This window comes from Homo sapiens, chromosome 7, assembly GCF_000001405.40.
Source record: "Homo sapiens chromosome 7, GRCh38.p14 Primary Assembly".
NCBI classification, from domain to species: domain Eukaryota; kingdom Metazoa; phylum Chordata; class Mammalia; order Primates; family Hominidae; genus Homo; species Homo sapiens.
In genome coordinates, this window is record NC_000007.14 from 123,398,052 (window position 1) to 123,654,026 (window position 255,975).

The following is a 255,975-nucleotide window of genomic DNA, read 5'->3' on the forward strand; positions in this document are numbered from 1 at the left end:
CTGAGTGTACCGTAACAAGAGCAATTACAGCCAGAGTGATTACAGCTGCAGGGATCAGTGCTTCTGTTATTCCGTCACAGAGGGAGGATTTGGAGTTATTGATACATGGTGCATTGGGAGGGAACATAATGTTGGCCAGAGGGAATGGTGTTCTGTAGCCATGAAAAATACAGTCCTCCTTCCTTGCAACATCTGTCACCTCTGCTAATTCCCAAAGTGTGGTTACTGTTGCTTTTCTCAGAATATATGTTACACTTTCATTTTAGGCAAGATATCACACACACATCGCCCATCAAGCCTCTTACAGCATTTGCTGAGACATATGGGAAGAGGAGCAAGGAGCAGAATATCATGGGAAAAAGTGAAAAAAGAGCAGAAACAAGATCAGTTCTCATCAGTTAACCCAGAGCTCACTCAGAACAGAGTCCCAGGAGCAAGAATGTTTGCGGAACATAAGAAATGTTTGTTGTTTTTATAATATAAACTTCTTGAAGTACACTCTGTCCAACTGCTGCCATTACCTGTGTTTGAAAATCAATACAACATATACAAAGTAAACTACTCATTATTTTGCACACAGTAACAGCTCGACTCCAAGTCCTACGTATAATTTGTAAGCCTTTCATGTTAATAATTTATGTTTTAAGTCCACTGGGCCTGTTTTCTTTAAAAACATTTTTTTAAATCCACTGGAAAAAAAAAGCTGGTTTGATTTAACTTGTTTTTTTCCTAGGGTTTTTTGTTGAAGTAGCCACAAAATACCACCACAATATTTCGTGATCTTTTGTGATCAAGTGCTAACTATTGAGTCTTGCTCTGAAATATTGATTTGTCATCTGAAAGAAAAATTTTCTTTCCTAATCAGCCATCTTCTACTTTGGCATTTATCTTCCCTCACCCATCAGTGTCAGCATGATGATGCCACAGGTGGTAGAGGCAGGAGTCCCTGAAGATGAACTACATCCCAGAATTGTGAGTGATTACATTTTTTCCCCTGAGAAAATTCTGAATGTTTTCTCAGAACTTCATTTACATAACTATCCTTTTGGATCCAGGCCAGTGCTTTTCTCCTTGCAAGTCCTTTGGCATAGCTGATCAGCCACAGACTGCTCCAATAAAAGAGATGGTACTTATGTCAATATATTTTCAAATATCTATCAGCATCTTAGAATGTATTCCTTTTAATGCCTCCCTTCAGAGCTCATGACTCAATCTGAATTAGTTGAAAATTTAGATATTCATTTCTATTTTCCAGAATAAGGAAAATGGAATATCCACAGAGCAAAAGCTCCTCCAGCTCAAAACAAATGGAAATGCTAGGAAAAATAAAAAATACTCTTTTTAAGTCAAAGCTTTGCCAATGAGAAAGTTAAGGAAATTCAGAGGCCCCAAACCACATAAAAAAGCACAAATCTAGAAAGCTGAGCATACACTGAAGCTGGCAATTTCTCTGCAGACTTTGGTCAGTCAGTCCCTGGGAGCCTTTGGTTTAATGAACCATAATGATGTTAGAAGACAAAATCAAGACCTTTCATCATGTGGAAAGATGGACCAAAGATCTAGATAAGTATGATGCCTCCAAAAGTCAACATGCATGATAGATAAAGTTAAAAATCAAGGCAACATAAACACCAAAGGAAGCAGGCAAGAAAATGTGTCTCAGCCTTGGTTAGTGATATAGTTTGGATGTTTGTCCCCTCCAAGTCTCATGATCAAATGTAATTCCTAATGTTGGAGGTGAGGCCTGGTGGGAGGTGTTTGGATCACGGGGATGTATCCCTCATGAATGGTGGTGCCATCCTTGCAGAAATGAGTTCCCACTATATGAGTTCATGTGAGATCTCATTGTTTAAAAGAGCCTGGCACCTCCTCCCTCTCTCTTTTGCTCCCTCTCTTGCCATGCGATACACCAGCGTCCCCTTTGCCTTCTGCCATGATTGGAAGCTTCCTGAAGCTTCACCAGGAACAGATGCTGGTGCCATGTTTGTACAGCCTGCAAAATCATTAGCCAAATAAACCTCTTTTCTTTATAAATTATCCAATCTCATGTATTCCTTTAGAGCAACCCAAGTGAACTAAAACAGTCATAGTTGTTGGCTGAGAGAGACTGCATCCTGAGAATTCATAATCATAAGCTCACACTTGGGTGGACTTGGGGCTGGAATTCACATTTCCAGTGAGGTCCTAATATCCCAAGGTGAAAATCCAGTTTATGGTACTCTTGACTGGGAGTTACTCCAGGCATCTGGCAGAAGCAAAGATAAATTATCTACAGAGAGAAGCATTTTCACTTTAGCCTACTTACCATTAAATTCAGCTAAGTAGGAGTTTGCTAAGATCCCAGTGTTTAGGGGTTTAAATGTCAGTCTGTGTGGGAGCCAGTGACTTAGGCCTTAGGTTTTTGCACAGTGGAAAGGAAGGGAGAGAAATCTGAGACCCCCCTCACAGAGAAGTCACACTTTCAGTGAAAGTATATACTAGAGGAAAATCTGCCTACTTGAGGAAAAACCTCAAAGGGAATTTAAAATTAAACTTCTCTATGTCCACCATAGTTCTGACTGGGAAAAAATGAAATAGTAATAGTCTCCTCTTGGAATTTCTAACCATAGACTAGCCCACGATTGGGCCAGGTTTCAAACGTAAGTTATTTACAAGGTTGTGAAAGATCTATGCCAATAAATTGTTTTCAAGTGGTGTATTACAGGTTGGGCTCTTCAGCAGAAGAACAAGAGTAAGAGATTGAGGCACAGTTGTTTATTAGTGATCAAAGCCTGTGAAAGGAAGCACGAGGGAGCAGGACTGGGCAGAAGGAAAAGATGAATAATGATGCAGGCCCAACAAAGCCCCAGCCAAAAAAGCAGAGAGATACAGAGTATTGTTCATCAGGGTGTCCGAGGTGGTCCATGATAGCCAAACTATTATACCTGCTTCATGACCTCAGGTGCAGTGGCTCTTTGCAGCTGAGGTAGACCCCAAGTGGATAAGTGGAGCTTATCTGTTTAGCACAGAAGTTCCCAACCTTTTTGGAACCACGGACCGGTTTCATGGAAGACAATCTTTCCATGGACCAGGGGGTGGAGGGGGATGGTTTGGGGATGATTTAAGCACATTACATTTATTGTGCACTTTATTTCTATTATTATTACATTGTAATATATAATGAAATAATTACATAATTCATCATAATGTAGTATCAATAGAAGCCCTGAGCTTGTTTTCCTGCAACTAGATGGTCTCATCTGGCGGTGATGGGAAATGGTGACAGGTAATCAGGCATTAGATTCTCATAAGGAGCTCGTAACCTACATGTCTCACATGTGCAGTTCACGATAGGGTTCATGCTCCTGTGAGAATCTAATGCTGCTGCTGATCTGACAGGAGGCGGAGCTCAGGAGGTAATGTGAGCAATGGGGAGTGGCTGTAAGTACAGAGGAAGCTTTGCTCACTTGCCAACCGGCTCACCTCATGCTGTGTGGCCCAGTTCCTAACAGGCCATGGGCCAACCAATCTGTGCCCCAGGGTTTGGGGACCCCTGGTTTAGCATACGCCACAGAGTTAAGCAGCAAGTTCTTTCTTGAAGGGGGATCTGTATGCTGCCTCTCCATGTCTACCACATAGACTCAGGCTGATGGTGCTCTCTGGGGGCTCACAATAGAAAATATTTTCTGGAGAGAAATATTTCTTTAATTTTTCCTTTTCAATTAAGTTCAGCAAGGTATGAGTTCAAAATAATAAATTATCAAATGTAAGCAAATAAGCTAGCAAAAGAATCAGAAGAAAAGATAAAACATTTAGGCACCACATAAGGCATCATACTGAATACAAAATGTTAGTTTAGATGAATTTTAAAAGTAAAGCTATATTGAAAATATGATCAAGAAACAAAAAGCTAACAAATGGACTAGGTAACTTTCCACAATTCTATGCAACTAAAATTGAAATTCTAGTAGAAACTGGTAATTTTCTAGGGAAAAGAGAGTTAGCAAAATTCCCAAACAAGATAAAAAACTCCAAGTAAATAATTTTCCATAAAAGAATTAGAAACATTACAAAATAACTCTCAGGTTAAAAAGTACCAGGCCCATATAGCTTCATGAGGGAATTTTATGATATTTTTAAGATCAAATAATGCTAAAGCTGTTTAAATTATTTTAAGTCCAAGAAGAAGGAATTATGGATACTTCCTTTAAAGATACACAGACATACACACACACACACAGACACACACACTCACACCACATGCAAATGTGCAGTTACCTCAGCCCTAAAGCCAGAATCTTTATATAATGGAAAATCACTAGAGGTTTTCCTAGTAAAATTTGAAATAAGACCAGGATCTATTATTTTCAACACAATTTAACTTTGGATTGGAAACACTAATTCACGTAATCAAATTAGAGATAATGAAAACATGAACTTAGGAGGAAGAAAAAACATCTCTATTTGCAGATTATATAGTTAAATATCTGGAAAATCCAAAAGAATCCATTGGAAAAACTACTAAAAACTATAAAAGAATTTAATAAAGTAGCAGAATATAAACATAAAAATCCATAGCCTCTACAAACAAAATTTAGTTAGAAGAAATGATAGAAAAACAGGACACATTCACAACTTTGCAAAAAATAAAATACCTAAACATCACCTTAAAGTCAGAAGTGCAAAATTTGCATGAGTAAAACTATAAAGCATTCCTGGAAAAAAACACAAAAGTAGATCTCGGTGAACAGAAATACACATCAGGTTCTTACCTTAGAATATTCAACATCATAAAGATGTTAATTCTCACTGGGGCAATTTATAAACCTAAAATAATCCTAATAAAACACCATATTTGTCTTAAGCTACAAGCTGATTAGTTAGCTTATTCATAAAAATAGATAAAAAGTAAAACTTTATGAAAGAAAATCAGTGAGAGGAAGGATGACAAGATGAAATTTTAAAATATGCTATAAAGTCTCTATAAATAAAATAGTGTGGGATTAGTGCATAAACAGACCAATGACCCAATATAGTATATCTGATTATAGACCAAAATATATATGAAATCTCAGTATATGATAAAGGCATCATCTGAAATGGGTGGGGAAGGGACTTTAATAAAGTGTGAGACAATAACTAAATGTAAAAGATAAAATTGAATCCATTCTTCACACTACACACAAGGATAAATTGCAAAAGGATCAGATATCTAAATTTGAATAACAGTTCTAATGCATGTGTATAAAATATATGTATATATCTTGGAGGCTTTGTTTCTTTTTACTCTTTTTTCTCTAAACTTCTTGCTTCATTTCATTCATTTGATCTTCAATCACTGATACCCTTTCTTCCATTTGATCAAATCAGCTACTGAAGCTTGTACATGCATCACGTAGTTCTCAGCTCCATCAGGTCATTTAAGGACTTCTCTGCACTGTTTATTCTAGTTAGCCATTCGTCTACTCTTTTTTCAAGGATTTTAGCTTCTTTGCGATGGGTTCGAACATCCTCCTTTAGCTCGAAGAAGTTTGTTATTACCGATCATCTGAAGCCTTCTTCTCTCGACTTGTCAAAGTCATTCTCTGTCCAGCTTTGTTCCGTTGCTGGCGAGGAGCTCTGTTCCTTTGGAGGAGAAGAGGCACTCTGATTTTTAGAACTTCCAGCTTTTCTGCTCTGGTTTCTCCCCATCTTTGTGGTTTTATCTACCTTTGGTCTTTGATGATGGTGACGTCAGATGGGGTTTTGGTGTGGATGTCCTTTCTGTTTGTTAGTTTTCCTTCTAACAGTCAGGACCTTCAGCTGCAGGTCTGTTGGAGTTTGCTGGAAGTCCACTCCAGACCCTGTTTGCCTGGGTGTCACCAGCGGAGGCTGCAGAACAGCAAATGTTGCTGCCTAATCCTTCCTCTGGAAGCTTCGTCTCAGAGAGGCACCTAGCCTTATGAGGTGTCAGTCGCCTCCCTACTGGGAGGTGCCTCCTTGTTATGCTACTCGGAGGTCAGGGACCCACTTGAGGAGGCAGTCTGTCCGTTCTCAGGTCCCAAACTCAGTGCTGATGAACATGTATGTTTACTGTGGCACTATTCACAATAGCAAAGACTTGGAACCAACTCAAATGTCCACCAATGATAGACTGGATTAAGAAAATGTGGCACATATAAACCATGGAATACTATGCAGCCATTAAAAAGGATGAGTTCATGTCCTTTGTAGGGACATGGATGAAGCTGGAAACCATCATTCTGAGCAAACTATTGCAAGGACAGAAAACCAAACACTGCATGTTCTCACTCATAGGTGGGAATTGAACAGTGAGAACACATGGACACCGGGTGGGGAACATCACACACCGGGGCCTGCCAGGGGGTGTGGGGAGTTGGGAGGGATAGCATTAGGAGATATACCTAATGTAAATGAAATGACGAGTTAATAGGTGCAGCACACCAACATGGCACATGTATACATATGTAACAAATCTGCACGTTGTGCACATGTACCCTAGGACTTAAAGTAAAATAAATACATGTATATATATATATGTGTGTGTGTGTGTGTGTATATGTATATATGTATATAAACATATATAAAATAAATATATGTATGTATGTGTGTATATATATATATGTATATATTTCCAGATTCCACTGACAACTGCTTTGGTAAGTGAATTGGTCAGGCAAATGAACCACTAGAGCAATGAAATTCACTACCTTTTTGTGATGTTTGATTATGTGATAGAGTACATAAAGGGTTACTAATTAACAGTTTTAAAAAATGAACACTCAAAAAATGAATGGTGAGGTGAGAAGAAGGATGAAATCTTGTCATTGTGCTTACTTGACAGACTAGATACGTGGGATGCTTTCCAAAAGCTGGTCATAGGACACTGGAAATCAATATTTTAATAACGTAATAAATTAGCATTTTACCTAAGAGAACACTTTCAACCATATTAGATACTATTACTTACATACAAACATAGTTCTGGTACTCTGTACAAATGACAGTCTACACAAATAACTGCAATAAATTGAAGTTGCAAATAATTGCCAACTATTAATTAGTGAAAATATGAAAGGAGCTCTCTTTTAAATATTTAGAGGCAAATATCATTACATATTGAAAACATATTCTACAATTAAGATTCTATTGTTTCAGAATGAACTTCTCCTTTTCTTTTGCTTTTTCATCTCAGAAAGTCAATTCCTGTAACTGGTATTTTATAAATTCTACTACTGCTGAAAACAAATCACGGGTTTTAATAATCACTTTCCTATAACTTAAACCCTCAAATTAATCCAAAAGTTAGAAGCAGTGATTGGCCACAGTGCTCCAAAGGAGATTTTAGGAGCTTAAAAAAATACAAATAGAATCCTGCTATGATCTCAACCAAATAAGACCCATTGAAGCCACTGCACGCAAAGAGGTGAAAAAGGATAAGGCCACTTTTTCCCACAGGTTGTCCAGTAATTCGAACTAGATAAAATGCAGAATGCACTCTTCTGTGTCAACAGAAATACATAGCAAGCAACCATTAGTTTGTTTATTGAGTTTTTTAAATGCACATCACATAGTTTTATTTTTTTTTAATTTTTTTATTTCCATAGGTTATTGGGGAACAGATGGTGTTTGGTTACATGAGTAAGTTCTTCAGTGGTAATTTGTGAAATTTTGGTGCACCTATCACCCAAGCAGTATACATTGCACTCAATTTGTAGTCTTTTATTTCTCACCCACTTTCTATCCTTTCCCCGAGTCCTCAAAGTCCATTGTGTTATTCTTAGGCCTTTGCATCCTCATAGCTTAGCTCCCACTTATGAATGATAACATACAATGTTTGGTTTTCCACTCCTGAGTTACTTTACTTAGAATAACAGTCTCCAATCTCATCCAGGTTGCTGCAAATGCCATTAATTCATTCCTCTTTATGACTGAGTAGACTTCCATTGTATATATATATGTCACAGTTTCTTTATCCACTTGTCGATTGATGGGCATTTGGGTTGGTTCCACATTTTTGCAATTGTGAATTGTGGTGCTATAAACATGTGTGTGCAAGTATCTTTTTTGCATAATGGCTTCTTTTCCTCTGGGTAGATACCCAGTAGTGGGACTGCTGGAGCAAATGGGAGTTCTACTTTTAGCTCTTTAAGGAATCTCCACACTATTTTCCACAGTGGTTGTACTAATTTACATTTCCACCAGCAGTATAGAAGTGTTCCTTGTTCACCACATCCATGCCAACATCTATTATTTTTTTATTTTTTGATTATGGCCACTCTTGTAGGAATAAGATGGTATCACATTGTGGTTTTGAATTTGCATTTCCCTAATCCTTAGCGATGCTGAGCATTTTTTCATATGTTTGTTGGCCATTTGTATATCTTCTTTTGAGAATTGTCTATTCACATCCTTAGCCCACTTTTTGATGCGACTGTTTGTTTGTTTGTTTTCTTGGTAATTTGTTTGAGTTTGTTGTAGATTCTGGATACTAGTCCTTTATCAGATGTATATATTGTGAAGATTTTCTCCCACTCTGTGGGTTGTCTGTTTACTCTACTGGCTCTTCCTTTTGCTGTGCAAAAGCTCTTTAGTTTAAGTCCCAGCTCTTTCCACACTCACATCAAAAGATTCATGTTTAAATGTTTCAGTGCTCATCTTGTCATTACTAGTCATGCCTTCATGTTAAAATCAAATTTTTTACTCTCATATAAGCCTGCTGTTGTCTCCCTACTTGTAACTATAATTAACATTAGAATTGCTGGGTATTAGAGATTATAGATGATTCACACACTAGAGGAAAATTCTTCGGCATTTCTACTTTTTTAAAATAAATACTCCTTGTTATATCTTTCTGAATTTTATAAAATCTATTGTCCTTGCTTTGAGTTTTCTTTTTACAGGTGGAAAACCTCTTTAAAACTGTGTGCAGTAAACTCTTAAGAGTAGATGAAGAAGGGTGAGCTTGAATAAAGCATAGAAAATCATGACTAACCAATCCAATAGCAGATGTTTCTATTATTAAATAGAGATATTTAAAAATGTATTAGAAACTTGTGAAATAGAAGGACATTTAAGGCACTTAGTCTCAATCTTCCTTCTACATCCTTACACCTCTATAAATTCCACCTTCTTTAACAAACCCAGGCTTTTAGGTTTGAAGCACACTAAGCAATCACTCACCTACTGAAGTTGAACATTTATATAAATAAAACGGAAAATCTGCAAATCATTTTGCTTATTTCCATAGACAACAGATAAGGCTAAAGTAAGGATAGTCAAAGTTACCTCCATTCTTTCTTACACGCTCAACTTTCTGTATTGATCAGGAGGACACATTTCAGATTATTCTTATTAGCTTTGTGACTTATAGTTTCATTTGTATTTTAATCAACTTTCAATTCAACAAGTATATTTTTGGATATGTAATTCTAACTCAGCACCATGCTAGGCTCTGTGGGGTAACAGAAGTAAAGATAAGATTTTATATTCTTATAAGTAAAAAAAAAAAATCTGGAAATAGGAGGAATGTTGCTCAGTTTAAAAATGCATCATTTTGAATGACATAGGACAGAAGTATTACACTTAGAAACAAAAGGTAGGCAAAGAACATGACTGCAAGGCTAGGTTTTGGTGAATACTTCTGAATGCAGAAATACAGCCTACTGCTTTTCTTATCAGTCAGTATCCAATGAGGAAAACATAAATCATTCTAGGTATTTCTAACAATGGGATTTAACATAGGGAATTGGTAACAAATGTGTTACAAAGGTTGACCGAGCAAAAGGGAGGATATTATCCCAAGATCAGGAAGCTGCTACAACTGCTGGGACAGAGCTACGAGACTAGATTCATCACTGACTCTGCTGGGGATTCAGCCATTGCAGCTAAGAAGCAGCTGCCCTTGATCCCTTTACTGGAGACCCCTGTGCTAACTCTATGATATCCTCAGCTCTCACTGAGGATGCTGGAGCCAAGGCTACCACTGAGAAACCTGGAGTTGCCTGTCACAGCCAGAAGCAGAAGTGTCTCCCTTCCTCCTGCCTTCTAATTTTGCTTCAGTACCTCCCACGGGTGGCACCTATCTAAAAGCCAATAGTCAAGACATTCTAGGAAAGTGGTTTCAATCTTTCTGGAAACAAAGACAGCATGGAACATTCTGTGTTTGAGTGCTAGCAGACAGTACCTGGCGTATGTACAGATTTTAAGAAGAAAATAATGAGGTAACAAAGACAGCATGGAACATTCTGTGTTTGAGTGCTAGCGGACAGTACCTGGCGTATGTACAGATTTTAAGAAGAAAATAATGAGGTAACAAAGACAGCATGGAACATTCTGTGTTTGAGTGCTAGCGGACAGTACCTGGCGTATGTACAGATTTTAAGAAGAAAATAATCAGGTGAAAGTAATGTCATCAAAACAGGCTTGTATCTTAATAGTTCTGGGTTAATACAAATAAAAAATACTCAATATAAGAACTCTACATCATTTCAAGAAAAAAAATTCTTAAAGAATGATACATAATAAAACAGGCAGTTAACTCCAACTAGCTTTTAAACTCTGTTTACTGGAAAAATTCATGTGGTTTGGAATTGAGCTAATCTTCAGAGTTGAAGGAATTTTCTAATGTGGAAATTTACTTCTTAGTGAAACAAGTAGATGAAATAAATCATTTATTCATCCATTCAGCAGTTTCATAAGGGATAGGCTATATGCATTATTCTAACTTCTGTGGATAATGCCTGAGGACACCATGGCCTCATCTGCAACTTCAGGCCATATTATAATGTGATATAACAGATATATTGTATATGCAAAATACAATGGGGCATAAAGATGAAGTGAGGGAGAACATTAGAGGGCAGAAGAAACAGTATGTGCAAAGCTACAGATGCACCAAAAAAAATATGACGAGTTTGGGAAATACTGTTTTCTTTCAGTGTGAAAGGCTCTGGAGTGACTGGTATTTCTCTCTTTCTCTTTTGTTTTTACACAGTGATCTTTAGTTTTTAATGCAAATAGTAGGAAAAGATAATTATTTTCAGTATCATTTCAGTATTTTAATTGTATATATTTATGTATTTACAGTATACAATGTGATGTTTTGATATATGTATACTGTGAAATAATTAAATCAAGCTATTTAATATATCTATCACCTCCTTATCATTTTTTGTGTATTGAGAACATGTAAGATCTCTCAGCAATTTTCATATATACGTTATTATTAATTATAGTCACCATGCTGTACAATAGATTCATAGGTCTCCAGAACTTATTGATTCTAACTGAAACTTTGTCCCCTTTGATAAACATCTCCCCATTTTCTGCCACACACTCCTCCTGCCCCCAGCCTCTGGCAACCACCATTCTACTCTCTGTGGGAAATATTATTGAAAGGTTTTTCACAATATCCATTTCACCTTGTTACTTTCCTGCATCCAAAACCCCTCAATGGCTTCCCTTCACACCAAAGGAATCCCAAAGTCCCTACAGGGCCCCTGTGTGATCTGGCTCCTGGCTACCATTTGGATCTCATCTCCTCCCATACTGGCTTTCTTGCTGTTCCAACTTTAAGGTTGCGACTCTTGCTGTTCCCTCTGCCTAGAACTCTCCACCCCCAGGTATCTGTCTGGCTTGCTTCTCTGCTTCAGCTGGGTTGCTCCTCAAATCTCACCCCATCAAAAAGGTCTTTCCTGATCACTGTAACTAACTGAGCTTCTCTCTTCTTACCTTGATTGCCTTTTCTTAATGGTATTTATCTATTTTTATATACTTATACATATATATTTTTATATTTTATATACTTATATATTACATACCCATCCATTGATATTACACACCTATACATTGTCTCCTATCTTACACATACACATGAGGGGGCAAGCCCGTTGCTTTATTTGCTGCTGTAACTCAGCACCTAGAACAACCTGGTACATGTTAGATACTCAATCATTACTTGCAAAATGAAACAATAAATAATCGAATGAACAGATGAATCAATGGGTAGGAGAAAAAGGTAAAGACGTAAAGACTCAGATGGGGTTCCATGGTGGGAAAACAGAATGCAATATTAGGATATCAGACTCTGGTATTTGAGGTCAGAGAAGTGCTAGGAGAGTGGGGGAGGAAAGGATACAAAGAGAAGGTAAAGAGGAGCCTTGATCACTTTTCCAGGTTCTGATTTGCCTGGAATTGGCCCTTTGGCAAATCATTTTGGGTTTTGGATCAAATAGGAAATGCTTTTGGTATACTTATGAGATTTTCAAGGAGGAAACTCTACATAGACTCACATCAAACTTGAGCCTAAAATTTTAAAAAAGAAGACATTTACTTCCAAATACTGTAGCAAGAATAAAATATGCTAAAGATAAAAATATCACAGAACTGTGGTTGAATGACTAACTGTGAAATCCCCTGCCTATCCTCCCTTCCCAATCACTGTCACCCATAATAACTGCAGGGAAGTCTCCTGGAGGTACATATAGTGAACAAGTGATCAGTTCCAAAGGAAAAAAGGTGGTGGAGAGGATAAAAATTAGAATGATGACATGGCAAGTAGCATTAACATCAGAAAAAGGAAAGAGCTAGGAATCCAAGTCAGCCTGGCCAGCACAAGCAACAGCATAGCTCCAACAGCTGCTCCCTGGCATGTACTGAGGAGGCTTTTCTTCTAAAATAACTTCTCCTAGATGACCTCACTTCTCATCTGATACTCTCTCTCATTCCCTCCTTCTCCCTCCCTAACCTTGGAGGCTGAGCTTGTTTTCCTTGGTGCCTTGCCAAGAACAAGATATAAATTCCACATAAAAGTGAAACACATCCCTGAAGTCCTCCTTGACAATGAACCTTCCTTTAAGAGTTCGGTTTCCTGGCTGCTTAGTTAACAGGACTTGCATATGTTTTATAAATTTATTCAAAGCATAAGACACTTAACAGAGGACATTAGAGAAATAAAATTAGAACACCATTAATGAATTTTACCATGTTCTATATGGTTTTGTTCTACTACACTTTAAAGCTTTTGAGAGTGAAAAGAAAAGGGAAACAGAGTAAGAAAGCTTATTAAAATATATGCATAATAGGCCAGGCATGGTGGCTCATGCCTATAATCCCAGCTCTTTGAGAGACCAACATGGGAGGATCGTTTGAGGCCAGGAGTTTGAGACCAGCCTGAGCAGCAGAGCAAGACCTTGTCTCAAAATCAAGCAAACAAAAAATACGTGCATAATATAAAAAATTTTTCTGGTTTCAATCCAGTGAAAGTGCTCTTCAATTCTCTACCTTTTGCCAAATGAATTGGGACAAAAATGCCGAAGCATTACCCTTATGGTAGAGTTGCCAGGTTTGGTAAATAAAAATACAGCAAATGAATATTCAAATTTAACTGGGCATTCTGGTTTGTTTGTTTGTTTGTTTGTTTGTTGGCAACTCTGTCCTGTAGGGCTCTTGCTTATAGGACATCCTTAAGAACATGGCTCTAGACACAGCTCTGTAACCTTAGTAAATAATTTAATCTCATTAAGCCTCAGTTTCCTCATCTACAGAATGAGTTAATAATAAAGCCTACCTCATAGGATTGTTTTGAGAATTAAATGATTTAATTTATATAATGCTATACAAAGTGGTGTTTCACACATAGAAAGTATTCAATTAGTTATTATTGCTAAAGAGATGGTGAATTGTTTAAATCAATGCATTTGATTGATTATTAGAAGATTATTTGCCAGTAAAACTTAACCAAATGTCCCTGGTTTGGGTTTGTTTAGTATTTTTAACTTTAGGAATTGCTCTTGAAAGTAATAACAGGAGCATATACAATTTTTACTCAAATACTTAAAATATCTACACTTCAGTTCTACATTGGCTACAGAGGGATGTATGGAAAAGGAAAAGGACTAAGAGAGAAGAACACAAACTTGATAAAAGAAAAGAAAAAGACAAGGGAATGTGTTTCACTTGACCTGTACACTTTTTATAAATGTTTATTTTCCAACACTTAAAACTGGGGGAATTCACATAGTTATATAGAATTCTGGCTTCTCTTGACAAATCAGATCTTTGTCCCCCACCACAACCCCCATCCCAAGCCTTGGGTAGCAGTTGCTCTCTTTAGGTCTAGTATGTGCATTCCAGTTTAGCCATACTGTCCCCCAGACACAGAGGCCTGGTGCCACTCGCCATTAACCAATACACTTGCATTGTTGTTATTTTTATATTTGCTCAACTTCACTCATTCATTTTACCTGCCAAGTACAACAGTTGGGGCCCAGGTGTGGTTTAAGATTGCATTGACCCTTCAAATAATCTCTAACAGCAACCCTAAGCCACTCAAATAAACATATAGTCTAACTAAATAAATAATTAGTGCTTTTAGTGAGCTAAAGGCAGTTAAGACAACTCGCCTGGGCCAAGACTTCAAATGTTTATACTTAGATACCTCCTAAAAAATGTTGAAAACTTTGTGCTCCTTGCACATGTTTATGTTCAAATCTAAAATTTCGTATCATGTTTAAACAGTTGAAATGATATTATTTTTGGCAAAATGTCACAGTCTACCTTCCATCTTGAATTTCCTCCATATTCTGATTAAATTCTCTTTTATTTACATACTATAAAATTCTCTCTCTGTGGTGTGCAGCTCTGTAGCTTTTTCCGTAGTCATGTATCCAGTACAAATTCCATCATCCCTACAGCAGAACAGTTCCATCATCCCTCATCTCCCTCAAGATGCCCCTTTGTACTAATGCTTTGTAATAGTCAATATTCCTTCACAAAGTAGAGATACTTGAAGAGCAGTGTAGTACATAAATTAGATTATAGAATAAAATAAATTATAGCCTTATGGCAGGCAGTACCAATTGTGTTTCAATAACCATTTGCCCCTTCTTTCATAGTTTAGGACCCCCAATTTTTAGTGGGTCACTTGGTCTGAGATTAAAGTTTATACTTTTCAGGCTCCTTTGCATCTAGCTTTGGCCATTGTGGCTAAGCTCTGGACAACAAAGCAAAAGTGAAAATATTTAGCAACATACACAGACCTTATTTACAAGGTAGCTGCTGACTACCCTTTGCCCCTTTCTTCTTTGTCCCTATCTCTATTGCCCTAGCTGAAACGGGGACATGATTGTTAGCTCTCTAGCTACCATCTTGGGCCATTGAGACAAGAGCTACAGTACAGAGTCCATGTTCAAAAGGGTTGTCTGGAGCTGAACCACCATTTCAATCCTAGACTGCCTATCTGAATTGTTAGATGAAGGAAAAATAAGCATCTATCTCATTTAAGCCACTATATTTTATTTTGTTATTTATTTGTCTATTAATCATAACAATCTAATGATAATTATTATACCAGTTGATGTTTTAAATAGTATTCCTTTGAATCCTATGCCATTGTCATCTGGTAGGTCCAAAATGGGAAGTTATTGAAAATTCCTTGGAATTTTAACTAATACATACTCATGGAAGGTGGACGGGGGAGAATCGGAATATATAAAGAAATAAATAAAAATTAATTTTTGGTCACATTACTAAAGATAAATGACCTTAACATCTTGCTATATGTATTAACATTTTTCTTTATGCATAAATGTGTCAAAATTAACTTTTTAGTATTATTGTCATCCTATCTAGGACATAGTATACAATTAGAGGAAAACCATTAATTTTGCAGATCATGACCACTGTTTAGAATTTATCTATTTAATATCGTATTCCCAGAGGGTCAATTGAGATCGTCCTGTAACTTTAAGTTTGGCAGCAGATAATTGGCTTCAAGCTTTTGGATTATCATACATGTCTTTCTCCCATGAAAATATAACTTTGGCTCTTTTGGATATTAAGATGTATAAACTTATCTTTAAAAATAAACTGAAATAAAAATAAGCTATCTTTCATTACCCAAGCTTATTATAGGAGTTTGGTGATCCATATGTTGATTCTAAAGATACTTTTCAAAAGCCATATCCATACATAAATTTACACTGGCAACATTTCTTTCTTCCTGTGTAGTGCTTTAAAATTCAAATACAAAGAGACCATCCCTAAATTATCTTGCCTTGTGAGTGACATCCTCCATTAAGGCCTAAATTTACCTCCAGCCCACATAGATCCAGTGTTCATAGAGTTTGCTGCTTTGAATTTTAATAGCTGGAATAAAGAATAGTGAAAAAGAGGTTTAAGAAATTACTTGTGCTGAAAAAAACTCAGCCTCACATTAGTTTAGATATCCTTTATGAACATCTAGCTTCGAAGAAGGAGATTTACAGAGGAACTGATTTTGACTTGGGCTTAAGGAATACAAGGCATGAGTCATATACCCATAGCAAGTGGCCTGTGTTTTGTCACCTGAGATCAGGCATGGCATTGGGGAAAACTTTCCTGTGGCACCTCCCATATAATTAAGCTGGAGTTAAAGGGAGTAAGGTGAAACAAGATTTCTGTGGCATGTTCCTATATAAGGAAATTTCAAAATGTATTATAATAACATCTGTGGAAATAAGAAATACATGTCTGGTAAAAAAAATTAACTGAAATTTCTACACGTTAAATGAGAGAATGTTGTACAAACAAATGATAAAGATGGGTCTCCATCTTCATTGAAAACATAACAGAAGGACATAGGCCTTGTCTGTAACATGAAAGAGGTGAGTTATATTTCAGAAATTTCCTAACAGGGAGGAGGCAGTGGACAGGGTTAACAAGTGAAGGTATTGGGGTTCTATTAGTGAAAGCATTTTGGAATCTATATTCACCCATAGGAAAGTAGTTTTTGTTTTTGTTATATTTTGTCTTTTAGAGCGAAAAGTAGGAAAATACGCTTGGTTACTAGCCCAGTGGCTATTTGCAATGTTCCTTCCAGGAACCACCTTATTCCCCAATTAAGAGGCAGGTGAGAAGATTCACCTCCAACAATTGTGGGAAAAACAAGGCTCACTGTAGAAATAGAAAGCTGTGCAGACACAGTGGGTGAATGTTATGAGACAGAAACCCGAAAGGAGAAGAGAAAGGTTGTGAGATGATAGGCAGTGGACAGAAGAGAGACAGACACTAGAAGTAAGAGCTTGGAGGGAAACGGGAGGACTGGATCTGGGTGCCCCACTTCTCCAGGATGAGACTTGAAAGAGAGGAGAGGCAGAATCTGCAGGACTGTCTAGGTCTCGGTATGTTTAGACAAAGTTTGCTGGTAGCTCAGCTCACCTCCAAGTTCCCTCTCTCATTCTGGCTGCTATGCGCTGCTTCCTGGTCTGCCAGGCCCCAACCCCCCAGCACCCTTGCACACCTATTTAAGTCTCTCTCTCATCTAAATCCCTCAAAACTCACAAATTACGGGAGGTCTACATTCATATTGGTCTTTTTTTGGTTGGCTTTCTCACATATGCTCACGAAAGTAAGTTCTATCATTATTTGTTCATTTTTAAACTCCTGACAATTTTTTTATTTCTTCCTTTCTCTGTCATCCTCTCCCATTGTCACTACATTGTATTCCCATTTCCTGGACCTTGAAGGTATCTGATAAGGGTGCAATAATGCACACAAACAAACAGGTTGTTCAAGTAACTCTAGATATTCCAGGATTCTACACCCAGAGATTTTAATTCAGTAGATCTAAAAAATGGCTTGATTCTACATTTTTTAAAGTTCTTTTGGTGATTCTAATGGACTCCTACTTGGGAACAACTAGTTTGATCGATAATTTCAAAGGGAAGTTATAACTCATCCAAACACACATATCAAAATGAAAAACAGGAAGTCCTACCCATAGCAATCAGGAAAGATAAAAAAATAAAGGGAATCCAAATTGAAAAAGAGGAAGTCAAACTGTCTCTGTTTGCTGATAATATGATCTTATACTTTTCATTTTCTTTTTTTCCCTGTCTTTATCTCCTTTCTTCTTTCCTTCTCTCCTGCCCCCTCTGACTATACTATGGATTTACAAACTGAAGTGTCTACAAAAGTTAGGCCAATGTTGACTCCAGAACTTTTACACAAGAGGAGCTAAAGGCCAGCAACAGTAAAAGGAAAGACAGCAAAGTCAGCAATCTTCAACCTAAAGAATGCATGGCCCTGGGGTACAGTGGGCATGGGAAGACTTTCAAGAAATGCAAGGATACTAATAGTTTTAAAAGAATCAATTTTCCATACTCTCAACATTCTTTTCTAGCATCAAGTAGATTCTGTAATCCATCTCCCTTTTCACAATATCATTCTCCTAATAAAAGTCATACCTTTAGCAATTAGGAATTTCACCATAGTACATTTCTCCAGGGGAGTAACAACTTCCAAGGTAAATAGCTAAGGAGAAATTACAAATACTGCTATTGGGAAACCTTTTTACTGAGTAATAACAGTAATTTAACCCCATTTAATTAAAACTGCCTGCCTTCAGTTTTGTATCAATTTGGGGTAAGAATGAAGAATTTGGTTTATTTTGGAGCTTCTTAGGATGGCCAAAAGTCAGATGTATTGTAGACCCATGGCCAAAAGAAGTGGTGATTTTACCTTTATAATTTTGAACCCTCAATCCTTAAACTATTAGCAAAGAAGTAATTGCTCAGGAAGGGGTAAGCAAAGCAAGTAGGTAATGCAAAAAATATATAAAGACTGAAATGGATTTTTTTTAACTTAAATGTGAGCATTTTATTTTCCATTTTTCTCAGCATTCATTATCAGAAGGAATAATTATCTGGAATGAAATCACCTCCAAACAACCAAAGAACAAGAAGTACCACAACATTCTAACTAGAATAAATAAAACCTGCAGATGCAAATTTAATGTGAAATCATTTACATTTTCTATAATTAAAGCATATAAAAAGGTAATACAATTAACATGTTATCCAAAATATATAATGAAATATATATTTTATATGATGTGTATATAATGAAGGCTTATTCCAACTATATTCATTCTTATTTCATCTTTTTTTTTTTTTTGAGATGGAGTTTCACTCTTGTCACCCAGGCTGGAGTGCAATGGCATGCGATCTCTGCTCACTGCAACCTCTGCATCCTCGGTTCAAGTGATTCTCCTGCCTCAGTCTCCTGAGTAGCTGGGATTGTGGGCATGAGCCACCACACCCAGCTAACTTTTTTTTTTTTTTTGAGACGGAATCTTGCTCTGTTGCCCAGGCAGAGTGCAGTGGCACAATCTCAGCTCACTGCAAGCTCCACCTCCTGGGTTCACACCATTCTCCCGCCTCAGCCTCCTGAGTAGCTGGGACTACAGGTACCTGCCACTGCACCTGGCTAATTTTTTTGTATTTTTAGTAGAGGCAGGGTTTCACCATGTTGGCCAGGCTGGTCTAGGACTCCTGACCTCAGGTTGTCTGACCACCTCAGCCTCTGAAAGTGCTATTTGTTTTGACCAATTTCTCCCATTTGGAATGAGTATATTTACCCAATTCCTGCACCACATTGTAAGTCCAAAATGATCTCCTTTGACTCTGTGTCTCATATCCAGGGCATGCTGATGCAAGAGGTGGGCTCCCAAGGCCATGAAAAACTCTGCCTCTGTGGCTTTGCAGGGTACAGCCCCACTCTGGCTGCTTACACAGCTGACACTGAGTGCCAGCAACTTTTCCAGGAACATGGTACAAGCTGTCAGTGGATCTATCATGCTGGGGTCTGGAGGACAATGACCCTCTTCTCACAGCTCCACTAGGCAGTGCCCCAGTAGGGACTCTGTGTGAATACTCTTACCCCACATTTCCTTTCAGCATGGCCTTAGCAGTGGGCCTCCATGAGGGCTCCATCCCTGCAGTAAACTTCTGCCTGGACATCCAAGCCTTTCCATACATCCTTTGATACCTAGGTGGAGGATCCCAAACCTCAATTCTTGTCTTCTCTGAACCCACAGAACCAAAATCACGTGGACGCTGCCAGAGCTTGGGGCTTGTACTGTCTAAAGCAATGACCTAAGCTGTATCTTGGCCCCTTTTAGCCATGGCTAGAGTGCTGGGATACGGGGCACACAGCAGGGGAGCACTGGACCCTGCCCTGGAAACCATTTTTCCCTCCCAGGCTTTCAGGCCTGTGATGGGAGGGCCTGCTGCCCTGGAGGCACTTTCCCCATTGCCTTGGTGATTAGCATTTGGCTCCATGTCATTTATGCAAATTTCTGCACCCGGCTTGACTTTCTCCCCAGAAAATGGGGTTTCTTTTCTATTGCATCATCAGGCTGCAAATTTTCCCAATTTTTATGCTCTGTCAACTCTTGAATGCTTTGCTGCTTAGACATTTCTTCTGCCAGATATCCTAAATCAACTCTCTCAAGTTTAAAGTTCCACAGATCTCTAGGGCAGGGGCAAAATGCCAACAGTCTCTTTGATAAAGCATAATAAAGTGAACTTTTTGCCAGTTTCCAACAAGTTCCTCATCTCCGTCTGAGACCACCGCAGCCTGAACTTCATTGTCCATATCACTAGCAGCATTTTGGTCAAAGCCATTCAACAAGTCTCTAGGAAGTTGCAAACTTTCCCACATATTCCTGTCTTATGAGCCCTCCAAGTCTCTAGGAAGTTCCAAACTTTCTCATGTCTTCCTATCTTCTTCTAAGCCCTCCAAACTGTTCCAACCTCCTCTGCCTGTTACCCAGTTCCAAAGTTGCTTCTACATTTTTGGGTATACTTATAGCAGCACCCAACTCTGCCAGTACCAATTTACCTTATTAGTTTGTTCTCATGCTGCTAATAAAGAAATACCTGAGACTGGGTAATTTATAAAGGAAAGAGGTTTAATTGACCGACAGTTCCACATTACTGGGGAGGCCTCAGGAAACTTACAGCTGTGGCAGAAGGAACTTTTTTCATAGGGCAGCAGGACAGAGAATGAGTCCCAAGCAAAGGGGGAAGCCCCTTACAAAACTATCAGCTCTTGTGAGAACTTACTATCACAAGAACAGCACAGGGGAAACGCCCCCCAAGATTCAATTATCTACACCTGGTCCCGCCCTTAACACGTGGAGATTATTATAATACAATTCAAGGTGAGATTTGGGTTAGGGCACACAGCCAAACCATATCATGGAGTTAGTTCTGACTTTTCATACACAATTATTTTTTAATCATTCCCAAAAGCTGAGCATCACAGTCTAATATAAGCATGGACACTTACTCAAGGAATACAATGACTTTTAGCATGCTCTTTACCTCATAAAAAAATTAGTTTCAGCTGCTCATACATTACTAAAAATTAAGTAATGAATAAGAACATAAACTTTTTGTTCTTATAACCTTCCAAAGACACAAATCACAGTTATATTAGTATTAATTATGTTAGTTCCTAAATCATTTTAATCTTGAATTGACTATTTGCAGTAATCTTTTATGAGATATAATAATTTATCTTGGGCATTTTATTACATTTTAAAAAGTTATATTAACAGGTTTATGAAAATTGGAAAAGGAAGCCAGACGTTTCTGATAGAAATGAAGTCTAGTTTGGTGGACTGTGTTGACTGAGAGAACTGGCTTTGATAATTACATTATATGGTAGGCATTTTGCATAAATTTGTATTAGTTCAGGTCTTCCATGAAGATGTGCCAAGACATGGTTAGATGCACAAGTGACTAATTGGGGGTAAAATCCTACAGACAATAAAGGGGAAGGAGCAAGATATGTCAGCACAGCCTGCAGACCACAATGTAGGTCTGACACATGTGAAAGATGAGTGGTAAAGAATTATAGGATAGGAAGAGTCTCAGGCAGCAGTGTAATTCTGTGAAAGTTTTGGCTAGGGCAAAGGAAACCCCTGAGCTAACGTTTCCTCTTAGAGGAATCCCATACCTTCAGGGACAAGCCAGCATTATTAAACCCATCACTGGTTGGGAGCAGCTCAAGGGAAGTAAAGCCTCTATGCAAGCCCAGTGGTGGATCCACAGAGTACCAGCTGGGACTATCAGTCTAGTCTGCTTCCGACACCAAGAGATCTGAGAGGCATGTTCCATAGCTGTGGAAAACTGAATGAGTTAAATCCATAATCTTATAGTTTTATTTTTTCAGAAAAAAAAGGTATTTAAAATACGTGATAAGATAAAAGCATTCTTAACCAAAATATTGTATTGGCAAAGCTGTTCTTAAATGAATAATATTTTAATTTTCACAGACTTTTCTGGGTATATTGGATTAAAAAGGTGTCTCCAAGTGAAAAACTAATAGTTGCAATTAACAGTCATTTGATAAGTCTTATTAATTATCAGGATTAGGAAAATAAATTATTATAATGACTGAGTAATGAATCCTGTTGTGAGTCAGGTGGCTTTCCATTCTTTGCCTTTAAAAAAAATGAAAGAAGAACCTAATTGAGTCATCAGCTGATGTTTAAATTAAAATAATTTTTGGAGACTAGAACACTATATGATTTTGGGATACAATTCAAGCATTTAAGGAATTAAGTGACATAGCCAAAAACTTGAAATTCCAGTTTATATGAATGTTTTTTTGCAGAGAAATTTGATATATGATAAATAAAAGACTTTCAAGCATAAATGTATACTATAGTAGGATAAAATTCTGTGAATAAAGTAGAATTGAGAAAGTACATCATGTACACATCATACTACTGAAAAGGTATTCGGTTAAGCCGATCATGAAGAATATCAAATCACTATTATATCAGTTTTGACTTGGAGATTTAGAGAACTGGAAAGAGCATTAATCTCACTCTTGCAAAAGGAAAAATCTAAAACAAAAATGTGAAATTAACAAGTTTCCTTTAACCAATCAGACAACCAAGGGCACAAGGCAAAGAACTAACCTAAAATCTTGGAATGAGACAGGTGCCTGAAGGGAGAAGCATTTGCTTATCTAGAACAGGTGCTATAAGATACCACAGGGGCCAGGCGTGGTGGCTCACGCCTGTAATTCCAGCACTTTGGGAGGCCCAGGCGGGTGGATCACGAGATCAGGAGATCGAGACCATCCTGGCTAACACAGTGAAACCCCATCTCTACTAAAAATACAAAAGAATTAGGCGGGCATGGTAGTGGGCACCTGTATTCCCAGCTACTCGGGAGGCTGAGGCAGGAGAATGACATGAACCTGGGAGGTGGAGCTTGCAGTGAGCCGAGATCTTGCCACCCAAAGTCAGCCTGGGTGACAGAGCTAGACTTCGTCTCAAAAAAAAAAAAAAAAAAAAGATACCACAAGGCCAGTAAAAGGGTCAGCTAAAAATTTTTAATGAATTACAAAAGGATGAGTGTAGCCTAGTATAACAATGTGAAGTTCCTGAGGGCCACAGATATATGAGGCTTCCTAATCTCTTGCAGCCTTTTCTCCATAAACCCAACAGACATAGAAATGACTGACACAAATCCAGAAAAATCTCCCCAGGGGTGCTGTTTGGGTTGCTGTTTGGCCACTGCTGAAATGCCACCCAGACCTATCTCCCTGGTGTCCCCATAATTTATAGGGAAAAGAAAAGCAACAATAAAAACAAATATGTCAGCTTAGAACATGTAGGGAAACCCATCATAGCTGGAGGAACGGAACATGGAGGAGATAGTTCCACCTTTGTGGTACAGATAGGAATACCTGATAGACCCAGCATGACTGCTGGAGGAGGGGCAGGAATACTTTGGAAAGCCATATTCCTGAAAACAAAAGCCACAGTCACTAACAGAAATTGATGCTTAATCAGAACACACCCTTCTCATTTCCCACCACCAGGTTAACAAGTGTTAACCTGCCCTCAGTTTTCTGATTGCTTAAAGGAAACTTGTTCATTTGACCTTATTTTTTTTAAGATTTTTCTTGTTACAGTTGCATACATCTAGGATAGCTGTAAGAGATATACTATATCACAGGTGCAAAGAAAAGGGAAGATCCAAAGCCTAGGAGGAGCAGATATTGAGAAAATGGCCTCGAAGCTATTAACCACTAGAGGAACTTGACGCATATGGTACACCAAGGGTAACCATAACAACAGACCCCAAACACAGCCCAATTCCCCATTAGATTAACAAAACTCACCAAACCAAAGGTCTAGCAGAAGAAAAGACACCCTTATTTCTGGTTTTTTTTGTTTTGTTTAGTTTTGTTTTGTTTTTGGGATGGAGTCTTGCTCTGTCGCCCAGGCTGGAGTGCAGCGGCACGATCTCGGCGCACTGCAAGCTCCGCCTGGGTTCATGCCATTCTCCTGCCTCAGCCTCCCGAGTAGCTGGGACTACAGGCACCTGCCACCACGCCTGGCTAATTTTTTGTATTTTTAGTAGGGACGGGGTTTCACCGTGTTAGCCAGCATGGTCTCGATCTCCTGACCTCGTGATCCGCCCACCTCGGCCTCCCAAAGTGCTGGGATTACAGGCATGAGCCACCGCGCCTGGCCAAGACATCCTTATTTCTAAGTGTGATAATATTTACTATTTACCTCAGTATTTATCCTAAACAAGATGTCCAGCTTCAACAAAATATTATGAGGCAAATGAAAAGTCAAACAAAACACACCCTCAAAAGAAGAGGCAATAATTGTAATCAGAATAAGACACAGATGTTGGAACTATCAGACAAGGAATTTAAAATAGCTATGATTCATATATTAAAGGCACTAATTAAAAGGTAGACAATATGCAAGATCAGATATATAATTTCAGAAGGGAAATCAAAACTTTAAGAAAGAACCAAATGGAAATGGTAGAAATCAAAAACACAGTAACAGAGATAAAGAATGCCTTCAACCAGGCATGGTGGCTCACACTTGTAATCCCAACACTTTGAGAGGCTGAGGCAGATGGATTGCTTGAACTCGAGTGTGAGACCAGCCTAGGCAACACGGCTAATTCTGAGCTCAGACAGCCTATGCCTCCCCCAACCTGATGTTCTTTCTCTACCCGTCCTGGTAGCCAAAGACAAAGGACATAATCTTCTGGGAGCTCTCTGGCTCTTCCCACAACCTGAGAAACTTGAATACTTATCCAAAGGCAACCCTAGGTCAAGCTTTTGTCTTTCCTATACAATCGCGGCTGATGTGCTCTTGAAGGTGACCCCTCCCGGCTGGAGGCCAACCAACACAAAACCAGCACACTAAACAAAAATACAACCAAGGACCCTCACAGATTCCACTTCACTCCCCTGTTACTTTCACCAGATCAGGTGCTGGTATCCACAGCTGAGAGACCTGAAGATGGTTCACATCACAGGACTCTTTGCTGACATGCCCCAGTACCAGCCCAGAGCCCAGTAGCTCAGGTGGGTGGCTAGATCCAGAAAAGAAATAACAATCACTGAAGTTTGGCTTTCAGGAACCCCCATCCCTAGGGAAAGGTGGAGAATACCACATCAACAGAGCACCCTATGGGACAGAAGAATCTGAACAGCAGTCCTCAAATCCCAGATCTTCCTTCTGACATAGTATACCCAAATGAGAAGGAAGCAGAAAAACAATTCTGATAATATGACAAAACAAGGTTCTTTAACACCCCCAAAAGATCACACTAGCTCACCAGCAATGGATCGAAACCAAGACAAAATCTCTGATTTGCCAGAAAAACAATTCAGAAGATTGATTATTAATCTAATCAAGGAGGCACCAGAGAAAGGTGAAATCCAACTCAAAGAAATTTTTTAAAAAATGGTACAGAATATAAATGGAATAGTCTCCGGTGAACTAGACAGCATAAATAAAAGGCAATCAACAACTCTAGAAATGAAGGACACAGAGCAATGCAGAAATGCACTGGAAAGTCTCAGCAATAAAATCGAACAAGTAGAAGAAAGAACTTCAGAGCTCTAATACAAGGCTTTCAAATTAAACCAACCCAACAAAGACCAAGAAGAATAAAAAATGAACAAAAATAATGGCAAGAATTTTCCAAAATGAATGACAGATATCAAACCACAAATCCAAGAATCTCAAAAAATACAAAATTTTAAAACAAAATAAAAAATACTTAAGTGTGTGTGTATATAAATATATATATATTTGTGTGTATATATAAATATACACACACACTCAGTTTAGTACTTGATATATATATGTAATATGTTATAGTATATTATGTATATATATAAGCATTCATATGTGTATGTATGTATACACATATATACAGACATACACACACACACACACAAATATACACACACACACATATATATAGTGCTAGGGTTACTGTAAAAAAATACCATAGATTAGGTGGCTCAAATAACAGAAATTTATTTTCTCACAGCTCACAGTTCCAGAGACTGAGAACTTTAAGATCAAGATGCCAGCTAATTAATTCCTGGTGAGGGTTATCTTCCCAGCTTTTAGACAGCCACCTTCTCCCTGTGTTTTTACATGGTGAAGAGAAAAAGCTCTTGTGTCTCTTCCTCTTATTGTAAGGGCATCAGCACTATTATATTAGGGCTCCAGGATTATGACCTCATTTAACCTTAACTACCTCCTTATAGGCCTTACCTCCAAATATAGTCATATTAGGGGTTAGAGATTCACATAACAAATTAGTAGGTATGGGCACAAATCAGTCCATAGCATTCCACCCCTGGCCCCTCAAAATTCATGTCTTTATTGTATGCAAAGAACATTCATTCCATTATGACAGTCCCAAAGGTCTTAACTCATCCCAGCATCAATTCTAAAGTGTAAGTCTCATCTAAATTAGATATAGGTGAGAAACAGCACCCTACTCCTGGTACCAAAAATTGTATTAGTCTGTGTGTGTATGTGTGTGTATAGATAGATACCTAGATTAGAGATAGAGACAGATGATAGATGATGATATATATAGACAGAGAGATAGATGATAGATAGATAGATAGATAGACAGATTGCCAGACAAGATGTGGAAGTGGAAGACTGATACTGAAATTCTCAACCCTGTGTAGGCCTAGGCTAATGTGTGTGTTTGTTTCTCAGTTTTTAACTAAAAAAAATTTTAAAGTAAAAAACAAAAATACTTAAAATAGAAAAAAACTCATAAAACAAAGACATGAAGAAAATATTTTTGTACAGCTGTACAATGTGTTTGTGTTTTAAGCTAAAGGTTATTATGAGTCCAAAGGTTTTAAAAAATAAGTTTATAAAATAAAAATATTACAGCAAGCTAAGGTTAATTTATTACTGAAGAAATAAATTTTACATAAATTTAGTTTAGCCTAAGTGTACAGTGTATATAAAGTATACAGCAGTGTATAGTGATACCTTACACCTTCTCATTCACTCACCACTCACTCATTGACTAACCCGGAGCAACTTCCAGTCCTGCAAGCTCCATTCATGGGAAGTGCCCTATACTGGTGTGCCATTTTTTATCTCTTATACCATATTTTTACTGTACCTTTCATATGTTTAGATAGGTTTAGATACACAAATGCTTACCATTGTGTTATAATTGCCTACAGTACTCAGTACAGTAACATACTGTACAGGTTTGTAATCTAGGAACAATACACTATATTGTATAGCCCAGGTATGTAGTAGGCTGTGCCATCTAGGTTTGTGGAAGTATACTCTTCAATGTTTGTACAATGATGAAATCCCCATAGTTAAGCAATGTATCACTGTAAATATGTTATAGACAATGAGAGCCAGACATGCATCAGAGAAATAAGTTACAAATAAGCACATAAAGAATAGTAAAATGAACACTGTGATATTGGACTGAAATCTAAAGTATCAGTGTAAAGTCAGCCTTACTTTTATAGGATGATATATTTAGAAATTTAGAAGTGTGTACGTGGGTTCATACATCCATATATTTTCTAGCTCTGTTGTATGTGAGGGCCTAGAGGCAGTGACAAACATCAACAAGCATTCTTAGCACTCAGATCTTGGTTTATAAATACGCTTATTCGTAAAAGGAATCAGAGCTTCTTAGAGAATTGGCTGATTCTGAAGCTGAGGTACAGAAAATATGAGTCTGGGGCATTTTAAAGTGTCAAAAAGTAAGGATCTAATGACAGGGAGAGAGAGAAGAGATCATACGCATGTCAAAAGGAGCTCCCAATAGGTAAGCTAGAATAACCTGAGCCAAAAAATAATAGTAAAATATATTTATGAGTTCATACTCATATAAATAAATGATTGAATAAATAAGTAAATGGGGGAGAAGAACAAAACTCTCCTTCAGAAGAATTTTAATTAAAAAATATAGAAGGAAAGAAGAAAAAGAAAATCATCATTAGAACATCAATAATAATTGCTATCGGCAAGATCCACCAATGAATACTAACATTAGCGGGTCAAAGTTTAAGAACAAACAGAGTATTTGCATAGCTTCCAAGTGTCTCCTCTGCACTCAAATTTATTAACTATTGTGGTAGCTTTAACATATTCCATAAATTATCTGATACTTCCCAGGAGGTGGAGCTTAATTCTCCTCTCCACGTGTGGTATGGACTTTGTATCTTGCTTCTAATAAATAGTGTATGAGCAATACTCTGCAAAAGTGTAAATAGCCATGAAAGACAAGGAAAGTCTGAGAAATTATTTAAGATTGGAGGAGGCTATGGAAACATGACCACTAAAAGTAATGTGGAAGCCTGGACTGGCTCTTGGAACAGAAAAAAAGACATTAATGGAAAAAATAATGAAATCCAAATTAAGTCTGTAGTTTAGTTAATACTATTATATGTAACCATGTTAATTTCTTAGTTTGGATGAGTGTATCATGGTTATTTGAGATGTTAACACTGGACAAGTTGGAAGAAGGGCACATGCAAACTTGGTGTAGATCTTTACAACTCTTTTGCAAGTCCAAAATTAACTTGGAAAAAAAAGTTAAAAATAAACTCAAGGAATCCAGATTAGCTGAGAGGCAGTATAGCATTTGCCTTACTAGATTCTAATCCCAGCATTGCCATTTTTCCTTTTTTTTATTTTTATTTTTATTTATTTATTATTATACTTTAAGTTTTAGGGTACATGTGCACAATGTGCAGGTTAGTTACATATGTATACATGTGGCATGCTGGTGCGCTGCACCGACTAACTCGTCATCTAGCATTACGTATATCTCCCAATGCTATCCCTCCCCCGCCCCCCCCACCCCACAACAGTCCCCAGAGTGTGATGTTCCCCTTCCTGTGTCCATGTGTTCTCATTGTTCAATTCCCACCTGAGTGAGACTATGCAGTGTTTGGTTTTCTGTTCTTGGGATAGTTTACTGAGAATGATGATTTCCAATTTCATCCATGTCCCTACAAAGGACATGAACTCATCATTTTTTATGGCTGCATAGTATTCCATGGTGTGTATGTGCCACATTTTCTTAATCCAGTCTATCATTGTTGGACATTTGGGTTGGTTCCAAGTCTTTGCTATTGTGAATAGTGCCACAGTAAACATATGTGTGCATGTGTCTTTATAGCAGCATGATTTCTAGTCCTTTGGGTATATACCCAGTAATGGGATGGCTGGGTCAAATGATATTTCTAGTTCTAGATCCCTGAGGAATGGCCACACTGACTTCCACAATGGTTGAACTAGTTTACAGTCCCACCAACAGTGTAAAAGTGTTCCTATTTCTCCACATCCTCTCCAGCACCTGTTGTTTCCTGACTTTTTAATGATTGCCATTCTAACTGGTGTGAGATGATATCTCATTGTGGTTTTGATTTGCATTTCTCTGATGGCCAGTGATGGTGAGCATTTTTTCATGTGTTTTTTGGCTGCATAAATGTCTTCTTTTGAGAAGTGTGTGTTCATGTCCTTGGCCCACTTTTTGATGGGGTTGTTTGTTTTTTTCTTGTAAATTTGTTTGAGTTCATTGTAGATTCTGGATATTAGCCCTTTGTCAGTTGAGTAGGTTGTGAAGATTTTCTCCCATTTTGTAGGTTGCCTGTTCACTCTGATGGTAGTTTCTTTTGCTGTGCAGAAGCTCTTTAGTTTAATTAGATCCCATTTGTCAATTTCGGCTTTTGTTGCCATTGCTTTTGTTGTCTTAGACATGAAGTCCTTGCCCATGCCTATGTCCTGAATGGTAATGCCTACTTTTTCCTCTAGGGTTTTTATGGTTTTAGGTCTAACATTTAAGTCTTCAATCCATCTTGAATTGAGGGAAATTTATAGGGCTAAATGCCCACAAGAGAAAGCAGGAAAGATCCAAAATTGACACCCTAACATCACAACTAAAAGAACTTGAAAAGCAAGAGCAAACACATTCAACAGCTAGCAGAAGGCAAGAAATAACTAAAATCAGAGCAGAACTGAAGGAAATAGAGACACAAAAAAACCCTTCAAGAAATTAACGAATCCAGGAGCTGGTTTTTTGAAAGGATCAACAAAATTGATAGACCGCTAGCAAGACTAATAAAGAAAAAAAGAGAGAAGAATCAAATAGACGCAATAAAAAATGATAAAGGGGATATCACCACCAATCACACAGAAATACAAACTACCATCAGAGATTACTACAAACACCTCTATGCAAATAAACTAGAAAATCTAGAAGAAATGGATAAATTCCTCAACACATACACTCTCCCAAGACTAAACCAGGAAGAAGTTGAATCTCTGAATAGACCAATAACAGGAGCTGAAATTGTGGCAATAATCAATAGCTTACCAACCAAAAAGAGTCCAGGACCAGATGGATTCACAGCCGAATTCTACCAGAGGTACAAGGAGGAACTGGTACCATTCCTTCTGAAACTATTCCAATCAATAGAAAAAGAGAGAATCCTCCCTAACTCATTTTATGAGGCCAGCATCATCCTGATACCAAAGCCAGGCAGAGACACAACCAAAAAAGAGAATTTTAGGCCAATATCCTTGATGAACATTGATGCAAAAATCCTCAATAAAATACTGGCAAACCGAATCCAGCAGCACATCAAAAAGCTTATCCACCATGATCAAGTGGGCTTCATCCCTGTGATACAAGGCTGGTTCAATATACGCAAATCAATAAGTGTAATCCACCATATAAACAGAACCAAAGACAAAAACCACATGATTATCTCAATAGATGCAGAAAAGGCCTTTGACAAAATTCAACAACACTTCATGCTAAAAACTCTCAATAAATTAGGTATTGATGGGACGTATCTGAAAATAATAAGAGCTATCTATGACAAACCCACAGCCAATATCATACTGAATGGGCCAAAACTGGAAGCATTCCCTTTGAAAACTGGCACAAGACAGGGATGCCCTCTCTCACCACTCCTATTCAACATAGTGTTGGAAGTTCTGGCCAGGGCAATTAGGCAGGAGAAGGAAATAAAGGCTATTCAATTAGGAAAAGAGGAAGTCAAACTGTCCCTGTTTGCAGACGACATGATTGTTATCTAGAAAACCCCATTGTCTCAGCCCAAACTCTCCTTAAGCTGATAAGCAACTTCAGCAAAGTCTCAGGATACAAAGTCAATGTACAAAAATCACAAGCATTCTTATACACCAACAACAGACAAACAGAGAGCCAAATCATGAGTGAACTCCCATTCACAATTGCTTCAAAGAGAATAAAATACCTAGGAATCCAACTTACAAGGGATGTGAAGGACCTCTTCAAGGAGAACTACAAACCACTGCTCAAGGAAATAAAAGAGGATACAAACAAATGGAAGAACATTCCATGCTCATGGGTAGGAAGAATCAATATCGTGAAAATGGCCATACTGCCCAAGGTAATTTACAGATTCAATGCCATCCCCATCAAGCTACCAATGATTTTCTTCACAGAATTGGAAAAAACTACTTTAAAGTTCATATGGAACCAAAAAAGAGCCCTCATCGCCAAGTCAATCCTAAGCCAAAAGAACAAAGCTGGAGGCATGACACTACCTGACTTCAAACTATACTACAAGGCTACAGTAACCAAAACAGCATGGTACTGGTACCAAAACAGAGATATAGACCAATGGAACAGAATAGAGCATTCAGAAATAACGCTCTGTATCTACAACTATCTGATCTTTGACAAACCTGAGAAAAACAAGCAATGGGGAAAGGATTCCCTATTTAATAAATGGTGCTGGGAAAACTGGCTAGCCATATGTAGAAAGCTGAAACTGGATCCCTTCCTTACACCTTATACAAAGCATTGCCATTTTTCTGGCTGCATTATCACCTCCCCTAGAATGCAATCTCCAGGAAAGGAGAGAACATGCTTGTTACTAATTATTGTATTACCAGTCTGTATCAATGCCTGGCATATAAGTTCTCAATAAACATTTGCCTATGGAAAAAAAATACAAAACACTGGAGTAGGAGACAGAAAATCTGAATTACAGGTCACAACCAATACCTCATGTCACCAAGATGCCATTTAACCTTTTGTTTTCAATCTCCATAAATTGATGGCGTTGGGTAAACTAGCTATACTATAATATTCATTTTATTTTCAGAATTCTTATGATTTTAGCAATATATAGAACAAAATCCATCAGGAGGATCCAATTCAAGTGCTCATTATTTGTAAATGAGGGAACACAAATTCTTTTTGTTGTGGGTGTGTAGCTTCCAGTGTACAGCAAACCAATGGCTATGCATAGCACTCTTAGGAATAACTCAAGAACTTTAATTTTTTCCAGCATAAAGAGAAGTATGTACTATAAGGTATATACCTGAATTCATTTATAGATGGATTTGTTGTTTCATTATTACCTAGGTCTATGATTATACTTAGAATTAAATATACAAAATTAAATAATTTTAACCTGAAACACTTCTTAAAATTAGAAGAGAAACTGATCTGTTTAATAATTATTATTACTTTTAATCTGGTATCTAAATACAGATTTTTAACTGACAAATTTTACTATGTAAAGCCCCAGAACAGGGTCATGGCCAACAGTGATGGAGGGACAGGGATTACAGTTGCTAAAGGCTGAGAGACCAAAGTCAATTTCTCACAGCTTTTAAAAAGGTAAATGATAGCTGAGAGGCTGGCAATCATAGAAACCGTCGTGTCCAAGGCAAAGTTTAGTAAAAGACTTTCCTTTGCTCAAGAAGAAAAATCATGCACTGAGAGCCTATGACATTTTACCTTTGGTATGAATACCAACAAAAATATTAAAACACAATTCATTTACACTATAAAATTAATGGTATTTATATAATTCTGGAAAACTTGAGAGCAGAAGGTGAAAAGAAACCAATAAAAAATTAAGTTACTCAATATCATTTTAAAGATATATGTAAATCAAAAATATTCTGCTCCTAGAGCCCAGTTGGTACAAGTAGTGCTAGGCACATGATCAGTGATCAGCTATAGTTTGCTAAATTGAATCAAATCGAAGAGCACTGACAAAATGTTTCCGATGTTATCCTATGGAGCCTATTGAAATTCCTATGTGGCTCATGGTTATTGTAGACCTAAAGTACTAGTGATGGGAAGCACCATAGAGATTATCTGGGCCAAATGGTTCATTATACGCATTAAGATATTAAGTTACTTATCCAAAATCACAACATGAGCATTAAAACTGAAGCCTCCTCAAATGTACGTCAGTGTTTTTCAGTAACACCTTCTGATTTTTAGCTTATGGTGTGCATATATGTTCCTGCCTAAACATGTATGAGAACACTATAAAATCTTAAGTTTGATTTCCTGTGCCACCTGTGAGGTTAGCCACATTACTCTAGACAATGTATTTGTATATGAGACGAACATATAGTGAGTAATGTATGTTAAAGTCAGAAATGCTAATTGGCATTCCTTCTAGGGACAGGTGAAGTGTGATTGCATTTGCCTTTCTGAGTAATGCTGGAAAGTGAAAATACAGATCATTGCACAGATGGTGTTATTTTGTTTCCTGGTTGTAACTACCTTCCCAGGCATAGAGTTGATCTTTTCCAACAGGTATAGAGTTTTCTGAGACATATTTAGCCTCTCCCACAATGCAGCATCAGAACAATTCAGAGAATGGTGAGAGTAGGGGGGAGGAGACACCAATCTTAGAGTGTTTTAATATTAAAATTTAAAAGCATTTATCTGGATTTTATAGATGAGCAAACTATTATTAATAAAATAAATTTACCTTGAGTAAACACTCATTTCTTAGATGGAATAGTTTTTAAAATCTAATAAATTCAGCTGGTGTGATGCCTTTATAAATTATTTTAGAGAAAGTCATTTTTATGCCCAAAGTTAAATTTGCATTACATATATAATTACATATGAATAAAAGCCTGACTCAAACTTTCATTCTCAAAAAGTGTGCCTTTAGTTTATGTGTGAATCTGGGAACATAATAAGCAGCATCAAATAAATAAAAAATATGTGACTAAGTATTTTTCTTGGAAAATATTGCTTTCACTAAAATAATAGCACTTGACTACTTTGCATTTTTTACAAAATAAAATTATATTGAATATTTATTGAATATACCTAAAGCACTGCTTATAAGACAATTTATAGCATGAAATGTTTTTATGAGATAAGAAAAAGGTTTCAAATCAATTATGTAAGTTTTGACTTCAAGAAACTAGAAAAAGTTAAGCAAATTAACCAAAGAAAGTGGAATCAAGTAATTAGTAAAAATACAAGAATAAATCAATGAGATAGACAACAAATAACAGAAAAATCTCAAATCAGAAGCTTGTTTTTTGTGAAGTAAAATAATAATAATAATAATAGATAAACCCCCAGCAAGATAAACTTCTTGCTCAACAAAAGAGAAAAAAACACAAAATACCAATATCAGAAATAAAGGAGGTTGTATCAGCAGAAATTCTGTATATACACAGTATCTGCTTAACCCTGGAGAAGGCAAAATTTTCCTAAAGAGGATATAAGATGCATTGACTAAGAAAGAAACAATTTATCAACTGGGGTTTAACAAATTGAAAACCGTGATTCATGAAAAACATGACTAATAAAGTTAAACAGAAAGCCACAGATTGCAAGAGACAGTATCTACAATACATGCACCTAACGAAATACCTATAACCAGCATATATAAAGGTCATTTATACCTCAGTAATAAGACAAACAACCCAAATAAAGAATGAGCAAAAGACTTGAAAATAAAACATTCTAACAGGTTGGGATCCTCTTTATGAGTGTCTTGTCATAGGTTGTCAAATTTATGTCTTCAATAAAAGAATAACACTTTGCTATTTTATTTTTTCATAGCATTTATATTAGTGTATTAATGTTTTTAAAACAAAGTATTGTTATGACTTATCAAATACTCAAGGCTGCTTTCCTTCACACTCCACACTTCATGAAGAAAGCCTAACCAATATGGACATTTTTGTTTACAGAATGAAGTTTAGCTCTAAGAATTATTCCAAAGGAGTGTGGAAAAGATGGTTAAAAAGGCACCTCAAGATGTGGTAGGTCAAATAATAATGTAATTTAAAAGCAGAGGAAAAACAGCAGACATCAAATTTGTTCTAAAAATAATCTCTGGAATTTTCTCCAAAGAAAACAATTACAAAAATATACTTTGTAATATAAATACAAAACAACTGGAGTTTTGTTTAGCAGGTAGATAATTTCTTATTCTTTATTCTAAAGCAACTTTTAAAAATGTACTTTTTCAACTCAAGGGTCCCATTCCTGGCTACTTGCTCTGCATAATAGAAATTAAATACTAGTTTCTTACTTACAATGGGAAATCAACTCCAGTTGGTTCTATTCATATCAGGTTAAAAACAGGTAAAAAGAATAGAGCTATCACAATATGTAGTGTTTACTTATTCTAATAACTGATTTTTTTTAACTTTCACATTGTTATAGAATATTTGTAAAACAATTAAGCCTGAAAAGTTTAAGATCACATTACAGTTCTTTGTTTCCAAGCCAATCAGTCTCCTGAAGTTTGAGAAAATTACTGGCTTTACAAATTAGAAAAGAGAGAATTACTGAATTGTTGTCTGCCTAAAATTGTCCAGCTGCCTCTAATTTGGGAAAGATAAATGCAGGTTAGGAAGATCACTGGAAGCTGCCAAACAGTAGCCAGGCTCAGTGGGAGGAGAGAAACTGCACAATCCATTTACAGATAAAGCTCTTGTGAATGTGGGGAAGTTTTTTCTGAGGAAGTGCCACAGGAAGTTTGTAATAAACTCTTGCAATTCATAGCTGCAGAGTATCAGCAGTAGCTGTTCCCACTTTATACACCTGGAACCTTCACCTTTATAAAGCAGAGGTCTGTCTCTTTTCAATAGTTTTCATATACATCAAAAGGAAACAGTAAGGATAAGGGATGATACTAAACTGGAATTAGGCTACAAGGGCTGTTGGGCAAATTTCCACAGTGTCATGTCACTGTTCTAGGGTTCATAACTACATAGGCCACTAAGAGAAATGACCGATCATTAGAAGGCAAACCTAATTATGCCTGTTTTCATCCCACATACTGCATATAAAATAAAAGAAACAAAAAAAAATCATGCTGTCTTACAAAACAATGTAAACAAGCAAATGTTGTTCATTTAAAAGACATTACACATTCCCTGTGTCCCATATGTTTTCTTTTTATTTTATTTTATTATTATTATACTTTAAGTTTTAGGGTACATGTGCACAATGTGCAGGTTACATATGTATACATGTGACATGCTGGTGTGCTGCACCCATTAACTCGTCATTTAGCATTAGGTATATCTCCTAAAGCTATCCCTCCCCCTCCCCCCACCCCACAACAGTCCCCAGAGTGTGATGTTCCCCTTCCTGTGTCCATGTGTTCTCATTGTTCAATTCCCACCTATGAGTGAGAATATGCGGTGTTTGGTTTTCTGTTCTTGCGATAGTTTACTGAGAATGATGATTTCCAATTTCATCCATGTCCCTACAAAGGACATGAACTCATCATTTTTTATGGCTGCATAGTATTCCATGGTGTGTATGTGCCACATTTTCTTAATCCAGTCTATCATTGTTGGACATTTGGGTTGGTTCCAAGTCTTTGCTATTGTGAATAGTGCCGCAGTAAACATACATGTGCATGTGTCTTTATAGCAGCATGATTTATAGTCCTTTGGGTATATACACTCTAATTCTTAACAATCCTGCTACTGAAATATTGCCATCCTCACTTTATAGATAGAGGAACAAAAACTGTCAGCCTGTCTACGTGGGTTCCTTAAGGGTATGGATAATATCTTACTTGACATTGTAGCCCCAAGGTGTAACAAGCAGCCCATATTAAACTCAATAAGTATGTTTTGAAATAAGTGAGTAAATGAATGAATGAGGTACAATTGGGCTGATCTTGAAAAATGCATAAGATTGGAATAAGCAGAAGCAGGGAAGTGAACGTAGAAAAAAATAATGGGGGAGGTGGGGTGGGGAGGGGAACCCAGCATGTGGAAATGCATATTACCAAAGAGAGATAGGCTTATAAGTATAGATGATAACAATCATTTGAAAAGCTATTAGGAAGAAATAATCCAATCTCCTTCTTTCATTACTTGTGCCTGTACCTAATTCAATTCACAAATCCAATACTGACATGAAAAACCCAACTCCAGTAAATTACTTTGTCAGAGCCAGAAAAATACAGACTTCTGACTGGTGCAAAAACTTTTATACTCTGTTCAAGATCTATTTGTTTCTGCATCCCTCATAGTCATCTTCACACTAAGTGACTTGAGTCAGCAATAATTAGACATTTCTGAATTCAGTTTTGGTATGTTCTTAATTTGTTTTGACATGATATAAAAATGTCAACTCTCCAGAATCTGAGAACAATCACAGCATGCGTATGTTGGAATTTATTCTGCATTGTATGTCAAAGTGAAGAAATTCAGATTCCGTTTATGTTTCACAAGCATAACAACCGTTGACAAGTTGCTATGAAAAGCAGACATTGACTCTGTCATTATTGCAAATTATTCATATTTGAAAGGTTCATAGTTTAGTATACATTTTCCTTTCCTGATTATATAAATGTATAATATTTATAGAAATATTTCCTTCTGAATTATCAAGAGCAAAAATTTAGTATAAGTGTGTTTTAAAATTTAAATTCATTAATAATGTTTTGATCTGTCTTCTATGTGTATTAGAGGTATCTAATATAAGAATTGGGTTTTTTTAATCTGCCATGCATTAAATTTAATTTGGTAAAAGGATTATCAGAACTCTCTCCCAGCCAAGAGCCTCTAACATACTATTTTCCTGATTCAATTCTTTGTCAGGTCTCCCTCTGAAACAGTCTCACTTTGAAATATATATTACTTTTCTACAAAATATAGTGTGTGTTAGTTTTTGGAATCCAAAATGATGTTTTATGATGCTCATTATGTAATGACATATTATTATCCCCATAGGCAGCTCTTGGATCCAGTAAAGCAATATGGTGTATCACATCTAATAGGGCACCATGGTACATTCCTGGAATATCATTTGGAGTTGTCAGGGACTATAACTTAGAAAATTGATGAGAATGAGATAATCTTATAACAAAAAAATATGAAAATGGTGTTTTCAACCAGCTATTGGTTGACGTTGTAGCTTTCAATCTATGGAAAGTAGAAATTGTAGCCTGTTCATTTAGGAAGACACACTTAAAAACTATTTGGACTCTCTAAATAATTGCTTTGTGAGTCTCAAATTCTGATTTGGTGGAAATATTACTGTGTTCCCAGGAGAAATTCCTCCCTTGGACATTAAGACCTCCAAGTTCATTAAGTCCAAAACTGAGGGATGGGAAATGATAATTCTTTATGTAGGTTATATGGTATAACAGTGAAAGAGGTCACTCTCTGCTTTATCCTTTTGTCTCCAGTTCCATGCATTCTGAAAATAGGAGAGACAGCAGTATTTATTAGCCAGCTCTACCCATGATTTCCCAACCTGTGAATTCTGGCTGCGAAGGAGACAGCACCGCACATAGCCAATTATTTTAGGCATACACTGCATCCTGTCAGAAAGCACTCTAACCTCGTAGGGTGTTGTCACCCAGACAGTGCCATAACTCACCATTTACTAGGCTATTTCATTTCACTTTATCAAGGCATATATATGTAGGTGATAAAGACATGGTAAAACCAGTGAATTCTGCGAGCATGAATCCACTGTCTCACTTCCTTCTCTGTAAAATGAGTACCTTCATTGAAGACAATGTAATATGTAATACCATAGTGATGAGTAAGGCTTTCTGTGCATACATAAATGATTGTGTGGACAGAAATACTGTAAACATAGAAAAAAATCCATATGTTGGCCGGGCACGGTGGCTCACACCTGTAATCCCAGCACTTTGGGAGGCCAAGGTGGGCGGATCACAAGGTCAGGAGATTGAGATCATACTGGTTAACATAGTGAAACCCCATCTCTACTAAAAATACAAAAAAAAAATACAAAAAATTTGCTGGGCATGGTGGCAGGTGCCTGTAGTCCCAGCTACTCAGGAGGCTAAGGCAGGAGAATGGTGTGAACCCAGGAGGCAGAGCTTGTAGTGAGCCAAGATCACACCACTGCACTCCAGCCTGGGCAACAGTGTGAGACTCCGTCTCAAAAAAAAAAGAAAAGAAAAAGGAAAAGAAAAGAAAAAAAAATCCATATGCCTATTAAATATCTATATTCATGAGAAAAAAACAAGTCTGCCCACTCTGTAACAGAAAGGATCCAACATAATCAACCAGTCACCAGATGGCCAGATAGATTTCCTGGGGAATAATATCGTTTTGTGGCTTTTTATTGGCCTGTGCTGTTGGTAGGTTGGACACCCAGCAGTGGTGGTAGTCAAAGCAGCCTTTGTGAAAAAAAACCTCTGTGGTTAAGCCCATGAGTAAGCTCCATCTATATTGTCACAGTCACTTTGTAGATGGACCCATTGAGTAAGCACCAGAAAGGATAGCAAAAGAAGCTGACTGACATCCACAGAAGGAATCATCTTGTCCATTTGAATACTGACAGTTTCCTCTGCAGTCAGCGCCACCTGGAGCACACTTACCTAGGGCATGCCTATCCACATGCAGCTCCCCTAGAATTCCTTATCACCAATTTTTTAGTTATTATTCTTCCCAAGTCTCTTTTCTGTTGAACAACTTTTTGGCTGCTTCCTATGGATCTTTGTAGATCTATACTAGCAGCCATCTCTCATCCCACAAACATGTACCACCTGAAATTTTTCCTTCTGATAGAATTCTCTTTATCACTGTCTCCCATGACCATCTCAAGTGGAGTTGTAATACAGTGGGCAGCATAAGGGCACACCTGTCTCTCAACCAGATCACGTTCTGACACCATACTGTACGGATCCTTCTATAAACTGGTTCATTTTTTTCTTTCATTTAAGTGGTCATAGGGAACTCTTCATGAGTCCATAGTTGTTTGTTGTTGTTGTTGTTGTTGTTTTGAGATGGAGTCTGTCTCTGTCACCTAGGCTGGAGTGCAGTGGTATGATCTCCATTCACTGCAACCTCTGCCTCCAGGGTTCAAGCAATTCTCCTGCCTCAGCCACCCAAGTAGCTGGGACTACAGGCACCTGCCACCACACCCTGCTAATTTTTGTATTTTTAGTAGAGACAGGGTTTCACCATGTTGGCCAGGCTGGTTTCAAACTTCTGACCTCAAATGATCCACCCGCCTCGGCCTCCCAAAGTGCTGGGATTACAGGCGTGAGCCACCACACCTGGCCAGAATCCACAGTTGTTAGTTGAGGGGTAAATAGAAAAGCAGAAGGAGAACATACCAAGGGAGTTTGAACTATCTACCTCATGAAGTTTACTTGTAACTTCCAGACCTTAAAGGATATTCTCATATAATCTCTACAGGAATGATGCTGTGCATGGTCAACTCTATTATCGTGTGGATCTGATAACTCACAGTTTACTATGGGCATTTTGAGTAACACAGTCATTTAGTGAATCATGACTGGGTATTCAGTTTCCACCACGACCCAAAAGAAGATCAGAACACTTGGCGGAAAATAGCATATTTCTTATACTACAGGTATAGGGTTTGCTAAGTCACATGGCCCAAGCAGAAGAAGTGCCTTTATTTCACTTAAAACTGGCAGTTTTAAGGTTTATTCAATAAATAGTTTAAAGCCCCATATCCAAATGTGGCTTATGTTGCCCCCAGAATCTAAGAAGCCTGCTAAGCATTATGCCTCTTTCTTAACGGTGGGTAATACAAAGTACAGCAAATGGTTTCTTACTTTAGAGAGGAAATCTGAACATTCTCTCCTGTATCTGTCAAGGTCCAGTCAGGAGATTAAAAGCAACACTGTAATTTGAACTGGGAAATTTTAATATAAAGACTTATTGACTAGTAACAAGGGATTAACTACTACTGAGAGACCTCTTAAGAATACAGGAACAGCAGATGCAGGGATCTGTCCACCTTTAAGGTAGAGGCAGATCACCCAAAGAAGAAACAAGTTTGAAAGCATGCCCTACCCAAAGCTGAGAATCAGACCTTGATGGAGAAGGTGTAGATGTGACAGAGAAGTGTGTTGTAATGCCACAAGCCAGGGTTGATGAGCAGGAAACTGCTCATCAGATTGTTGGTAAGATTCACTGGGGAGCTAATCACTGGGGTGTTGACAAAACTCATGGGAGAGTGAACACCACCACTGGGTATTCCAGCCACACACAGAAGTGCTGGCAAAACTCACTGGAGGGGGGGGGTGCCACTGGGTGTTCTGCCCACTGCTCACCACATGGAATAAGGATTCAAAAAAGCACGTGGGAACCAAGAAAATAAGCCCCTCACTAAATTCTCCTTACATTTCCCTCCAGTAGCAATACTTAACATGGTCCAGCTGGCAAAGGAGAAACATTTACAGGGTTCAGCTTCAGTATCGCAAGCAGGGCAAAGAAGTACATCACGGGAGCTGAGAGGCAATAAAAATAAGAATTGGCACAGCTAACTCCTCTGGCTTCTTGGCTCCTATATACAACCTTCTACCCACATTTGAACTTCCTATGCCTCCACCTGTCAAGAAAAGCTATCCTTCAAAGAAAAGATGATTTTCTTACCCGTTCTTCCAAATTAGGAGACTCGGTCCCAACAGTTATTCCATCACTAGTTATATGATTTCTCTCTAAAATTCAGTTACAGTCTGACTCAATTCTGTTACCTAAAGGATAAATTTTAAATGTAACCTGCAATAACTTATATATAAAATGGAAATGGGAAAAAGGAAACTGATTGGCATATACAGATAAAAACCTACAGATAATAAATAAGAGACAATACACAAAGCTACTAGAGCCCTCATTTCTGTAATTGGTCACAGGGCGTTAGTTGTTATCTATGATTTCCTTTTTCCACTGCCCTCAGACAACACCAGCTGGTCAGGATTCTTTATGGGGATGAAACCAAAATCTTTATCACTGAAGTGTCTGAGTTCTCAGTCATGTATTATTTGGTTGCTATAGTTCTCCACTGACCTTTTCTATTAAGAAAACAAGTATTAAAAAGCCCCCAGAGAATCCTTTGGATTCCAAACATAGTTCTCCTTGGCCCCCATTGTATAGCATCACCATGATTTCTCCTTAGTAATTGGGATTCATCTCCCACCCGCTGGCATGCAGATGTGTTACTAAGGCACAAAGGATGCTTGCTACTTCAGGCTTGCCAGGTCCAATTTGCAAATATCAACCATGTAATGGAGCAGCATGACATTCTGTGGAATATCAAGACAGTCAAGACCCTGCTGCATTATGAGGGAGAACAGGAACATTGACAGAGACTTGAGGTAAGATGGTGAAGACTTACTGCTGTCCCTGACTCATGAAGACTAAATACATATTATATATTTTCCTAGTGGGAGTTGAAAACATTTAATAGGTCAATAGATATATGCAAAGAGGTGGAGATACATAGACTTGCTCCAATAAAGACAAGACATCTGTAACCATAGCTGCAATTGGTATCATCCTCTGATTAACTTTATGATAATCCACAGCTTTACAACTTGAATAAAATTTGCACCAGCCTAAAGGGTAATTAAATGGAAACATGATAAGAATCATTATCTTTCCAGTATTTGATGGCATCAATTCTCTTATGGATACAGTATTGTTTTTTGTTGTTCTTTCTGGGGAAGGAAAGGATTGGAGTACAGTTTCAGGGGCTTTCATTTGACCTTTCCTACTATAATAATCCTCACTGCATAGATCAGAAAACCTATGTATGAAATACTGCCAGTTACTAAGTGTATATATATATATATCTGTCTTTATATACTGGGATTGGACAAATGAACATAATGAGTCTATGGTTTGCAATGCACTTATTACTGGATAAATTTAGTCCAAGAATCAAATACCTAGTCATCAAAGACTCTCACTTTGATCAGTGGGCTCCAGTGATGTTTTGAATCTCTGGACCTGAGTCATTTCAGAGCCAGTATCTAAGAACCCTTGGAAGGTCTGGGTGTTTGCTTCTCCCCAGGCCACTGTCCCCCGAAAAATGGCCAAGGTCCCACTAGAGATGACTTAAAGAAACATTCATGGTAACCATTTGTAAGTGTGTAGAGGGGGGTCATTCCTTAAAGATAGACAGCCTCTTTTTCCATCAAGAGGCTCTAGGTCTGTGAAATGGCTCAAGTCTGAGAACTCTATAAAACACATACACACACTCTATAAAATATTCCCCATTACAGCACCTTGAGTAAAATTTTCTCTGTCCTCCAGAGTTGAAATTTCTCTGTTTATGTATGTCAAACAGAACCATAGTAGGCTGCTGTAGTAGGTTGAATGGTGGCCTCTTTTTAGATATGTCCATGTCCCAATACCTGGAACCTGTGAATGTGACCTTACTTTGGACAAAGGGTATTTGCAGTTATAAAGAAATTGAGGGTCTTAAATCATCCTGTATTGTTAGCCAGTGGGCCCTAAGTCCAATGACAAGTGTTCTTAGGCAGAAGACATAGATACATGAAAAGGAGAAGGCAACGTGACCACAGAAGCAGAGATTAGAGTGATACGGTCAAGGAAGCCAATAAATGCTAGAAGGCACCAGAAGCTGAGACAAAGAAGGATTTTCCCATAAAGATTCCAGAAAAAGAGCAGTTCTGCTGACACCTTGATTTCAGACTTCTTGCCTCCAGTACTGTTAAGAGAATACATTTCTGGTATTTTTTTTTTTTTTTTGAGACAGTCTTGCTCTTTCACTCAGGCTGGAGTGCAGTGGTGCCATCTCCTCGGCTCACTGCAACCTCCGCCTCTCAGGTTCAAGCGATTCTCATGCCTCAGCCTCCCGAGTAGCTGCAGTTACAGGCACCTGCCACCACGCCTGGCCAATTTTTGTATTTTTAGTAGAGATGGGTTTTCATCATGTTGGCCAGGCTGGTCTTGAACTCCCAACCTCAAGTGATCCACCTGCCTCGGCCTCCCAGAGTGCTGGCATTACAGGCATAAGCCACTGTGCCCAGCCACATTTCTGTTGTTTTAAGACACCCAGTTTGTGACAATTTTATGACAGTCCTAGTAAGCTACTACAACTGCCCATTTCATTCCTGTGGATATGATGATCAATTAACAGCTGCTACAAATCCCTGCAGGATCAAACCACTCTATCCATAGTGACTCGTTTCTTTTAAAATGTTATCATGGTAAGAGCATTTAGCTTGAGATCTACCCTTTTAACATATTTTAAGTGTAAAATACAACATTGTTATCTATAGGCACAATATCGCACAGATCTCTAGAATGTATTCATCATGCATAACTGAAATATTATATCCATTGATAATAGCAACTCCTATTTCGCCCTACCCTGCTCCCAGCCCCGGACAATCACAATTCCATTCTTTGCTTCCATGAGTGTAACTATTTTAGATACTTATATGAACAGAATCACACAGTATCTGTTCTTTCTGACAGGCTGATATCACTTATTATAATATCCTTCAGGTTCATGCATGTTGTCAAATATTACAGGATTTCCTTTTTTCTTAAGGCTGAATAATATTCCATTGCATGTATTCCATTGCATGTATATTGCATATATCATTTGTTTTATCCATCCACTGACGAACATTCAGGTTTTTTCCAAATTTTGGCTATTGTGAATAGTGCTGCAGTAAGCATGGCAGTGCTGGTACCTCTTTGTGATCTTTATTTCAATTCTTTTGGATAAATACCCAGAAATAGAATTGCTGAATCATATGGTAATTCTACTTGTAATTTTTGAGGAACCTCCATAAAAATTTTTTTTTTTTTTTGAGATGGTGTTTCGCTCTGTCACCAGGCTGGAGTGCAGTGGCGCAATCTTGGTCACTGCAATCTCCGCCTCCCGGATTCAAGCGATCCTCCTGCCTCAGCCTCCCGAGTTGCTGGGACTACAGGTATGTGCCAACATGCCCAGGATTTTTTTTTCTTTTTCTTCTTTTTTTTTTTTTTTTTTTTTTTTGTATTTTTAGTAAAGACAGGGTTTTACCATGTTGGCCAGGACGGTCTCGATCTCTTGACCTTGTGATCCTCCCACCTTGGCCTCCCCAAGCGCTGGGATCACAGGCATGAGCCACCGTGCCCGGCCACACAACTGTTTTCTATAGTAGCTGCACCATTTTGCATTTTCACCAACAGTGTTCAAAGGTTCCAATTTCTCCACAACCCCAGCATCATTTGTTGTGATTTGTTATTTTGTCCATAGGGCTTCTAGGGATTTTCCTCTCCTATGGGGTACAGGTATTTATTTATAGGAGGTGTCTGAGAAGGTGGCATATAATAAGTAGATCTATTCCAACAACCCATCGTCCTGAGTAATGTTTTCCAGGGAAATGCTGGCATTTCAAACTCATTGGTATAGGCCACTTTTGAGTCCAGGCATCAGTTAACACATCTAGCAATTCTCAGCACTTTAAGGCAACACATTAAATCCTGAATTCTAGGCAGAAACACAAATTTGGGTTGACATAATCTTTATCCTTTCAAAATCACCTAATACCCTTAGACTATGCTCTTACACATGCTCCCCTGGCTCTTTATAAAATAGTGCAAGATCCTGCAGGTCTTCCAGTGTTCAAGCTAACTCATACCAGAACACACCTTTTTCTTCCTCACTAGTATTCTTACCTTAGCAAAAGATCTAATAAGAGTTGACATTTAATTGACAATACAGCTCTGCAAAGTTTAATTAGGCTCCAGACTTAATCCTCACTCACATGTGCCCTTTAAACATATTTTTAAGTGTAAAATACAGCATTGTTAACTATAGGCACAATATTGTATAGCATAAGACAGGAGATATGGAATTTTGTCATAAAGACTTTCTGAATATCTATCTGGGCCTTGAGTTGGACATTTGAGACTTTCAATTTATCCCTTTCTCTATGGACCCTCTCTAGTGTAAAATACACCCATCCTATCCCACAATTTTTGTCATCAAAGGGACAAATTGCCTCAGCCGTTGGATCTCCATATGCTTTCCCCCTCAATCTGCACCCCATTCTATGCCACCATTGGTGATAATGTGAGTAATCATGATGCTACCACTTGCTGCAGATTATTCCATTATCTGGAATAATGATTCCATTCACCTGGTAAGGAGGTTATCCATATGCTGTTCAAATGTAGGAGTAACCCAACCCTAGGATTCCATTTTAAGCTCAGTTTCCTGAGATCATTCCTGGTACCAATTACTGCTTGGGTCAGGGTCCAGCAGAAATCTGTTGGCACACTCAAACTGTTTAATTTAAGAAGTATTTAATAAAATAATTCTTTACAATGGAGAGGACCCTGACAAAATCAATAAGAAAAATAAAGCATCTTAACCTAGCTACACAAAAGGAAGCCATTTTCATGTGTAAGCCGAAAGAGGAAAAGGAAAGAATGACTCTCAAAATTCAGAGACAGTCATGGTGCAAGAGGGATTACCACTCAACCAGAGCCGTGGTTTTATGTAGAGAATTGCAGCCACTGACAACAGACCAAAAAGCAGATAGGAGAAACCAAGGGAATACATACCCTCATCTCTTTCTTTCAGACTTCAAATTTCCTGTCCTCCCCTCTCCATTTTACTCCATAAGTCTTCCATTCCAGTTGTTTCACCCCTAGGTCAACTGGGGAATTCTAAAGTCCTTTATTCCCCCCTCTCTGGCTATTTTCTTCTCACTGCCTCCCTCCCCAACCCTTTCTTCTCTGAGCTATGGGATTCTCCTAAAGTGTCTTACAAAAAATCTAGCCATTTACATTCCAGTGTAAACATTCATTTGTCTGTGTTAAATTGCTGCCAGTTTATCAGTAATCAGAATGGTCCCCAATCTAGTCCCATCTGTAATTTATTGTTTAGAGAGTTCCCAGAATTGTCTATGAGACCTTGAAAATGACTACATTATGGCAATTTCCTCCTTGATGTTTACTTTTTATTATTATTATTATTATACTTTAAGTTTTAGGGTACATGTGCACAATGTGCAGGTTAGTTACATATGTATACATGTGACATGCTGGTGTGCTGCACCCACTAACTCTTCATCTAGCATTAGGTATATCTCCCAATGCTATCCCTCCCCCCTCCCCCCACCCCACAACAGTCCCCAGAGTGTGATGTTCCCTTTCCTGTGTCCATGTGTTCTCATTGTTCAATTCCGACCTATGAGTGAGAATATGCGGTGTTTGGTTTTTTGTTCTTGCGATAGTTTACTGAGAATGATGATTTCCAATTTCATCCATGTCCCTACAAAGGACATGAACTCATCATTATTTATGGCTGCATAGTATTCCATGGTGTATATGTGCCACATTTTCTTAATCCAGTCTATCATTGTTGGACATTTGGGTTGGTTCCAAGTCTTTGCTATTGTGAATAGTGCCGCAATAAACATATGTGTGCATGTGTCTTTATAGCAACATGATTTATAGTCCTTTGGGTATTATACCCAGTAATGGGATGGCTGGGTCAAATGGTATTTCTAGTTCTAGATCCCTGAGGAATCGCCACACTGACTTCCACAATGGTTGAACTAGTTTACAGTCCCACCAACAGTGTAAAAGTGTTCCTATTTCTCCACATCCTCTCCAGCACCTGTTGTTTCCTGACTTTTTAATGATTGCCATTCTAAGTGGTGTGAGATGGTATCTCATTGTGGTTTTGATTTGCATTTCTCTGATGGCCAGTGATGGTGAGCATTTTTTCATGTGTTTTTTGGCTGCATAAATGTCTTCTTTTGAGAAGTGTGTGTTCATGTCCTTGGCCCACTTTTTGATGGGGTTGTTTGTTTTTTTCTTGTAAATTTGTTTGAGTTCATTGTAGATTCTGGATATTAACCCTTTGTCAGATGAGTAGGTTGCAAAAATTTTCTCCCATTTTGTAGGTTGCCTGTTCACTCTGATGATGGTTTCTTTTGCTGTGCAGAAGCTCTTTAGTTTAATTAGATCCCATTTGTCAATTTTGGCTTTTGTTGCCATTGCTTTTAGTGTTTTAGACATGAAGTCCTTGCCCATGCCTATGTCCTGAATGGTAATGCCTAGGTTTTCTTCTAGGGTTTTTATGGTTTTAGGTCTAAAGTTTAAGTCTTTAATCCATCTTGAATTGATTTTTGTATAAGGTGTAAGGAAGGGATCCAATCTCAGCTGTCTACATATGGCTAGCCAGTTTTCCCAGCACCATTTATAAAATAGGGAATCCTTTCCCCATTGCTTGTTTTTCTCAGGCTTGTCAAAGATCAGATAGTTGTAGATACAGAGCGTTATTTCTGAGGGCTCTGTTCTGTTCCATTGGTCTATATCTCTGTTTTGGTACCAGTACCATGCTGTTTTGGTTACTGTAGCCTTGTAGTATAGTTTGAAGTCAGGTAGTGTCATGCCTCCAGCTTTGTTCTTTTGGCTTAGGATTGACGTGGCGATGAGGGCTCTTTTTTGGTTCCATATGAACTTTAAAGTAGTGTTTCCAATTCTGTGAAGAAAGTCATTGGTAGCTTGATGGGGATGGCATTGAATCTGTAAATTACCTTGGGCAGTATGGCCATTTTCACGATATTGATTCTTCCTACCCATGAGCATGGAATGTTCTTCCATTTGTTTGTATCCTCTTTTATTTCCTTGAGCAGTGGTTTGTAGTTCTCCTTGAAGAGGTCCTTCACATCCCTTGTAAGTTGGATTCCTAGGTATTTTATTCTCTTTGAAGCAATTGTGAATGGGAGTTCACTCATGATTTGGCTCTCTGTTTGTCTGTTGTTGGTGTATAAGAATGCTTGTGATTTTTGTACATTGACTTTGTATCCTGAGACTTTGCTGAAGTTGCTTATCAGCTTAAGGAGAGTTTGGGCTGAGACAATGGGGTTTTCTAGATATACAATCATGTCGTCTGCAAACAGGGACAATTTGATTTCCTCTTTTCCTAATTGAATAGCCTTTATTTCCTTCTCCTGCCTAATTGCCCTGGCCAGAACTTCCAACACTATGTTGAATAGGAGTGGTGAGAGAGGGCATCCCTGTCTTGTGCCAGTTTTCAAAGGGAATGCTTCCAGTTTTGGCCCATTCAGTATGATATTGGCTGTGGGTTTGTCATAGATAGCTCTTATTATTTTCAGATACATCCCATCAATACCTAATTTATTGAGAGTTTTTAGCATGAAGGTTGTTGAATTTTGTCAAAGGCCTTTTCTGCATCTATTGAGATAATCATGTGGTTTTTGTCTTTGGTTCTGTTTATATGGTGGATTACATTTATTGATTTGCATATATTGAACCAGCCTTGCATCCCAGGGATGAAGCCCACTTGATCATGGTGGATAAGCTTTTTGATGTGCTGCTGGATTCGGTTTGCCAGTATTTTATTGAGGATTTTTGCATCAATGTTCATCAAGGATATTGGCCTAAAATTCTCTTTTTTGGTTGTGTCTCTGCCTGGCTTTGGTATCAGGATGATGCTGGCCTCATAAAATGAGTTAGGGAGGATTCCCTCTTTTTCTATTGATTGGAATAGTTTCAGAAGGAATGGTACCAGTTCCTCCTTGTACCTCTGGTAGAATTTGGCTGTGAATCCATCTGGTCCTGCACTCTTTTTGGTTGGTAAGCTATTGATTATTGCCACAATTTCAGCTCCTGTTATTGGTCTATTCAGAGATTCAACTTCTTCCTGGTTTAGTCTTGGGAGAGTGTATGTGTTGAGGAATTTATCCATTTCTTCTAGATTTTCTAGTTTATTTGTGTAGAGGTGTTTGTAGTAATCTCTGATGGTAGTTTGTATTTCTGTGTGATCGGTGGTGATATCCCCTTTATCATTTTTTATTGCATCTATTTGATTCTTCTCTCTTTTTTTCTTTATTCATCTTGCTAGCGGTTTATCAATTTTGTTCATCCTTTCAAAAAACCAGCTCCTGGATTCATTACTTTTTTGAAGGGTTTTTTGTATCTCTATTTCCTTCAGTTCTGCTCTGATTTTAGTTATTTCTTGCCTTCTGCTAGCTTTTGAATGTGTTTGCTCTTGCTTTTCAAGTTCTTTTAATTGTGATGTTAGGGTGTCAATTTTGGATCTTTCCTGCTGTCTCTTGTGGGCATTTAGTGCTATAAATTTCCCTCTACACACTGCTTTGAATGCGTCCCAGAGATTCTGGTATGTTGTGTCTTTGTTCTCGGTGGTTTCAAAGAACATCTTTATTTCTGCCTTCATTTCGTTATGTACCCAGTAGTCATTCAGGAGCAGGTTGTTCAGTTTCCATGTAGTTGAGCGGTTTTGAGTGAGATTCTTAATCCTGAGTTCTAGTTTGATTGCACTGTGGTCTGAGAGATAGTTTGTTATAATATCTGTTCTTTTACATTTGCTGAGGAGAGCTTTACTTCCAAGTATGTGGTCAATTTTGGAATAGGGGTGGTGTGGTGCTGAAAAAAATGTATATTCTGTTGATTTGGGGTGGAGAGTTCTGTAGATGTCTATTAGGTCTGCTTGGTGCAGAGCTGAGTTCAATTCCTGGGTATCCTTGTTGACTTTCTGTCTCGTTGATCTGTCTAATCTTGACAGTGGAGTGTTAAAGTCCCCTATTATTAATGGGTGGGAGTCTAAGTCTCTTTGTAGGTCACTCAGGACTTGCTTTATGAATCTGGGTGCTCCTGTATTGGGTGCATATATATTTAGGATAGTTAGCTCTTCTTGTTGAATTGATCCCTTTACCATTATGTAATGGCCTTCTTTGTCTCTTTTGATCTTTGTTGGTTTAAAGTCTGTTTTATCAGAGACTAGGATTGCAACCCCTGCCTTTTTTTGTTTTCCATTGGCTTGGTAGATCTTCCTCCATCCTTTTATTTTGAGCCTATGTGTGTCTCTGCACGTGAGATGGGTTTCCTGAATACAGCACACTGATGGGTCTTGACTCTTTATCCAATTTGCCAGTCTGTGTCTTTTAATTGGAGAATTTAGTCCATTTACATTTAAAGTTAATATTGCTATGTGTGAATTTGATCCTGTCATGATGATGTTAGCTGGTTATTTTGCTCGTTAGTTGATGCAGTTTCTTCCTAGTCTCGATGGTCTTTACATTTTGGCATGATTTTGCAGCGGCTGGTACCAATTGTTCCTTTCCATGTTTAGCACTTCCTTCAGGAGCTCTTTTAGTGCAGGCCTGGTGGTGACAAAATCTCTCAGCATTTGCTTGTCTGTAAAGTATTTTATTTCTCCTTCACTTATGAAGCTTAGTTTGGCTGGATATGAAATTCTGTTTTGAAAATTCTTTTCTTTAAGAATGTTGAATATTGGCCCCCACTCTCTTCTGGCTTGTAGAGTTTCTGCTGAGAGATCCGCTGTTAGTCTGATGGGCTTCCCTTTGAGGGTAACCCAACCTTTCTCTCTGGCTGCCCTTAACATTTTTTCCTTCATTTCAACTTTGGTGAATCTGACAATTATGTGTCTTGGAGTTGCTCTTCTCGAGGAGTATCTTTGTGGCATTCTCTGTATTTCCTGAATCTGAACGTTGGCCTGCCTTGCTAGATTGGGGAAGTTCTCCTGGATAATATCCTGCAGAGTGTTTTCCAACTTGGTTCAGTTCTCCCCGTCACTTTCAGGTACACCAATCAGACGTAGATTTGGTCTTTTCACATGGTCCCATATTTCTTGGAGGCTTTGTTTCTTTTTATTCTTTTTTCTCTAAACTTCCCTTCTCGCTTCATTTCATTCATTTCATCTTCTATCGCTGATACCCTTTCTTCCAGTTAATCGCATCGGCTCCTGAGGCTTCTGCATTCTTCACGTAGTTCTCGAGCCTTGGTTTTCAGCTCCATCAGCTCCTTTAAGCACTTCTCTGTATTGGTTATTCTAGTTATACATTCTTCTAAATTTTTTTCAAAGTTTTCAACTTCTTTGCCTTTGGTTTGAATGTCCTCCCATAGCTCGGAGTAATTTGATTGTCTGAAGCCTTCTTCTCTCAGCTCGTCAAAGTCATTCTCCATCCAGCTTTGTTCTGTTGCTGGTGAGGAACTGCGTTCCTTTGGAAGAGGAGAGGCGCTCTGCTTTTTAGAGTTTCCAGTTTTTCTGCTCTGTTTTTTCCCCATCTTTGTGGCTTTATCTACTTTTGGTCTTTGATGATGGTGATGTACAGATGGGTTTTTGGTGTGGATGTCCTTTCTGTTTGTTAGTTTTCCTTCGAACAGACAGGACTCTCGGCTGCAGGTCTGTTGGAGTACCCGGCCGTGTGAGGTGTCAGTCTGCCCCTGCTGGGGGATGCCTCCCAGTTAGGCTGCTCGGGAGTCAGGGGTCAGGGACCCACTTGAGGAGGCAGTCTGCCCGTTCTCAGATCTCCAGCTGTGTGCTGGGAGAACCACTGCTCTCTTCAAAGCTGTCAGACAGGGACATTTAAGTCTGCAGAGGTTACTGCTGTCTTTTTGTTTGTCTGTGCCCTTCCCCCAGAGGTGGAGCCTACAGAGGCAGGCAGGCCTCCTTGAGCTGTGGTGGGCTCCACCCAGTTTGAGCTTCCAGATTGCTTTGTTTACCTAAGCAAGCCTGGGCAATGGCGGGCGCCCCTCCCCCAGCCTCGGTGCCACCTTGCAGTTTGATCTCAGTCTGCTGTGCTAGCAATCAGTGAGACTCCGTGGGCATAGGACCCTCCGAGCCAGGTGCGGGATATAATCTCCTGGTGCGCCATTTTTTAAGCCTGTCGGAAAAGCGCATATTTGGGTGGGAGTGACCCGATTTTCCAGGTGCTGTCTGTCACCCCTTTCTTTGACTAGGAAAGGGAACTCCCTGACCCCTTGTGCTTCCCGAGCGAGGCAATGCCTCGCCCTGCTTCGGCTCGTGCACGGTGCGCGCACCCACTAACCTGCGCCCACTGTCTGGCACTCCCTAGTGAGATGAACCCGGTACCTCAGATGGAAATGCAGAAATCACCCATCTTCTGCGTCGCTCACGCTGGGAGCTGTAGACCGGAGCTGTTCCTATTCGGCCATCTTGGCTCCTCCCCCCGCCCTGATGTTTACTTTCTTAAAAACTGCCATGTGCTGTGCTCTGGCTAAGTAAAGAAAAATTTTAGCTATCCTACAAAATGTGTGGCTGAAATGTTGTCAAATATTTATATAGAACAAATATTTAAAAGTTCTTGATAACTAAACTTGATAACTGGATAACTAAACTTGAGAGAAGAGCCTCATTAATTGCTGATTGGAATTAGGAGAAAAATCATATGTTTTATGTATATATAACTATGTTGTGTGTGATAGTGAGTAAAATATTGCTATTTGATTATAGATGTTCACTTTTAATTCTTTCTCCATTTGGATACTTTCTATTTAGCCCTCCAGATCTACTCTTCCCCTTACATACTCTGCTCTTTGCCTTGAAGCCCTAAAAATTATGTCAACTGACTCCTACCCCTTCTGCTTTCCTTTTGGGTTTGGCCAGCGGGAAACCCAAGCAGGACATTGGAGAAAGGAAGAAGTATGAAATTGTATATTTCTCTAGTTCATGAGATTCCCCTATGCCTGGCCGTTCCCTTTACAGCTGGTCATTGATCCTTTCAGTTATCTTCTTTACACTCTTCCTGGGTTCTCAGACTTTCTCCCCAAGTTCATTTGAGACTAAAGGGAGAGATAGCCTGTCTGATACTAGCCCTGGGTTCCTGCACTATTCTTTTAGTTTCCCTACACACTACCCACACCTTATAATAAGGCCCTTTGTAAATAAACTCTCCTTGGCTTAAGCTATTTCGAGTGTGCCATCCATTTCCTGTTAAGACTGACTGGCAAACCATTGTTCATCACTGTAGGTCCCTAACTTATATGTGGTCAAGGTCACTCCTTTGGTTTATTGGAGAAGGGCGTTGTTATGGTTTATTTAACCAGTTTATTCTTCTTATAGTTTCACCATTGCCCACAGGGAGTTTTTCTTGCATATGCTAATAGCTCCATTGTTTACCCAGAATGAAGGTTTTTTGTTTATTTATAAATAGTTTCAAGTGTTGTTTTATTGGGATTATGAGAAGGATGGAAGGTGAAAGCAGACGATAAACTGCAAAGATTCAAATGCCTATACTAAAATATAAATTTTTTTATCCTACTTAAAGAAGTTTTCAAGAAAGAGCACTTTATAATGTTTCCTCCCCTCCACATACTGATTAGCTTCCTATAACTACATTCTATCTAAAATAAATAACTTGAAAGTTGTCTAGTTTTTATTTGGCTGTTTGTTAGATTTTAACTCTAATATACTTGAAAAAATTTAAAAAATTTAATGTGAAAACACATTTTAAAATGTTTTCTTTACCCCAAAATATTAATTTCAGTAACAAAATTGCATTTCAATTTAGCACCAACTTCCTAACAAAGAATACTTACTTATATAGAAATGTTTTCTCTTTATATAACTCAAAATACTATGAAAAACAAAAAACAAAATCAATAAACAGATTAAATTCCATTTCCATACTCTGTGACCTCTGTATTACCCTATTAGCAGTGAACAAAATGCCGATCATCAAACAAATACTCCTGGATCACCTAATGAGGAGGCCTCTGGGATTCTATAATCTTAGGTGTTGTGTCTGAGTGATACTTCCATCTGATCTCATCAATTTCACCATCATCAAGTATAAATGAAGCCAGCACTGGAACCTGAGAAAAATAGTTCTTAGCCAGGATATGTTTGTGTTTGATCTTGTGAATAAATGAGCGTTCATATCCCTGCAAAGAAAAAAATCAAATTCTAGTAAATATCACAGATATATTTTGCCAGGTAAAAATACTGTCATGCCTCGGTGCCTTTGCTTGTCAATTCTTTCATCCCAGACTACCTTTATTTTTCTCACGTTGTCTATCATCATTCACGACTCAGCTCCTATGATACTTTAACCTGGAAGTTTTCCCCAACTCTCCCTCTGACTTCTCTAAGTTTAAACCACTGCTAGTTATCAACTCAATATTCATTCTTTCTCCCATTTGAGCCAGAGGCCTGATTTTGTATAGGGTGTGATGTGTCTAGCTTTCTTAGCCCTTATTCTAACTGGGGGTATCTAGTTAGAATATATATATATATATATATATTATTAATGTTATAGATATTGAGGTGAGAAAAAACAAAAATAAAAACAAAACAAAACAAGGGAAGTCTGAGAAACTGTCACCACCAAGAAGAATCTAAGGAGATAACTAAATATCTTCCAAGATTATTTAATTATACACAATATATATAACCTTATATAATTATATATATATAATTGAATAAAGCCTTTGAAAGGGACTTTTGAGAGTGGGAAGACTCACCTATCAAGCACCTCTAGCCTTTTGCCATTACTGAGAGGTACATGTAATGAAGAAGATGAACTAGCTATCCTATCACTAAGAGCCCACCAAGCATGAGAGAGAAAGCTGAAGATTAAATATGGCTGAGGAAAAAGTGAGATGGCCTGAATTTCTGAGAACAAGGTGGAGCCACCATACTAGCCCCAAACTGCCAACCTTTGAACTTTCTTGTTACATAAGAAAACTAAACCCACATTTGATTAAATCATTATAAATTGCTTTTTCTGTTCTTGTAGCTGAACCTAAATGCAACTGAGACAACAAAAAGTTATATTCATTAAATTTTCTTGTTTCTCTGTAATTACTTAGTACAGTATTTGGCACATTCAAAAGTAAATTCTGGTTAAATTAATAAATATAATCTATTACCTATTAATCTTAATTGGCCCTCTTTTCAATCAAATCACAAATACTACCTATACTTCTTCCTAAAATTTATTTTCTGAGAATAAGACATTCCCTCAATAAAGGTCTCTTCAGAGGGTCAAATCAAAGATAAAAGAAAGTCCTGGGTGAAAGGACCAAAAGAGCAGAAAACATTATATAGGAGTATCCTGGGCTTATTAAAATTTCCTCTTAACAGAAAAATTTACTAGGTTAAAATATTCATCTTTTGAGCTAATCTAACTTTGTTTCTACCACTTCTTAGCCCATATTTCATTCAAGAAAAACTAACACACTTTATTATGCTATATTAACTTACACATGTACAGAACTTTATAGGTTTTCAAGGTGCCTTTACAGTACTATAAATTATTAAAGATGAGATAAATTATGATATATGTGTTCAAGGCACTAATAAGTAACTCTTAAATAACTGAATATATTTCCATATTATATTATTTATATTGTTAAGTAAAGCAAAGAAACTAAGTCTCAGAGTCATTTAATATGAAATTCCTGCTACAGTAAAAGTATATATACTTACATACACATAGAAAACTTCCAGAAGGATTTCAATAGATTATTATATACCTAAGAAATAGTAGTTATCATTGCAACATGGAGATAGGGATGGGTGGACATCAAGAGACCTTTTTTCCCATTGAAATAAGGTCCATTCTCTTGAAATAGCCATGTGATGGTTTTAAACTATGTTCACAAATTCTTTGGGTGTACAAATAGTTCTAAGAATATTACAGAAAGGTCCCATATACCCCACACCCACATTTTCCTGAATGTGTCTCAATCTGGGTTTGTCCTGTGTTTTCTTCATTATTATTAGACTGAAGGGATGGGTTTTGGGGAGGAAGACCACAGGGGTGAAGTGCCCTTCTCCTCACATCATATCAAGGGTACACACCATCAGCATGACAGCACTGCTGCTGTTAATCTTGATTACCTGGCTGAGGTAGTGTTTGTCAAGTTTCTCTACTGTAAAGGTCCTCCCCTTCCATCCATAATATAGTCTTTGGAAAGGAGTTATTATGTACAGCCCACATTTAAAGGGTAGAGAGTTATTCTCCATCTCCTTAAGAGTGGAGAGTATCTACATAAATTATTTGGAATTCTACATGGGAGATTTGTCTATTTGCCTCCCTTTATTTATTCATTCAGTCGTTTTTTAAATTTTTTAAATTGATAATAATTGTACATATTTACGGGGTACATAGTGATGGGATGATACATATATCATGATCAGAGTAATTAGCATATTCATCTCAAACATTTATCATTTCTTTGTGCTGGGAACATTCGATATGCTGCGTCTAGCTATTTGAAACCATATATTGTAATTAACTATAGACAACCTACAGTGCCACAGAACAGTACTAGAACTCACTCCTCCCATCTAGCTATAATTTTTGTATCCTTAACAAATCTCTCCCTGTTCCCTCAACCTCTGAGACCTTTACTTTCTACATTACATTTTTTATTCTGTTCAGATTCTAAGCCAATAATATATTGCTTTAAAATTAAAAATAAAATGCATCAAAAATTTTTAAAGTGCTTTCATAGTTACTACCTAAGTTTATTCATGCCAAAAAAAACTATGCAGAAAGCTTTAAATAATGGCCTACTCAAAGCTTCCCTATGATGAGATACCATTATCTCTTTTTTATAGACGAGAAAGCTGGGTCATTGAGACATTCACAAATTTGTCCAATTTCTCCCAGCTCATGAATGGTAAAGCTAGAATTCAGAGCCAGAGCTGCTTTTATCCTCTTTACTGATTCCACTTATTTAGCTAATCTTTCTAAAAATTTATGAAGCAAAGAGGGAAGGTTTTAATGTAAAGTTGTCAGTGACAGAGATTTGAGTTAACTGGGTCAGGATTACTGATTTTAAGTCCATGATTGTTCCTACTTTGGCCAGTGTGCACACAAGGAGAGATCAATCTGCTCCACTTAAAGTTCACATTAACGAAAGTGTTTTTCCACGTTTCCTATACCTGTTTCATATTAACTTGCAAGTATTTTTTTAACTTCTTAAGAAAGCAAATATCTCTGAACATTAAGAAAATTCTGAAAATGCTCCATCTTTCTGCAAGATATAAACTACTCTTTAACTGGGCTGAAAGTTAATAGTTAAAAGATTGTATCAGCCCAAAACCATAAAAAAGGCAAATGTTTTTCCAGTTTGTCTGCTTGCAAATCTTGGTGCCCTTTACAGAAATTCGATAAGACTGGCATTCTAAATTAGAAATGCATGTGAATAGAACATTTAATTTGATACTGCAGTAATTTGATTAAATGCACAAAGGGAGTTGTGTGGATTAATTGAAGAAGCACTGGAATATCAGCTTTGGGAATGAACTTCAATCTCATCATGGGTCCTAGATGAAATGATATTGCTAGTATTGACTATGCTTCCTGTGATTAAATATTTATGAGGCAGCTTAGTTTACTAAATATAACATTTAATACAGCTTCAACTTATTGCTACCTTTTCTTTCAATCCCTAGAGTGAAATTTTTCTTAGCCTGGCTTCTTAAAACTAAAAAAATATTTAAAAACTAAAACTTTAGCTAGTTTCTTATCTTTATATTCATCACCCCTTGTTCCACTGAAAAAAAACAAACAGGGAATCACACTATTTTAAACGACTACTGCATTTTGTCATTTCTTTACTTTCCTTTAGCTGACACCTTGTGTGGAATTAAAGAATGCAGAGAATCAGTATTAACTCTCGGGATCCTGGACCTAGTGTAAATGGAGCTCTCTACGAACTCTTCAGGAGTCCCTCAACTTACCCATCAAAATGTTTTACAGATTGCATCATGTAAGTTACTAAAATTACAGTAAATGGCATTTAATGTTTACAGTGCTTGCTCCACTCCCAGCAAGTTGGAAGCAAATGAAAAATGGAGCATCAGAACTACACCCCATCAGTATGATTGCTATTTAGAGCACAAAATTATGAACAAAATTTGAGAGTTGGGTGTTTTTAAGCAGACTCATGATAATTAATCAAAGAAGGACAGATTCTGGGTTCCATAATACCTATCTGGTGGTAATGCACATTTATTCATTCAACAAATACTTATAAACTCCATTCTGTGACAGGCAGTATTGTAGGTATTAGAGAAATAGATGTAAATAAGCCAAACAAAATCACTGCCTTCATGGAATTTACCGTGGAATGTGCTTAAACTTACTATTAGGAGAGACTGGTATGATGTTTAGGACTTGTAATATGTTCAAATCTCTTATATATACCTTTTATTTAATCTGTGCCATATATGCCATCCATAAATTTTTTTGTTGTTAATCCATAAGTTCTGTTTCTTAATCTGATGGAAGTATTTAAGCATGGAATATATTAGAAGGCAGTCCAGTTATCGCTAATAATTCCAATGATTAAATTAACTTCCCAAATAAAATTCAACTTTCTTACCTCTTCAATACTTGTTAGCTTGAGATGAGCAGCTGCTTCATCTTTGGTAAGAAGAATGCAGTTCCAGGGGGACCACTCCAGGGATTTATTCCATCTGACCATGACCAGATCACTGAGATTGTCGCAAGCACTGAGGACTGACTGGGACGCCCAGATGTTCTCTGTCAGGTACTGAATGTCTTGTAGCTGCATGTCAAAGCAAGTTTTAAAAACAATGTAGTTTAAATTTGTTTAAGATTATTATATTACTTGAGCAAATAATTAAATTATAGAGTATTTTTAAGTGAATTATTATTCACTAGGTTTCAATGACACATAGCCCCTTATTTTTCACTAAACTTCTGTTCATTTTGCCTAAACTACATTATCAGTCTCACAGTTGCGTCCCCATCTCTAAACCAGAGTAAGCAGTATAAATTCATTTCAGTATGCTAATTTTACCTGAATATAATCTTAATAATACTATAATGTTACCATAATAAACATATGGTATTGAATGATCTTTAAAATTCATTAGTAAGTACCATCTTAATTTCAGGGCCATTGTAGGGACCTTTTAAAACCTTTTACTGCCATTTTACAAATGAGGAAGCTGAGATTTTTTTTTTTTAATATGGAACACTTCACAAGTTTGCATGTCATCCTTGTCCAAGGGCCATGCTAATCTTCTCTATATGGTTCCAATTTCAGTATATGGGCTGCTGAAGCAAACACAGGAAGTTGAGATTTAATAAAGATAAGTAATTCACTTAGTGTTAATTAAAAGACTTGGTTGTTTTAATCAAAAAGAGGGGTAATGAAATAGCTGTTTAAAACTTTTTAAAAAACGTAAATCTTATCAGCTAAAACTCTTGGAATGACTTTTTATCATGGGGTCTGCATTATAAATTTAGAATTGCCAGAGACGGACAAACTCAACAAAGTATAAGCATGTAAAAAGAATATTTTTTAAAAAAGCTTCTGTGAAAAAGTGTGAGAGCAGAAATATTTTCTGTAAAATGAGTACACAAAACCTAAACAATCTGCCAAAGTAAAAAACAAAAAGAACCTGTCATCATCAGCTACAACAGTATTTCATAAATTGGTAATTCAATATATTAAGCTCAACTAATGCATTCTAGCTTTTACTTAATGCTAAAAAAGACAATACTCTGTACACAGCTGCTATGAAAAATAAATTTATAGACCTTTAAAATTCAATGTTTTATATATTTTACTTACATTCAAAATGCATCTTGTTTACATTTTTGTTTTTAATTTAGTTGCTCAACTGTACTAATAATTTTGAAATTGTATCATACAGAATAACGTGTTTATTTGCATGTAAATGTCAAATGTGCACATAAGTGTGGTTGACAGTCTCTAAGAGCTTTCTACCTTTCAAGTAGTCATTGTACTTGAAATTTTTGCAGTAACAGAGCAATACTATTGCCTATTATATTAGGCAGTATTTGTATGCATTACAGATAAACGAGGTGACTAGTACAACACTCAAATCTCTTGTCTAAGCAGAATGTTTACTTTTTATATATATTAACTTTCACCTTTTCATTTTACATGGCATCATGTTCACATTTAACATATGCTAATCTTTGCTGTTGTCCACAAGATTTACTATTTATGAGAATGTTCAAACATTCAAATTATGCCTCAAATACTATTACTGAAATAAATATTAATCAAAACTACACCAATTACAAGGGGGGGGAAGCTACTGGACACTCATATTTGTCTGCTAATCCTAGACATTGGAAAAGTAATAGACCAAAACCCTACATAGATACGGTACTGAAATTAAATCACATCTAATGGAGATTATCCTTATCTGAAAGGTTACAATGCTCCCCTAGAATTTTTTCATTCAATATGTGTAATGGTTGATTTTACATCAACTTGATGATGCCACCGGATACCCAGATATTTGGTCAAACGGTATTCTGGTGTTTATGTGAGGGTAGTTTTGGATGAGATTAACATTTAAGTAAGTCAGTAGACTGAGTAAAGCAGAGTGTCTTCCATAATGTGAGTGGGCTTTATCCAATCAGTTGAAGGCCTGAATAGAACAAAAAGTTCACCCTGTCCCCAAGTAAGGAAGACTGTTTCTGCCTAATGGCCATTGAATTGAGACACTGGCTCCTCCTGGCTCTATAGCAGCCTGCTGGTCATCAGACTTGAACTGGGCCATCAGCTGTTTAGGTTTTAGACTTACCAGCCTCCACAATTATGTGAGCAAATTCCTTGTAACAAATCTCCTTATATGTATATATATATAACATATATGTATAACATTTTCTATTGGTTCTGTTTCTCAGGAGAAATCTGACTAATACAACATGGAATATTGAGCCAGCACTTCTTGGTGACTTACATTAAAGCCCTAGTACATCTAAGATTCTCTACAAGGAAATATACATCTGTCATGTCAATAATTCCTGAATAAAAGTAGCAAATAAGAATTTAAGCTGAAATAAACATCAAATTTATTAACAAAATATTCATTCTATTGGACAAAATATGTAATCATTTTAATTTGTGCTTTTCAAACTGTGGGTTGCTACCTCTTGGGTGATACCAAAGTTTTCCAAATGGAAATCAGAATAAGTAGACTGAGATTGAATAGAAAATATCAGAGTACATCCATAGGGGTAAAGATAAACACTATTTTGGAAACTTTTATTTCTGAGGCAGAACAGCATGTGTTTACATGTACGGATGCTGGGAATCAGACTGCCTAGTTTTCAATCCTGGTGCTGGTACTTAGTAGCGTAAACTTGGACAAGTTAGTTAACCACTCAGTGCTTCCCTTTCCTCACCTGCAGAATGGAAATAATGCCTATTTTGATAGGATTTTTGTGCTGATTAACTCAATAAAGTGTGTAAAGCCATATAGGTACTGAGTATTGAGAATTATCATGCATGCCTATATCAGGTTGTCATAAAAATACATTTTTACTATAGATTGAGATTTAAAAGTTTGAAAGCTATGGATTTAGAAGAATTTTTTAACAAAGCACATCACATTTGGTATCTTTTTTTTAATCTCTATAAAGTTTTCTATTCATAGTAGTGCCTACTTTCCTATTTGGTATTAAATACAATTTAGTTCATTTTAATTAGTAACTAATTTACAGAAAATTTGCCCTTATTTGACAGTCTGTGAACACAAATATCATTAATGAGGTCAATTGTGCTCTATAATATACTTTTATTAATAAGTGGCTAATGTTGGGTAGCCATATCAACAACAAGTAAGTCCTTCTGTTTTCTCACTTGCTTACCTAAGTCCAAACAGTGTCAGGAATTTGTTTTTATTTTGTAGAGACACAGACTATCCTCTGGCCTAAACCCAATAGAAGACATGGAATAACCAAAGAGACCGAAGTAGTGGTTAAGTTAGGAATTCAGGTCAGAATTCCTGATCTCACAGGCTCCACCCTCTCACAGAGCTAGAAGTTCTTACGAGAAGCAGATTACGTAGGGTCAATGATCCAATGCAATGATTCATCCAAAAGAACTCTGGCCAGAAACTTTCCAGTTGTGTGGTATCATATCAACACTTTACATAGACAAGTATCAAAGCCTTTCCCTAAGGTTTTTTTTTTTTTTTACTTTCTATAAGCCTTAGCTTTCACTTTTGGTGTTATTTACCATTATGGTCACATTTGGTTTACACTAATTATTACTGTTATTCGTAAACACTAGTATGTGTATATGTAACATCAGTTTCTGTAAAAGTCATTCATTCATTCAACAAATATTGAGGGCCTTAAATAAAAACTTGGTACTGTATTAGGTTATAGAGGTATAATGGTGAGCAGGAGGGAAAAAAAGCATACTCCTGCCCTCACAGAGCTTACAGTCTAGTGGAATAGAGAGTCATTAAACAATCACACACACACACACAAACATACATAAGATTGCAAGATAGCCTCCTTGACAAGCTTCAGCTATAATTGGCACCCCTTATTGACCATACCTGCATCAAGAAAGCAATTTTAGAATCATCTTCATAATCAGCTTCTGTATAGTAGAGCTGTTGAAGTAAACATTTGTACTTCAAAAATGATTCTCGTTTTTGAGCCTCATTCTGAAGGTTAATGCAGTTACGACACCGGTATATGCGGCGTGAGGTGGATGATACAGAAAATTCTGTAGAAGGCAAATAAAGCTGGCAACTGTGGCAAAAGTAAATCTTCTTATAAAATTTCAATGGGTCTTGAGGGACCTAAATAAATAGTAAAAAAAGAAAAAAAAGGTCTAAAAAGCCAGGCCAGGCCAAATATGATCCTAACCAATGGAAGCATCAAAGGCTAACTTACTTATCTTAGAATGAGATTTAAAAAAAAAAGTTGGCTAATTTCTAAAATTTTATTTTTCCCTGAACTTCTTATCCTACAGAAAATCTAAATTTCAAGCAGTATTTATTCATCCTGCCAAAATATTGAAAATCTGTTATTCATCAGTTCTTAGATATTTGTGGTAAAATCACTTATAAAATTAATTGACTGAAAAAAATAGTAGGAAGAGGCTTTTTATTGTTAGGAAAATTTAGATTTTTTTCAGTTCTATATTACATTAGTTATTTCTATAGCTAGATTCGCATATAAGTAAAAACCCACTAACCCAATTGTTCTTCTCGTTTAATTTATCTTCAAAATAAATTTAGATTAGTTCAAATGATTAATTTTCAAAGTTTGAAATTCTATGTCTAAAGCAATAGACAGAAAGTAATTCTACCATAAAATAATCAACCCAATTATTTACTATGGGCTAAAGTACCATGAATGAATGAGTGAATTGTGAACATTTCAACACAAACTGAATCAAGACATATATATGCCAGTCTTTCCTAATTTATGGTACCTCTGGTTTCCATGAAAGTAAAGATCAAGCAGCAACAGAGTTTGCATGTGATATATAAGACTTTCAAAAAATATTTTTATAAAGAAGGAAATGGACATCAATGTTCTATAAATTTTTTCTCTTACTCAATGTGGATTTAAAATATTTACCATTATAATCTCTTCTAATGTTTTACTTTGTTCTGAATATCTATCTGTTACCTTTCTGCACCTTCCCCTCTACTCTGCGTTACTTTTCCTAAACACTCCATCTTCCCAAAGGGTAATATTCTTTGAAAACTTCATTGTCCCTTGTCTTGTAATTTTGGGAGATAAGAAAATATGTAAATTTAAAAGGTAGTCAATTCTTCGAGAGAAAAGAAGAGTGATCTAGGTGTATGATCAAAGATCAAGAAGACAACTTATCTGGTTCCTTTTCTTATTCTGAGATTTACACATTTTGTTTATCTTGAATGATTATTTTATCTTCATGCCTCCTAGGCATTAAATTAGCAAATATATCAGTCAACCTCATGAAAACACGTTAGCACACGTCTCCATTATAGATGGAGCATTTACTATAATGCCATGGAAAGATATTCTCCACCCATCTGAAATTGTGCAAGAAAAAAATAACTCATTCTTATTATGATTATGATGACAGAGGGCTCCATTTAAGCTACAGAATTAAACTCTACAAATTCTCCAGTGTACCTACTCCCAAAAAGTGGTTGTGGGGGTAGTGGTGTTCCTTCAAATTCTTCTCCCACTATGCAAACTAAAAATGTGCAAATGAGCCATTCCTTTTTAAAGCCAGTAACTTTTAAATCCAGCCAGTAGTTTGAGATATTAAAGAGTATATTCCCCCCAAAAAAGAAGTACAGGATAATCCATAGATGTGTCCTAGATTCAAGAACAAACTTTAAATACTTTATCTTAATTAATATATTTATCATATACTGCAGGCAGAAATGCAACATGGTGCAGTCAGTTTGGAAAAAAATGCTTGGTTGTCTCTTTTTAAAGTAAACATGCATTTACCATGTGATTCAATATGCCACTTTCTAGGAATTTACCCCAAAACAATCAATTTACCCAAAAACTCATATCTAGTGCTTGTAATGATTTTATTCATAAAAGACCAAAACTCTCTAAACAATCCAAATGTCCTACAACTGTGAATGGATTTTTAAAGAACTCTTGTATATCCAGATATTAGAATATTTTTCAGCTATAAAAACAAACCACTGACACATTCAAAAACATGGGTGAATCCATGCAATATGCTAAGTGAAAGAAGTCAGTCTCAAAAGACTACATATAGTATGATTCCATTTATATGACCTTCTGAAATAGATAAAACTATAAAAATAAAACACATATCAGTGTTTGCCAAGGATTGGGAAGTTAGGGAAAAAGCTGACTACAAAGTGGCAGCATGAGAGAATTCTGGGGGCTGATAGGACCATTTCTTATTTTGACTGTGCTACTGGTTACATGACTCTATACATTTTTCAGAACTTACCAAAAAGAGTAAATTTTACCAAAGACAAATTTTAAAAATAAATAAAATGATATAACATTATGTAAAATTGTAGAAACTCTATCAATTGTATTACTCCAAATATAAACTGAATAAGTCTACAGAGAAAGAAGGTGGCTCAGACAAATGAAACACTGGTTTGAGTAAGAAATAATATAATGGGAACTTTTTCCCTTGGACTTTTGTTATATTTTAATATTCTTTTTGCAATACAATCAGGTTTTTAAAAATCAGTTTAAAAAATATAAAAATTAAACAATTTTTATTCTTCTAGAAGTTTTGACTAAATATGAGAATTTGTTTTTTCAAAAAAGCTAAAGATGTTTAGTCAGCTTTTTAAGTAAATTTTAACTGAATATAATCATTGAAATAAAACTATAATTCTCTGACAACATACTCTACCCCAAGAGTTTTGCTAATAGTGTTTTAAATAGCTCTGCACAGTAAGAAGGCAATGAAGCATTTGTCTTGGCTTTAGAGAGCCACAGAAGCCTAACGACGCTGGAGTTGGAGAAGATAGTGTAATTCAAATATGTTACATTTGAAGTTCTCTCAGAATATCCATATGGACCTGTTCAGTAATAATTATAACTTTGTGATAAGTGTTATAAGGAACACCAACAAGGTATAACATGGAATCTCAGAAAAAAAGAATTTAACTCCCTGTGAGGCCTCATGAAGGAGAAGAGATGAGATGAGAATTGAGTCTTAGAAAATGAACAGGAATTGGCTGGGTAAATAGTGAATAGCATTCCAGGGGAAACCAACGGTATGTACAAAGCCATGGAGGCGTGAGAAATCATAATACATTCAACGTAATGCAATATTCAGTTGGAAAGTTGGTGAAGAGATTAGGAAATAATTGAAGGTTGCAAATACACATAAGTCAAATGAGTAAGTTTAATTTACCAACATAACAAAATATCATTCAAAGGAGATACTACCAATAAGATGGTATTCCACATGGACTCCCAAGTAAAGTGTTAAAGCAAAATTTGAATATACTTCAATTTACTATACCACATCTTAGGATTTTGAAACAGGAATATAGAGAAAAATGTAGAATACCTTAAGGTATTTTGCAACTTCAGGATTAAACAGAGGTGTTTTGATATAATGAAAAAAGAGTGTCGCAATTCTTTTTCTGAGTCCTTCAAGGTTATGATGTTTGACTCCTCTCATCATAAGGTCAACCTCTCTGTCAATCAATTCTAGAATTTCCTGAGTTAGTTTACATTCATGTTCCTATATAAAACACAAAAATATATGGTATAAAATTTTACAAATCACTAAGTTCACTTTCAAATTGCCACCAAAACAAACCAAAATCTACATTCCTAAAGAAATGAAACATTGTCAATAGGAGTATAAATTGGCAAAACTAATAGTTCATTTTTTGTGGTATATATAGTTTTGTTGTATATATAGTATTGTACTATATACAACAAAAACTTAAATCTTACAAATTAATTTTAAGCAAAATACTCAAGGTACAAAATAACAGATACAGTACAATTCTGTCAAATAAAATTCAAGAATAAGCAACACTAAACCATATTATTTAAAGATTTATACAGAGGTGGTAAAACTATGAAGAAAAATCAAGAAAATGACTACCATGAAAGTCAGTATGATAGTTACTTCTAAGAGATGACAAGAGGAATTGTAATTCGAAGGGAAAAGAGGACACCAGAAACATTGGCAACTTCCTGTTTAATATTTGTTAAACTGTACGTATATATTTTATTCACTTTTCTGTCTATTTATTATAGGTCACAATATTTTTTATAAAGTAATAGAAATGAGTGTGGTTGGATGAAAAAGCCACAAGTAACAAGCGATTAATGTAGAAATATTTATAAGGTCCTCCAATTGCCCAAGGGAAAACTGGAAGATACACAGCTTGAATGAAGGAGTCAGAAGATAAAGTCATTAATTGTAAAATAATGCTCTTCCGTACTTTGTACTACATAGTTGGTAAGGCTAATATGAGAGTCTGCATCAGTGGTCCTTTGACCTGGAGGCACTTTAGAAGGACCTGAGGGAGATTTTTAAAAATTTTAATATTGTCCTCATACCTGAGGAGCTAATTTAACTGCTCTGAAGTGGGGCCTAGGTATTATACTCATTTATGCTCATATTCATTCATGCTGTCCCTCTCTCAGGCTCTCCAGGTGATTCTAATATGTACTGAGGTTTAAAATTCACTGGTCTGTATTAGTAACTATCATCAAAATAACACCTATTATTTATTGAGGCCCTCCTCTTTGTAAGGCACTATATTAAGTTTTTATGTTTATATATGTGTGTGTATATATATCTACATACATGTAGATAGATACACACATATTCTCAAAGCAACTAATTTTACAAATGACAAAACTGATTTTCATAAATATTAACTTATTTTAAGGTTGTGCAGCCATAAATGAATAGAGTCAGAATTTGAGTTGTACTTAAAGACTTTAATCCTCCATCAAAATATTTTCAAGTAAATGTATATATGAATATTTCATACTAAACATATTAAGATATGCATAATTTGCCTTTTATGAGTCCATCCTTTGGCCTTTTTATTACTGGTCCTAATTATGTCAGGATTTATATTGTATTCCCTATGCACTCTCTTTTTGCCAATCTGGTCTTTTTACTGCCCTCTGTAAGTATCATGTTTATTTCCTACCTCTGGACCTATTGCTTCTCCCTCCCTACCTATCTCTGTCTTTCAAGGTGGGTCACTACACAAACATCTTTGAAAAGGTAGTCCAGAGAAAAGGCAGTCAATGCCTCTGCTGCTATGGAGATCTGTCTCCCTGGAAGAACCATTTACCCAATTATTTAATGTGTTTTAAGAGTTTTGTGTGCCTTGGAGGACAGACACACAAACTCATCCACAGAAAGAGCGTTCTTTACAGTTAGGAGTAAAGAAACCTACACAGGGTATCAAAATGTTATGCTTATGAAATTCTCAGGTTTGTAATCATGTAGCTCACTTAGATGGACCTAAATATGGCTGATAGTTTTCAGTTGTTATATATAGTGAACCACTGATTTTCATTACAATATCTATGCCTATATGTTCTGGCAATCTGGGCCATATCGATGACCAAAATAGACTGACCATGCAGTTACCTAATCCATTGCTTATGTATAAACTTTAGTTAATACCGATGATCACACAGAAACAACCTATATTTCTATGCTATACTGAACGAACATCTGCCAAGTGTCTTATTAACTTGAGAACTCACAAGCACAATTCAGAACCCAAATACTTTTTACCTGTATTGCCCACTTATTATATAAGCTTACATTAAATATTGAGCTTACATTATGGTCAGGATAAATTAAATAAAATAATATAAATTATTTAATTTATTTACACTGACCATAATGTAAGCTCAATATTTCCTTTAATTTGAGCTATAAAATGCAAGAGCTATACCAATGGTCCTAATAACAGTAGGGTTTCCCTTTTAATTAGGAATGTAGACAACATATTCATTGTAATGAATGTTTGAGTGTGCTGCCCAGATCAGCCCTACTTCAGCACTGAAGCAGACTCTCAGCGGCAGGTTGTGGTAGCTGATAGCTCTCCACTGAGCTTCTCTCCGACAATTCCCTGTGCTGAAGAGAGCCATCTTGCCTACAGATAGACAGCTACCATCAGCTGAAAACAAACTGCCTCATCTAAGGTCATGTTTCTTCTCAGGGACATCCTGAATCAAATGACTAATTGTTGTGGCAGTATAAAGACCCAGGATCCTGTGAGAGTCTGGGGTATGTGAAAACAAAAATTAAATCAAGTCCTGGCCCAGGTCCAGCTCATAATGGATCTACTGGGCCACCCAGCATTTATTTCCCTGGTCCTTGAATATATAACTGGAATAGAATACTTTATAGTTGGCACAGCCTCACTACCCTTGATTTCTTGACCTGTGGAGTAAGAGCTATCATGATGAGGAAGACCAAGTGGAAGCCCCTGAACTGCCCTTGTCTGGGAACAGAGGAGGTGAAAGTAAAAATGGCCCCAATTACTACTTGGGAAATGTTTGCTTCCTGCCCCTGTAACTCTGGACTCTTCAAGTTTAGAGGTCCTAATTCCTGGAGGAAAAATGCTTCTAATGTAAGACATAGCGCAAGTCCTATTAAACTCTGAGCTACAACTAATGCCTAAGCTCCGCAGGCCAAGAGACCTGCGGGCAAGGCAAGTGTTTTCTTGCTTATAGAGGTAACTGACTCTGATCTTCAAAAGGCAATGGTGCAGTTATTACCCAATAGGGACAGAGAAGAATATGTTTGGCACCCAGGTAATGGGCATTTCTTGGTATATCTTTGCTTGATTTTGACAGTAAATGGAAGTCTGGTAGCCTCAGACTGAGAAAAGCATAGTGACCTGTGGTTCAGACCTCTCAAGATGCAAGTCACTCCAAAAAGTGGGTCACCTGGACCAGTCAAGATGCTAGTTCAGGGAGAAGGAAATCTAAAATAGATAGTAGAGGAAGGAAACAGTGAGTATCTCTTGTGGCCTTAAAGCCAATGACTACACTAGGGGCTGCAGTTTTTCTTAACCTTGCTTTGGGGCCTATCTAAATCCAGAGGAGCTAATCCTGAAACCTACAACATGAAGTGGATCCAGGCAGCAGCGTGTGTATTCTCCCCATCCTGGCAGATTGGTGGCTGACAACTCTCAAGCGAGGCTCTTCCTGAGAATTGCTCTCTATTAAAGAAAGTTATCTCATCCAAAGCTATGCCCTTCTGGGGCAGCCCATCCAATACGTGGTCAAAATTGTCCTGGCCCCTTGCCTAAATTCAGGACAACTCTGGATGGCCTTTCCAGTTTTAGAATTCCCCGTGACACTGGCTGAAGTCATTGTTCAGAATCCACCACAATTTAATTTCTCTATCCTCCCGATTCTGATTTCTCTACTGCCTCACAGGAATTATCCTGATAGCACTCTCCAACAAACTTCCTGAATATAAACCCCATCTCTGAGTTTGTTTCTTGTTTCTTGGGAAAATTTGATCTGTGACATCCACTAACTTTGTTTTCATTAAAAGTAGGATTAAGAACACAGAAAATCAATAATTGATGAGAAAAAAGATAAAAATACAATGGTGCTGCTTTAAAACTGCTAAAAATCAATTTTTCACTGAAAAATGTCAAAATATGTAGATTATAATTGCTGTTTATGTAATTACTAATCTCATGCTATACTGCATATATTTGCATTCATTGCATAAAGATATATTTACATTCATTATATTTACATTTATTATGTATTATATTTTGAGAACTTTTAGGTAAATATTAATGCATAAACCACATCCTTCCCAAATTATACCAAAACAATTCTTAATGTAAAACACTTTACTTGTTTTAGTATTTCATTAATTTTTTTTTATTGACAGTGAACTCTACCCCCAAACTAAGAGAAAGTTAACATACCTTTACAGTGTGTTTAAGAGTTAACAGCACATCCAGCCTCTCATCTTGGGAGATATTTTTCAGCATAATGCACTTATAGATATTTTGCAGCTCTCTGGCTCTGATGGTGAACTGCGTATCCATCTCAATTGTTTTGCCATTAGGGGTTCTCCATATTTTTGGAGCTGAACACTTAAAAATAATATTATGTTTATAATTATCAGTTAATTAGAAACTACGTATAACAATTTTGCTCCTTCTACTAAAAGTCTACCTTAATATCATGTGCTTTATAACTAAAGTATTGCTAAAGCTTATGAAAATTAATTTAAGAATTTGCAGATCAGGCAAAAGTAAAATATTTTAGAAAAAAACAAATAAGAATGACAGTTATTCAGTCTGTAGAAGTTCATACACTTCTACAATATTCAGGATTTGCTACTAGTTTTTTATGTTGAATTGTTTGAGAGATGTATGGAATTACTCATTAACCCCATGAGGACAATTATTTGCTTGGTTCAATTATATTGAGTGTATATAAATATGTCTTGATCCTGCCTTGCCAATTGAATATAACTTTTGTAGAGTAATTATGACAATCCTCAATATATTTAGACCTAAAGATATACCAAAAAGGGACTCTGTGAGTTATGGTTTAATGTCCTATAAAAATACTTCTATAAGAAGTTCAAAATTCTTCTCAAAGCAGATGTCCATAGTGAAAGAGCTATATTGCTATCTTAACTGTGCTGGGCTGTGGTTCCTGCCTCCCTGATGCTGGCTAAGATTCTCACTTCCTATTTCCAAATCTGGCTTGGTGCCTCCCAACCTAGCCCACCTCCTAAATGAAGGGCCAAAAATGAAGTTCACTTGCCCTGAAGCTCATCTGAGGACTCCCAGGCTAAGAATTCAGAGATTAGAGACAGGAGGTGAAATTAGTCCTCTACCGACTCAGGAAACAGGATAATCTTTAATGATGATACCTCTGTGTTTGCCACTGCTTCTGTTCCCTCTGACAGGGACATTTAGAGGAGATGCATTCACCCAGAAATTTCACAGTGAACACTTACTGTCTATTAGCTCTTCCACTTTAGGGTACAAAGCTGCTCAGTTTCTTTCCCTAATGATAATTTTTCAGAAACAAGACTATGTTGATCATGACAATTCTTCAAAAACATGTTGGATGTTTTTGTAGGTTAACTGTAATTGCTCTGGTGTCCTTGTAATACAATTTACACCATACTTGCAAACATTTAAATCTTAGATGTGATCTAATGTAAGGTTTAAATGGAAGCTCTATGTATTGGAACAGATCATCAGGAATATGGACTAACCAAATAGAGACATTATATAAAACTGTATTTAGAATGACAGTAGGCTGGGTGCAGTGGCTCACGCCTGTAATCCCAGCCACTTTGGGAGGCCGAGGCGGGCAGATCACGAGGTCAGGAGATCGAGACCATCCTGGCTAACACGGTGAAACCCCGTCTCTACTAAAACTACAAAAAATTAGCCGGGCGTGGTGACGGACACCTGTAGTCCCAGCTACTCGGGAGGCTGAGGCAGGAGAATGGCATGAACCTGGGAGGCGGAGCTTGCAGTGAGCCGAGATCGCGCCACTGCACTCCAGCCTGGGTGACAGAGCAAGACTCTGTCTCAAAAAAAAAAAAGAAAAAAGAAAAAAACAATGACAGTATCAGGAGGGAATTTTAGTTGTAACATCAATTTACAACTAATTTTTTATATTTCACATTAGCTAAATCACATTGAGAACTGCAAAGCTACCTCTTAAAAACAACTATATTTGATATATTCTCAAAGTAATGGCATCATATTCAGATCAAAGCCAAAATGAATGTTATTCAGAGGTAGGAATCTTCATCAGAAACTTTAGATTCTCAGCTCCAGTTTCAATCCAGTAAATGAGAAGCTGCAGCCCTATAATTAATTTAAATTGTTACAGCATAAATTCAATATTAAATAATGTATTATTATCAGACCGATATAATTAAGATTGATTAAAAGCTTATAAGGAAAATAGCTCAATAATAAAATATTTTATCATTCAATTCTCATCACTTAGGAATAAAATAATTTTTAAATGCATATAGCCTTATTTTGGGTAGGCCTCAGAGTGTTACTGAAGTTTGATGCTTATTTTAAAGCTCTTTTTAAAAAGTTTTTAAAGGCTAGGGCTAAGTTTCATGCTGTAATATTCTAAAGTCTAACCAATGTCTTAATCTTTGCATACAATTTTCCTCAGGTTTGCTGTATTAAATGCAATTGCTTTTCTTCCAGTAATTTGGACAACACCTTTTGATCTGCATGGTGGTAAATTATTTCATTTGTAATAATTCAAATACAATAACCTTTTTATGAAACACCTACTTTACCTATCACATTGTATTTTTCAGTTGATAGACTGATTTAACTCTGTTTTCCCCCCCAAGTTTTTAGCCTAACAAATATAGCATAATGTGGTTAGATCTTGGTTTCCAAATACATTCTTCATCTAAGTCCTTTCCACCTTTCCATTTTGAACTCAAACCCTACCTCTTCCATAAAGATTCCTCTAACTACTATAGTTTGAAACAATTATATCACTTGTATGTGAAATCCTATTGCACTTGTAAAAACACACAAGTATACAATGTCTCTATTTCAGTGACTACAGGCAATGAAATTTGGATCCAAATTACTTTATAATTGTTTTATGTTTGCTAACTCCATTTCTCCCAAAAGAGTATGAGAAATAAATTTCTCGGCCGGACACGGTGGCTCACACCTGTAATTTCAGCACTTTGGGAGGCCAAGGCGGGCAGATTACTTGAGGTCAGAAGTTCGAGAACAGCCTGGCCAACACGGTGATAACTCATCTCTACTAAAAACACAAAATTTAGCTGAGTGCGGTGGCACTCACCTGTAATCCCAGCTACTTGTGAGGCTGAGGCAGGAGAATTGCTTCAACCCAGGAGGTGGAAGTTGCAGTGCACCAAGTCTGCACCACTGCACTCCAGCCTGGGCAACAGTGCAAGACCCCAACTCAAAAAAAAAAAGAAAAAAGAAAAGAAAAGGAAAGAAATAAAGAAAGAAAGAGAAAGAAATTTCTCATGTAGTTCTATATATCTCACAGTGTCTACAATACTCTTTCATTCATTCAACAAATATTTACTGTGTTTACTATACATTAATCAATGTATTAGGCACTGAGTAGATAAAATACTATCCTGGTTTCAAGAACTCTCAAATCTCATGGGATGGAAGGGTAAGAAAATGAGTAATTAGAAAAAAAGATGAGTACGCTTGATGACTGTAGATAAATAGGTAACTATGGGTTGCTATGAAGCACTTAACTGGTAAAAAGAAAGTATCTAAGATGAAATCTGAAGAATAACTAGGAGTTAGCCAGATTAAAGGGAACCGAGTGATACAATCAAAGAATCCTAGATTTGAAGTTCAAGTTCCCTAGAGCTGGCACTGAAAAGATATTAAAAAATCTGTTCAGCAAAGCTGTTTTTATACTTAGATGTATTTCTGCCAACACAGATAACTTGATCTTCAAGCCTAGGCTTTTTTGATTTCAGGGCTTAAGGTGTTTTTAACTCTGACGCAGGAAAAATGTCAACTTTGCTTATTTCTCTTCCTTATTTCCTTTTTTCTTTGAAAGCTTTGGCTGTGATAACAGATATACAACAATCATGTACTTAAATTGCTTCAGAAAATAGGAGCATAATAAATTCCATTTAGCTGCCAACAAAAGAGACAGCACAGACCCTGGAAGAGAGAAACAGAAGAACAGCAGGAAGACACATTTCAGGGAAAGGAAGGTGGAGAAATAACAAGAACCTGGAGAGCAGCAGGCTTCCACAAAAAAGAAGAAATGACTGCACTAGGAAAGTAGATATTTTCTTCCTCTTAAATTAATTATCAAGCCCCTAAGGACACAAATTAAGAATAGCCCTAACTCCCCGCAGAAGCTACTATATAGTGATCAACCTTTCTTTTACACAGCACAGGGGTTTTGCTCAGCCATAGCAGCACTCTTATTTCATGCAGAGTTCAGAAAGAGGCCATGGCACTTTCCTGCCCCATTAACTGTTAGCTACCTGGGTATGGAGAAAAAGCATTTAAAAGACACAGCTAACATGGATTGCAGTTCTTTAAGCCTGCAATTGTGAATAGTGTACAAATCAACAGGCATCAAATAAATAAATGGCCTTGACTCAAGGAAAAACATCTTACAGAAATTCAAATGGTCTCTACAGAGTTTGGGTAAATAAACCCAAAGATATATTAGAAACCAGCTGATGATTTTTGATTCAAACTTCTTGACCTGAATTTCTTCACCTCTGTCAAGCTTTGTGAGTTCTTTTGTTTTTTTGTTTTTTGTTTTTTGTTTTTCTGATGGAGTCTCACTCTGTTGCCCAGGCTGGAGTGCAATGGTGCAATCTCGGCTCACTGCAGCTTCCACCTCCCGGGTTCAAGTGATTCTCCTGCCTCAGCCTCCCGAGTAGCTGGGATTACAGGCACCCGCCACAATGCCCGGCTAATTTTTTTTTTTTTTTTGTATTTTTAGTAGAGACATGGTTTTACCATGTTGGTCAGGCTGGTCTCAAACTCCTGACCTCGCGATCCACCTGCGTTGGCCTCCCAAAGTGCTGGGATTACAGGCGTGAGCCACCATGCCCAGCCAAGTTTTTAATATTTGATACTCTGTGGAAGTCAATATTTGGTGACTTAAAATTACTAATTATTTAATGCTTTAAAAATCTTTAGAGTTAGCCTTTTATTAAGAATGAGGACTTAGTATAGAGCCTATTATAATCTATTAGTTCAATGCTTTGACTGGACAAATTTAAGACTGTATAATTCATTATTCAGAGACATTCTATGTTCAGGAAAAAAGGATTAAAAATAAAATATTGTTTCAATAAACCACACAGTATTTGGACTCAAAAAAGTGAAACTGAAACTAAAATATAAAATTGTATTCTCCAAAGTTATTTCCAAATTAAAGGAAAGTAAATGTTTCTCTGGATGTATCTGTATATTGTGGTGTTAAATGAAGATCTTCAAATTCACATATGGCACTGGTTGTTTGTTAATTTTGACATCTGAAAAAACTCTGACCTTGTCTACTTGCAGGGATTAATTATAAGCTATCTTTTCTTAAAAATCAAAAACTTTAGAATAATAAGTTACTTCATTCAAGTTTTATGAAATCAACACTGACTCCTCCTGAATATTAGAGATAATACTAGGCTTGGGGGTGGGGGAGGTTGACAAGCATAGAGAAAAACAGACATTTTATAAGTATTCACATCAAAAGACTAAAATTTATCTTAATCGTCTTCTTAGTATAGAATCATATACAAAAAGGTGATTTAAATGATTCTGAATTAGAGTAACAGTGAGTTTTTAATTCACTATAGCAGGCTAAAAGCAGGCCAGAAGTCACTGTTAGTCAACATTTTTAAACACTGGACTAATTAGGCTATGTGCACTGACTGGGAGTTATCGTCAAGTGTAGCTGATCCATATTGTGGTGTGTTCTTCCTGTCCTAATACAAGTCTTTAGTCAAAACTGAAGGAAAGTCCCATTGTATCAACTAAAATGTCAATTTCCTTTAAAATTTAGCCTGGAGATTGATGAGATTAACTGGTTTATCAGCTGGGGTAACTGTGGGTTTAGAACTCCAATTCTAAAACATGTGACCCACAAAACACCTCTGCCTTGATTTCTACAAATTCTTGTGGCTAACTTCATCCTTCCCTCAATTCTCTGCCTTTCACCTTTGTGTGTTACCCTGTATCCATCTGGACATGGAGCCCAGCTTATTTATCTGGTTTCCTCTCCCTTTCCAAAAATAAAATTATGTTGCGTTTAATATTTCCTTTATTTAGTCACATAACTAAAGAAGTCACAAAAAGTCACACTGTACACCCACTGCCTTCCAATTCTCTCCTCACTTTACCTTATCTAGTTCCCTCTAGAACAACTCTTGAAAACTTCCATTTTCCTGGAACAGAACAATTCTTTCTGTACTCAGGATCCTTCAGAGTCTCAAATTCCACCCCAACAGCTTATCAAAGTATTTACAAAAAAACAAACACAAAAAAATAGATCTTCCTTCCTCCTAGGAATTCTGGTAAACAGAATTTTAAAATTTCTCCATTTCACTTTTTTTTTTTTTTTTTTTTTGGTGAGATTTACATGAAGACCATCTTAGAGTGCCACACCTCATGAGAAAGGGTAGTGGTCATCAACTGACTCTGGAATCACTTTCATATGTTGGGCCTTGATCCATTTATGGATACTCCATAATTTCAAGAAGTTTAGTTAAATGTTTACAGACAATGCTAGACATGGGGACTGGGGTAGGGAATGTTCTGGGCATAAAGAAGAATAGATATTGTGTAAGTATATACAACAATAGAATTTTAAATAGTTTGCAGGAAATAGAAAACAGTATGATGGCACTAGTGGGAAAATTCTACAGAAGGCTCAGCATCAAATAAAGAAAGGTGACACCCATCTTCCCTGTCCATGGACACTCAGAGGCTTCCAGCTCCTTTGAATATTTGTGTTGCCCTGGGCCCATACTCTCTTCTCTGGTGAGGTTAACAATTAAGTATCCCAGTGATGAAGCAGGATGCAAGGTAAAGCAATTTGCTAAACAAATAGGTTTATTTCAAAAGATGACTCCAGAGAAGTATGAATATTATAGCTTTCCTACAGTAAATTCATCTTTCCTAGAATTAATATATTTAAGCATTTAAAATGACAGTATCTACATTACATAATTTCTTGATGATACTTGGAATACAAAATTATACAACCACTATTTCTGTCCCTTATTCTTCCTCCCTACCTTCTTCCACAAACATTTATTGACACTGTGGTAAGAACTGTGCTAAGATATGAGGATACAGAGATAAATGACAACTCTTTCCTTTAAAGGTTCAAAATCTGGAAAGAATTCAGGCATGTAGGTACAATAAAGATTGCATACTATGTACAAAGACAGAGATGAGACAGTCTCATGAGAGCATATACTACAGGCTAGAGTAGGTGGACCAGCATTTGCTTTCTGGAAGAAGAGGCATCTGAGCTTGTTTCAGGGTCAATAGCTAGCTACTGAGGAAGGAAGGAAAGGATGTTCCATGTAAAGGCACCCAATGCAAAAGGATCGAGAGCACCTGGTCTTTCTGGGATATGCAAGTAATCAAGCATGGCTGAAGCAGTGTGGGTATAGTATTCAGGGAGAGATGGCAGTGATACAACAGTGAGATAAGTGAGGTTTGCAAACATGAAAATCCTTGTTCCCTAAGGGCAGTGAGGAAGGACAGGGTCAGAGTTGTGTTTAGTGAGGCCACTTTGGCAGTGATATAGATAATGGAGGAGAGAATTGAGACGTGAAACTGGAGGCAGCAGCTCAATTTGGAAACATAAAGAAATCCAGATGAGAAGAAAATCCAGATTCAATTATGTCAGGGTCGAGCTCATGCATACAAGATAAGGCAAGACCTGTCTCATGACATCCTCCCAGGGGAGATAGGAAGGCCTATTTGATATATGCAGAGTCATCAGGACACCAGGGCAGAGCTTTTTCCCTACAGGCAATGGTAGTGGGTTTGGAAAGGAAGAAGTAAAGAATTAAGGAGGTATTAGGAATCCAACTTACAAGGGATGTAAAGGACCTCTTCAAGGAGAACTACAAACCACTGCTCAATGAAATAAAAGAGGACACAAACAAATGGAAGAACATGCCATGCTCATGGATAGGAAGAATCAATATCATGAAAATGGCCATACTACCCAAGGTAATTTATCGATTCAATGCCATCCCCATCAAGCTACCAATGACTTTCTTCACAGAATTGGAAAAAAACTACTTTAAAGTTCATGTGGAAGCAAAAGAGAGCCCGCATTACCAAGACAATCCTAAGCAAAGAGAACAAAGCTGGAGGCATTATGCTACCTGACTTCAAACTATACTACAAGGCTACAGTAACCAAAACAGCATGGTACTGGTATCAAAACAGAGAGATAGACCAATGGAACAAAACAGAGGCCTCAGAAATAACACGACACATCCACAACTATCTGATCTTTGACAAACCTGACAAAAACAAGAAATGGGGAAAGGATTCCCTATTTAATAAATGGTGCTGGGAAAACTGGCTAGCCATATGGAGAAAGCTGAAACTGGATCCCTTCCTTACACACCTTATACAAAAATTAATTCAAGATGGATTAAAGACTTAAACGTTAGACCTAAAACCATAAAAACCCTAGGAGAAAACCTAGGCAATACCATTCAGGACATAGGCATGGGCAAGGACTTCATGTCTAAAACACCAAAAGCAATGGCAATAAAAGTCAAAATAGACAAATGGGATCTAATTAAACTAAAGAGCTTCTGCACAGCAAAAGAAACTACCATCAGTGTGAACAGGCAACCTACAGAATGGGAGAAAATTTTTGCAATCTACCCATCTGACAAAGGGCTAATATCCAGAATCTACACAGAACTTAAACAAATTTACAAGAAAAAAACAAACAACCCCATCAAAAAGTGGGCATAGGATATGAAGAGACATTTCTCAAAAGAAGACATTTATGCAGCCAACAGACACATGAAAAAATGCTCATCATCACTGGTCACCAGAGAAATGCAAATCAAAACCACAATGAGATACCATCTCACCCAGTTAGAATGGCGATCATTAAAATATCAGGAAACAACAGATGCTGGAGAGGATGTGGAGAAATAGGAACGCTTTACACTGTTGGTGGGAGTGTAAACTAGTTCAACCATTGTGGAAGACAGTGTGGCGACTCCTCAAGGATCTAGAACTAGAAGTACCATTTGACTTAGTGATCCCATTAGTGGGTATATACTCAAAGGATTATAAACCATGCTACTATAAAGACACATGCACATGTATGTTTATTGCGGCACTCTTCACAATAGCAAAAACTTGGAACCAACCCAAATGTCCATCAATTAAGAAAATGTGGCACATATACAACATGGAATACTATGCAGCCATAAAAAAGGATGAGTTCACATCCTTTGCAGGGATGAAGCTGGAAACCATTATTCTGAGCAAACTACCACAAGGACAAAAAACCAAACACCACATGTTCTCACTTATAGGTGGGAAGTGAACAATGAGAACACTTGGACCCAGGGTGGGGAACATCACACATGGGGGCCTGTCATGGGGTGGGAAGCAGGGGAGGGATAGCATTAGGAGAAATACCTAATGTAGATGATGAGTTAATGGGTGCAGCAAACCAACATGGCACATATATACCTATGTAATAAACCTGCATGTTCTGCACATGTACCCTAGAACTTAAAGTGTAATAAAAAAAAGAAACAATGTATGCTAAAGCAGAGGACTTAGTAAGTGCTCAAAATCACTATTAAATAATTGACCAAGGATTTAAAAAAAGATTTGAGGAGGTATTAAACAATAGAATAAACAGGTTGGTGGCTAGATGGAGAAGTCAAAAATAATACCCAGGTTTCTGTCTGGAGCAACCGAGTAGATGATGAAATTTCATACAGATAGGTTATATGCTACAGAACAAGATCAGTTTACAGGTGAGGGGGCAAGGGATGGTAAGGTGATAGGACTTAGGGTTCATCATGTCTCCTTGAAGTGTAATCTTGGGAAATCCAAAGAGCAGTGACAGTAGGCCATTGGATATATGATGTAGAAGCTCCTTAAAGGGATCTGGCATGGAACTATAGGGAGTTCTGGGATGCAGGTAGTAGTTAAAGCCACAGATAAACTGAGATCAAATAAAGGAGTGAAGAAGATGAGAGGAGGGCATTTAGAATATCAAAAATATGGTTTTTAAGAACAAATGTCCTCAAATAATAAGAACCATAGAAATAGAAGCACTACAGGCTAACATCTTAGAGAAATGCACCCCTTTTCTTCGTAGCTGAATTGACTTTAAATTGTTTGGAAAGACTAGGTTTATAAAAGAAAATTGGTCACTATGGAAACAGACTATTCAATATCAAACAGGCAGTTTGACCACAAAAGTGGTAATTACTTTAGTTTTTTTCCTTAATTATATGTTTTCATGGTTTTCAATAATCATATATTCTTTAGGTCAGAAATTTGAAGTCAGTTAATGATGTGGTGAGCCAAAGCAAAAATACTAGTCTATAGCTATTTCTCCCAGGTTGCTTACCATCAGAGCACCCCAGACCTAGATGTTTCCTGACTTTGATACTCTGCATTTTATCACAGTATACAACTTATCTAATTTATATAGCCAATCTAAATCTAAATGAACAGAGTCACAAGAAATGTGTCTCCATCTTTTCCTTCATGGCCAATCCCCTTAATTAAGAATGTATGGATTTCATATTACCTAACAATTTTTACTCTAGGCTGCTATTAAAATCTAAAGCTATACCAGAAAAAAATAAATCAAATTTTAAGAAATATGTCATCAAAATCCTAAACAAAATTCATGTAAGTTCTTGCAATCTAAGTCTCTTGTCTGGTACATTATTCTACATTTTTTAACTCAGAATACATTCATATTTAAATAGTAGTCACTTCACTAACCTTATCCAAAAAAGCTTGTATTGCTGCTTCCTGATTTGCCATATAAGCAATGTATCTATGTCTCCCAATGGAAGCAATTATCTGAGTCTCTTTTTCCAGAAGTTCACACAGAGCAGCTTTCCTTTCAGCTCCAGTAAAAGATTGGTTAATACGTGTAAGTTCTTCTTGCCGCCAGACTAGAGGAATAACACAATAGACTCTTGAGTTTTTAAAAATCCCATCTTGAATGATCACATCCTGATGAGGAGTATTTTATTTTTACATCAATTTAAACAAAAGTATACACAGATAGAATCATTTCTATTGTACACCTGATGCATGAAAAAAGTGACGAAATGGAAGCAGAGAGACTTAATAAAAGTAGAGCCAAAGAAACAGAAGCCAAAGGGAAACAGTACAGTTGATGTCAAATTATAACTCCAAGTGAGCATTCATACTGCCTAGCATTGACAAAAATATGACTTGCACTTTGTGGCAGCCATGAGCGTGCACTGTTCACATCTCCCTTCAAGAGAGTACTTGTCACAACGGGTAAAGGTAATTGACAGTTCCAACTACAGCATTTCAGATCTGCTGCCTTGTTGAAGCTGAGGTCACACTCTGCCTACAAAGCTCTCATCAATGACCAAGCACCATGTGGGAGTCAGAGCCTGACTATATGTGCCCAACAGTGGACATTTTTGTAGTCAATCATATCAGAGTCAATTGTTGGGCTGGCTTAGCCTTCCTTAGAGCTAAGACTTTCCATACCCCATCTTCTTTCCTTCCCTCTCTCAACTGATGAGGTGTCAAATCTCATCTCAAACTGAAGATTTCCTTTTCCTTCCTCTGCTCCCTCTCCCCTTTATCTTTCACTTCCAATTACATCCTGGTGTCTGCTTCCCCAAGGACCCAAATTGATATAGTTTTATGTAGAATTGTTGATTTCAGTCATTTCCTTCATTCACTTAGGTGCCATTTTCCATTTATTTACAAAACTCTAAATTATAGTCACAAATGTTATAAAGTAATTGCATTTACTGTTTATTCAAACTAATGCATTATGTTATAATAATATTTATGATATTTTAAAGCCCTGGTTACTATCAATAAAAAATGTGCTGCACAAACTTAAATAAATCAAAATTTCCAAGCTCAGATAGATACATGCATTTTACCAAGTTTTCCATTTAATTTTTACATATACTAAATTTGGAAAAGAAAACTCTTTTGTATCCCACATTTCAAAAATGTCAACCTTATTTACATTAACAAAAGAATAGGGTTGGAAATAACTTGAGAAATTAAATTGTTCAACCCCACCTTTAAGAAAGTATCCTTCTCTTAGCAGCTTGAACAGGTTTAATTTGCCCGCCCTGGTTCTAATACTAGCCTGTGAGGCAACACGGCGTCAGTTTGTTTCTTGTGCCACATGGTATTCCTTTAGGTATGTGAAGGGAGCCATCACCCCCCACTTATGTTTTATCTTCTCAAGACATAAATATTTCTATTTCTTCAATTGTGCATCATTTGACTCATTTTCTGTCCATGTAAGTCAAGCTCCTCTGATTTATCATAGTACCTCTTAAGATATGGCATACCAAATTTCTGTCAAGATAGAAGCTTCTATACAAACTGCTACCTCCCCTCTCCTATGTCACTGCTAAAACGATAAAAGAAATATGAAAGACGGGAGAAATGAGAGAGACCTGAATCAGTACTAAAAATCTGAAAGGAGTTTATCCCTATGTAAGAAACCCTGGGGAATTTCTAAAAGATATAGTGCAGATACTACCAAATAAATGAAAGACTGTCAAAAAGGCACACAAATGTTAACCAAACTTCTGCTTCTCATCTCAGAAAGTGAACATCATAGCAGAAGATGGGAAACCCCAACTTAAGCAACTTGGAACTAGAGAAAAGGGTAGCCTATCAAGCTATTTGATAGTTTACCATGCTTTAAGAAAGTCTTTGAAAAACTTTCAGAAGAATGCCTAACATTTCAAATCACTGCAGAAGATAGTAACAACTATGAGTTTATGCAAAAAAAGAAAAAATATTTTAAATAGTGCAGAAAGCAAGATGAGAAAAGCAAAACAAAGCGTAACAGTTATGTTTAAAATATGAAATGATTATACAGATATTTTTCTGTTGAAAATAAGATAATTTTGTAGAATTCTAGTGACATGATGTTTTCAGATGGCACACTTGAAAAAAAGTGACACGAAAGGTGAAATTTAAACGGTTAGCAGATATGAACAAAAAAGAAAGCAGAAATAGCAATATTAAAACATAAAACTGGGGGGGAGAACCTCAAAACTGAGGTCTTTTAGGTACAAGGTGATTTTATGATGAAAGGTCTGACTGTCATGAATGTTTATACAGGAAATCATATACCATCAAATATGTTTTTAAAAAATTCTATCAATTATAAACACAATGTTGGAGAGTATGTTTTATATTATTTAAAAAATAGATAAAATAAAAATGCATTAATCTAAGACAGAGCCAAGTAAAAAAAATTAAAAGCATATTTGAACAATGATTTTTTAAAAATTAAATTGTCATACATCAAGCTCCGAACACCAAAAGCTGAAAATGTAACCTCATTTTCCAAGTTCAATAAACCATTTATATAGACATATCATATTGTAATAGAAACCAGAAATGTTACAAACTACATTTTTACCACAGAACAATTAAACTAGAACTAATAACAAAAGTTTATATAGAAATATTCCAATTGCTTGTTAATTGAAGAAATATCATCAAAAATAAGAATTTAATCAAAGAAAAGTAAAAAGTATAACAATATTAAGAAAAAAACACTACATGTGAAAATGCGTAGGATGCAACCAAAATTTCAGCAAGGGAAACTTGGGGAAATTTGGCATAAATAATCCTCAAATGTCAGTCATGTACCTGTCAAAAGTAGGAGGGATTTATAAAAAACTGTAATGTTTGTAATAATCAACCACAAGTCTTCTCTGAAAGAGCATGTCTTCTGGGTACTTTGCCCATTCTTCATGACTAAAGATTACTGAGAACAGTTTTGGTCATTACTCTCATACCTTGGAATATACATCTGGACTGGCAACCCAAACTCACTTAAGCCATGTTTGTGCTATGCTCTCCACAGACATGAAAGCAAAACAGGTTGAAACTGCAGCCCACTGCTCATTATTCTGAACAAATATTCCCAAAGTCACTTTACTCATCAGCATGTATCATAAGTTTCAGTTCATTCCAGGTTTTTTTGGATTTTCTGAACTATTCCTAAAAATACTTAGTGCCACATTTTATAGTTCTCCTTATTTATTGTGCCTCTCACATGTGGTTTTCAATTCGCAGAATAAATTCTGTCCTTGCACTTCCACAAGCAGGATGCTCGTGGATTCCTCCCCATAGACAGTAGGCTTCTCTTCCATCCACAGAGGTTTACATAGCTTTAGCTTTATTCAACATACTCTCCCACTTCTCACAAACCATGTCATCCTTTCATTACACACAGTCCTTTTCAGTGTGGACTTATCAGCTGGTTTACCACTGGAGGGCTACATTTACTTAATAAACCATCTAAATCTTTCAGATGGAGATTATTATTAGATTATGAGAATAATGAAGCTTTACAGTCTCATGAACTACATCCTGGCCATAGAATCAAACCAATTTTTTCTCTGAATTCTAAGAAGCGTATTTCTCTGATATGGTTATTATAATTGCCCAAACCCTATCACTTCATTCCCAATTCAAAACACTCAATAATTTTTGAGCAATTATTATGTGAAAGGACACTGGTTCTATGGTTCATAAAAAAGCAAGAATAACATAATTCCTTCTTAGAGGAACTAATATGTTTCCCTGCCTCTCCTTGGCTGGACATACTATAAAATCCTTCCACAGGAACAGAATTGCTACTTCTCTTTTCATTTATCTTCACCTAAAAGCCCAACATTTTCACTATTAGGTTTAAAGACTTCCTTTGAGCAGATCTATTCTTGGCAGATTACTTACCCTTGGTCTTCCATTATATACAATTCAATCAAGTAAAATATACTCTTGCATTGTTATATTCCAGACATGATTACTTTCTCACTAAGTTTTAGGACTAATTCATATAATTGGAAACTATATTTGCCTTCTTCTAATAAAAATTTCAGGTTTACTTTAAAATCAGTCTCTATGCATTAGAAGATAAATATCTGAGGCCACAAGTATTGTATCTGGCCACTGCCTTTCATAATATCTAGTTTTATAGTTTTATCAGAGTATTTCTTTCTCTTCTCAAATTTCAATTTCAATTTGAATTCATCTTGGTCAGGTCTAACACTTGCCAGTCATGTTCTTTAAAAGAATCCGCTCTGTCCTTTATCAGGAATACATCATTCAGAAACTGTACAGCATGGTCTGTCCAGCAAGAAGATTTATAAATTTAAAAGCTAAATTATGTTTAGCAAAAAGATTGTAAATTTAAGAGCTAAATTATGTTATGAAAGTCTAAAAAATCTATGATTGATGAGTTTGTTATTTAAGAGCTGATAACTTTACCAACCAAAAGAACTTTAAGAACTATGATAAAATCTATATACCAAAAAGCAGTTTATGAATGAAGAGAAAAATTGCTGGCTTGCAGAAATAACTGAGACAATTTATCCGATACGATCATATCAGATAGTCTGATAACTGAGACTATTTATCTGATACAATTATATCAGATTATATGGATGTACTGCAAAAGTGAATAAAAATGGAATGATATTAGCAATCCTATTTTATTTCCCAGTTTTACAATAGAAACCTTTAGAATCAATAATAAATTTGGGTAGAGCACTAAGTTATTATTTTAGCTATTCTCAAAAAAAATCAAAGAATAATATACTACTTTTCTAGATAAATATTTAAGTCTTGGATGAATCTGGAGATACATAAGTGTGTATTCAAGTACACATACTCATATCCATTCAGATTCTCCATTTTCGTTAGATTGTCAGTAGGGCTTTTAAAAAGGAAACAACCCAACCAAGCTGACGAGAAATGAAAATAAAAGACCTTAATTCCAGTAAAATTCTCTATTAGATGAATAACTTCCCTGTAAATCTATAGTAAGGGATGACATATGTCAGTAAAAAGCACTATTTCCCAACTAGTAACAAAGAATAGAAAAACAGAAGACACAGGAGCAGCTAAACAAAACTGATTTTTATCTAATCTGATGGTTTCTAGAACTATACAGAAGAGACACTGGGTGAGGACAAGAGAGAGTCTGACTCCTTTCCTAAAATACTTGTTCTCTAAAGGATGATAATTAAAAAATTGAGATGCTATATTACTTTACTAGGGCTTCCATAACAAAGTACCATTGGTTGGGTGGTTTAAACAACAGAACTTTATTTCGTCAAAATTCTGGAGGCTAAAGGTCCAAGACTAATATGTCAACAGGCTTGGTTTCTTCTGAGGGCTTCTCAGCTTGGCTTACAGTTGGTTATCTTCTGGTATCTTCATATGATTTTCCCTCTACATATGCCTGTGTCCTAATCTCCTCTTCTTATAAGTACACCAGTTATATTGGATTAAGGCCAACCTGTATGACCTCATTTTTTCTTAATTATCTCTTTAAAAGCCCTCTCCAAGTACAGTCACATTCTGAGGTAATGAGGGTTAGGATTTCAACATATGGATTTGGGGGGAACATAAGTCAGCCCATTACAGATATCGATAACCACAAATATTTTTAAGCAAAAGATATTAAAGGAATTGGTTCATCTGAAAAAATTGATTCACTTTGTCTTCTCATCTTCCTAGACAGACCACCTGATTTCCAGGGTTTGAAGTTCAACCATAAAATGAAAGGAGAATAGGACTAGCATCTAAAGCCCATATTCATTTTAAATTTCTGAAACCTGACCTTGTAATTTCCAAGCAAGAAATAGCAGAACATACAATATTTTGTCTACCATTGGCAGTTTTGATGCATCTGCATGTTAAAATTCTCATCACAGACTAGAAGTCTAACTGGAGAGAACCAAGCAAGATTCCAACTAAAAGCCTCTCTTGAACAGTTAAGACAGTGGTGTGTACAGAGAAACGTAATCAAAAAGTAGAGACTCAAGCCCAATCTGTGCTGTCAAGAGAGGTTTCTGGAAGATCATTACTCCAATGCTGAGTCTGAGATAAGAGTCATTCAGGCAATGAAAGGTAGAAGGATATTCCAGATGACAAACACAGCATGAGTGATAAAGTCAGGGAGCCACACAAACAGCTGGAAGTCAGGACTCTTGAGAGATTCAGCTGGAGAGGTATAAGGAGTCCATCTCCTGGACATGATTGTGTAGGTGAAGAAACCACGAAAGGGTTTTACGTTAGACTGATATTTTTGATAAATCACTCTGGCCACAGTATGGACCACCAATTACTTGAAACTGGAAGAAAGGAAAAATTCAGATATAGACTAGCCGTGAACATACAGAAATATGTACCCAACAGTGATAATAATGCTTTCCAACACAGTGACATGCACTGAATCCCTGATCTGACAGGTTACTTTCAGAAAGACTTCTCAGCCAAATAAAAAATCCTGCACACCCTTTGAAGCCTTCCCTAACAACTTCTCAATACCCTGGCACAGAAGTCATCTACCTAACTCTGCTGAGTGTTTAGCACTTTACTTATTTTTCTATTAAAGAAATTATCCCTTCTACCTTGTACAATGACCACTGTGAATGTGACTTAGCCTTGCTACCAAGTAGCTGGTTTGTAGCATAATTAATTGGTACGTAGTAATTGTCCTTAGTAAATATTTATTAAATAGGGAAAATAATGATAAAGGTAACTTCAAGTCTAAAGAGATTCGGTAAAAATAAACATGAATCCTTTTTATAATTAACACTATCATATTGAGTACTTAGGAAATATGAGACAGAATCTTGACTGTTTTACAGATTTCATTTAATTTGCCCTTTACTCTCCTAGGACTACACTATACTCTTGAGGAGGTAGAAAGTCAAGAATAATGAAGGCACATGCTCTATCAGGACTCCTGGGCTTTGGAGTAGTCCTTAGGATATTTCAAAGGACCTTAGTTGTGTGCAGGTAATAAGCTTATTCAGCCTGATAAGTGTTATTAGAACATTGGTAAATTGAGAAAAAGTTCTGCAGCATCACCTTGCCCAAGGATGAGTGATATGGTTTGGCTGTGTCCTCACCCAAATCTCATGCTGAATTGTAATCCCCAAAATTGGGGGAGGGACTTCATGGGAGGTGACTGGATCATGAGGGTGAATTTCCCCCTTGCTATTCTCAAGACAGTGAGTGAGTTCTCATGAGATCTGGTTGTTTAAAAGTGTGTAGCACCTCCTTCTTCACTCTCTCTCTCTCTTCCACCATATGAAGATGGTGTTTGATTCCCCTTCACCTTCTGCCACGAAGTTTCCTGAGGCCTCCCCAGCCATGGTTCCTGTACAGCCTGTGGAACTATGAGTCAATTTAATCTCTTTTCTTTATAAATTACCCAGTATCAGATAGTTATTTATAGCAGTGTGAGAACTGGTTAAAACAATGAGGAAAATACTATATGGTCAATTTCAAAGACTCATGGCATAAGTCCTATTTTGGTATAACAGAGAACCCTGGTAAGAACTCACACTCCTTAGAATAGGACAATTGGAACTCTGTGAAGTGATGTGCAGGTATTCATTTACAGCTAAACCCACCATTAATCAAGACATTATTAGAGTATGCCTGTGATGACATTCTGTCTTAAATCATATGTAGTAACTAATAGTTCCTGTTCTTAATAGAGGATATTATCACACCAGAGAATTTTTCAAACCTAGCAAAAGTGTAAACTATGCTTGTGTTTAATCTTTTTTAAAACACAATTTCCATGTCCTCTATTCACCGATAGAGCAAGTAAAGTAAATCATTAAGAGCAGAAATGCCAATATGGCTACAACTTACAAACTTGCCGAACTTCAGTAGAATATTAGCTAACAAGGCACTTTTGGCTGTCACATGTATACACACTTCCATATGTGTATACTGCTTTCATAGTAAAAGCTCTCACTATAGAAGTTACCCATGAGTGAGAGTATTTTAATATTTTTGTCATATAGGATTCATCCACAGGCCTTTTTAGGTGATTTCCTTTCAGAGTAGTTTGAAATAAGTTAAAACCAATTACCAGCAGTAACTATATCATTAAACAGTAGAACATAAACTTTTATTAATAGTCTGAAAAAAATTTCTATTATTAAACACGTGGACAGCATAACAAACAATTTTCTAAAAGAAAAGCTGAGCTCAGTGGCTCATGTCTGTAATCCCAGCACTTTGGGAGGCCGAGGCGGGCGGATCACGAGGTCAGGAGATCGAGACCACGGTGAAACCCCGTCTCTACTAAAAATACAAAAAATAAAAAAATTATCCGGGCGCGGTGGCCGGCGCCTGTAGTCCCAGCTACTCGGGAGGCTGAGGCAGGAGAATGGTGTGAACCCAGGAGGCGGAGCTTCCAGTGAGCCAAGATCACACCACTCCACTCCAGCCTGGGTGACAGAGCAAGACTCTGTCTCAAAAAAAAGAAAAAAAAAAAAAAAGAAAAGCTGAGCTCACAAGAAAGTACAGTAAACCCCTACAGGTCAAATAGCAAAATCAGGAAGGTAGAATCCGTGGTGGGAGGTAGGTACTGACAGCTTCAAGAGCCCTGAGCACATTTGCTAGCAGCTGCTTCCAAAGGCAAAGGGCCTAAAGGCCATGGAAGAAGTGAACAGATGAAAAGGTCTTGAAACTTAGAAACGTAAGAAAACGTGACTGAGTCCCTACTCCCATCTTCCACCCTACATACACACAGAATCAGGAAACTCAAAGAGTCTACCTTCAGTACACTCAAAAAATACCCACAGGCCAAGAAAGAGCAATCAGTATGAGGCCTGTTTGGGGAAAATTGCCTTACCCCAAGCCTTGCAAGAATTCCAAACAAATAAGAAAAATATTACAGCTCATATAAGTTTGCAATGCAATGTTTAAAAATACTGAAGAGAGTTCATATATCCACCAGAAAACATATATAAGAAATATTAATCACAATTTTATTCATAAAAGTCAAAAATGTTGAAGTAACATTTAGCAACTGGAAAATGAATAAATTGTGGTTATATTTATACAATGGAATCCTATGTGGCAATTTAAAAGAACTAGTCCTATAAGCAACAAAATGGATGAATCTCAGATATAACCTTGAGGCAAAGAAGCCAGAAATAAAATATACTACAAAATGTATGAAATGAAGCTCAATAACAGGCACAATTTATATATGGTGATAGAAGTCAGACTAGTGGTTACCTTGCAGGAGTGGAAGTGGGATGCGGACCTATGTATAACATGAGAAAACATTCTGGGGCATAAATATATCCTACCTTTTAGTAAGGGTAGTTGCTATATATATGTCTGCATATGTAAAAAGTCATAAAGCTGTACACTTAAGCCTTGGCATAAATCCTATTTTGATATAACAGAGAACCATGGTAAGAACTCATACTCCCTGGAATAGAATAATTGGAACTCTGTGAAGTGATGTGCAGGTTTTCCTTTACAGCTAAAGTCATTTACAATATGTAATATAGAGTAGGATATTACTCTCATATTTTTTAAATATGAAGAAAGATACTACATGAGTAAAAATCAGCAGGAATGTAGACTTCTCAAGAAATTCAGATAACAAAGTTATTTTATTTAAAACTATAAAATATATACTAAAATGGAAAAAATATTAAAAATATAATAAACTTCAAATGCATTTGAAAAATGCCAAATAAAACTTCCACATATTATGTTGATATTTTTTCATTTAAAACTTAGGAAATAGGTTAAACAGGAGTTTAGAGAAGCTCTGAAAGAAAATTAGTATGCAAAAAGATACATATGAAGAAACTGTCCCAAAAGCAGCAAAAAAAAACATAAGAGATAAAAGTATAAAATGAAAAACAGTGTTAAAAATGTCAACATATATCTGCTAGGATTTTCAAGATGAAAAACTAGAGAGAATGGAGAAAAGTTAATATCAGAGATAGTGGCTAAGAATTATCCAGAATTTATAAAAATCACATATTCTCAAGCACATAATGCAACAAAATTCCAAGGAGGATGAAAATAAATGAAGGGAAATTTAAATTCATAATAGTAAACAGATAAGTATAAAAAAGAAATAAATCTTTAAAAATAATAAGAGGAGCAAATATAAAACAAACAGTGAAAGATGACAAATTTATATCCAACCATATTAATAATCACATTAAATGTAAATAGTCTAAACATCCAAATTAAAAGGAAGAGATCATCTAATTGGATTTTTAAAATAAGATCCAGTTATATGTTGCCTACAAAAAACACATTTTGAATATAAAGACACAAAGAAGTTAAAAATTACAAAATATAAAAAGATATACTAAACTAACAGTGATCAAAAGGAAAATGGAAAGGACATATCAATATCAGGCAAAGTAGATTTAACAGCAAAAAATATCATAAGGAATAAGGAAGGTCATTTAAATAAAGGACTCAATTCATCAACAAGACATAGTAATGCTAAATGTTTTTACATCTAATAAGAAAGTTTCACAATACATGAAGCAAAATCTGATAAAATTGAAAAGACAAATAGGAAAATTCACAATTACAGTCTGAGATTTCAATACCCCCTCACAATAACTGATATACAAATAAATGGGAAATTTGTAAAAATAAAGAAAATTTAAACAACATTATCAATTAACTTGATCTAATGGCCATTTATTGATCACTACACCCAACCATAATAGAATGCAAATTCTTCCTACATGCACACAGAATATTCTCCAATGTAATTTGTATTCTAGTTGTTAAAATAAGTATCAATAAATTTAAAAGAACTCAAATTGGCCGGGTGCATTGGCTCACGCCTGTAATCTCAGCACTTTGGAAGGCAGAGGTGGGCAGATCACCTGAGGTCAGGAGTTCATGAGCAGCCTGACCAACATGGAGAAACCCCATCTCTACTAAAAATACAAAATTAGCCGGGTGTGGTGGCAAGTGCCTGTAATCCCAGCTACTCAGGAGGCTGAGGCAGGAGAATCGCTTGAACCCGGGAGTCAGAGGTTGTGGTGAGCCAAGATCATGCCATTGCACTCCAGCCTGGGCAACAAGAGCAAAACACCATCTTGGAAAAAAAAAAAAACAAACAAACCTCAAACCTCAAACCTCAAATTATACAAAATTACATTCTCTCATTACAATAAAATTAGAAATCAATAACAGAAAGATATCTGAAAAATCCCCAACTATTTAGCAATTAAATAACCTACTTCTAAGTATCCCATGGGTCAAGAAATAATCAAAAGGATAATTAGAAAGTATTTTGAACTGAAAGAAAATTTCAACTCAACATATCAAAATGTGAGGATGCAGCTGAAGCAGTACTTAAGGGAAAATTTACAGCACCAAACACCTATAATTAGGAAAGAAGAAAGGTCTCAAATCAAATGACCTCAGCTTCCACCACAGGACTAGAAGAGGAGTAAACTGAACCAAAGGTAAGCATAATGAAGGAAATAAATAACAATAGAAATTAACAAAATGGAACAGAGAAAAAGAACTGGGAAAAATCAGGGGAAGAGTAATAAAACTGATAAATCCCTAGGCAGACTGATCAGGAAAAAAAGAAGGAAACACAAAATTACCAGTATCAGTAATTGAGGTAACATCACTATAGATCCTATAGGTATTAAAAGGATAACATGGAACATTATTAACATCTTTATGCCAATAAATCCAACAACTCAGAAAAAAATTACCAATTCCTTTAAAGACAATAACTATCAAAGCTTACTCAATGATAAATAAGTCACATGAATACCCCTATATTTATTAAAGAATTGAATTTATAGTTTAAACCTTCCCACAAAGAAAATTCCAGACCTAGTTGGTGTCACTGTTGAATTCCTAACATTTTATGAAGAGATCCTACTAATTCTACACGAACTGTTTTAGAAAATTGAAGAGCACAGAGGAGATTAGCATTATCCAAATACTAAAACCAGACAGTAACATAACAAGGAAAAAAAAGTCACAGATCAATATCCCTTAGGAATGTAGATGCAAAAATTCCAAAACAAAATTTTGGCAAATCAAGTCTGACAATACATAAAGACAAGGCATTAACAGGGCCTTTGGGGATGTGATTAGGTAATGAGGGTGGAACCCTCATGAATGGGATTATTGCCCTTATTAAATAGACCCAAGAAAGCTCTTCATCCTTTCTGCTATGTGAGATCACAGTGAGAAGGCACCATCTATGAACCAGGAAACAAACCATCCCCAGACACTGAGTCTGCTGGTGCCCTTGGAGTTCCCAGACTTGAGAACTCTAAAAAATAAATTTCTGTTATTTATATATATGGCATTTTGTTATAGTAGCCTGAATGGACTACGAACTTAACAAAGATACAAAGGCAATGCAATGGAGAAATGACAGTGTTTTCAACAAATGCTAAAGGAACGACTGGATGTTCAAAAGCAAAAAGTTTAAACATTCATCTCAACACATATCTCACATCTCATACAAAATTTATTTCAAACTGGATGTTATACCTAAATTCAAAATATAACACTATAAAACTTCCAGAGCACATAGGAGAAAAGCTGTGTGACCTTAAGTTTGGTGATGAGTTTTTAGGTATAACACCAAAAGCATGATTCACACGAGAAGAAACTAATAGGACTTATTGAAATTAAAAACTTTTGCTCTAAGAAAGACACTGTTAAGAGAATGAAAAGACATGCCAAAGACTGAAAGAATGGAAACCTGCCTGAGCGGGGAAAGGGTAGATCCTCTGAACACACCCTCACCTCTCAGTTCCTTTCCTCACCACTAGCTGCTGTTTCTCTTCTGTACTCCTTTGGGAGATGAGTGAATGAGAAGGGGTAGTTCTTACTCACCCCACTCTCCAGGCCTCTCAGATGATTCAAACTCACCATCCTGAGGATCTTGAGCTGAACCGCAACTCCCCTGGCCCAAGACAGATGTATCTGCACTCTAGGTAGCCACTTAGGGATAATCTAGCTGTTCACTTCAAGCTTCTTTCTGACAAGATCCCTTCACTTCTATAGCTGGTCCTATTAAACAGGACCAAGAGCACCTCAAATTGCCCTGTTGCAGGCTCAATCTCTCTTGTATTCTCTACTGTATAGTCCCCTTTTGATAGAAAACAAAGATACATCTCTGTTTTAAAAATCCTGGGAGTGCTATAAATAATGCGGCAGCACTCTCCAATATCAAAGAAGTCTGAAAGCCCTCCTCTAGTTCTCTAGGTTTCTTTGTTTGGACTCAGACCCCAGTCTACCATCCTGGTCAAGGTTCAGGCAACAATCCTCGTTGTCCCCCAAACACAGGGAACATTTCCAAGCTCACCAGGAATACTCCCTTGAAGCTCCTTTCACTAGGCATTTGGTCAGAAAATAACACAACCTACCCACCCCAACCCCAAAGCATAGCAATGGCTCTCTCCAAAAAAAACCTACCTTACTAACCTCTTCAAATCTCTCCTAGCCCTTCTTATATGTTTTATCTTGCTAAGTGACCCATGAGCCAAGAAATAGGTCCTATTTTACTTGGTTTGTAAATTCTTTATGAGGGAGAGAGAGATTGACTCTCATTGACTCTGGTATCCTGATATCTCACCTATTGGAGCCTCAGTCAAAAATAAGGCAGGGTGATAGCACCCTCCAGAAGGGCTAAAATGAAAAAGACAGAAGCGTCCAATGTTGGAGTGGATGACAGCAATTAAAACTCTGATACTCTTTCATAGGAGTTTAAAATGGTACAACCTCTAAAAAACCATCTGGCAGGATTTGCTAAAGCTGAATTACGTATATCCTATGAACCAGCAATTCCACTGCTAGGTTTACACCCTGAGAGAAATGTGTGTGTATGTGTGTGTGTGTGTGTGTGTGTGTGTGTGTGTGTGTGTGTGTGCATGTGTGTATATATACATATACACAAGTAGTACTACTACAAACATCTTTTGGTGAATATATATACATATACACATATTTGCCAAAAACTAGTTGGGGGGGCAGGGAGGAGGGGTGGGAAGGACCAAATCCACAGTAAAATGGATACATAAGTTATGGCACATCCATGCAATGGCATACAAAGGGCAACTACTCACAACAGCAAGGATCGGTCTCATGACATAATATTGAATTTTGAAAAACAAACAAAAAATTATATTCTGCATAATTCTGCCTATATAAAATTTTTAAATAGACAAAACAACCCCAATTATTCTATTTAGAATATGGGATACTTAGCACCTTTTTTTCCAAGTAATGGCCCTAGTGACAATTCAGAACGATAAAAGAGATCACCCTCAACATACTGCTATAAAAAGACATGAAAATCAAATATTATTGCCTGGAGATAGCCTCCTCTTTGACATATTACCTTATACAGCTAAGTTTATTTTCTTAAATTAATATCATTTTGCTTTTATTACTGAAGAACAGACTACCTCGAGGAAAAGTTAAGTTTCATATTATGAATTATAGCTCAAAGTATACAATTATCATTATGAGCCACAAGAGGGCAGCAGCTCCAAGGAATGGAGTTATGAATATGAAATGAAGAAAATTACAGAAGAGCAATATAAATTATTGAGCTTGTAAACCACAGATTTTTTAACAGAACTTAAAAATTATTATTCCAAGGCTTTTAATTTGGAATTTTAGAACTAGAAAAACCCGAAAGATGTCTCTTTTATATAAGAAACTTCATGGATTTCATTTTCCTCCATATATAAATCATATGTGGACTTATATAAAATATATCTGTTCTACTTTAGTATGAAAATTCTGTATAAAATCATTTGCCATAGAACAATAGCTCGCATATGTATAGGTCCTTGTACTTTTTGAAATACTTTCATAAATGTAATATTTTATACTTTTTACTCTATTAAGCCCTCTGAAGTAGACAGGCCAAAAATTATTAATTCCTTTTGATAGATGAAGAAATCGAGGTTTAGGATAAGTGAGAAACTTGTCCTAATTAACACCACTAATAAGTAGAACAGGCAGAAGCTCATTCAACATATTTTCTATTATTTTGCACAGTTGTCTGTTAACCACACAAAGATAACAATGGTATCCTTTAGTCACATAAGAATTTAGAATATTATTTTAACAGAGCTCTGCTCTAACAGAATGTTAGTTTTAAACTTGTCAATAAGACCTTTCATAGATACCTGGCTAACGATGTTCTCTATTGAAGTACTGACACTTAATAATCTTTGTTATCATCTGACAGAAAAAATGGAAGTAGAAGTGAAGTTTAAAGTAAAATAAGCAGTATTTCCAGAGGACAATGATTAGGATAAAATGGAAAACAGACACACAATTCTAGGGAGCAGGCTTAACAGTTACCTCAAATACTACCATAGTAGTTGTAAATATTTACCATAAGCTATAAATATTCCTAAAGCCACTCAATTTTTACGTTACCAGGAAAATGAATTTATTAATATTGTTTATTAGCCCTAATGTTTAATTATATTATTTTTGGTAAATAGCATATTATCTTATAGCTATAAAAAGACTCAATATCTGATGCTTAAAAATGTAGCCAATTAGAAAGGAAACTGCAACTTGAGGAACAGAACATATAACATCCACAAAAAAAATAGTATGTAATGAAACAAACAAATGGAAGAAAATTTGCTTAGTGTTATAAATAATCAGAGAGAGGTCAAAAATTTATTTCCTTGGACTAAAATATCCCATTCAACTACAAAAGCCAATTGAGGCTATTTCTAGGTTTTAAATTTTTCTGTGTCTTCATAAGGGTCTAATTTCTCCACTCTCAGATATCTGGTGTATTAAGTAACTCTTCTGCTCCAGTTATTTCCACCTTACCAGGTACTGCTGGCAAAGCAGAAGCTAGAGACAGTTGCATTAGTATAACCCTGGATTTCTTCCTTTCATTCATTCATTCATTCATTTTATGAACATTTGTTGGGCATATGAGCTAAGCACAGTAAAAGGCAGCTCATCAAAAAATAAATGAATTATTCCCTCATGGCAGAAATAAATGTTAAACAAAAGATGTATTATTACTAAAGAAATAACTGAGACTGAAAAAAAGATGTAGTATTACCAACTGTGGTGATAAAAATGAAAAGTTTCAGGTGCAATGAGGACCATAAGATGACAAAAGAATATCCAACTTATGTTGTCATTCACAAAAACCTTTAAGCAGGTGACATTTAACCTGAGATCCAAAGGTGGGCAATGGAGAAACACCTCCAAGAAGGGGAATCGTGTATCTACTGCCTGGGTAAAGAGTGCCTGGCTTGTTCAAATAACTGAAACTTTTAATTTATCCATGACTAGCACACACACTGTAGAAGAAATAAGGTATAAAAGTCAAGGTGTAGAGAATATACATTTATATAGTATTATTAATAAGGGGGAATTTTAAAAATATTGCCAAGCCCCTTCTCTAAAGAGCAAAATCAGACAGGATGCTGGATTGAGGGATTAAAGAACAGCTCAACTCTGAGTTCAAAATTCCCAAACCACAAGAAAACTAGATTACACAGTACTTTCTCTCTTTATCTCACATGAATGAGGATCAAATGAAATAATATACTAAAACTGCATAATTCACAAAGCAGTATGTACATTTTAATTGTTAATATAAAAGCATTTCTAATTTCATTTCAGCCTTAATTCTTATTCCAAATATAAAGTGGTATTCATCTTTCAAAATTCTCTACTGCAAATTTCCAAGACATCTCCCTAAAATAATAACACCTTCCTTTTGTCTGCAGTAAATCTGTTTTTCCTATTAATGAAGAATTTAAAAATATTTTTTGCAAAGCCTGTGTCCAACTTACATTCTAATGCATTATAAAGAAATTCAAAATCTTCATTTGTTTTAGGATTATGCCTCCGGTGATAGTCCAATTTTATCCATTCTTCTTTTTCTCTTATCTTCCTTAGTTCTTGCTGTGTTTCCCATTCCAGTCTTAAGCTTTTCTGTCTTCTTAAATTCTCTACGAAGATTTTAGCATGCCATTGCCTGTAGTAAGTCTGTATCACTATCACCTATAGTTAAATTAAAAGGAAATAGAAAGTGCCTATCATCAACTTTTTGATCAGACAATAAAGGCAATGATGATTATTTCAATTCCAATTCCACAACAAAATAACTGAGTCTAGTTTTAGCTCCAAATACATATTTTCACAAACACTAACATAAAAAACATGTATAATGCATGTGACTGCTATTTGACTTTGACATCTCGCAAATATACCTTCCCAGAAGGATGTTTGTACGATCCTTAACAGAATAGACTCTGGAGTAAAACTTAGTTTGAATCTTCCTTCTGCTACTCACTAGTTGTTTGATTGGATAAGTTACTTGCCATCTCTATGCTTTAGTACCCTCATGTGTAAAACAGTGATAATAAGAGTATACATATAAAGTGCTTAACCCAAGCCTGGTACATCATGAGTCCTCAATAAATACTATTATTGTCATACATATTAATTATCTCCATCTTATCTTAAATGCCACTAGCTTAGGCTCATGTTTATAACAAAACTGTGTTTTCCTAAATACACATCAGGTAGGTATGTGTGGAAACCACCAAAGGCAGGTTAGATAAAATGGAGACTGAAGCAAACAAATATTTATTAACTTGTATGAAACATGAATATGTTTGAAAGTACACCATAGTACTAAACCCTCAAAAAGTTTATGATATAGCTGAGAGAGTTTATCATTTTTTTCTGAGAGTTTATAATTTTATTTATTAAACTCATAAATAAAAATAAAATGTGAAGAGGCCGGATCAAGACTGATGATAGAGCTTATGCTGATGCATCCCTTACTCTCATCCTAATGCCTAATAATTGTAGAAAAACTATGTAAAGCAGATATCGACAAAGATACTAGATCAAACTGAAGGGGTCCCCCAAAAGAATAGAAACTTTGAAGAATCCCTTCAACAAAAGAGGCCAGTAGAATTAATTGAAGAAAGAGTCTGTAACCTAATCATGCACTGGAGAAGCAAGTCAGAAAAAACAAGGGGCTCTAGGACTGCTCTAAGCCCAAAACTGATGGATGGTCTGAGCAGAGTGGCCACTAACCAGGTGACTTTAAAAACTGCAAAAGGGATAGGTTCCTCTAAAATAATTAGGCAAGGAGCAACAGAGATATTTGTCCCTAGGCAAGAGTGGTGAGTGTCCCAGAAGGTGACACCCAGGATGAAAAAAAAAAAGCCCCCTATCCAGAAAACTAGGTTTCTCCCATAATCAAGCTTTACATTTCCCCTAAAATCATGGGGTCAGACTGGGTGAACCAATATGCTATTGGCACACTGGACATTAAGAATCTCAAACACATCAGCGGCATCTAGAAAACTATTAGCAATGCAAATTTTCAGGCCCCACCCCAGAGCTATTGATCAGAAACTCCTGGGTAAGCACAGCATTCTATATATTCATGAGCCCTCCAGATGATGCTTATAGTAAAGTTTTAGAACTACTAGAGTAAATCAAAACAAAACAAAATACAAGAGCAGACTAGATATAGTTAATATTTTCACAGAGAAAGGAAAGGCTATCAGTATAAAATAATATAATGAACCAAGAAAAAAGACTGGCAAAAATTTTATTTTTGAAATTTAAAAAATTAATAGAATATGGATTAGCCTGAGTGCTATTAAACTTGTTCAACTTATTTAAAACACCAAAACACAGTTGTTTAAACAACACAGAAGTTTTTTCCCTTTCACATGACAATCCAGGGATTAGCAAAGCAGTTTAGGGCTCGTAGGAAAGCTCTGTCATATTTAACAAATGGCTTCCTACTTATATGTCCCAGATGGCTGGTCCACTTACCATCTTCCAACCAGTAAATAGAGGGAAAAGGAACAAAGAGCATTTTAAGAATGATAACTGTAAGTGGCTCACATTGTCCCTCACATCTCGCTGTCCAGATCTTAGTTATATGGCCTCACTGATACACAAGGGAAGTGATGAAATGTGGTCATCAGTGGAACAGCCACATGCTCAGATAAAGCTTTATTACAATAGGAGAAGGGAAAAAATGGGTATTGACAGAGAACTAGTAGTTTCTTGTAAGCTGATCTGCAGAATGTGTAGAACATAAGAAGTAATAAGTAGGTAAGAAAATTAGGTGAGAAAATCTTTTAGCATGCAGGACAAAGGCTCATAAAAATTTAAATGAATGAATGAAAAATAAGAGACACAAAAGATAAATCCCAGCATTCCAAAATGTTTCCTTTTTTTCTTTTTTTCTTTTTAGGCGAAGTCTCACTGTCACCCAGGCTAGAGTGCAGTGGTGTGATCTCAGCTCACTGCAGCCTCCGCCTCCTGGGTTCAAGTGATTCTCATGCTTCCCCTCCTGAGCAGTTGGGACCACAGGCACGTGCCACTATGCCTAGCTAATTCTTGTATTTTTAGTAGAGACAGGGTTTCACCAAGTTGCCGAGCTTGGTCTCCAACTCCTGGCCTCGAGTGATCTGCCCACTTCAGCCTCCCAAAGTACTGGGATTACAAGCATGTGCCTCAGCATCTGGCCTCATCCCAAAATATTTCTGAGATAAGTTCCAGATAAAATAAGGAAAGTTGATTACAGAAATTCATAAAAACATAATAGAGGTATATTTCCCACAGCAAGACATGGACTCTCGGAAAGGGTACATCACCAAGTCTCAAGCATATTACAATAAGATTACCAAATACCAAGGATAAAGTGAAAATCCTGACAGCTTCTAGAAAGAGGAAACAAAGAAAGGAGGGGGCAGAAAATGAAGAAAAGCCTAGTAAGGTTCTTGACTTATTCATGGAAACGATATATAGGCTGATTAGATATGCACTTGGTATAAAAAAATTAGTTATGTTAAAAAATGTGTATGAGTAACTGTCAGAGGCGTGTGAACCAGAGCAACTCCATCTTGAATAGGAGCTGGGTGAAATGCGGCTGAAACTTACTGGGCTGCATTCCCAGACAGCTAGGCATTGTAAGCCACAGGATAAGATAAGAGGTCAGTACAAGATACAAGTCATAAAGACCTTGCTAATAAAACAGGTTGCAGTAAAGAAGCCAGCTAAATCCCACCAAAACCAACATGGCGACAAGAGCGACCTCTGGTCATCCTCACTGCTACACTCCCACCAGCGCCAAGACAGTTTACAAATGCCATGGCAATATCAGGAAGTTACCCTATATGGTCTAAAAAGGGGAGGCATGAATAATCCACCCCTTGTTTAGCATATCATCAAGAAATAACCATAAAAATGGGCAACCAGCACCAGGCAACCCTCAGGTCTGCTCTGTCTGTGGAGTAGCCATTCTTTTGTTCCTTTACTTTCTTAATAAACTTGCTTTTACTTTATTCTATGGACTTGCCCTGAATTAGTTCTTGTGGGAGATCCAAGAACCCTCTCTTGGGGTCTGGATCGGGACCACTTTTCTGTAACATAACCACTAGAAAAAACAAAATACTTATTTCTGAACTATGAAAGAACAAAAAAAGAAACATTTATTCAAACCAACAAAAAGAAAAGGCTAAAAAAAGCATAAACAAATAAGAATAATTAGTAAATAAAACAAAATGAAATAGCAAGAATGAGTCCAAAAATATCAGTAGTCACGCAAAATATCATCTTTCTTGAAACAAGAAAGATTTAAAATAGTAAGCAGTGAACTCAAAACCTATTAAAAAAATAAAATAAACATGACCCAAGTAGAAAGGAATCAAGGTTAAAAGAACTTATTAAACGGAAATGTACTCCCTATACCGGCTTTTAACAAATTCCTCTGTTAACAGGTCACACCTCACTTCCACCTCCCACAGAACCTCCAATTCACCTTTCAAGACTCTATGGGGCAAATCTATTTGGTTCTTGATGCCATCCTCGTTGGCAGCATTTAGATTTTCACTTCCTCTGCTCTACTAAGTCAAGTTAACACTTTTCCATCTGCTTTAAAACTTCAAAAAAAAAACACAACTCACATTTACTCTTCTCATGTATTCTTTGTCCTTGTATATTTATACTTTTATTCTTTCAATATCATTTTTTGGAGTTTGGAAAATGACAGAAATTTCCATTTCCTTACTTAATATCCATTTTGCCCTACTTTCTCTTACTAAGATTGCAATCTCATTGAGGAGCAATGATATGCTACTTTAAAAATTCATTTATCACACACTTTTGCAGTAGGGATAGTCACATGACATAGTTCAAGCCAATGGGATGCAAGTAGAAGTCACTGGGTGGGGCTTTCCGGGGAAATCCTTGAAGGTGGCATTCATGGAACATGCTGCCTTGACTTTTCCCTTCTTCTCACATGGAATGCAGGCATGATGAAAGTTAGTCAACCATTTTATCTTCATACAGTAACAAGCTCATGATGAGCTTAATGGAGTAGAAAGATGAAAGGAGTTTATGATTCTGATGACATCATAGAGTCACCACCCATGCCCAGTATAGTAAGAAAGTAAAAATTAATTAAGACTGAGAAAGTAAAAAATTGTCAGGCTGGAATAACAGGCACTAATCAGGTCAGCTACAAAATTAACAAAAACAGTATTTCTCCCAAGGACACTCTACAACTATAAAATATTTCAACAATCCCCTTCTTTTAGTGACTGCTATCTTCTTACTCACTGAGAAACTTCGTTCTCTAAATTCAGAAACTATCAGAAACTTTCCTGTCTGAAATTAGATCAGTAAGAAACAAACATTCCACTCTTGCCTAGAGGTTGCACGTCACTTTGACAGAGAGAAGCAGCCTCAATTATACAACCAAGGTGCTGAACTTCAGAGAACTTCTAAGAAACATTTCCCATCTCTTTTAACTTTGTTTCCAAAGGAACGTGACCTTGGTCTACTTCACAGTCCAGACCTAATGTTGGCCCATTTATACACACCCTTGTTTTGCATTGAGACAATCAGAATACTGCTTCCCCTAAATCCCACTCAAACTTCACTCTTCCCCAAATTATATAATAACTCCATATATTCCTTTATTTGGTGAAATTTAGTTTGGACTGAAAAAGTAAAAAATTATCAGGCTGGAATAACTGGCACTGATAAAGCCTGCTATAAAGTTAACCCCATGGTTCCCCTGGTATACTGTCTCCTTCAGGGCAATTAAGTCAACAGACTTAACTTTTTTTCACTACAAGTTTGTCTCTAAAGGTCTTGGGCTGAATAGCCTAGCTCCAGATTTCTTGTCATTTGAAAAGCAAAATCTCTTAAAGTCACTGCTTTCAGGTCATTTTTACTCACAGTAAATTGATGGTAGGAGGTAGATCAAATAGGTTGAAAGTAAAAGAATGAAAAATGAGAGACTATGCAAAAAAATAAAACAGAGTTGGAGCGGCTATGTTAATATCAGAGAAAATCGACTACTGTCCTATTTGGTTTCAATTAGTCTCGAAAGTTCCCTTGGTGATTCTACTGTGACAAGATTTAAGGCCAAGGGACAGCAGTGTTGAGAAGGCTAATAATGGCCAAAGGCAATACACAAAGAAGCTGGGTTTCCCTAAGAGAAAAGGAAGGATTAGGAGCATTTAGGATGCTGGTTCTTTACATGGGGGAATACTGGAGATAAAGACTGCTTTGTTAGCAGTGAAATATGACCCATACTCATGAGCATTCTTTCTCAAGCAAATGTGGCTTGGAGAAAGAGACACACTCGGAACAACTGGCTTATATATCAAATTTTTAGTATTCATCCACAATAAAAGTTATCTCACCGCCTTTAGTCTTTGAGCATGGTATTCTGCTGCTGAAAAATACTTTCCTGGTGTTACCAGTTTATCAGTCATATTTGATACATATACACCAATGTTAGTCATCTGTGTGGATGTTGTATTTGTAGTTTGTTGGAGATTTTTTTTCTGAAAAACTGTCTAAAAGAAAACATTAAAAATTTAAATCAGTATCCCCTATATATATACATAAGGGAGTTTTTCTACATATGTGAGTTCATTTTCTTTTATTAATTGCCATATAATTACTTAAGAGAAATTTGAGAGAGTCATACAGTACAATTATTGAGTCTATACCTTCAAAAACCTAAAGAGACAAATAAAAACATTACCTGCGTATCCCTACAAAATATACTGAGTCTTTCGGGAATCCTTTTAGGTACAGTTTGTGTTCCAGCATTGTGATACTCTACTCCTGTTACTTTATGTCTGAATCCACCAAGAAATGGTTTGTGAAAGTCAGATTTGACAATCTCAACAGGTACCTGCTGGTATTGATCAAGTCCTGAGAGATAACACCAAGATTCAATGAAAGCTCAACCAAGAAGGGACTCAAAAATACTTTATCTAAAAGACATCAAATAACGAACCAGTTTGGACAGTGACAGTTATGATTTGAGAGACATCAGTTAATCCATCTATTCTTCTGACTGGATACAGATCTGGATTTGTAGAAAAGATTTCCACTTGTACAATTTCCTGTGGCTTAACTCCATGTTGTACTAGAGTCTCATTATTTTTAAGAATTTTTCCTAAAAATTGAAATAAAATTTTTAAAAGTTTTATGACAAAGAAATGGCTATTCATTGATCTTATTTTTTGTTTTTAATTGACAAATAAAAATTGTATATATTGTGTACAGCATGCTTTGAACTATGTATACATTGTGAAGTAGCTTAATACAGCTATTAACATGTCCATTACCTCATATACTTATCATTTTGTGGTAAGAACACTTAATATCTATTTTCTTAGCAATTTTCAAATATGTAATATATTATTATTAACTATAGTCACCATTTCTAGAAATGGCTAATTACACATTCTCATTTTAAGGAGATGGAAAATATCAAAGGTGAACTTTGAAACTTTGAACACATATCATTTAATTATTAAATATACTATTAATATATTTACTCATAGGAACACATATCGTTTAATTATTAAATATAGTATTAATAGTTTCTACCTCTTGCTCTGATGTTAGTACAAAAAACTCCATAATAGGAAGAGTTTTAGTGGCATTCTTGAGAAGGAATTCGGCATTATAAATAACACTACATTACTCTCAGTTCATCAGGAATATAAATACATAACAACCATGAAACTCCATAAACATTTAAAAAATAAAGACATTCTATGGTATGAGCAGAATAATATGCTAAACATTCATTCTATTAAAAAAACGCAATGTGTTAACTGTAAGTACAGGACATACCCATATCAAGAGGAAGGATAATTATTTTAATAGCCATCCTACCCCCCATATTAGTTCTTTCTCACATTGCTATAAAAAACTACCTGAGACTGCATAATTTATAAAGAAAAGACATTTAGGCCACACATGGCGGTTCATGCTTGTAATATCAGCACTTTGGGAGGCCAAAGTGGGCAGATCACTATGGCCAGGAGTTCATGACCAGCCTGTCCAACATGGGAAAACCCAGTCTCTACTAAAAATACAAAACTGAGCCAGGCCGTGGTGGCATATGCCTGTAATCCCAGCTACTCGGGAGGCTGAGGCAAGAGAATTACTTAAACCCGGGAGGAAGAGGTTGCAGTGAGCCAAGATCACACCCTGAACTCAAGCCTGAACGACGGAGCAAAACTCTGTCTCGAAAAAAAATAATAAAAGACGTTTAACTGGCTCACCATTCCACAGGCTGTATGGGAGCATGGCTGGGGAGGCCTCAGGAAAATGTGGCAGAAGGTGAAGAGGAAGAAGGCACATCTTACATGGCCAGAGGAGGAGAAAGAGTGAAGGAGGAGGTGCTACACACTTTTAAACAATCAGATGTCATGAGAACTCACTCACTATCAAGAAGACAGCAAGGGGGAAATCCGCACCCATGATCCATTCGCCTCCCACCAGACCTCTCCTCCAACACTGAGGATTACAATTTGACAAGAGATTTGGGAGAGGACACAAATCCAAACCATATCATTTTGCTCCTGGCTCCTGTCAAATCTCATGTCCTCACATTGCAAAATACAATCATTCCTTCTTAACAGTCCCCCAAGTATTAACTCATTTCAGCAATAACTCTAAAGTCCACAGACCAAAGTCTCATCTGAGACAAGGCAAGTCCCTTCCACCTATGAGCCTATAAAATCAAAAACAAGTTAGTTACTTCCAAGATACAATGGAGATATAGGCATTGGGTAAATATACCCATTCCAAAATGGAGAAATCAGCCAAAACAAAGGGGCTACACATCTCATGCAAGTTCAAAACCCAGCAGGGCAGTTATTGAATCTTAAAGCTTTAAATAATCTCCTTTGATTCCATGTTTCACGTACAGGCCACAGTGATGCAAGGGGTGGGCCCCCAAGGCTTTGGGAAGCTCTACCCCTGTGGCTCCACAGGGCTCAGCTCGCATGGCTGCTCTCAAGAGCTGGCACTGAGTGTCTGCGGCTTTGCCAGGTGCACAGTACAAGCTGCTAATGGATCTACCATTCTGGAGTCTGGAAGACTCCACAGGTACAGCTCCACTAGGCAGTGCCACAGTGGGCACTCTGTGTGGGGGCTCCAATCACATATTTCCCCTTTGCACCACCCTAGCAGAGGTTCTCCATGAGGGCTCTGCTCCTGCAGCCAACTTCTGCCTGGACATCCAAGCATTTCCATACATCCTCTGAAATCTAGGCAGAGGCTCCCAAGCCTCAATTCTTGCCTTCTGTGCACCCACACGCTTAATACCATATGGAAGCCACCAAGGCTTATGGCTTCCACCCTCTGGAGCAATGGCCTGAGGCATATCTGGAGCCCTTTTAGCCAGAGCAGGAGCTGGAGTAGCTGGGATGCAGGCAGAAGTGTCCCAAACGGCCCTGGGCCTAGCTCACAAAACCACTTTTCCCTCCTAGGCCTCCAGGCCTGTGACAAGAGGGGCTGCCATGAAGGTCTCTGAAATGACTTTGAGGCATTTTCCCCATTATCTTGGCCATTAACATTTGGCTCCTTTTTATTATATAAATTTTGCAGCCTGCTTTAATTCCTCCCTTGAAATAGGGTTTTTCTTTTCTACCAAATGATCAGGCTACACATTTTCTAAATTTTTATGCTCTGCTTCCTTTTTAAATATACGTTCCAGTTTCAGATCATCTCCTTGCTCACACATATGACCATATACTGTTAGAACCAGCTAGGCCACATCTTGAATGCTTTGCTGTTTAGAAATTTCTTCCACCAGATACCCTAAATCACCACTTTCAAGTTCAAAGTTCCACAGATCCCTAGAGCAAGGACACAGTGCTGCCGGGTGTCTTTGCTAAAGCATAGCACGTGTGACCTTTACTCCAGTTCCCAATGAGTTCCTCATTTCCATCTGAGACTACTTCAGCCTTGACTCTACTGTCCATATCACTATCAGCATTTTGGTCACAACAATTTAACAAGTCTCTAGGAAGCTCCAAACTTTCCCTCATCTTCCTGTCTTCTTCAAAGGCCTCCAAACACCTGCCCATTACCCAGTTCCAAAGCTGCTTCCATATTTTCAGATAACTTTACAGCAATGCCAAACTTCTTGGTACCAACTTTCTGTATTAGTCCGTTCTCACATTGCTATAAAGAACTACTTAAGATTGGGTAATTTTTAAAGAAAAGAGATTTAATTGGCTCACAATTCCATGGGCTGTACAGGAAGCATGGTTGGGGAGGCCTCAGGAAACTTACAATCATGGCAAAAGGTGAAGAAGGAGGCACGTTTTACATGGCTGAAGCAGGGGGAAGAGAGCAAAGGGGGAGGTGCTGAACACTTTTAAACAACCAGATCTCATGATAACTCACTATCACAAGAACAACAAGGGGGAAATCTGCCCCCATGATCCAATCACCTCCCACAAGGCCCCTCCTCCAACACTGGGGAATACAATTCAACATGAGATTTGGGTGGGGACACAAATCCAAACCACATCGCCCCCAGAACAGAGAAGCATATATGCAGAATCCCTTACTTTCTCTCTTTTCATAATCAGAAACTCATATAAATTAATTCATGCCACGGTAGAGGTAAGCCAGTTTTGTGCTAGAAAAAGTATACATTGCTTAATTTTTATGATGCTATTGTTTTAACTTCTACTCACTCCTCCCCCATCTGCCCAGCCACTGGTGTATTCAGAAATTGACTAATTTTCTTTCTCTATTTTAAGGTATACAAAAATGTAACTATGTGACTGGCTGCTGTTTTGTGTCATGGAAACTTTATTGATGGAATCTATATTAATCTTCAAATTTATGGCCCTTCTAAATTGCAGTTAGGAATGTGAACACTGCAAAAGGTTTACTTATTCTTAGAAATCCATCAGACACCACTACATTCTCCAGCTTACAATGATAATGGCTCAACTTACAATTTTCTGACTTTATGATGATGCAAAAGCCACACACATTTAGTAGAAACCACACTTCGAGCACCCAATCATTCTGTTTTTCACTTTCAGTGCAGTATGCAATAAATTACATGAGATATTCAACACTTATAAAAGAGTCCTTGTATTAAATGATTTTGCCCAACTGTAGGCTAATGTAACTATTCTGAGCACACTTAAGGTAGGCTAGGCTAAGCTATGAAGTTTGGTAGGTTAGGCTTACTAAATGCATTTTTGACATATGATGTTTCCAATTTATGACAGGTTTACTGGGACATAACCCAATCACAAATTGAGGAGCATCTGTAGTCTATTTTGGCTATGTTCAAGAAAGCACATTCTAAGATCTTTGAGTTTCTACTTCACACCCTAAATTCTTCAGTTAAAAAATTAACATGAGGGCCAGGTGCAGTGGCTCACACCTGTAATCCCAGCACTTTGCAAGGCGGGTGGATCATGAGGTCAGGAGTTTGAGACCAGCCTGGCCAATATGGTGAAACCCTGTCTCTACTAAAAATGTAAAAATTAGCCGGGTGTGGTGGCACATCCCTGTAGTCCCAGCTGCTTGGGAGGCTAAGGCAGGAGAATCACTTGAACCTGGGAGGCGGAGGTTGCAGTGAGCGAGATCGTGACACTGACTCCAGCCTGGACAACAGAGTGAGACTCCATCTCAAAAAAAAAAAAAAATTAACATGAATGTCATATGGACTTTATGATAGGTTGGATAACTGCCCCAAGTATGTCTACATCCTAATCTCCCGGACCTATGAATATTACCTTATATGGCAAAAGTGGCTTTGCAGATTTGATTGAGAATTTTGAGTTGGAAAGATTTTCCTGGATTATCTGGTTGGGCCGTAAATGTAATCACAAGTCCCCTTATTAGAGGAAGGAAGAGGAAGATTTGATGACAGAGGAGAAGGCCATATGACAGAAGCAGACAGATTTGAAGATGCTACAGTTCTGGCTTTTAAAACGGAGGAAGGGCCTAATAAGCCAAGAAATACAAGAAATGCAACTCTAAAAGCTGGAAGGGCAAGGAATCAGATTCTCTTCTGGATCCTCCAGAGGGACAGCAGCCCTGTAGACACCTTGAATTTATCTCAATGAAATTAATTTTGGATTTTTTGCCTCCAGAACTATAAGCGAAATATATGTGCTGCTTTAAGCCACTAAGTTTGTGACTGTTAGAACAGCCATAAGAAACCAATACAGGGTCCCCAGAGCCCCCTTTATTTCTCTACTTATTTCTGTAATAGGCTTAATCCCACCAAACTGGAGCTCAAGTTCTAGTACTAGCAGAAAGCACTTTAGAGGATGCCTGGCATAGAGTCAAGCTCTTTTGTAATTCCTGCTGGCATAAGCCTGTTACCCAGTGGTGATGCCTGGTACCTAAAGACGAAAGGTCATGAGGTATAAAGAACAGAGAAATCCTTAAGTACCACTAGCTGGTTACTACAATCTCAAAGTGCTCTCTCATCCAGTTTTGAACTTCACCTTATAGTTAATGTGCAGCAGTTTCAAATTCCCTCTGGAGTCATACCTACATTTAAGTTCAGACTCTGCCACTTACAAGTTTTGTGACTTTGCACAAGTTTCTTGAGTTTTGGGTTTCCTTCTCCCCAAAAAAGAGTTACTAGTAATTCCTACATCAAAAGGCTGCTGTGTGGATTAAATTATAATGTAGGCAAAACATTTTTTGGAAGTACTAGCACACAGTATATGGTCAATAAATTAATCACCAACACCAACAATATGGTCATAATCATTATTACTAATAATTATTTAAATTTTAGCTTTTGTATAGCAAATCAAGTTTTAACAATCACTTATCTGAACACATGAACATCTTACATTTACTATAATAGATTTTTTTAAATAATTTGGAAATTAAATTGTTTTTCTCTGGAAACTTTTTGTGGCATCATTATAAGTCAATATCAAAACTGTTTAAAATATTAGGATCTGTTCAGACATATTCTATAAAAACATATATTTAGGTATGTTAGTCTGATCAACTGTAATAGTTAATAAAGACTATGTCCTCTCAGGACACAAGATTAATATAACTTCAGTGCGCTGTTCAATATCATCCACAAAATATAAATATACCTATCATCATGGAAATGTGCATTGACCTTAATGTACAGAATACTCATAAATCATTTTCAGTCCTCTTCCTGTTCTACACATTCTCTTTCATCATCCATTTTTTCAATCTCATCTCCTCCCGCTACCCATATATAATCTATTTCCAGCCACTCAACACTTCTTACCACTTCCCGAAACTTCCACACTTTCTCACCTCTTTGTGACTTGGCACAATTATTATCACTTTTATTAAATGAAACTTTCTAGAATCTACCAAGTTCCTTCCCCTGTTCCCACAGCTTTTTGTGCATATTTCCATGGAAGCGTTTACACATTACATGGTAGCTACTGCATGCATCTTCTTCCTTACTAATCTGTAAACAATTTCAGAACAGGAATCTTACTTCACATTTCTCTGTATCTTCATTTCTTAGCAAAGTATCTAGAACAAAGTATGTCCTTACTAAATATGTATTGAATGAGTGAATGCATAACCACAATATAATGTTCAATTAGTACCAAGATATTTAGTTTTTAAAATCAAAGATCTTGATTGTTTACATGTTAAAACTAGAAAAGTCTTGATATGTTTTATTAGCCTCCAAACTTACCTGAGTATCTTATCTGCAGTACAGAATGTGGGATACCTAATAAGTGTGAAAAATGGTCCTTAAGATATTTAAGAATGGTATCAACCTTAAAAGGTATTACAATTTCCTGGCCCACTGGAATAAGTACAACTTTTACTGTAAATTAAATAGAAAAGAAAGAATTATAGTCAAATATAGCAAAGGTCAGCAAACTACAGTCCACAAACAGATACAGAATTATGTGTTAATTTTTAATTACATAGAATACAAGTTGTTCTTGCTAGTGTTTCCCTGCTGTGCCCCAATGATAACAGTTACTTTTAATTTTCTATAAGGAGAAGTAGCCAATATTTAGTTGCTTTGAAAATCAACCCATAATCTCAAAAATTAGCTCTAATGTTCAATACCTGGTATGTATCATTCAGATATAAGCATAGGATACATCTCAGGAAATCACGCATTTTTGCATAGTGAATTTAGGAAAGAGAGACCTGAGACAGAGAGAGTGTCCCAGAAGTTAGAAATGCACTATAACTACTTTTCACAAAGAGGGACATTATATGGCTCAATCCCCTCTAGAAAAGAGAGAATCAAGATACTTACACATTAAAAAATTTTTAAATGTTATTATAAAATGATTATCTGTTCATGAATATAGGAGGGAAATACAGTATGTAAAAAGTAATTAATATGGGTAAACTGTTTTACATCTACAGACTTCAAATTTTAATGGAGAAGATGTAAGAAGAAGTAGTATAGAATAAAGACTGTGGATCAAAAAAGTTTTGTATATTTCTAGATTCCTGAAATTACAGTTTTCGTAAAGCTAAAAATAAGACATTTATCAATAACATGACAAAATTTAAGTAGGCATTGGTAATGCGAAGGTTCTTTGAGCTTGTTAAAACTTGTTTCCACAGTTCTCTATCAACAAAGAGAATACTTTCTCAGATGGCAAATATAAGAAGGTTATTTTAATTAATAAATTTTAAAACTTTCATAGTAGTGACTTCTTAAGCTTTGGGAAGGGGAAATGTGTCAAGGGATTTGTGAAGTTCAGGAGGTAAAGGACCAAGACAACATTTTTTTAAAAATCACTATGTGTTTAAGTTATAATATCAGGGAATGACAGAAATACCCAAAAATGAAACCCAAATTTACATTAAATACTAAAATTGAGAGATACCTGCTTCAGTCAGGTATAACTGGGCTTACGTAGTTTTCTCTCCTTCTTTTCTTTCTTTACTTATATGGACACATCACACAAGGGTAAACTACACCACCAGATTCAAAAGCTACATTTTACCAGCCAAACTAAGCTGCTGTTATTATTGTTGTTAAATCATGGCTCATGTTCTCCACTCTGTAGGCAGAAACTCTCTCAAAACTCATTCACAAGACGGAAAAGGAGCAGTCAGTTAACCATGCAACTAGAATGGTTCTCTGTGTAACCACCTTATTGCTGCTGCCACTCTGCTGTTATTAAGAATATAATAATAACTACTGTATGCTATCAACATTATTTTGTGTCTTTAAAATTAACCTACAATGAAAAACAATGATTTTTCTGAAGGAAAATATAAGTTAACACTAAACAGACTATAGAAATATGTAAAAGCAACATGATATGTAGAATAAGCGAGCACTGGATACGAAACTAGAAAAATCCATTGTCTAGTTCCCATGCACCTCTTGCTATTTAGGTACAACAATTAATTCCAAATTGGCATGTAAAATAATTCCCATTTTAGTCAATAATTTCTCCATCATTTTCCAAGGTGGTAAACATTTTTAAAACCTACTTTCTTTGAAAAAATGTATAAATATCAATTTTTAAATTTAATGATGCTCATTCATTGACGAAAAATAGATACTGCAGAATAGAGAAGCTTTCACAAATAGTTAAGAGATTCAAGCTATGTAACTCTGGAAGTTTGGTGGATAAGGGAAAGGGAAAGGAATATCAAATATAAAACAAATCTTTAAGCAAAAATAAGCCAACAAGAAAACGCATTCATTCTTCAAAATGAGAAAATGAAATAGCCTATCTTCCTTAGGTAGTACCTGTTGCTAGAGAATCTTCCACTGATTCTTGCAAAGATTCCTTTACAGACTTTATTTTATCCAGAAATGCCAAACTATCATCATTTGGCCTCTGCATTGCATATTGCTTTTCATGATGTTGCGGAGTATATGAAACTTGTCTTGGTGATATAACCTCTTCCATGAGTTGTTCATTGTCTGGTTCCAGGCTTGAAAAGCTTTGGTCACTCTGCTCCTCAACATGTATTGCATGGCTCTCACTGAATTGTTCTATTCCAGATTCATGCTCTTCAGTTTGATCTGACTCTTGAGGCTCTTCTGAGGGAACTGGAATAGTGACAGTATCAAAAGCATCATCACTCTCTTCTGTTGAATTGACTATATTCTGAGCTTCATACTTCTCCTGTTGATTAGACATTTTCCTGAATTAAGAAAAATAAACACATTTACTACATAGATGAAGTTTCTACACAAAAAATCAAATTCATTGCTAGTATAGAGTAACATTCATAATATTCAACTAAAATGTTGCTCAATTTAAAAAAATGTTTATCTTAGTAATAGCATCAGGTTAAAAAAAAGAACCTCAAAACAATAAATTTGACAATACTCTGCAAAGAATATATGGAAAAACATTTTTTAATATCTTGTCATTTCTTATTTCTTCCTTATTTTAGTCTCATATTTTTTGAAACTTCCTTATTTAATGAAGAATGCCTCATGAAAAGACTTTTTGAATTTCTTTTTTCTGAATACGAAACTGATGGATGCTTCTAGCATTACAAATGATTAGAAGCTCCAAGGAACCAGCCAGCTCTATAGCAAGTGTACCCTGAACAGAATACACTTTTTGTAGTAGCTCTGCTCTTACAAATTGTAGCAGAGGTCTACAGTGACCTCTGCTCCCCCCAAATAAACCTATTACAACAAATATGGATTGAGCTTGGAGCTGACTAGACCCACAGCTATAGCAACCACGAGCTTGGGTCTGGAAGACAAGATGACAGCATCTAAAAGCTTGGGCCAGGATAGTCCAAGGCATGCCAGAGCCGGGCTGCAGATGCAGGAGCTAAATCAGAGAAACAAATGTCCAATATAGCAGGGAGCCCACCTATAGAAGTCAGGAAGGGAAAATAGGGAAGGTAGCCCCCAGACCAGATTTCTATGGCAAAGGCAAGGGGAATATGAAACCTTGAAACAGTAGTGAGGTGGAAAAGCTCTCTCTGGGGCTTCTACTTTGAGCACAAATCTTTATGGAGAAAATAAATTCACCCACAGCCAGTGGAATTCTCTGGCTACTAAGTTATAAATTTTTAAAAATGGAAATATCTGCAATAAAAATATATAATTGTTTATCTCAGTGAATAAGCTATACAAGATTAGAGAGAGTTGAAGAGAGAATTAGTAAACTGGAAGATAAATAAAATGATTTTATATAGAATGATGCAAACAGATAAGATACAAAAAATATGAGACTAAAAGCCATGGAAAAGAAAGCCTAGCATGTTTTTGCTAAGCATATATTTTGTTGTGAGCTAAGAATGATTTTGTATTGTGAAACCAAAAAACAACAAAGATGCATTGGAGACTATGTGCGGTCTTTGCAGTCTAAAAAAAACCTGTGAAGTCCTTTTCATAAAATGTTTGCCAGCTTCTGAACTAACATATGTCAAAATGGAGTCCCAGAAGGAAAAATAGAAAGATAGAGGAGAAAAAATATTTTTATGTATTATTTATTCTTTTTGAGACAGAGTATTGCTCTGTCGCCCAGGCTGGAGTGCAGTGGTCCAATCTCGGCTCACTGCAAACTCCACCTCCCAGTTTCAAGTGATTCTCCTGCCTTAGCCTCCTGAGTCACTGGGTCTACAGGTATGTGCTACCACACTCAGCTTATTTTTGAATTTTTAGTAGAGATGGGGTTTTGCCATGTTGGCCAGGCTGGTCTCAAACTCCTGGCCTCAAGTGATTCATCTGCCTCAGCCTCCCAAAGTGTTGGGATTACAGGCATGAGCCATGATACCCAGCCAGGAAAAATATTTTAAAAGGTTATAGCTGAGAACTCTTCAAAACTGATAAAAGAATACGGATCCTCAGATCCAGGAAGCATAACATAAATATATACCAAACAGGTTAAATAAAAATAATTAATAGTCATATACATTGTAATGAAATTACAGACTATCGAAGACAAAGAGAAGGTCCTGAAAGTACAATGATAAAGAATATAACATCTGCTGTTTTGAATCATATTAATTTGCTGACATTAATACAAAGAAAAGTAAAATCACTGCAGACTTATCAGAAAAATAGGAGCCAATGCAACAATAGGCTAACTGAAAGAAGAAAACTATCAACCTAGAATTGTGCACCCAGCAAAATTACCTCTCAAGAAAGAAAACAGAAGCATTTACAAGTTAGTTACTAAGTTACCACCAAGATATTTGCTCTAAAGGAACTTCTAAAGAATATACTCAAAGGAGGAAAATGATTTCAAGGGATGTCTGAAGTGCAACTTGGAAAGGTAAATGTGAAAAATCATAAACATATGGGTAAATCCAAACAAATACTGTTAATACAAAATGATAGTAAATTGAAATATTAGACAATAATATATAATTGAGAAGGGAAAAAAACAGACCAAACTCTCTCAAATCCTTACACTGTTTATAATTTGTTTATTTGTATAGACTTAGGGAGTACAAGTACAGTGCAGTTTTGTTACATTAATATATTGTGTAGTGGTGAAGTCTGGGCTTTTATTGAGGCCATCACCCTAATAGTATACACAGTACCCACTGAATAATTTCTCATCCCTCACACCCTTCCCATGCTCCCTTTCTTTCAAGTCTCCAATGTCTATTATTCCACTCTCTATGTTCAGGTATAGATGTTATTTCACTCCTACTTATAAGTGAGAACATGTGATATTTGACTTTCTGTTTCTGAGTTATTTCACTTAAAATAATGGCCTCCCATTCCAAGGGGGACATATTCTTAACCTTAGACTTTGTTACTTAAATATGCACAGTTAAATCTCACTATAAGCAATAAAAAACAGAAACATAGTTTTTAAATTTCAAAACAATCAAGAGGGAAAGAAGTGGAATGAGAAAAACCTGAACAAAGCTCAATTTTAAAAAAAATCAAGAAACTTCTTCAGGCTCTCACCACAAAAAACAAAAAACAAACAAACAAAAAACAAAAAACACACACACAAAAACACCATTTTGATTATTTTCTCCTGTAACAGAGCTTAATGGCCTAATTAGAAAGAGAATATCATAACAAAGCCCTACCTCCTAGCAACATATTAGCCAACACCCCAAACTAGCCAAGATGGTATCTTCTAAAAACAGCAATAACAACAAAATCAAGAACTTCTGCTCTTCAGAAAACACAACTGGGAGAATAAAAAGACAAATCATAGACTGGAAGATACTTTTCACAAAATGCATATCTGATAAAGGACTTATATTCAGACTATATAGAGAATAATAAGAAAAAATAATATTTAAAAAGGGTAAAAGATTTAAACAGACACTTCACCAAAGAATACATATAGAAGGCAATTAAGCAGGGCCAGGCCTAGGTTGAGGCAAGTGAAGTGCCTAACTGCTCTACACTTGTACTCATGTCTGAAAATGAATGCCTCCTAAAATTTTGGGCCTAGGTACATCATTTGCATCACCCTAGTCTCAGCCCTGAGAACAAACACATAAAAATAAGCTCAATATCATTACTCATTATAAAAATGGAATTTCAAATCACAATGAGATAGCACTACATACCTATTAGAATAATTAAAATAATATTTTTTAAAGCTCTCTAATAGCAAGTGCTAGTGAGTGCATATAAAGACAAGTGGTACACACAACAACATGGATGAAACTCAAATTATGCTCAGTGAAGAAGCCAGCTTTACTAAGGCTGTGTACTATTGACTCAATTTATATGACAAATCCTAGGGTTAGAAAACATACCAAAGCCTAAGGGTAAAGATAAGAGTTGATTACAGAAGGATGTGGGGATTTTTTACGTGATGGAAACACTCAAAATCTCAATTGTGGTAGTGGTTATGCAAACTATATGCGTTTATTAAAATGTATAGCACTGCAGACTAAAGAGGGCAAATTTTAATGTGTCTAGATTATCCCTTACTAGAAAGATGACAAAAAGTAAAAGCAATTAATGCTCCTTTCAGTAGGGGGAAAAAAAGTGTGCTATTAAGACTAAGACTCAAGGAATTTCAATAACAATAACAATTTTTGAAAATCGACGAGGCAGGGAAAAAGAACTGATCCCAGATGTAAGGTCAGTAGTATAGGAAATGATAAATAGCAAAGAAAGTGAAAATACATGGGTAAATATAAATGCACTTTGGCTGTATAAAAATAATGTCATAAAGTCATACACACACAGAAATACAAAACAATCATTTGTCATATCTGTTGTGGGGGTGAAAATGATAAAAAGGGCATTTATCTTATCATAATTCATTAATCTGTAAATGTGTTTTATGTGGCTTTCTGATTTTGTGCTATACTTAATAAAGAAGCCAAATCAAAAAGAAGAAAGAGGAAGAGGAGGATGAAGTACTCTATATGTTGACAGAAGTCACACTCCAAGATTTATTAAGTGAGAAAAAGAAAGAAGGTGAAATAAGAATATATATTCATGTTTGTTTCTATTTGGATAAAGAAACACTCAGAAAAGTATGAAAGAAACTAAGAAAACTAGTTATCTGATGGGGGGCAAGGTGAGTAGGAAGTAGCCAGAACAAGGGTGGGCTCCAGAATTCTCAATGTATTATTTTTAATATTTTTAAACAATATAAATGTATTACCTGTTTTAAAAATTAGATAAGACATCATAGGGAAAACACAAGGTGGCTGGGAGAATATGTGATCAAGAGTGGTAAAGCCTCTTTAGGAATAGGAACTAAAAATTATGACAGGTCTGAGATTTCATCCTACCTACAAGCTAACAATTTAGCCTGCCATAGTTTCATGAATACTGTCAGAATAGATAAGACTCCTGGGCCAGAGAAAAAGGACTTTATTACTCATGGCACAGCAGATAGCATGAGCTTTATATTCACATAGGATCCCTGTGCCCCCAAATCCCAGAGGAACAATGTGGAATGCCCAATTAGATGCCATACACACAGTGGGTTTGCATCACAGCTAAGAAACCCCAAGCTTAGAAACTCCAATCCTTTATAATGGACTGCAAGCAAATATGCCTAACCTTTGCCTTGGGGGAATATATCATTGTTATTATATTAGACAGATAAATCTGACCTCTGCTTTAGAAAGAGACCCTATATCGGCAGGGCGCTGTGGCTCATGCCTGTAATCCCAGCACTTTGTGAGGCCGAGGCGGGTGGATCACGAGGTCAGGAGATCGAGACCATCCTGGCTAACACGGTGAAACCCCGCTCTACTAAAAATACAAAAAAATTAGCCGGGCGTTGTGGCAGGCGCCTGTAGTCCCAGCTACTCGGGAGGCTGAGGCAAGAGAATGGCGTGAACCCAGGAGGCAGAGCTTGCAGTGAGCCGAGATTGCGCCACTGCACTCCAGCCTGGGTGACAGAGCGAGACTCCATCTCAAAAAAAAAAAAAAAAAAAAAAAAAAAGAAAGAGACCCTATATCTTTTAAGACTGTTCAGTATACAAATACCCTTGAAAACAAAATTCAAAACAAAGCTGTCAGTGTCTCTTAAGCAGAAATTCTAGAGAACCACAGGGAACTGTCTTCCATGAGGAATCAGAACCATCCATGGACCAACAACAAAAAAGCTTCTGAGAGTCAGTATCTAGTGATTATTTTCATAGCTATGTAGTAAGAATAACCATTTCACAACAGCAATTACATTGTCTTTCCTACAGCCAGCAAGAACAATGCTTGCTCACCTATGCCCTGAAACTTTGTTAGGTTCCATCTGACACTACCCAATGTGAACAAGGCCCCATTTAACAGACACAACACTTAAAAGCAGTCCGAAGGTATAGATACCTAAAGGGCAAGCCATGCCTATATCTGTCTAATAAGGTTGAAAAGGATTAAACCAGCTTGAATGCCCACCAGGGCATGAGAGTTGATCCAATAGGCCTAAGATAATAAATTTCATAACTGTAACATGAGTAAATTATATCTAACAGTATAATAAAACAATAATATAACACAACCAAGGAAGGTCTACTTTTAGAGTCATCCTTTTATTTTTTTTTTCTTTCGCTCACCCATTATCCAGCCACTCAAAAAGCACTGTCAATACTGACCTGAAAATTTAGTCTCAGTCTACTTTTTTCTGCCATCCTATCATATTTTGACAGTACTACTGCAACAGTCTCTTAGCTGGTTATCTTAATTTCATTCTTGAAACTCCTACCCCACCAACCCCTGCCAAAAAAATCCATTATTCTCACAGCAGCCAGAAAAATATTTTTTAAAGAAAATCATGCCATGCCCCTCTCATACTTGCTTAAATACCTCTAAAATAAAATGCTTTCCAGAATAAAATCCAAACTACTCACCATGGCCTTCAAGGTCCTAAATGATCTAGCCCCTGCCTCTCTGACCTCATCTTCTAAACAACCCCACCTTTTACCATATCTAGGGCTGATCTCCCTCTTGGGGCTTTTGCATTTTATGTTTCCTCTGTCAGAAATGTGTTACTACAAACATTTTTTGAGGTAGTCTGGCTCTGTCACCCAGGCTACAGTACAGTGGTGCGATCTCAGCTCACTGCAACCTCTGCCTCCTGGTTCAAGCAATTCTCCTGCCTCAGCCTCCCAAATAGCTGGGATTACAGGCGCCCACCACCACGCCTGGCTAATTTTTGTATGTTTAGTAGATACACAGTTTCACTATGTTGGCCAGGCTGGTCTCAAACTCCTGACCTCAGGTGATCTGCCCACCTCAGCCTCCCAAAGTGCTGGGATTACAGGCATGAGCCACTGCACCTGGCCTGTTACTACAAATCTTTATGACTAATTCCTCATCTTCCATGTCTCAGTTTCCAGGGAGGCCTCCCTAATCATACCTCAAATACCCCCTAATTTATTTTTTTCATCAATATAATCACTACATTTCTCAAAAGAAGACATAAAAATAGCCAACAGGTATATGAAAAAATACTCAACATCAATAATAATCAGAGAAATGCAAATCAAAACCACAATAAGACATCATCTCACCCCAGTTAAAATGGCTATTGTCAAAAAGAAAATAACAGATGCTGGCAAGGATGCAAAGAAAGGGGAATGGTAGTACACTGTTAGCGGGAAATGTAAATTACTACAGCCATTGTAGAAAACAGCAGGAAGTTTCCTTAAAAAACTAAAAATAGTTCTACCATATAATCCAGCAATTCCACTGCTGGGTATATAACCAAAAGAAAGGAAATCAGCATATTGAAGAGATATCTGCACTCCCATGTTTACTACAGCACTATCCACAATAGTCAATCAACCTAAGTGTCTACCACCGAATAAAGAAAGAAAATGTGGCATGTATACACACAATGAAATATTATTAAGCCATAAAAAAGAATGAAATTATGTCATTTGCAACAACATGGGTGAAACTGGGGGACATTATGTTAAGTAAAATAAGCAAGGCACAGAAAGACAAATATCACATGTTCTCATTCAAAAGTAGGAGCTTAAAAAGTTGATCTCACAAGGATAGAGAGTAGAATGATGGTTACCAGAAGCTGAGAAGGGCAGGAGGGAGGAAGGATGAAGTAAGGTTGGTTAAGGGGTTCAAAAATACATTTACATAGAAGGAGTAAGTTCTATGTTTGATAGCACCGTACGGTGACTATAGTTAACAATATTTTATATTTCAAAATAGCTAGAAGAAAAGTTTTGGAATATTCCCAGAACAAAGAAATGACAAGGTAACAGATATCCTAATTACCTTAATTTGATTATTACAAATTGTATGCACGTATCAAATATCACAGTTGCTCAATAAATATGTACAATTATGTATAAACAAAAATTTTTAAATTTTTGAAAAGCATTGGCCATGGCTGAATTCATTCATGCTTTCAACAAATTTTTATTGGGTACCTACTCATTACCAGTCCCCCTTTTAGCTGTGTGTAGAGACACTTCTATGTTTCTACACACAGCCATGGACAAGGCTTTTCAAAAATTTTTAAATTTTTGTTGATACACAATTATTGCACATATTTATTGGACACACGTGATTATTTGATACATATCTTTATCTGACCCAGTATATATTTTACTAATTTAGTTGTTACTTGCCCATTTTCCTCACTAGAATATAAGCTTTTTTTACTGCAGGGATTTTGATCTGGTTGGTAGTTTGCAGTTTTTACTGCAGAGATTTTGATCTGCAGTTTAAAAAAAGCTTATATTCTAGTGAGGAAAATGGACAAGTAATAACTAAATTAGTAAAATATACATTGGATCAGATAAAGAGCTAGCAAAATAATAAAGCAAAGAAGGTGGCTAGGAAGTATGAGACTATCAGGAAAGAGTATGGCAGAGCAGAGTGGCAAGTTTTGCTAAGTATATGTGTGGGGAAGGAATGCCTCTCTGGTTGAAATGACATCTGAGCAGGAGGCTGAACTGAGAAAATAAGCAAGGCATGAGGACAAATGGAGAAATGAGAAGCATCACATATCTGAGGAATAACTAGCTAGTCAACTTATGTGGCTAGAGAGCAGTGAGTTAAGAAAAGAGCAATAGAAGATGAAGCTAGAGACGAGGTTGTGGGGAGAGGGCATTAGATTGTGGAAGGTAGGGGAGTGGGAAGCTGGTAGGACATTAGGAGTCTACTGGAATCTATTGTAGTAACCTTGACATGAGGTGAAATGGACCTGGGTGACAGTAGAGGAGATGATGAGAAGTGCTGACTGGATTCTGGATATATTTTTAAAATACAGCTGAAAGGATTTAGTGATGAACTAAATGTGGGCTATGAGATAGAGAGGAATCAAGGATACTGCTAACATTTTTAGCCCAAGTAACCAGAAGGATAGAGCTACATTTACAGAAATAAGGAAAACTTCAAATAAAGGAGGCCTGAGGTATGCATGGAAATTAGATCAGTCTGATTTGGGGTATGCTGAGTTTGAGATGCCCATTGGACACTGGGTTAGCAGTTTGAAGTTCTGAGAAGATGTTGTCCTGGAAATTGGAGAGTCAGAAGTCTATGGTATTTAAAGCCATGAGACATGTGAAATCAATGCAGTCAGAAACGGAAGCCACATATTATAAAGTTCCTTTCATAGGTACTGGATAAATCCTTACCCCTCCATCTTCCTCCTCAATGTGTCTGCCTCCATTTCCTAGTTGCTATGGTTTCTAATGCTTATATTTATTTCACCCTAATTTTAGTATGTTAGGTGTCCTAGATTGCTCCCCTCCAAGCAATCTATCTCCTTACAAACAAAATGAGGGCTGGGTGCAGTAACTCACGCCTGTAATCCCAGCACTTTGGGAGGCCGAGGTGGTCAGATCTCTCGAGCCTAGGAATTCAATACCAGCCTGGGCAACATAGTGAGACCCTGTCTCTACAAAAAATACAAACTTAGCCGGGCATTGTATTGTGGCACGCACCTGCAATTCTAATTACTCAGGAGGCTGAGGTTGGAAGATCGCTTCAGCCAGGGCGGTGGAGATTGTAGTGAGCCAAGATCTCACCACTGCCCTCCAGCCAGAGTGATGGAGTGAGACCCTGTCTAAATAAACACACACACACACACACACACACACACACAGAGATCACAGTTCTCTGTAACCTGTAGATTGTATGTATAGTAGTGCCTAAGGTTCATAGGTCCTTAATTAATGATATGAATGACCCAAATAACTACATGTTTTCAAGACATTAGTTGTTTATAAAAAGGGTGATTAGCAACTGTGTTTATGATGGTTAGCAGTGATAAGCATTTATTCAACCTAAAAATAAGAAATGTCAAGGTTTCTAAGTCATGACTTCATTGCCATGCAGTACAGTGATTCTCAGCTTTGGTTTCCTAAAGTGGAATATCAGAAGGGCTGACTGGAGCCAGCCCACCTGAGTTTGAATCTAGACTTAACAACTTCTTGTTGAAAGAAGCAATCGGCCATGGGTCTTGAGTGTCCCTACATGTTCCTGTGGGTGTGACAAAAATGCAAGGCCATGACCACTGTTTACCCAGACCATTTCTCAGGGTTCTGTTTGCACCGAGAAACTGCAACAGCTGAGATAAACTCTTTCCCCAAAACAAAGAGCAGGCTTTCTTTGGTTTACTGTAAAAGCAGTAAATTCCCCATGTGCAAGCATCCATGTAGACTCACTGGTGTTTCCCCTGTTGGACTGGGTGGGGCTTGGGAAATTGGCACAAACTTGAAGCACTGGCTACTTCTTTTGCATGTGTCCTTTGACCCAGCATCCAAGAAACAGTGACTAATTTATTAGTTTGTACATAGGGTAAAACGCCAGACCCCTCACAGTTCCTGATACTTACTAGCTATATGACTTTGAGATACAGAGGTTTCTTAACCTAAGTCTCATATTCCACACTTGTGAAATGGGATATTAGTAGTTTCAACATCAAAGTTTCTTCCAAGAATTAAATAAAGTAGTGTATATAAAGTACTTAGCAAACAGTGCCTGGCACACAATAAGCATATAATAAATGTTAGCTAATTAGTAATGAACTATTTCTAAAATTTCCAAATGGCTAATGATAATTATACATTAATAATGACTCCTAGGTATTACATAATTACTCGTTTTATAAAGTAGGAGAAAAAAATACTTTTATTATTATACTTTAAGTTTTAGGGTACATGTGCACAATGTGCAGGTTACTTACATATGTATACGTGTGACATGCTGGTGTGCTGCACCCATTAACTCGTCATCTAGCATTAGGTATATCTCCCAATGCTATCCCTCCCCCCTCCCCCCACCCCACAACAGTCCCCAGAGTGTGATGTTCCCCTTCCAGTGTCCATGTGTTCTCACTGTTCAATTCCCACCTATGAGTGAGAATATGCGGTGTTTGGTTTTTTGTTCTTGCGATAGTTTACTGAGAATGATGATTTCCAATTTCATCCATGTCCCTACAAAGGACATGAACTCATCATTTTTTATGGCTGCATAGTATTCCATGGTGTATATGTGCCACATTTTCTTAATCCAGTCTATCATTGTTGGACATTTGGGTTGGTTCCAGGTCTTTGCTATTGTGAATAATGCTGCAATAAACATACATGTGCATGTATCTTTATAGCAGCATGATTTATAGTCCTTTGGAAATATACCCAGTAATGGGATGGCTGGGTCAATGGTATTTCTAGTTCTAGATCCCTGAGGAATCGCCACACTGACTTCCACAATGGTCAAACTAGTTTACAGTCCCACCAACAGTGTAAAAGTGTTCCTATTTCTCCACATCCTCTCCAGCACCTGTTGTTTCCTGACTTTTTAATGATTGCCATTCTAACTGGTGTGAGATGATATCTCATTGTGGTTTTGATTTGCATTTCTCTGATGGCCAGTGATGTTGAGCATTTTTTCATGTGTTTTTTGGCTGCATAAATGTCTTCTTTTGAGAAGTGTCTGTTCATCTCCTTTGCCCACTTTTTGATGGGGTAGTTTGTTTTTTTCTTGTAAATTTGTTTGAGTTCATTGTAGATTCTGGATATTAGCCCTTTGTCAGATGAGTAGGTTGCGAAAATTTTCTCCCATTTTGTAGGTTGCCTGTTCACTCTGATGGTAGTTTCTTTTGCTGTGCAGAAGCTCTTTAGTTTAATTAGATCCCATTTGTCAATTTTTACTTTTGTTGCCATTGCTTTTGGTGTTTTAGACATGAAGTCCTTGCCCACGCCTATGTCCTGAATGGTAATGCCTAGGTTTTCTTGTAGGGTTTTTATGGTTTTAGGTCTAATGTTTAAGTCTTTAATCCATCTTGAATTGATTTTTGTATAACGTGTAAGGAAGGGATCCAGTTTCAGCTTTCTCCATATGGCTAGCCAGTTTTCCCAGCACCATTTATTAAATAGGGAATCCTTTCCCCATTGCTCGTTTTTCTCAGGTTTGTCAAAGATCAGATAGTTGTAGATATGCGGCATTATTTCTGAGGGCTTTGTTCTGTTCCATTGATCTATATCTCTGTTTTGGTACCAGTACCATGCTGTTTTGGTTACTGTAGCCTTGTAGTATAGTTTGAAGTCAGGTAGTGTGATGCCTCCAGCTTTGTTCTTTTGGCTTAGGATTGACTTGGTGATGTGGGCTCTTTTTTGGTTCCATATGAACTTTAAAGTAGTTTTTTCCAATTCTGTGAAGAAAGTCATTGGTAGCTTGATGGGGATGGCATTGAATCTGTAAATTACCTTGGGCAGTATGGCCATTTTCACGATATTGATTCTTCCTACCCATGAGCATGGAATGTTCTTCCATTTGTTTGTATCCTCTTTTATTTCCTTGAGCAGTGGTTTGTAGTTTTCCTTGAAGAGGTCCTTCATATCCCTTGTAAGTTGGATTCCTAGGTATTTTATTCTCTTTGAAGCAATTGTGAATGGGAGTTCACTCATGATTTGGCTCTCTGTCTGTTGTTGGTGTATAAGAATGCTTGTGATTTTTGTACATTGATTTTGTATCCTGAGACTTTGCTGAAATTGCTTATCAGCTTAAGGAGAGTTTGGGCTGAGACAATGGGGTTTTCTAGATATACAATCATGTCGTCTGCAAACAGGGACAATTTGACTTCCTCTTTTCCTAATTGAATAGCCTTTATTTCCTTCTCCTGCCTAATTGCCCTGGCCAGAACTTCCAACACTATGTTGAATAGGAGTGGTGAGAGAGGGCATCCCTGTCTTGTGCCAGTTTTCAAAGGGAATGCTTCCAGTTTTGGCCCATTCAGTATGATATTGGCTGTGGGTTTGTCATAGATAGCTCTTATTATTTTCAGATACGTCCCATCAATACCTAATTTATTGAGAGTTTTTAGCATGAAGTGTTGTTGAATTTTGTCAAAGGCCTTTTCTGCATCTATTGAGATAATCATGTGGTTTTTGTCTTTGGTTCTGTTTATATGCTGGATTACATTTATTGATTTGCGTATATTGAACCAGGCTTGTATCCCAGGGATGAAGCCCACTTGATCATGTTGGATAAGCTTTTTCATGTGCTGCTGGATTCGGTTTGCCAGTATTTTATTGAAGATTTTTGCATCAATGTTCATCAAGGATATTGGTCTAAAATTCTCTTTTTTGGTTGTGTCTCTGCCCAGCTTTGGTATCAGGATGATGCTGGCCTCATAAAATGAGTTAGGGAGGATTCCCTCTTTTTCTATTGATCGGAATAGTTTCAGAAGGAATGGTACCATTTCCTCCTTGTACCTCTGGTAGAATTCGGCTGTGAATCCATCTGGTCCTGGACTCTTTTTGGTTGGTAAGCTATTGATTATTGCCACAATTTCAGCTCCTGTTATTGGTCTATTCAGAGGTTCAACTTCTTCCTGGTTTAGTCTTGGGAGAGTGTATGTGTCCAGGAATTTATCCATTTCTTCTAGATTTTCTAGTTTATTTGCGTAGAGGTGTTTGTAGTATTCTCTGATGGTAGTTTGTATTTCTGTGGGATAGGTGGTGATATCCCCTTTATCATTTTTTATTGCGTCTATTTGATTCTTCTCTCTTTTTTTCTTTATTCGTCTTGCTAGCGGTCTATCAATTTTGTTCATCCTTTCAAAAAACCAGCTCCTGGATTCATTAATTTTTTGAAGGGTTTTTTGTGTCTCTGTTTCCTTCATTTCTGCTCTGATTTTAGTTATTTCTTGCCTTCTGCTAGCTTTTGAAAGTGTTTGCTCTTGCTTTTCTAGTTCTTTTAATTGTGATGTTAGGATGTCAATTTTGGATCTTTCCTGCTTTCTCTTGTGGGCATTTAGTGCTATAAATTTCCCTCTACACACTGCTTTGAATGCATCCCAGAGATGCTGGTATGTTGTGTCTTTGTTCTCGTTGGTTTCAAAGAACATCTTTATTTCTGCCTTCATTTTGTTATGTACCCAGTAGTCATTCAGGAGCATGTTGTTCAGTTTCCATGTAGTTAAGCGGTTTTGAGTGAGATTCTTAATCCTGAGTTCTAGTTTGATTGCACTGTGGTCTGAGAGATAGTTTGTTATAATTTCTGTTCTTTTACATTTGCTGAGGAGAGCTTTACTTCCAAGTATGTGGTCAATTTTGGAATAGGTGTGGTGTGGTGCTGAAAAAAATGTATATTCTGTTGATTTGGGGTGTAGAGTTCTGTAGATGTCTATTAAGTCCACTTGGTGCAGAGCTGAGTTCAATTCCTGGGTATCTTTGTTGACTTTCTGTCTCGTTGATCTGTCTAATGTTGACAGTGGAGTGTTAAAGTCTCCCATTATTAATGTGTGGGAGTCTAAGTCTCTTTGTAGGTCACTCAGGACTTGCTTTATGAATCTGGGTGCTCCTGTATTGGGTGCATATATATTTAGGTTAGCTCTTCTTGTTGAATTGATCCCTTTACCATTAAGTAATGGCCTTCTTTGTATCTTTTGATCTTTGTTGGTTTAAGGTCTGTTTTATCAGAGACTAGGATTGCAACCCCTGCCTTTTTTTGTTTTCCATTTGCTTGGTAGATCTTCCTCCATCCTTTTATTTTGAGCCTATGTGTGTCTCTGCACGTGAGATGGGTTTCCTGAATACAGCACACTGATGGGTCTTGACTCTTTATCCAATTTGCCAGTCTGTGTCTTTTAATTGGAGCATTTAGTCCATTTACATTTAAAGTTAATATTGTTATGTGTGAATTTGATCCTGTCATTATGATGTTAGCTGGTTATTTTGCTCATTAGTTGATGCAGTTTCTTCCTAGTCTCGATGGTCTTTACATTTTGGCGTGATTTTGCAGCGGCTGGTACCAGTTGTTCCTTTCCACGTTTAGCGCTTCTTCAGGCGCTCTTTTAGGGCAGGCCTGGTGGTGACAAAATCTCTCAGCATTTGCTTGTCTGTAAAGTATTTTATTTCTCCTTCACTTATGAAGCTTAGTTTGGCTGGATATGAAATTCTGGGTTGAAAATTCTTTTCTTTAAGAATGTTGAATATTGGCCTCCACTTTCTTCTGGCTTGTAGCCTTCATTTCATTCATTTCATCTTCCATCGCTGATACCCTTCCTTCCAGTTGATCACATCGGCTCCTGAGGCTTCTGCATTCTTCACGTAGTTCTCGAGCCTTGGTTTTCAGCTCCATCAGCTCCTTTAAGCACTTTTCTTTATTGGTTATTGTAGTTATACATTCTTCCAAATTTTTTTCAAAGTTTTCAACTTCTTTGCCTTTGGTTTGAATTTCCTCCTGTAGCTCGGAGTAATTTGATCGTCTGAAGCCTTCTTCTCTCAGCTCGTCAAAGTCATTCTCCATCCAGCTTTGTTCTGTTGCTGGTGAGGAACTGCGTTCCTCTGGAGGAGGAGAGGCACTCTGCTTTTTAGAGTTTCCAGTTTTTCTGCTCTGTTTTTTCCCCATCTTTGTGGTTTTATCTACTTTTGGTCTTTGATGATGGTGATGTACAGATGGGTTTTTGGTGTGGATGTCCTTTCTGTTTGTTAGTTTTCCTTCAAACAGACAGGACCCTCGGCTGCAGGTCTGTTGGAGCACCCGGCCGTGTGAGGTGTCAGTCTGCCCCTGCTGGGGGGTGCCTCCCAGTTAGGCTGCTCGGGGGTCAGGGGCCAGGGACCCACTTGAGGAGGCAGTCTGCCCGTTCTCAGATCTCCAGCTGCGTGCTGGGAGAACCACTGCTCTCTTCAAAGCTGTCAGACAGGGACATTTAAGTCTGCAGAGTTTACTGCTGTCTTTTTGTTTGTCTGTGCCCTGCCCCCAGAGGTGGAGCCTACAGAGGCAGGCAGGCCTCCTTGAGCTGTGGTGGGCTCCACCCAGTTGGAGCTTCCCAGCTGCTTTGTTTACCTAAGCAAGCCTGAGCAATGGCGGGCGCCCCTCCCCCAGCCTCGCTGCCGCCTTGCAGTTTGATCTCAGACTGCTGTGCTAGCAATTAGCGAGACTCCGTGGGCGTAGGACCCTCCGAGCCGGGTGGGGGATATAATCTCCTGGTCCGCCGTTTTTTAAGCCTGTCGGAAAAGCGCAGTATTCGGGTGGGAGTGACCCGATTTTCCAGGTGCCGTCTGTCACCACTTTCTTTGACTAGGAAAGGGAACTCCCTGACCCCTTGCGCTTCCCAAGTGAGGCAATGCCTCGCCCTGCTTCGGCTCGCGCACGGTGCACGCACCCACTGACCTGCGCCCACTGTCTGGCACTCCCTAGTGAGATGAACCCTGTACCTCAGATGGAAATGCAGAAATCACCCGTCTTCTGCGTCGCTCACGCTGGGAGCTGTTGACCAGAGCTATTCCTATTTGGACATCTTGACTCCTCCCCGAAAAAAATACTTTTAAAATAAAGCATAATATTAGCAAATACTTATACCAAATTATTTAATTCTCACAGATGATATCATTATGCCCATTTTACAGATAAAGAAATTAGCACAGAGAGGTTAAGCAATATTTTCAAGAACCCAGAGCTAGTAGGCAGTATATCTGGGATCCAAATCCAGGCAGTCTGGATCCAGAACCCATGCCCTTAACCACTTAACTGTGCTGTATCTCAGTGTAGGAGTCCATGGGGGATTGGGAGGAGAACAGAAAAGGGGTCCTGGTGATGAAGAAAAAGTCTAGAAACTGATCTCCCTGCAGATGAAAAAGCTAAGACCCAGGAATGCCTCATGGTAGGTTAGTGGTAGTCAGATCCAGAATTTAACTAACAATTTTGCCATCAGATATATTATCAGAGAATGTCTTTTATTCTTAAGTGACAAACATGACTATGATTTAAAATAGAGTAAAAAATATTCAGCAGATTTTTTTTCACCCATCTAGAACAAGGAGCTAATTTTATTGGTTCCTAATACCCCCTCATATGTACATATTAATATGCTCTACTTGCATACATATGTGTAAACTCTCACTGCAGCAAATATTAAATGTAAATAACAAAGTACACATATTAAAAGTGTGAAATGTAAAATGTGATCTTCCAACCCAGTTTGGAAAGCTACAGTTGGAAAAGACTTTTCAAAATCATTTTTTCATTATTGTTATCATTCATTTTGTTGTTGTTTTTAAGAGAGTAATATGTGCTTACTAGAAAAAAAACTAACAGAATAGAAGGGGATAAAATAAGAAGTAAAAGTATTTCAGACATGCTAATTTTATTTCTCATTGTTAGGCAGTTTATCTTTCCAGGAATTGTCTATAAAGCTACAATTATATAATATATATACATTTAAATTTGTTTATGATCATATCAATGTCTTTCATAAACTATATTTCTGTTTATTTTTAAACTTTAATACTATTTTATGACTTTTTATAATACGTGCTTAACATTTATTTTTATGTAAAATACGATTCTGCCGCATTCTTTTCAACAACTTCACAGTAACTTCTTTGCAAGGCTAAGCCACATGGTAGTCAACTGTTGTTCATTGATGGACATTTAAGCTGTCTCTAGTGTTTTTTTTTTGTTTTAATAGGATAATTTATTTTTTAAGAATCAGTTTTTAAAGTTATGTTAAAGATCGAACTTTTAAATGCATGCAATTATATATAAACAATAATCTATATTAATTTTTAAATTTTCTGCTGGATGCAGTGGCTCATGCCTGTAATCCCAGCGCTTTGGGAGTCTAAAGTGGGCGGATCTTGAGGTCAGGAGTTGGGAGGCCAGCCTGGCCAACATAGTGAAACCCTGTCTCTACTTAAAAAAAAAAAAAAAAAAAAAAAAAAACAGGCTAGGTGCGGTGGCTCATGCCTGTAATCCCAGCACTTTGGGAGGCTGAGCAGACGGATCACAAGGTCAGGAGATCAAGACCATCCTGGCCAACATGATAAAACCCTGTGTCTACCAAAAATACAAAAATTAGCTGGGCGTGGTGGCATGTGCCTGTAATCCCAGCTACTCGGGAGGCTGAGGCAGGAGAATTGCTTGAACCAGGGAGTTGGAGGTTGCAGTGAGCCAAGATTGCACCACTGCACTCCAGCCTGGCGACAGAGCCAGACTCCATCTCAAAAAGAAAACAAAACAAAATACAAAAATCAGCTGGGAGTGGTGGCAGGAGCCTGCAATCGCAGCTATTGGGGAGGCTGAAACACGGATCACTTGAACCTGGAAGGCAGAGGTTGCAATGAGATGAGATCATGCCACTGCATTCCAGCCTGGGCAACAGAGCAAGACTCCATCTCAACCGGTACAGTGGCTCACGCCTGATCGAGACCATCCCGGCCAACATGGTGAAACCCCGTCTCTACTAAAATACAAAAAATTAGCCGGGCATGGTGGCAGGCACCTGTAGTCCCAGCTACTCGGGAAGCTGAGGCAGGAGAATCGCTTCAACCTGGAAGGCGGAGGTTGCAGTGAGCTGAGATAGCGCCACTGCACTCCAGCCTGGCGACAGAGGGAGACTCTGAAAAAAAACAAAAAACCAAAAACAAAACAACAACAAACAACAACAACAACACCAAAAAACCCTCCAACTCAAAAAATAAAAAAATTTAAAAAAGCACTTTTTAATTTTCAGGGAAAAAAAATCTAAGGCTGGTGTTCACAATGTCAATTTTATTTATGGTTTGTTCTCACTATAAGCTTCCCTGTAATCCATTTCTACCCATTTTTTACTCTGCACAAACTTTTTACCTTTTTGCTCTTTGATTTTTTTTTTTTTTTTTTTTTGAGATGGAGTTTCACTCTTTTTGCCCAGGCTGGAGTGAAGTGGCGCGATCTTGGCTTACTGCAAACTCCACCTCCCAGATTCAAGCAATTCTCCTGCCTCAGCCTCCCCAGTAGCTCAGATTATAGGCACCCCCCACCATGCCTGGCCAATTTTTGTATTTTTAGCAGAGACGGGGTTTCACCATGTTGGCCAGGCTGGTCTCAAACTCCTGACCTCAGGTGCTCCGCCCGCCTCGGCCACCCAAAATGCTGGGATTAGGCTGCTCTTTGAGAGCTTTACAAATTTATTTAATCCTTACAATGACTCTGAGGTAGATCTTCTTGTCTCTGTAGATAGGAAAACTGGAACTGTCAAGAAACTTGCTTAAGATCACAGAGTGCATTAGGTTCGGATCCATAATCAAATTGGAAAAAAAGAAAAACACAAAGAACAATTAAGACTCCAAAGCCCTAATGCATAGTCTTTGTATCCTATCACACTGTGGCATTATATATATAAAACAAAAAACTTTATAATAAAGAGAAATGTATTTTCCAAACTGTGGTTCTCCAGATAACAATGTGTCTCCGTGAGGACCATATAGTAAATACATCCCATAAAAAATGATTACCAACCAAAAGCTTGCAATTAATGTTCCAACTAAAGAAAAAGACTCAAAGTAAAAGCATCAGCTATCCTAGGTACTGCTTGGAGGCAACACCAAACACGACACATAAATCATTGTTGAAAAAAACCGTAAAACATAATGCTGGGTATTTAGTTATGTTGAATGCTAAAACTAATCTTTCCTTAACTAAAGGTCTCCGTCAAATGAAAAGTGTATTTTAGTCAAGTCAGGATTTCTGTTTTGCAAACTCAAAGTCTTATATTATTAAGCATATATTCAGGTTATTTATTTTCCTGATCATAATTTTCAAATCAAATTAAGATCAAACTCCACTGACCGTCAGGTACTGTATATTCTCATTTTGATAAATTTCAAATTAATGATAAAAATGTATTAACCTGCTGGTCAATTATACATTTTATAAATATATTTTAACCAATGACATATTATCAGTAAGTACAGATTCAACGGCAAGATTTCATTAAGAAAGTGTTTCAAGCTTCAGATGCCCAAGACTTATTTAATGTGTAAATCTTCACCACTACAATAACCACATGGTTAAACGATCACCACTTCCATTAGCAAGCTCAAGCCTAATAAGTGATCTCCTGGGACTTCAGCACAGAGGTTTTCTAATTTTATTCCTCCACTCAATGTGGCTATTCTCCCTTATCTATTCACGCTGGCAAAGCTTCTAGTTAAACTGGAATTAGTAACTATTTGATGATAATAATTAACATATACTGAGTGCTTCCGATGGCGCAGTTAATTCTTACAGTTGATAAAAGTGTGGCACAAAAAGGTTAATCAAGTAGCAGAGGCAGGATTTGAACCCAGGAATTCTGGTTCCAGGGCCCGGATTCGGAGTTACAAAGGTGAGTAAACTGAAAAGAGTCCTACTTTTATTGTCATTGCTTTCTAATAAAAATTATTTTTTTCTTCCAATTGTTTAAATCTCTTCTCATTCTCTATTTAAATATTAGGCGTTCATTTAAATATTAGGCGTCTACCTTACAGTAGGACATCTTTAAACAACGTAAAAAAGGAAAGCTTTGTCTTCACCTTCACACATACCGGTCTGCCCATAAATTTTGCAATCCAGTTCTGCCTGATTCTAAACTGCTTGTCTCTTGAAGCGAATGCCTTAAAAAGTGACACTGGGATCAGGATAGTTATCTCCATCCATCCTCCCTCAGAAAAACAACTATATTCGAGTAATTCTTGGGACCACTGAGAACAATACACAGACCTTTGGGTAACTTCAAGACAAAAAAGGCAAAAAGTCGGGGAGAAGGTGTGGGAGGATGATTTTCCCCTTCTAAACGTAAGGTATAAAAGGGCTCAGAAAGCGGAAAAAGAACCCTAAAAAGCAAGGTGCGGGACGGCGTGAGGGACCACACATTGGGCGCTCCGCCCAAGGGGTCCGGCTCCTTCTCCGCGGCGATGGCGCGTCCTTGGGCTCAGCAACCCTCCTGAAGACACCTAACCTCCTCCTTCTCCAGCCTGCCCCTCTGGGGCCTGCGAGCCCCGTCCCGGGCCGGGGGTCGGAAGCCGTGCCATGTAGGACCCCGAAAAGGCCCCCAAGCTTGGCGCGGAAGGCGCCGCCAGTGACCGGCTGCGGCTGGGGGCGGAGGCCGGCAGTTGCTCGGAGCTCCGGCGGGTCAGGAGGTGACGGGAGGAGGAGGAGGCAGGAGGAAGAAAGGGGGGTTGGGAGGTAGCGTCCGGTAGGTCTGCGCAGACAGCGCTGCCAGACCTCTGACTCCCCCAGTCCTGCCGCCGCCGATAGCCCCACAAGGCGACATGGGAAGTCCGCCGGAGCAGAGGGGAGAAAATTCAAAACGAGTCTACTCAACCTCGTCTTGGCTCCGAGGCCCCGCCATGCAGACCCCTCTAGTTTTTTACTATTAAAAATAGTGCTGCAACAAACATTTTATACATCTATCTCTGTATATATGTGTAAGTATACTGAAAATGAGTTCCCAGAATTAGAATGGACAAGTCAAAGGGCATACAGATCTTAATTTTGTTAAATTCCATCAAACTGTTTTCTATTATAGCCCCAAGAAGTTCCCCTTGACTGTTTCCTTACATCCTCATATTGTTTTATGAGTCCTAATAATTAAATATCCCTTTGTTGTGTGTTGCCCTTATATTTCCCATTGTATGTTTGATGTTGTTTTTCTCTTACTATATAAAAGTTTTAGATTGTTAGGTAGTGACATTTATCAATCTTTTTGCTTATGAGAGTTTCCAAATTTCCTGACATGCTTCGAAACACCTTCTCACAATGAAACATAAATACATAAATTCATCCATAAATGCATAAATGAGACAGATCTGTAAATATTGATAGAAAACAACTGGACACACAGTCTTAAGTGTAAAAGCCAATCACAGAAGAGTATGCACAATGTTACAGGTGTAACTACATATTTGCGTATGTCTAAAACACCTGTGGAAGGTGGCCTGGAGATGGGGAGAAATGGGTAGATGGAGGATTTTCACTCTTCATTCTTTTTACTATTCGAACTATTTTTTTATGTATTATCTATTCAAATGAAAATGTTTAAATCTTATTGTTTAAAAAGCAACCTCTATCATGTTTGCATACAAAAAAGTCTCCCTTTTCACCTACATTTCATTCCCTACCATTTAAAGCTTAACACATTTAGAATGTAGTATAATTAGTGAGGCAGGGATCCAGTATTGCCTTCTACCAAATAGATCTGTTGAATTTTTAGGTTTGTTAAGAGGCAAAGACCAAGGGTGGAGAGGAAGGAGTGAGAGTGCCAGGTGAGGAAAGTCTAAAATCTCTCGACTTAATATGAGAATGGTGGCCACGGAAGGCTAAGAGTCTCTAGTGCCAGGTGTGGGTTATACACACATCTTCTATGCAATTACCGTGACAAGCACCCAGGGTGTGAGGTGAGGTGTACCTCCTAGCTTGATGCTGCTGGTTCAAGTCCCAAATCAGAGAGGGGAAGCCAAAAAAGGAGCCGAGAAAGATGAGATGCTTCGCACGGTTTTTAAAGTAAAGTCGGAACATTCCTGACCGACTAGGCAGCCCCAGGCGCTCAGGTGGGAATCACTGCCCAGCACACAGAACCCAGAGTCCAGCGCGGCTGTCACCGGCTCTAGGCTGGATCTAAGCGTCGGACCAGGAGGCCGCAGTCAAAATCTGTTCTCCTACCTGTGTACGAAACCAAACTATTCTCGTCGAAGTGCTTTCCCAGGCTCCTAAGACGCAGCTTCCATACTCGCCGCGTTCTCAGCTGTTGGTCGTATCCTAGCAACGGCCCTGGCACCACCTCTTCCTGCCGGAGCACGGCAGGGGTGGGAAGGAGAGGAGCCAGAGGCGGGTGGGGGGGAGGAGCCAGAAGAGGGCAGCGGGGAGGGGCCGGGAAGGAGGAGCGCGGCAGGGTAGGGGGAGGAGCCAAAGACTGGGGGCGGGGCCGGGAAGGAGGAGGGCGGCAGAAGAGAAGGGGATGAGCCAGAGGCGGGGAGGTGGGGCCGGGAAGGAGGAGTGCGGCAGGAGAGAAGAGGAGTAGCCAGAGGCGGAGGGGCGGTGTCGGGAAGGAGGAGCGCGGCAGGAAATAAGGGAAGGAGCTAGAGGCGGGCTGGGGGCCGGGGTCTGGAAGGAGGATCGCGGTAGGGAAGAAGAGGAGCCAGAGGAGGGGGATGGGGGCTGCAAAGGAGGAACGCGATAGGGAAAAGGGGGAGGAGCCAGAGGCGAGGGGGCGGGGAGAAGAAACATGGCAGGAGAAAGGGGAGGAGCCAGAGGCGAAGAGACAGGAAGAGGGACGCGTCAGGGAGAAGGGGAGGAGTCAGAGGCGAGCGGGCGTGGAGGAGGGAAGCGGCAGGGAGAAGGGGCGGGGCCAGAGGCGAAGGGGCGGGGAGGAGGGACGCGGCAGGGAGAAGGGGAGGAGCCAGAGGCGGAGGCTGTTACCAACTGGCTACCTAGATCCAAGTGAATCAGGACACTAACTTCTCTCCAAGATCTTTTACACTTGTGAAACGGCACAGCTCTCTAAACCAAACACTGACAGCAGTTTAATTTTACAGATATAAAAAAAATCCGAGTCAGAGAAATCATCACGATGAAGTCAGAGGCGAGAAACTGTCAGGTGCCTACTTGCTTTTGTTAAACTAACAACTTGGCTCTCAGCTTCCTGGCAGCCAAAGAGAAAAGGGAGATAGTAGCTATCAAATAATTCTGCTTAGAAGAACTTTTGTTAATCACTAAATTAGTTAATAAACTAAATTTTGTCTAACAACAAATTCTTTTTTTTTTTTTTTTTTCTAGTGTATACAGAGTCTTGCTCTGTCGCCCAGGTTGAAGTGCAGTGGTTCGATCTCGGCTCAATGCAACCTCTACCTCCCTGGCTCCCGCGATTCTCCTGCCTCAGCCTCCTGAGTAGCTGAGATTACAGGCGCCCGCCACCACCCCCGGCTAATTTTGGTATTTTTAGTAGAGATGGGGTTTCACCATGTTGGCCAGGCTGATCTGGAACTCCTAGCCTCAAGCAATCCGCCTTCAAAAGTGTTGGGGATTACAGGAGTGAGCCACCGCGCCCGGCCTATCAATGAATAAGAAAACTTTTAAAGAACCACAGGATAGTATTGGAGGTCAAGTCAAGTATGTTCCTCTTGGAAATTTAGTAACAAACTACATGTTGCTATCTCATAATAGCAGCTAACATTTATGAAGTATTCATTGTCATGAGGCACCGTACATAGATTTCTAATTTAATCCTTACAACGATTTTATTAGGGAGAAACTGCTATTAGACCCATTTTGTAAATGAGAAAACTAAGGCACACAAAGTTTAATGAGGGAACCAGGATTAAACCTAAGCAATCTAACTCCAGGTCCCAGATTTTTTAACCATTACAGTACTGTTTAATTTGATTTGATATGTTAAAAGGATTAATAAAATTAATACAGGTCCATTCCCTTATTCATAAATGTTCATTGTCTTCATTTATTTCTTTATACTGTTCTGCTGAAATTGCACTCTCATCTCCCCAATAACTTTGTAATATCCAATGCCATTTTTTTCAGTCATCCCATTTTAAAATATATTTTTACTAGAATAGTGAAATATATATTCAGATAAAATTGGCTTTGTTTTAATAATGATCAGTAAAAGTAAATTCATTTTAATCATTTCCACACATTCATGAAAAGTAAAGGGGAAAAATGGGCATAGAGGTAACCACTAGAATTAGGCTTTCTTGGATGGGTAGACCAGGTGTGGAGGTGTGCAGATAAGATTTTACAAACACTCATACACTCCCATCTCCAAAATCATAATTTATCTTACATTCTGCTACTAATAAACATTCCACTGGTTTTAAACATTCACTTTGCTGGGTCTCCTCTTTAAAATTTGTCATTCACTGTTCTCAATGTTAGAGACGGTATGCAAACAGTAGGTTTAGGAATAGAGTCAGGAGATGGGGGAAGAAAAACTGGTAGGAGAGAACTTAAGTGTCTCACAGTGTTAAATGTGACTTGATAGCCACTATTCATTTTTTTTTGTAGTTTGCTGTGAGGATGACTTTATACAATTTAATCTTAAATAGGAACCTAACTTAGTTAGGCTTCCTTGGGTAGTCTGTGGAGCATGGAAAAGTTATTAGCATGTCAAAATCCTGTCCACGCACACATACACGCACATACACACAAATGTAGTTTGGTTACATAATAAATTTATATTCAAACTTAATGAAAACAACCAATAGGAAAAAGCTTCTCAATTCCAAAAGTGAAAGAGTAATTTTACAATACCATTTTCCATTTTCCTTTTCATGATAAATCTATGCATTTTCTCAGGATTTATTCCACCAAACGACTTCGTATTTCTCATGAAACATCTACCTTTATTCATCTCAGCATTTATTTATGTAATAAACATTTCTTTTGATGTGCTTTTATTTTTACAAAGATGCCACCTAGTGGCTTGATAAAATCAAGCATTTCAAAGTATCTCCTGTTGTTACTACAGGTTAAAATGAATAATGAATATTTTTAATATTAAAATAATTTAGAAAACTAAGGACCTGAAAATTTTTGTTTTGGAAATTATTTAGATTAAATTTGGATCATAATACCACTTTGTGAACTTGTTAAGAGAATGGAAATATAGGTCTATTGTCCCTTTTCTGAAACCTTTTAAGACAGATGTGTTTGATATTCACAATTTTTCAGATTTTTGAAAGGAAATATGGGCATATACTTTACATTATGTAACACATTAAGAGGGTCTGAGGAAGCAGTTTAGAATCAAATATATTGATACATCTGTGGCAAAATATATTCATATTCACATTGAAGTGCGATAAATACCACAAATAGCCTCATGTAATTCAGGTGGGGTTTGTTGCCAAATGAGTTATGAAAAAACTTTGTTTTCAGAGATTTTTGAAATTAGGAATTTAGATAAGGGACTTTGGACCTGTTTTACTCTGGTGAAAAATAATTCACCCTCCAGTTATAGAGAGATTAAAATGCCAATATTTTGTAAAAAAAAAAAAATAGTTATCTTTAGAAAACCTAATAGATTCACCTAAAAAAAAATTGAAGATCATGAGAAATACCAAAATAGAAATCTTTGCAATGCTTTTCATTTAATTATATACAGATGCCAATCATAAATTACATTTAAGTGTACCACAAAAAATTAGCTGCTAATGTAAACCTAAAGACCAATTTGAAAATTATTAGTGATGCATGGCAAGTTCAATTCATAAATTTTGTGGCACAGTCAAAAAAAAATTTAACCTTGGTTGTTTCTTTTTTTTTATTCCTATGTGTAATTTACCATGTTCCAATTCCCCACCACCACTATGGTCATGGAAATATATGTTGATGGTGCCACACTCAGCCTGGATTCCTTGTGGGTCTATGAGCACTCCTTGCCAACCCTCCTTAGACATGCAGTATGAATAAAAAATACACTTAAGACACTGGGATTTAAGGATAACCCATGCTAAGTCACTACATGACTCACTATTTTACTTCACGATCTAGAATACTGACTCATCTCTAGTCTCTCAAATGAATTCTTCCTGTCCCCATCAATCATTCAAACCCCTTATCACATTCCCACTGTGATTTCCTGTGAATTTTGTCTAAAATAAAACGTCGACCTCCTCTAAACACAACTGGTAGCCTCTCATTTACTTTTCTCTAAAACAATTGGCATTACTATTGTTGTAGCATAGGCTACAATCTCACTGAACACTTAGTTTTTGTTTTTGTTTTTAGTAGAGACGGGGTTTCACCATATTGGCCAGGCTGGCCTCGAACTTTTGACCTCAAGTGATCCACCCACCTCGGCCTCCCAAAGTAGTGGGATTATAGGTGTGAGCCACCACGCCTCCCTACTGAACACTTAGTTTTAATGGGAAGACTGCACTCAGCAAATCCAAAATACTAGTGATATGTTCAGCAATTTGGTACTTAATCCCATACCCCACAATACACTTGTGTAGGGTGTTAGACTTCTGTATGTTTACATAATCATAGAGGATGGGAGGAAAAAGAAAAAGCTGCTATTAGCCTACATGTGGGAATTTTCCTATATATTGTCATCTCCCTTTTAAAAAAGATACATTCATAAACATTGTTATTGGCTTAATTAGCTTCGCTCCTCTGAATGTGATTAGAAAATTGACAATAAAATATAAGCTCTCTTTTCTTCCATCCCCCAATTCTGAGGGAAAAGGAGGGGGAGGGGAGAATGAGGGAGAGTGAAAGGATACAATAAAACTTGAGGCCTGATTGCACATGATGACTACTACTGCTGGCATCAATTCATTCTATTCCAATGACAGACTAGTTGATCCTACTGGTGTGGGAAAGATGGCAACCTTGAGACCTGAGCCTTACTCCAGTAGGGTGCCCCCCTATATCTTGTTTGCCCAGGACAGTCATGGTGTACATCTGTTATCCTTATGTAATTATTTTCACTCAAAATCATTCCAAGTGGAATGATAAATTATCCTATAGTTATCCTAAATATAAGCCATTTTCATCCCAAAGGAAAGAATGCCAAGAAATTGGAATCGTCTGCACTAAGTCCCAGTGTGGGAGAAAGGGGGCATCAACTTTGTTGCCATTTCTTCTTTCTTAGCAAAGCTCAAATTGATTAGCTTCTCTTTCTTTTGAAGTATCTGCAGTATGATGATTAACTAGAATGAAACCCATGGGAGAACTGAAATAGGCCATTCTGAAAATTATTAAAATTAGTTTAGTAGCCACTCAAAACACTGAAGATCTCTGAATAAAAGAATCATTTGCAAAGTGATCAGGAGACTTAACCTGGATGTTTATAGGAAGCAACTGGGAAAAGACTGAAGGAGTAAAAACGATCAGGTGTAAAGTTCTGTGAGCAATTGAGACAGGAGAAAGAACCAATGACCAAATTGCAATACCTTTTAGATACCTATCCCATTAACATAATCTGCCTATAACCTATATGCAGCTCTTTGCAGAAAATGAAATCGTTTACTACTTCTGCTCATATTTGTTCTTTACAGATAATTTTGACAGAAAAGGTAAAGAGAGCAGGATCTAGTTTCATTTGGTACAGCCCATACAGCACAGGAAGAAGTCACAACATCCCAAGCATATTCATAAATAATAATATAACAGGAGCATCAGTTCTAGAACCAGACTGCCTGGGTTCAAACTTCAGCTTCACATCTTACTAGCTATGTGACCTTGGATTTGTTATTAAATCATCTCTTGGTTTCAGTGTCCCCAAGGCCCCAAGTTGCATAATTGCAGGGGAAAACTACTCACGTAGGGTTCTGGTTTCTTATCTGGAAAATGAAGATAATTTGTAGTATCACTCTTAGGGTTGTAGTGCAGGTTTAATGAGTGAAATTAGTCAGGTACTTATGATAGTGCCTGACATTCATATTAAAGTCTCAACAAACATTAGCTATTATTGTTATAATATTATTTTTACAATGACTATTATTCTGCAACTAGCATTTCTAATGCAAACACCAGTAAGGTCCCCTTTTAGCAAAAAAGTTCAGTAACACTGTTGGTGAAACATAAAAGATGCCCAAGAATCATGGCAGATACGGGACTGAAAATATGACAAAAACACAGCAAGCCATCTTTGTTTCTGTGTTGTCCAAAGGACCTGAAAAATAATGGTTGGCTAGAAAATTACCTTGAAAGTACCCATGCAAACACACTTCAGCATCATGTTTTAATAAATATATTATATATTCAAGAAATGTTTAGAACTGAAAATGTTGTTATAAATCATATTCTATTTCTTTTGCAGCATTAGAAATAGGCCATTCTGAGAAACAGGCCAAACTTGCCTCAATGTAGTCATTGAGTTAACAACACTAGAACCATGAGAATGAGAAACCCTGGGCTTCTAACTCCCCCTCTAACACTTCCCCACCAGAAGGAGCCTTCTTGCACTCTAACCTCTAAGAATCCACCTTATTTAATATTTATTTAGTATTCATGTTACAGCTCTATGAGGGGAGAAATATACTGGAAAGAAGGAAAAATACCATTTTTTTCTCATTCTGAGCAAATGTGCGCATGCGCGTGCACACACACACACACACACACACACACACACACACACACACACACGTATACACAAAACCCCACAAGAGTATAGTACTATCTATGAAGGAAAGAGATACCACGTTAAATTTAACCAAGTATTTAGGAATGACAGGGAGCTAGGAAGGCGAAAACACATGTAATTTTATTTTTGTTTAACCTTAAGCTTGCCAACTTCTTTCCCTGAACAGCATTTGTCTTGTTTTGATACCCACCTACACTTATATTAGAAACGTACTGCAAACTATTTAGTGACTCCACTTTTAATTTATGGTCGTATGACTAAGATGTTTTGAATATAAGCCTATCCGTATGCCAGATATAAATTTCAGGAACTCTTAATGTCTCTTCTTTTACAGAAACTCTACCTCTATCCTGATGTAATTAGGTTGATTAAGAAAATTAAAGGCCACGGGCCAGAAAACTAACTTCCACAAATGCAACAAAAGGAAAATTTCTCCAATAACCTGTATGCAATGGGAAATCTTTCTTTTAAGTACCAAGTCAATTTCTTTAACTGTACAATGTATTCTAATTTGAAGGTTTTCAAATATAATACAGTAACAACAAAATATAATAAAATTAAGACTATAAGAAAACAGAGTAAATGGTATAATTCAATAATGACTAAAATAAAATGACACTATGGATTTTGTAATCAACCTATAATTATCTATTTAAATTTCACTTTACATACATAAGATCACAGCTGAGGTTAACCATAATTTCAAATTTTATCACCAGCCACTTGTGCTATTTTATCACATTTGAAAATATTCACTCGTATTATTTACTTCAAACAGTAATCTATAAATTTGTTTAGACTATAATAATTAAGGACCTTTCCTTCTTCAGGATAACTTAAAAAATTAAATGATGTATTGAACATACTACTAAAGAAAGTTTACTTTTTGATTATGGTCTCTGCATTGAAAATCTGTAGGAATTTTTCTTTAATAATTTTCAAATCTTCCCATGGCCTCTCTGTTCACAGAAATATCATCTTTGAAACAACTTGTGTGAGTACTTTATAAATCAAAAATTGATTCACATGACCATATTACCATAATCACCAATTTTAACAGTCTCCTACATATTTTCTATATCACTTTTCTTGATTACAAAATGTCAGTAATAAGAACACGCTCTTAATATAACAGAATATTTAATTACATCAGTTTCCCATGAACACACCAAAGTCACTTAATAATTATATTGGCCATTTCCACTGATCGGCAGGAGGCTCTTCCACTAATGGCTCCCATAGTTTCCATTCCCTCATTTTTCTTGCCAGATTTAGTTCATGTTCAGCCTGTTAATACAAATTTTTTAAAAGATCATTGGATTTTACTCTTCAACAGATATTTATCAGAACAACTGAAATTTAACTATTAGTTACTACTTTCATTTAATATCTCATAATCTATTCCACCATCAAATGTTGAATATTAAGTAATTAAATTACCTTAATTCTCACATCTACATAATCAGGAGTAAGAAAGGATATCTTTTGTTATCTTCTATTTGATTGAAATAGGCTATAGTGTTTAAAAGTTTAGCTGGTGAGGTTTTTTATCTTAATAATATTTCACAAGTTTTTTGAGCATCAGAAGTATGTCTTTTCATCTATGTCAGTGGCTTTCAAACTTTATTTTACCATGGCCCACAGTAAGAAAATATGTTTTATTTTGAGTTCCACAATACAAACATATAACTAAAACTTTTTAAATTATTATCTTTACTGGCAGTGATATATTCTTTTTTCTATTGTGTTTTTTTAAGCTAATCACTATCCAACTAACTGATTCCATGACCCACAGTCACTTGAGACCCAGAGTTTATAAAACAGTGATCTATGGAATGTAGAACACAATACATGTATAATTAATATTTACTAACTGAGTAAATTCCTTAATCAAATTATGTTTCATTTAATTTTTCCTTTCAAACACAACTTATATTTAACACACACATTTTAGGTAGCTTTTTATTTCATATTTTTTCTACAACAAACAATATTTATGACAACTCTAGCCAACTTATAAGATGAATACTATTAAACACCTGTCAGGATGTTAGAAAAGAAATTCAAACACAGAATAAGCGCTCAGATTATATTCAAGGTAATTATTATTACACAGTTAAAAGATAATACCCCATCTATGACAGCGGTCCCAAAAGTCAATCTATGTTTACAAGCAACTATAAAAAACAATGAGTTAAAGAGCAGATGAATGGAAATCAGGGGTAGAGGTATTACTAATGCCAAAAGGAGAAAATAATTTAAATACTGATAAAATATTTCCTAAGGTTGCCCTGGGTCTCACGAACATCCAATGCTTTCTCAATCTCCCCCAGCCATTATAGGGCATGAGGAGGTCACCTAGGCCTCATTCATCCTTGAGAATCAGCCCTATCTCAGGAACCTGGACCCAGCTGCACCTGGCCCCTGATGCCTATTTCCTCCTTTCTGACACACCATCATACCATCCATCTAGAAATGGGACTGTCTAATATGTTAGCCACTACCCATACATGGCTACTGGGGACTTGAAATGCAGCTAGTCCAAATTCAGATGTGCTGCAAAGTGTAAAATACATACCAGATTTTGATGACTTCATATAAAAAAGAATGTAAAATATCTCAATATTTTTATGATTATATTTAAATAATATACTACATATACTGAGTTAAAAAAATACTAAAATTAATTTACCCTTAATACTGACCATGAAAACATGGGGAACTGCACAGCTGACTTAAAAATACTTAATATGCCTTAAAACTTAATTCCATGAAAAATTGATGTATCAACTAAATAAAGTCATGATCAAAGTGAAATCAGGTGGTACAGAAAAGAGAAATAGGTATAGGGCAACAGTATAAGGTTTGCGGCAAGTTCCCATAACACTGTATCTAGTACCACAGCCAACCTGACGAATATAAAGGCCAGGTAAACAGGCCTTTGAATAACTGAAACAGTCTACATTCATAGAAAGCTGTCTGAATGCTATATTCCTCTTTTTCCAGAGCCATCTAACAATTCTTTTGATTTGGTATATCATGTCTGTTGGTGATATACCTCCCTAATCTCCAATATTATCCAATATTTCCTTTTATCTGTCCTTCAATCAACAGTAAGAAAACATTAGAAAGGGTTACATTTGAAAAAAGATGCAACAAAATAAAATTAAATGAAACAATTGAATATTTATCAGACACTTATAAGATGAAGACATTCTAAACCTATAATATGAGGGTTGTAGGGGTGTGGAACAACAAAATTTCACCAAATAAAAAAAATTTGAGCTGGGCAGGGTGGCTCACGCCTGTAATCCCAGCACTTTGGGAGGCCGAGGCAGGCAGATCACCTGAGGTCAGGAGTTCGAGACCAGCCTGACCAAAATGGAGAAACCCTGTCTCTACTAAAAATACAAAATTAGCTGGATGTGGTGGCACATGCCTGTAATCCTAGCTACTTAGGAGGCTGAGGCAGGAGAATTGCTTGAACCCGGGAGGCGGAGGTTGTGGTGAGCCGAGATCATGCCACTGCACTCCAGCCTGGGCAACAAGAGCAAAACTCCATCTCAAAAAAAAAAAAAAAAAAAAAATTGAAAACCTCTACATATGGGGGAAAAACCCCATTTGAGAGGCAAAAGCAGGCTAGAAAAAGTATGTGCAGACAATGTCAGAAAAGTTTAAGGTTAATATCTTTTATTATAAAAAGACACTCATGTATAAATAACCCAGACTAAATGACCCAGTAAAAATATTAATGACATAATTTATAAAATATAAGAACATATTTTTAAAGTTTAACCTTACTAGCAATTGGAGAAAAAAGATGCAAATCTTAAAAAAAAAAAAAAAAAAAAAAAAAGAGTTATCATTATTTTCCCATAGATGCTTTAAAAAACCAACTACGGAATACTCAAAATAGTATATTTCCAGCCTATTTACATCAGTAACCTATCTATTTCTATAACCTAACTATGACCAAAGGAAAAGAATTAAAATTCAGATTAAATAAAACTAAACTGCGGTGTTTGTTCTCTTGTATAAGCAGCAGGTATAGTGAGAGGAGAAGAAAATTTCCCAATAGAATAATTTAAGATTTAAATATTCTAAATGTAATTAATAATGTTAATAATTTTTCTAATCTCAGTCTCTTCATAATCATGCTTACATTTTACTACTCAATATTATTTGTCAGGGTTAGTATTTGGGAAATAATGTAGAATTAAGCTCTCAAATATACTATGCAATTGTTTTTTAACTTGCTCAAATGCTCAAGAACCAAAAATAAAAATAAAAGTACATTTTAATTTTATAATTCAAAATGTCTGTATTTTTCCCTACTAAAAATATGCCACACTCTTAAAATAAGATACAACTATTAAAACAACAGTAATATTGTGCTACCAATTTAAACTAAGGTTAGGCCAAGGAGAACATGCTAATTAAATTAAAAGAGTGTCAAACTCCAGGCTTCTAACAGAAGTCTCATAAATTCATGCTATAATCAACAATAAATACTATAATCAACATACACATGAGAAGCACCACATTTTCTATATGTGATTAGTCTTACATATTTGACGAGTTGATATAAACAAGGAAATTTAGTTTTCCTTTCATTCTAGAACGTCAGTTGTGTGTCTCTATGAAACCAAACACCTAAATAGTCAACTTTTTCTTTACCTGAAGAATCACCTCTTCTAATTGACCGCCTTGAAGTTGGTCTTCTAATTTTTTAACATCTGGTTCCTATAATTTCAGGGAGAAAAAAAATTAAAGAAGCATACTAACTGAATGTTTCAATATCCTATATATTTTAAAATTCCTATATAAAAACACTTAAAAATACAACTTTTCTTTCATCATACTCTTTTTACTAAATATTTGGTGAAAATTCATTTCACCTCTGCTATTTCATTGCTTTTCTGTCTTAATATTGAAAAGTGCTAAATGTTTATTGACATGCTGATCAAGGGACAGAAATACAATGTCAAATTCAGTCTTCCTAAAACAGATTTTAAAATATGACTTTGCTTTCTTAATATTTCCTGTATTTCCTCTGAGAGCATTAGAATTAGAAATAAATGCTACTCTATGACCCAGAAATTACACTTCTAGGCATAATGCCAAACAGAAATGCATAATATATTTTTTAAAAAACATGTTTGAGAATATTCACAGCAGCACAAATTATAGCCCCAAACTAGAAATAACCCAAATGATCATCTGTAATAGAATGGATCAATTAATTATAATATTTGGATATAATACTTCACAGCAATGAAAATGAATAAACTGTATGCAACAATATAGGTGATTCTCTTAACCACAGTATTAAGCACAAGCCAGAGTACAGTATGTATAAGACAGTACATACTAATGATTTCATTTATATAAAATTCAAAAACAGGCAAAAAGAAGTCCAAATAGAGATTAACTTTACAAGTAGTAAATTGAAGGGGAAGAGGCAAGGGTTTTGTTGTTCTGGAAAAGTCCTTTTTTTCTACACATTTGTAATGTATATAATTATTTAATAGAAGTTTTTAAGAACAAAATGTTAATAAATATAGTACCTAGAACATTCAATGACATTTAGTTATTTTCTAGTAAACTGAGCTTTTTGAGCCAGAAATCATGCTCTGTAAATATACCCACATATGTAAATAAGGCTTTGTCTTTTCAGGGTGTTTTTCTGGCCAATAAATGGAATAAAGAGGGAGAAAATAATACATTTTGCTTTTCAACACAAGACGTGATATGTTACTGCCTCAGGGTATCTTGCTGGATGGCCCAGGGTATCTGCATCACTTGTTTCTTCACCACTTTTCAAATCTTTGCTCAAATAACACCTTCTTATTGATTAACTACTGATAATTTGCATTATGATAGGCTGAAAAATACCACAAAAGATATACATGTATTAATTTCTAGAAACTGTGAGTGTTACTTTATACAGCAAAGACTTCACATATATGATCAAGTTAAGGATGCTGACATGGGGAGATTTTCCTGAATTATCCATATAGTCCCTAACTGCAATTATAAGTGTCCTTATAAGAGAGAGGCAGAGGGATATTACACACAGAAAAGGAAAAGGTAATGTAACCACAAAGGCAGAAATTGCAGTGATGAGACCACAAGCCAATAAATGCCAAAAGCCACCAGAAGCTGAAAGAGGCAAGAACAGATTCTACCCAATATCCTCCAAAGGAAGCACAGCCCTGACAACACCATCTTGATTTGGGTCCCTGATGTTGATTTCCAACTTCTGGCCTCCAGAAGTCTAATAAAATAAACTTACATTGTTTTAAGCCACCAAGTTTGTGGGAATATTACAGCAGCCATACGAAATTAATACATAGTGTAACATCCCCTATCCCCACCATGGCACACATTTTCCTTGTTTTATTTTCCTTCACTGCACTTACTATTTTCTAACACACTATGTACGTCTTTACTCAGTTTTTACTTTTTTTTTTTCTTTTGGTCTCCCATCACTAACATGTAATCTCCAAGAAGGAAAGGATTTTTATCTGTTTTGTGCCAACTAGGCACAAGTTTCCATGCCTAGAACCATACATGGCATTCAATAAATGTTTCTTGGTTAAAGAAGTGAATACATAAAAAACAGCTGAAAGGGGGAGAAAAGGGGAAAAAGTAATAAGCATGTTTAAGACAGATTATTTAACAGGGAATTAACTCATATGAGAGACCAAAAATCAAAAACAAAACAGGGAAGCTGGTCACTGTTATAAGAGACTCAGGAGAGTGAAGGTAAAGAAGGCAAGGAAAGTTCAACGACACTTTCATTTCAGAAAAAGCCTGTGTTAGGTGAACAGTTCAAAATTTGTCTTACCGATAGTGAATAATGTGATTTTTAGTCACCAATGGCATAATGCTATTAAACTTGATAAGGTACCATGTACTGAATGCTCACTATATACTTGGGACTATGTTAAGCTTTTACGTGCATTACCTCATTCGGTTCTAACAAAAAGTGTTCGAGGTGGGTATTATTATACCCACGTTATAGATGATGAAATTGAGACCGAGAAAACTAGCAATATGCCAAGTCACTCCACAAATAAGTATTAGAACTAAGATGAAAATCTTGGACAGGGACACAAACAACGCTTTTCACCAAAATAGTACTATCTCCCTAGTAATAATCTGAAAAAAAAAGTTACTTTTATTTCCACCTTAGGCTTAGTAAATAGATATTTTATAATAATGGCAATATTCACTAAAGATTTTGTGTGTGGCTGTATGCAGGGTTAAAAATCTGTGATAATTTTACCAAAAACAGGAATCAGAGATACAACTGTTAAGTGTTTGGGGTTATATCTAGCCTTTGGGATAAAGACACATTTCTAAGGAACCTTATGTTCCAGGTACCATGCTAGAGTCTAAGGATACAAAGTTGAATCCAATATCATTAACAAGTAGCTTATGGCTGGTGGAGACATAATACAGCATGAAGGTACAATGGAAAGGAGGTAACAAAGTTGTCAAACTCTACTTAAGAAAGTAAGAAAAGGTTTCACAGAAGAAGTGATGATTTATGAAGAAAAAGTAAGAACTACCAAACAACGTAAAGGCATTCCAGGAAATGAGAAAATACAAATGAACACAAAAATAAAAATGCAAGGAATCCACAGAACTGCCAGCAGTTTGGTACTGCTTAAGTATAGAGTATAAAACAGGAAGCAACAGGATCAGATTGAGAAAATAACCAAGAGCCAGAACTTAGAAGGCCTTCTATACCATGTTTTTACCCTGTTAGGCCAGTGGTTCCCAAACATGGCCACACATCAAAATCATGCAGATAAAGGTAGCTAAGCAAGCTTCATACAACCAGCTCAACATAAATCCTTAAACTCAGCCTTTGAGAAACACTGAACAGAAAACCACAGTAAGATTTTAAGCAAGACAGCACAGTTGGCCCTCAGGATCTGCATCTGTGGATTCAACTAAGAATGGATTCAACCAACCACAGATGGAAAATATTCAAAAAAACACAATAAAAATAACAATACAGCAATTTTTAAAATACAGTATAACTACTTACACAGCATTACATTGTAGTATTATAAGTAACCTAGAGATGATTTAAAGTATACAAGAGGATGTGCATAGGTTATATGCAAATACTATGCCATTTTATATAAGGGACTTGAGCATCCTTGTATTTTGGCATCCATGGGAATCCTGGAACCAATCCCTCATGGATACCAAGGGACAACTGTACCATCACAAGATTTACATATTGAAAAAAAAATCAGTCTATTATTGGCTGTATGGTGGAGCATGTAATGAAGTATAATGGAAGTACAAACAGATCAATTAGTTATAAGGCAGTTTAAATAGCAGAGAAAAGGATTTTGGAACCAGTAAGTAAAGAAGTATGAGAGTAAACTCTTCTTTGGTTGAAACTGGCTATGGGAGAAAACAAAAATAGGACAATAAGTAAAGGAAAATACAAGCATACAGTTTTTTTTATTTTTAAGATAGGAACAAGCTAAAAACATTTGAGGCTATTTGAAAGATGATGATAAAATAGGTGAGGCACCGGGTGCAGGTAGCTCATGCCTGTGATCCCAGCACTTTGGAAGGCTAAGGCAGGAAGGTCACTTGAAGCCAGGAGCTTGAGATCAGCTAGGGCAACACAGTGAAACTCCGCCTCTACAAAAAATTTTAAAAATTAGCTGGGCATGATGGTGAGTGCCTGTGGTCTCAGCTACTTGGGAGGCTGAGGTAGGAGGATTGCTTGAGACTGGCAGGTCAAGGCTGCAGTGAGCTGTGATCGTGCCACTGCACTCTAGACTGGGTAACAGAGTGAGACCCATCATATAATACAATACAAAATACGATATAATACAAACTGCATTGTTTTGTTGCATACCTAACGAAAGATAGGAATTCTCTTTGAACTATATAGTCTGGTAATCTAATAAGAAGAAATATATGTGACTAGGATCACTTATGCATGTATATAAATTACCTTCAGAGTTTCTAAGCACTATTTTAGATAATTACATAAAGTCCATTTAATGATTGCTAGTGTGAAAATTTAACAATAGTACAATATAGTTTGGTATGAATCAGCAGTCTAGACTTTTATTAACTGCTACTTAATAACAGTCTAGTCTTTTTGACAGGTTTCTTTGAAAAAAAAATGCCCTTTTTTGTTTTGCTTTTATTGTTCTCTAAGATTAGAAAAAGGAGATCAAGATTGATATATCCAAGATAAAAAGCAAAAGATCAATAAAGGACTAAATAGTGAAGAGAGGTAAAAGGAACAGCTACAATGTTACTTCAAGGAAGGATCTGATCCTAGTCTCAAACTCCAGTATGTAACAGAGGCCTGCATATAGAAAACACTCAATAAACAAGAGTTTGCTGAATAAAAGGGAGGAATGATGGGAAAAGAGCATTCAAGGAAGGAGAATAGAAGAAAAGTGTGTCGAATATATAAAAAATAAGGAACTAAACTTTTTTGGTTAAATGTTACACAAGACAACAAAACTGACTTAGCTACTTACCGCTTTAACCATAGCCAGCTTCTCATTTGTAATCTGTTCTGTATACTTTCTATATGCTGCATTTTTAGGGATTTCCTCAAGAACATCAAGAATCTTTGTGTACAATATTCTTAGCCTCTGAAAAGACAAACCATACAAATTTCCATAGGTTAAAATATTACCAAAGACTTAATGGAACACTTGTCTCAAAGACAAAACAAACAAAACTCACATCTGTTTTTTTTTTTTGCTTTTTTTTTTTAATTTAACTCTTCTTTGCTCTGACTTCTTTATGTCTGTGCCCTATCTACACCCTTTATAACTTAGGAAAAACCTGTATATAAACATGGGAACATTCTGTATTTTCTGTGTATAACAAGTTCTAGATAAGTCAAAGGTATGATAACAAGTAGAAACAAAACTAACTTATTGCTAAGGACCTTTTGGGAAATCGAATCATTTACCAAATCAGTATTTTTCTTTCTTTCTTTCTTTTGAGACGAAGTTTCACTTGTTGCCCAGGCTGGAGTACAATGGCATGATCTTGGCTCATTGCAACCTCCACCTCCCAGGTTCAAGCGATTCTCCTGCCTCTGCCTCCACAGTAGCTAGGATTACAGGTGGCCGCCACCACGCCTGGCTAATTTTTGGTAGAGACGGGGTTTTGCCATGTTGGCCAGACTGGTCAGAAACAAAACAACTTATTGCTAATGACCTTTTTGGAAATCAAGTCATTTACTAAATCAGTATTTTTCTTTCTTTCTTTTTTTTTTTTTTGAAACGGAGTTTCGCTCTTATAGCCCAGGCTGGAGTACAATGGCGTGAACTTGGCTCACTACAACCTCCACCTCCTGGGGTCAAGTGATTCTCCTGCCTCAGCCTCCCAAGTAGCTGGGATTACAGGTACCCGCCACCATACCTGGCTATTTTTTCTATTTTTAGTAGAGACAGGGTTTTGCCATGTTGGCCAGGATGGTCTCAAACTCCTGACTTCAGGTGATCCGCCCACCTCAGCCTCCCAAAGTGCTGGGATTACAGGCGTGAGCCCACCCAGCCTGAATCAGTATTTTTCAAAGTGAGGTCCGAAGCACTGCAAATTTTTTTTTTTAATTTTTCTTATTTGAATTTCTGTAGAAATAAACACATATAATCATTACATCTGTATGATCAAATTTAACTAAATACGGTCATAATACTTCAGTGTTCTTGCTTCTGATTATGAATGAGTTACGACATAAAGTCTGCATAAAAGGCTCAACCGAAAAAGTAGCAAGAGAATTGAGTCAATGCATAGCATGTACTGAAGCACACTGAACTTAAACTTCAGTATAGAAATCAGTAAGAAGTTGATCCTCTCCAATTTAAATATATAATGCATATATTAGTTTTTAATATAGCATTTTAATTAAGTTTTAATATGATCTAAAATTCAGGTTTTAAATTTTCATCTTTCCTGACAAAAATGTATCAGTGTCTAGAGAAATACAGATGAGAACAGGGGACTATTAATATAGAATAAAAGAAAAAATGTTATCAATAGGGTGGACACTTAGTTTATCATCCAAACTTGGACACTTATAACAGTGAAAAGATACCTATTAATCATTACGCCAAAACACAGGTATGAACCAGAACAGTTGAAACAAACAAGACATGATCACTCCAGGAGTAAGTCTCAATAATTACAAGTATACAAACCCTTCTCCTAAAGAGCAACCTTTTTTTTCAATTAAAAAAAAAAAATGTGTGCAGTCCTCACTATTCATAATAGCAAAGACTTGGAACCAACCCAAATGCCCAGTGATAGACTGGATAAAGAAAATATGACACATATACAACATGGAATACTATGCAGCCATAAAAAAGGATGAGCTCATATCCTTTGCAGGGAAATGGATGAAGCTGGAAACCATCATTCTCAGCAAACTAACACAAGAACAGAAAACCAAACATCACATGTTCTCACTCATAAGTGAGAGTTGAACAATGAGAACACATGGACACAGGGAGGGGAACATCACACACTGGGGCCTGTCAGTGGGTGGGGGGCCAGGGGAGGGATAGCATTAGGAGAAATACCTAATGTAGATGACGGGTTGATGGGTGCGGCAAACCACCATGGCACGTGTATACCTATGTAACAAACCTGCACGTTCTGCACATGTACCCCAGAACTTAAAGTATAACTAAAAAAAAAAAAAAAAAAAAAAAATTGTGTGCAGTCCTAATAAGGGAACAGGGTAAAGCAAAAATAAAAAAGCAGATAAGCTAGAAGTCCACCTTTCTTCATGGTCCAGGACACACAGTCCTCCTCCACAAATAACTCACAATCTTCCTGTGCCCAGCTATCATCAGACCCTCGCCTGATAGCTCATTGCAACCTAGGTGTTATCAGTACTGCACAAAGCTCTCTTCAGCCCACAGCACAAGCACCATCCTTTAAGATCCCCAGCAAGCCTTTGCTACTTGCATTCAGCTCCTCTTTTGCTGACTTGCCAATAGCTTTCTTGCAATGTATTTTCATACTTTCTCTAATAAATCTGCCTTTCTTTACCTCAAATGTCTTGGTAAATTATTTTTACCACCACGCAACACCAGCCCCAGACAGTCGCTACCCGCGAAAAAATATACTCAGTACTTCCATGTACAATACCACACTGTTTGCGTATAAAGATAGACTGGACATGGATCACACTCCAATATGTTTAAGGTACTATCGAGTGTACTTATCTGTTCTCATGCTGCTAATAGAGACATACCTGAGACTGGGTGATTTATAAAGGAAAAGAAGTTTAATGAACTTACAGTTCCACATGGCTGGAGAGGCCTCACAATCATGGCAGAAGATGAAAGAGGGGCAAAGGCTTGTCTTACATGGCAGGAAGCAAGAGAGCATGTGCAGGGGACCTGCCCTTTATAAAACCATCAGATCTCACGAGACTTCTTCACTATCACAAGAACAGCATGGGAAAAACCCACCCCATGATTCAATTACCTCCCACCAGGTTCCTCTCCCACGACACATGGGGATTATGGGAGCTACAATTCAAGATGAGATTTGGATGGGGACAGAGCTAAACCATATCACAGGGTAAGCTACAGAAGAGGAAAAATAATAAAAATGATAAAAAGAAAAAATAAGTGTGTGTTTGGCAGGGATGGGGAAATACATAGAGCAAAGAGATATTATAATACTTAGCAACGGTTAAGGGTGTGCTAACCAGAACATAACTGCTTGAGTTTACACTGGCTCCACTCCTTAGGTGCACTGGACAAGTTATTTCCATCTCTGTGCCTTCATCCCTCATCTGTAAGATGGGAATAATACTGCCTCATAGGGTATATACAACTTAGAACAGTACCTGGTACACATTAAGTTTCACTAAGTATTAGCATTATTTTTCTATAGCAGAAGAAGAATTCACTTCAGCTGAGACCAGAGAAGCATTCATATTTCAAAAAGGTGGCATCTAAGATAGACCCAGAGGGATGGTAGATCATAGAAACTTAAATGATATTGGAAAAGGCAATTACATACAGAATACATAGAACTGAATGGCAGAAAATACAGCAAACATAAGGAAGTGGTATATAGTTCTATTTTCTTGAACTGTGCTGTCTAAAACAGTAGATGCTAGCTAAATATGGCTACTGAGCATTTGATATGTGGCTAGTCCAAACTGAGATGTGTTATAAGTATAAATACATACCAGAGTTGGAAAATTTAGTATGAAGAAAAACACTATAAAATACCATTAATTTTTTTATTATATACTGAAATGGCAATATTTTAGATTTGTTAGGGTAAATAAAATAATTAAATTTTACCTTTTTCTTCATTAAAAAATTAGTCCTAGAAAATTTTAAATTACATACAAATATGGCTTACATTTAAGGCTCGCATTATGTTTTTAATGGCCAGCACTTGGTTAGAATACAGTAGCTCCCCTTTACCCATCCGTGGTTTCATTTTCCAAGGTTTCAGTTACTAATAGTCAACCTCAGTCAGAAAATATTAAATGAAAAATTCCAGAAATAAACAATTTATAAGTTTTAAACTATGTGCCGTTCAAAGTAGTGTGGTGAAATCTCACACTATCCCACTCTATCCTTTCTTCATCACAAGAGGGTGGTACAGTACAGTAAGATATTTTGAGACAAAGAGACCACATTCACATAACTTTTATTACAGTATATTGTTATAATTGTTCTATTTTATTAGTTGTTATCTCTTTTTTTTTTTTTTCTTTTTTGAGACAGGGTCTCACTCCATCACCCAGGCTAGAGTGTAATGGCATCATCACAGCTCACTGCAGCCTCAACCTCTGGGGCTCAAGCAATCCTGCTGCCTCTGCCTCCCGAGTAGCTGGGACTAGGTGCACACCACCACACCTGATTAATTTCCACATTTTTTGTAGAGACGGGGTTTTGCCATGTTGGCCAGGCTGGTCTTAAACTCCTGGGCTAAAGCAATCCACCCGCCTCAGCCTCCCAAAGTGCTGGGATTACAGGCGTGAGCCAGCACGTCCAGCCTGCTTATCTCTTATTGTGCCTAATTCATAAATTAAACTTTATTATAGGTATGTATGAAACAAAACATAGCATATATACAGTTTGGTACTATATGTGGTTTTCAGACATCCACTGGGGATTTTGGAATATACTGCTGTACAGGACACATAAGGAAATGCATAGGAGATAAAGTTAGAGAAAATGTCACATTATAAGTGGTTCTGCATTCCAAGTTAAAGCATTCGGGCTTTATTCTGTGGACAATTAAAAGATTTAGGAAAATCATATGATTAGATTAGGAAAATTAGCTTCATTGTAGTGAGTTAAAAGGACTGAAGGAGAAACAAGGCAGAAAGGCCAGTAAGGAGGTTGTTGCAATTCTCTAAACAAGAACAAGGACCTGAACTATGGTAGTAACAATAGAAATAGTAAACAGAAGTCAGACTGGAGAGCTGTTATAGAAAAGGATCAGCAAAAAAAATAAAAATAAAAATCATCATTGGAATGAATATGAGAGTACAAGTATAAGAGAAATACCAACTATGATGTCCAAATTCCCAGCCTAGGGAGTAGAAAGATCTGAAACTATCAAGAAAAATACAGCCCACAGAGGAAGAAATATATTTAGAAGGGAAAAACCATGAGTTCAGTTCTTTACATCAATGACAATAAAGTTATTATGAAATCATAGGAAGTGCAAGACACTCATTCAACTAACACTATTTACTGAGCACATACTATGTGACAGAGTTCTAGCAGTGAAACAATTACAAATCCCTGCCTTCATGAAACCTACATTCTAGTAGAGACATAACAAAATAAATCAGTAGAATAGTGAACCAGAGGGTCACAGTAAGAAACTTGTCTTTATTTAGAGTGAAATGGAAAGCCATTAGTTTTAAGGAAAGGAGAGATCTGACCTACCTCATATTTTAACAGACTAACTCTAGTAGCCTGGCTGGAAAAAAAGACCAAATGGAGGCTGTGACAAGCATTGAGAGGCAGTTAAGAAGTGAATGCAATTATCCACATCAGTGATGATGGTGACTGAGGAAGAGGGTAGTAGCAGAGGAGGTAGTGAGATGTTGTCAAAATCAAGATATATTTTGAAGGTGGAACCTAGAGGGTTTACTGAAATAACAAATGTGGAGTGTAAGAGAAAGGAAGGAATCAAAGATGATTTCAAGTTTCTGACCTGAGTCAAAATAATTGAGCTGCCATTAATTGAGATGAGCAAGACTGAGAGAAGAGCAGGTTTTAGGCAGAAGATCAGGAACCCCATTTTGGACATGTTAAGTTTGGGTTGCCTGTCTGACACATACAAATAGAGATGCCCACTAAGCAATTAAATATTCAGGACTTTTATAAAGGAAGAGGTCAGTGCTTTACATGGAAATCTGTTGTCAGTGTATAGGTGGTATTTAAAACCGTTCTCTATTTGGATTTGCTCTCTCTTGGTGACAGAGTACAGGTCCAAAAGAAAAGGTCCAAGAACTAAATCCTGACTAACTCAAATTTTAAAAGTGGGCATAAGAGAAATAACCAGAAAAAGAGAAAGCCAAAGAGTAGGGGGAAAAAATCAGGAGACTGGGGGAGTCCTGAAGCCCAGTAAAGAAAGCGCATGATGGAAAAAGTGTCAAATGTGTCAAAAAAAAAAAAACGCTGCTATTAGGTCAATGAAGGTGAGAAACATAAGCTGACCATTGGATTTGGCAACATGGAGATAACTGGTGAACTTGAAAAGAGCGTGATGGAAAAAGTGTCAAATGTGTCAAAAAACGCTGCTATTAGGTCAATGAAGGTGAGAAATATGAGCTGACCATTGGATTTGGCAGCATGGAGATAATTGGTGAACTTGAAAAACGCCAAGGGTGACTGAGTGCATTCAAGGGTGAATAAGAAAGAAATTGGAGAAAATAGAGATAACTCTTTTGAGTTATCTGTAAAGTGAAGCAAAGAAATGGTGTGATTATAGAAGGGACAAGAAGAATAAAAAAATTTTGTGGGTTTTTTTGATGAAAACATTCGTGAATACAGATGGAAAAGACCTAACAGAAGGAAAAGGGGGCAGTACCTTTAGTAAGCCTAAATATATGTAATCCAACGCACCTAAGCAGAAACGGTAAGGCAAGGAGAAAAGATGGAAAACGGAGATATAAATTTGAGATGGCGCTGACAGAAGCAAGCACAAGTGAAGCCATGAAAATGTCAAGGAAAAAGTCAACAAGAAAACTGGCTTAATAAAGAGGTCATGGCAAAAATAAATAAAAATGTGACATCGGATCAACGAAGTAGGTGGACAGCGCCCGTGTCTCAAGAGCTCACGCGGCTTGTAATTAAGGGCTTGAAACATCTGTATCCCGTTAACCCTGCAATAAGCAAAGTGACAGGAATTTAGTCTTCCTTGGGAATTCAAGAACGAAGAAAGAACAAAGGTACATACCTCGTGAGGAGTATTGCACACAGCCAATCCCACAAGGCCAGTGGTCTGTTCAAAAACAAAACACGATTCATGCTGTTTACTACGGTTTCCATACATCCAGCACGCTAAGGAAATACAAAACCACGAATCCCCCGGCTAAAACTGGTCTAAAGCCAGCTACTGGTCTCTCAGTCTCGCTTGTTTGGAGCTTTTTTCCTGACTCTCGGAGCGGAACCACTAACCTGCCCTACCCGGTAAGGCATGCAGAACGAGTCCCCGAAAAGCACCGCCGAGCCCGCGACAGTAGGGGTCAACACCCGCGGGAAGTAGGGCTATCGGACTGAGTCTACCCCCACAGTCTAAATTCCAACAGTGACCTCCATTCGTCTCACCTTCTTCAGCACACCCGCCATGACAGCGCCAACGACTCGGTGACGCACAACCCTTTGGGAACAATTCTCAGACCTGCTCAATCGACCACCGAGGTCGCCACTCTGTCACCCTGGAAACAGCTTAGCTCCACCCCTTCAGGATCGCCAAAGGAGCAAAGACTCTGCCCCGCCCATCTTAAAAGAGAAAAATTGACGCATGCGCGATGGGCATACAAGCCTAAAGCTAAGCTAGAAGACGATTGGGGAAAGAAAGGGTTTCCCAGCTGTCTGTTCCTGTTCCTGCCACTGCTGACGGCTTGCCCAAAGATTGAGGGAAACACTCCCAACTACCAAAAAACTCCAGTCGCTGTAGGAACCTGCACTGTGCTTAACCGTTGATGCATTCCTCAACCTTCCTTTCTCAGTTTAGTAAAATGAAAGTGATAACGGAGCTTGAGCATCCTCTGAATTGATCTCTCAACAGCAAGTTAGTTCTTCGCACAAGGATATCAGTATTCTCTGTGTCTTACGAACCAAAGCCCTATGGAGTGTGAGGTCATTTTCCATCGCTCTTTTCGATTTCACTGGCTGAAATACATCATCTTATTTCCAGATGAAATGATATCAGACCATACCACTTTTTCCTACCTCCACAAACACTGACCACTCACTATGTGTCAGTTACTGGGACATAATTTCTAAAATGGGATTTCACATCCTGGAATTCAAAGAATAATGAAGAAGGCGTGTATTAATAAATAATTTGGTAACTGTTCTAAAAGAAGTTGATGCAAAGTGTGATGGTACCAGGGAAAAGGAAATAACTAAAAAGCGTGGGTGACTTTCTAAAAAGTCAGTAGGAGAAAAGAACAAATTGAGAAAACACAAGTACAAAGGAAAAGAGGTTAAAAATGTATATATAAATTCCAGGTGATTTTATGTGATTGGAAAGGTGGGTTTGATTGTTAAGGTAAACTGGTTAAGATTATGAAAGGTGTTGTTTGCCATTATACAAAATTTGAATTTTACTTTTTAAGGAATGGGAACAATGAGAAGACTTTTAAGCTTCTAAGTGACACCATCAAATTTATGTTTCAGATATACAAACAACTTAGGCAACAGTTGAAGAGAATGAGTTGGAAGAGATGAGGCCTTTCATTAGAGGCATGAGACTAGAAAAAATGAAAGCTAAACCAAAAGCAAACAGAAGAAAGGAAATATTAAAGATTAGAAAAGAAGGAGACAGAATATCAATAAAGAAAATCAATGAAACCAGGAATTGGTTCCCTAAAAGGATCAACAAAATTGGCAAACCTTTAGTGAAACTAAGAAAAAAAAGAGAGAAGATTTAATACAAGCAAGAATAAAAGAACCATCACTAATAGCCTTGCTGAAATAAACAGGAATAAGAAGGAATACTATGAACAACTATGCTTAAAAAAGATAAAGTAGATAAAATGGCCAGATTCCTAGAAAAACACAAACTACCTAAATCAACTCAAGAAGGCATAAAGAAAAATCTGACTAGATCTAACATAATTAAAGAAATTGAATTAGCAAGAAAAAAAAAAAAACCTATCCAGAAGGAAAAGCACAGGTCCAGATGGCTTCGCTGGTAAATTCCACTGAACAATTAAAGAATAACACTTAAGAAACTATTCCAAAATATAGAAGAGGAGGAAACAATTAACAACTAATTCTATAAGGCAAGTATTACTCTGATTCCAACCAGACAAAGAAATCAACAAGAAACAAAAACTTCAGCCAGGTGTGGACTCTGATTCCAACCAGACAAAGAAATCAACAAGAAAAGAAAACTTCGGCTGGGCCTGGTGGCTCATGCCTGTAATCCCAGCACTTTGGGAAGCTGAGGCAGGAGGATCACCTGAGGTCAAGGGTTTGAGACAGCCTGGCCAACATGACAAAACCTTCTCTCTACTAAAAATACAAAAATTAGCCAGGCCTTGTGGTGTGTGCCTGTAATCTCAGCTACTCTGGAGGCTGAGACAGGAGAATCACTCAAACTCAGGAGGCAGAGGTTGCAGTGAGCCAAGATTGGGCCATTGCACTCTAGCCTGGGTGACAGAGCAAGATTCCGTCTCACAAAAAAAAAAAAAAAAAAGGAAAGAAAAAAGAAAATAAAACTTCAGGCCAATATCCCTTATTAATAAACACAAAATACTCAGAAAAGTACTAGCAAACCAAATTCAGTAGCATATGAAAAAAAAATTATACACCACAAATAAATGATATTTATTTCAAAAATACAAAGTTGGTTTAACATCCCCAAATCAATTAATCTAATGTACCATTGAATACAGGACAAAAACTATATGATAATTTTAATAGATGCAGAAAAAGCATTGGACAAATTTCAACATGCTTTCATGATAAAAGCACACAACAAGCTGGGAAAAGAAGAGAAATTTTTCAACCTGATAAAGATGCTTAGAAAAACCCCACAACATCATACTTAAGAGTGAAAGGCAATTCTTTTCTGCTAAGATCATTCACAAGACAAATATTTTTCCACTCTCACCACTTCTATCCAACAATATATTGGAAATATTAGCTAAGGGAATTAGGCAAGAAAATAAAATGAATAAAAGTCATCCAGAAGAGACAGGAAAAAGTAAAACTATCTCTATTCACAGTTGCATAATCTTTTATATAGGATTATTAAGGAATACACACATACATACAATTAAAACAAATAACTTCAGCAAAGTTACATTATACGTGATCTATCAGGGTCAGCTCAGGCTGCCATAACAAAATACTATGGATGAGGTGGCTTAAACAACAGAAATGTATTTCTCACAGTTCTGAAGGCTGATAAGTTTAAGACCAAAGCCAGCAAGACAGATTTCATTCTGAGGCTTTTTCTTTTGGCTTATACTGGTTACCCTCTCATGGTATGCTCATATTTACCTCTTTTCGTGTGTGCTTGGGGTTGGGTCAGGGTGGAGAGCAAGATCTCTGGTGTCCCTTTTTATAAGGCCACTGTTACCATCATGACCTCATCTAAACCTAATTATCTCCCAAAGATTCCATCTCCAAATACCATTTTATTGAGGTTTAGAGCTGTAATATATGAAATCTGGGGGACATAGTCCATAGCAATCAATATACAAAAATATGCTCTAGTCTATTATAGCAATGAATAATCTGAAAATAAATTAAGAAAACAATTCTATTTACCATAGCATCAAAAAGAAATAAATCTAACAAAATAAGTGTAACACTTGTACACTGAAAAGTATTAAATATTGTTGGAAATACTAAAGATCTAAATAAATAGACATTTCTTATTTAATGATTTGAAGTCAATATTGGTCAGATGGCAATACTCAAGTTGATGTAGCGTTTCATCACAATTCCTATCAAAATCCCAGCTTCCTTTTTGCAGAAATTTTTCACAAAAGATTTGTCAGTAGCAGAAGGCACTGTTTGATAACACTTGTCTCACAGAAGAACTCTCAAAATTGGAATCAGTCCTCTCAATTCTGCTGCTGCTTTATCAACCAAATTTATAAAATATTATAAAGACTTTGTTGTCATTTAAACAATATTCACAGTATCTTCACCAGGAGTAGATTCCATCTCAAGAAACCACTTTCTTTGTTCATTCAAGAAGCAACTCATCATCTGATCAAGTTTTATCATGAGATTGCAGCAGTTCAGTCACATCTTCAAGCTCTACTTCTAATTCTGGTTCTCTTGCTGTTTTCCTCACATTTGCAATGGCTTTTTCCACTGATCTTCAACCCCTCAAAGTCATCCATGTGAGTTGGAATCAACTTTTGCTAAACTCCTGTTAATATTGATATTTTGACCTCCTTGCATGAATCACCAATTTTTTTTTTGAGACAGAGTCTCTATTGCCCAGGCTGGAGTGCAGTGGCATGATCTTGGCTCACTGCAACCTCTGCTGCCCCAGTTCAAGCAATTCTCCTGCCTCAGCCTCCCGAGTAGCTGGAATTACAGGCATCTGCCACCGCACCCGGCTAATTTTTGTATTCTTAGTAGAGACGGGGTTTCACCGTCTTGGCCGGGCTGGTCTTGAACTCCTGACCTCATGATCCACCCACCTCAGCCTTCCAAAGTGCTAGGATTACAAGCGTGGCCACCGCACCTGGCCCATGAATCACCAAATCTTTTTAATAGCATCTAGTGTGGTCAGTTCTTTCAAGAAGGTTTTCAATTTATGTTACCCAGATCTGTCAGAGGAATCGGTATTTATGGTAACTATAGCCTTATAAAATGTATTTTTTTAAATAAGACTTGAAAGTGGACATTACTCCTTGACTCGTGGACTGCAGAATGATGACTGCAGCATGTTGTGCGTGAAAACAATGTTAATCTCTTTGTACATCTTCATCCTCAGGGCTCTTGAGTGACCAGGTACATTTTCAATGAGCAGTAATATTTTGAAAGAAATCTTCTTTTTTCTTAGCCCAGACTTTGTTGTTCCATTTATAGAACACAGGCAGACTAGATTTAGCATCATTCTTCAGGGTCCTAGGATTTTCAGGATGGTAAGTGAGCATGGGCTTCAACAGCTGCATAAGCCTGTAACAAGAGAGTTAGCCTGTCTTTTGAAGCTTTGAAGCCAGGTGTTGACTTGTCCTCTCTAGCTTTGAAAGTCTTAGATAGCATCTTTTTCCCATAGAAGGCTGTTTCATCTACATTTTTAAAAATCTATTGTTTCCTGTGGTTATCTCCATCAGTGATCTTAGCTAGATCTTCTGGATCTTGCTGCAGCTTCTACATCAGCACTTGCTGCTTCACCTTGCACTTTTATGTTACGAAAATGGCTTCTTTCCTTAAACCTCATGAACCAATTTCTAACAGCTTCAGAGTTTTCTTCTGCAGCTTTTTTTACCTCTCTTAGGCTTCATAGTGCTGAAGAGAGTCAGGGCCTTGCTCTGGATTAGGTTTTGGCTTAAGGGAATGTTGTGGATGGCCTGGTCTATCCAGGTCACTAAAACTTTCTCCATATCAGCAATAAGGCTGTTTTTCTTTTTCTTTTCTTTCTTTCTTTCTTTTTTTTTTTTTTTTGAGTCAGAGTTTTCTCTCTGTTGCCCAGGCTGGAGTGCAGCAGCACGATCTCGCCTCACTGCAACCTTTGCCTCCCTGGTTCAAGCATTTCTCCTGCCTCAGCCTCCTGAGTAACTAGGATTACAGGCAGGCACACCACTCCCAGCTAATTTTTTTTTGTATTTTTAGTAGAGACAGGGTTTCACCATGTTGGTCAGGCTGGCCTAGAACTCCTGACCTCAGGTGATCCGCCCACCTCGGTCTCTGAATGTGCTGGGGTTACAGGTGTGAGCCACCGCGCCTGGCCTGTTTTGCCTTTTTATCATTCGTGTGTTAACAGAGTAGCACTTTTAATTTTCTTCAAGAACTTTTTCTTTGTATTCACAGCTTGGCTAACTGGTGCAAGAGGCCTACTTTTTGGCCCATCTTAGCTTTCAACATGCCTCCCTCACTAAGCTTAATCGTTTCTAACTTTTGTTTTAAAGTGAGAGATTTGTGACTCTTCCTTTCACATGAACACTTAAAGGCCATTGCAGCATTATTAACTGGCCTAATTTCAACATTGTTGTATCTCAGGGAATAGGAAGGCTAGAGCAGAAGGAGAGAGATGGGGAACAGCCAGTCGGTGGAGCAACCAGAACACAAATAACATTTAAGTTTGTTGTCTTATATGGGTGTGGTTTGTTGAACTCTAAGACACTTAATAACACTAACATCAAAGATCAGTAATTACAGATCACCATAATAGATAAGGAAGAAGTTTGAAATATTTCAAGAGTTACCAAAACGTGACACAGAAGCATGAAGTGAGTACATGCTGTTGGAAAAAATGGTGCTAATAGACTTGCTTGATACATAGTTGCCACAAACTTTAAATTTGCAAAATATCTGCGAAGTAAAACAATATAGCAAAGCACAATAACATAAAGTGTGCCTTTTATACATATACGTGGCTGTTATCACAGTATCCTAGAGCCAGTAGACCTACAGGAGGCTAAATGATGAGGGTCACAGAGCCACAGGCAGTTCTCTAAGGGTTCTAAACAGGAAGCACCAGGATTGAGATTTATGTTTAGATGCCACATCATGGGCAGTGTGAAGAAGGAGTCTGCATGTGGCAGGACTGTGAGCAGTATGACCCAATACAAACATCTATGAAAAAATGAAATAAAATCTATCAAAAAAAAGGTTGGTGAATTTGACTACATTAATATTCTATACTTCTGAATAACAAGAGACACAACTTAAATTGTAAAACAACACAGACGGGAAGAAGATATCTGCAACCCATATAGCCACCAAAAAATAGGCGATGCCTAGAATATGTAAGGAACTTTTGTAAATCAATAAAACAACAACAAGAAAAGAACACCCAAAACAGGTCTCCCTACTTTGACTTTTGCCTCCCTCTCTGGAGTACATTAAATGAGTTATTATATGTATATGCCTCACCCAGTATGTGTAATATGGCACCACCTACTTGACTTCTATTAATTTATTAGTTTACTTTTTTTATTCTCAACCCAGTAGCTAGAATAATTCTTTTAAAAAGTACTTTGCTCAAAATTCTCCCATGATTTTTTTCACTCAAGCTGTAAAAGTCAAAGTTCTTACACCTTGCAATCCACAAGGCCCTGCCCCACTTCTCAGACCTAACCTCCTGTATTAGTCAGGGTTCCCCAGAGAAAGAGAACCAGTGGGATATTTAATATTTCATTTTAATTTCATGCACACACACATATACACATATGAAATAGCCATATATATAGGAGATATATATAAAATACCCCTATATATAGGATATTTTTATATATCCTATTGTGTGTGTGTGTATATACACATACACACATACACACACATATACAGATGATCTCCAAGTTACAATGTTTTGACTTACGATTTTTTGATGTTAAGATAGGTTTATTGGGACGTAACACCATAAGTCAAGAAACATCTGGACTTAACGATTGTTTGCCTTATGATTTCTTAACTTTATGATAGTTCATTGGAGTATTAAATGGATTTTTGACTTATGATATTTTCAATTTTATGATGGGTTTATTGGTATATAGCCCCTTTGTAAGTTGAGAAGCATCTGGACACACACACACACACACACACACACACATATATATACACATACACACACAAGTACATATAAACATACACACACACATACATGTAGAGAGATTTATTATAGAAATTGGCTTATGCAATTACGGAAGTTGAAAAGTCCCACAATCTGCTGTCTGCAAGCTGATGAACTAGGAAAGCTGGTGTTGTGATTCAGTCCAAGCCCAAAAGCCTGAAAACCCACAGAGCCAATGGTATCAATCCTGGTCCCAGTCCAAGAGTAAGAGCACTGATAATCAAAGGCAGAAGAATATAGATGTCTCAGCTCAAACAGGGAGAGTGAATTCACCTTTCTTCTGTCTCTTTGTTCAAGCCTTCAAGGGATTGGATGATGGCCACCTTATTGGTGAGGGTAATCTTCTTTGCCTTATTCTATAAATTCAAATGCTAATCTTTTCTCTAAGCATCCTCAGACGTAACAGACGCACCCAGAAATGTTTTACCAGCTATCTGGCTATTTAGCTTATAATACACACACACACACACACACACACACACACACATCCACACACGAATTTAGGGAGAAACAATTTGCTTTAGGGTTCCCCAGATAACATATGTTTTTATATACCATATTTGTTCTGTTTCTCTGGGGAACCATAATACAAATTGTTTCCCCCAAAATTTATATGTTGAAGTCCTAATCCCCATTACCTCAAAATGTGACCTTCAGGCCGGGTGCGGTGGCTCACGCCTGTAATCCCAGCACTTTGGGAAGCCGAGGCAGATGGATAACTTGAGGTCACGAGTTCAAGACCAGCCCGGCCAACATGGTGAAACCCCACCTCTACTAAAAATACAAAAGTTAGCCGGGCGCAGTGGCTCACGCCTTGTAATCCCAGCACTTTGGGAGGCCAAGGCGGGTGGATTTCCTGAGGTCAGGAGTTTGAGACCAGTCTGGCCACCATGGTAAAACCCCGTCTTTACTAAAAATACAAAAAAATTAGCCAGGCGTGGTGGCACGCACCTGTAGTCCCAGCTACTCAGGAGGCTGAGACAGGGGAATTGCTTGAACCAGGGAGGTGGAGGTTGCAGTGAGCCGAGATCATGCCACTGCACTCCAGCCTGGGTGACAGAGTGAGACTCCGTCTAAAAAAAAAAAAAAGAAAAAAAAAGTGACCTTCATTGGAAATAGGGTCATTGCAGATGTAATCAAGTTAAGATGAGGTCATTAGAGTGAGACCTTATCCAGTGTCAATGATGTCCTTATTAAAAGTGGAAATTTGGACATAGAAACACACACTGTTCAGTACCACTAGCAAAGATGAAGGCAGAGATCAGAGTGATGCATCTACAAGCCAAGGACCACCAAAGATTGCCCCCAAACCACCAGAAGTTAGGGAAGAGGCATAGAACAGATTGTTTCTCTCAGCCCTCAGAAGGAACTAACACTGTCAATACCTCTATATTGGACCTCTAGCCTCCAGAATTGTGAGATAATAAATTTCTGTTGGTTAAGCCACTCAATTTGTGGCACTTTTGTTATAGCAACCCTAGAAAACTAATACCCTGAGAAATAGATTAGTTTAATAATATGCTCCCCTCTTCCTTAGGATAGCTGCCCCTAGAAACATGAACCATGGAAATACAGCCTTTCCAGTTCAGATTGCTGAAAAATAGGCCTTTACCAAATTACCATCATAATTTTTAATTTCTAGTATTTATATCATCCACAATTATAATTTAGGACAGAAGAAATATTTATTAACAAACATATATGTACTAATGACATTTTAAAGATACATGTGCATGTATATATATACATTTTCATAAATATAAAGAAACTATTACATTGGAATTAATCACCTATATATCCATTTGCTCCTCTGTGAAGGGACCTATGTATTTGGATACCCTAAGTCACTCTTTTCTGGAAACCACATTTGGATTTGGCCGAAATGACCTTATTTTTCAAACGAGGCAATGCTGGTATAGTCACTGGAACTGAGATGAATAGAAGCTTATGAGGTCATAGTCTTTGTTCCCTGTTCCTCCAGATTCTAAGAATTTTTATCATTGTAGGATGTATTCTAGAATATAGAATCATATGATCATGAAAGATGCATATGTGTTGATTTGTTGTAACCCTGGGTTCAGGCTTCTGCTGTATCATATTTGCTAAAGACACCAAAACTAGATAGAGCTATTTGATCCTGACTAAGGTACTGCATAATTAAGTTTCATGTAGTGAGAAAATGTGTAGATTTCTGGGCCAATCCTTTTGCAGAGGGGCAGTGGCTTGAGAGTGGTATTCTAGGCTAGTGATAGTAGAATTAGGAACATCATCCTTGGCATCAGAAAGGGATTTCAGAATGTCTAAATGTGAGTAGCAAGGGGATCAAAGGCCCTGTGTTCTCAGGTGGGAGAGAGTTGCCAGAGGAGTAAATGTTCTTATCCTCTTCAGGAAGGAGATGAATGTTGGGAAGTTCTGTAAATAAGGTTAGTAGGCCAGATCCAGGTGACTTAGAGCAAAAATCTGGGTCTCACATTTTACAAAATTTGCTTTGTGATGCCTCTAGCCTATCCAATAAAAGAGCTCTTGTTTATCCAAAATTAAGTGTTGGAAGAGTTAGGACTTCCTACGCTGCTTCTCAGTGATGCAAGCTCTTTTGTGAGGGACTGGGTCCTACCAAAGTTAGGTGGTTAAAATGTTAGCCTGGAATCTAGGATTCTGGAGCGCTCCTCCACAGCCAATCACTGAGAGAGGCATGAGGAAAAACCACTCAACAGGAAGAAAGCATCTCAATTCTCAGACCCTGGGGAGCTCATTTCTGAAAATGTACAGGGGACAGGTAATGCTTAGCCAGTTTCCCCTTATTTTTCAAGACTGGTAGCAAAAGCGAAAATAACCCAGAATCAGAAACTATTATTTCCTCTCTCAACCTTGGAAAGAAAAAAAAAACAAACATTCTGCTAAGCTAATGATTAAAATAGACGAAAATATTCAAATTCCAATCACTTGGATGTTATCCATCTCTTGTGCCTCCATCCATATCAGGTATGTTCAAAATGATTTGGATTTTTACCTGTTTTTTTTCTCTATCTATAGTATGAACACTTCTAAAAAGTGTCCATACTCAAATAATTGTGGTTTTCAGATATGTTGATTTTCAGAACTTCATTCTAAAATGGGCTGAAATTCAAATAAAAGCGCCATTACCCAGTTTTATCTTAGTGGCTATCTGCTTCTGTACATTTGAGTTAATCAATATGTGAAAATGGGGATATCTCACACTCCCACTGAGATTTGGATTAAGTTTAATATTGAGGTTAAACATAGTTGTCTCTATTGAAAATTAAAACTGGCTGGGCGCGGTGGCTCACGCCTGTAATCCCAGCACTTTGGGAGGCTGAGGCGGGCAGATCGCCTGAGGTTGGGAGTTTGAGACCAGCCTGACCAACGTGGAGAAACCCCATCTCTACTAAAAAAAAAAAAATACAAAATTAGCCGGGCATGGTGGCGCATGCTTGTAATCCCACCTACTTGGGAGGCTGAGACAGGAGAATTGCTTGAACCCGGGAGGGTGGAGGTTGCAGTGAGCAGAGATCGTGCCATTGCACTCCAGCCTGAACAACAAGAGCGAAAGTCCATCTCAAGAAAAAAAAAAAAAAAGAAAATTAAAACCTATGGGAGGATTGAATATTAAATATTTCTAGCCACCTCACCCGTGCCATTTGGGGAAGGCTTAACTCCACTTCTGTATGGGAAATGTTGCTCCTCATTTAAAAGCAAGAAAGAAAATAAGTGATGAAAGGCAAAAATGTTTGTCTAAGGAGATAAAAACTATTTTGTGGGATTAAAATAAATATGCATTATTAATGTAAATGGTGATGAGAATATACAAATCAACAAAATGGTAACAAAACAGTAATTATTTTAAAAATGAATACCTTAACATAATTTAGATATAGAATGAGAAAATTAAGTATAAAAAGTTGAAAAATTATGAAAATACATAATAAATGTTGATACTATATTTCTAACTAATCTCGTCCAACATACAATGACCAGTGAAATAAACATGATAAAATGGGGGACAGAAGACAACAGCTAAAATAGAGAAAGGACTTCAGAAATGTGAGAAGGATATGAATGTTTTTTAAAAACTGAATAAACTACATAACAACTAAAATAATCATTTATTAAGCCAAAGTCTATTGAAGTTTAGTCTGTATCAGAAACTACTGTAAGTACTGAGGATTCTGGGGACCTGTCAGTAAACTAGACTGGCCGTTCTCAACCATTAAGGAGTCATTTTGTCCGGTGGTCATGCTAAAGAGACAGACGTAAATGGCAATCTTGGCAACATCTTAACATTGAGGGAATAAAAAGCTTTTCTTCTTTTAAATGTTCTGGTAAATTCATCTGGGAAGAAACATAACAACCAATACAGCATAAAGGAGTTTGAGCTAAAAGATCTCAGATACATGTAAATAGCAAGGGGAAAAAATGTGGTCCAGCAATAGCTAGGGCCCAAAAAAAAGGCCAACATAATATTTAAAAAGTCATTACTACCTGGTGTGGGTGGTGGTGTGTGATCCTATGTGGCCTTAAAATGCTATTGCATGCATTTTTAATAGTTAGAGGATGTATGAGATTGACTTAAGAGACCATAAAATCTGGAAGGAAGTGAGAGAGTCAGTGCATCTGCTGTCAGCCCCTAGGGGAAGGGGAGTAGTCAGGGAAAAGGAAGAGGCTGAAGAAAGGTGGACAAGGTTATTATAAAATCCAGCTGAACAAGAAGATGAACCCACAGTAGCACAAGGCCAGTAAACAAGGTAGAAAAGGATGCTAAATGGAATTTACATATCTTAAATGCATAGTGTAGCTGTGGTGGTTGCAGGGGACATGTAGGAAACACTCTTGTAACAGAGAGGCAAGCCCGTTAAGTATAACTAATTTCTTTGGCAAGTTACAAAAAAGAGGAAGCAGAAGGGAATTTGAATGTGATAAGAATGCCTTTGTACGGATGACTTAGACAATTAGAAGTTAGAAGCAAATAATGATTGTTATTATTATGTTTTTGACTAAGGAAAAACTGCACTATGATGGGATATAAGTCACTGTCAACAATACCTAAAGTTTACAACTACTGCCATAGCTTTTTTTTTTTTTTTTTTTTTTTGAGACGGAGTCTGGCTCTGTTGCCCAGGCTGGCTTGCAGTGGCACGATCTCGGCTCACTATAAGCTCTGCCTCCCGGGTTCACACCATTCTCCTGCCTCAGCCTCCCAAGTAGCTGGGACCACAGGCGCCCGCCACCATGCCCAGCTAATTTTTTTGTATTTTTTAGTAGAGACGGGGTTTCACCATGTTAGCCAGGATGGTCTAGATCTCCTGACCTCGTGATCCACCCACCTCGGCCCCCCAAAGTGCTGGGATTACAGGCGTGAGCCACCGCGCCCAGCCTGCCATAGCTCTTATAAGTGGTGAAAGGTAGCACTTACTTTTTGACTATATCACCCACCCTGATGTTCCCTGACTGTCCCTTCCACCGAGAGTGGCAGGGACTGTTACTGGTATAATATTCATGTGAGTAGCCATGTGATGCCTCCTTGAATGGCCTTTTCTTTATTTCTGGAATGATCTGGGCATGAGCAAGGAAAGCCAAACACACTAAGAAACTGGCTTCTGACGTCCTCACTCACTCTAGCAGGCATGCCTGCTTACCTCTACCCTTAGGCTTGAAATGACTCACCTTGACAAATTATAGGCCTTAGCAGAATAGCCCTAAAGAATCCTTTGGTAAATCTTGTATTAGTTCTGCAAGGAACCACTGCAAGGGAGCTATCAGACAATTTCTCCCTTCCTGTTCCTAACTTGGGTCAAGTAGGTTTATATATCTTTGCTTCTTGAGCCCCATCCATTTCCCATTACCACTGCATTTATATAGTTCTTTTTCTAACAAATTTACCTGTCCATATGGATTTCTCTTCAAAATCACTAAAACTGAAAAGAACTCTCAGCAGGAATATAGCTCTAAAACTTACCAGCTGTACGGCCTGGGTGAGTCCTTTAACTCCTCTGGAACTATGCCAATATTTCCATCTGTAAAACACACAATGGTTTGACTAGGACATCATTTCCTGACAGTGGTTCAAGAACCCCTAGCTGTTCAAGTCTGCGTTCCAGGTCATTTGGGTCAATAAAAGTTGTAATATTTGTTTCCACTTGTTTTTAAGGAATAAATGATCATTTCTTTAAATTTACCATAAAAACAAATACAATTGAGAAGCACCAACTGCACAGCAGTTGAGTACATGCTGTGGTTAGTGGAGGTCAAGTGAGATTGGGAGCACTTTATCAAACCTGTACATACAAAGCCTCAACAGTTTTGATTATTATTCAGTATTAAGTTGTTCTTCATTTTCGTTGTACTGTGGTTTTTAATTGCATTTAATTATTGTTTAAAACAAGTGTAAGGTCAATCTATGAGTTAAGGAAGAACAATACAAAAATGCTAACTATGTAAAATTTACTTCAAAATATTTGGACTTTCATTTCATTAATCACCCTGTGAAAGTGATGAAATATCATAATAATATGTCCCAGGAAGGCCAATCAAACAATTTTAAAAATAGAAAATATGATTTTTAATCCAGTTTATCTTTTTATTTGTAGATAATAAAGTGTATCCAAGCCAAAATATGGGTTCAATTCCCCAAAAGAGAAGCATTATATCAAAAAATATAAACAGTTAAGGTCATTGCCAAGTCTTTCAAAACAGTGGTACTAATTTACAAAATAACCAGCAATGTAAAAGAGATGTTGTTTCACCAAATTCACACCAGCAATGTTTTAATTTAAACAAAATTTTTAAGAAGAAAAGTGAAAGAAGTTGATAATATAGTCCCACTTGTCTATTTTTGCATTTGTTTCCCAAGCTGGAGTGCAGTGGCATGATCATGACTCACTGTAGCCTTGACCTCCTGGGCCCGAGTGATCCTCCTGTTTCAGCCTCCTGAGTAGCTGAGACCACACCACAGGCATGCACCATCATGCCCAGCTAGTTTTTTTAATGTTTTTATAGAGATGGAGGTCTCACTACATCTTTTGTAGGGATCTTGCCCAGGCTAGTCTCAAATTCCTGGGCTCAAGCAATCCTCCTGCCTTGGTTTCCCAAAGCACTGGGTTTACAGGTGTGAGCCAGTGTGCCAGACCAGTTGTCTTGTTTTACAGTGATTTTACAGTGATTGTAGAATTTCTTTTTTTTTTTTTTTTTTTTTTTTTTTTGGAGACAGAGTCTCACTCTGTCACTAGGCTGGAGTGCAGTGACGCGATCTTGCCTCACTGCAACCTCTGCCTCCTGGGTTCAAGCGATTCTCTTGCCTCAGCCTCCTACGTAGCTGGGACTGTAGGCACGCGCCACCATGCCCGCTTAATTTTTGTATTTTTAGTAGAGACAGGTTTCACCATGTTGGCCAGGACGGTCTCGATCTCTTGACCTCATGATCCGCCCGCCTCAGCCTCCGAAAGTACTGGGATTACAGGCACGAGCCACCACGCCCAGCCTAGAATTTCTTTATGTAGCCTGGATACTATTTCTCCTTATAATTCTGCCAGGTTTTGCTTTATATATTTTATGTTCTTTTCAGGTTCATATAAGTTTACCAATCGTAAAGATTGATGTATCTTCTTGGTGGTTGTTCCTTATATTGTTATAATTTTTCTTTCCTTTCCTTATTAATGCTTTTTCTTTTAACTCCTGGTATGTCTGATATTATTACCCCACGGTTTTTTGTTTTTGTTAAACATTTTCTTAATATATTCACTCTATCTCTTTTTTTTCAATTTTCTGCAACATGTTATTTTAAATGTGTGTACTTTAAGTAGTATATATTTTTAATTAGATGAGTTTTATACATTTGTTACATTTATTATAACTGAGGTATTTATATTTTCCATCTTTTAAATTTATTATGCTTCTCTTTGCTTTCTATACCCTTATTTTATGCTATTTAATTAATTGTTGACATTTTTCTTTTTTCTCTTTTTTGTCTTTTTTTGTCCCTGCTGGTTTAAAAATGATTTACTTTTCATTTTCTAATGGTGACCTATCAAATTTTAACAAACGATCAGCTATGTGTTTTTAACAACATCTAAATGTGATCAGTAAATTTTTAGCTTCTTACTGAAAAAATGCAAAGATTTAGTATGCTCTAAAAGTACTCCCTGAAATCACCTCTTCCATGTTCTTTTCTATTATTGTCTATGATTTTAATTCCATCATTTATGTAAAAATAGAGATTTTTCTCCCCACAGGCAAGAGTTAGTTAATTTTATTTTCTAATATAATTCACTTATTTTATCACCAAGCTTCCCCCCCGCCTCCCCATAACCTCTCCTTTCCCTCTGGATTTGCTTTTTTTTTTTTTTTTTGTCATCTTAGGGTTTGGAAATTTAGTTTAAATGCTCATCGTAAGTGGAATCTTCTTTCTTCCCATCACCTGACCCTCATTTGTCTGTGCATTTTGCCTAGAGCTCCCAGTCTATAACTAAGTCTTATTTGTTTATGTATTTATTTCTTGTCTTGGGGCCTCTGAAGATACCACGGTTCTAGTCCTCAAGCAAAGAAGCAGCTCGGCTGGTGTGCTGATCTGTGAGGGCTTTCTCTAAACCTCCTCCCTCTAGCCTCCCTCCCCCTGCCATCCCAAACACTCCAGTTTATAAGAGCTGTGACCCTAGCAATCAACATAGTTTTTCTTAGCCTCCTTTCTTGAGGAGGGAGTCTGATTCCAGTCTTAAATTTCATGTGGTAGGCCTGGCTTCTGTATCCTTCCAGGAGTGGAGTAAATTTGGTTCCCATTATCCAGAAAGTCTCAAATTTCTAGACTACTTTAGATCTAAGTCTAAAGACCAATAGCTTTGTAGCTTCAATCATTTAAAAGTATGTTCCAGTTTTATTTCTGTTCTACAGAAATGTTTATATTATTTTTAGCATGATTGGGTCTTATTAATTAAAAAAAAACTACCATTGTCTTGTGCTTGGGTCAAGGCAGGGGACAAAAATTACAAATTTACAATATTATTTTAACTGAACTTCATTAGGTCGCTTTTATAAATACCTAGTAATATGATAGACCAAAGAAATACATGTTACTCATTGAATTTGCTATGCTTCTGTTAAAAGTGATAGCAGTCTATTTCCACATGATTGTTAGCCTGTTAAATATCCCCTTTGGAGTGCCACATTCTTTGCCAAAATGTTTTTTAGAATCATTTTTGACATCTCTTCTTTTTTTATATAAAATTGATCACCAGGTTCCATCTCCTTTTTTTTTCTTTTTTTTTTTCTGATTCACTATTGCAACATTCTACCCACTTCCAGTTTCTCAACACTTCACTCCTGTACTATGCAACAGCCTTCTAAGCATCTGTTTAGCCCAGGACAATCTTTTAAGACAGTGGCTCTCAAATTTTAGTATATGTCGGAATCACCTGAGGACTTGTTAAAACACAGATTGCTGGCTCCAGCTAAAGCCTCCCTGATCCTATCCCCAGGCCCCCAGTTTGTGATACAGTAAGTCAGGGATAGGACCTGAATATGAATTTCTAACAAGTTCTCAGGTGATGATAATGATAGTGGGCTGTGAACCACACTTTAAGAACCGCTAGTTAAAAACACTGTTTACATGTTAGCACTCCAGTACTCAATATCCTTCAGCCATTTCCTACTGCCAGTAGCATCATATCTACATTCCCAAGTTTGAGGCCCTCTAACATTGAACCTCATTCTACTTGCCAATTCCATTTCTCCATCTCTGTGGCAGTCTTACAGCTAATTCCTTAACCCACTGTACTTTGTTCAAAAGATCTTACATCAAGCAATATTTTTTTTCTTGAAGAGTGGATTACTTTCTTATCTAGTAACAGGCAGCTTACACATCTTTAAGTAGTTCCATGATTGTTTTCCTCCAAAGTACTCTTTTTATTTTTTCTATTTCAGTCTTGAAGACTTTACTGGATCTACATCATACTTGTTTAACTCTCAGCTCCCTTGGGCTGTATTTAAGACACATAGGGGAGAAAAATATGGAGACAGATGTAAGACTCCACCATGAATAAGTTACATTGATCCTTTTCCCTAAGCAATGAGTTAGGCTTACTTGCATTTAATATGACAGGTATGTTTCCTTTTTTTTTTTTTTTTGGTAGTTTTAAAAAATATCTTTGCCTAGGCAGGCTGTTTCAATTTTTGGATAATTTTTCAGATATTTAAGAAGGTTTGTATTTTTAATTTAAGGATTAACATTATATTTATATTACATAACTCTTGGTTTTCCATTTTTTCTAGACAACACCTATTAGTTCCCTACTAGGAAAAAACAATGAAACTATCACGTTCCTTCTTTCTCTCTCATCCTTTGCATATCCTCTTCCATTGATTCTAGTAAAACACCGCCTTTCTTAGTGCTTGCTTTCATATGTTAAATATGTTCATACCTCTATTATTTTGGTATGTCAGATACAATATATCTCCTTTCAATCTCAGATATTCCACATGAGGCAATCATACACAATTAAATCATACACAATTAAAGAAAACAACTTTAATTGTATCACTTCTGTATTGTGAGGGCATATAACATCAACATTCTGCTCAGTAATCTTAATTCCCTACATTTCTTTTATTATTATTTCTACAGTGAAATATTTTCAATGTTCCCTACTACTCCATTTGTCATAGTTACCCAAGCCATTATTGTTTGGTTGTAACAATATGTTTGTAACCTTTATCTTTGAAGGACAGCTTGACTAGATATAAAATTGTTTGCTTATATTTTCTTTACTTAATTATCTTGTAAGTGATGCTTTGGAAAAATATTTTGTTAGATTGTTTTTCCCTTTATGAATTATTTGATTTTTTTAACCTGGCAGCATGAAGTTTTCTTTTTTTTTTTTTTTGAAATCCACTGACACTCCTAGACTATGTCTCCATATCAAATTTTTGGTTACTTTTCCCTGGCATGCATAGTGTGTCCTGTAAGTATTTAGATTTAAACCTTCTTTTATTTCAGGAAAATTTTCTTGATTTATGACTTTCAATTCTTGTTGGCTTCTATTTTCTTCAGCTTCATTCCTTAGGGTCTCCAACTATAAATTTGTTGGATTTTACTTGACTGTTTTATATGTAAATATACATATAAATATATAGATATATAGGAATATGCTTTATTATCCTTAAGACTTTCTTTATTTCAATTTTATTTTATTTTATTTTCTTATTTTCATCTTCTATATTTTTTATGGTCCTGTAATCCTTCAAATTTGATTTTCACTTTTGTGACTAGTTTATTTTCTTCTTTTCTGAGTTTGCAGCTTTAATTTGATCTTCCTCTATTTTATTTGCATCTCTTTATTGAGTTTTTGCATTTGTACTTTTTACTCTTTTTTATATATGAAGTTGTGTTTTTTGTTGTTGTTGTTTTAATTAATGGTAAAATATATGATCATAATTTTCATCTGTTCAATGGCAACATTTTCCATGTGTGTGTGATTCATACGTTGAAAAGTTTTGCTTTTTTCTATATTTTTCATAGTGTCTTTATATTTGTGCCATAGGAATTTCATGTTTATTTCTCACTTTAAAATAAGTTGGATTTTCCTTGGCCAACTATGTCTAAGTGATAACAAAGGGACTGCTTCCCATAGCTGTCACTCATCTATGGGATTCTCTGTGTAGCTCCACATCCTCGGCTTCTCTGAGCCAAATTAGATCCAAGAAGACTTGTACCACCACCTTGCTCTCTTTAGTTCCTGCACGGAATGCTGCAGTAAAAGAAAACAGCTTTTACTACACACTTCACTGTGAAGATGAGTTCTTCACCTTTAGAAAGTATATTTTTGTGGCATGTCTAAGATCTGCTGCCACTAGGTTTTCTCACCACTCTGTACTTTTACTAGTCCTTGCATTTCTTGCAGGGTCTGCTGGTTACATTATTCCAGTTTTGTGAAAATGGAATTTATGTTTTCTATTACTTTATTCTTCTTGTCATTCTCCGTGTTGCTTATGCACAAATTTTCAGGAGGAAAAAGAGAAAGATGTCAACTTTTGCAGCCGTGGTCAAACAAGAAGACTTCCTGTTATCTATTTTAATATGGAAATTATTCTCTTATTGATATCATGTAAGACAACATTTGTAGTTATAAAAATATCTTTTACATAACCACCTCCTACTTAATAAACTGAAGTCTCTGTCTTTTTCATATTATTTGTATACCTACATGACTGATGTTTTGAACTTAGATGTAAAGGTTTACTATATCATTGATATCTTCCATTGTTGAGTTTTTCCCATTATTGCAGGATATGGCCATGATTTTGCATTTTATTACAAAAATAATAATTGTGCTATGTGTTATTTTGGTGAATGTTATTCATTCTTATTCGATACTGAGAAGAACTGTCACTTGTCTTGAACAAGCACTATGTTTTACATAAAATGCTTCTGTAACTGGCCCAGTTTCCCTTCCTTTAACAGCTGTTAGAATATAACAATCACATTTTTCATTCACTTAAGATAACTGAACACATCACAATGACATTTGCTTTTATTATAGCTTCAGTTTTTATTCAGATCGACTTTAATTAATTTCATTTTGTCATACCTTATTTAACATTGTAAGTCAAATTAAATTCTTTCTGCCAGAATTCTCTTCTTCTCAGGTTTTGAAAACTCCAAAATGTGGTCCTCTTAGAAATTGATCAAAAATGGTAATAAACATAGCAAACATGTTGAACAATACAGAGTCAAACTGACATCAATCCGTTATTAGATTTTCTTTGGATATGGTTATGCAAACAGTTTTAAATCCACTAACTGTTCTCCATCCAGCTCATGTTTCTTCATCTTATCCCCAGGGTTGCAAGGACAGTTTCTATCAAAGACATTCTAGACATCATGTTCTTTGTTTATGAGTGTTCCTTTTGAAAAAATATCAAGCGTAGTCTTTGCATGTAGAAATTACTTTTTTAAAAATTATACTTTAAGTTCCGGGATACGTGTGCAGAATGTGCAGTTTTGTTACATAGGTATACACGTGCCATGGTGATTTGCTGCACCCATCAACCCATCACCTACATTAAGTATTTCTCCTAATGTTATCCCTCCCCTAGCCCCCCACCCCATGACAGGCCCCGGTGTGTGAAGTTCCCCTCCCTGTGTCCATGTGTTCTCATTGTTCAACTTAAATGTTGAATGAATAAAAGGACAAATGAATAGTAAAATAAATTTCAAATTATAAAAGTTATTCGTAACCCATACTAGATCATCTATTACTGTTTTCACTATTCACAAGCTACCTGCTGATATTTTGTATCAGTTGGAAAAAAAATGACAAAATTCATCTAAAGCCTCTTGGTCCCTCTTTCATTCTCTATGTTGCTCAAAAATTACCAGCAGTATTCCTGTGACTAGAACTCTGTTTTTTAGCCTCTAGGAAGTAATTTGCCTTGGCCTAAACATCTGTCATTTTAGTGTTTGCCATTTGTCCAGACTGTGAACATACCCCTCTTTCCTCCTTCTACTTATTTTTCTGGAACTTTGTTTCCTCTATACTTTTAGTACTTGCTTTTTTATTCATTCACTTATTTATCTGTGCAAGCTCAGTTAATTTCAGGCATTTGCTTTTCTAACTATTATCACCAGACTGATATTTTTCCTTATTATGGAGACCTTTGCCAATTTTTGTATATACTCTTTTAATATCTGAGCTAATGAGAGAGATTGCTGTTTACCACAGCAATTTCATTCAATAGCTTAGTCTTTTCTTTCTCAGGGAGACATTGAATGCACGGTTAGAATTTTATGTGCTAAAGTCCACCTTCCTCTTATAGATTCAGGCTACTGAATCATTGCTATCTTTAAACTATTTTATAAAGTCTTATTTCCCCTATTTTTGTCAATCTATTTGAAATAACTAGTTCTGTTTGTCTTCATTAACATAAACCTATGACAATGTAATTTACATGCAAGGTATTTTATTTTATTTTATTTTAGATTCGGGTGGTACATATGCAGGTTTGTTACATGGATATTGTATAATGCTGGGGTTTGGGCTTCTATTGAACCCAACAGCCAAATAGTGATTGTAGTACTAATAGGTGGTTTTTCAACCTTTGCCCCTCTCGCTCCCTCCTTCCTCCCTTTTGGTGTCCTCAGTGTCTATTGTATCCATCTTTATGTCCACGTATATCATTGTTTAACTCCTACAAATATGCAGTACTTGATTTTATGTTTCTGTATTAATTCACTTAGGGTAATGGCCTCCAGCTGTATCCATGTTGCTGAAAAGGACATGATTTCATTCTTTTTATGGCTGTGTAGTATTTCATGGTGTAGATATACTACATTTTCTTTATAAGTGTAATTGGGAAAATTTTAGATAAAAATACTTTCTTAGTTATAGTTAAAAATAAGGATCTTAGATTTACATTTTCAGTGAATAACTATTGTTAAATTTGTTTTGCTATGTACTCACTGTAGAGGTTACAATAGTTATATGTTTGTTCTATGAATTCTTTTGTATTACCAGTTCACTTCCATGCAAAGTAAACTCTCTATAAATAGTCTCAAAAATACCATGAAGAGTTGTTCTGATTTCTTTTCTCTCTATTATCTGCCCCACTGTAGCCTGAGGGCTTAATAGATAATTGCAGTCAAAATGAAAGTTAAAACTTAATTTAGAACAAGTTTGCAACATGCCTGGTACCTTGGGATTTGCAAATCTATAACTCCTTCTGCTCCTGGGAGTTGAGTTAATTTGGCAAATCACACTAACTCAATTTTCACTAGGTCTTTATTAGAAACAAATCTATTATGCTATAGAATGCATTGTGGATTTGGCTTAAGACTCCCAGCTTGTCATTATTCAATATTATGAAATTCCTATTTAGACATTTAGTTTAAGTGAGAACATAAAGCATATAATAAAACTGCAGGTTTCTCTTGCCATTGTTTAGGTCTCTAGGTTTTCAATTTAATTCTCATTTATTGAATGGCCACATTGTCCAAAGCCTGTTACACCTCCTGTCCTTAAAAAAGTTACAATAAATCCTGATGTAACAAAGGTACATAAATAATTACTATGTAAGGCAAACAAAATAAATATGATAGGGAAATAAAGGAGGAAAAGAGATTGGCGGGATTAGAAAAATTCATGGAGATGGAGAAGGATGGTCTAAATTGGGTCTTAAATTAGCAGAAGGATTTCTACTGAAGGAAATGGGGGAGTGGCAAGAAAGGGCATTTGAAAGGACAAGATGAACAAGAACCCAGCGAAAGGATGCGTTTTGCCTGTTCAGAGAGCAAACAGGAGTTATGCTAAGGTGGCAGATGAAGTCCTCAGGTGCATGGCAGGCCGTTCTCTGTTGCACTGCTTTTTACATTTTTGGCTTTGCTTGTTAAGTTTTTGGTTTGAGTTGCTTGAGTCAGTGAGTGAAGCAGTCATCACAATCAAACTTGCTAGGCACAGGAGAGGCTTTGAGCTTGCCTCTGCTGTGAGCCACTTGACCAAAAACTGCTCAGGGTAGTTATGTGGCCTTAGGCAATTTTACTTAACCCCCTAAGCCTTACTTCTTCCTTGAAAAATGGTCACAATAATATGACACCTACTTTGCAAGAATGCCATGAGGTTAAATGAGATAATGCATATGAAAACCCAGAACTGCATCATATGGCACCTTTGTGCAGTTTGGAAAATTTTGATCATCTCTCCAAGTGAATGCAACCCTTCTCTAGGGCACCCATGTGGGTGAGTGGAGATTAAGATGGATTCCAGTCTCCCCATAACCTCACCCAAGCAACCTTGTGCAGTATACAACCTGCACAACCGTACCTGGAAGCCCTGAGATAAGGGCTTAGAGAAATGCTTAGGTATAACAAAATCTAAATAAACATAGCCATCATTATAATTATTATACCGCAAACCACTAAAAAAACGCAGTGTTGAAGCTTGGTCAGAGACCGTTCGGTTAAGTCTATTATGAAAAGAGACCAATATTAACAATGCACACCTAAGTCTCAGCAAAGAGTTCAAAATACAGAACAGGAAACCAAACCAACAGGCGTCCATTCCTGTGTGACTCTCCTTCCACTAGATGGTGCTGGCTTTCTTCAGCTTGTTGCAGTAGAACTGTCTTCCACTTAAAAATGGCTTGTATTTACGGATAATTCAGGTGGTATCTGTGTCCCACCAACCTCCTTCAGCTCTTTGCGGAGGAGGAGGTGTTTCTCTGAGAGCATGAATGTTGCTCAGGGCATGAACACCGTTCAGAGGACATGATACTTACTAGATAGTAGAAGGGTATGGGAGATCTGTAAGCCACTAAGGAGAAACTCCATTAAATTCCTAACACTTTGAATTCAAAACGAGTCTATCATCAGTAATTAATTTATCAAATAACAGCATCATTTTACTATTTGCCCTTCTTGGGCATTGTGAGAGTGTGGGAGTGAAAACAAAACATGATCATTCAAGTGAGCACTTAAAAAAAAAAAAAAAAAAGGTACTCTCCAGATACCTAGACTCCATGCCAGAGAAAGGGGATCCCATCCAACTTAAGTCCTAAGGGCACATTTTTGTTATTTCTACCTTCATCTTTTTTGATGTGTCATGTTCTAAAGACCTTGTGAGCTTTGCTACATATTAGGTTTCTGAAAAGTCTTTCGGTTAAACTGATATACATCAAATTGTGAGGAGAATTTGCTACTTAAGAAATGATTTGCTCAGAGTGAGAACACCACTCAGAGGAAATGATTCCTACTAGATAGTAGGATTGTAAAATTCTACTGGAAGTAGGCTGTAACATGAAAATTTTCTTTTATCATTGTTTAAGTCCAGCTATGAATATATCACATATGTTTGTATATTTTCTCCCTTTTTGTCACTCCCAAGACTGTCAAGTTTTGAGGAAAAGACATGAAACTTCAAGAGTACTGTTCAAAAGACTTCTGCAAACCATTTAAAACTATATAAATGAACTTTTTAGGTAAAGCAAATGGATTGACTAGCAAACTGTAAAGAGCTTTTTACCTGCACCAGCCATGAATTCTGGGGCAGAAATTGTGTACTGTTGCTCCATTTCCATTTGTGAATAGAGAACATCTTTTATTAATAGATGAAAATCTCCATCTATATTGTAATGGTAAAATATCTGCAAAACAAGGAAAGGGAGGAGAAATTGCTCAAGCTGATCATGATCTTTTCCTACCTAAAATGCTCCTGTGGCTTCTTCTTGTCTCCTGCAGTGGTTCTCAGGCCCAGACCACTTTGAGGGACAGGTTCAACCCACAGTATGTGAAGGTAACGTCCCTGTGGAAGGAAGGATGTGTGACAATGGGAGATGGGGAGGGGGGGTTGCATTACAATATCCAAAGGGAGTGAGTGCTTCAGAATGTTAAGACTCCACAGATGGCCTTTAGAGATTCTGACAAATAACACCACTACCCTAGTGCACCCCAAAGAGAAAGCCTTTTCTCATTGCCACCGTCCTGGAGGAAGAAATAAAATAAAGCCCCAAATTCTTTACTCCAGTATATAGTTCAGTATATACATATATCCTACATATTCTAACTCTTACCTAAAGCTCCTGCTCATTGTCTGTAGGTTCCTCAATGCGTTCTGTGACCAGCAAGAGTAAATGATCAGCATTCCCCCCAGATATGCCATTTTCCCTCAGATCTATGTGTATTTTCTCTGCCTGGAATGCCTCTCCCCTTATACATTATCTCGAAAACTCCTTCTTATCCTTCAAGTCTCAGCTCAAGACTTTATATCGTCTAAGGCATACTCTTGGTCCCCTCCTGGAAGCTAAGCATCACCTTCTTTTGATCATCTATTCATCCCCTCCACTGACTGAGAGTAAGAACTGCCTTCTTTAACATTTTCATTGCACCAGGCACATAGTAGCTAATAAATACATACTTGGCAAATAAATGAATGCAGTATTATTCAAAGAGGAATATACCTCATTTAGAACGCTCAGAAATGATAACTTGGTACCATGAAAGAAACTAGTGTAAATCTTGTTTTAAAAATTAATCTACTAGCCTCTATTTTAAAATTTAATTTTTATAGCAGGCAAAGAGATGGCAAGCATCACAAACAAATATTGTAGTGGAATTTGGATCTTTAAAATTATAGACTGTTCAGATGAGAGAACATAAAATGATAACATTGTAGACCTAGGTGCAGTGGCTCACTCCCGTAATACAAGCTACTTGGGAGCTGAGGCAAGAGGATTGCTTGAGGCCAGGAGTTCAAGATCAGCTGGGGCAATTATAACAACACTGTCTCTAAAAAGATAAATAAATAGATAAATAAATAAAAGACAGCACTGTAGATTCTAAAACTGAACAGGAAATCAGAGCTATTTTTGGGCCTAATTTCAACATATATCATATGAGGAGATATCATGGGAAGTGGGAACTAACGGGAAACTGGAATTGATAACCATGAAGTGTAGCAAATTTCTAAACTCCTCCAAAAGTCTTCTCTGACAGTGGGTAATACACTCTTTACCTCAACACTTGCTCATCTAGTGTTTGATGATTCTCTAAGAAAATGCAATAAAATGAGTTTTAAATTCTACTTCAATTTCTGCTATATGACATTCTCTTTATTCTAAAGTAGTTACTAGTATAAACTTTTAAAAAGCTGATTTTGATAAATCAACAACCCTTAGTCATAAAGTAAGTCAAACAAAATGAGCGAAGAAAGATTTTTTCGGAGAGAAGGCACAGGAAAGAGGAGTAACATTCCTAGACTTAGGAAATTGTATATGGGTCTTCTGATCCTTAAGCATAAGAACACTGTCTCTTTTCCTCATAACATCTTCATAATATACTGAGAAGCAAAGTAGAGGGGGGACAAGATGGAAAACCAGGAAAGGAAGTGTAGCCAGTTAGTGAGATGATTCCACAATAAAAAACCAAACCTAAAGTTTGCCAAATCCAATGGTCAGTTCTCTGTCCTCATCTTACTTGACTTAGCAGCAGAATTTGATACAGTCGATCACTCCTTTCGGCTGTAAATATTTTTCTTCCCTTGGCTTGTATTCTGTCTCATAGCTCTGGTTAGCCCCGGAGTTCATCCCTTAAACATCTCTATTTTTATATGTGCATGTACTGCTTTGGTGAGCTCTTCTAGCCACACGGTTTTAAGTATCACTAATTTATTTCTTCAGCTCAGACTTTTCTTCTAAACTTGGACCATATTAACCTGCCTACTTAACCTTTCTTGTTAGACTTTGATAGGTATCTCAAATTTTACATGATCCAAACTGAGTTCCAGGAGGATCACTGAAGCCCAGGTAATCAAGGCTGCAGTGAGCTATGATCGTGCCACTGCACTCAGCCTGTGTGACACAGAAAGGCCTTGTCAAAAAAAAAAAAAAAAAAAAAGTAAGAGAAAAAGAAAGAAGTTTTAATGTCCTGATGCACAGAAATTAGAGTATCTGAGGGAGGCGGCTAGGCATCAGTGTTTTCTAAAGCTCCCCAGGTGATTCCAATGCAAGTCAAACCTAAGAACAACTGCTCTATGGAAGTCACACTTAAGAGTTTACATACTAACATCTTGTTCTAAATGTTTCTTAGTAGAATCTATCTTTTCTCCCTGTAATAGATTAGTATAATATTTCTTATAAGGTTTTCAACCACTCAACATGACAGCATTTTGTACAGAAAGCAAGAAAATCAACCTAAAATCATTAGAACAAATAGGAATTCTAAAATGCAGCTGAATAAAAATAAATATACAAAGACTGTTAGCTTTCAATGTGCCAGAATAACCAGGGGAAACAATTCTATTCACGAAGAAATAAAAATCACAAACTATTGAAGAATAAATATGTCAGGAATATTCAAGACTTCAGTAAAACTATGAAACTTTCCATTAGTTCAAAAGAAAAGTTTTGAATAAATTAAGACATATTTTCCTGGGTGAGAGTCAATATTTTAAATATGTAAAAATATTGAACATATTTGTCAAAATAAGTTCATTCTTCCCAAAGGGATCTTTTCTTAGTGCACTTACAGTCACAATTCCATTTTGACTAGATGATTCTAAGAGTCACCTGAAAGAAACAATGAGTGAAATCAAAATATTTTTAAAAGGAAAATTACGAGGAAAGATCTTCCCTCCCAAATAAAAATAATGTGAAACCAGTAAAGGAAAAGACCAATATACGTATGTGTTAGCATTTCCATGACTTTGTTATTCAGTTGTAAAATATAATTATCTGAACAAAGAATTCAAATAATCTTGCATTTGAATTTTGTACCAATCCCCCTCTTAGAAATTAATTTTTAAATTTCTGAAAATTGAAAAATTTGTTGTTTCTTAAAAATAAACTGTTTAACTGTTAAATTGTTAAAGAAACAAGCAAATTTATCCAAGCAGAAGAGACAACTTCCTCCCCCTATTCCCTAAACCTTAATTTAGAGCACACTAGGAGAAAGTCCTCAAACTGACACATTACATGTAGGAATGCATATGCAATATTGCTGGATTAACATCAGCACCCTTTGACCTGGATTTCTTACTTACGTTTATGCTTTACATTTTTCCAGCTTTATTGAGGTATAATTAATAAATAAAACGTGTATATACATAATGCTGCAATGTGATTGTTTGATATATTTACACATTGTGAAATGATTACCACAACCAAGCTAATTAACATATCCATCACCTTACATAGTTACTATTTGTGTGTGTGTGTGTGTGTGTGTGTGTGGTGAGAACAATTAAGCAAACTCTCTTAGCAAACTTTAAGTATACTATAAATTATCATTAACTATAGTTACCATGCTGTACATTAGATCTCTAAAACTTATAACTGAAACTCTGTTTCTATGAATTCAACGTTTTTAGATTCCACATATAAGAGATATCATGCAGTATTTGTCTTTCTGTTACTAGCTTATTTCACCTACTATAAGGTCCTCCAGTTTCATTCATGTTGTCACGAATACCAGAATTTCTTTTTTCTTAAGGTTGAGTAATCTTCCATGATAAATATATATTACATTTTCTTTATCCATTCATCCACTTATGGACACTTAGGTTAATTCCACCTCTTGCTTATTCTGAATAATGCTGCAATGAATATGGAAGTGCAAATATGTCTTTGAGATACTGATTTCAATTCCTTTAGCTATATACTAACAGGTGAGGTTGCTAGATCATATAATAGATTTATTTTAAATTTTTTGAGGAACCACCAAACTGTTTTCCATAATGGCTGTACGAATTTACTTTCCTACCAAGAGTGTACAAGACGTTTTATTTCTCCACTTCATCATCAACACTTGCTATCTTTTGACTTTTTGACAACAGCCTTCCTAACAGGTGTGAAGTGCTGTCTCTTTGTGGTTTTCATTTGCATTTCCCTAAGGATTAATGATGTTGAGGACCTTTTCACTCCTGTTGGACACTTGTATATCTTCTTTAGAAAAAATGTCTATTCAGATCCTTTGCCTGTTTTTTAATTAGGTTATTTGTTTTTTCTGTATTGAGTTGTATACATTCCTTATATATTTTGGATATATGTTTTGTAAATATTTTCTCCCTTGGTTGCATTTTCTTTCGTTGATTGTTTCCTTTGCTGTGCAGAAACTTTTAAAATTTGATTTGCTTGTACTTGTTTATTTTTGCTTTTATTGCCTGTCCTTTTGGTGTCATATCCAAAAAATTATTGCCAAGTCCATTGTCAAGTACACCTCCCCCAGCCAACCCCATTTTTCTTCTAGTAGTTTTACAGTTTCAAGTCTTAAATTTGTCTTTATTTTCAGTTAATTTTTGTATATGGTGTAAGATAAGGGTTAATTTCATATATGTGGATATCCAGTTTTCCCAACATGATTTATTGAAAAGACTATCGTTTCCTCATTGTGTATTTTTTGTGCCTTTGTCAAAGATCAGTTGATTATACATTTATGGGTTTATTTCTAGGCTCTGTGCTCTCTTTTGATGTGTCTGTTTTTATGAAAGTACTATATTGTCTTGTTTACTATATCTTTGTCTTTGTATTATAATTTGAAATCTTTGTATTATAATTTGAATTGTATTATAATTTGATGCTTTCAGCTTTGGTCTTTCTCAAGATTGATTTAGCCATTTAAGGTCTTTTTTGGTTCCATACAAATTTCAATATATTCCTCCCATTTCTGTGAAAAACATCATTGGAATTTTGGTAAGACTTGGATTGAATCTGTAGATCACTTTGTAGTGTGAACATTTTAACACTGTTAATTCTTCCAAATTCCATTTATTTGTGTCTTCTTTCAATGTCTTTCATCATTGTTTTATGTTTTTCAGTGTACTCACCTTTCACCTCCTTGGTTAAATTTACTCCCAGGTATTTTATTTTTGTAGCTATTGTATATGGGATTTTATTAAAATTTATTTTTCTGATATTTTATTGTTAGTGTATAGAAATACTACTAATTTCTGTAGGTTAATTTTGTATCCTGCAACTTTACTGTAATTGTTTATTAGTTCTAATAGTTCTTTGGTGAAGTCTTTGAGGTTTTTTTTTTATACATGGTATTATGTCATCTGCAGAGACAACTTAACTTCTTCCTTTTCTATTTGGATGCCTTTTATTTCTTTCTCTTTCCTAATTGCTCTGGTGAGAACCTCCAGTACTATATTGAATAGAAGTGACGAGAGAAGGCTTCCTTGTCTTGTTCCAGTTCTTAAAGAAAAGCTTTCAGCTTTTCACCTGTATGTTCACTGTAAGCTTGCCAAATATGACCTTTATTGTGTTGAGGTACATTCTTTCTATACCTAATTAGCTGAGAGTTTTTAATATCAAAAAAGATGTTGATATTTGTCAAATACTTTTTCTGCATCAGTTGAGATGATCATGATTTTTATCCTCTATTCTGTTAATGTGGCATATCATATTTATTGATTTACTTATGTTAAATTATACTTGCATCCCAGAGATAAATGCCACTTAACCATGGTACATAATCCTTTTAATGCACTGCTGAATTTGGTTTACTAGTATTTTGTTGAAGTTTTTGCATCTATGTTCATCAGGGATATTGCCATGTAATTTTCTTTCTTATGGTGTCCTTGTCTGGCTTTGGTATCAGGATAATGCTGGCCTTATAAAATGAGTTTGGGAGTATTCCCTCCTCTTCAACTTTTTGCAAGAGTTTGAGCAGAATTGGAATTAATGCTTTAAGTGTTTGAAAAAATTCAAAAGTGAAGGCACTAGGTTTGGGTTTCTCTTTGTAGGGAGATTTTTGATTACTGATTTAATTTCCTTTCTCATTTTGGTCTATTCAGATTTTCTGTTTCTTCATAGTTCAGTCTTGGTAGGTTGTAGGTTTCTAGCATTTGTCTATTCTTCTAGGTTATACAGTTTATTAGTGCTTAATTGTTCATTGTAGTTTCTTATAATCTTTTGTATTTCTGTATTTTTATATATGTGATTTTATTCATTTCATTTGAATCTTCTCTCTTTTTTTCTTAGTTAGGCCAGCTAAAGTTTCGTTAATTTTATCTTTTCAAAAAGCCAACTTTTGATCTTTTCTCTTGTTTGTCTTATCTCTATTTCATTTATTTTTGCTCTGATTTTCCTTTCTTTCTTTCTTTCCTTCTTTTTCTTTCTTTCCTTCTTCCTTCCTTCCTTCCTCCCTTCCTTCCTTCCTTTCTGTCTTTTTTCTACTAACTTTGGGGTTATTTTGTTTTTCTTTTTCTAGTTGTTTGAGGTATAAAGTTAGGCTATTTATTTGGGATTTTTTTTTTCTTAACATAGGTGTTTACTGCTATGCTCTTCCCTTTTAGAATTGCTTTTGCTACATCTTGCGAGTTTGGGTGTGTTCTATGTCCATTTTTGTTTGTCTCAAGAGTTTTTAAATTTCCCTTTTGATTTCTTTTTTGACCCACTGGTTTTTCATGAGTGTGTTTAATCTTCACATATTTTTTAATTTTCCCATTTTTTTTCTATTATTGGTTTCTTGTTCCATACCATTGTGGTTGGAAAAGATAATTGATATGAATTCAATCTAGTTAAATTTCTTAAGATTTCTTTAGGGCCTAACATGATCTATCCTGGAGAATATTCTATGTCCATTGATAATGTGTATTCTTCTATGTAATGTTCTGCATATGTCTGTTAGGTTCATTTAGTCTAAAGTTCAATATTTCCTTGCTGGTTTTCCTGTCTAAATAATCTTTTCATTGTTGAAAGTAGAGTATTGAAGTCCCCTACTATTATTGTCTATTTCTCCCTTCAGAACTCTTAATATTTCCTTACTATGTTTAGGTGCTCTGATGTTGGGTGCACATATAATTACAATTGTTATTTTCTCTTGATAAATTTAACCACTTCATCATTATATAATGACTTTCATCTCTTTATTATTATTATTATTATTATCATTATTATTATTATACTTTAAGTTCAAGGGTACATATGCACAATGTGGAGGTTTGTTACATAGGTATACATGTGCCATAGTGGTGTGCTGCACCCATCAACTCATCATTTACATTAGGTATTTCTCCTAACACTATCCCTCCTCCAGCCCCCCACCTCTCAACAGCCCCTGGTGTGTGATGTTCCCTTCTCTCTGTCCCTGTGTTCTCATTATTCAACTCTCACTTATGAGTGAGAATATGCTGTGTTTGGTTTTATGTCCTTGTGATATTTTGCTGAGAATGGTGGTTTCCAGCTTTATCCATGTCCCTGCAAAGGACATGAACTCATCCTTTTTTATGGCTGCATAGTATTGCATGGTGTATATGTGCCACATTTTCTTTATCCAGTCTAATATTGATGGACATTTGGGTTGATTCCAAGTCTTGCTATTGTGAAGAGGGCCACAATAAACATATGTGTGCATGTGTCTTTATAGTAGCATGATATACAATCATTCGGGTATATACCCAGTAATGGGATCGCTAAGTCAAATGGTATTTCTAGTTCCAGATCCTTGAGGAATCGCCACGCTGTCTTCCACAATTATTGAACTAATTTACACTCCCACCAACAGTGTAAAAGCGTTCCTATTTCTCCACATCCTCTCCAGCATCTGTTGTTTCCTGAATTTTTAATGATTGTCATTCTAACTGGCATGAGATGGTATCTCATTGTGGTTTTGATTTGCATTTCTCTGATGATCAGTGATGGTGAGCATTTCTTCATGTGTTTTTTGGCTGCATAAATGTCTTCTTTTGAGAAGTGTCTGTTCATGTCCTTTGCCCACTTGTTGATGGGGTTGTTTGTTTTTTTTCCTGTAAATTTGTTTAAGTTCTGTGTAGATTCTGGTTATTCACCCTTTGTCAGATGGATAGGTTGCAAAAATTTTATCCCATTCTGTAGGTTGCCCATTCACTCTGATGATAGTTTATTTTGCTGTGCAGAAGCTCTTTAGTTTAATTAGATCCCATTTGTCTATTTTGGCTTTTGTTGCCATTGCTTTTCGTGTTTTAGTCATGAAGTCTTTGCTCACGCCTATGTGCTGAATGGTATTGCCTAGGTTTTCTTCTAGGGCTTTTATGGTTTTAGGTCTTACATTTAAGTCTTTAATCCATCTTGAGTTAATGTTTTGTAGGGTGTAAGGAAGGGGTCCAGTTTCAGCTTTCTACATATGGCTAGCCAGTTTTCCCAGCACCATTTATTAAATAGGGAATCCTTTCCCCATTTCTTGTTTTTGTCAGGTTTGTCAAAGATCAGATGGTTATAGATGTGTGGTGTTATTTCTGAGGCCTCTGTTCTGTTCCATTGGTCTATATCTCTGTTTTGGTTACTGTAGCCTCATAGTATAGTTCGATGTCAGGTAGCGTGATGCCTCCAACTTTGTTCTATTTGCTTAGGATTGTCTTGGCTATGCGGGCTCCTTTTTGGTTCCATATGAACTTTAAAGTAGTTTTTTCCAATTCTGTGAACAAAGGCAGTGGTAGCTTGATGGGGAGGGCATTGAATCTATAAATTACCTTGGGCAGTATGGCCATTTTCACGATACTGATTCTTCCTATCGATGAGTATGGAATGTTCTTCCATTTGTTTGTGTCTTCTTTTATTTTATTGAGCAGTGGTTTGTAGTTCTCCTTGAAGAGGTCCTTCACGTCCCCTGTAAGGTGGATTCCTAGGTATTTTATTCTCTTTGTAGTAATTGTAAATGGGAGTTCACTCATAATTTGGCTCTCTGTTTGTCTGTTCTTGCTGTATAGGAATGCTTGTGATTTTTGCAAATTGATTTTGTATCCTGAGACTTTGCTGAAGTTGCTTATCAGCTTAAGGAGATTTTGGGCTGAGACAATGGGATTTTCTAAATATAAAATCATGTCATCTGCAAATACAGACAATTTGACTTCCTCTTTTCCTGATTGAATACCCTATATTTCTTTATCTTGCCTGATTGCCCTGGCCAGAACTTCCAATACTATGTTGAATAGGAGTGGTGAGAGAGGTCATCCTTGTCTTGTGCCAGTTTTCAAAAGGAATGCTTCCAGTTTTTGCCCACTTAGTAACATATTGGCTGTGGGTTTGTCATAAATAGCTCTTATTATTTTGAAACACATTCCATCAACATCTAGTTTATTGAGAGTTTTAACATGAAAGGCTGTTGAAGTTTGTCGAAGGCCTTTTCTGCACATATTGAGATAATCATGTGGTTTTTGTTGTTGGTTCTGTTTATGTGATGGATTACATTTATTGATTTGTGTATAATGAACCAGACTTGCATCCCAGGGATGAAGCCAACTTGATCGTGGTGGATATGCTTTTTGACGTGTTGCTGGATTCGGTTTGCCAGTGTTTTACTGAGGATTTTCACATCGATGTTCATCAGGGATATTGGCCTAAAATTATCTTTTTATATAGTGTCTCTGCCAGGCTTTGGTATCAGGATGATGCTGACCTCATAAAATGAGTTAGGGAAGATTACCTCTTTTTCTGTTGATTGAAATAGTTTCAGAAGGAATGGTACCAGCTTTTCTTTGTACCTCTGGTAGAATTTGGCTGTGAATCCTTCTGGCCCCAGACTTTTTTTTGTTGGTAGGCTATTAATTAATGCCTCAATTTCAGGACCTGTTATTGGTCTATTCAGAGATTCAACTTTTTCCTGGTTTAGTCTTGGGAGGGTGTATGTGTCCAGGAATTTATCCATTTCTTCTAGATATTTTAGTTTATTTCTGTAGAGGTGTTTATAGTATTCTGATAGTAGTTTGTATTTCTGTGGGATCAGTGGTGATATCCCCTTTATCATTTTTTATTGCATCTATTTGATTCTTATCTCTTTTCTTCTTTATTAGTCTTGCTAGCTGTCTATCTATTTTGTTGATCTTTTCAAAAAACCACCTCTTGGATTCATTGATTTTTTGTGTCTCTGTCTCATTCAGTTCTGCTCCGATCTTAGTTATTTCTTGTCTTCTGCTAGCTTTTGAATTTGTTTCTCTTGCTTCTCTAGTTCTTTTAATTGTGATGTTAGGGTGATTATTTTAGATCTTTCCTGCTTTCTCTTGTGGGCATTTAGTGCTATAAATTTCCCTCCACACACTGCTTTAAATGTATCCCAGAGATTCTGGTACGTTGTGTCTTTGTTCTCATTGATTTCAAAGAACATCTTCATTTCTGCCTTCATTTTGTTATGTACCCAGTAGTCACTCAGGAGCAGGTTGTTCAGTTTCCATGCAGTTGTGCAGTTTGGAGTGAGTTTCTTAATCCTTATTTCTAATTTGATTGCACTGTGGTCTGAGAGACCGTTTGTTGCGATTTCTGTTCTTTTACATTTGCTGAGGAGTGTTTTACTTCCAATTTTTTGGTCAATTTCGGAATAAGTGCGATGTGGTGCTGAGAAGAATGTATATTCTGTTGATTTGGGGTGGAGAGTTCTGTAGATGTGCATTACGTCTGAATTCAAGTCCTGGATATCCTTGTTAATTTTCTGTCTCATTGATCTGTCCAATATTGACAGTGCGGTATTAAAGTCTTCCATTATTATTGTGTGGGAGTCTAAGTCTCTTTGTAGTTCTCTAAGGACTTATTTTATGAATCTCGGTGCTCCTGTATTGGGTGCATATATATTTAGGATAGTTAGTTCTTCCTGTTGAATTGATCCCTTTACCATTATGTAATGGTTTTCTTTGTCTCTTTTGATCTTTGTTGGTTTAAAGTTTGTTTTATCAGAGACCAGGATTGCAGCCCCTGCTTTTTTTTTACTTTCCATTTGTTTGGTAGATCTTACTCCAACCCTTTATTTTGAGCCTATGTGTGTCTTTGCATGTGAGATGGGTCTCCTGAATATAGCACACAGATGGGTCTTGACTTTTTATCCAATTTGCCAGTCTGTGTCTTGTAATTGGGGCATTTAGCCTGTTTACATTTAAGGTTAATATTGTTATGTGTGAGTTTGATCCTGCCATTATAATGTTAGCTGGTTATTTTGCCCGTTAATTGATGCAGTTTCTTCACAGCCTCGATGGTCTTTATAATTTGGCATGTTTTTGCAGTGGCTGGTACCCGTTGTTCCTTTCCATGTTTAGTGCTTCCTTCAGGAGCTCTTGTAAGGCAGGCCTGGTGTGACAAAATCTCTCAGCATTTACTTGTCTATAAAGGATTTTATTTCTCCTTCACTTACAAAGCTTAGTTTGGCTGGATATGAAATTCTGGGTTGAAAATTCTTTTTTTTTCTTTAAGAATGTTGAATACTTGGCCCCCACTCTCTTCTGGCTTGTAGGGTTTCTGCCAAGAGATCCACTGTTAAGTCTGATGGGCTTCTCTTTGTGGGTAACCTGACCTTTCTCTCTGGCTGCCCTTAACATTTTTTCCTTCATTTCAACCTTGGTGAATCTGAACACTTATGTGTCTTGGGGTTGCTCTTCTCGAGGAATAGCTTTGTGGCGTTCTCTGTATTTCCTGAATTTGAAAGTTGGCCTGCCTTGCTAGGTTGGGGAAGTTCTCCTGGATAATAGCCTGAAGAGTGTTTTCTAACTTGGTTCAATTCTCCCCGTCACTTTCAGGTACACCAATCAAACATAGATTTGGTCTTTTCACATAGTCCCATATTTCTTGGAGGCTTTGTTCATTTCTTTTCACTCTTTTTTCTCTAATCTTGTCTTCTCGCTTTATTTCACTAATTTGATCATCAATCACGATATCCCTTCTTCTGCTTGATCAAATCAGCTACTGAAGCTTGTGTATGCTTCATGCAGTTCTCGTACTGTGGTTTTCAGCTCCATCAGGTCATTTAAGCTCTTCTCTACACTGCTTATTCTAGTTTGCCATTCCTCTAACCTTTTTTCAAGGTTTTTAGCTTCCTTGCAATGGGTTAGAACATGCTTCTTTAGCTCAGAGAAGTTTGTTATTACCGACTTCTGAGGCCTACTTCTGTCAACTCGTCAAACTCATTCTCTGTCCAGTTTTGTTCCCTTGCTGGCAAGGAGTTGTGTTCCTTTGGAGGAGAAGAGGCATTCTGCTTTTTGGAATTTTCAGCCTTTCTGCTCTGGTTTCTCCCCATCTTTGTGGTTTCATTTGCCTTTGGTCTTTGTTGTTGGTGACCTACGTATGGGGTTTTGGTGTGGATGTCCTTTTTGTTGATGTTGATGCTATTCCTTTCTGTTTGTTAGTTTTCCTTCTAACAGACAGGCCCCTCAGCTGCAAGTCTGTTGGAGTTTGCTGGAGGTCCACTCCAGACCCTGTTTGCCTAGGTATCACCAGCAGAAGCTGCAGAACAGCAAATATTGCTGCCTGATCCATCCTCTGGAAGCTTCGTCCCAGAGGGTCACCTGCCTGTATGAGGTGTCTGTCAGCCCCTACTGGGAGGAGTCTCCCTGTCAGGCTACACGGGGGTCAGGGACCCACTTAAGGAGGCAGTCTGTCCATTATTGGATCTCAAATGCCATGCTGGGAGAACCACTGCTCTCTTCAGAGCTGTCAGGCAGGGACGTTTAAGCCTGCAGAAGCTGTCTGCTGCCTTTTGTTCAGATAGGCCCTGCCCCCAGAGGTGGAATCAAGAGAGGCAGTAGGCCTTGCTGAGCAGCCGTGTGCTCCACCCAGTTCGAGCTTCCCTGCCGCTTTGTTTACACTGTGAGCATAAAACCGCCTACTCAAGCCTCAGCAATGGCAGATGCCCCTCCACCCGCCAAGCTCCAGCATCCCAGGTCGATCTCAGACTGCTGCACTAGCAGCAAGCAAGGCTCCGTGGACGTGGAACTCGCTGAGCCAGGCATGGGAGGCCTAAATGACACTTATCCTAAATGACACTTGCCCTAAATGACACTGATCACTGTTTAAAAATAAGCCAGATTATTAGTCCCTAACTTAAAGCCATTCAATTCATGTGCTTGTAATAAAACCCAAGCTTTTATCCATGGCCCACCTCCCATCCCTACCATCCCTTGATGATCTTCACTTTCATTTGTTCTCTGGTTGATCCCTTCAACATGGCACATCCTTTTTGCCTCATGACAAAAAGTAAAATTAAACTTACATTTCATCTTCCTAAAAGTTTGTCCTCTATACCTTTCTGTGTCGGGTTATTCTTTGTGAAAGTTCTCAGCACAGATGTGTTCCCTCTCAGACTATCCTTTCTGAAGGAAGCCTCCCCACTTCAATGACCAACTATCGTCATGCTTATTTTCTTCACAGAGTTTACCACAATTCATTTTCTTACTTATGTAACATTCACCTCACCTACTTAAATACAAACTTTTCAGTGACAGGAACTTGATATAGCTCATTGGCATACCTAGTGCACAGCATAATACCTGGCATTGCAGATGGTCAATATTTGTTAAATACTGCACTGGTGAGAATCCCACATTCATCTACTTCTCTGGATCCTACCATTCTTGACTTTGTAAATGCTCTTTAGCTAGTGAGCCAATTCACTATCATTTCCCACCCAAAGCCCCCTTGAAAGTATTTGTCTACACTGTGGGTGAATGGGCCATATCTTCAAGACTGGAAAATTACCCAGACATTCCAAGCTGCATAAAAACAGCTTAACCAAACCTCAAAACTCAATCTGATTTAATACTTTTTATATTAATGTATACATAAAGGAAATGTAAAATTTTGCTTTATTTGAATGGTAATTACATTTTAAATCTTGAAATCAAGCCATAACTAAGCCAAATATGTAGTAAATACTTTGGGAATATTCAGAATATTTTTTCTCAGTACTTATACTGTTCTACTAAAGATAAATCTAAAACTAGCATAAATCATCACACTTTTTCTAGTTTCCCAAAGGAATTACTAAATTTACCTCTTATATTGGAAAAAAAAATTGGGGGGAGGCAAATCATGAGACCATTAAAAATTGTTTTAACATACACAAAGTGGTGGCTCCAATTTGAAATATAAAGACCTGAATCCACAAGAGGCAAGAGTGACATCTTTTAATGGTAGAAAGGATGGATTTACATTGAAATATTTAGGCCAGGTGCAGTGGCTCATACCTGTGATCCCAACACTTTGAAGGGTGGGTAGATTGCTCGAACTCAGGAGTTTGAAACCAGCCTGGACAACAAGGTCAAACCCCATCTCTACAAAAGAAATAAAAAAAAAAATTAGCCAGATGTGGTGGTGCATGCCTGTGGTCCCAGCTGCTCAGGAGGCTGATGCGAGATGATTACTTGAGCCTGGGAGGCGGAGGTTGCTGTGAACCAAGATCGTACCAGTGCACTCCAGGCTAAGTGACAGAGGGAGACCCTGTCTCAAAATAATAATAGTAATAATAAGGAAAAAATAAAGAAAGAGAAAAAGAAAAATTTGAATTTATTGTGCTAAGTTTTCTTCGTTAAATTTATATAATTTCTTCTATAGTATGTACTGTTAAAATGCTTTTTACAATCAAATATTAATTAAATGTCATTACGCATTAGCAACTTCAATTAGAAATTGAAACAAAACACAAATGCACATGAAAAGATCAATTATTTTCAGAGAGAATAGAGTACAATACTGAATTTTCAATAATTCAAAATTTACTTTGGTTGCCAATATAGAGCTTTATTTTAAGTCCTGATTATAATTAGGCTTGGTTTATATTAAATAAGGTACTAAGAATAGTGACAATCTCTTTGCCTTAGCACTACTGAGATATGTAAGAAGTCAGAATTACAAGAGACTGGAAGAAAAAGGAAGGTTCTTAAACAATAATCCCTCTTACACACGGTTTTGCTTGTTACCCTAGTCAAAAAATATTAAACGAAAAATCCTAGCAATAAACAATTCATAAGTTTAAATTGCATGCCCTTCTGAGTAGTGTGATGAAATTTTGGGTCACCCTGCTCTGTTCTGCTTAGAACATAAATCACCCCTTTGTTCAGCATATTCACTCTGCATATGTCACCAGCCTATCTGAACATTTAGTGGTTTTCCTGATTGTCAGATCAATCATGATGGTATCACAGTGTTTGTGTTCAAGGAACCTTTATTTTATTTAATGATGGCTGCAAGAATATTGATGCTAGTATGTTGTTATAATTGTTCTTCATTATTAGTATTGTTGTTAATTGCTTACTGTGCTTTATTTATAAATTAAACGTTATCATAAGTATCTATGTATAGGAAAAAAACCAGCATACATAGAGTTCTGTATTATTTGTGTTTCCAGGCACTCAGCACTGTGAGTCTTAAAGCATATCCTCCCCTGGCCAGACGTGGTGGCTCACGCCTGTAATCCCAGCACTTTGGGAGGCCAAGGTGGGCAGATCACTTGAGGTCAGGAGTTCGAGACCAGCTTGGCCAACATGGTGAAACCCCGTATCTACTAAAAATACAAAAATTAGAAGACGTGGTGGCACACACCTGTAATCCTAGCTACGCGGGAGGCTGAGGCAGGAGAATTGCTTGTACACAGGAGGCAGAGGTTGCAGTGAGCTGAGATCGCACCACTGCACTCCAGCCTGGGCAACAGAGCAAGACTTCATCTGAAAAAAAAATAATCCTTCACAGATATGGGGAAACTACTCTAGGTTGATGATCCATTAATGTAAAACCATTTTCTCTTTTCAAACTTCGTGTGTGTGTGTGTGTGTGTGTGTGTGTGTGTGTGTGTGTGTGTCTTTGTTCTCTGACCTTCTCCTCCACAGCCTTCTTAGGTCTCATCTCTCTACTTGTTTGTCTCTATACAATGGTAAGCTTTTGGGACTAGAACCACATGTCCCACCCATCATGACACTCCCAGAAGTGCCTAGCCTCACATTATGCATATACTAAAATGTGTGTCTGTATATATAGAATAGAAAACCAAATGCAATGGTTTCCCTCATGTCCATTTTATGTCCCTGGAAGTATAATATACTTTTATATCTAGACTATAAGTCCTGTATCTGTATAGGGATTATTAGTTTTTCAAAGAACTTTCATAATTATGCCCTTATTTTGATAACAATGATATGAAATAACAAGAGCAGTGTTATTACACAGTAGGAAACTGAAGTATAAACCTTTAGATATCTCTAAATGATTTGTCTTAATTCACAAAAACTGGCAGAACTTAGACTAAGATACATATTCTCTCCTTTTAATCCAAGTTTGTTTCTCTTAGATACACTTGAAATGCCTTTCACAATAGTGAAAATTAAGTACTTTGTTCGCAAAAGGAAAAACAAGAAAAAAAAAGATCAACCAGCTTTTAAAAAATTTATTGTGACTCAACCTTAATTGACTTAAACTTTGGTTAAACAGAAATAACTGCGAACCCATTTGAACAAGTCATCAGTGTTCAACAAAATATTCAACACATATTTGATGAGTGCCAAAAACTTTACTAGACAAAGTGAACTTTGAAACCCCTAACTGAAACCCCATACAGGATCTTCCTCACTGTTTGTTTGTCATTAATTTAGTATAACTACCTATAGTGCTACCTTACTAAAAAATACTATTTCCGTCACTTGCCTTTGCTTGGCTACATGGCAACTAAATGACCAGAGTAATGTCAACAACGTGGATTCTTCCAGGGGCCTGTGACATCAGTGCTGTTGGAGGAGTTCAGTGCTAATAGATTTGGCTCATGTTTTCAGTTGTTTGATTTTCAGTCTGGAAAAACAGCGTACAGCATAGCAAAAATAAACAATTACCAAGGTTCTGGGAAGCATACTAGAAATAAAGGATTTATTTTATGTTTTTATATTCTTTTCTACTGTTTTATGCCTAACCAAAATAAAATGTGCATTTCTTAAATCACTGACCCCAAGGCCAAAATAATGGTCAAGTACAAAAAAGAAAGAAGGAGAAAAAGGAGAAAGCCTGAAATATACCAAAGTGAAAATGAAGCCAAGAGAGATATACATGGGTATTGCTTACTAAACAACAAAATAAGAGGATAACTTAAAAACAACAACAAAAAAGAATACCAAAAAAACACACAAAACAAACAAAAAATAATAGGATAACTTAAAGTAGGACTCCCCAAGGTGTTTGAACAACACCATTTTTTGTAGAAGGCAAAGATAAAGCTCCAGTTCTGACAAAGCCTCATAAAGAATGGGCTGGATCAGAAAGGACTTAATAAGTGGCATTGTAGAGGGTAGATGGGATTGTATGACTAATCATAGCAAGAGCTGTTTTTTAAAATCCAGGCCTGCAAGTGCCACACTCTTTTTCAGGAAGAAAGAATACCTGTGGGCAAAGTGAGGCTGTAGCAGTGGCAGGTGCCTAAAATATGAAGGCCAAGCTGCCACATTGCTCCCTGGAAATTCACAAACAATGCTACCTAAATTTCTTATTCCCAAAATAGAAATAGGTGGGTCCAAGGACAGTTCTTCTAACACCGTGCTTCAACTATTTTAACCTAAGACTCTTCATCTTTCATATCAGTTGCTATAATTATCATTTTGAAACAGTACATGCATTTCTTGCTATATATAGATAGAAGGAATGCGTATTTGGATGTCAGTGTCATTTTGTATACCTTCCTTGGAACAACAGTAGTATTCAACTAGTCCTTCACTGTTAAATCTGACCCCTCCCTGAAACTCATTCTCACCAGACAAAACTAGAGGCACTGTTTGAAAAGCTAGGACTCATTTTGTTTCCCCTTTGAGAAAACCCACAGGAAAAGCCAGCTTTCATAGAGGCAAATGTGGAAGCGATTACTAGCATTATGAATAGATCATTCTTTCAAATATATGAGTTACTCAAAGTATGTCTTATTGTGTGTGCATAGATGACTAACTACTTGAGGAATAGGCCTCATTAAAATGGTGGTGCCATGGTCATTGTATCATCATCATCATCATCACTCCCATACTACAGATAAATAATCTCAAAAATGTAAATAATGCATCTACAGAAACAGTAAGTGGTAAAGCAAGACGTGTTCACAGGACTATGTCTTCAGTAACAGGCTCTCATTTATTTTACCACATGATCTTATTTTGGCTTTTCTATCATTATATGCATTATTTTAAATGTTGTATGGTATAGGTAGATCTATAACAACTATTATATAAACGGATAAAACAGGCATACCATCATTAGTTTAAGAGCAGAAAAGTCACTGCAATGTGTCAAGCCACACTTTAAAGTGTTAGGTGCACATTTTCCCACACATTTGCATTATACTCTAAAGCTTTATATGAATTTCTAATATTGTAAGTAAAAAAAAGTTGTATAAAATTAAAGTGTTTCACAATGCTGATTGCTTTTCACAAGAATTCTTCATTGAAAAATTCCAAATTAGATTAATAATGATAAAATGTAGACAATGTATGCAATGATCTAACTTTTACCCTTGACTATTGCAATACACAGTTAATAGTGGTTTAAACATAAAATACTTCTCAGTTTGCTTTGAAGATGACTGAAACGCACCTTCTTTTATCACAGTTAAAGAGGAGTTAGGACCTCTCATTTCACATTTACGGTTTCTCAATTTTTGAAATAAAACTGGCAAATTCACTACAATCCACGTATTTATATTCATTAACACTGAGTACAAAGAAAATGTCAGAGATGAGACGAAAAACAAAAGCGTGTAGTGCTCCCAGTAGCTTAAGAAGTAGAGAGTTTCAGGAAAAAGGGAAGAATCACTGGCAGCAAATCCAATGAGGGTTTGTAAAATAAGAAATGAAAATGAATATAAAATATGAAATGAGTTTCTAATGTAAGTCAGAAAGAGGTCACTGAGACCTGCAAAACGAGTTGTTTTAGTAGGGGGGTGTAGGGGATAGAGGCCAGATGGCTTTGTGAGTGCCGATGGTGGCCTGAGTTAATCCAAGGATAGCTGTGTCAAAACAAATTTAAGGCAGACTATTTTCATTGGAAAATCAGTAAGACAATAAACTTAATTGGTTTTTTAAAAGAAAACAACCTTCCTCAATTAAAAATCCCAATTTTTTTGCTTGTTTTATTAATACATTTGCTACTCATTTTTTTAGACTATATATGCTCAATAACTTGACCTAAAAATTCTTGATCAGATTAGATGTCACTGACTGCCCTATCTCCGTCTGTATATCAGACTAGCAATTATTAAACAAAAATCAAAGACAGCAAATTAGTATGACAAGAAGATTGTATTTAATGAAATTTGACCTGAATCTGAAAGATGGAGAAAGAAAAATAGTGTGTATTAAAATATGTCAAAAGTGGATTAGGCTCTGACAACACAAAGACTTACAGATTTGTCTCTTGAACAAATACCTTTAAATTGTGCGTTAATTCCAAGTGGTTTGGTTTTGTTCCATCAGTAGCAACACTCCCTGCAGCTGAATTGGCAGGTCCTTTGTTTTCATAAGAGTTCTTTGAACCAATCAGGACAGAGATAATCTTATTATACCTCTGTAGGCTTGCGTTTCTTTTGATGAGAGTCTAGAGAAGTCATGGGTAATACTTTACCGTGTGCCAGAGACCGCTTATGTTTCAGTTGTACAAGGTCAGGTCTTAATTTAACCACCAACTGGATACTTAATTTTAGATACACAGAAGCACACATTGGCTCCAGGGCACTTCCTCTGATTTAGGAAGGCAAGTCCCTGGATAAGAATGACAAGATGATCATTCCAAAAGGTGAGATTATGAAATATTTGATCTGTACCTCACCAACTAGCTTATTGAATAGTTCATTATTGGTAATATTTTAAACAGATTGAAATACAAATTATAGTAGCTACTCATTACTTTCTTTCCACTTGATCACCTACGGGCTTACCTGTTTAGAGCCTTTTTAATTAGAGACTAAAGCTAGAATTTGTTTGCTTATAGAATATCAACTCAATTGCATAATTACTAAGCATAAAAAATTGTATCATGAGAAAAACAGATTAAGAATGAGTATCCTTATAGAACATGTCAATATATTTACTATAGAATCCCAGAAGGGTCTCAGCTCACCTCTTGGTTTCTAATAAAAAAAATTAAATAATTTTTGTGAATAAATAAAATAAATCTTTTAAGGCTTTTTCATCACTTGTTGAAAAAGATGAATGCTTTCTGCCCAGATTGAAACATTTCTTTAAATTAGTTAGATTTTTTAAAAAATAAACCGAATAGAATTGGAAATTTACTCCTGCAAATTATATCACAAAATCTAAAGGTTGGAAAGTCCTTAAAATTTATCTGATATCGTCACTCATATTGTTCTTAAATGCACAGTTAACTTCTAAGGAGCTTTCTATATCTAAAATGATTTGACTTCCACGAAGTAAAGCAGTGATGTGGACAAGAAAAATCTTATCACTGCTTTGTGCTGAGATTATTAATTTATTGTGATAAAAATTATAATTTTACACTTCAGTTATTTTATGAGAATATTTTATCTTCAAATAGAAATTTGCCTACAAGTTTTATATTTCCCCTGGAGTTGTTCGATGAATTTGTTAGGTAGTTGCTTAAACTTTTTGAGAAAACTTTTTCTCAGGTTTATGAATTTTTAGGTTACAAAATAAGACCCTCTTTTCATTAATTCATTCAAAGTAGCTGAGTCATAGTTAGAGTATACTGGTTAAGCGTGTGTGGCCTCCATTGTCAGATGACTGGGCTATATCCCACTCTCCACTGCCCACTAGATATGTGGGCTTAGGTAAGTTACCTAATGACTCTGTGCTTCAGTTTTCTCATCTGTAAAGTGGGGGAGAATTATGTCATAGACGTTAAGTGACATCCATTTAATGCACTTAGTGTAATCCCTATCACAGGTAAACACTCAATAGATATTAGTTATAATAATTATTAAACTCAATATAAAAATACTTATTAAAGACTTGCTATGCTATGTGCTTTACTGTGTGCTAAACCTTAAAGAGAAATTGGTATTATTTCTGGAGAAAAATCTAAAATACATTATTTAAAGGCAGAAAACTCTCTGAGGGCATGGATCCCATATATATGTGTCTAGCCCTGTGCCTGGAACACAACAGACGTTGAATGTATATTTTTGCATGGACAAATAGGATAGTCTGAACATCCTTAGGAAAAAAATAATCACTAAGAATTGGTGGGTTAATTCTTTTCCTTTGTCTTTTTGATTAGCAGAGCAAAGGAATGTAGTATCATAGATAACTGTGCATTTGTATTACAACAAGGTATTTGACAATATTCCTTGATGATGGTCTTATTATCAAAAAGGAGACATTAATACTAGGTGGTGGTGTCTTTAAGAGGGTTTGTAGCTGGATAAACACCTTTTCTGGGAGGGTGCAAAATAATGGATCAATGTCAACATAGAGGCCTCTGTCCTTTGCCAATTTCTTTTCAACATTTATCTTTATCAGTGGAGCTTAAGGACATATAGAAGGCATGCTTATTAAGTCAGCAAATAAAACAATACTTGGAGAGATAGAAAATGCATTCAATTTTAGCAGAAGGAAATAAAGGCCAAATTGAAAAAATATAAAATGTAATAGGAATAAATAGAGTCCAATAGGGTCCTGCATACAATTGCACAGAAAACAACGTGGGGAAAACATACGACTTGTAGATCTTTGGGATACTGGGGTCTAAATCAAGTCTGTAACATAATAGCCTAAATATTTATCTGAACTTGGACTAAATTAACAGATGTATAGTGTTTGAGAAAAGGGAACACTTAAACTTGTGTTGGTCTGACTGTAGCTGTTGTGTTGCCTTCAGAGCCTGTGGTTCAGTGTCACTTTTAGAAAGAAATGGATAAACAAATGTGTTTCCAGGAAAGCAGTCAAGACAGTGCAGGAGGTGAGGCCATCTTATAGGAAGAGCAGTTGTCCAGCCTCTGGAAGAAAAAGCTCAGTGGAGATCTGACAGCCTTCCTGGGGGATATTAACAGGGCTCCTGTGTTGCAGAGGAACACTACTTTCTCAGTGTAGCTCTGAGAAAGAGAACCAGAAAAAGGTAAGAGAAGTAGAAACATTATCTTCAGATAATGTTTTGAAGAGTGGATTCAAGTTCACTGGTTTTCCTAATTGTGAAATCTGGCTAGGCCGGGTGCCATAGCTCATGCCTATAATCCCAGCATTTTGGGAGGCCGATGGGGGAGAATCACCTGAGGTCAGGAGTTCAAGACCAGCCTGACCAACGTGGTGAAACCCTGTCTCTAATAAAAATACAAAAATTAGCCCAGCATAGTGGTGGGCTCCTGTAATCCCAGCTACTCGGGAGGCTGGGGCAGGAGAATCACTTGAACCTGGGAGGTGGATGTTGCAGTGAGCCGAGATCATGCCATTGGACTCCAGCTTGGTTGACAGAAGGAGACTCTGTCTAAAAAAAAAAAAAATGCTGGCTAAAGAAGAAGCACCGTGTGAGGAGATAGCAAACTCCCTGACACTTTGATGTTCAAACTGAGGCTACCAATTACTTATTGGGCATGTTGTAAATAAAATTTACAGGTGGGGCTACCTGACAGTCTTTAACTCTGAAAATTGGTGATTCTAGGGAAAAGGAGGGAGAAGAAAATAAAATGGGGGTGTCAGGGTCAATATTCAAGGGTAAGGAATAGAACTAAAACTTTCAAAAAGTACTAGAATCCTACTTTCCCATTCCACAGGAGTTCAATCACAGAATAATAACAGGTAATGTTTACTGACTACTTGTGACACGTCAGACACAGTTAACCAGGCAGCTAATGCAGGCAGGTCGGCATTTGAACAAAGGTTCAACCGTTATATTCAACTGCCTCCAACAGAAAGAAATCAATGGCCTGTACATGATTTCAAAACAAGATATGAAAAAATGCAGTGACTCATTATTATTTGAATCAATTTTGAAGGGAAAAAAATTTGACTTGAGCACCAGACAGGATTGTTTGTCATGTTGAACAAAATACATTATGCCAGGAATGAATATTTTTGGAGAGAATATATGCATATATATTTGTATATGAATATTTATGTGTATATGCATAAGAATAATACTTTTTAAAATGCTCAACATCCCTAATCATTAGAGAAATGCAAATCAAAACCACAATGAGATACCATCTCACACACCAGTCAGAATGGCTACTACTAAAAAGTCAAAAAATAACAGATGCTGGCGAGGTTATGGAGAAAAGGGAATGCTTATACAATGCTGGTGGGAATGTAACTTAGTTCGGCCACTGTGGAAAACAGTTTGGTGATTTCTCAAAGAACTTAAAGCAGAATTACCATTCAATCCAGTAATCGCATTTTTGGATATACACCCAAAGGAATATAAATCACCGTACCATAAAGATACATGCACACGTACGTTCACTGCAGTATTGTTCACAACAGCAAAAACATGGAATCAACCTAAATGCACAATGACAGTAGACTGGATAAAGATAATGTTGTACGTATACACCATAGAATACTAGCCAGCCACAAAAAAGAATGAGATTGTGTCCTTTGCAGCAACATGGATGGAGCTGTAGGGTCATTATCCTAAGCAAATTAACACCGGAACAGAAAACCAAATACCCCATGTTCTCACTTACAAGTAGGAACTAAACTGTGAGTACATACGGACACAAAGAAGGGAACAACAGACGCCAAGACCTACCTGAGGGTCGAAAGTGGGAGGAGGGCAAGGATAGAAAAACTACCTATGAGGTACTATGCCTATTACCTGCATGATAAAATACTCTGTACACCAAACCCTTGCAATATACAATTTACCTATATAACAAACGTTAAGATAAAACTTAAAATGAAAGTTAAAAAAAATAATACTTTTTAAAAGTCTGGAGATATTATTTTTATTGTTACTATAGGTAATCAATGTAGTCAAAACGTTTTTTACTCACCCTACAACTCAATTGCACAAACCAAAAGTAGCTTTTTTATTGTCTGTAACTGGCCTCACCTTTCTCAGGAGCCACCACTCACTAATTAATGGAAAATAAACTATTGATTTCATGCAGACAGACACAATAACTTAGGTAATGAAGCCACTGCTTGGACGATTCAGATAAATGAATTGCTCTTTCAAATTTCTGCTCCTTCCCACGCCAAGAAACTCTCTTCACCAAGTTCTACCTGCTTTCCTGTACATTTGGGCAATCTTCTCTCTTCTCGAGGTCACCAAGGTTCCTGGCCTGCTCAGTCCTAAGAGGTAGATGCTAAGCTAATTTTCCTGAGAGGGCTTTGTAAGCTTTGCCTCTGTAAAGTCCATCTTAGTTCACTTTTCTTGTTGTTACTGGTGGTGAAAACTCTTAAAATCTACACCCTTAGCAAATTTCAAGTATACAATACAATATTGTTAACTACAGTTACATTGTTGTACATTAGATTTCCAGAATTTACTCATCCTGCTTAACTGAAATTTGTACCCCTTGGCCAGCACCTCCTAGCCCCAGGCAACCAACATTCTACTCTTTTTTCTATGACTTCAACTTTTTAGATTCCACAGATAAATATCACAATATTTGTCTCTCTGTACCTGGCTTGTTTCATTTAGCATAACGTCCTCTAGGTTGATCCATGTTGTCACAAATGGCAAGATTCTCTTCTTTTTTAAGGTTAATAGTCCATTGTAAATACACAGCACATTTTCTTCATTTATTCATCTGTCAATGGACATTTAGGTTGTTTCTATATCTTGGCTGCCGTAAATACTGCTGCAACTAACATGGAAGTGCAGATATCTCTCTGAGATAGTGATTTCAATTCCTTTGGATATATACACACAGAAGTGAGATTGCTGGATCATAAGGTAGTTCTATTTTTAAATTTTTGAGAAACCTTTGTACTGTTTTTTAAAATAGCTATACCCCCAAAAAAGATAAACTATGTGCCAGAATGGATAGTTTACTTAGCTTGATAGTGGTGAATATTTCACAATGTATACATATGTCGAATTATCAAGTTGTACATGGTAAATACATATAATTTTAAATTGTCAACTATACTTCAATAAAGTTGGGGGAAAAATCCATCATAGTTCCTTAAAAGTGGTTAGTCATATCTGGTTAAATAAACATCATACTTAAACTAACACTTTACATATAATGTTAAATATTCTTCAAGTATATGAATTTTAATAACTGTGTAGTATTCCATTTTTATGTGTACAATAATGTCTTATACAAATTTCCTATTTTGGGACATTTATGTTGTTTCTAATGTTTTGGCAATTTAAACACAGCTGAGATAAACATTCTCACATGCACATCTTTTTTTACATCTCTGATTATTTCTTTTATTTATTTACTTATTTAGTTTTTGAGACAGAGTCTTGTTTTATCACCCAAACTGGAGTGAAGTGGCATGAACATGGCTCACTGCAGCCTCGACCTTCTAGGCTCAAGCAATCCTCCCACCTCAGCCCCCCAAGTAGCTGATACTACAGGTGCCTACCACCACATCCAATTAGTTTTTGTATTTGTTGTAGAGATGAGGTTTCACCATGTTGCCCAGGCTGGTCTCAAACTCCTGAGCTCAGGCAATCCACCTATCTCAGCCTCCCAAAGTCCTCGGATTACAGGCATGAGCCACCAGGCCCGGCCTTCTTCCTAGACATAGAATTACAGAAGAAGGATAGGGCTTTTAAAAATCATTATATCACATTAGCTTGTGATCAGGGCACGTCTACTAATAAGTTGTCTTTTCATGGGCTTATCTTTCTTTAACTCTTTGCTATTCTGTAAGTTTATATTCCCCTAGAAACCTGTGAGTTTGTGAGTCTAAAGCTCCTTCCTAAACTGTTATGAGTGTAGTCCTCAAAAGCTAACATGCATCTTCCCACATTTCTGTTATAATTAAATTTGACTTGGAAATCAATAGTAAAGAGTAAAACTTTCTTTTTTCTCTATTTTTTCTTGTTCTTATTTTATTTTTTTATCTAGTCCTCATACTAATTTCATTAAAATTTTTTACTTTTGTAATATGAAACTGGAGATAAAACTACTAAACGGGTTCTATCGTTAGTATATTTGCATAGAAATTAAGCATCAATCAGTAAAGCCCCAAAATTTGAAGAGAATTCGGCAAAAATATATCTGTGACCTATAAAGAAACACAAGGCTAATTTTAAGAGTTGTGTGTATTTAATTATACAATTATTCATTCATTTAGTAAATGCTGAGTTTTTATCCCATGCCAGATATCATGTTTAGTTTCTACAGATCATTTTGCCTTTTATATCTTTTTCTAAAATGTTGAGTTGTGTTTCTTCGAAGTAACATAAAAGTAGCATTTGTTTTTTGGACTAAGATTGTTTGTGTGTGTGCATGTTTTCAAGGTATCAGAAGAACATACTTTGCTGTTAAGAAAGATGCTATTTAAACTGATTTAGTTCTCCCCATCATGCTTAGGATTTCTCTTCAGTAGAAAAGGCAAATACCATAAAGAAGGAATCGCTGTAACTTATTGCTTGTAAGTAAAATTACCTGTGACTGTGGGGTAAAACCCAATTCTGACAGTTACACTTCTATCTGAAATTTTTGGGGAACTAGTTGATTCTGTTGTTTAAATCATCCTAACGAATCCATTCATGTGATTTGCCACTTTGTGCTATGCAATTCTTTAAAAATAAGCATTCAGCCACCAAATAAAAAGCAAAGTTATAACAGAATTGTATTTATATTGATTTCTCCACATCTTTAAAAGTATGCATACAAATGATCAAAGTGCATAAAAATGAGAATTCGTATTGTTTGGTATATAACAACTGTATTTTTTTTACCGTACCAAAAAAAAAAAAAAAAAAGAAAATGTCTTTTAACTCTTGCCCTTCCTCTGATAGGATAAATCCTGATGATTCTCTCAGGGACCTCTAGTAGATTAGCTCAACACTCGAGAATCATTGCAGCTTCAAGGTAAAAGAAAAATTCCCAGGGAATCAGTGTCCCCCATTCCACACAGCCGAAACCTGCATCTCCCTCAGAACCCCAGGGTTTCTATTTGGGCTGGCCTTGGATAAAATTGTAAAGAAAACCAAATTGTATTCTATTGACCCTTTTGTTGTCCCTTCGTATCACTTCCTACTAGATCCTAGCCTTAAACTTTCTGCCATCTTCCCAGCCTCATGGTACTCCAGTAACTATCCCAAGACATCTTGGTTCTAAACTAGGGGCCAGTATGTTGCTATCTAAATTTTAAAAGGGACACTGGAAGATGGAACAATAAGCCCTAAAGGACAGAATCTCTTGCTGATGCAATAGAATGACACTGATGTGACAGGTGCTGGGGGCAGTGTGTTATTTATAGACACAGAGCCCTTCCTTGCACCATGGAAGCAACTGTCCACTCTGCTTAGTCTCAAGGCCAGCCTTGTTTAGGACTCATAGAGATGGTTTCAATTTTGTTATGCCCAAGACAGAGTGTGAGGGTAGGTGGGGAAAACAGATCTGCATGTAAGCAGGAGTAAACCAACTAAACAATACATGAGGAAGAAAGTTGTATTCGTCCTTTTTCAGGGAAAGGGAGAACCTTGGTTCCGTGCTGTGGGAGCTACTGTATTTCAAAGGAAGCTCTGACAGGTGTCAAAAATTTATCAGCTGCCTTTACAGGAAGGCATTAGCTCTGATCATGGTTTGGAGGCAGTTTAGCAAAACTGATGCAAAAAGGTGTCATATATTCATGTTCACTCCTGCATCATATTTTTCAACATTACCAACCTCCTCACCATTTCAGTCAGGCACCAACTGGTATGTCGATCCTGTTGTTTGGACCATGATGTTTAGACTCCAAGGCAAAAAGTACAGAATGAAGGCAAGCTTAGGAACCTCAGACCACCCTAAGTAACATAAAGCCTTATTGCATGGAGCCAAAGAAAAAGATTTATGTGTCCCTGGAAGCTATTTTTTATTTTTGGAAGTGATTGTCATCAAATGCTGGCTGTTAAAAGCAAGATCACAGTGTTTTCTTTTAAAGGCAACAGACTGTGAGATATTTTCCTCTAACTTCTGAAAGACCTTAAAAGTGAAGGTATTTCCTGCTCGGTCCAGACTCTACTTATTAGCTCTGGGACATTTGGTGGGTCATTTAACCTCTTGAATCTATAATACCTACAATATAGAATTGGAATGAGAATTTAAAACAAGGTAATATATGCAAAATGCTTTGCACAGTGCTTGAAACAAAGCAAGCACTTGATAATTTATGGTTATTATTACTATTGCCAAATGTATCAAAAAATTTACATGATCACCAAAGTTCCCTTTTCTCACTATCTGAATTAAGGATTTAACATAGCCTATCTGTAAAATAAACTAAAACTTATTGATATCTGAGGAATATATTTGGCATTTAGCATTTAGGAATCCTTAATTCAGTGGTTTTTTACCAGGAGAACATGAAAAAACCTCTGAGATTCCATAAGTTCCCTAAAATCGCATGCAAAATTTTGAGTGGACATGTGTCCCTCTGGAGGGAGAATCCATAGCTTTTATCAAATGTTTTCATGACCCTAAGCAAGGTTAACCAGTGCTTTAAATGAAGAGGCTGATTGTACAATATGATTGCATCAGTTACTTTGTAAATCAGCTACTTATGGAGAACAAATGATTTATCTTGTGGTCTTCTCTAGAACAAGATTGAATGTTAAATGGCAAATTATTATTAAGAGTCAGTTTCTCTAGGCCAGGCATGGTGGCTCATGCCTGTAATCCTAGCACATTGCGGGGGCCCATCTCTACTAAAAATACAAAAATTAGCCAGGCATGGTGGCCGGTGCCTATAATCCCAGCTACTCGGGAGGCTAAGGCAGGAGAATCACTCGAACCCAGCAGGCGGGAGGTTGCAGTGAGCCAAGATTGTGCCGTTTCACTCCAACCTGGGCAAAAGAGCAAAACTCCATCTCAAAAAAAAAAAAAAAAAAAAAAGAAAAGAAAAATCAATTTTCTCTAGACTGAGAAGTGGGATACCCACACATATACCTTAAAGATGTCAAAATATTGTCTGGCCTTTCCTCATGCTTCTGAGTAGTGCTTTATAGAAATAATTTCCCATAGACTGTTGCTGGCCCTCAGGTGGGATTGAGTCCTAGCCACTCAAGGAGGTTTAGATAAATAATTTTTTTTTCTTTTTTTTGAGACGGAGTCTCGCTCTGTCGCCCAGGCTGGGGTGCAGTGGCGCGATCTCGGCTCACTGCAAGCTCCGCCTCCCGGGTTCACGCCATTCTCCTGCCTCAGTCTCCCGAGTAGCTGGGACTACAGGCGCCCGCCACCGTACCTAATTTTTTTTGTATTTTTTTTTAGTAGAGACGGGGTTTCACCGTGTTAGCCAGGATGGTCTCGATCTCCTGACCTCGTGACCCACCCGCCTTGGCCTCCCAAAGTACTGGGATTACAGGCGTGAGCCACGGTGCCCGGCCAGTTACTCTTATTTATGAGATAGCACAGGCTCCATAGAGAACTGAACTGGTCTTAGATAAAGAAGTTACTCTTATTTATCTAAAGGATAAATTTATGTGAGGTTTAGATAAATAAGTTACTCTCCTCTTGCCTTTATCATTGTGTCTTGACGTCTTTAAGTCCATTCCAGTAATGCTCCTTTGACTGACTGTCTGGCACCTTAGTACACCTGCATGCAGATCTTCACTTCATCTCAAGCTTTCAGGAAAAGGCTGGAGACACCTGTGCTAGATTGGCGTTGTTCTGCATAGAAAGTGTTCCGATCATTTTCACCCTACTGTCATTAGAGATACCAAACAGGAAGCTAGGGAACTTCCTTTGTGATAGTAGGAGAAAAAAAAAAAACGTTAAAATAAAATACTTTCCACAGACCAGCTCAGTTCTTTATGGAGCCTGTGCTCTCTCATACACTGAAAGCCCAAATTTCAAACAGGGTTAGATTTAAGCTGGTGATTTAAATAGGTGAAAGGCTCTGTATCCTATTACTAATCCCAGAGCCATACAATCCCCCCTATCACCCCAGTAATATCACTGAGAAAGTCACCAGGCAAGGCCACAGGTTGAACTTTGTCATCTACTGGTGCTGGCTGACAGATTCAGTACTTGTCTGCTAGTAATGAGTCAACAACTTTTATTCCAGGGACCACTGACAGCAGCTGTTTGCAATAGTTGACAAGGAGAAGGAATAGAGGGAAAAGATAGAGAAAAGAAGAGATTTTGTTTCCTCTCAGAAAACCAATGGTCCAAGTGAAAACACAAACACAAGTATGTAAATAACTTGTAAAGCAAATACAGAATGAATGAGTATAAACCCAGACATTGGAAAAATATTACATAAGAGGAGATATTCACAGATTAAGATGGCTGGAGAGGAACTGAAGAATTATACCGAGAGTTTATATAGGAGGAATGTCTTGTGCCAGCCTTAACACAGTGCGAGCCATGGATGGGGATCAGCTGGAGGGCCTCGTGAATAAAGAGAAATATTATGTAAAAGAACAGAAGAGAGACAAATGAAGCTAAGCACAGAGTGAACAATCAAATTTGTTTAGTTGGAAAAAAAAGAAACTCCATATCCAAAGGAAATGGTCAGTTCTAAGAACAAAGAAGAGCCCGAATTATATTTCAATGCTCACTTATTAATTCATTAATTCATTTATTCAACACATATTTAGAGAGCACAAACCTGGAGATGACGCTTCTCTTGGCACTGAGATCACAGACTAATTCCCTGCTTTTACTGAGTTACATTCTAAGGAGAGGAGACACACAATGAGCCAATAAACAATAAATTAAAAAGCAAAATACCATTTACATCTATGTGGTGAATAAGATCTCTAGGGTGCCTTTTGAGGAGACTGAGATACCACAGTGTCAGGGAACATGCTTGGTGGAGCATGGTGACTATCTCGTGTGTGGTCTCTGAACATTAGCACTATTCTATACCTTTTGTTCTGAGGTGATATTAAGGCCACTGATATAGAACAATGAACAATTAATCATAATATTGCCATTGAGTTCATGCGCAGTCTGTCCACAGGTTAGAGACCTTGGATGTTAGCAGGTATAGAGTTTGAAATTATCCAACCTTGAGGAAGAATGAGAAGAGGTAAAGCATGTGTCAACTGTGTTTTGGAAATTGCCTGCAGAGCACTCTTTTGTTTTTCTCTCATTCAGAAGACATACTATAAAGTAAAATTTCATATAGAGACTATAAAAGGCTTGAAAAGTACCATCAATCAAAGATAATTTCATATTAGCCAGTCAACTCAGCTATAGAAATTTTATTTCTATATTTACTAAATGTCCTCTCTAAATAAAATAAAGCAATTGACTCAATAGTAAAGAGTAAAATAGTAAATTCATTCTCCTAATTTGATATTTGGGATAAATAAGCAAATGAAGACTAATCTACATTTTTCTGTATTATCTTCAGGGAGGTGGGCCAGTCAAGAGCAGTGGCTTGTAATAGAACTGTGTAAGGGAGTGAATGGGGACTCTATAGGAGGGCTGGTTTCCGGTCTATGGATGAAGTTAAAATGGTCCTTATAACAATGTTCAAATGATGCTCTGAGACCAGTCAGACTTTGAAGCTGACCATTGCTGGTTTGTGAAGAATGTAAAAGGGACCAGGCATGGTGGCTCACACCTGTAAACCCCAGCACTTTGGGAGGCTGAGGTGGGCAGATCACAAGGTCAGGAGTTTGAGACCAGCCTGGCCAACATGGTGAAACTCTGTCTCTACTAAAAAAATATGAAAATTAGCCAGACATGGTGGTGTGCACCTGTAATCCAAGCTACTCAGGAGGCTGAGGAGGGAGAATTGCTTGAATCCAGGAGGCGGAGGTTGCAGTAAGCCGAGATCATGCCACTGCACTCCAGCCCGAGCGACAGAGCAAGACTCCATCTCCAAAAACAAAAGGAATGTAACAGGATGACTGTTCTCCATTACAGCCATTATCCATCTTACCCTCATTGGATCAATTTTTAAGCTTTTAATATGTTATGTACACACTCTCCAAGAAAACTGATGGACCAAAATTGGCATCAATCAGAAGCTCAGGAAAAAGTGAATTCTTATAAGCCCAACTGCAGTCATTACTGAAAAAAAAAAAAGTCAAAAGTTAGAAAGTGCAAATGCTCAAAGGGCAGGTCATTAAAGGTTTCAACAGTTAGACCATTTAAGTTAATAAAATGGACCTCACAAGTAATGTGGATTAAAATGTTACCCACATTTGTATTTGTTAACTAGGGAAAGGAAAATGCATTTTAGTTTTTCACTATGCATTTTTCATGTTTACTCTATGTACTGTTTTGGGCCATTTCTTGATAATAAGAACTTGTCTCGTTCAAAATTATATGCAGGAATGGATACTAATGATGACCCTGATGAAGACCATCTTACAAGTTATGATATTCAGCTAAGTATTCAAGAATCCATTGAAGCCAGCAAGACTGCACTTTGTCCTGAAAGGTAGTATTCAAACCAACTATCCTCAGCAAAATTTCTTTATGGCATTCATTTTGTTGTAAGATAAAATGAATACCGTTTCCTAATTCCTCCTCTAGGAAAATTGACCTTTCCTTTCTGATAGGGAATCTAACAGCTTTCCAAGGGCCACTGTTCATAAGTTTTAGCAATCTGATCTTCCACAAATCCTCACCTCATGTGGAAAACAGGAAAAACCCTATGTGGAAAATTCCTAGATGAATTTGGTTGTATAGAATTGCCTATTTTCTAAATTAATATAGATTAACAAAGGGCAATGAGTAATTTGAACATATTTGCAAGTACAGTTTATAGAACAAATACACAGGTTGGTATACAGAGGTCTGTACACTCTAGAGCTCATTCTGCTACTGATACAGCTAACCCTTTATAGGTAACGTATTCCATTGTTGTATGTTTAAAATATGAAGAATAATGCTAAGCCATGTAGCCCATTAGTTAATGAATGAGAGAAGCGTTGTGGGCTTTTATTCTATATGGCAAAGTAATATACAAACTACCACCTATTTGATTATCTACTACCCAAATGACAAGAATTAATAAATTAAAATATACCTAAAAGTGATGTATTATGTAGGTAGGATTTATAGAGTCTAAAACTGCAAAAGTAAATTTCTTTCTTAAAAAAACACATTATACGTCTGAGAAATAAACTAGCTTACCTTTACTTTTTGTTATAGTGTTTAAAATCTTGTATTCTGGAATTTAGTAGTACTTTTGAAGAGATCCAGTGTTTAAAAATTGTTGCTTTTGAGCTTTGAAAAAATAGACGTAGTACACTGAAATTTCTGGTCTGGAATTTCTCCCTTATCTCCAACAAGCTTTAGAACTTCAGAGCTTCCTGGAAGGCATTCACAACCCTGGTATGCTAGCAGATGTTTCTGCTTAACAGAGTTAAGTAAATTTGTTATGGAATTCCTTCTTTCCACTTAACAAACACACACACCAGAAAACCTCCATGAGGGTTTAAATCATGACCTGCTGGGCCAGTGATTGGGAGTTTGTTCAGTAAATGCCCTGCCTATTTTCACTTGTGGAACAGTTGATTTAAAACTCGCATATGTAGTTTAGACCATAAGCTCCCAAGTAAGTATCTTATTAGCAATTATTAAGTTCAAAGCAAAAAACATTTTTTGAGCATAGAGTGTTTAAAATTAGAAAAACCTAGAGATCTTTCTATTAATTCCATCATTTTGCAGATGAAGAACCCACATCCAGAAAGGCTAATTGGCCTCCCCAGAATCACAAAATCAGGCTGGGAATTGAACCTAGCTCCTCTGAATCTGACTCCAATTGTTTACTCCTTTTTTATTGCTTTGAGATATCTCAGAGATAGCATTGTAATCTTCTATTTTGCCATCTTCACTAATATTCTTAGATCAATGCATCATAAATATACTCTGTGTCTGACTCCCATACATTTACTTTTTAAGGAGATAAAATCAATTATATGCATCTCCTTTGGATCTTGATTATTAAAATTAAGTTTAAAAATGCAATATAAATTAAAATGTTTGGTTCCTTGAACTATATCACTAGTATCTAGTATAAATATTATTTTTCTTTATCTCATAGATTTGTACCCCTAAGTGCTCAAAACAGAAAACTTGTGGAGGCCATAAAACAAGGTAAATGGGTGTACTATCTACAGTGGGATGGACTGGAGATTCCACCTTGCAAAAACAGAGATTAGTCATCAGTCCATGTGTTTAATTTAGGTCACATTCCTGAGCTCCAGGAGTATGTAAAATATAAATATGCAATGGATGAAGCTGATGAAAAAGGATGGTTTCCATTGCATGAAGCTGTTGTTCAACCCATTCAACAAATACTTGAGATTGTTCTGGATGGTAAGAGAACATAAAACATGTTTGACCAAGCCAGAGCAAGAATGTTGATATGTTGATGTTATAAGTGTTTTCAGTGAACATAACTAGCAGAAAGAAAAGGCAGATTAAAATATTATTTGGAATTTGAAAAAGGCAGCACCCATGTTTTAAACTCAGAGTATAAAAATTAGGAATTTTTTTGACATTGGGGGTTTACCTTTTGCATCCTTTTACCTATGAATGAGACACAGGTTGGTGGAAAGATGTGGTTATCACATAAAAGTGATAAAAGTTTCTATATATCATGAATTAATTGAGTCATATATAACACTTTTCTTTTGGAAATCAATTTTAAATTTTTCATTTTGAACTATCTCTTGAGTTAACAGTTTCCAAAAGATTCTTATATAGTACAACAGGGAGTACTGACAATACTGGTCTTTACATTACATTGATTTTTTTCATAATGTAAGCATTAAAAAATATTATGGCAAATCAAGCCACTGTTAAATATTAACAGTAACTTTTATGTTCTAATACAGTGTTTTCACATCTCAGCATCTTACAGAACACTTTTGAGAGTGCCCTATCGTTCAGCTTCCACTGTTGCATGACAGCTCTATGTTCTGGGAGATACATACTTGATTATAAGCCAGCCATCTAGAAAACTAGACAGCCAGACAGACAGATATAGATGATGTTAAGGATCATTTTGACACAGCGATACCTACATTCAAGTACATTCTCCATTCCCACATTCACAGATTTCATTTCACAAAAAAACAATTTCAGTTACAATATAAATTATAATACAAAGGATTGAAACATTGTTTTGTAATGTATCAAGAAATGAGACTTAGCACATCATTTTCAAAAAAGCAGCTAGAAACAGATTTTTGGTTTTCTAGCTGTCAATTTGATTAGCAAGTCCATGTGCATCTACTTTATCCTCACCGTCATTTGGTAAACTTTTGTCAAAGTCCTTTCATTTTCATCAATTGACTTTGTTCAATCCGATGTATATAATATTGGATTGCTCTGATTTGTGTAATATCCTATAAGTGAGTATTTTCAACTTTTCAACATAATGCTTTCATGTCACAGCATCCTATAAGACACTCTGGGAATTCAAGACCTGTGATGGAGAAACACCCTTGACTTTGGCAGTCAAAGCTGGTCTGGTGGAAAATGTAAGAACTTTATTAGAAAAGGGAGTGTGGCCCAACACAAAAAATGATAAAGGAGAGACCCCCCTTCTGATTGGTAAATGACCTTTTTTTCTAGAACTTTTATAGTTTGAAACAAAGAATAAGTATTTATTGGAAACCACTGTATAATGGCTAAAATTGTGATCTCAGTTCCTTCCATTCCCTGAGCTACTTGCCTAACCCCCATGTCTTCTGTCCTGTGATTTTGTTTTCCTATCCCACAAGGATGTCAAATATGAAAGATGGCTACATCCTTCAGTATCCAGTTGTAGAGACTGCAACTAACCAGGAGGGATCTGAATTAGTTTTTTGAAGCCAGAGATAGCAATTTTAAAGGAATATTCTCTAGGTAGGATCCAGTTGTAAGGAGGGTTGCATGTGCCATATGTAGCCAGAAGCAAGAGGTGGAAAGGGATTCCAAAGGGAGACATCAAGTTCACATCAGACTGATCAGGCGAACCTGGAAGGAAGGGAGGCCAGCAGATTCTGAGCACACAGATGCAGAGCATGGCACCTATGAGGGGTACACTGTGACACGAGGGAAGAATGGGAAATCTGAAGGTGACATTTACCAGCTCTGTCTTGTATATCCCGCTATTTGCTGAACAATAAGAATTGGCAAGTCTGTTTGTGAAAGCAGAGAGTGATAAGATTAACTCCAAATGACCCAGAGATAACATTTCCTTTCTCTTAGGGACACAGGGTGGTGGAGTAAGAATGTGGTGTTGGCACGTGAGATCACTGGGTTTAAATCTTAGCTGTGAATTGCAATCATGGGCCTCAGTTTTCTCAAGTATAAAATGGAAATACAACACCTACCATGCAGAATTGTGAGGAAAATTAGAGAAAAAATATATAAAAGCTCTCACATTAATAGATGTTCAAGAGGGAAGAGCCATTATGAAGTTGTCTGTGTGGCGGGAGGAGGAGACGGAAGAGGAGCAGGAGCAGGAGGAGAGGGAGGAAAGGATGTAAGATTATTTACCAGCAATCACAGAGAAAGACGTTAAAGGTCATAACTAGTTAAGAACCATCACAGCTCCTGTTCACAGAGGAATCACTTAAAAAAAAATTTTAAACAACCTTAATATTAAGAAAACCTGAATATTGTTAAGCAAACTTGGATAAATCATGAACATCAGTAAAATATTTGTATTTGATGGCATTGATTCAACAATATCAATGTAAAAAACGTATTAAGAAGTCACATTGGCCAGGCGCGGTGGCTCATGCCTGTAATCCCAGCACTTTGGGAGGCCAAGGTGGGCGAATCACGAGGTCAGGAGTTCAAGACCAGCCTGGCCAGCATGGTGAAACCCCGTCTCTACTAAAAATACAAAAACAAAAATTAGCTGGGCTTCGTGGCAGGCACCTGTAATCCCAGCTACTCGGGAGGCTGATGCAGGAGAATCGCTTGAACCTGGGAGGTGGAGGTTTCAGTGAGCCGAGATCGCACCACTGTACTCCAGCCTGGACGACAGAGAGAGACGCCGTCTCAAAAAAAAAAAAAAAAAAAAAAAAGAAGTCACATTAAGCCAGACGCTGTCCTGGGTAGTGTGGATATAAAGATGAATGGACTAATCTTCCTCCTTTCAGAGTCTAGGAGGAGAATTAGATGTGATTTAAATGGAAAATTAGTGTTATAAGTGCTATAATAAAGTATATATTTAAATTAAATTAGGAGAATAAAAAAGCAGTAAATCTGTAAAGACTTCAAAGAGCCTTGCTCTTGGAGATTGCCTTGAGGGTTGTATAGGGGAACGGCAGGTGTTCTGCCCCGATACAGTTTGCTCAGTGAAGAGGGTCTCCACGGCACGGTGTCATTTTGGCCTGGTTCCTTCTTGCCTACTCTTTTTTTTGAGGCAGAGTCTCGCTCTGTTGCCCAGGCTGGAGTGCAGTGGCGCAATCTCGGCTCACTGCAAGCTCTGCCTCCCGGGTTCAAGCCATTCTGCTGCCTCAGCCTCCCGAGTAGCTGGGACTACAGGCGCCCGCCACCACGCCCAGCTAATGTTTTGTATTTTTAGTAGAGATGGGGTTTCACCGTGTTAGCCAGGATGGTCTCGATCTCCTGACCTCGTGATCAGCCCACCTCAGCCTCCCAAAGTGCTGGGATTACAGGCGTGAGCCACCGCTCCTGGCCCCTTCTTGCCTGCTCTTGCCCCATGTCAGAACTTTCAGCCTTCACAAATTCAGATAAGATGGGAAAAACAATCTAATCCATATAGTTAGAATACAGACAAAGCTTCTGTAACAAAAAACAAAAATGCATCCACAAAGCAAACAAATAAACAAGAATGGCTTAAAGAGAAAGAAGTCATTTCTCTCTCACACATTGCAGAATGGCCCAGGGTTGTGAGGGTGGCTGTATCAACATTACAGTGTGCTTCCAAAGTTGCTCCCAACGTCGCCATTTTCCAGGCAGCAGGAAGGACTAAAGAGGAAGCCCTAGGCAAGCATCTTCAATTTAAAAAGATGACCGGGACAGTGCACACGGCCCTTCCACTCATGTCCCATTAGTTCAGATTTTGTCACAATGCCACCACACCTTGGGGCAACGGAGGCCAGGACATTTATTGTCTACCTGGATGGTCTGTGGCCAGCTAAATACTTGGGGCTTCTGTAGCTAGAAGGAAAAGGGGAAGCATAAATACTGAGAAACCAATCATAGTCTCTGCATACATTTTAATCTGCCTTTAAATCACAGTCACGTGACACTTTTCATAAATAAACCAGAACTCTTTTCCTGAGCAGGCTCTACAGATATTAAACAGAATATGTATCTGTGGGTGTTGATTCACCACTAGTAATGTGACACATATACATACATATATATATATATATATATATATATATATATATATATATATATATATTTTTTTTTTTTTTTTTTTTTTTTTTTTTTTTTTTGAGACAGAGTCTCGCTCTGTCGCCCAGGCTGGAGTGCAGTGGCGCGATCTCAAAACTCTGCCTCCCGGGTTCACACCATTCTCCTGCCTCAGCCTCCCGAGTAGCTGGGACTACAGGCGCCCACCACCATGCCTGGCTAATTTTTTGTATTTTTATTAGAGACAGGGTTTCACCATGTTAGCTAGGATGGTCTCGGTCTCCTGACCTCGTGATCCGCCCTCCTCGGCCTCCCAAAATGCTGGGATTACAGGCGTGAGCCACTGTGCCTGGCCCGTGACCTATATTATTTTTTAAAGGCCAGAATATGCCACAGGAGTGTTTGCAGCAACACCTGTGTTGTTTCTATAGATCACCTTGAATTTCTGCACAAAAAGGACACACTTCCAGAATTGTATACTGCTTCACTTTGCAAATACAGAATTATTCTCTACTTGCTAGTATCAATCCACTTATTTCTTAAAGGACAACTAAGCCGTGATTATCACTCCTTGTTTTCTTTTGGCCTCATTTAAATTTTTCTTTAATGCTTAAGGCCTACAACAGAGCAGTAAACATTTACATGCATTTCAAAGTTCCATGTTGGTTTCATTCTCTATGCTAGCAATATCTAAAGTGTAGGAAAGGAACTCTATCACTGAGTTATCAGAGTTGAAATAGAATTAATATTAGGAAGTAATATATTTTAAAAACTAAGTGGTAAGGTCGAGAGAGGACTAAAGTCTCCATGAAGTTAATATCCTGGAGGTGCTCATATACATCCTCATCAGCCACACATCTGGGGAATAGGGACTTTTCCTGGGTTACCTTAATCAGCACCTTTGTTGTGGAACCCATGCCAAGTCTTCTTAGGTTTTATAGGAAAATGGATTATTCATGGCACTTCCTCAGTTTGTTCTTGAATCTATGGTCTTCTTTGAGATTTGCTATTCAGAATCCCTTAACTTGTAGAGGAGAGATAAGAGGGAAAAAAGTATTTCTTCTTTTTGTCTGTACAATGCCATGTTAATTTTTCTTACCCTAATGGCATCATCCTTATCTCTATTTATGAGATATCCTTAGAGGGCCAAGAAAAAAATCACTTTTGGTCCCTCTGGGACCCTTATTCCCTATCAGCCATCTGGCCCTTCCTTATTTAAGGTACTTTGATGTATTATAGTCATCGAGTTTCTTGCTGAGTGGTAGATATCTGATTTGTGATGATCTGACACTTACTAAAGGTTTTTGCACTTGGACTCCTTCTCTGCCCACTCCCCTGGAGTTGGTGTCACCTTTCCCTAGTTGGATAGGCACAAGCTGATCCTGGCCAGTGGAGCCCAGAGTAAGGAGGACGCTCAGGGACCATCTGGCATGACGCTTCAGTCCCACTGCCCTCCATTCCTGATGGCCTTACCCCATTCACAGATCAGTTCATTTTGCTTCAGACATTTTCTTTCTCACAAATCAATACACATCTTCTTCACTCCATTTCCGCTTTTAATCCAGCAGTCCTTGTCAAGATAATCAAGATAACCCTTGCCTATCATCTATGCAAAATTCTTAATCTAATTCCCTAAACTCTTCAACTTAAAGTCAGTTTTAAGCATTACTATTGAAGCTATACATTTTAAAAATTAATAAATAATTTGAACATTTCTGAAAAAATTCTAAAGAATTCTAGATTTTAGAATTTTAAGTTCTAGAGAAAAAAATTTATATATAATATGTAAACATATATATAATCCACATGTAAAACAAGACATTTTTAAATTATTTTACTTAATCATTTATGTTACACCAATACTGTGCTTTATGAGTTTTCATTATTTCAGTCATTTATTGGTTAAGAATGTCTTCATGAGTTAGCTTGGAAGGGATTTCCTACCATTTGCATTATTATTTCTATGGGAAATACATTCTTGATTTCAAAAAATTAAATTGGAAGTGAAGTTTTGATTTTTTAAAAACTATCTTAAGTTGAAGATGGCCCATTTATGCAGTTATTTTCATGAAGAGAAACTATTTTAATCCATATGTTTTCTGAGTCAGACAAAAGGTAAAAAGATTATGAGGGAACAGGCTCATTATTTTAATACATTTTTTTTCTAATTATAAAAACTGCCATCAGAGCAAGAAGATCCATGAGGACACATTTCTCTTAGTTTGTTTAGCTTACTTGATGTTTGCTCTGCAATAACACCAGCTAGCATGAGGTAATTCACTGTAATTAGAGCTGCCAGTGACAGTTGGGCAATTCAGAGAGAGGCATTTGTCAACAGGTTCTACTTTAGACAAGGAGAGGGAGAAAAACGGGCATCTCCTGCAGGGATGGCTTGCCTGCTCCCAAATGAAGTAGGCAAAGTTCGTCTTCATCCTCCCATTACCACATTGGGAGCTGCTTTCCTTGCCTTGGCTTTAGATCCTTTCTGCGTTCTGCCTCCTGGTTACCCCAGAATGTTCCATGTGGCCTCATATCTTCTTCTACGTTTCCCAGTACAGGCCCAGACTTTGAGTCTCTCTTTAAATAGAAGGCAGCATAGGCTTCTTCTCTAGGCCATAAACTCTACGAGTGAGATCCAAATCTGTCTCTTCTTCCTGTTGTCCACAGTGCATAACACAGAGCCTTTAGTGGAGCTAGCCGTATTAACTGAATAGGAAATGAGTGAGTGAATGAATGAATGAGTGAATGTAACTGTGTACATCTCCATTTGTAGGGGCAGCACTCATCCTAATCTGTATTTTAATAAGATTTTACTTAAAAGGAAAAAAAAGTTACATTTTTAGAAGTGTATACATCTAAATGGGGACAATCTCTTAATAATCCAAAAGGGGAAAACCTTGTAACAGTATAATTTCAGCCATTAGAGATGAGCAGAGAGGGAGAGGGACAACTGATTTGGTGAACCTCCTTAATTGTACTACATTAACGGTCACTTACTTCACTCACTGGGAACAGTTGGCCTATGTAGATTCTAAACAATCTAATTGATAATCACCCATTAAAAATGTAAGAAAGAGGGCCGGGCGTGGTAGCTCACACCTGTAATCCAAGCACTTTAGGAGGCCAAGGCGGGCAGATCACGAGGTCAGGAGTTTGAGACCAGCCTGACCAACACGGTGAAACCCTGTCTCTACTAAAAATACAAAAATTAGCCAGACTTGGTGGTATGCGCCTGTAATTCCAGCTACTCAGGAGGCTGAGGCAGGAGAATTGCTTGAACCCAGGAGGTGGAGGTTGCAGTGAGCTGAGATTGTGCCATCGCACTCCAGCCTGAGCGACAGAGCGAGACTCTGTCTCAAAAAAAAAAAAAGAAAAGAAAAGAAGAAAGAAAGAATGGAAGGAAGGAAGGAAGGAAGAAAGAAAGAAAAGAAAGAAAGAAAGAAAGAAAGAAAGAAAGAAAGAAAGAAAGAAAGAAAGAAAGAAAGAAAGAGAAAGGAAAGAAAATACATATATAAGAAAGAGAAGTTCATTCAATACTTGCTGCTATCTTTTGCGGCAAGGGGAAAAAACCCTGTTTCTATAGGGGAAACCTGATGAACATGATTTACATATGAGGTTCCTGGGTCCTAGGAGTGATATAATAATAATAGCCAGTTACTGAGCTCCTGTTATGTACTAGGTACTACACTGAGAATTTTACATACATTATTTAATTTGTACAACCCAACAACAAGTGTTATTTCCATTTTGTTGGTGAAGAAATTAAAATTTGGAAAGAGGGCACACAGCATCCTATCCTAGTGATACGTGTTATTTTCTGTGAAACTCTTACCCCTCCTCCAGGTCTTAAAGAAAAGGTAGTGTCATCTTGTAAACTTATATTTCACAAATATAAACTTGGGTATGAGAAACAGAAGGGATATGAGAAATACATTATTTTCCTTGTAGAAAAAAAGTTACTAGCTAGTATCTATTTCAATATTAAATTTAGTAATTAGTTTAATACCACCTAAGGTATTTGTGTTAATATACTTACTGTTGTTTTTAACAATCATTTTCAAGCTGTGAAAAAGGGCTCCTATGACATGGTGTCGACTCTGATCAAACATAACACTAGCCTAGACCAGCCCTGTGTCAAGCGATGGTCAGCAATGCATGAAGCAGCCAAGCAAGGCCGAAAAGATATCGTAGCTCTGCTGCTGAAACATGGAGGCAATGTCCACCTGAGAGATGGATTTGGAGTCACACCACTAGGCGTCGCTGCCGAGTATGGTCACTGTGACGTGTTAGAACATCTAATCCACAAAGGTATGTGAAAAGGAGTTACACTTCCTGACTTTTGTCCTGCCTCTCGAACTCTCCTTTTCTCCATTCATCACTCTTCCTCACCTGAATGTAACTAGGGGAGCTCCTCTTCCTCTGCTGAATGGAACTTGGCATCAGGTTTTCCCACCTGGTCCCTCAGTAGACCCTTATTCTACAACTCAGCTAAGCCCTATACATTGTGACCTACGAATTTACAAGCCCAGTCCTGATTGCTCTCTCGAGAGACAGTTCAATCTGCACATAGATGGCCCATCAGGGCCTCATGCTCATCTTCTCCTTAACTGAATTCCTCCTGTTTTTCTACTCTTCTAATGTAATAATTTCTCTCAACAGGATTGAAAGATCGTATTTATCTCTAATTCCTCCATCACCTGCTTTCCTAAATCCAATCAGTTGCAAATTCTTGTAGCGTTTCTCTTGTCCTCTCATTGCAATCCATCTGCCATCCTGATCAGGTCCCTCAATTCTCCCTGGACCAGTGCAAATAGTTTCTAACCATTTTCTGGGTTTCTAGTCTCCCATCAGAGAATCACAGTACATACTGCAACTTGGCTCCTCTCCCTATAGGGCAGCTACAATAGTGTCAACTATCCAAAAAACAATCCCTATTGCATCATCTCAAATTGTTTTACCACGTTTATCCCTCACTGCTCCCATCTTGTATCCTACACTCCAGTCAAAATATACTAGCAGTATTCCCAAACGTACCTTGCAGGGTTTGGGTCAGGTCCTTGCCTTTATCTCTTCAGCACAATTCAAAGTCAATCTCTTGAGACACCTCCTCCCTAAATCCTTTCCTAATTCTTTCCAACAGATTGTGACACTGCCCTTTCTTAAACCCTCCAGGTGTTTTATACAACTACAGAACCATGAGTTAAGGAGACCTGACTCCTAAACTGGTTGAGCCACTACTCACTGTGAGACCCTAGCCTTATTCCTTAAATATCTGGTCCTCAGCGTCCTCATCTGCAAATGACCTCTAGAACCGCATGATCCCCAGTGATTCCCTGTAGGAAAAAGACTAACATTTTTGAGGTGTCCCAATACAACCACGTTTAATTTTCAAATAAGCCCTGTGAAGTAAGCTGTATTAATCATTCACAGATGTGGAGATGGAGGTGCACGGAAGTAAACGGCTTGCCCCCAGCTCTCACCATAAGCAGCAGAGCCACAGTCCCCTACATCATGTCTCCTTGTCTTAATGTCAGTGTCACTGGAATATCATACAGTTTGTGCTGTCTGATATTTTGTTTCATTTCCCCTCTAAGCTCCTTAGAGTAGTCACACTTATTCTTCTTAGGGTCACACACACTGATTGCACATAGAGGGCAATAAAGTATTTGTTAATACTTTATTAACTGTAAGTATTTGTTAAGTTAAAATAGAGGGGGCCGGGCACCATGGCTCATGCCTGTAATCCCAGCATTTTGGAAGGCCAAGGTGGGTAGATTACTTAAGGCCTAGAGTTCAAGACCAGCCTGGCCAACATGGCGAAACCCTGTGGTGGCACATGCCTGCAATCCCAGCTACTCAGGAGACTGAGGCAGAAGAACTGCTTAAACCCAGGAGGCGGAGGCTGCAGTGAGCTGAGATCACACCACCGCACTCCAGCCTGGTCGACAGAGTGAGATTCTGTCAACATAAATAAATAAATAAATAAATAAAATAAGAAACTACTGTCTTTAAATTAAAAAGTCTAATGAGCCTTTTTCAGAAGAATTTGCCTGTCATGAAAATTGACTTAGTTTCTCTCATGATTTTTGGCCCAAAGATTTTAATAAAACAAACCATGCTGCATGCATGACTGTTTATTGAAAGTATAGAAAACATGGAGGCCCTTAATTCTATACTTTTTAAGTACTAACCAGAAAGGAACACAACAGGTTTTGTGGGGGTTTTTTGTTTGTTTGTTTCTTTGTTTTTGAGATGGAGTCTCACTCTGTTGCCCATTCTGGAGTGCAGTGGAGTGATCTCGGCTCATCACAACCTCCACCTCCCAGGTTCAAATGATTCTCCTGCTTCAGACTCCTGGGTAGCTGGGACTACAGGTGCACGCCACCGTGCCCAGCTAATTTTTGTATTTTTAGTTGAGACAGGGTTTCACCATGTTAGCCAGGCTGATCTCGAACTCCTGACCTCATGATCCGCCCGCCTCAGCCTCCAGTGCTGGGATTACAGGTGTGAGCCACCATGCCCAGCCCCACAACAGGCTGTTTTTAAGGGGATTGTTTAAACAATACCATCCAGTTATCATTATGCCACGTTTTATACTGCCAGGTGGTGATGTGCTTGCTTTGGCGGATGATGGGGCGTCGGTGCTGTTTGAGGCAGCAGGAGGTGGCAATCCCGACTGCATTTCCCTCCTGCTGGAATATGGAGGAAGCGGAAATGTACCTAACCGAGCAGGACATCTTCCTATACACCGAGCTGCCTATGAGGGGCATTATCTGTGAGTGATAAATTATAGGGTAATTATTTGAGTTAAAAATGCTAATTTGTATATACAGTATAATCACAAGTCTATATGTAATACCTTTCAAAATCCAAGGAGAAATAGGCATAATCTTCAGGTTTTGATGCTCCAAATTTAGATATTTAGAACTTATTTAATTTTCCTCCTTTTGATATTCTTGTACTTCCAAAAAATGAATTTATAGTACTTTTATAATGAAAAGAAATTTTCTTTTAGAAGGAATTAAGGCATAAGTGAGAATTCTGCACAAGCCACTCAAGAGTGCCTTTCTGTTTACAAATGTATTTAACAAAAGGCTACAGTTTCTAAAAATTTTGCCCTTGACAAAGGATTAAAATTTGTAGCAATACTATCAGTGTTATTCCAGTTATTTCCTAACATCTCCAGGATATTATAGTATAATGTCAAATGTATTGTTGAATAGAAAAGTTTCATTATAAGTTTATAATTTTTTATTCCATACGAACGGTTGAATAGATTCTTAAATCACAAAATGTACATAATTAACACATTGGTAGAAGTCTAGATCCCTATATTAAACTACCCACCATGAGAAGATGGTTTTAGGCAATTAAATATATTTCATAAGCTCAAAAACTTTGAAGTAATCGGGCTTTATAGTTTTCAGTGGGCCATTGGCTAAGTGGCCAGTGACGCATAATTGATGCTAAGTGACATGTTGTTAGAGTTTACCTGGATTTACTCCCAGTGTTCATAAATTCACAACAGTAGACACAAGAGATCAGGTTCTCCTTGCCTGTGACTCTCATACATGTCTGGCTGGTTAGTCAAGTGTGAAACTCACAACTATATCACATGTACTTAGAAACATAAACTGTGGCTGGTTATCTCAATTGGACTGATGCAAGGTTGATGGAATACTAAAGACTCTTCTTTTGGCTAATAATTCAATTGCAAGTTATATGGAAGCAGACAGAGTGTTCATGGTCAATATTAAAAAATAGATTGTGTAGGAATCAGTGAAAGAGGAATAATTCATGAGAATTGGAAAAGGCCCAAATTCTTGTCCTGCTCTGCGTCTAACTGTGTGACCTTGGACAATCTTTTTGCCTCTCTAGACTTCAGATTGTTCTTCTGTTAAATGAAGCAGTTGGACTGAATGACATCCAGGGTCACTTCCTATCACCCCATGATCCTAATGGTCAAGATTATGAAGCATTCCTCTGTGGCATTAGAAAGGCTTACTTTTCTTCTACATTTTTAAAAATAGTATTGGTTGCCTGTAAATATTATATTGTTCAGAGGAGAATTGGAAGATGGGGCGTGTTCTTGAGGAACTACAATTCTAGGAAAAAACATATAAGATGCAGTTTCCCAGGAATATTTAGAACAAAAAGCTAAATCAAAACTGAGCTACATTACACTAAACTAAATAGTTGTACCTCGGCAGACAAAGGTTAAATGTTTCAGTATAAAGTTATCTAGAGAAAATAAGGGAAACTATACAACTTGCATTCACTTATCTAGTGAGAACGGTAGTTTATTTAATTTCTTGATTTTCTTTATGGCAAGTAGATATTTGACTTTTTTCTTTTAGTGCACTGAAATATCTTATCCCAGTAACATCTAAAAATGCAATTCGGAAAAGTGGGCTAACACCAATTCACTCAGCAGCAGATGGACAAAATGCACAGTGTCTAGAACTGCTCATTGAAAATGGTTTTGATGTCAACACTCTACTTGCTGACCACATTTCCCAGAGCTATGACGATGAGAGGAAGACTGCGCTGTATTTTGGCGTTTCTAATAATGACGTTCATTGCACAGAAGTCCTTCTGGCTGCAGGTGCAGACCCAAACTTAGATCCCCTCAACTGTCTACTTGTTGCAGTGAGGGCCAATAATTATGAAATTGTCAGGCTGCTTCTCTCCCATGGAGCTAATGTCAATTGTTATTTTATGCATGTGAATGACACTCGTTTCCCCAGTGTCATTCAATATGCTCTAAACGACGAGGTAATGCTGAGGCTATTGCTGAATAATGGCTATCAAGTGGAGATGTGCTTTGACTGCATGCATGGTGACATCTTTGGAAATTCATTTGTGTGGTCAGAGATACAGGAAGAGGTGCTGCCAGGATGGACATCTTGTGTAATAAAAGATAACCCGGTGAGTTATGCCTTTTCTGCTTTATATTGAGTTATCATCCTAATTTAATACATGTTCATTCAATTAGGGATGTTACAAGAAAAGAAAAATAAACTCTAATTTTTCTATTTTTCTTGTTTTTTCAATTTTTGTATGCAATGATACAGGGATATAAGCATAAATCTAGCCCCCCAACCTCTCCCCCAAAAATATGTTGTTTGTTTTTTCTTGACTTGAAAACTGAATGTAGAAGAATGTGAAAATGTATGTAATTAGTCACTTCTGCCTGTTTGGTAGAATATTGGGGCCAGATGGGAAGAAGCATGACTTCTCCATGCTTTGCTGACTACAATCACATCAGAGCCAGGCGAGTCTTCAGGGCTGATGGTTTCACAGAGAGAAGCAAACAATTTATTTTTAATTTTTGTTCATTACAAGGAGAGATCTTTTATTTTCTGTAGTAAAACAGAGTAATTTTTCCATAACACAATTGAGTGTTTATGTATATGATATTAAAAATACTACTAAATTAAATTTTATCAATTCTCTCAGTTCTGTGAGTTTATTACAGTTCCTTGGATGAAGCACTTGGTAGGCAGAGTTACTCGTGTACTAATAGATTACATGGATTATGTTCCTCTGTGTGCTAAACTGAAGTCTGCACTAGAAGTACAGAGAGAATGGCCAGAAATCCGCCAAATACTAGGTAAAAACCAAAAGTTTTGCCTACAATTTTTAAATTAAGAACTTATATGGGGGAAATTTCTTAATGTCTTCTTTGATACTTTTCCTATGCTACTCTACTGTATTTCCAGAATTATCTGGGTTTTAAAATCATCCTTAACACTTCCTCTGTTGTAAGATACATATTTTCATTTTTCTTTATATTTTCCAGCTTTGTAATTGTATAATGAGTAATACTACAGCTATATTAACGTTCTGATTACAATTCATTTTAAAAATTAACTTCTATAATATCATACAATACGTAGACTGCAAGCTCCATGTGGGTAGAGATCTACTTTGTTTCTTGTTATATTTGCAAGGCTTAGCATAGTGCCTAGTAAGTAGTACATTTCAATAAATATGGAGTAAATGAATGAACAGCAGGGATTAGAATTACTCTTTTTGACATGCTTTCTCTGGGGTCTTTATTGACAAAGTCCTACCATCAAAGGTTAGTATTTGTAGACAGGCCATTTTGTCTTTTCTAGGTGAAAGTTTACCATGAAAATGAATAATACAAGTTTCAATGAAAGTACATTTTTAAATAATGCAAATACAAATAAAAACCAGAAAAATATCATAGATTTGAGATGCTTTCACTTTCAAAATATAAGTTTGGAAAAATAAACTTTCAAAACCTAGTTGGACATCAATTTCATGAAGCCTAAAGAAGCATTATAGAATTTTATATGACATTTAAATAATTTGACATTTTTAATGTACCTGAATCAGCCTTCCCCTGGAATTAGTTCTATAATAGAAGAGACTTTGCAGCAACTAAAACAGGAGTCTTGGAGAATCTGATGAGTAATATAGTATTGTTAGCCCAGAAATTGAGCTCTGGGGTCAGATAGACCTAGAATGAAATGAAATTCTGGCCTTGCCTAGGAGTAGGATTGCTAGATTATAAAATGCATATGTAATTCAGGACTGATGTTTTCATGATAAAAAGCAACAATTTATTGTTACCATTTTTGCTTCTCTAAGTGGAGGAGGATTTTTTTATTTCCTATAAAAAGACCAAGATAGCCATCCTAGTTGTGTGACTTTGAGCAAGTTACTTATTCTTCTTATGCCTAGGTTTTCCCATTGCAAAGTAGATGTAAGATAGTATTAACCTCATAAAGTTGTTGTGGGAATCTAAAGAAATAATGCATATAAGGTGGTAGTGTCTAGAATACTTAAATTACTTAATAAATTTATTTAGTTTTAAAACTAAAGTATTAACATTTTTATGTTTTTACTACATGGTAAGTTTATGTGAGGTATCTGAAATGTATATGTACAGTGTGCTATGAAATATTGTAAAGTATTATCATGCTTATTTTTTACAAATAAAAAGCTAAGCCTAAGGGAAATTACAAAACAGTCTAGACCCTATGCATTCTTGAAAACCACTTCTCTAAGTTCCCTTCCTGGACTTAAGCCCGCATTGAGAGTAAAATCAAAAATCGAGCAGGACAGAAACAAGAAAGGACCCACAAAAAAGTTGGGGTGGCAAACAGAGCCAGGAAACCTCAGAGATCTAACCACCATATTTTGAGTCATTGCAAGAAAATAATAGAGTAAGAAGCTCTGCAAAGTTAGAAGAGCTATCTGGAACCAAGCATCCTTCTAAAAAGTCAAGAAAACTAAATGCAAATAAAAATGAGCAACAGAGAGGGCGCGGTGGCTCACACCTGTAATCTCAGCACTTTGGGAGGCCGAGGCGAACGGATCACGAGGTCAGGAGATCGAGACCACCCTGGCTAACAAGGTGAAACCCCGTCTCTACTAAAAATACAAAAAATTAGCCGGGCGTGCTGGCGGGCGCCTGTAATCCCAGCTACTCAGGAGGCTGAGGCAGGAGAATGGCGTGAACCCGGGAGGCGGAGCTTGCAGTGAGCCGAGATCGCCCCACTGCACTCCAGCCTGGGCGACAGAGCGAGACTCCATCTCAAAAATAATAATAATAATAATAATAGAAAGAAGAACAGAATAATATCCCCACGGGCAATGAATACATAACTTAAAAAATGCAAACCTTCTATTTCAAAAATGAGCTAAAAAGCATGAGGAAAATAATATCAGATATGAAAGAACAATACGAGTCAAAATTTGAAAAATTCAGAAATCAGGTAACAACTGAGGAAAGATTTAGGAATAAAAATTAGAAAAAATTAATGTCAAATGTGAAGACTGAACTAGAATGAAAACAAGAACTAGCAACACAGTTGACAATACATTGAGAGATATAAAAGAGGATATGGAAGAAAAATTGTAAATCAAATATAAACGAAGAAATAGATAAAAGGATTTTAAAATATGTATATTTGTTTATTTCAATAGGTTTTGGGGGAACGGGTCGTGTTGGTTATATGGATAAGTTGTTTGGCGGTGATTTCTGAGATTTTGGTGCACCCATCACCTAAGCAGTGTACACTGTACCCAATGTGTACTCTTTTATCCCTGACCCACCCTTCCCCCTGAGTCCTCAAAGTCCATTGTATCATTCTTATGCCTTTGCATCCCTGTAGCTTAGATAAAAGGATTTGAAAGACAGCTAAAAACATTGATGACAGACAATGAATAGTCAATATATGGATAATAGGATTCCTTGAAAAGGAAAACCAAATCAAGGGAACATAAGAAATACAAAAAACTAAGTTTCAAGAAAAACTTGTAATAAAAAAGAAAGATTTGAAACTATAATATATAAAATACTATATCCTTTGGGCACATAGGCAAAAAGAACAAGTGACTTATAAGAGAAAAAAATAGATTATTATTAAACTTTTCATCAACAATACTTTATGCCAAAAGACAATGGAGTAACATATTTAAGACTCTCCTTGGAAGGAAAATGTGAGGCAAGGATGCTTACACAGCAAAATTGACTTCCAATGATCAATGTAGGCAAACTGTTGTCAGCATGCAAGAACTCAGGAAATATTGTTCCTCTTGCTGACGTCCAAAGGATCCACTAAGAAATGGCCTTTAGACAACCCAAAATGATTAGCGAGATATCACCATGAGGACTAGTATTAAACAAGGCTAACACTAAACAGAATGCCAAGACTAAGTGAGAGTTAAAAGGGAGAAGATGCAATACATAATGGTTATATGCTCTGATAAAATAGATACAGCACAATTATTTATTTTTGAATATTAGTACATAGATAAAATAAATAATATTTAATAATTAGAATACATATTTTTAAATATCTTAAAATATTGATAGTGATATAATATTAATATTGTTATGCTGAGGATGAGAGATATATTCAGTAAATGAGTAATTAAGGAATATTCCAATTCCATTACTCTTTGTATCCTTGAAACCAAGGATTGTCAGTGTGGCAGAAAGAAAATACAGATGTAATAGAGAAGAGATTAAAGAGAAATCCTGTAGTCCTGAATTTGAATTAGAAATAACAATATAAACTCATAAGCTATTTTATCTTGAAAGCATCTGTGTGCATGTGGATTATGCTGAGTGTGTGTGTGTGTGTGTGCACGCGCGCGCACGTGCGTCTGTTTACAGATAAGTCTTAGAAATAATGATGAACCCAGTAGCAATGAGCATTCCTACGACCCAGATTTTGGCCTGGAAATGCCATTTCCTAACAAAAGAAACCAGGGTTTTTGCTGGAGGTTGTTTTGTTTTGTTTTTGAGAAATGGATGATTGTATCTGGGGAAGGAAATGAATAAGATGAACCTGGAACATCTGGTCATACCAGAAAGCAAAGAAACTCTGAAAGACTACATGATTCATGACAAAAGAATTCAGGGGCTAACTTGAAGAGGCTCCAACTGGCCAAAGATGGGACAATTTAAGTTTCAAAAAGGGTAATGATTTCAATGAATTGAAGCCAATCTATTTAAATATACGATTGGTGGGTTTTTTTCTGTTTTTTTTCCTTCAACTTGTATTTTAAGTTTAAGTGTACATGTGCAGAATGTGCAGGTTTGTTACACAGGTAAACATTTATCATGGTGGTTTGCTGCACAGATCATCCCATCACCTAGGTATTAAGTCCAGCATCCATTAGCTATTCTTCCTGATGCTCAGACTCCCCCAGCCACCCCCCCGACAGGCCCCACCCAGTATGTGCTGTTCCCCTCCATGTGTCTGTGTGTTCTCATCATTCAGCTCCCACTTATAAGTGAGAACATGCAGTGTTTGGTTTTCTGTTCCTGCATTAGTTTGCTGAGGATAATGGTTTCCAAATCCATCCATGTCCCTGCAAAGGACATGATCTCATTCCTTTTTATAGCTGCACAGTATTCCATGGTGTATATGTATCAAACTTTCTTTATCCAGTCTATCCTTGATGGGCATTTAGGTTGATTCCATGTCTTTGCTATTGCAAATAGGGCTGCAATGAATATACGTGTGCATGTATCTTTACAATAGGATGTTTTATTAAATATACAATTTTTAAAAAAAACTGGTCAGCTCCAGAATATGATAGAAAATCAACTCATTATCTTAAAAACTGATAAAAGAAAGACTTAAGCATTTATTCTGCTTTACATATATGTATATGTATAAACTGTGCCATTAGTAACTAAAGAGTAGATAAGTAAAAGCATTCCTTTATAAAAGTATTCTAAATAATTTAAAAAGATATAATTAGTTATCACCATTATATAGCCTCCGATAAATTAATGGATGTAGTCAATGAGCATCAACAGCTGCTAATATGTAGCCCCCAAAGAATGAACACAGAACCTGATATAGTTTTGCCAAAGAGATCAAACCCGAGCCTGATCAAGTCTCTGTATCCAGTTATCAATTTGCAAGAAGTAGAGGAGACAGTGGGACATGGAACTGCACCATGGAAATGCAATCAGCAAAGTTCAGGCTGTGGGAAACTAAAGGGCATTTGGGTTCTTCAAAGATTAGTTGAAAAGACAAAAAGGGGATGGAGAGAATAACCTGCAGATTAGAAAAGACTTAAAGGACATAGCAAAAATTTTAAAAATGTACTGTCAATACTATAGTGCAGGGATAGTGCACTTAGATGATGAAACTCTAAAGAAAGTGATTACCATTCAGAATAGTAGTTATTTATGGTAGGAGAAAGAAATAAAGAAGAATGGATTGTAGAAGAATTTCTTTGGTCTCCGGCAAAGTTCTATTTCCTATAGACCTAGGAGGTGATTATAGATGTTCGACTAATAATTACTTACATAACTTATGAAACTATACATGTGTACTTTCTTTATTTTATTTTGCAATAAAAAGCTTAAAACCGTCTCTTTTTTAGCTTGGAGATTGCAAGACAGAGAAAAATGGTGAGGCTTAGATAAGTTAATTTCTCATAGTAATAGACATAGAAAATAACAAAGTGAAGATTTGAACCCTTGTTTGTCTTACTTGAAAACACAGACTCTACAATACCATTATACTTCCTGTCATAGAAAGAATAGACTTTGCTTTTAAATGGAAATTAATTGCTTTTTTTTTTTTTTTTTTTTTTTGCAAAATACTTACTAATTCTGATGACTTTAGAAAGACAATCCAAGTAAGAATAAGGCCAGGAAGTTTTTTTTATTGTTTCCATCATACTTTACTGCAACTAGAGTCGAAGCCAGTTGATTGCTATGAGTGTGATTAACCACTGGATGTCAGGAGTCCTCCAGCTATCTGTAAGGCAGCATATTGGTTAGGAAAAAAAAAAATTGTCTATTTTTTAGATTTTTGTTTTGCTTATTTTGGTAATGTTGCATCAATAATTTTTGAGAACATTGTTTTTAATTTTAAAAGATAAATTGTTTATATCATCAAATGTAATAGAGATGTGATCATGTTTATTATTGCACTGAATGACAGTTAATATTTATCGAATGGTTACAATGTACCAAGCACTTTTCTAATACTTTACATGATTTGTTTAATCTTCAAACAACCCTACGAGATAAGTACTGTTGTTATCCTTATTTCACAGATGAGAATACCAAACTCACAGACATTAAGCGATTTGCCCAAGGTCACACAAATATTAAGGGGCAGAGCTGGGAGTTTAATCCAAGCTGACCAGGTCCAGAGTGCACATCTAAGCCTGAATGCTATGCTGCTCCTTCATTCATTCATATTGCTGCTATAAAATCTCAATCTTGCAATTATAATATAGATAAAGTAAGAATTGAAAATATCAGATATTTAAATAATGTTAGTATATTTTTTGAGAATATACAAGGTTTAAGTATTAGACACTGGAAGCAAAACTCAGATTGGATTATTCATGATCTATGGAATCATCTGTGTCGATGTTTCATGGATAGTTATTTATCAGACAGATTGGTAGGAGAAAGAAAGTAAAGAAATATATAATATTTAGCTCTATAATACTTAGCTCTAAAAAATAAAGAAGAGATGTGAGCATTTGCTTTCTTCAGTCCATTTATTCATTCCACAAATTCTAGTTGAACACCTACCATGAGCCAGACTCTCTTCCTGGCACAGAGACAGACTAAATTTCTGCCCCCATGGAGCTTACATTCTAGAGGAGTAGACTAGAATGCTCAATTACAATTTGAATTTCACTTAAAATCACCAGTTGCTAAAGTGTGCATACATGTTTTTGAGAATACACTACTCATGTTATTCTGAAACAGTCATATCTTAGGGGCCAATCCACTATTTAAAAAATTTTTTTGCTTATTTTCCCGATTTCTTTTAGAGAATCCTTGTTCATTGAAGCATTTGTGTCGGTTAAAAATTCGAAGGCTTATGGGTCTCCAGAAACTCTGCCAGCCAGCCTCAGTGGAGAAGCTTCCTCTACCACCAGCTATTCAAAGATACATATTATTTAAAGAGTATGATCTCTATGGACAAGAGCTAAAATTGACATAACTTAATATTTTAAAATGTGATTTAAAAAAAATGTTGAAATGTGATTCCCTCAGATAATTTCTTGTAACCATTTTACATCCTTAATTGTAAAGTGTATTTAAATTCATTGACAGTTTTATAGGTTATCATGTGTTCTTATGGGAACACCATGATTTATGTCTTTAAAGACATTTGCATTTTTTAAAGATAGTATTTTGAACTTAGATTTGTATCTTTGTTTGCTACAAGTCATCAAACTCTCCCTATCAAGTGGCTCCTACAATATCCACAATCAAGTCTCTATGTTTAAAAAACAGATAACCACTTTCTCAAACCCACATCTGCCAGTTGCTGGCCAGATTCTCCTGTCTTTCACGGTCTTGCTGTGTAAAAGAGCTCCTCCTGCCTGTAAGTTCACAGACTGTGATCTGGCATCTGACCCTCCACTGCTTTTCTCAAGGTCCCTGACAATCTCTTTGTTGGTAAATTCAGTGAACATTCTTCAGTCCCTCTTCCAATCGATTCCTACAGCATCTAACATTGTTGCCTGTTCCTTGCTTGAAATGATATCTCTTTCCTTGTTTCTCGCAAAACCTGTTCTCTTGGGTGTCCTCCCACCTCCCTGGACACTCTGTCTCTGGCTTCTTTCTGCCTAGCTCATCTCTAGCCAATCTTACAGTTATATATCTTAAGCCCTCTTCTCTTTGTTCTTTAAGTTATATATCCTAAGCCCTCTTTGCTTTGTTCTCTGGGATATTTTATCCACATCCATGGTCTTAATCATTTTGCTAGAGACTACAAAATTTCCATCCAAAGCTCAGCTCTTTCTCTCATGTTCTCCTGACCTATGTAGACAATTGGCCTCATGAACATTTGAACACAAAGACACCTCAAATTCAACATGTCCCCAGATGAACTAAAAAAAAAAAAAAAAAAAAAACCTCTTTCCCGAGCTCAGTAGTTAGCACAATGCTCAATTCAGTTTCCAAAGAAAAAAGCCTGGACATTAGGTTTGACCATCCCATTTTCCTCACCCAATAAGACAAATCACCAAATCCTATTAAGTTTATCTCCTGAAGTCATCTTCCACTCAGCAGCCCCCCACCACCCACCCCGCATTTGGCCCTAAGTCTATTATCTTCTTTTTCCTGGGATAATACAATGCTGCTTATCTGGCTCCCCTGACTCTGTCTTGCCCTGTCCCAAACACTTTCTACATACAGCATCTCAGAAGAGTCTTTTACAAATATAATAGAGTTTCACTTCTCTGCTTAAGATCATTCCCATTGCTCTTAAATTCCAAAGTTCTTACTTGAACTTTCATGATCTAACTCCTGCCTTCTTCTTTAGCCTCATCTCTGGATGTCTACCTTTCCTCCTTTCCCTTGAACCTTCTAGAATTTTATTTTTTAAACACTGATTCCCAGACTTCAAGGTGTCATACACTAATAGGTTTTATTGTGTTTATTTTTCAAAAAGAGTCATTAAAAAATACCATCTACTATCACCATCATTTCATAAAAGAGGGGTCATTTTAATGCCAGAAAGTAAGATGGTCATAAATTCAGTCATTCAAGTTGAATGACTTTTACCTTGAAAAGACCTCACACTGCTCTCATTTCCCCATTGACGAGTGAGAATTTCACTGTGGGCCATCAAATATCTGAGGACCTTTGTATGGGGAACCTCTGCTGTAGAATAGACCATGCTCTCTTTTAACCTCAGGGTCTTCGCATTTCCTTCTCTCATCTGGAACTCTCTTTCCGCTTTTTTTGCACCCTTTCACCTGATCAACTCCCACTTACCCTATAGGTCTCAGCTGAGATGTTGCTTCCTCTAGGATGGGAAGCCTCAGCACAGAACTTGTCATGCCATATTATAGATGCCTGTGTTCCCTGCTGTCTTCCCACTAGACTATAAGCTCTATGAGGGTAGGTTCTATGTTTGTTTTGTTTTCCAGTGCTTTCTCAGGGCCAAACACATTCCCTAGAGCATGGAGTTCAATAATTGTTTGTTGAAATATATTGAATAAGTGACAAAAATAATCAGTGACATCATGGTGAAATAATAGTTTTAAATTTCTGAGTGAGTTATGTAATCTTGTAATTATTTAATGCTATTATTCTTAGATTTTAATAGTGTATTTTTCTTATATTTATTTTTACCTTGTTACCGTATTCTTTAAACAGTAATATCTCACTGGTCTGTAAAGTTTTCAAGTTGTATTTAGCTTTAGTTACCTTTGAAAGATAAATAAGTATGAAAAAAATCGTACAATTAGGGCTATAATTTTAACTTCTTGTATTCCCTAGAGGATATATTTTATATGTAAGTTAAACTGTAATGTATTTATATTTAATTGCAACATCTTGTATACAAGATTTTATTATTCTTGTGTTGCACTCTTAGACGTGGTTAAATGTATTGTTACCTAAAAATATTACTCTAATGAATAAAAAATCATATTGAGGTTATAAGTCTGCTTTATGATACTTCATATATTAAACTTTTGCTCACTAAAGCTGTGACATTTTCTTTGATATATATTTGTGTAGATAATATTCAAGAAATACTTGGATATAAAGATATGAATTAACTGCACATGGTATGGGTTTTTTAAAGTGGCTTTTTGGCATTTATGAAGCAAGAGAAAAATGTGTCTTATGAAAAAGAAGCAATTGCTGTATCTAAATCAGATTTGATCTTTTGCTCACCATATTTTGGGTTTTTCTAGCAGTGTGTTTGTTTTTGAGATGGCTGGATGGAAAAAGGAATTAATTTCCATCTTATTAGGACTCTGTTTCTTCTAGAGTATGTCACTTTATCCGGGAAAGGGTAACAGCTGCTCCTCCCTAGTCAGCATTAGGAGAAGCCAAACATTCTACAGTGGAGCCTGTCTAACCACTGTGGAATCAACATGGCAGAGTTTGGATGCCATCTTCCCCCATGCTGCCAAGATGTCTGTGGCTGTTTTAGTCCCTGTGGATTTTGTTTTGTATCACACAGAGTGTCCGGGTGGAAAAAAGCAGATCTGAACTCTCATTAAGCATGTCTTATCTTTCCATAGGCCATCATTAAATAGGATCTCCATTTCTGGCTAAAGATAATTTTAAGAAGGACACTGAAACCAAGTGCCTCCTGAAGAATATGGTTTAATCATTTTAATTAGTCATAGAACATGTTTTCTGTTAATAGGATGTCAATGCAGAAGATGTGAAAACGATTGTATCAATGTGCAGCAAATATTCATAGGTAACACCACCTTTAATGCAGGCTTTTGAACAACCAGAACCTATGGGTCAGACAGTATGGAAACTCTAACAAGATGGAGTATCTTATGACACAGAGAACATACGTAAGCCTTTCTCTTGTCACTGACCTTTTACCAGAAATTCCTATGCAAATTTTGGTTTCAAGTTTCATACTCTTATGTATATAGCCACCTTCCAATCAGAAATTACTTAGGAATATAAAAATTATAAGCTGCTTCAGCAACATGAATGTAGCTGGAGGTCATAATCCTGCAAGGATTGATGCAGGAACAGAAACCAAGTACATATTCTCACCTGTAAGTGGGAGCTAAACATTGAGTACACATGGACATAAAGATGGGAACAATAGATATTGTGGACTACTAGATGGAGAAGAGGGGAGGAGAGGAGAGGAGAGGAGGGGGAGGGGGGAGAGGAGGGGGAGGGGGGAGAGGAGGGGGAGGGGGAGGAGGAGGGGGAGGGGGAGGGGGAGGAGGGGGAGGGGGAGGGGGAGGAGAAGGGGAAGGGGGAAGGGGGAAGGCAAAAGGGGGCAGGGGTTGAAAAACTACCTAATGGGTACTATGCTCACTACTTGAGTAAAGGGATCCATACCCCAAACCTCAGCATCATGCAATATACCCATGTAACAAACCTTCACATGCACCCCTGTATCTAAAATAAATGTTGAAATTATTTTTTAAAAATGCAGGCTGCTTCAAGTTTTTATGAAACAAAATGCACATTATACACATATATACACACAAGTACATGACACATACATATGTAATACACACATAGACATACACACATGCATTGAAGTATGGCATGTTATTGCAGTACTGTAGGTAATGCAGTGGGCAAGGACACATATTTTGTACTTAAATAGATATCCTGTTAAGTGGAATAAGCCAGACACAGAAAGACAAATATCTCACTTATATGTAGAATCTAAAAAAAGCAAACTCACGGGAGCAGAAAGTAAAATGGTGGTCACCAGCAGCCGGGAGGTGAGGGGATTCAGGAAATGTTGGTCAAAGGATACACAATTTCAGAAGAAATAAGTTCAAGAAATTTATTGTACGACATGGTGACAATAGTTAAAATAGTGCATTGTATACTTGAGAACCTCGAAGAGAGTAGATTTTGTGTTTTCATCACCAAAAAAAGTATATGAAGTAATGAATATGTTGATTTGCTCAATGTAGCCATTTTACAATATATACATACTTCAAAGCATCATGTTGTATGCCATAAATATATACAATTATTGTCAACTTAAAAAATACAAAAAGATACCAAAAAAGATATCAATTACCTTTACAGTGTCTTAAGTTTATGCAGATAAATAGTATCATTAAAATATAAAAATAAAAACAGACTAAGAGCCATTTTGAGCCAGGCTCTGCAAATTATTAGCTGCTTTGTTTTGGACAAGACATGAACTAAGTGTCTAAACTACTATATCCAATATAGAGTAAGTGCACATGAAACCTGAGCTCTCATCATTATTACTACATAGTGGAAGTGCCAACGTCAGAGCTGCAAAAGTCAAGAACCTTGGTCGTATGGTACATGACTGTAGATTGTCATTACATCTGAAAATACAAAAAAAAAAAAAAAATCTTAGGAATGCATATGGCATCTCACTGTCATTTCTAAATACTTTGACAACATTCACAGAATAAAAACTTGCAGAGAATTGTCTCTAGGCAATAAACCCCGACATATTCTTTTCCTTAGTAAAGCCTTAATTATCAATTGTTGACAAGGGAAGAAAGGGTTTCTCAAGGGAGAAGATGAGTAGAAGGAATAGACTTATTTGACCTCAGTGCCCCGTGTTGTGTAACCTCAGGGAGTGCTGGAGATGTCGGGGGATTTGCTGTTTTGGGAAAGAGACAGTCGTAATTTGAATCTGGGCACTGGGAGCGCCTGAATTCTAATGCTGGATTAGCCAATGATTCTATCACAAGCACTTGACAGGCACTCACATTCTGTGCTTCAGACTCTGGGAAACTGGTAACAGCCATTGCTGTTGCTCTGGAAATCTTCCATTCTGGAATCTCTCAATGAGATTTAAGATAAAACTTCTTGGAAGCATCCTATATGGTTGGATCAGGTAGAAGATGTGGAGGGCACTAAATGTGATACTTACCTTGGGGATTGAGTATGTGTGAGACACAGTAGCCAGTTCTTTCTGTTTGAAGCAAAGTCCACACTGTTTTCCCGTGGAAGCTATTTTCTAGGTTTTGTGGAAGTTAAATATCCAGGCATGACATGCAGTGGTCAACAATTGCATGTTCTGTGCAATTGCTATGTTCCTGAGTGTCTGAATACTCGTAAATATATGGTTACCCACATTGGTTTAATATCATTTCAATGAAGCAACAGTTTTAATCACCTTTGACTGGAGGCTGCCAACATTTGCTTAGGCTTTCCTTTGACTCACTGGAACCTCTCAACCTGCATTTGACTCTGCACCCAGTCCCCTCATTGGGGGCCTGCCCTTCATAATCACCTGAAGTACACAAGAAGCTAAATTGAGTCTGTCGGTTGGAGGGTGCTCTAATTAAATGAGAACTTCAACCATAGTGATTTGCATACTTCCTACAATGATTCTAGAGTATCTGAAGACCCTCTCTTCAACAGAAAACCTTATCTGACAATCAAAACTAAGGTTTAAAATACAAGTACATTTAAGAGAGGTAGAATGATATCTGAACATTTTTTTTAAATAATGGACTTTGATAAGGGAAAAGGGATGAGAACCCCAAGTCCACAGAAGAAAAGTATAGGTATTTTCTATAGCCAAAGGCTTCATAATTTGTTCTACGAATATGGAAAATATCTTGAGGACCATCTAGACCATTTGAATACATCTGGAAAGACTACTCCAATAATGTCTCTCATTTATCCTGGGTTTTACGGTTCATAAAGAATTTCACATACATCACCTCACTTGATTCTTACAGCTATTCTAGGAACAGGAGAAGGAAGGGGCTAATTATCTCCACTCTATAGAAAAGAAAATAAATCTTCTAGTTAACTAAAGTAGTAAATGTCAGAGCTAGGACTTGACTCCAAATCCCCAGGACCTGACTCCAAATCCCAAGCTCCTTCCATATCATCATTTTTAGCTCAACAAGAATAGGAAGGGATCATTCACAATAGCCAAAAATCAGAAACAATTCAAATGTCCATCAATTGGTGAATGGATGAACACAATGTGGTGTATCCAGACAATGGGATCCTGTTTGTTAACATGCTACAACATGTGTGAACCTCAAACACATTAGGTTAAGTGAACCTCAAACACATTAGGTTAAGTGAAAGATGCCAAACACAAAAGATCACAAATTGTATAATTCCATTTATATAGAATATCCAGACAAAGTGAACATTGAGAGACTGAAAACAGATTAGAGGTTGCTTGGGGCTAGAGCATAGGGACAAAGGTTGACTACAAATGGGCACAAGGGATCTTTTTGAGATCATGGAAATGTTCTAAAATTGGTTTGTGGTGATAGTTGCACAACTCAGTAAATTTACTAGAAGAAAAAAAATCATTGAACGTTACACTTAAGGTAGGTGAGTTATATGATATGTAAATTTCACCTCAATATGTCTCCTTAAAAAAAAATAATGACAGGAGGAGCATGTGTCTTACTGGCAGAGAATGCCATGTTTACAACCTCACAGAGAGGCCCAGCACAACAATGGAATCATCTGGCTCGGAGGAAAGCACTTGGTTTTTGTGCTGGCAGCACATGATTTATTGGTTTTGCCCTGCTGATAAGGCCATTAAAAGCAGATGATGACACATTCTTCAAGGGCAACACAAAGCCTGCTGCCTTCACCAGTCTTACTGGACCTCAACCCGAACACATGTAGCTTGTTCTGCCAGCCTCTGACATTTTCATTTTGTTTGTAATATAACTTTTCCACCTTTTAAAAATATGTATTTTAGAAAACAAATGCAATAAAACATGTAGATTGGAGAGCTAAAAGTGAAAGTTTCCAGTCCTGTTAAGGGCAGGAATTGGCAAGGGATCATGTTACCAGTGGGATGGGTCTTTTGTAACTTCTCTGAAAACCAGCTCTGATTCACTGAGGATGCCTTAGAAAGGAGAACAAAGAGAAACTGGGGACTCCCGGCCGGGGGGAATCAGAGAAGGCAAATATTCAACAAGCCCTAGATCTCAAGAACACAGGGCGCTGTGGAAGTAAAGGTCAGTTAGGAGCTGTGAGTCTGTGTGAAAAGAGAGTGCCTTTGATATTCGTGATAAAATTTCAAAAAAAAAATCTCAGTAACCAGATACCAGCTTTCAAGCACTAACTGTCCCATTGTCGGGCCACACTGAGTCCTCATATTCCTGTACTTTGAAACTGACTTTACCTCTCTGACCTCATTCACAGCAAGATCTCAACTTTTCTGCCCTTTAATGTGGCATTTACCTGCAGGACCTGGAGTCTTCTAAAGTGACAGTTGTCATGACCCTGAGGAGGGAACCATACCAAGGAGATCGCTGTCTTGGGTGCTCACCTTCCACATCATTCTTCTTAATACTACAGCGAACAACTCTGTCCAAACTTGTCAGACCAACACTCGGGGTTTCAGGACAGGTAATTGCTGAAATGAATGGAAGACCTTCTACTCCACCTCTAGGAAAATTTCCTTTATGAAAATTTTAGGTGAGCTTTATTAGAACCTTCTAGTCCACCTCAAGTAAAATTTCTTTTTATTAGAACTTAAATCTGTTTCCTGTTTCATAAGTGGAATTCCATATTCACCATCTGCTGTGTAAGATGAAAGACTTGGTTGATAAATTCAGCTATTTCTCATTTTTTTTTCTGAAAATCTTTTTCTTTGGTCTTTACAGTTTTAACATTATCAGTTTATCTTTCTATTTGCTTGTGTGGGACTCATTATTACATGTTTGAATCAGATTAACAAACAATAAGTAGACCTACTATACACAGGTGAAGCATTAGATGCTCTATTACTAATCTTTGTCTTTCATCCCATCCTTCTTTCATTTTGATACATTTTGAAATGCCTAACTAGTAGATCTCAACGTGAGAAGCAGTTTGGACTCATTAGAACATAATTATACCCATCACTTACTAGCTGGGCATACTTACAGGGATTTTTTAACCTCCCAGAACCTCAGAACCCACTTTTATCCTTTGTAAAATGGAACTAATTCAGTAGTATATACTTCAGCAAGTGTTGTCTCAAACAAGTTAAGTGTTAATATACGTAATTATTAAATGGAGATCACATTAGCATGTCGTACTGCCTGGCACATTGACTTTAGATAAAAGTATTTTATAAACTATAAATATTATACAATTGCAAGATATTATAAATAGCTCCAATAATTTTAAATTTGACTCATGCTCACTACCACAAGCTGGCACAGCTGGGAGATTTGCTTGGCTGCCAAACCTAAGAGTGAAGACTTGATAAGGGTATTGCCAGTTCTCATCTGATCCCTTTGGCCTGTTTGGTTGTTGTCTGTACAGAGCCTGACCTCTGCCTGACATTCTCCCCTGGGAGCCTCTTTCCAGCTATCTGAGAAGCTCCCAGCAAACTGACTGAGCAATGTCGGAAGCTTAACTTCCTTAGGAGCCATTACATTAGTTCAGCAGCCTAATTACAAATCATCCGTAGGAAATGTTGAAAACCCAAACCCTTCCGTGTAACTGGGAAACATGTTAGATCTATTTCAGGCAGCAACCTTGCACCTGTACAGTGAGAGAAATTAGATTAAGACTTTTTTTTTAAAAGGCAGGTGCAGAGGGAGGATGAAAATTAGGAATAGCTTGTTAACAGTAGACTTAACATTTGTGAGAATAAAAGAATTTCCAGTTTCCCAAATTTGCAAATGATAACGTAACATATTGTTGATGAAAAAGCTAAACTCTGTAAAATATTTAAACAGGTTTATTCTGAGCCAATATGAGTGACCATGGCCCAATGTACAGTCTCAAGAGATCCTGAGAAAGAGTCCCCAAGGCAGTTGGGTTATAGCACTTGGTTTTATACATTTCAGGGAGATAGGAGTTTTAATTAAAGACATAAATCATACATGGAAGATGTACATTAGTTCAGCCTAAAGAGGCAGGATAGGCCGGGCGTGGTGGTGTGTGCCTGTAATCCCAGCCCTTTGGGAGGCCAAGGCAGGCTGATCACGAGGTCAGGAGTTCAGGACCAGCCTGGCCAATATGGTGAAATAATTTTAAACTTGACTCATGCTCACCCTGTCTCTACTAAAAATACAAAAATTAGCCAGGTGTGGTGGCACATGCCTGTAGTCCCAGCTACTCAGGAGGCTGAGGCAAGAGAATCGCTTGAACCCAGGAGGTGGAGGTTGCAGTGAGCCGAGATCGCGCCACTGCACTCCAGCCTGGGCTACAGAGTGAGACTCCGTCTCAAAAAAAAAAAAAAAAAAAAGGCAGGATAGCTTCAAGTAGGGGCCATCTTACAAGTGAATTTAAACATTTTCTGACTGGCAATCAGTTGAAAAAGTTAAACTTTGTCTAAAAACGTAGGAAGTCAGTAGAAAGAAATGTTTGAGCTAAGACAAGGAGGTTGTAGAAGCCAAGGCCCTTGTTAAGTAAACGAAGTTTCATAGGCGGCAACCCTCAGAGAATATGTGATGCTATACCAGAGTCATGCTGGAATTTGGAATCTTATTGCCACAAGAGAAGTTCTGTCAGTCTTACTATAACCTCCCAAGAGATTCACCTTGCCCACTGCCTAGAGAGAGCGATTCTTCAAGACAGGGGAATTGCAATAGAGAAAGAGTAATTCACGCAGAGCCGGCTGCGTGGGAGACTGGAGTTTTATTATTCAAATCAGCCTCCCTGAGCATTTAGGGAGCAGAGTTTTTAAGGACAACTTGGTAGGTGAGGGGAAGCCAGTGAGCCGGGAGTGCTGACTGGTCACAGGTCAGAGATGAAATCACAGGGAGTCGAAGCTGTCTTCTTGCTCTGAGTCAGTTTCTGCGTGGGGGCCACAAGATCAGATGAACCAGTTTATCAATCTGGGAGATGCTATCAAGTGCAGAGTCTGCAAAATATCTCAAGCACTGATCTTAGGAGCAGTTTAGGGAGGGTCAGAATCTTGTAGCCTCCAGCTGCATGACTCGTAAACCATGATTCCTAATCTGTGGTTAATATTAGTCCTACAAAGGCAATCTACTCTCCTGGAAAGAAGCAAGTCTACTTTGGGAAAGGGCTGTTATCATCTTTGTTTTAAGCTATAAACTAAGTTTCTCCCAAAATTAGTTCATGCTACACCCAAGAATGAACAAGGACAGCTTGGAGGTTAGAAGAAAGATGGAGTCAGTTAAGTTAGATCTCTTTCACTGCCTCAATCATAATTTTGCAAAGGCGGTTTCATTATGATCTCTGATGTTAATGCTGGCCAGTTGTGCCTAAACTCCAAAACGGAGAGGGTTTAATGAGGTGTGTCTGACCACCTTCCCATCGTGGCCAAAATTCAGTTTTTCAGGTTTCTCTGAGGTCCCCTTGGCCCAAAGCGCTGTCTGTTCAATAGAATGGAGCGGGGGGGAGGTGCTTAGGATCTTATTTTTGGTTTACAACATGATTTCAATGTTTCCTCACCAGCAAACTGAGGACAACTTAAATAAGAAAGGCATCCATGAAAGGGACAAAAATGCCACTACGAGATATGAGCACTTAGTGGCCAGTTGGGCTCACTCATTAGATTGGGGGACATACTCAAAGGCAGACTGACCATGAAGAGTGAGTTTCAGGTCCTTGTGAGTGCTGGGGTTTCCAGGATTAGTAGAGAGCTCTTGGTGGGGAGAAAAGCCAGGTTACAATGAAGTGGCATTACTCTGAAAGCATTTCTAATAAACTCCTTAAAGGCATCAAAGAAGAAAGAAGTCTAAATCACCTAAGACCCAGTACTTTATCATGATTTCTATTATTGTTTTAAATACATTTTCACTTTTATAACTAATTTTGTATTTATAATTTTATATTATTAAAGAGGTTCCCAACATTGTATAATTCTTGGGCTCTATAACACTGGATTTACCCTTGCCTACTCTCCAACTCATTTGTTTTGTATTGTTTGTTTTGCTTTCTCTCTCTCTCTGTGTGTGTGTGTGTGTGTGTGTATGTTTAATTACTTCCTGAACTCTTAATAATTATGCTAGCCCCTGAGGAGGGCAAATGGGGCAGACATGGTTTCTTCCTCAGAGAAAAGGCCTTTCCAGCGAAGACCTATTTGAAACAGGTAATCCCAACTGGGATATTGCCATGAATGTCTTGTGGGGGCTGGGAAAACTAAGCTGGCTTCAGACATCAGGAAAGACCTTCCTGAGGAAGTGTTACTTAAGACCTGAGTAAAGTAGAAGAGGCAAAGGCTTTCCAGGCAAAGAAAGGAGCAGTGCAATGGCTTGGGGATGAAGGGTGTGTGGACAATTCAGCCCAAAGTGGCTCAAGTGTGAGAGTCGGAAGAAGTGGCCCAAGTTGAAGCTGGAGAGGTGAGTAGGGCTTGATGCTGGAAGAGCCAGAGCCTGCAGTTGAAGGTTCTGCCTGAAGGACAATGGAAACCATTTGGGGGTTTTAGCCAGGGAATTAGTTGATAAGATTTGTGTTTTAAAAGGTTAACTCTGGCTGCATTATGGTAAAGGGGAAAGAATCATGCAGCAATGTACCAGGGAGACTGCTAGTCCATCATGACCATCATCCAAGAAAATGAGGACAGCAGCTTAGATTCAAGCAGGGGGAACAGCAAGAAATGAAGTAAGATTCAAGAGCTGTTTAAAATATAAGAGCTCAGGCCTTCCAAAGGAATATAATGATGTTGGTGAAGGCAGGAGACAAAGGTAGAACATAGACTGCAGCACATGGTGGATGAGGATACTGTTTTCAGAAATGTGGAAGCTGATTACCTGAGCGACAAAATTATCCATACACCAAACCCCTGCAACATGCAATTTACCCATGCAGCAAACCTGAATATGTACCCCTTGAACCTAAAATAAAAGTTGGAAAGAAAAAAAAAGTGACAACAGAAATGAAATAAGGAAAAAAGAAAAGAAACATAGAAGGCTGGAAGAGTGGGTGAGGAAAGTATAAAGGGAAATTAAAACACTGGTTTGGGGCAGGTTGAGTTTTAGCTACCAGTGATATACTCAGATGGAGATTCCCTCCCTCCTTCCCTCCCTCCCTTCGTTCGTTCCTTCCTTCCTTCCTTCCTTCCTTCCTTCCTTCCTTCCTTCCTTCCTTCCTCCTATCACTGAAATACACATATTAAATCTGTGAGTGATAAAATCCTATAGTAGGCCAGGTGTGGTGGCTCACATCTATAATCCCAACACTTTGGGAGGCTGAGGTGAGTGGATCACTAGAGGCCAGGAGTTCGAGACCAGTCAACATGGCAAAACCCTGTCTCTACTAAAAATACAAAAATTAGTCGGTGTGGTGGTGGGCGCCTATAATCCCAGCTACTTGGGAGGCTGAGGCAGGAGAATCAGTTGAACCTGGGAGGCAGAGGCTGCGGTGAGCTGAGATAGTGCCACTGCATTCCAACTTGGGCTACAGAGCGAGATTCTGTCTCAAAAAATAAAATAAAATAAAAATACAAGCCTATAGTAGAATAAAGCAGAGGATCAGTGGAAATGAGGATTTTAATTAAATATGAAATATATATTATATATGATATATAAATATTATATATAATTAATAATTAAATATATTTGTATAATATATTCACTTAACTCTTTGGTGGATATAAATAGTAATGCCTAAACAAATATTTTAAAATAGGAATAGTTTCTGAAATTACCAAATTCTTCTCGAAATTTGGGGATTAATAAAGTATGAAAACAAACAATTGGTAGGGCCTTGCAACGCTTCTAAACAGTAGCTGCCACAAAAACATAAGCCACAAGCAAAGTGACTCATCTGTAGGAAGTGGGAGTCTCCTTCCATAGAGACTGTTAGGCTGAAGTAGGAATTAGATACATGTATATTTAGGAGCTCTCTCTGATCACCCTATAAATACTAATTGTGGAAACACCAGATCTACTGGCAGGTCTGGTATTGCTGATTTTTGGAGGAACTGGTGAGTTTTTGCCACTCTCTTGTTGAGTCTTTATTAAATCAGGACACTTGCTAAGGTGAACAGTGTCCTTGTTAGGCAGCTACGGCTATGGATGATGCTACGGGATAATGTTACGTCTACCTAACACTAGATGGTAATAAAGTCCAAAACTCTTTGACATGGCCTAGAAAGCCCTTCAAATAAAGAAATATTCAACATGTATAAGCACCTACCATGTGAAGGGCATGATACTGGTGGCTATTAGGAGTGGGGAGGGGTAGATACCAAAGCCATTTTTAAAAAGTAGTACCTGAATCAGGGCCAGTTTCTGCCTCATCTCCACCTATTCCACCTAGCCAAACAGTCTGGTTTTTGTTTTTGTTTTCATACTCCTGTGCATTTGCCCAGAGGCTGCTCTTTCAGCCTGGAAAGCTCTATCTGATTCTGTACTTTCTCTGACTCCACTCACATAGGCTATATTGCTTCTTTATCTGTGCCCCATGGTTCTTCCCTCCCTGGCGCCTGGCTAGAGGCATCACTGCACTGTGTTATTGTCAGCTGTCTGCCTCTCTCCCAGGAGTATGAACTCCTTGAGGGCAGAGACTAGATCAATTTCCATTTTCTGTTTATAATCCCAGCTTCCAGCACAGACTTGTTCCACAGAACGTAGTTGGTAAATGTGAGTTGAATAAACAAACCAACAAACAGATGATAGTATTTTCAGGAGGAAAACAAAAGGAAAAAAAGTTGAAAGGGGAAGCTCTGTTTTCACTAAAAAGGGAATTGCCAATATATTGGGAGATAGTATGTATCTGAGTGTATCTGAATATATCTCATTGGGAAGCCAGAACTATGAAAAAATTCTATCCCAAGGCAGATTTTTTTAAACAAAAAATGTTAATCGTCAAAAGGCTTGGAGTATTATTGACTGTAAAAACAATTCTATCCAAAAAGATAATGCAACCAAGTAAAAATCTCAAAATACAAAATGGTGATGCTTGGAACATATAGTGACTGGATTTTTTCAATGTAGACAAAGTTCCAAAGAAAACTAAATTATTCACCATATTTAATTCTAGTCAGGGTCAGGCGGGTAGTGTTTGATCACTCAGCAGAATTGTATCCAGGAGATTTAAAGTTTGTGAAGGATACTTACAGGGGGAACCAAGAAGTATCCAACCTATTTGAACCAACTCATAAGATCATTCGTGAGTTGTGATTATTATCATAATCGGAGTGATTTGTAACAAATATACTAGGATATCTAAATGACTATTGTTTTTAAGGCAGTGTCTTTGAGAGGCCATAATGGCTTTTTCCAGTGATGCTGCCACACAGCAAAAACACACACAAAAACGAACAAACAAAAGGCATTAAGCCTTCCCTTTTGGAGCCATTTTCAGAGTCACTCATGGGACACATAAGATTTGGGAAAAGAAATCCATGTGAGATGATATTTATTCTGGGTTGTTCCAATGAGAAAATTTAAAATATGTGGATTTTTCAAGAGACTAGTTTCAAAGCAATAAAAGTAATTTTCTGAGGATTTGAGTCATCCAACAATGAAATAAGCTTTTGAAAATGTGCTATTTTCACTAAAGATGTTCAAGCAAACACTAGATGATCACAAATAGAAGTGATACAAAATTCATGTATTTCAAAGTCCTTTTGAAATCTGAGAATCTGTGATTCTAAAATATCTGAATACTAAATGTATATTATAGTTTGCATGTATCGAGCCCAGGTCTGTGTTCAAATGTTACCTTACTACAGAGATCTTCCCAGATGAAATATTACCCCCAAAATCTTCCTTCCATTTTACCCTGCTCTATTTTTCTCCATAGAACTTCTCTCTAATGTGTTCTATATTTACATGTTTGTCTAGATATTGTCTGTCTCTCCCATCTAGAATGTAAGCTCTGTGGAGGAAGGAACTTCGTTGATTTTGTTCACTTCTCTAAGCCAAGCAACTAAATTAGAATCTGGCATGTAATATGTGTTTAGTCAATTGTCCAATAAAACTTAGCAAAAAAAGGATGTTACTGAACAATTACAAACATGAGAGAGATAGGGTAAAACACAATTCCAGTGTTTCTTCGCACATATTTATATACCCTAAAACTCGCACAGTAGTCAACCTATCACATGTGGCCAATATGTATTGTTGAAAGAATGAACTCATGCTATCATTTATATGTCTTTTCTTCTTTTTTTCCCAAAAGCACACAGATTTTTACATGGCTGTAATCCTTATTCATCTTTTCACCTAAATTGTGGTACTAGAGCTGAATGACTCATCTCATGCATCAGATTTGGCTATCATGACTTGATGTCATTGCCAAAAATCAAACCCATTCAAATAAAAAAGATGGGCCCTTGCTGAGCTGAGGTTACACAAAAGCATATGCTACAGGCTGTAAAAAAAAAAACAAAAAAACAAAAAAACAAAAACAAAAAACAAAAAAAACACACAAATGAACTCATTATTTCTAATTCAATCATTATCTCTCTCATTAGCATCACTGAAAAGTGTCAGTTATTTTTGGAGTAGAATATCATAACAAGTTAAGATCAAAATAGCTAGCCAAAACATTCTCACAAGAGAGCAAAGTCAGATAGACTTATACACATTCTGATTTCAAAACTTATTATAAAGCTACAATAATTAAGACCATGTGATTTTGCATAAGGATAGATATATAGATTTATAGAACAGACTTGACTGTCTAGAAATAAACCCATGTATTTACGGTCAGTTAATTTTCCACAAAGGTTCCAAGGTAATTCAATAGAGGAAAGTATAGTTTTTTTCAACAAATGGTGCTAGGACAATTGAATATCTGTGTGCAAAAAGATAAATTTGGGCCAAGTGTTGTCACTCACGCCTGCAGTCCCAGCACTTTGGGAGGCCACGGTGGGGGCAGCATTTGAGTCCATGAGTTTGAAACCAACCACCTGGGCAACATGGCAAAACAGTGTCCCTACAAAAAATAAAAAAAAAAAAGATTAACTGGGCGTGGTTGCTTGCTGTCTCTAGTCCCAGCTACTCCGAAGGCCGAGGTGGGAGGATCACCCAAGCCCAAAAGATAAGAGGCTACAGTGAGCTATGATGGTGCCATTACACTCCAGCCTGGGCAACAGAGTCAGACTCCGCCTAAAAAAAATAAAAATAAAAAAGATGAATATATAACTTTACCTTACATATACACATAAATAAGTCAAAATGGGTAGGAAATCTAAATAAAACTAAAACTATACAACTTTCACAATAAAATATGAGTAAATCTCTGTGGCCTTGGGTTGGAAAAAAATTTTCTTTTTTTTTTAATGAGACAGAGTCTCGCTGTCACCCAGGCTGGAGGGCAGTGGTGCCATCTTGGCTCACTGCAGCCTCGGCTTCCTGGGTTCAAACCATTATCCCACCTCAGCCTCCTAAGTAGCTGGGTTTATAGGCATCTGTCACCATGCTCAGCTAATTTTTGTATGTTTACTAGAGACAGGGTTTTGCCATGTTGGCCAGGCTGGTCTCAAACTCCTGGGCTCAAGTGATCTGCCCACCTCAGCCTTCCAAAGTGTTGGAATTACAGGCGTGAGCCACCGTGCATGGCCAGAAAAAGATTTCTTAACTATAACACCAAGCAATACAACAAAAAAATTGATAAATTGGTCTTGGACTTCACCAAAATTTAAAAAGTTTGCTCTTCAAAATGAATCAAAAGACAAGCCCCAGA

At 37.1% G+C, this 255,975-nt stretch overlaps 3 protein-coding genes, 2 long non-coding RNA genes and 1 pseudogene across 37 annotated transcripts, besides 16 other annotated features; 2 read left to right on the forward strand and 4 right to left on the reverse strand.

Annotated features, from left to right (window-relative positions):
• Window positions 3,383-3,442: a silencer, noted in NCBI's record as "silent region_18583". NCBI's record gives its function as "represses an Ori minimal core promoter by ATAC-STARR-seq in GM12878 lymphoblastoid cells {active_cell/tissue: GM12878}" and the evidence as "EXISTENCE:reporter gene assay evidence [ECO:0000049][PMID:35858748]".
• Window positions 40,915-41,787: an enhancer, noted in NCBI's record as "H3K27ac hESC enhancer chr7:123079020-123079892 (GRCh37/hg19 assembly coordinates)". NCBI's record gives its function as "activates a minimal SCP1, AML or CMV promoter by ChIP-STARR-seq in primed H9 embryonic stem cells {active_cell/tissue: H9 hESC(primed)}" and the evidence as "EXISTENCE:reporter gene assay evidence [ECO:0000049][PMID:30033119]".
• Window positions 41,788-42,658: an enhancer, noted in NCBI's record as "OCT4-NANOG-H3K27ac hESC enhancer chr7:123079893-123080763 (GRCh37/hg19 assembly coordinates)". NCBI's record gives its function as "activates a minimal SCP1, AML or CMV promoter by ChIP-STARR-seq in primed H9 embryonic stem cells {active_cell/tissue: H9 hESC(primed)}" and the evidence as "EXISTENCE:reporter gene assay evidence [ECO:0000049][PMID:30033119]".
• IQUB (IQ motif and ubiquitin domain containing) lies at window positions 54,142-136,544 on the reverse strand. Of its 12 annotated transcripts, none has more exons than NR_104244.2 (14): window positions 134,738-134,897; window positions 113,893-114,293; window positions 111,850-111,984; window positions 105,151-105,312; window positions 104,893-105,065; window positions 104,546-104,701; window positions 98,645-98,855; window positions 81,744-81,919; window positions 71,163-71,333; window positions 66,782-66,958; window positions 64,597-64,781; window positions 63,306-63,565; window positions 59,330-59,515; window positions 54,142-54,874 (listed from the first exon to the last, which is right to left on the reverse strand). NR_104244.2 is itself a non-coding variant. In XM_011515833.3 (14 exons), the coding sequence occupies exons 3-14, from the start codon at window positions 114,287-114,289 to the stop codon at window positions 54,692-54,694; spliced, it is 2,376 nt and encodes a 791-aa protein (XP_011514135.1). In that variant the 5' UTR covers window positions 114,290-114,293; window positions 134,313-134,393; window positions 135,104-135,123; the 3' UTR covers window positions 54,142-54,691. The 12 variants fall into 12 exon arrangements, 10 of the variants coding, with proteins under 10 accessions (XP_011514135.1, XP_016867260.1, XP_047275880.1 ...); XM_011515833.3 differs by lacking the exons at window positions 64,597-64,781; window positions 134,738-134,897 and adding exons at window positions 134,313-134,393; window positions 135,104-135,123 and having other exon boundaries at window positions 63,306-63,554; XM_017011771.2 differs by lacking the exons at window positions 64,597-64,781; window positions 134,738-134,897 and adding exons at window positions 134,325-134,393; window positions 135,104-135,121 and having other exon boundaries at window positions 63,306-63,554.
• RNU6-296P (RNA, U6 small nuclear 296, pseudogene) lies at window positions 59,937-60,043 on the reverse strand (annotated as a pseudogene).
• Window positions 129,303-129,929: an enhancer, noted in NCBI's record as "NANOG-H3K27ac-H3K4me1 hESC enhancer chr7:123167408-123168034 (GRCh37/hg19 assembly coordinates)". NCBI's record gives its function as "activates a minimal SCP1, AML or CMV promoter by ChIP-STARR-seq in naive H9 embryonic stem cells {active_cell/tissue: H9 hESC(naive)}" and the evidence as "EXISTENCE:reporter gene assay evidence [ECO:0000049][PMID:30033119]".
• LOC124901740 (uncharacterized) lies at window positions 136,480-138,208 on the forward strand. The gene is made up of 2 exons (XR_007060507.1): window positions 136,480-137,374; window positions 137,554-138,208. It is a non-coding gene; the product is annotated as an uncharacterized LOC124901740 (long non-coding RNA).
• Window positions 136,611-136,840: a silencer, noted in NCBI's record as "silent region_18584". NCBI's record gives its function as "represses an Ori minimal core promoter by ATAC-STARR-seq in GM12878 lymphoblastoid cells {active_cell/tissue: GM12878}" and the evidence as "EXISTENCE:reporter gene assay evidence [ECO:0000049][PMID:35858748]".
• Window positions 136,861-137,010: a silencer, noted in NCBI's record as "silent region_18585". NCBI's record gives its function as "represses an Ori minimal core promoter by ATAC-STARR-seq in GM12878 lymphoblastoid cells {active_cell/tissue: GM12878}" and the evidence as "EXISTENCE:reporter gene assay evidence [ECO:0000049][PMID:35858748]".
• Window positions 137,091-137,220: a silencer, noted in NCBI's record as "silent region_18586". NCBI's record gives its function as "represses an Ori minimal core promoter by ATAC-STARR-seq in GM12878 lymphoblastoid cells {active_cell/tissue: GM12878}" and the evidence as "EXISTENCE:reporter gene assay evidence [ECO:0000049][PMID:35858748]".
• Window positions 137,291-137,430: an enhancer, noted in NCBI's record as "active region_26567". NCBI's record gives its function as "activates an Ori minimal core promoter by ATAC-STARR-seq in GM12878 lymphoblastoid cells {active_cell/tissue: GM12878}" and the evidence as "EXISTENCE:reporter gene assay evidence [ECO:0000049][PMID:35858748]".
• A 737-nt stretch (window positions 138,209-138,945) lies between the features above and the next one.
• Window positions 138,946-203,600, reverse strand: NDUFA5 (NADH:ubiquinone oxidoreductase subunit A5). Of its 11 annotated transcripts, NR_111926.1 has the most exons (8): window positions 203,498-203,600; window positions 198,301-198,387; window positions 186,910-186,949; window positions 172,866-172,923; window positions 159,353-159,397; window positions 152,419-152,535; window positions 147,560-147,625; window positions 138,946-144,169 (listed from the first exon to the last, which is right to left on the reverse strand). NR_111926.1 is itself a non-coding variant. In NM_001291304.2 (7 exons), exons 2-7 carry the CDS (start codon window positions 198,383-198,385, stop codon window positions 144,068-144,070), a joined length of 549 nt encoding a protein of 182 aa, NP_001278233.1. In that variant the 5' UTR covers window positions 198,386-198,387; window positions 203,498-203,560; the 3' UTR covers window positions 138,946-144,067. The 11 variants fall into 11 exon arrangements, 7 of the variants coding, with proteins under 7 accessions (NP_001278233.1, NP_004991.1, NP_001269350.1 ...); NM_001291304.2 differs by lacking the exons at window positions 159,353-159,397; window positions 186,910-186,949 and adding an exon at window positions 183,910-184,030 and having other exon boundaries at window positions 203,498-203,560; NR_104169.3 differs by lacking the exons at window positions 172,866-172,923; window positions 186,910-186,949; window positions 198,301-198,387; window positions 203,498-203,600 and adding exons at window positions 148,607-148,766; window positions 159,724-159,767.
• Window positions 158,897-159,475: an enhancer, noted in NCBI's record as "H3K27ac hESC enhancer chr7:123197002-123197580 (GRCh37/hg19 assembly coordinates)". NCBI's record gives its function as "activates a minimal SCP1, AML or CMV promoter by ChIP-STARR-seq in naive and primed H9 embryonic stem cells {active_cell/tissue: H9 hESC(naive and primed)}" and the evidence as "EXISTENCE:reporter gene assay evidence [ECO:0000049][PMID:30033119]".
• Window positions 158,897-160,244: a biological region, named in NCBI's record as "BRD4-independent group 4 enhancer GRCh37_chr7:123197145-123198344".
• Window positions 159,040-160,239: an enhancer, noted in NCBI's record as "BRD4-independent group 4 enhancer chr7:123197145-123198344 (GRCh37/hg19 assembly coordinates)". NCBI's record gives its function as "activates an origin of replication core promoter dependent on BRD2, P300/CBP, MED14 and CDK7 cofactors, and independent of BRD4, by STARR-seq in HCT116 cells {active_cell/tissue: HCT116}" and the evidence as "EXISTENCE:reporter gene assay evidence [ECO:0000049][PMID:35650434]".
• Window positions 159,476-160,054: an enhancer, noted in NCBI's record as "H3K27ac hESC enhancer chr7:123197581-123198159 (GRCh37/hg19 assembly coordinates)". NCBI's record gives its function as "activates a minimal SCP1, AML or CMV promoter by ChIP-STARR-seq in primed H9 embryonic stem cells {active_cell/tissue: H9 hESC(primed)}" and the evidence as "EXISTENCE:reporter gene assay evidence [ECO:0000049][PMID:30033119]".
• Window positions 159,795-159,844: an enhancer, noted in NCBI's record as "active region_26568". NCBI's record gives its function as "activates an Ori minimal core promoter by ATAC-STARR-seq in GM12878 lymphoblastoid cells {active_cell/tissue: GM12878}" and the evidence as "EXISTENCE:reporter gene assay evidence [ECO:0000049][PMID:35858748]".
• Window positions 160,105-160,244: an enhancer, noted in NCBI's record as "active region_26569". NCBI's record gives its function as "activates an Ori minimal core promoter by ATAC-STARR-seq in GM12878 lymphoblastoid cells {active_cell/tissue: GM12878}" and the evidence as "EXISTENCE:reporter gene assay evidence [ECO:0000049][PMID:35858748]".
• On the forward strand, window positions 168,957-241,430 carry ASB15 (ankyrin repeat and SOCS box containing 15). 12 transcript variants are annotated; one of them, XM_011515819.3, is made up of 13 exons: window positions 168,957-169,037; window positions 205,981-206,161; window positions 210,543-210,603; window positions 214,225-214,349; window positions 216,450-216,558; window positions 218,170-218,222; window positions 218,313-218,444; window positions 219,528-219,686; window positions 226,518-226,763; window positions 229,059-229,230; window positions 230,813-231,383; window positions 231,915-232,068; window positions 238,758-241,430. In XM_011515819.3, the coding sequence occupies exons 5-13, from the start codon at window positions 216,452-216,454 to the stop codon at window positions 238,928-238,930; spliced, it is 1,767 nt and encodes a 588-aa protein (XP_011514121.1). In that variant the 5' UTR covers window positions 168,957-169,037; window positions 205,981-206,161; window positions 210,543-210,603; window positions 214,225-214,349; window positions 216,450-216,451; the 3' UTR covers window positions 238,931-241,430. The 12 variants fall into 12 exon arrangements, with proteins under 12 accessions (XP_011514121.1, XP_016867246.1, XP_011514120.1 ...); XM_017011757.2 differs by lacking the exon at window positions 168,957-169,037 and adding an exon at window positions 169,293-169,314; XM_011515818.3 differs by lacking the exon at window positions 168,957-169,037 and adding an exon at window positions 203,770-203,863 and having other exon boundaries at window positions 205,925-206,161.
• Window positions 196,724-197,018: an enhancer, noted in NCBI's record as "tiled region #8884; HepG2 Activating non-DNase unmatched - State 12:CtcfO". NCBI's record gives its function as "activates a minimal TATA promoter and a strong SV40 promoter by Sharpr-MPRA in HepG2 cells {active_cell/tissue: HepG2}" and the evidence as "EXISTENCE:reporter gene assay evidence [ECO:0000049][PMID:27701403]".
• Window positions 216,110-226,906, reverse strand: ASB15-AS1 (ASB15 antisense RNA 1). Its single transcript, NR_111922.1, has 5 exons — window positions 226,845-226,906; window positions 224,923-225,109; window positions 223,343-223,479; window positions 217,257-217,349; window positions 216,110-216,185 (listed from the first exon to the last, which is right to left on the reverse strand). It is a non-coding gene; the product is annotated as an ASB15 antisense RNA 1 (long non-coding RNA).
• Window positions 230,943-231,500: an enhancer, noted in NCBI's record as "OCT4-NANOG hESC enhancer chr7:123269048-123269605 (GRCh37/hg19 assembly coordinates)". NCBI's record gives its function as "activates a minimal SCP1, AML or CMV promoter by ChIP-STARR-seq in naive H9 embryonic stem cells {active_cell/tissue: H9 hESC(naive)}" and the evidence as "EXISTENCE:reporter gene assay evidence [ECO:0000049][PMID:30033119]".

Bases quoted from the DNA above. Each gene is read 5' to 3' on its own strand.
- IQUB (NM_178827.5), bottom strand. From the start codon at position 114,289: ATGTCTAATCAACAGGAGAAGTATGAAGCTCAGAATATAGTCAATTCA. The intron at 111,985-113,892 runs GTACTACCTAAG...TTTAATTTACAG, and splicing joins GGAAGATTCTCTAGCAACAG to TAAAAGTTGTACTTATTCCA. The intron at 66,959-71,162 runs GTATGTTAACTT...TGTTTTATATAG, and splicing joins CTCTTAAACACACTGTAAAG to GAACATGAATGTAAACTAAC.
- NDUFA5 (NM_001291304.2), bottom strand. From the start codon at position 198,385: ATGGGGTTTGACCTTGTTGTCCAGGCTGGTTTCAAACTCCTGAGTTCG. The intron at 172,924-183,909 runs GTAAAAAGCTCT...TGTGTTTTACAG, and splicing joins AGAATTCATGGCTGGTGCAG to ATGGAAATATTGGCATAGTT. The intron at 152,536-172,865 runs GTAAGTTTTAGA...TTGTCTTTTCAG, and splicing joins TCACCCAGGCCGTACAGCTG to AGGCTAAGAATATTGTACAC.
- ASB15 (XM_011515816.3), top strand. The intron at 229,231-230,812 runs GTGAGTGATAAA...TTTTTCTTTTAG, and splicing joins GCCTATGAGGGGCATTATCT to TGCACTGAAATATCTTATCC. The intron at 231,384-231,914 runs GTGAGTTATGCC...CAATTCTCTCAG, and splicing joins GTGTAATAAAAGATAACCCG to TTCTGTGAGTTTATTACAGT.